The sequence below is a fragment of the Silene latifolia genome, chromosome X (assembly GCF_048544455.1).
Source record: "Silene latifolia isolate original U9 population chromosome X, ASM4854445v1, whole genome shotgun sequence".
In the NCBI taxonomy this organism is placed as follows: Eukaryota; Viridiplantae; Streptophyta; class Magnoliopsida; order Caryophyllales; family Caryophyllaceae; genus Silene; species Silene latifolia.
In genome coordinates this window covers 111,991,571-112,279,928 of record NC_133537.1, presented here as the reverse complement: position 1 = coordinate 112,279,928, position 288,358 = coordinate 111,991,571, and the positions used below count along the sequence as shown (strand labels likewise).

Sequence of the window (288,358 nt, the reverse complement as noted above, 5' to 3'; positions counted from 1 at the left end):
GTTAACAAAATATGTTAAAATCTCGTGTTAAATTCTCAAAAACACCATTATCTTATCATGAACCCACAAACTGTTCCAGTTTATAATATTTTTTTATGTTAAATCATATATAAAATTTTAGTAACCGAAAAAATTAAAATGTCTCTTTGCTATAGTTATGGATGAGTTGACAAGGGATATTCAGGACGACATCCCTTGGTGTATGATGTTTGCTGATGATATTGTGTTGATTGATGAGACAAAAGAGGGGGTGGAGAGAAAGTTGGAATTATGGAGGCAGACTTTAGAGACTCGTGGGTTCAGCCGAGCGGAGTAAGACTGAGTATTTGAGGTGTCAGTTCACTAAGGTGGCGGGGTTGAGATCGACAGAGGCGGGGAGTATTATTTTCGATGGGAATGTTGTTGAGGGTTCGGATTTCTTCAGATATCTAGGATCTATTATTCAAAAAGATGGGGAGTTAGACGGAGATGTGGCTCACAGAATTAAAGCGGGATGGTTGAAATGGAAGAGTGCTTCAGGGTTTCTATGCGATAAAGATATGCCCCAAAGATTAAAGGGAAAATTTTATCGCACGACAATTAGGCCTGCCCTACTTTACGGCTCCGAGTGTTGGGCCGTAAAGCATTGTCACATTCAAAAGATGAGTGTGGCGGAGATGCGCATGTTGAGGTGGATGTGCGGACATACAAGGCAAGATCGGTTAAGGAATGAGGTGATTAGGGAAAAGGTAAAAGTGGCGCCAATAGAGGACAAGATGATGGAAAACAGACTAAGATGGTTTGGCCATGTGAGAAGGAGACCTATGGACGCACCAGTTAGGAGGCTAGAGACTTGGAGAACAGAAAAGGTCCCTAGAGGCAGAGGAAGACCGAGACAGACATGGTTGAGAGTGATAGAGCACGATATGAGAGTTCTGGGGCTTGAGGAGAGTATGGTGACGGAGAGGGCACAATGGAGGGAAAGGATACATGTGGATTTTTAGTATTTGATGTTTTTTTTACAGATTTAATGTTTTTTTTTATTTAATTTAAAAATTAAATTATTTATTTTTCTCTCCTTTATTACACTTTTTCACCAACCACTTTCTTATAGATTTTACCTGGTTCATTCCGGAGCCTTAACTCTATTTCGGTTTTTAAAAATCGTTTTAATCTTTTATCTCGATTTAAATTTTAAGTTTTTATAAAAGAAAGACGGAATTCGATTTTAAAACCCCTAAGTTTACCTTGACTTTCCATTACATTTTCGTTCTTCCTTTTTGTTTTTCATCTTCCCTTTTTTTATTCGCATTTTGAGGTGTGCGTTCACCCATGGACGGTTCGAAAGGATGATTCATGTCAGCCGACCCCAAATCATTTTGGGATTAAGGCTCTGATGTTGTTGTTGTTGTTGTCGGATCGGATCGTATAGTTGAATCGTAAGATCCTACAAAAGTAAGATCCTACCTAGGATCGGGAACGATCACCACTTTTTGAATCGTAGGATCGTAAGATCCTACGATCCGTATCGGGAGTTTAACAATTACGGTTGTAAATATATAATAGTAGAGTAGCAGTTGGTCGAGAACTTTATTAATAAGCGATTATAAGTAATTATAAACATAATTTGTTAAAATATATTATATAATAAATTACGGAAATTGGCCCATATCTTGTCGGTAGTGTTTTAGGTGGAAATTTTTGGAGCTTTCTTAAACTTTTAGTAGATATACTAGTATAGGCCCCGTGCAATGCATGCACGGTGTTTATAGAATTTTACCTTTTAGTATACTATATTTATAGAGTGTAAATTGACAATTCATTATTTTTTAACGTTTTACATCATTATATTTTTATAGAGTGTAAATTGACAATTCATTATTTTTTAACGTTTTTCATCATTATATTTTGATTTGAGAGAAAAAAAACAATTTAAGTAATACTCATAACATGAAATGTGTATTTTACTAAAAAAAGTTTTTTACACAGATTTAATGATATTGTTTTATAACTTTTTAATAGTATATCTTTTAGCTACAACTTATTTTACCGAGAATGAAATTTTTATCATCAAAAAACCTAGAAGCAATTCTTAAATAGGGAACTATATTGAAATAAGAAAGAAAATAAGAAATTATATCAAAATAGGGAAAAAAAATTTAGGCGGAAAAATTTTGAGTTTTTCCTGTTCATTTAGTATATAGGGGATGGGATGTTCCTCTTTTTGTCTTCAATTCATGATACGCGAGTGGACACTGAATACTTCCTAATTGCATATCCTTGTCCACGGGGTTTAAAGTTGCTATTTTTTTTATTAAGGAATCTTATTATCATCATTATATATATATTAAAGAAGACCCTTAAACTGCTGATGTGGCAGCATGAGGATCCAGGAAATTCACACTGGAGCTTTCCTATTATTTGGACAAAATTGTCCATTAACTCGCATAATAGTAATACAATGATTCTGTAGAAAATTCAGGGGCAAAAAAGTCAATTTGCAGTTCCAATCTCTCTTACTACTAAGAGAATAAAAACTCTTAGTAGTTTTCCCACCAATGCTACAAACTTGAAAATGGGCCACATCTTTCGATGAACACTAGGTAATTATTGGGCTATAATAATTTATTGGGCTCAAATCTTAAATCTCTTCTATTCTATCTATTCTATTCTAACTCATATTCGGATAATTAGTGATAATAATGAAAGAGAGGGACCCCCACTTTAATTCAATTAATGGATTCTCTATCCTATTTTATGTCTTATCTTGTGCCCCATTATTTCTCCTAATGATACATTAGCATTTTAAGATATAATATTACCATTTTTATTATTTCAAGTGTGATGGGTCAAAATCTTAAGGGGATGAAATCATGAAATGTAGAAGATGAGACATAAAAAGTGGACAATGATCTCGGTGATCTCTACTCCCAAAGGAGTTAATTGGCTAAAATATATATTTTTTATTCTAGCTAATATTCTTACTAATTAATGAAAGTGGATCCACTGTTAATTGGTTCCATTAATTTACTAACACTAATTGGCAAGTATATACCGTATATACATTATACTCAAATGATTTACACAATATTCATCATCCCTACCGAAATTATCTCATAAATTCCTTACACTCTTAATAATATAACTCCAAATTGTTTATTAGTATAATAATTTATAAAATATTTATACAAATAATTTTATTGAGAGTCTCTTTAGAAACCAAATCTAAAAATTACCGTGCTGTAGCACGGGAACTACACTAGTTTTCTAAACAAGGCGTTATTCACAATTAACACTTTTACCCCCAACTACTTTCACCATTATTCAAGCAGTCCATCTTCTCATAAAAAACCCCGGTACACAACAACCTCTAATTAAAAAAAAAGGATAAAATATACACAGCCACTACCATAATCGTCATTCCAATGGATTTGTTCTGGAAAAACGTCCAAAAAATCAACCCATCTCACGCATAGTTCTTCGTTGCGGTGTATCCCGTCCGACTTTCAAATCATGGGTTAACATTTATTTTCGTGTTTTTCTTCGCGAAAGTGGTAATTAAACCTCTTAACTTTGTTCAGTTGTGAAATTAGGCCTCATAAGTTTCAATTGGAGCAATTAAGCCTCTTAAATTTCACCAAAAGTGAAATTCAATCCCATTTCTAGAATTTTCACCAAATTCTTGTATTAAAATCACATTTAAAACTTCCTCCATTCTACAATGATCTACCCATTTACTTTTGGCTCAACAACCAAGGGAAGTAGATTAGTTGCAATTTGGGAGCTTAATTAACAAATAAAGTACAATTGTTAATTGGTGGGGTAAGGCATAAACTTCCCACCAATTTCTTAATTGTACCCGGTTTTTCATGTAAAGAGGGAGTGCAAGTTGGTGTAAAACAGTGGGGAAAAGGGAGGGAAATGAAAATTTGGATGAACTTTTAAATCTCCCACCAAATTACATCACTTCAAAGATGTGATTACCAAGACCTCAAGTCATGTTTCACCAGCAATAATAGGATTACATAACCAATGGTTCTCAAATAAAATTACACAAACTACTCTAAAACTTCTCAGAAAATTACAAGCATTACAAAAAAAAATTCAGTAAAATTACACAACCAATATTTAGGCTATGAAAAAACCAAATCTGACTGACGATCAAAGGCATAGAATCGTCTGCTTGTTGTTTGAGAGTTGCATAAATGGTAAACCTGCACATGGGAAGATGAATGAAGTGGCAAATAAGTTCAATGTGACAAGGAAATCTGTTTTTACTATATGGTCAGCAGCAAAAAAACAGAGAGAAGCTGAAGTGGCCATCAATGTGAGGAGTAAAATAAAGGGAAAGAAGGGGAAAAATAGATTACCTTGTCCAATAGAGGCCATAGTGGCACTTGATGTAGAAAAGAGAACAACTTTGAAGAGGTTGGGGAAGGCAATTGGGCATTCACCATCTACCTGTCATAGATGGGTAAAAGAAGGACTCATTAAGTCTCACACAAGTTCAATACATCCAGCATTGAGTGAAGACCACAAGCACATTAGGTTGCATTTTGTGATGGGCAAATTAGTCTTTGATAGGCTATTGAGGTGTATAATGTTCAAGGATATGAGTCACATCATTCACATTGATGAAAAATGGTTTTATATGACCAATCCAAAATGTAGGTACTACATTGGCAGCAATGAAGCACTACCTTACAGAAGTTGTAAAAGCAAACGGTACATAACAAAGATCATGTTCGTAGCAGCCGTATCAAGACCAACATACAAAGAGAATGGAGAAGTATTGTTTGATGGAAAGCTTGGTATATGGCCCTTCACTTATCAGGAACCACATGTCCCACACCAGGTATATATAAACAATTATCTAGTGATTTACGGTACGAAGGTTTAGATTTAGGATCCATTAGTATGAGAAAGAGATAAAAAATGGTACGAAAATTGAAGAAAGGAAGAGCAGACAATGAGGAAGATGTAGAGTGAAGATCAGAGAAGAAGTAGAATGGACAGGCGGCGGAGAGGAAGAGAGTTTTTAGGGTTTTTTTGAGAAGGATCTAGAGAGACGGTTAGAGAGAGGGAGAGTAAATAAGAGAGTATGAAATTAAATGATGATAGGGGGGGTATATGGAAAATCTGGTGGGAAATGAAAAAAAAAAGGAGGGAGTAATTAGGGGTAAACCGTATTATTAGTGTTAATTATAGGAAAATTAGGGGTTTAAGTAGTGGCAATATTTGTAAATAAAGATGGGTAACAAGGACAACTTAGTCATTTTCTATACCCAAAAATAGAAACAAAGGAAATGGGTAGATCAAAGTGAAATGGCCCAAATAGGAAAATGGGTAGATCATTCAAGAATGGAGGAAGTACAATTTATCAATTATAAAAAAAAATTTATGATTTTAAAACTTTTATATTTATATTAAATATTGAGAATTATTTTTTTTGAATTTTATAGTATATAGACAATTTATTATATATCTATGAATATTATATAAGTTATAAACAATTTACTAAATATGTATATAAAAGTGTTCTTCAATGATTAATAAATTATGAATTATTTTGTAAAGTTACAATTAGTAATTTTTATGATATTATAAATTATTTAATACTAATATAAAATATTTTTAATTAATTTTTTGTGAAAATATTAAAAATGGGGTTGAATTTCACTTTTGGTGAAACTTAAGGGGCTTAATTACTCCAATTGAAACTTATGGGACCTAATTTCACAATTGAATAAAGTTAAGCGGCTTAATTACTACTTTCGCGTATTTTTCTTTGTTGATTGTGGTTATGTAATTTTCAGAGAACATTTCATTGCACTTTATTTACATTGTTTGTTGCTAACTTCCGGGAGAGATGACAAGGTCTAAAATGAGAATGGGCAAGAAGGCAGGAAGAGCTAGGCAGTTGTGTTTGAACAGAAAAACACCCTTGAAGAGGACAATTGTGATCGACCCGAACCGGGACGCCCATAACGAGTATATAAAATCGATTTGCTTAGCCGTTGAGTCTTATATTTTGTTCATATGGGTGAATATGAGTATAAAATTGATAAGCTTAGAGCATCTTCAATGGTTGAACAAAAGAACTTGCTTGCAAATTCTAAAAGTTTCAAGCTAGTTGTTCAACCATTGGAGAGCTTCACATGAACTAGCTTAGTTTGAGCAACTAGCTCCATAGAGCTAGTAGCTCAAATGGTCCCACAAAGAGATATGTATCAATTAAATAAATGTTTATAAGTCCATTTTAAGCAACAACTCTTACAGCTTAACCATTGTAGAAGTTTATAGCTTAAAAGTGGTGTAGCTCAAAAATGTGATGTGGAGAGTTAAGCTAGTAGGGTTGTTGCGTACCATTGTAGATGCTCTTACTAGTTTAGATCTCGTGCAAATGCACCGTATTTTAGATTATAATATATAGAGAAGTGAGCATTATTAATAATTACACTTTAAATTTACTGTTAAATACAATATTGATGTGTTCTATTAATTATTAAGATAGAAAAGGGAAAACGTGAGGACACCTTTACATACGAAAATCATAATATCGTTACATTTACTAATTTTAATAAATATTGTGTATTTGGTGTTGTATTTTAAGGAAATTTTCGTATTTTATAAAATCACACTAATTATTATTTCGGCAATGTATTTTTCAAATAAGAGATCGAAAATATTTGTGATGGAGAAAATTCTTTAATATAATAATTAAAATATATTATGGTTAAAATGTGATAATAATAATAAGGAAAAAATACAAATAACCACCACGTATTTACGTATTATTACAAATAACCACCACGTATTTCTATTTTTACAAATAACCTCCTTATTTTCACGTATACTCCCCAATCACCATCGTATATATGACCCGATACTCGTTTTTCATATTTTCCGACTCATTAATTAACGATTTATCTGAAATACCCATATTACCCTTATCAAATAACACAATCCCAAATTAACATTATTTCTTTCTTCATTTACTACTGAAGACCCAAATCAATTAATTCATATGGAAATCCTAAATCCCCCAAATCAATTGATCCAATATGCTTTACAATTCTTCTTTACAATTCATCTTACCCCCTCTTTATAATTTTCCATAATTCTTGGACCCATTCACATGAATTCAGATTCAGTTCACATGAATTCAGGTTCACAAGACACATTCTGGGATGCACTAGGTTGTGCGACGAAATGGTGGATCGGAACTGAGTTGAACTGGCCTTATTCTGGGCTACTAGACTTGTGGTTCGTTTGTGCTCAATTAGTTCAACTTGTCAGACTTTTAAATTAGGTTCTGGTGCCGACTTCAAATACGATGATTCAAATGGCGGTGTGTGGTACTGGTAATGCCCCTGTCTGCTGCTCAATTGAGTGCGGAATCAGGTTGTTGCTGCACTTGAATTCGGCATGGTGGAGATGAGTGTTGGAGGCCGGATATTGGTGATTTAAGATTTCCAGATAAATCAATCGATTTGGGGGATTTAGAGTTCTCATATGAATTTTAATTGATTTGGGTCTTTGGGAAATGGAGAAAGATAGGAAATGTTTTGTTAATTTGGGATGGTACAAGTCGATAAGGGTAATATGGGTATTTTAGTTAAATCGTTAATTAATGAGTCGGAAAATATGGAAAATAAGTCTCGGGTCAAATATACGGTGGTGATTGAGGAGTATACATGAAAATTTGAATTTTTTGGCAAATTGGTGTTTATTAGTAAAATAATTAGGGAGTTGGGGTTGGTTTGAAACTATTTAGATTTATGGTGTCCACGTCATCAGTTTTTATTTTTATTTTTCCAGTTTTTATGGTAAGCCGCTAAGTTTCTTAGCGGCTTACAAATTTTTTTTTTTTTTTTTTTGAAAAAAAAAGGTGAATAGTAAAGCCGCTAAGAATATTAGCGGCTTTACTATTCATTTTTTTTTCAAAAACCGTCACCTTTTAACACTGATGACAGCCTATTCTAGAAATGAATAATCACCAAAGCCGCTAAGAAAGTTAGCGGCTTCCTTATTTCTCTATTTTTCATAAACTTATGACATTTATTATCAAAAAAATGACAAAGAGACAAAGCCGCTAAGAAACTTAGCGGCTTTGACTAAAAATTGGAAAAAAAATGAAACTGATGACGTGGACACCATAACTCTAAATAGTTTCAAACCAACCCCAACTCCCTAATTATTTTGCTAATAAACACCAATTTGCCAAAAAATTCTGAAAATTTAGGGGTTATTTGTAAAAATGGAAATACGTGGTGATTATTTGTAAAAATACGTAAATACGTAGTGGTTATTTGTAATTTTTCTTAATAATAATAATCTGAGTAAAATATATAGTAATCTTACAAACTGACTTATATCATGAAAGAAAAATTCTTGGGTACACCGGGTGTACCACGTCACCGTACACCCGAGCCAATAAGATTATTAGAATTATCCACATTTTCCATAAATAATAAAACAAAATCTAAATGGAATATGGTTAAAGGTTTATCATTGGTTAGGGTGTACGATAATCTTGTACACCCGGTGTACCCAAAAATCTCTCATCATGAAATATAGCAAATGCAAAATATATGGTAGTCTAAAGTATTTAAGTGTAATATATTTCGCCACAAATATTGAGAAATAAGAATTATAAAGTAGGTCAACATTTGTATAGAATAACAAAAGTTTAAGCCTAATATTTGAGAATAACCAAACCTATTTACTATTAAGGCCTAATTTGTAGTTGAGGGTGATTTGAGCGGGAAAATTCCTAGTTTCACATATTCATTTAGTAAATAGAGGATTATGAGATTAAAGTACATAAATTTGTTACAACTTATATCAGATTACGCCATTAATTTTTTGGGGGAAAAAAGCTCCATATTAATTACAAATTTTCATTTATGACGGACATATCCGTTGTAAACTTGCGACGGATCAAGTATTACCTATATGGGGTAGATAAGACAAAAGCAGAATGCCTAGGGAGTAGCAATATGTTTTGTCTTATTTACCCACATGGGTATTACTTGATTCGTCGCAAGTTTGTGACGAATATGTCCGTCACAAGAGAGACTTGCTGATATTAATTAGTTTTTGAGTCGGAAAACCTATGTCATTAATGTGCTTTTCTTTGCCTGGAAAAATGTTTTTTCGGGAAAAGAATTCGATAATGAAAGGTGAAGATAAAATGAAGGAATGATGGACAAAATAAGTAGTAAAAGAAAAACATGACAGTAGAGTAAAAAGAGAATCACAGCATGATTTTTGGATTGCAAATAAATAAATTCAGATTTTTTCCATTTTAACAGCAAGTCTCTTGTGACAGACATATCCGCCATAAGCTTACGATAGGTCAAGTAATATCTATGTGGGTAAATAAGACAAAACATATTGTTACTCTCTAAATATTCTGTTTTTGTCTTATCTACCTTACATGGGTAATATTCGATCCGTCGCAAGTTTACGATTGATATACCCGTCACAAATGAGAATTTGTGCCATTTTAATGTGGCCATAACTCGAGCTCACAACCATAATGCATGAGATATAGTTTAATGACTTTAATCCACTCAACATCGATGGACTAGATTATGGCCGCATGATTCAAAATCTAATTAGCGAGACGAATACTATATATCAAACTTGGTCAAAACTTTATTTGAATGAACTATTTTAAATCGACATATATATAATTCATAATAAAAAAAATTAATATATAATTAAAAAATATTTGCACAGTGTTATGGTTTACCGCTTTTATGATTTAGTTTTTTTTGCAAAAACTTTTATGATTAGTTTAGTCATATATAGAATATATTAATATAGTCCGTAGTTTTTTAGGTTGTATTATAAATACTATGTAGTTTTAAAATTTTGATAACATGTGTTGATTCACTATAATCTACTATAAATAAGTTAAAAGGTTATAAGATGTAGGAGTGAGCAAGTTTAGGTCCGGACCGGAAAAATGGCCCGGATCTGACCATTTGCTCTGGACCAAAACCGGACCGAATTTTTTAGGTCCGGTCCTCGGTGTGGGGTAATATTCGTATAAAACCCTTAAATTTTAGGACTATAACGTAACTTTAACATGTGATTATTGTCATAAAACAAAATACAAGAGAAAACGATAAAGAACAAGAATCAACCTCGGGTCCTTTGTGAATGCGGCCTAAGAACAGAAATCAATATAGATTTCCTCCTAATCGTTGCACCCAAGACCGTCTGAGACTATGCCCCTTGTGCTAGAAAGTACTCTCTAATTGACTTGCAATATTGAGAGAGTTGTTGTGAGGTTTTCGATGTGAGATCTAGAATTTCAGAGGAAATTGCCCCGAAACCCTAATTTCTATGTAAATGAAATGCCTTAGATCAAAAAGAAGAGAAGCTCTCCTTTTTGTCCCATTCGGCCGTGAGCTTTCATGAAGGGGGAAGTGGGCTTTCCACTTTCTCCTTATTTTTTAACTCGTGGTCCGACTCGAAAATGCTAAAATGTATATGACGGGATTTTATTATAAATCGTCATCGGTTATCGGTTATTAAAATATCGACTAGTAACGTGGATTAGTCGACATATTAATACTTGTCCGACAAAGATAATATTGTATAATTAATTCAATATACATCAATTAAATATAATCGTTTATATTCAATTTACGAATTAACCGCTTAATTCGTCTTAGCCATTATTATTTAATCCGTATTAAATAATTATCTCAACATCGCGTTTGACTAATTATTAGTCAATAACTCCGACTAACTGCTTAGTCAAATTAGGCATCAACATGACTATATTTTTATACCGTCACATCTCTCAAACGTATCCTATAGGTGTGACTTTTAGGGACCAGTTGATCACCGCCATCAGTATGACAATAACGTCAAACTTATCTAGCAAGCCAACCGTTATTGATAAACGTGGACCAACTGATAATAATACAAAAGTATACCCTTTGATCCTTTTAGAGATTCAAATGTTATTGCACTAATCGTAGAGGACACTGCAAATTTCAACAAGCTCCCACTTGTCCGTACAAATGTATGTGCAATAACGTTATCCGCACTAACTGGAGGACACGGCTCCAACAAACTTCCACTTGTCCGTACAAGTGTATGTGCGATAACCGATTCTCATATTAATTTAAAATTTCTCCCACTCAATGTAAAACAATTTGCAGATCCTGATCCGCAAAGGTCGTATTTTACAATCGATCTGTATCAAGAGTGGTTTCCCTGACTAGAGAGTAACTCAACCGATAAAACGACCGTATTCGAGCATGGCCATGCATTTCGATTCTGACTCCTCGAGTGGCCCCGAGAAATATCGACACTGATAAAGGCCGAATATTTCCTTCAACTCGACTCCTGCCGATTTAAGCACAAAGATGAAATGACCCGAAAAAATCTACTTGGCCCCCTGTTACGGATGACCGTGAGAAAGAAACCAAAGTCACCCAAAATCCGCCTTAGTCTCAAGAGACAGTCGATAGTCAAAAGAATCGACTCTTAGGATCACCATGGAGGTCCTATCCACGACCCGGCACCGAATGTTATAAAACATTTAGGACTCCACGTCGATGTCACAATTGTGTCCTACGAGATATCCGTATAACTCGCCTCCGTGATTGGTCACCAACCTTTTAACTTATGGCTCATTGAACCCACCATCAACCAACGTCACAAAATAATTGCCGAGTTATCACTCACGTGGGCAATTAAGGACCAACTATATAATGTTTGTTCAGTTCACTTTGTGGTGTTCAAAATTGTCGGACAAATCCACATGAAAAACAAAATATATAAAAATCAAAACGATGATGTCGTATGGAGTACACAAGAAAATGAATCTAATCCATAAAAGAGTACTACAACTCAGGAACACGTTTAATTCCCATGGAATTAACATGTCCTTCATGCTTATCTTGTCGTAATGGTTTAGTGAGAGGATCTCGCTATATTATCATCTCAGAGCAATCTTTTCTATCACTACTTCCTTTTGCTCCACGTAATCTCGGATTATATGAGCTTTCCGTTGTACATGTCTAGACTTGTTGCTAGACTTTGGCTCCTTAGCTTGGAAGATGGCACCTCTATTGTCGCAATAGATGGTGATCGGGTCATTCGAACTAGGCACTACAGATAGTCCTTGTAACAATTGACGCATCCATATCGCTTCCTTTGCAGCCTTCGTACGCGGCATAGTACTCGGACTCGCTAGAATCTGTTGTAACACTTTGTTTGGAACTCTTCCAAATGATCACAGCGCCATTAAGAGTAAAAACGAATCCAGACCGAGATTTCGAGTCATCTCGATCCGTTTGGAAGCTAGCATCTCGTAATCGTTGCAAGATAGCTTTTGATCGCCTCCATAAGTCAATGCCCAATCTTTAGTCCTCCGTAGGTACTTAAGAATGTTCTTGACAGCCATCCAATGTGATTCACCTGGATGCTATTGGAATCGACTTGTCATACTCAATGCATATGCCACGTCCGGACGTGTGCATATCATGGCATACATGATTGATCCTATAGCCGAGGCATAAGGGATCCGTGTCATGCGCTCTTTTTCTTCCGGTGTCTCTGCCTGAGACTTGCTCAAATGCACCCCTGGAGCCATAGGAAGAAACCCCTTTTTGGAGTTAGTCATGCTGAATCTCTCTAGTATCTTGTCTATATAAGACTCCTGACTGAGAGATAACATCCGACGTGATCTATCTCGATAGATACGGATGCCCAAAATTCTTTGTGCCTCACCCAGATCTTTCATCTGGAAATGGTTCTTCAACCATACTTTTACCGGAGTTAAGAGAGGTATGTCATTTCCAATCAGGAGTATGTCATCGACATATAATATTAGGAAGACAATCTTGCTCCCACTCGACTTGATATATAGACATGGTTCCTCGACTGATCGAGTAAATCCATTTTCTTTTATCACTTGGTCGAAACGATGATTCCAACTCCTAGAAGCTTGCTTAAGTCTATAAATGGAACGCTTAAGCTTGCACACTTTCTTAGGATGTTCAGGATCGATGAAACCTTCGGGTTGTACCATGTACAACTCTTCCTCCAAAAAACCGTTTAAGAAGGCGGTTTTCACATCCATCTACTAAATTTCATAGTCATGAAAAGCGGCAATCGCTAAGATAATCCGAATGGAACGCAGCATGACTACGGGTGCAAAAATTTCATCGTAGTGCAAACCTGACACTTGGGTGAAACCTTTAGCAACTAGTCGTGCTTTATAGATATCTTGTTGACCTTCCACAGAATGCTTTATCTTGTAAAGCCATTTGCATTGAAGGGGACGAACCTTAGCAGGTAAGTCAACAAGATCCCATACGTTGTTCTCATACATGGAGTCCATCTCGGATTGCATGGCCTCAAGCCATAGCTTTGTGTCAGAACTAGTCATGGCACCTTTATAGGTTGCGGGTTCACTACTCGTTAAGAGTAGAATGTCATCTATGTCATGTTCCTCGACCATACCAATGTATCTGTCCGGAGGAATAGAGACTCTTTCCGGCCTCCTAGGTTCCTCAGGAATATTAACCGCAGCCGGGATTGAAGGAACTGGTTCCTCCAATGGTTGCTCGGTATTTGGTTCTGGAATCTCCGATAGCTCGAAGGTTCTGTTACTCTTCGCATTCTCGAGAAATTCCTTCTCTAAGAATGTCGCACTAGCCGCAACAAATACACGTTGTTCGGTTGGCGAGTAGAAGTAATGACCAAGTGTTCCTTTAGGATAACCTATAAAGTATGTCTTGACCGATCGCGGGCCGAGCTTATCCTCGTGTCTCCACTTGACATAAGCCTCGCAGCCCCAAACCCGTATAAAGGACAAGTTAGGGACCTTTCCCTTCCATAGTTCATATGGAGTCTTGTCAACACTTTAGACGGACTTCTGTTAAGTATTAGAGCAGCTGACGATGATTTAAGAGCATAACCCCACAATGAGTCGCAACACGGTGTGACTCATCATGGATCGAACCATATCAAGTAGTGTTCGATTTCTCCGTTCGGACACACCATTCAACCGAGGTGTTCCGGTGGAGTTAATCGTAAGGCAATCCCACAATCCTTAAGGTGTTGATCAAACTCGTGAGAAAGATACTCGCCACCACGGTCTGATCGCAGTGTTTTAATCTTTCTACCTAGTAGGTTTTGTACCCGATTCTGGTATTCTTTGAATTTCTCAAAGGATTCACTTTTGTGCTTCATTAAGTAGACATAGCCATATCTACTTAAATCGTCCGTGAAAGTGATGAAATACCTATAGCCTTCTCGTGCGGTGATTGACATAGGTCCACACACATCCGTATGTATGAGTCCTAATAGGTCGCAGCCGCACATTCCAACACCTTTGAAGGAAATTCGAGTCATCTTGCCAATGAGACATGATTCACACGTGCCAAATGATTGAAAATCAAAGGCCGAGATAGCTCCATTCTTTATGAGCTGTTTAACGCGTTTCTCATTAATGTGTCCCATACGGCAGTGCCATAGATACGTTTGATCTTTGTCACCAACCTTTAACTTATTATTTATTACGTGCAATATTTCGGTGGTCTGATCTAAAACATAAATTCCGTTCATGGAGACTGCCTTGCCATAAATCATATCGTGTAATGAGAAAATGCAACTATTATTCTCTATTACAAATGAAAAACCAAGTTTGTCAAGTGCGTAAAACCGAAATAATGTTTTTAGAAAGACTGGGTACATAATACCAGCTTATATAAAAATAACTCAAATCCGCTTAGGAAGTCGGATCACGTATGTTCCCCTCGAGACGGCAGCCACTCGTGCTCCATTCCCGACACGCAGTCCACCTCACCCTTTACGAGGGGTTCGATGTTTCGGAGCCCCCGCACATGATTACACAGATGAGAACCACAACCAGGATCTAGTACCCAAGTTCCGTAACTTGCGTGGTTAATCTCAATCATATGAATAAAAGTAGAAGAGGAAGAAGACATACCAACAGTTTAACGCGACCGCTTTTATGTCCTCATGGTAAACAGGACATGTACGCCTCCAATGCCCAGTCTTGTGGCAATGATGGCATTCCATGTTATCGGTCTTGCTCTTTGTCGTGCCTGATGAGGTGCTCGACTCACCAGGCCCACTCTTACCTGATCCCGACTTCTTAAACTTCGGTTTGCCTACCGCTAGGTCTGCCTGAGCTTTGCCCTTTCCCTTGCCCTTGTTTGACACAACGAGAACATCCTGTTTCAAGCTCCCACTAAACTTCATATCCTTCTCGGTCTGTACGAGTAGGGAGTGTAGTTCATGAGGACTTTTCTTCAAATCATTCATATAGTAATTCGCTCTAAAGAGCGCAAAACCATCGTGGAGTGAATGAAGCATGCGATCAATCACGATGTTCTCGCTGATTTTACAATCAAGCGCCTCCAGTCTCTCGACATTCTCAATCATGCTGAGAATGTGTGGGCTAACCGGTTGGCCCTTCTGGAGTTTCGCATCAAAGAAGCGAGTGGTATGCTCATAGGTCACGATTCTCGGTGCTTTCGAGAATTCCTTAGTGAGCGTGGTGAAAATCTTGTTTGCACCTTGGGCTATGAAGCGTTTCTGCAAATTGGATTCCATTGCAAAAATGAGTACGTTTTTAATCGCACCCGCTTCCATGACGAAATCGTTATACTTGGCGATCTCGTTAGCTCCAGCCGTGGGGCCTAGGTTTGACGGGATGGGCTCACGATATTTGAGCTTCCCACGTCGCCAGCGGCGCATTCCGTAATGCCGCCTCCCGACCGCGATGTTTGATCCATCATTCTTCGCCGAGTAGACCGATTCATCCGATTCATGAAGATCCGGCCGTGACTCGGGGTCCAATGTGGCACTTGGCATTGGGTCGTCAAAGACGGCCACCATTTTGTTATTAGCAGTTTAAATGATCGTGATCTACACTGAAAAAGAAAGGAAAAACAAAATGAAATAAGCAACTCATCGAGGTGATTTAAGTCTATTTAAAATTCATTTTAACGTGTAGACTCATTGCACTTGCATAATTGATCTCCCTCAAGAATAATACAAGTGATCCCAAGACTCAATTTCCGTAAATTGATAAGCCAACTGTTTAGCTAGTTCTATCGTTAGAACTCTTGGTCGATAGATTTCCGTAAATCCTATCTATAGTCCACCATAATCACAGGATCGTACGAGTGACCATAGTGTTGAGATAAAATAGGTCAATCAGTTCCAACTTACCCGACGTAGAAGGGGTCATATTATGCCTACCGACGAAGAAGGGATTCATTGGAGTTTGGCCTATAAAGACTATTCTCAATTTTTGGTTATACGAGGAAGATCCCATCAACTTAGTTTTAATTCATTTTAAGTGAACGAAAAACTAGCAATGCGTGAATGAATTAATTTAGGTGATGGCTTATTTAAAACATGTGACATCTGTATATCAAAGAAAACTAACGCGTAACCTCTATATGAGTCAGTTTTCATGCAAATATTAGGTGGTTTGGTTTTAGGCGGAATATGATGCAAATTATCGTTACAATAAAAATAAAAGAATGCAAAACGTAAATAAAAATTCCTAGTGTGGCCTATCCTAGTAAAAAGAACATAATACAACTTTGGAATCCACCGTTGGACCCGAGAAACTTGTCTTTATGTTCCATCTTGATCCATGTAGCGGGAGTGAGCATCCGATTCTCCATCTTTGGTCTTCTCAAAATTACAATTTAAAATTACAAAATATAAACCTATTTACATTCTAAATAAAACTGTAATTACAAGGAAAAACCAAAACGGAGATACAAGATCTCAAAATACAACCAAGACCGTGTTCCATCATTACGGTAACACGTTCTACTAAGGCCACACTAAGTTACAACCGTTTGTAAAATTAAATACGTAATAAAACATTCAAGGCATTCAAAATAACGATAAATAAAAATGCATCAACTAAAACAAAATTTATTCGTGACATAATTCCGTAATTATGTTAAATTTATCCAAACCACCTTTAATGATTAAAATTATGTGACAAAACCGCTTTAATCAACTTAATTTTAATCCATGATAATCCGTTACTATAAATCGCTTTAAAATAACTAAATGGTACGTGAGTGAACCGTTTCACTATCAAGCGAGTGTACAAAATCCGGATTATGTACATATTATGGCCAAAAGAAAAATTAAAACATGAAAAATGATTTTTCAATGCTGCCACAACTCAATTCCTCGATCGAGACACTAAAGTCCTCGATCGAAGAACAAAAAGGCTCGATCGACTGATGCTGCAAGTCGATCGAGAGGTTTGACAAACAGAAAGTGCTCGATCGACTAATCTCGTGGTCGATCGAGGACTTTTATTTGCAATACTGTTCGATCGAGTACGAGGACATCTCGATCGAACAGTCAGGGTTTTAAAAAAGGTCGATCAGGTATAGCATGTACTCGATCGAGTAAAAACAAGACAGAAAAGCACTCGATCGAGTAGTAATCCACTCGATCGAGAACAAAACGATTCTGGAAAAATAAAACCCTTGTGAAAACGATTTGACAAAGCAAAATCAATTGCAATTTTGACCTAATCCTCATAAAATTAAATAAAAAATTGACAAAACCTTAACATATTGCTATAATTATCGTTTAAAATAACAATATGCAACGATCAAATCGAAAAACAAGACAAAACAGCCGTGTATATACATGACACGGTTTTCAATGCACAAAAATTATCGATTCAAATCGTTTAATGAAAATCACAATGAAAAATTTACGTGGCCTCGCTCTGATACCACTTGTGGGGTAATATCCGTATAAAACCCTTAAATTTTAGGACTATAACGTAACTTTAACATGTGATTATTGTCATAAAACAAAATACAAGAGAAAACGATAAAGAACAAGAATCAACCTCGGGTCCTTTGTGAATGCGGCCTAAGAACAGAAAGCAATATAGATTTCCTCCTAATCGTTGCTCCCAAGACCGTCTGAGACTATGCCCCTTGTGCTAGAAAGTACTCTCTAATTGACTTGCAATATTGAGAGAGTTGTTGTGAGGTTTTCGATGTGAGATCTGGAATTTCAGAGGAAATTGCCCCGAAACCCTAATTTCTATGTAAATGAAATGCCTTAGATCAAAAAGAAGAGAAGCTCTCCTTTTTGTCCCATTCGGCCGTGAGCTTTCATGAAGGGGGAAGTGGGCTTTCCACTTTCTCCTTATTTTTTAACTCGTGGTCCGACTCGAAAATGCTAAAATGTATATGACAGGATTTTATTATAAATCGTCATCGGTTATCGGTTATTAAAATATCGACTAGTAACGTGGATTAGTCGACATATTAATACTTGTCCGACAAAGACAATATTGTATAATTAATTCAATATACATCAATTAAATATAATCGTTTATATTCAATTTACGAATCAACCGCTTAATTCGTCTTAGCCATTATTATTTAATCCGTATTAAATAATTATCTCAACATCGCGTTTGACTAATTATTAGTCAATAACTCCGACTAACTGCTTAGTCAAATTAGGCATCAACATGACTGTATTTTCATACCGTCACATCTCTCAAACGTATCCTATAGGTGTGACTTTTAGGGACCAGTTGATCACCGCCATCAGTATGACAATAACGTCAAACTTATCTAGCAAGCCAACCGTTATTGATAAACGTGGACCAACTGATAATAATACAAAAGTATACCCTTTGATCCTTTTAGAGATTCAAATGTTATTGCACTAACTGTAGAGGACACCAGCCCCAACACTCGGTCCTCATTTTTTGAGTTTTCGGTCTTCGGTCCGGTCCGGACCAAACCCGGATATTTTAGGTCCGGACCAAATGGACCGAATTTTATGTTTCTAAAGACTATCATTAGAATATTATAAACTAAATTACCATTTTATCTTCACAAGACATTATAAATTTAGTGAAAGTTAAATGTAATTATCATACACGAAATAGTGAAAGAATTAGTTTTAGGTCCATTTCGGTCTAAGACCGGACCGGACCGAATATTTCGGGTTTGGTCCGGTCAAAGACCGAAAGTTTTAGGTCCGGTCTTCGATTAACAAAAATTTTATTTTCGGTCCGGTCCGGTCTTGAACCGATGCTCAACCCTAATAAGATGACATTTTCATCACTTAAATATATTTAAGAGTGGCAATGTTAGAAAAAAATACTCCGTAATTCAATAGTAGCTCTTTTAGAAAATAAATTATTTTGATCTTAATCACAGTTTAATATATGAATCATAAAGTGGTAAATATATGAATTTGACAAATTAATTCAATTTTATGCAAAATAAAGTTTAAAAGCTAATGTAGGTATGTGAAGAGGAGACGGGCCACCAACACTATATACAAACTTAATAGGTATATATTTATGGCAATTAGATATACCGGATCACATCAATTTCCCAAAATTTAGTAAATAAATTTAATTTTTAAAAATTAAAAGCAACCCTGTGAATTTTCACGGGTGTTATACTAGTTTAATATACTAGTATTGGTGCCCGGCTTCACCCGGGCTACCTCTACTTACCATTAATTTTTTTTTTCATTAAATAAAATTAATTAAAGTTGCATAACTCATACATTTATCATTAATATATTTTTCTATGACATATCCCAAAATTACGATGAAATAAATTTTGAGACAAATTCACTACTCCCGCTATTAATATTTTACTCTTATTAATGAAACAACAGTAATAACATTTCACTACTTCCCTGTAATCATTGTTACTTTCACTACTCACGCCGTAATTATTGTTACTATCACTATTGCCGTATTAATATTGATAATTTCACTACCCTGCAGTAATTATTATTACTTCCACTATTGCCACATTTATTGATTATTTCACTACTCCCGTTGTTGTTTCTACCACTTTCACTAATCTCGCTGATAATATTGTTACTTTTGCTATTCAAATGAGTGATTACTATTATATAACTATATCCAATGTTACTACAATTCTTTTCTTTACTGACGAAATTACTTTTACTATTTAGGCATGCAATTTTAAGAGAATTATATATTTATATAAATATATTACATATATGCATTAAATCAAATGAAAAGAATTATGCAATATTATATATTATTGAATCTAACTTGAATTATTTATAACCTACTTATTATATTTTTGTATGTTAAATAATTAACATCTCTATACATCTAATATACTATAAAGTTTAATAAAATTGCATAGATTTTAAATTTAATATATAGTTTTATGATGATAATAATTAATACCATAAGTGTGCATGTTTCTACTAATTAACTATTTTATTTTAAGGAAATTGACCATCTTTTAGTCTTCTGTAAATATTTAGGAAAATTACCAAGCATCTTCTTTCTTTTAGTCTCCTTGAAATTGACCATCTTAGTTAATTATTTTATTTAAAGGAAATTGACCATCTTATTTAATTATTTTATTTTAAGGAAATTGACCATGTTTTAGTCTCTTACAAATATTTAGGAAAATTACCGAGCTTCTATATAATTTAATTTTAACCCAAACTATATAATAATTGCATTGAGATCCCTTAATCGGGTCCATCACACGGTGCTATTATTTAAAACTATATAGTATAATTAATTTGTATAACTTTCTTTAATTACATTGAAGTCCCTTGGTTTCTGGATTTAATATATAGTATTGATTAAAGCAACAGCCACTATACAATAAAATGCTTACGTGTCATGTTGTTAGCAATCTACCGTACTTTTATACATGTATACTACATACTTTATACTAATCCTGAAATATGGAACCGTCACAAACAAATAAACTACCCACTACCTCATTATTCTCCTTTGTGTTGTTCTATTCCGTCCCAATTCCTCAACCTCTCACCCTTTTCTAATCAGAAATAATACCATCAATCACCATCGCATGAATAACTTCAATACAACCGTGGAGTTAAGCAGTCACTAAAAGTGCACCACAACACCGATTAAACCAGATAAGTCCCTTATTTTTTTCCTATTCGATCGATTTAGTTAATGTACAATTTTTTTGTAGATGTGTTGTAAGTTGGGGATTAATGTAAGGCTCATATTTTTCCTGGGTGATTTTAAAGCCCTCGGATGACGGCGACATTATTTGCGCTGATTCAATTGTTTATGTTTCGTATTATAGGGTATACTTTGCTTTAAAGGAATTCTAAAGATTCTTGTTAACTGATTACGACATTATTTGTTGATTTCAATTGGATTTTTATCCATAAATTGCAGGCGGATTGAACCCACGTTAATGGCGGTGAAGAGCATTGAGTTTTCGATGGGAGTATGGGACATTTTGATAGTGAAGTGGGATTTATCTAAACACCGGTTCAGTAAACATCATATAACTTTGATTTATGCTTTTATATAGTAAATCTTAGTTATTATCTGCCCGGTTTGTATTATACGGAGTACTTTATTTCTCATTCATAACGATATTTGTCGAGACATTTAGACGTGCTAATAGTGACGACTTACTATTGAACAGGCTAAATGGGTGAGCGTTCTACAATGGATGAATAAGACATAAAGAGTAAGTGAGTGCAGGTTATTGTACAATTTGGTTGTATAGCTCATAGTTGTTATTATTATTATTTATTCGACTCTTAAGGGTAAAAACCTTCAATATTTGTGTACTCTCTACTTCTGTACCTCATCGGGATAATGGCATTTACTTATTTATATGCCTTTAAGTATTAGCTTTTCAACCATAATTGTTTACTTGATATCTTATCGTTGACGTTCTATATCAGTACTTTTCGTTTTGCAACATCACGTTCTACTTACGTCTATTTTGAAATTGTTAGGAGTTTTTCTTTTTGTTTTTGAACCTTCACTATCTCGATCAATTACCTTTCGTATGCTGCTCAAAATTGGTCAATGGGTCCATGGATCTAATATTAGATAAAATTTTGCTATAGTCGTTTTATAAACATCTATGTCTATATAATTCTTATTTGGCCATACATTTATGCCCATTACATCGTTTATGTAAATTATAAGTATTTTGGAGCTTCCACACACAAAGAGAATTTTCCAGTGGTGGCTGATAAAAGCTTACGATGGAGGGCATTGTGGTACCTCTTTTTCGGTGTTGGTTTTAATGGAATTTCATTTGTCACTCATGCCAATGAGTAATTTAATCTAGACGTTAAATATCTACGATTTCGTATATGAAGTCTCATTAAGTTAATTTCATAGGCTTTACTTGATAGTGTTAGGACAATTAATTTGGATCCATAGTCATTGGTACAAACTAGGTAAAATCGTTGTCAAAGCTAGTTTCTAAAAACCATGACTCTTTGGGTCATTTATCAATCTCATTAGAAGATAGTTATTACCTATCATAATGAACTTGGTTTTTTGGAAATTTCTAATTACATCTTCTGCTAGACCTTATACATATGGAGCCTATCATGTTAGTTTTTCAGTATTCCTTTATTTTCGACTACAGTCCATGGTTAATTAAGTTTTTTTTGCTAGGTAGATATTTGTGAACCGAGTCCTACCTACAAGAATATCACGCAAGTTCCGTGGTTGGTTTCAATTAGAAAAATAAGCGCACAAAGGCATAACATTTTCATCCCGACAAATTGTATGTGATTGTGGTCTTCTCCAAACTGTCATCTATTACCTGGCATGGTATCAGTTTTTTGATAGCATACTTCTCAAAGATAAAACTTTTCTCCAATGGGAGGATTAGAGCATCCACATTGAAGAGGATAAACCATCCTCTTAGCACTCTCTCTCATCTAAGAGGATGTTCTCTTCAATGTGGAAGCATAGTTACATGTCCTCTTAGAAGGAGGAAGATGAACACTTCCTCTATTTTTAGAGGATATGCAATCTTGGCCCTTGTGCCCACTAGTCATCCAATATCTAGCATGTGGCATAAATTTATTTCTTTTTTTATTTTTTGGGTATAAAAAATTTGGGAGAGTAGAGGTAAGAGGATCCTCTTTGATGTGGAGTTTTTTAAGAAGATTAAAATGAAGAGGATAAAGATAGTGGAATATGAGTAAAATTGAGGTGTCAAAATTAGAGAAGGAAAGAGAAAAAATAAGAGGATAATATCATCCTCTTGGATGTGGATGCTCTTAGGGGCTGATTCGAGCTACCAAACAATAAGGAAACAAATTTCTAAAAAATAGTTTCACATTGAAAAAGGAATAATCGCAAGCTTTTTGCAGTAAAAAAATGAGCAAGATTCGGATGGGGTGTGCGATCACTGCTGTGAACTTTGCTATTAACAATAAACACTCGTCTATTTCATTGAGTACGTCTATTTTTGATTTGGTTTTTTAAATGCACTTTTTTTTTGTAAATTATGCTATAGTCGTTTATTTATCCCATCTACACAAATTGTGAATTATTTATCCCGTATCGGGAGTAAAAAATGTTATGGCTTGGTGATTTTAGCTCAAAATTATACCTTTTCCAATAATTTATCCTTTTCATTGAATATTTTGCGTCTATGTTTGCATCAACATAAGAGTTAACATTATTTTATTGATTTACATATATGAGTACAAGTTTTAGGCAGAGTTCAGAGTGATAATTTCACTTTTTTTTGTATACTTTAATTGGTGACTCATATATTTTTATATTGGGTTGTTTGCAGAACTTTATATTAGATTTTTCTAAATGAGAATACCATATACACTCACACAATCAGCCAATGTAGGGGAGTGGAAATTATGCTGCATCTCTTTTAATTTGTTTCATTACTTTCTTACCTATGTGACAAAAAAAATGAAAAACTACTCTGTATGCGCTTTGTTTGTTAAGCTTCCCTATTGCATACATGTTTTCTCAATCTCATATGGCATAACTAATTCTCTTTTTGTTTAGGACCAAAATGAATTGAACGATCATTACGTTCTCTTGCAAAACCATTCTGCCGATTGTGTGCTCGCGCTACAAGTCTACAACAAGCCGTTGTTTCTGAAATTGCAAATATGATATGACGACAATGGCAAATAAGCACGGCTAATATTTGAAATGAACTCCAAGTGAGGATTTAGGGAAAATTAGTGAGGATTTAGGGAATATTAGTGAAATACTCTTAGGGTGATAACATACCCTGGGTCACAAGGTGCAATGCTCAGCTTTAATTTTACATTTTGCATCTTTCAAGTTATGTTTGAAACTTTATATTACATAGTAATATTTTAGAACACAAAAAACTTTGGAGAGACAGTACGTTATATATTTTTTCGTACTTTTCTTTTTCATATATTGTAATCATTTTTATTATTACCTCATTTTAATAGTATACATACCCATTTTATTACTTTTGTACCATTTTTCCATCAATTTATAATGAGTTGGTCTTTCTTCAGACGACCCACCCATTTTGGTCTGAAACAATAAGATGTGATTTTGTGACCATTTTACGGCTAAATGTGACCACTATTGGAAAAAAGTTACCATAAGTTAACATTGGTTGTACCATTGTGGTCACAGTTAACCATAAAATGGTCACAAAACCCCTCTTATTATTTCAAATCAAAATGGCCCGTCTGAAACACAAATTTGCCATTTATAATTGGTCTCCTAATAAATAGACTGAAAGATTGTATTTAAGAGACCTACTCATTTTATATAGTTGCACAATATCAAAGTGTATACGCATGGTGTACCTTTGGGAAACAACCTAGTGCATAACAAAATACCCTACAATTTGTGCATAAAACATAGGCTAATATATGTTTATCTACCCATCATAATACATTTGTCATTGATTTATTTTTTCAGGTTGTTACTCAAGTTAACCAAGTTTTATTAGTTTTAAACCAATAACTATCAAACATAAAATATCATAGAGTAATAGATAATTATAGGTTTAATATATAAAAATTGACATAAACAAAAAAATATACAAACTTTATTTTTATATCTTTATTTCTGTAGATTTATAATTGGTTTGTTTCAAATATTAAGTGTGTGGTTGTTTTTAACATTAATTCGAATCAAATATTGGTGCTCGCGTTATTAGGGTAACTGTATTAACCGGCACCAACAAGGGAGATAAAGTCCATATTGCTCGGATCACGTTAACTCCTTCAGATTCAACAAAATTTCCAGTTAGGTTTGAGAGAAGACAATTTCCAGTGACGGTATGTTTTGCGATGACAACCAACTGTTTCTATCTCCAGGCTGATCAATAAAAAGATTTAAAAATACTTATTTGGAATAATGAAACCGAGAAACGTAATTTAACTTCAAGTGTTGTTTATCGAGAAATACTTGAGTATTTGTAGTAAGCATAAACTATAATCTATTTTAATAATATGTAACATATGTGTGTAAAATTTTAAATTTTTGTAATGTTATTTATATTAATTATACATCTAATTACTTTGTATTAGTTAGATATTTACACATCTACATATTTCTACAAAATACTTATATTTTCATAATTAATATGTCACCTACATAAATAAGTATTTATACATAGACTCATATTATACTCGTGCATTTATGCACGGGTTACACACTAGTCTTTATAAAAGCAAGAACATTTAACCCATCCTCATGAAGCCACATCATCACATACATTTTAAAAAAAAAAAAAATAATAAATGTGGGGCCCACAGCAAAGAATTTGGATTTAATTTCTGAAAAACCTCCATATTTATATTTTGTACGTAAATGTTTACGATTATGTTTTATACGTACATAAATATTAATGAATAATGGATAATTAAATCAAAAATAATTCATTAACTTTTATATAATGCATGTAGCAACTTGAAAAAAAAGACAGTAAAGATCATAAAAATACATATCAAAAATAAATTAAAGAAAATTGAAATTGAAATGCAATTGAACTTATGACCTTTAATTAATAAAGTCAATATTGCTGAACATACACTCAATATCACTAAAGATATATGTGCTTTCATCCCCCTTATACTAAAAGAATAAGAGATCTCCAATTTTTCCCGCCTAAATGAAAATTACTCTACAATTGGGCTTCATTATGTAATTATCTATAATTGGGCCATGCTTTTTAATTTCATTTACTCCCCCTCATTCAAAGTTCCAAACCAAAGCTTACATTCTCTTTTCGGAGTCCAACTTCACAATTTTTTACTATGAATACTATCTAAAGTATAAAATTTTGATAGCCGAAATTTATATATATATATATTTGCTATGAAAAAAAATTACATAAAATGTTATTTTTTTGATAAAAAGCGACAAGTATTAAAAGTGTTAAACCTTCTTTTTTCTACCTCTTAATACTAAACACTATTAATAGTAAATTTTATAATTAAATTTTGATTGAAGTTAATACTATTACTAATAGTTAGATTCTTTAATATATCTATCTAGAAAACCGCGCATTTGCGCGGGATCTATACTAGTTACTTATTGTCATACATCTAAAGCACATCAAACTTGATAATAAATTACCTTTTAAAAATTGCTATTATATTTATTAAATATTTGAATTACATTAAATCGGATACAAAGCTTTTTTCACCAATTCTTGAAAAGACTTTTGATTAGTATAAAAAAAAAGAAAAAAGTAAAAAAAAAAAAAAATAGTGTTATATAATAGTTTGAGCTAAAATGGTAATGGTTCGTTTTGAGTTTTGCAAGTGAATTATATTTATTTATTTTAACAAAAAATCGCTATTTTATCATCAAATAATATCAAAGTTATATAAAATTGTTGTTAAATTTAAAGTACTAAAGTTAATATATTTTTTTTGTATTTATATTTAACATCAACTTATTAATGACGTATCGGTTCGAGTAGGTCGGGTTGGATGGGGTTTCAACTCTAAAATAACGAGTCATTTTTCGTTCGTGTCGAGCTGTGAGTCAAGGTTTACAGGTTTTGACCTTGGAAATAACAGGCCAGGTTAATTTATCAAGTCAAATTTTTAAAGGTCTACATTATGAACTTAAAAAATATAAACACAAATATAGATAATTAATCAGTTTATTTATACTCGAATATAAACCATTCGCATTGGGTCAAAACTCAAAATTTGGGAACTCTATACCATGAGGCAAATTTTTAATATGAGTTACATGACGGGGACGGGTTACAGTCAGTAAACAAGTTAAGTAAGTTTATGGCGCTTTTATTGTGCCATTTTATTTTTACTGTAAAAACAAAATCCCATTTTTAAATAGGGAAGCTATTTTTATGATTTTTTTTCCTATTAATACTTTAATAATAGTTGTGACTTGTATATATTTTATATTAAGATAAACTTATATTTAATCGGTCAGATATAGTCATATAGTGGATCGGATTTTGACCTAAGTCAATGGGTTTCTTCGAGTTACTCGACATATCAAGCTTCACGAGTCAAGCCCAGGAAAAAATAGATTCAGTTGGGTTAAATATTATCAAGTACATGCTTTGTTGTTTAACTTTTTCAATTATAAATATTTTAATAAACAAAATCACTAATTAATTTTCACACATATTCACATAAATTCATTAAAAGATGTTAATCTTCATAAAATCTCCTTTCATTTTATTTCTCGGCTTTTACTCAGTTCTCTCGATTACTATGTTAAGTAGGTATTCATACTTTAACTATCAAGAGGACAAATCATAACTTAATCAGTACTCAGACAATAAACCTAAGACATCATGTATTTTACGTCCCGTTTGATAATTACAAATGTAATTTATAATTCAAATCTACATAGAAAATGTAATTATGTTTTTCTTTATAAATCTTGCTAATTTACAATATTAAATTACATAACCGTGCAATTTTACACGGGTTAAAAACTAGTGTAAATGAATTTAAAGTTTCAAAGATAAAATAGTGTCATTTCACCATACAAAGTACAATCAAACTAAAAATGACACAGTTTTATTTTTTATGGATCACAAATTCTCATTTGTGACGGGTTAAATCCGTCACAGGCTTGTGACATGAGACAAACTTGCAAGTGGGAAGACAAGCAAGTAGGGCAAGTGGGAGGGGATTGTGAGACGTCACAAACTTGTAACCGTCATAAGCAAGACGGATTGTTTATGGATATGCTAACAGCTAGTCTTCCTATAGATGGATATATCCTTCTATAGGTAAAGACGGGTCAAATAGTTTGAAAGTGGTGATATTTTTTGCCCCAACCATCCCACTTGTTGCTTGTCTCATTAGGAATGTGGTATTGTATCTGACCCGTTTTTAGTTATAAACGAATATATGCCGTCTATAATGAGATTTTGTGATATGCTAAAAGTAGAAAGTGACAAATTCATTCAATTAAGGGGAATGTTTTAATTTTACAGGTTTTTAAGAGTCTAGTTATTTATTCAAGACAAATATGAGGTTGAGTATGGCCTCGAAACAGGAGCGCCATTATACACTCGAATGAGGTGTGGAGGAGAAATTTGTGTATGGGTTGGGTAGTACACTAGTATCAGCGACTCCGGTTCAGTCTCTCGTGTGAGCATTATACACTTTGAATTTCCTCTTTGTAATGGAATATATTGGATTATCTATCTATCTATACAAATATGTAAAACATAAACCATTGACAATTTTTTTCCCGCTCATTTTAACGCAGGCCTCTTAAGTGTTAACGCTGTTTTCTGAATTTGGATTATGCCCTACGAACTTTCTTACCAGCCCACTACTCCGCTACCTACTTCGTAACTCATAAGCGTCATCACCTAGGTCAAAGTACCAATTGACATGGTTTAAGATATTTTCTATGTGAGATATTAAATTTCATTTTTTATTTTTTGTTCTTTTTTGGGCAGTAATCCACCCACAAGCCCACGAGCTTATTGTTTTGGAAATACAAAAATCTATATTTAAGATCTATACAAATATATAAAACATAAACCATTGACAATTTTTTTCCCGCTCATTTTAACGCAGGCCTATTAAGTGTTAACGCTGTTTTCTGAATTTGGATTATGCCCTACGAACTTTCTTACCAGCCCACTACTCCGCTACCTACTTCGTAACTCATAAGCGACATCACCTAGGTCAAAGTACCAATTGACTTGGTTTAAGATATTTTCCATGTGAGATATTAAATTTCATTTTTCATTTTTTGTTCTTTTTTGGGCAGTAATCCACCCACAAGCCCACGAGCTTATTTGTTTTGGAAATACAAAAATCTATATTTAAGATGATATTATACGTCTTAAATTTAATATGGGGTCAAGTATTGTAGAGGTAAATAAGGTAATAACAAAATGTATGTCCCACATATACAAGTACATATATATTAACTCGTTTTAATTTTAAAACGAATATATCAAACTTAAGAGAGACTTACCGTTAGAAATATCATATTTTATTCAATGATTGATCATTTTAGGTGATTATGTGTTAAAATCTCAACACATAGGACATATGATACCAGCTAACTTAGTTGATAAACTAATAAAGAGTAATTTTAATGACCCGGGTTCAAAACCCGGGTCAACAACTAAAAGCCTACGTCCCCCACTTATCTTACCCTCATGTAATTTGCTACGTTATTTAATTTGTTGAAAATATTACCACTTTACCCCTCACGTTTTCAATTACCTATTGAAATATGATATCTAATTCAGGTTAACTGTAAGATATAATTATATGTGGTTAATGGATTAACTGGATCGCCGGTCAGTTTGAGCGGGGTAAGATTGGATGGATTCAGGTCATTTCGGGCTCTTAGGTAATTTTCAGTTCTATTATTAAGTTACTTGGAAGTATTGGTCATTATACAACAATAAGCCCTCGAGTCAGGTTAGTTGGAGATGCGAGTCAAGCTAGATTCCTTAGTACAGGTGTCTGGTCGGGCACGGGTAGAGTAATATGGGTCGGGTTATTCAGATTAAGTTAATTTTGTCAAATTTATGTATAATTGATTCAAAAGATATGATATTTGTTCTTTTGTGTTTGACTACATTCGTGTTTGACTATTTTCATGTGAACTTTTTTTCTACAATTTGAACCATTTATGTAAGATGTTGTAAGTTAAAATAAGAGTCAATTAACAATTATTCCTTTTTACATACTACTTTTCTAAAATAACTCCATTTTATAGTTTTTCTTTAAATTACTCTCATAACTTTTACTCCCTCCGTACCACACCAAATGTAACGTAGGGAAAAGTGGAGTATTTAAGAAAATGTGGAAAAAGTAAGGGTAAAGAGGGAAAAAATAGGTGGGGTATGTAATTGTAGGTTTAATTGTGGGTTAGTTGGTGGGGTATGTAATGACATTTTGTGTAAATATCAAATGGTTATAAGGATAACTTGGTAATGTTGTGGGCCAAATAAGGAATGTTACCTTTGGTGTGGTACGTCCGTTTATAGTAAGTGTTACCTTTGATCTGATACGGAGGGAGTACATATTTTCAGTCTCAGGCGAAATTTACCATCGAAATTCAAATTTTCAAGTTAGAAGCCAAATTTGACGAAAATGTCGTTACTTATATTATTGCTATATAGTAGAGTTGTTCATGGGCTGTAATGTCCGATAACCCGGCCCATCCGGCCCTAATTTTTACCGGGCTTGGACAACATTTTTTATATACTTAAGATTTCAACTCTCTTCTTTTTCCATTATACATCTCTCATCTCCTTCAATTCATTTCAATTCTTCTCAATTCTTATTTTTTCTCCAATAAAGGTAAGAGTAATTGATTATTCTTTCTTTTTTTAATTTGCAAAATGTAAAAACCTAATTTTAAACCCACAAAATTAAAAACCCAGAAATTATGGTTAAAAATATACAATATTTTCACAAAATAATCAAAAGCATAATTTAAAACTCAGAAATTAGGGTTAAGAACCCACAATTTAGCGTTAAACAAAATTAAACTGAATGTGTAAATATTGACTCAGGGACAATTTTGTCAGATTAAAAGACTTACACCTGTATGTGAAGATGGGTGCAATTTTTTGTCTGGGTGAATGTTAGGGGGTTAATTTAAAAAAAAATATAAAAAGAAATTATTTGAGAAAAGTGGTATGTAAAAAGGAGTAATTGTTAATTGACTCTTAAAATAATTAAAATATTTAAAAGAATCAAATTAATATAATGTTGTAGCGCTAAAATTTTAACAATTATTTAACTGTCCATTTTATATGCCCGTGCAATTTTACACGGGTTTAAACTAGTAAATATACGATAGTTGAAACCCGTGTGATTGTATTAGGATCATGTTTATTTTTAAATCAAATTATTTTATGTTCGGGATAGACTAGTATTGGTGCCCGGCTTCGTCCGGGCTACCTCTACTTATCATTAATTTTTTTTTTCATTAAATAAAATTACTTATGGTTGCATAACCCATAAATTTATCATTAATATATTTTTTATAACATATCCTAAAATTACGATGAAATAAATTTTGAGACAAGTTCACTACTCCCGCTATTAATATTTTACTCTTATTAATGAAACAATAGTAATAACATTTCACTACTTGCCCGTAATCATTGTTACTTTCACTACTCCCGCCGTAATTATTGTTACTGGCACTACTGCCGCATTAATATTGATAATTTCACTACTCCCGCCGTAATTACTGTTACTTTCACTATTGCCGCATTAATATTGATTATTTCACTACTCTCATTGTTGTTTCTATCACTCTCACTAATCTCGTTGATAATATTGTTACTCTTACTATTCAAATGAGTGATTACTATCATATATTTATATAAATAAATTACATATATACAATGTTACTACAATTCTTTTCTTTACTGACGAAATTACTTTTACTACTTAGGCATGCAATTTTAAGAGGATTATATATTTATATAAATAAATTACATATATTCATTAAATCAAATCGAAAGAATTATGCAATATTATATATTATGGAATCTAACTTGAATTATTTATAACCTACTTATGATATTTTTGTATGTTAAATAATTGACATCTCTATACAACTAATAAACTATAAAGTTTAATAAAATTGCATAGATTTTAAATTTAATATATACTAGGTTTGGTGCCCGGCTACGCCCGAGCTACCTTTATTTAACATTTAAATTTTAATTTCTATGAAATATGATTTCTCTAAATTTGGTTAACACATACATTTACAATTTATATATTGAAATTATGATGAGAGGTAAAATTAATCAACAAATTATGAGACACGTTCACCTCTCCCGCTGTTAATATTATTACTTTCACTACATCCCCTGTTAATACTATTACGTTCACTATTTCTTCGGTTACTGTTGTTTGTTTTATTATTCCTGCTATTTTTACGGTTAACCCGTTAGGTTTGTCAAACTCGTATATTTAAATAAATTAATATTTTCTTAAAATCGAATTGTTAGTTAATTTTTCATACTCTTTCCGTTGTTCCTATTGTTACTTCCATTACATGTGTTGTGGTTACTATTACTTTCACTTCTCTCGCCGTCATTATTTTTTCTTTCACTACTCCCGCATTTATTATTGTTAATTTCACTACTCCCGTTGCTGCTAGTATGCCTATCACTACTCCCGTTGCTATATATTATTGTTGCTTTTACTACTCACATGGAAGGTTATTATCATAACAGTGTTGATTATCTAGTTGTATTAGAGTTATATATTTAAATAAATGTGAAATATTAGATTAGAATATTATTTAATAGCAATCATTATTATTTACTAATTAAATTACAAATCTAATAAATTATGGAATATTATATTTTTTGGAAATCTGAATTGATTTACTTAGCTTTTAATAGTTTCCAAAATATAACATATACTTATATTATATTTATGTATGTTAAATAATTAACATATTTATACTAATTAATACCATAAGTGGGACCCGTTTATTTTAAGGAAACTCGCCATATTCTTATATTCTCTAAATTTATACTTTTAACCAAAACTATATAATATTTACATTGAAGTCCCTTGTTCAAGTCCATCACACGGCGTTAGCGATTTAAAACTATATAGTATAATTAATGTATATAGATTTATTTAATTACATGGAAGTCCCTTGGTTTCTGGAATTAATATATAATATTGATTTATAACCTACTTATTACATTTTTGTATGTTAAATAATTAACATATCTATACAAATAATAAACTATAAAGTTTAATAAAATTGCATAGATTTTAAATTTAATATATAGTTTTATGATGATAATAATTAATACCATAAGTGTGCATGTTTATTCTAATTAATTATTTTATTTTAAGGAAATTAACCATCTTAATTAATTATTTTATTTTAAGGAAATTGACCATGTATAGGAAAATTACCAAGCTTCTATATAATTTAATTTTAACCCAAACTATATAATATTTGTATTGAGATCCCTTAGTCGGGTCCATCACACTGTGTTATTGATTTAATACTATGTAATATAATTAATTTATATATCTTTCTTTAATTACATTGAAATTCTTTGGTTTCTGGATTTAATATATAGTATTGATTGATAATATTATATCCAAAGATATTAAAGTGAAATAAAGAGATCAATCAAGTGTCATGCTATATATATCACATAAATATATATAAATCTCTTCGTCCAATTTACTCTCCTTTTTGTTTTTTTCTAAGATTCTCAAATTAGAAAGTGTTGGGAACAAATTTTATACCCATGTTCTCAAGTGTTGCATTGACGATATTCCCACATATTAAGTGTCAAAATAACAAAAAACGACAACCAAAAATTCACAATAACAAATAACAAATAAACAATTTTAAAATTAAAAAAATAAATCTGCCAAAAAAAACTCATTATAATATTAATAATCATATAACAAAATTTTTTAATTAATGTTAGTTCAAAATTGAAGAACTTGCTCTTTCCTCGTATTTGTTACCTTCCTTTAAAAACGCATGGGACTAGCTTTTCCTCCTAGCTACAGATGAATGGGAATTCTGGTTCCCATCAAATAATCCTTCTATTGTCGACTCGATGTCTTCTGGCTGATACTTGATGTACTTCTCTGACTGCCTTCCTGGGGTAAAGTACTGGCCGAACCTTGCCAAGAAAGACCGATAAGCCGGAATCATTACAGCTGAGATAGATACTCGAAGCTCCGATTGAAGCTGCTCATCACTCACTACCCAACAACTTTGTGTCTTATGGATATCATCAAACATCTGGTTAAAACTCTTAAATCTCTCTTTCAAAACCAGCTTCTGGACCTTTCCATTCACCTGCAATCCTTCTTGGTTCAAGGTTTGTAGCACTCGGCTCCACGTCTCTCTTTGGTAGCTTTTATGGTACCCTCTCAAATCGGACGATCTCTTCCTACGATAAGTGTTCCCGACCAGCTCATGTATCTCCGCAGATTCCTTCATCTTTTGGAGAATGTATCTTCCGTTGTTCATTAAGAATATGAATCTTAACGAGGGATCTTTATATAGTTGAGACTTGGCCTCGAGATTCTCATCCAAGAGGTTCATGATAGTCATGAGCTCTAAAGCAAATGGCATTTCTTTCAACCCGGTTTCTTTGTCGTTTTCCTTATGGTTGTTACTTTCTCGATCTTTATATCTTTGTTCATGTGCTTTCGGGTGTTGTTCGGTGTTGTGATAGAGGAAAAAAACCTGCTCTAGGGTCTCTTTAAAATCACAAGCATACCTCAGGTAGTTCATGGTGTACCGGGTCAAGGGATGGACAGCCCCACTTGGGTTCACGTTCTTAGAAACATCGTTCTTGATCGAGTTCTCAAGGTCACAAAATATGCATACGGCGGACTCGCCTAGCCTACGTTTTACAGAGGACAACTCAGATCTCAGCTCATTAGCACATTCATTGGAACACAACTTGTCTAATGCAGACATGAGCTCGGTCAATGTCTCATAAATGTCGAGCACCTTAAAGAGCCTTTCAGCAGAGCGCTTGGTCATTGATATTGCCTCTGCAAAGTTAAGGAATAGAATGACCGCGGACCTTATCAGGTTGGAGAACATTGCCTCGCTAATCGAAGGGTGCTCGTCAAAGAAAACAGAATCACAAAGCCTCTTCTCCCCTGGCAAGAGGACCTTAGCAACGTACTTGACAACATTGATCCAATTACCAATGTGGCTTTCTAAAGACTCCCATTGCATTTTTTGTACATCATCGGTGCTTACTTTATCTAATCCTTGAAGGTTCATCGCTTCCTTGAAAGCGTTTCTTCTCGCAATGCTATACAGCTGGCAACATTCTGTTTCATACCCGGCTGAAATCATTACATTGGCTATGCTCCTCATGTTGACTATCTTCTCCTCAGAAATTCCAGGATAATTGTTTCCCTCCTCTTCTTTGGCTCGTTCTTGGTCCTCTGAACTTGTTACTCCAGAATACTTTGATGATTTAGGCGTTTTGGAGGTATGGTTTGTGGCATATTCCAAAATGATCCGAAGCTCCTCTTCTAAGAAAGACATGGCTCGTTGGATAGCAGGTGTCGTTAAGCCAAGGCACGCGCTTACCTCTTTATTTGAAGCAAATTTGGCAAGGATGTTTGATAATTTTGCCACCCGGCTAACGACATTCAACAAACAGGTATCTTGTTTCCTATCAACTCCGAATTTTAATGGAGACTCCCCTCCATCATACTTGTCAATCTCCAACTGGACCATCTTAGAAATTTTCTCTACTGATTGAGGAATATTAGAGAGATTCGAGACATCCTCGACCGATGAAAGTTTTTTAATGAAATCATCTATCCCCTTGAAAACCTCGTTTTGAGTTGTCCGGTGTTCTCTAAAATCACCATTTTCTTGAATCTTTCCATGACATTCAGAAACTTTGTTATTGGTGGTAAGATTCCATACCGCATCAATGGAAGAAAAGGCTCTTCGAGGAGGAGGTTGACTGCGATCAACAAGGGCACTAAAGCTAGAGGATTTGTTAAGAAGGATGGCCTTTTCTGCCTTGGATAGTCGACGGTCATTAAAACTTGTCGACTTGGCCGGAAGATGATTTTTCTCCATCTTGCGGTCAACCTAGCTTATTTTAAACTAAAATATTTTTATCAATGAGGGAGGTGATCAATAGATCAACAGAAAAACAACAAAACAAAAGTAAGAGAGAAAAAAGGGATAATTGAGAAAGAGGAAAGAAAAGAAGCGAAAATGGAGGAATAAGTGTGTATAAGAAGGGTGGCTATTATTGTAGTTTGGAGAGAATGAGATCTTATTAACTACTGTTAAAAGAGAGGTGTGCGTTAATTTTGGAGGGAAGATAGGCAAAGGTGAGCACAATATGAGTTTCACGCCTTTAAATCTATACAAATACTATAAAAAGCTTAACATTGATTGCCACATGGAACTCTCCCCCTCTTTGATTGTATAGTTTTACAAGCATCTAGAAGACAAATCACCACTCCCTTATTTTATCTTTCACCCTCTCATTCTTTAATTGTATAGTTTTACGAGCAACAGATATGATCCTCTTATTTTATCTTTCATCCTCTCATTCTTTGACACATCAATTTTTCTATGACCCACCTTCATTCCCACTACATTCATCCTCCTCTATATATTTTTTCACACAATAGAGACTCTCCTACTTTAATTATTCTAACAACTTTTATAAAAGAAAAAAGTAAATGAATTATTGTCCATATGGCAAATAGTGTGTGATTAGTGGACACAAGGGTCAAGGTGTGCTTTCCTCTAAAACTAGAGGAAGTGACTACCTTCCTCTTGTTAAGAGGACATTTAGCATATGTCTCACAATAGAGAGGATGTCCTCCTAGAAGAGAGAGAGAGTGTTAAGAGGACACTCCATCCTTTCTATTGTGAATGCTCTTATAAATTAATTAATCAATTATCCCCATTAATTATTAATTATTAATTAATTAACTAATTGTATTGAAGGGAAAATTAATAGACCAATCATAATTGTATGAAATTGCTTCATATGCCTCATCGATTCATGCCTCATTATATGTTACTCTTAAATACAAAAAATAAAAATAAATAAATAAATAACTCCTCGATTTTAATTGCAACATTGCTCTATCCTATAAATAGCCTAGCTCTCATTGATTCACACATGAATTATATCATATTCCAATTTCTAGAGTTTTGTTCCTTCATGCATGGTTTATAAATTATTTATATGTTTTCTTAGGTTAGCTTGGCCTGTTTATTTATTATATCTTGTTGAGCTAATGATTTTTTTTGTTGCTATTGTCAGGGTAAATGTATTATGCACGCCGATAACTTTGGTGCGCATAAGAGGGCCAAATTTGATAGAGAGGGAGAATAATATTAATGATAAGGATAAATAATTATTGAGGATGGTCATGATAGAGATGAAATAAAAACGACAAGATCTTACAAGGTAGAAAAAAATAAAGAATGATGCCTTCTTAGTCTTAATCATTTGCCTATCTTTTTTATTTATGTGAGAGGTTTTTAAATTAATGCTAAATAATTGATTGAGACGGAGGGGGTAGCTTCTTACCGCGTCGATGAGATACGATTTCAAATGCATATTTTACAAATTTGATCGTCTTTGTGAGGGAATGTTTGGGTAGTTATTATTGTTGAGTAAGAGAATGACCTTAAGACTAAGTGAAAACATAGTATCATTAATACTTTCTTCATCTTAGTTACTCTCTTTGTCTCATCAATTATCATCTTCATTACCCTCACAAAGAATAAAAAAATGTTTCATAGGCTAACAAAAAATCACTTCGAAAAAATGATTTAAAAAACATTGGCACTAGTAATCTTTTAGTGACGGGCGTAAGGTTGTATGAATACAATTTCATAGGCTAACAAAACAATCATAAAAAATGAAAAATGTGACATAATAAAAATTGGAGTATTTAAAGAAATGAAAAATGTGACATAATAAAAATTGGAGTAGTTGAAGGTGAAGGCTCTAGCATATCATACCGAAATTCGACACTAATACAAAGGGGCTCAAGTCTACGTCATAGGAAAATAAATATCCGATGAGTTTCTTTTTCACCGATTTTCTTTATCAAGTGATTAAGATGTTTTTATTCTGTATTTAGCTAATAGAGACGAATAAATTGCACTTAATTGACACTTTTTATTCGCTGTCATCCTGATCAAAGAAGTTTATGGATTTTTTAATTCGTGTCTCAAGTGCATACATAAAAAAACTCAGATGAGAAAAGATATTCAGAACTATTTAATTAAAAACTCTCACTAGGAAAAATTTATTAACATCGTTAAGAACTAGTTAAATTATAGTAGGGAAAAAATTATTAACATCGTTAAGAACTAGTTAAATTATAATAACTAGAACACATTATGCATGATTTACTACTTACTATTTTCCATTGAAGTACCCCTTTTACATATAAACATTAAAAGAAAAAGGGTTATTTAATGGGAAGAATCCAAACTATATCTCCCCTTCTCATATTAATCCAAACTTCAATTTATCTCGGAATAAACCATGTTATTGCCTTCCTTCGCTCATATTGCACTTAGGTCATTTTTTACCTACGAAATCAGGTAATTCATCCGGTAACCCCAATTGTTTTTTTTCCCTTCAACTTTCTTCATCAACAATCCCCATCATCAGCCACCAATCAATGATTCATCGGTTAGTTCAAGAATAACTTTTACAGCGGAGATCAAGCCAACTGGAGATGATAAAGATGCTGATAAGGAGCACTGGTCATTCCAGAGACATCGGTTTATCACAATCATCAAAGAAAAGACAAACAAAAAATTTTTCATGAAGAAGTGAAGGTCACCGGAGGGAAAACGAACAGTGTCGGTTGAACACCCTCAACCCTGCCAACCACCTTCCCCATTCATCAACCATTTACACCACCATATTTAAACTCACATTTTCGAACTTCAATTTCAAAATCGCAAATCCTAATTTGTCAATACAAATTCACACAACCTTGCTAATTTCTCACAACATGAAAAATTTACAAGAAATTAACAATAATTCAAAAAAATAAAAAAAAAAAGCGAGAAAAAACAAATCTTCGAGAATGACATCTCTACTAATACCGTGTTCGAGACAGAGTTGTTTCCATTCCTATTGTGATTTCTGCATTGTCCTACTTGCAATGTCAATTGAAATTGCAGTACAGTAGAAGGAAAATTAGGGTTTGATGAAAAAGAGGGGGATGAGGTGATGGGAAGCTAGCAAATGGAGATTATTAAGTAGAAACAAAGAGCTTGAGCCACTTCAATGTCAATTTCATCTGCATTTTGTATTGATTAGGTTTTGTAAAGGATGAAAGAAATGTTAATGGTGAATGTTCATGAGATCTGAAAAGGAGAACGGAGGCAGTAAAAGGCTTTGGGAAAGATTGTGTTATTTTATTCCATTGATGTTTAAATTTGGTCTATGATTATGTTTAGTCGCACACAAGCTTTTGGCCGACCTCAGTTGTTTAAGAACTTGCGTAATTTGAAGAACATTTGTTAGTAAAAAGAATTGCCAGTAGCTTTTGTTTCTGGTTTTAAAATTGTAAGGGGTCAGATTTTGTAAAACTGGGTTGGTGATGAAGAAGTTAAATGAGTGAGGATGGAGGGAGAAGACTTGATAAGGGTTTAATGATTTTAGATTATTTTTATAAAAAAAATGTGACCTGATTAATAGGTAGTCGGTTACCCAATGCGTTATAAGAAAAATGAGGGCGTAGTTCAGATTATTCTGAGTTAAAGTATAGTTTGAATTAATATGAGAAGGAGAGACATAGTTTGGATTATTTCCATGAAATAACCCAAAGAAAAATACCATGTACATTACATGGCTCATAAAACTAGTTCTTTATTATGAATATTATAGTATAATAATATTATATGGATGTCCATATTTTAAAATATTCTAGAGTGTATTATCTTATGGAAACTCTACCCTCATTGTATATGTATATATACCCCCCTCATGTATCTTATGGAAACTCTACCCTCATTGTATATGTAAATATTCTAGAGTATATAATATTCTAGAGTGTAATATTTTATTGTATTTAGCGAGTTGGGCTTGAGATGGAATAATAATAATAATAATAATAATAATAATAATAATAATAATAATAATAATAATAATAATAATAATAATAATAATAATAATAATAATAATAATAATAATAATAATAATAATAATAATAATAATAATAATAATAATAATAATAATAATAATAATAATAATAATAATAATAATAATAATAATAATAATAATAATGCTCTCTCTAGCCTAGTTAGAGAAAGTTTTCTCTCAATTCTTGACGATCACGCTATCGCCATTGTTGATCTATGGCTCGAGGAAGAGGACGTCCGCCTAAGGTGAGACCACCATTGCAAAGCCCGGGTGATTGCGAACCTGATGATACTCTTTTCTTGCAATCTACGGAGGAAACGACTGAGAATTCTGAAACCCAGGTCTCCCCTGTCAAAGCTTCCACCATTAACGAACTCATTGTGCAAGCTTTGGACAAATCTGCCTCTAAATCTTCTTCGACAGTCTCTAAATCGCAATCCATGCCTTCTTCTGAAGGTATCTCTTCGGACTCTCATCATTGTCACTCTATCTTTCCTGAATTTTTTACCATAGATAGAGATAATCTTGCTCCACCTCGTATGTCGGTGCTGGAACTGGATAATGACATTCGTGTTATGCATACCAAATCTGCTGAACCTACTGTAGTTACTGAGAAATTGCCTGTTCAGACGAATGATCATCCCAAAAAATGGTCTAGTGTTGTTAATGAATCTCGTAAATTGGGTATGAGTCTGTTTCTAAGCAATGATCAAGCTAAAAATGATCTTATTGTTGTGGAAATGGCGGACATTCAAGCTGAGCTTGGATCTTGGGAATCTACGTTAATGGGCAATGTCTTGGGGGCTAAGCCAACTCTAAAAAACGTGCAAGATTTTGTCCAAAAACATTGGAGTCATGTCTCTGCACCTGTTGTTCAATATTACAAAAGAGGGTGGTTTAGTTTTCGATTTGCTTCAATGGAGGACATGAATGCTATCTTAAAGGATGGTCCCTGGACTCTAGGGCAGAACTTTCTTATTCTCAAGCAGTGGCATCCCTCTTTCTCCCAGGAAATGGAGAAGGTCTCTAAGGTCCCTATCTGGGTACTTGTCCCTGATCTTGATCCTTTTCTGTGGACTGAATCTATTCTGAGTAGAATGGCTAGCAAAATTGGCAAACCCATCATTGCTGATAATCACACAACCATGAAGACCAGGCCTTGTTTTGCTAGGGTCCTTGTTGAAGTGGACATAGCTTCTGAACTACAAAAAACTGTTGTTATCAAAACTCCATTTCAAGATCATTCAGTTCAGAGGATTCATGATGAATGGCTGCTTTACCATTGTAAAGGATGTGGGAAGCTAGGGTATGAGGTCATGAACTGCAAAAAGACCAGGCCTCATGGGAAAACCACTACTGTTCAGGCTCCCACCCATATTGCACCAAGGAAAAATAAGACTCAAGTGTTCAGGCCTCTTCCTGTTAATGCTGCAAAGGGATGTCTCCCTGAGAAGATTAGGAGTGATCCAGGATGCAAAGGGAGAGGTGGTACCTCAGAGGGAGTTACAAACTGCTCTACTAGCCTGCTTAAGGAGCCTAGCTCAGAATGCAATGTGCTAGGCTTAGCTCCTCACTTGCAGCAGTTGAGCAGTTCTCTATCTTCCCTTGTAATGCATTCTGGACCCCTTATGCTAGGTCATCTCCAAAATTTTCAGAGATATGTTCCTACTGAGCAGCAGAATGCCCTGAATTCTTTGCTTAATTCAGGAAGCCATGGGTTAGGTGGTACCTCAGCTCCTGCAACTAGCTTGTCTGCTCTCTCTCTTTAGGGGAAAAAGGGCTCAGAATGCTCCATGCTAGGTTCTTATTCCACCTTTAGAAGAGATAGTAGGCTAGCTGCACGATCTGTAATGCACTCAGGATCCCATGGATCAAGGAAAAACACACAGTGGCTCAATGTTCATCAGACTCTCACTCATACTGTTGTCTCTAACAGATTTGAGGTGCTGAGTGATACCCGTCATTGTGAGTACCAAAAATAAGATTTATAATTTCCTATTAAGACTAACCTAGGCTAGTGGTAACAGGGTCGAACCACAAGGAGGCAGATGTAAATTCTAGTTGATTTATATTCAGTCTAAGGTAACAATTGTGGGGGTTGAGTTGAGATGGTCTATAGCTAAGACCAAATAAAGATAATAAACTAAAAAGACGGTTTAAACAGATAAAGAAGGGGTACTAGGATGATCGGTTTATTAAAGCTTCGGCGGCAGCATACTAAACAGGTCTAAATCAAACACAAGTGAGGCGGGAAACAAGAGGTCCTCTCGGTCCACTCTTAACAAATAGCATCTTTCGATCTCGCTATAGGTCCCTAATATCACTAATACTGACTCTCATCCTGAAAAGTGACTAATGGTCTAAACTATACCTATCTTTCGATCTTAGCACAATTTAGTCGATTTAATTGGTGGTCAAATAACTTTCCCTATCTTTCGATCTAATGGGTTAGTCATAAAATAAGCATCTAACTGGTCGCATGCATTCGATTCGTTAAATACAAGATTAAAATCAATTAAAACGAAGGGTAACCTCACGAGGTCAGTCGATCGACCGATAATGCCAGTCGATCAACTGACACGCGAATCAGACCGTGTTCAATACTTTGCCGCCTACGCTAAAATTCGCCTACATCCTAGCACAAACTATTTAGCTACTCATGCTAAGGGTAAAAACAATAACTTTAATAATGAAATTAACTAACGGATTCATGCTTGAAACGACAAAGAGAACAATTAACATAAACAATAAATTGGCTGCGAGAATTATCTAGCAATTCTATACTAATGACGAAATAAGTAATAATCTGGAAATTAGAACAGAAGGAATACCGAATTTCGCAGAAGGAATGTAACGGAGTGATTGAAAGCATAACGGAAATCCGATGCAAATTAATATCCCAAACCCTAATTAGTAAACTAAAACTCAATGTAAATTTCTGATAATAAAGCTTGATTCTAGACTAGGTATTCTCAGTTACGTTATATAGAAAGTATACGTAACAATTATTCCAAAACCTAAACTTAACGGGCTTCAAGTTCCTCGGTCTTTTTATTCTCGTCTGGAATAGCATCGTGGTCGATCGACTGAGGTGATGGGTCGATCGACTGCTTGGCAGTGAACATTAGCTTATGTAACCCGAGGGTTGGTCGATCGACAGAAGGTGGTGGTCGATCGACTACTTGAGCTGCTACTTGACTTCTTAAAACTCGTGGACTTGTCTTTTTGGCCTTGAATTGCGCACCAAGCTCGTTCCTTAAGCACATACTTCTCGTCACATGCAATGCAGGATACTCGGGGACGGATTTAGCTTGATTTCCGCTGGATTCTTCACATTTCTGCAATAATTTACAAAAATACGGAAGTAGACGGAAATAGGGAGAAATGTAGCATAAACTACATGAATGAGCTCTGAAATGCGTGTAAAATGGGATGTAAAACATCATATAAAAGACACGCATCAAACTTCCCCAAACCGAACCCTTGCTTGTCCCCAAGCAAGAACTAGACTCGATCTAATTACCTAATGGAACGAGTTCAATCTCAGAGCGAATTACAAACTGCATAACCTAAACCATTTTAATGCATTAACCAACAATCAATTAGCAAATGAATCATGCAAACGAGTTATGTAGTCGTTAAAAACATGCTGAACCGCCAACTATAGAGACTTATCAATTCGGACTCTCACGGGTCGCTCATATCACACATAGGCACAGGTGAATATATAGGAGAATAGGAAGAATTCATTTTTTAAAGACTCTCACCTAACTGCGACCTATGAAGACATGCCAACAATAAAATATGAAAATGACCTCTATGACCGTACATATGCATTCCAACCAAACAGATGACCAATAACACATGCCGAGGTATATATGGGATATGTGAGGTATGGGTAAGAAGAGGCAAAGCATTTTATGGTAAAGTGGAGGTACAGGTGATCAAGCTAGTACCAAAACGGAACCAAATGGCAACATCCAACTTCTTGCTCATAATCAACAGAAACGGTGCTATAGCAAGCACAAAACTCACAATCTCCAATATACTAAATCAATAAACTCCCCATAGGATATGAATGAATCATGGGAGCAAAAATCGCCAAATAATAAAGACTGAATCATGCGAATTGATTTTTCCTTTTTCTTTCTTTTGAACTACAGTCGATCGACTATAAATGGCAGTCGATCGACTGCTTCTACAGTACAGATCTCTCTTTTTTTTCTTTTTCGAATCATTTTTTTTTCTTCTTTTTCTTTTATTTCCTTTCCTTCCTTCATTTCATTTTCCCAACTAAATCTCAATAAGAGCATATGCCACCAAAAATGAGTAACAACCCCAAGAACACAGACTACTAGCTTGACAAGGGACATGCTAAATGTAGGATGTAGTAAATGGGACAAAAAGGGATATTTTTGGCAGTGTGGAGTTTATGGGTAAAACGAGAAAAGGGAAACCTCTACCACATGTGTCAACTAACCACAGACCGAATGCATACAGGTATTAAGCAGATCAAGTTCATATTTATGCAAATTAAGGAAACATGTCTCATAAGGAGTAACTACTCACATCCTAAATAGACTGGTCATGAATGTCACCAGTTATAGGCTCTAGACCTCAGAATATGGTGTAGCTTGCCAAAATTCTAAGTCAAGTCTCAAGTTCAGCAAGATAATGTAACGAAAACTCGTAGATATGCATATGCGATTCTACTAATAACATGATGATAAGCAAGGCTCAGGCAAAACAGATGCAAATGCAAAATCATCCTTGAAATACTACCGTTCCGACTCGACCTATATGCTAAAATAAACGTGCATTTTATGGAAATTTTTGAAATTTTTATCAAAATTTTTTTTTTGAATTTTTGTATATAGATGAAATGAAATAAACAATGCAATAAACAATGCAAGACAAAAATATAAACGTGAAACAGAAATGCAATAAAACTTATGCAAATGCGACGCAAAACCCTTCCCCAAACCAAATCACACAATGTCCCCATTGTGCAAAATCATGTAATGAAATAAAAGAGAAACGGGAATTTGCGAGAAAATAAGTAAACAATGATATAAAGTGAAGACAAGGAGACTCACAAGACTTTAAGCGCAGCAAGGGAAACCTCCCCAAACCAGCGTGAGCTAGGAGGTTTCAAGAGTGATGCAAGTGATGCTACTAAAAAGTACCTGAAAGACAGAAAATACCACGCATAAGACTGAGAAAAAACAATTTTGAAGCGGTAAATATGTGCACATTTGAGAAAATAGAAGAAATAAGGAGAGGGACGGAAAATAAAGTGGAGTATAAAACTCCCTTAAGTCCGTAAATCGACCAAACACAGCAGGGGAGAGGTCGTGAACAGGTACAGCAGTGTCTTCGGTCGATCGACCAAAAGGGGCAGTCGATCGACCAGATGAACAGGAACAGAAGCTCCTGGAAAGCGCAATTCAGTCGATCGACCAAGATGGCCAGTCGATCGACTGAAAGTACTGTTGTACTCTTTATTTCTTCGTATTTGCTCAATAACTTGAGCAAATGAGGTCTAAAAACCTGCAAACGCACAATAATATGCGCCCAAAATTGCGCAAAACCCAGAATAAAATCTAAAGTACTTAAAATCCTAAGCAAGCGAAATAAAATGCGAAGTTTTCGCGCACACAAAAGCAATAAAAATTGTCTTAACAAAGCAAATAAAATGAAGTTTATAACGAACTCGATCAACTAATAGTTGATCAAGAAAGACCACGGTATGGCCCACTTCGTCGGCTTCTGGCTACTAGAGGTAGCCTCAATGGTGCTTATCTGAGCAGCTGCACCCTTCTTAGCTTCCACGTCCGTATGGCTCGACGGATTAACATTCTCATCATCTCCCCAGTCAAGGATCTCTTCAGGCTTGTCAGAATCCAAATCAGACTTTCTGGCTTTGACTGGCTCGTCATCAACAACTTCATCAATCCCATAGCTCAGGCAACCAAGACCTCCTCTTTGAATGATCGGCTTCTTTGCAGCTGGCACAACTTGCGGCACTTCCTTCCCAAACCAAATCTGCATTATCTAAAACAACAGATTCTTCCTCCTTTTTGCTCCCAATCTGGGGCGGAGAGGTTAGCACAGGAGTAGTAATGGAGACAGGTAAGTCAGGAAGCACAAAATACGATTTCTTTTCAGAAACCGTATTACAAGTCACAGGCCACATGGGGTCCTTCTTTTTAGCAGGTTGGGCAAAAACAATGGAGTGCTTTCCCACTTTGAAAGTCATGGTCCCTAGATCGACATCTATGACTGCACCAGCAGTGTGCAGAAATGGCCTACCCAAAATAATGGGAATATGGGCATCCTCAGGCATGTCAAGTACAACGCAGTCAATGGGGAAGAAGAACTTCCCTATTTGGACTGGAATGTCCTCTAAGACCCCTATTGGCTGGACCGTAGATCGGTCAGCCATCTGAACTGTCATATCGGTAATAGCAAACCTGGTCAACTTAAGCTTCCTAGCTAGACTCAAAGGCATGACGCTTATACTAGCTTCTAAGTCACATAATGCCTTCTCAATAGAGAAGGTACCTTTTTTGCAAGGAACAGAAAAGCTACCCGGGTCCTCTAACTTATGGGGCGCAGTGTGAGACAAATAGGAGCAAGACTCTTTAGTTAATGCAACAGTGTGAACATGTTCAAGCGACTTTTTCTTAGACAATAGCTGTTTCATGAACTTAGTGTATGCTGGCACTTGGTTAACTAACTCAAGGAAGGGTACCTGAACATTCAAGCTACGAATAACTTTCTCAAACTTACTGAAAGATACTTGTTCCTTTGTCGGCACTAGTCTCTCCGGATATGGGGCTGTAAGAAGTACCTTAGCCCTCTCCTCTAGGTTGCGCATGCCAAGATCCGTGGACTTAGGGCCGGAAGTCCACCGCTTTCTCCTTGTTGAAACTTGAACCCTCCTCAGACCGTCTCAAATGTGAGCCATTGACCGTCATTGGGTCGAACTTGAACCGGACGGACCCATCAAAGACTCGGAGTGCCGGTCCTAACGTCTTCGGGATTGTCGAACCCCGGAACAAATGGTCTCTCAAATTGTCGGGCATTGAAGGACGAAATTCCTCGCTATCGCGATGATCTCGGTCGATCGACCACTCTTCTCGATCGATCGACCGCGTGTCGATTCGAAGCTCCTGTAACCGTGTATCGGGCGATCGACGGGTACATCGATCGATCGACTGATATACCTGGTAGACGCCTGTTTCTTTGATTTATTCGTTGAAGCTTTCTTTTGACTTGTTTCCGGCTCATATTTTTCAACAGCGTCCTCGACCATGGCAGGACCATCAAGGGTGGACCCACTCCTCAAAGTGATGGCATTTAAGGTCTCCTTTTGGTCAGTTTGGGTCGGCAAGTGCCCGGGAGCTCGACTGTTGCTTTTGCTCGCCAATTGAGCAATTTGGCTCTCTAATAGCTTCATCCCGACCTCTCTTGCTTGGGACTCCTTTAGCAACAGGTTCTTAAGCTCGGAAAATTCAGAATTCTGCGATTGTTGCTGCTGTGGCACATAGGGAGGTTTCTGATATTGTTGTTGCTTTTGATGAGAGGGCACATAGGGTTGCTGCTGCGGCGGAGCTCGAGTTGGGTTCAGGACATTTTGGCTCCTCCAACTCAAGTTTGGATGGGTATTCGGCTCATAGTAGGTGTTGGTCTGCCTATAGTGTTGAAAGGCGACAAGACAAGACTCAAAGGGACTAGGGCGGTTTTTCGAGACATGTCCCTCGGCTCCACACCTTTCACGACGAAAGGACCGTCTGACACAGCATTTACTTGGTACATCCTACCTTTAGAAGCTCCTCCTAGTTCATACTTGTCAAATCTCGCAGTGAGAGCCTCAAGCACAGCAACAGAGGAAGATTCAGCAGCTCTCCTCTGGTTCCCTCTGGAATTCCCATACTCGGCCTTGTGGGTGGCTAGATCATCAATGATCTTCCACCCCTTGGTTGCTCCCAAATTTTCAGCGAATCGGCCATTGGCTGCAGCATCCAAAATGGCCCTCTGATCGTCGTACAACCCATTATAGAAATGATTGCACAAGCTCCATTTTTCGAAACCATGGTGCGGTATGGTTCGCACCAACTTCTTAAAACGGACCCATGCTTCGTGGAAGTTCTCATCCGGCCCTTGTTTAAAGCCCGTGATTTGATCTCTAATAGCAATCGTCCTTGAAGCAGAAAAGTACTTCTTGTAGAATGCCAATGCCAATGAATTCCAATCGGTGATCCCCTGAACGGTTCGGTCCAAATCTCTATACCACTCCCTTGCAAAGATCACGAAGGGAGAAGATGAACATGGTCTCCTTGATCTGGTCTTGGGTCACGCCACCAAAGTGGGGGTATGGAACAGCAGTAGTCAATAAAGGTCTCCATATGCTTAGCCGCATCTTCATTTGCGGCTCCCCGAATCGTTCTTCTCAACCATGCTAATGTATGAAGGCTTTGGTTCGAACTTCCCCGGCATCTCCCGGTAATTCGAACCCCTTATATAAGTTTTCAATTGTCGGCTCGAAATGATTAGCTATACTCGCTTCCTCGGCCATGACCGGAATTTACGGAGAAGTAACTGTCTCGGTGAAGAAGTGGAAACGGTGAAGATCAGGGTCTTCTTCGAACAGATCGTTCTCGTAATAGCTTGACAGAGTACTCAGCTCTTCCTCTGTCGGTAGTACCCTTTGTGTTCGTCTCAACTCGCGCAAAGATTTCTCTATCTCAGGGTCAAATGGCACTAGTTCACCACCCTGTGACCTGCGCATAAGAGGAAACTACAAAAAGAATATAAGAAAAGTTTAAGGAACAGAAGTCCCTTAAACTAAGAAAGACTAAAATTAAAACAACTAAAATTAGGACTATTGCCTCCCCAAGAACGGCGCGCAAAATTTGATACCCGTCGTTGTGAGTACCAAAAATAAGATTTATAATTTCCTATTAAGACTAACCTAGGCTAGTGGTTACAGGGTCGAACCACAAGGAGGCGGATGTAAATTCTAGTTGATTTATATTCGATCTAAAGTAACAATTGTGGGGGTTGAGTTGAGATGGTCTATAGCTAAGAACAAATAAAGATAATAAACTAAAAAGACGGTTTAAACAGATAAAGAAGGGGTACTAGGATGATCGGTTTATTAAAGCTTCAGTAAGATACTAAACAGTCTAAATCAAACACAAGTGAGGCGGAAACAAGAGGTCCTCTCGGTCCACTCTTAACAAATAGCATCTTTCGATCTCGCTATAGGTCCCTAATATCACTAATACTTGACTCTCATCCCGAAAAGTGACTAATGGTCTAAACTATACCTATCTTTCGATCTTAGCACAATTTAGTCGATTTAATTGGTGGTCAAATAACTTTCCCTATCTTTCGATCTAATGGGTTAGTCATAAAATAAGCATCTAACTGGTCGCATGCATTCGATTCGTTAAATACAAGATTAAAATCAATTAAAACGAAGGGTAACCTCACGAGGTCAGTCGATCGACCGATAATGCGATCGATCGACCGACACGCGAATCGAACGTGTTCAATACTTTGCCGCCTACGCTAAAATTCGCCTACATCCTAGCACAAACTATTTAGCTACTCATGCTAAGGGTAAAAACAATAACTTTAATAATGAAATTAACTAACGGATTCATGGTTGAAACGACAAAGAGAACAATTAACATAAACAATAAATTGGTCAGAATTATCTAGCAATTCTATACTAATGACGAAATAAGTAATAATCTGAAATTAGAAATGTAAGGAATACCGAATTTCGCAGAAGGAATGTAACGGAGTGATTGAAAGCACAACGGAAATCCGATGCAAATTAATATCCCAAACCCTAATTAGTAAACTAAAACTCAATGTAAATTTCTGATAATAAAGCTTGATTCTAGACTAGGTATTCTCAGTTACGTTATATAGAAAGTATACGTAACAATTATTCCAAAACCTAAACTTAACGGGCTTCAAGTTCCTCGGTCTTTTAATTCTCGTCTGGAATAGCATCGTGGTCGATCGACTGAGGTGATGGTTCGATCGACTGCTTGGCAGTGAACAGTAGCTTTTGTAACCCGAGGGTTGGTCGATCGACCGAAGGTGGTGGTCGATCGACTACTTGAGCTGCTACTTGACTTCTTAAAACTCGTGGACTTGTCTTTTTGGCCTTGAATTGCGCACCAAGCTCGTTCCGTAAGCACATACTTCTCGTCACATGCAATGCAGGATACTCGGGGACGGATTTAGCTTGATTTTCGCTGGATTCTTCACATTTCTGCAATAATGTACAAAAATACGGAAGTAGACGGAAATAGGGAGAAATGTAGCATAAACTACATGAATGAGCTCTGAAATGCGTGTAAAATGGGATGTAAAACATCATATAAAAGACACGCATCAAACTTCCCCAAACCGAACCCTTGCTTGTCCCCAAGCAAGAACTAGACTCGATCTAATTACCTAATGGAACGAGTTCAATCTCAGAGCGAATTACAAACTGCATAACCTAAACCATTTTAATGCATTAACCAACAATCAATTAGCAAATGAATCATGCAAACGAGTTATGTAGTCGTTAAAAACATGATGAACCGCCAACTATAGAGACTTATCAATTCGGACTCTCACGGGTCGCCCATATCACACATAGGCACAGGTGAATATATAGGAGAATAGGAAGAATTCATTTTGTAAAGACTCTCACCTAACTGCGACCTATGAAGACATGCCAGCAATAAAATATGAAAATGACCTCTATGACCGTACATATGCATTCCAACCAAACAGATGACCAATAACACATGCCGAGGTATATATGGGATATGTGAGGTATGGGTAAGAAGAGGCAAAGCATTTTATGGTAAAGTGGAGGTACAGGTGATCAAGCTAGTACTAAAACGGAACCAAATGGCAACATCCAACTTCTTGCTCACAATCAACAGAAACGGTGCTATAGCAAGCACAAAACTTTATTGCTTGCATTAGTCTAGACACAACTACAAACCCAAACAAATTGTGACACTAGCATAAATTGAGATAGATAGACTTAGAACCCAAAGCACACCGTCCCATGGATCGACCTCGACTTACCGCTAACTTGTAGTTTGTTGAGTATTATAAATGTGTTTGATTGGATGTGACCCGACGACATCGCTCCATCATTACACGTGGCAAGCAACGAGTGGACAATCAAGGCTTGAGAGGATTAATGTCGTGGACGAATATGAGTCATATGATGGTTTAAGGGTCAACTCACATACTTCCTATTTTTGGGCAATTGGACATAGAAGTCGAGGAGCTTGATTCTGGAAGAGCCTCATTCCGGAGGATCCTGACTCTGGAGGAGCCTGATTCTGGAATAGCCTGATTCTGGAATAGCCTCATTCCGGAGGATCCTGACTCTGGAGGAGCCTGGTTCTGGAAGAGCTTGATTCTGGAATAGCCTCATTCCGGAGGATCCTGACTCTGGAGGAGCCTTGTTCTGGAAGAGCTTGATTCTGGAATAGCTTCATTCCGGAGGATCCTGACTCTGGAGGAGCCTAATTCTGGAAGAGCCTCATTCCAGAGGATCCTGACTTTGGAGGAGCCTGATTCTGGAGGAGCCTAATTCCGAAAGAGCCTGAGGAAGCGAAACCCTAGAGGAAGCAGCTATATGAGAGGAATAAAGATTAGCATTAAAAGGAGGAGAAAGTTGGGGAATTAGTCAATAACGGCTAGCATAAAAATAGGGATTGGAGAGTATAATATGGGTTTAATGGAGGATTTGGTCAAATAACGGCTAGCATTTAATGAGGCATTTAGTTGAGCATTTAGTGGAGCATTTAAGAGGAGATTTACAACACACTTAATGTGAGTAAAATCAATAGTCAAAGGAGTTAATGGTCAGCTTATTTGACTCCTAAAAATGAGGTAATCGCCCGGAATCTAGGAAACAGTTCGGAGGAGCACATTGAGCCGAACCCTAAAAGAACAACTATAAAAGGAAGAGCAAATTCAGTCAAGAGACATTCCATTCCAAGGCAACACACAACAACAAGACTACATCACCTTCATCCTAAGAATTATTTCCGTCAATTACTAGAGAAAATACCATTGTTATTTCCTTACTTGCTAAGATATTCCGATTATAGTGCTAATATTGGCGGGATTCCGACTCCCCCCGCGGTTGTTCCCACATTGGGTTTTCCGCGTCACCAAAAACTCCTTGCGTCGATCTTTCGTTCGTTGTCTTTTATTTTAGTTTGCACCATGATTCCTTGATTTGCTCGTTGTTATAGACGATCACTTTGACTCACTAATCGAAACAACTAACTGGTAAATTTTTACCAAAACAATTTGGCGCCCACCGTGGGGTATAGTGATCATTCTCTATAACCTAATTTCGCAAGCGCAATTTTATTTATCTCTATGTCTGGAGCCAGTTCGAATCCGTCCAGCACCCAGGGAGCACCCCCTCAACCTTCTGGTGGAAGGCCTCTTCCAGCATCCACGGGACCAATCACTGCGTCACTAGCGACCAGCCAGATGGACCCCGTCAGCGTGTCTCCCAAAGTCATGCCACCGCCTTTCATGCCACCGCAGGTGCTTAAAGCATCAGCAACACCCAATGTGACGAAATCTAGCACGGAGAGTAGCCCCAGTAGGAGCGAAGGCCTCACCAGGACCCAGATCCAGGAGACGTTCGGAGGAACTCCCAAGAAATCAGGAGCCTCACCACCAGGCCCAATGCGAGTGGTGTTAGAGGGAATGGACACCCTACATCAGGCCATTGAAAGCTTGAGGAAGGACAATCAAGATCTCAGGAACCAGATCGCAATGGTGGCACAGGCTAGGCCAGGATCTGCTCCACTACCTCCACCTTCTGAGGCCCCAGTTTCAGCCACCAGTGGAGGATTTTTCCGGCAGATTCCGTCAGAACTGGTATCCAGATTGGATCTCGAAGGAGTACCACCCAGAGGGGCCATCGGGCCCTACGGATTAGGGTTCCTGTCTTTTGACCGACCACCCAGTCTGCAGCAGACTCCAGATAGTCATTTTTATAATAGCTTGCCAGGGACTAACTTGCAATCTCTTGCAGAAACACCCATCCAGCAGGCAACAGGATGGAATCCAGGATCCAGCACTAACGTGATGAATCCAGCAAGCTGCCATTTCTCTAGAGGAACCTGGCTTGGAAGAACCTCCTCTCAGCAGGCACCAGAATGCCAACCAGGAACCATTATTTACACCACACCTTTGGCGAGTCAACCAGGCAATCAGTTCCCAGGAGGAACCTGGTTCGGAGGTACAATTGTTGGCTCTTTTCCACCTCCCTCTAACCCTCTTGCAGGAACAGGTAGTTTACTAGAGCAGCAGTACCAGGAGTTAAGGGACCTGATGTACAGGATTTCAGGCGTAGCACGACCCCTGGAGAAGACAACACACAATAGCTACACAGACTCCCCTTTTGTGGATGACATAGCCCTCGTTGGTGTCCCCAAAGGATGTGTACCACCAACCATGACACTCTACGACGGGACCACGGATCCTCTCGATCACATCAACCATTAGAGGCAGAAAATGATGGTGATAACCGCAACAAGGTCCCTAAAGAAAGCTTGTATGTGCAAGGGGTTCGGGTCCACGTTGTCCGGAGCAGCCTTGCAGTGGTTCGTCAGCCTGCCCAACCAGAGCATAGCCTGCTTCGCCGACCTAGTTAACGCCTTCCACCAGCAGTTTGCCAGCAGCCGCAAACCAGAAAAGCAAACCAGCTACCTGTATCGAATAGTGCAAGGACCAGAGGAGACTACCCGAGATTTTCTGAACAGGTTCAACAGGGAGAAGGTAGCAATTCCCCGGTGTGACATAGCCACAGCTATCGAAGCCTTCCGCCAAGGACTCCACCAGGATTCAGATTTATATAAGGACCTAACCAAGTACCCATGCACTACCTTCGAGGAAGTACAAACAAAGGCAATCGCTGTTATGCGGCTGGAGGAAGACTCAGGGCCCAGGAGAGCTACCTATGGTGCTGACCATACATCTAGAGAGGCTCTTGTGGCAAACCAGATTCGGGAGAACCACTGTTCAGTGCAGTAGTGGTACGACAGCAGGAAGAAGCTCAACATACATTATACTATGTCGTTAAGTCTCTACTACCTGCATAGACCAGGGTACCAGGAGGGGACCTGACCGTCCAAGCTTGAATAGTACCTGAAAGTCAAGCACCTGAAACCTTCCAGAACCAGACAGATCCCCTGTTGTGGACCAGAATCTGGGGGCAGACGCTCTCATTACTTTGGGGGCAACATCCAAGCCAGGACCAGTATTTCAACAGATCCAATAGATAATCATGCTAGCTGGAAGATCCATCAGACGACTCTGCTTCCAGAATAACATTTAGAGAGAACAATTTCTGGAGGATCAACAAGGAGGTGAGGTATTCAGTGGTTGGTTGTTCGTTATCTTGCATTGTAATCCTTGGCAGGGTAGAGATCCATGGTCTGGGGGCAGTGCATGTCGTTGAACCATCAATGAGTCCGAACAGCCTGAGGATCCAGGAGATATCGCAAGAACGAGAATCTTTGAAACACCAAATTCTCATAGATAAAATGAAATAATTGGAAGAAAAAACTTGTAAACAGTAGCTGCAGGAACCAGGGGCATTCTACAACCCGCCCAGAATATAACCACTTATTGCTCAGAAAAGAAAGGTGATAAGGTGTCAGGCTGTTTTGCATGCCCTCCATAGCGAAGTTGTGCAAGACATGCAGGGGGCAGGATCCTCTCCAACAATTCGCCAGCAGACTGCATATTTTGGTACATAGTCTACCAGATGCAACTCCACCAGATTTCAGGTTTCAGGCTTTATCGCCAGCACCTCTCAATTTTTAAGACAGCATATGTTGGTACACAGTCTACCAGATACAACTCTGCCAGGTCTCAGGTTTTGCTAAGAAATCTTATCTTTCTAAGAGCCCTAATTTATGATTAAACTAAAAAAAAAAAAAAAAATCCGTTTTAGGTTCCTACTCAAATCTTTTGGCTTTAACTTCCCGTTAGCATGCTCAAACTTTTGAACTATAAATAACTTTTACCATGTTTTAAGCATTATGAATCTTAAACCCTAAGCATTTCCGAAATCATGTGTTTTGGAGAAAGGAGCTTGCAAAAACTAATCTGATGGAATTTATATGTCTATACAGTGAATCGTGGGCCTATGGCTAAGTACCCATAGATCGGACGAACGAGGCTCCTGTAGTACTCAGCACCCACGCAAGCGGGGCCCCTCTGAATAGAGTAGGCAATTGAATCCTAGAGCCTCCAATCAACGAAGGCCGGCAATAAAACAACGAAAAAAGGTGCACGCATGATAAAACAAAAGTACGCCAGAAATGGCAGAATACAAAACAAACGATAGAACACTCGCGACATTATAACACACGCTCAAACGTGATCATTCTCACGACACATTGATAGACATTGCATTCATAGCATATGAAGGTCACAACGTGTCTAGCCACCATATAGAGTGGATCATGCATTAGTATATTGTCGCATACACCTATGTTGCATCACTGACATTTTTCAGGTACCAGCTGCATACTAATTGCAAGAGCAAGTTCTGCTCGAGGTTCTCACCACCAGAATTACCCCTGACACTCAGAGGCAGAACGGTAAAGTCAGGACAAGGCTGGTCCCAGTTCGACCCAACATCTATAAGCTTTCATGAGCAGGACCCAGCGTCCATCAGCTTCCATCAGTATCCTTCAGCATCTACTAGCTCGGCCAACCATAAGCTTTCATGAGCAGGACCCAACGTCCATCAGCATCCACCGGCTGGAATCCATATGTCGATAGCTGCAAAGCATCTACTTGCTGTAACTTCCAGAGTAGGAGAACCGTATAGAACCTGGAAGAAGATCCTGGAGGAGGCAGCTTTGCCTACCTGTCAACCTCACTCCAATGAGAATCTACCAGCAGCGCTCCGCCTGGGTACCTACATAGCCTTACTTCCAAACCAGCACAAACAAAGAGACCCAGAAATAAGCCTACCAGAGCCATATACTATGGTCCAGCAAAAGCGAGCAGATTAGACTACCAGGGGCCTGGAGTAAAAATCTCGAGTAAAAGTCTGGGTACAGAGAAGGGGTTCAGAACTAGGCCCGGTGTATCCAACAGGCAGGTATTTGTTCTAGCAGAATGACGACAACATCCAGAACTTGAAAGACTAATTTCCCTCCTCATCTTGACGCTGAGGAGGAAAATTGGGGGCAATTGTTATGGGCAAAATTCACATTTTCATATCGTTACATGATGTGACCATAATTAGCGCATATTTAGCCCCCGAATTAGCCTTGTTCCCATGCTTTTTAGTGCATATTTGGGTCATTTCTTATCTTTAGTTCTTTGTTTTGAATATTATTTGAGATTTTGATCCCTTGGTAGGTAAGGAGTAAGAATCTTGCATTTTCATGGCAAAACAAGACTAAATTGATCGAATTCAATGACCAAGCATCAAGGAGAGACAAGATTAGAAGGCCTTTGTACATATGATAGTAGATGAGCAATGTTGAGAAAGGATCCTTGAGTACCCAAGGAAATCCCCAAGGAATTTATGAAGAAAAGGGAAGAAAAGAAGAAGAAGCCTTGCTGAGGCACAATCCGTGCGGATTGTCCCCAATCCGACCGTCCTCCAGCTGCAGAATCCGTGCGGCTTTCCACAAAGACGCTCGGATCCCACCTCCACAATCCGCCCGGATTCTCCTTAATCCGCCCGGATTCCATCGTTAGAATCCGCCCGTCCCGACCTTAATCCACCCGGATTCCAGCCCAACGCATTTTCGTCTTCTTCAAGCCTCAAAGAAAGACGCCCTTCCTTCGAAAAATACCGGAGTCTCCCTGCTCAAATCTCAAAAGTGTAATTACTAGTTTAGCTAGAAAAATCCTTCCTTAGATTAGATTAGGAGTAGATTAGAATAGATTACTCTTTAATCTTTCCACAAATTACACATTAATCTTTCCATAATTATTGTTCAAGTTTATTATTCAAGTTTATTATTGGGTAATTGAAGATTATTGGGTTTATTGGGAGATTGACAACCTTCCATCAATCATCAAGTTCTTCTATTATTCTTTGCTTTATTATTATTGGAATCTCCATAGGTATAATTCTCTTAATCCTTGTTTTAATTATTGTTAATCTTTCTTACTTGTTCATCATATTTGGCTTTGTTAGTATGATTGACAACCTTATTAACATGTTAAACTTTATCATGAGTGAGTAGTTACTTTAGCTAGGATTAATGGGTAATTAGGGGAAACCAACATGGGATTGATTAATGCTTAATCTAATATGTTTTCATGATTAAATTGCTTGCTTGTTGTGATGTCAACTTTATGCACATGTTATGTTTGATGAAATGCTAAGCCTATGAATCCTTGCATTTACATCCATCTCTTATCTTTTAACTTGACTTGTAAGATATAAACCAACTCGAGTTTTGTTAGACCATGCATAGATGTTGATTAGGAGGAAAGTAAGTCGACTTGTAGGTGTTGTACAATCTAATCGATTCGGCTCCGGGACCCAACTCTTCCTAAGAACCGTAAGATATAAACCAACTCGGTTCCCCCAAAACATTAATTGCTTGCAACCTTGTAAGCATGTTTGTTTGATCAACACCATGAATCCCCTATGACCCCATGATATCCTAGCACCTTTAACCATTTATTTACATCTTTCCTTTTATTGCTTGTTATACTTTATTGCTAGCATTAGTCTAGACACAACTACAAACCCAAACAAATTGTGACACTAGCATAAATTGAGATAGATAGACTTAGAACCCAAAGCACACCGTCCCATGGATCGACCTCGACTTACCGATAACTAGTAGTTTGTTGAGTATTATAAATGTGTTTGATTGGATGTGACCCGACGACATCGCTCCATCATTACACGTGGCAAGCAACGAGTGGACAATCAAGGCTTGAGAGGATTAATGTCGTGGACGAATATGAGTCATATGATGGTTTAAGGGTCAACTCACATACTTCCTATTTTTGGGCAATTGGACATAGAAGTCGAGGAGCTTGATTCTGGAAGAGCCTCATTCCGGAGGATCCTGACTCTGGAGGAGCCTGATTCTGGAAGAGCCTGATTCTGGAATAGCCTCATTCCGGAGGATCCTGACTCTGGAGGAGCCTGGTTCTGGAAGAGCTTGATTCTGGAATAGCCTCATTCCGGAGGATCCTGACTCTGGAGGAGCCTGACTCTGGAGGAGCCTTGTTCTGGAAGAGCTTGATTCTGGAATAGCCTCATTCCGGAGGATCCTGACTCTGGAGGAGCCTAATTCTGGAAGAGCCTCATTCCGGAGGATCCTTACTTTGGAGGAGCCTGATTCTGGAGGAGCCTAATTCCGAAAGAGCCTGAGGAAGCGAAACCCTAGAGGAAGCAGCTATATGAGAGGAATAAAGATTAACATTAAAAGGAGGAGAAAGTTGGGGAATTAGTCAATAAAGGCTAGCATAAAAATAGGGATTGGAGAGTATAATATGGGTTTAATGGAGGATTTGGTCAAATAACGGCTAGCATTTAATGAGGCATTTAGTTGAGCATTTAGTGGAGCATTTAAGAGGAGATTTACAACACACTTAATGTGAGTAAAATCAATAGTCAAAGGAGTTAATGGTCAGCTTATTTGACTCCTAAAAATGAGGTAACTGCCCCTGGAATCTAGGAAACAGATTCGGAGGAGCCTGTTGGAGCTGAACCCTAAAAGAACAACTATAAAAGGAAGAGCAAATTCAGTCAAGAGACATTCCATTCCAAGGCAACACACAACAACAAGACTACATCACCTTCATCCTAAGAATTATTTCCGTCAATTACTAGAGAAAATACCATTGTTATTTCCTTACTTGCTAAGATATTCCGATTATAGTGCTAATATTGGCGGGATTGCGACTCCCCCCGCGGTTGTTCCCACACCGGGTTTTCCGCGTCACCAAAAACTCCTTGCGTCGATCTTTCGTTCGTTGTCTTTTATTTTAGTTTGCACCGTGATTCCTTGATTCACTCGTAGTTATAGACGATCACTTTGACTCACTAATCGAAACAACTAACTGGTAAGTTTTTACCAAAACAGTGTCTCTGGTTTATGGTTTTAATAGTGGTGCAGCTAGGCATGAGCTTTAGTCTCACCTGAGACAGACTTCTGCTGATCATAAACATGCTCTCTTTCTTGGGGATTTTAATGTTGTGAGAGACATAGGGGAACGAATTAGTCCTCATCCCCCTGATATGGAGGATATTATGGATTTCAATAAATGCATCATGGATTCTGGATTAGAGGATGTGAATAGTACTGGCTGTTTGTTTACTTGGTCTAATAAACAGGAGGTTGAAGCCAGGATGTGGTCCAAACTTGATCTAGCTTTGGTCAACTACACTTGGCTGTAGAGATATCCTAACACTGCTGCTAGTTGCCTCCCTGCTGGGGTTTTATACCATTCCCTTATCCTTTTTACTGTCTTTCATAGCTTCAGGATCCAAAAAAAATTTAGCTTCTTAAACTGCTGGGTTACTGATCCTGCTTACAAGGGCATTATTGAGAAAAGATGGCAGAACTCTTATTATGGCTCCCCCGTGTATGTTCTCTTTAGTAAGCTTAAGGTTATTAAGCAGGATCTTATTAAACTCCATAGGACTAATTTTTCTAACATTAGTCACAGAGTAAAAGAAGCTAGGGTTAATCTTACTACTTGCCAAGAAGCTCTGCAGAATGCCCCTCTTTCTCAGTCTCTTCTTGCAGAAGAAAAACTTCAGTTGGATAATTTTAGCAAATTGAGGAAAGCTGAAATTAGTATTCTGCAGCAAAGGGTCAAAGAGCACTCCATTAAGCAAGATGACTGATGTTCTGAGTTTTTCTTTGCCAAAATCTCTAAAAGAAGGGCTCAACAGATCATTGGGTCCATTGAAGATGTTCATGGAGTGGCTCATACTGGTTTAGATAATGTTGCTCAAGCTTTTGTAGACTATTATACTGGTTTACTTGGCTCTGAGCTACCTGTTGAATAGCTGGACAGTGAATTCCTTGCTCAAGGTCCTACTGCCCCTAAAGATGATTGGGATTCACTGATCAGGCCAGTTACTAATGCTGAAATTAAGAATGCTCTCTTCAGCATTAGCTCAACTAAAAGTCCTGGCCCAGATGGTTTTTCCTCAGGCTTCTTCAAAACTTCTTGGGATTTAATAGAGCCTGATTTCTGCCATGCTATGAAACTCTTTTTTACCACTGGCAAAATGGTAAAGCAGGCTAACACCATCCTCATTTCTTTACTCCCCAAAAAGAAGGTAGCTAAAACTGTGCAAGATTTTAGACCCATTTCCTGCTGTTCTACTATTTACAAGGTAATTAGTAAAGTCCTTGCTAATAGAATGCAACACATTCTACCTCAGATTGTTGTTGGGGGGAACAAGCTGCATTTGTGAAAGGCAGGAATATCTTTGAAAATGTCATGTTGTCTCAGGCTCTTGTTAAGGGATATAATAGAAAGTATCTTACCCCAAGATGCCTCATTAAGGTCGATATTCGAAAAGCTTTTGATACCCTTCCATGGTCTTTCATAGAAAATATGCTTAAAGCTTTCAATTTCCCTATCATTTTTGTGAGGCAAATCATGGCCTGCCTTACTGGCTCTTGGTTCTCTTTGAAGGTTAATGGTGCTAGTCATGGATTTATTAAGGGTAAAAGTGGAGTGAGGCAAGGAGATCTTTTTTCCTCTTATATTTTTGTTCTGAGCATGGAAGTTCTTTCTAGGTATCTCGGGGTCATTTGCTCTCAGCCTCAGGTTTCTATGCATCCTAAATGTGCTGGCATTAAGCTTACTCACTTGATTTTTGCGGACGATTTAATGATATTTACCAGGGGAGATCTTCCTTTTGTGTCTGCTGTGGTTCAAACACTTGATAAATTTGGAAGGATTTCTGGTTTGAAGGCTAACATTGAGAAAACCTCTATTTTCTTTGGAGGGGTTCAATCACATGTCAGGAAATCTATCCTGGAACATACTGGCTTCCAACAAGAGGATTTCCCTTTTCGATACCTTGGAGTTCCCCTGAATGCTTCAAGATTGATCATTGATAATTTTGGAATGCTTATTGGTGAAATTCAGGGAGCAATCCACCACTGGTCCACTTAATTCCTAAGCTATGCTGGCAAACTTCAGCTCCTACAGTCTGTCATTTTTGGCATACATAACTACTGTTGTGCAAGCATCTTACTGCCTAGAGGAGTTGTGAAACTCATCAATAAAATGTGCAAGGACTTTTTCTGGGAAATTCCTGCTGGGCATAGAAGAATGACATTCAAAAGCTGGAAAGAAATCTGCACTCCATGGACTGAAGGTGGCTTTGGCGTTAAAGAACTCCTTGCTTGGAACAAAGCAGTGCTTCTGCAATGGATCTGGAAATTTGATGCCTTTGTTGACAGCCTTTGGATAGCTTGGAATAAGCACTACACTTTAAAAGAGAAGGACATCTGGACCCTATCTCTCACTGAACGTCTACCTGCTAGCCTAAGGGGAATTTTGCAGACAAGAGACTCTTGTTTGCAACTTGCAGAAAGTATACAGTAGGCCAGGGCCTTAGTTCAGAGCTGTGTTAGCAATGGGAGATTCTGTCTTTCTAAGGCCTATGACATTTTCAGAATTAAATATCCAAAGGTGAGCTGGGCTAAGCTTCTAAGTAGGCCTGTTATTATCCCTTCTCACAGGTTAACTCTCTCGCTGGCCATTGACAATAAATTTCCTACTGTTAATAACATGGTTAAGAAGGGAATGGTTTTGCCTAATAGATGCTGCTTATGTAAAAAAGTTGAGGAAAAGCAGCCCCATCTGTTTTTTGGGTGTGATTATGCAAAAGCTGTTTGGAAAGAATTGCTTGATTGGATTGGGATTCATAGGACAGGGATGTGTCTCAAGCAGGAAGTAGGTGGATCAACAGTAGAAAACGAAACAAGCACTGGTTAGTGTTCGACTACTAGCTTGTAGTAATGATCGAGTGTATAATGATATTGTAGAACATCTCAATAGATAGATTCTTTGGCTCTCCTAGCCAAAGTAGTGGATAGCTTTGTAAGACTACTCCCTTTTACTTGCTCATGTTTGGATGAATAAAAGTGGAGATAATTTTCTTGCAAAGAATAATAATAATAATAATAATAATAATAATAATAATAATAATAATAATAATAATAATAATAATAATAATAATAATAATAATAATAATAATAATAATAATAATAATAATAATAATAATATTTTAATTAAAATTGATATTCACAAAGCTTTTGATTCCTTGCAATGGGATTTTATCCTTAATATGCTTCATGCTTTGCACTTTCCCACTGCTTTCATTCGCTGGATTATGGGATGTATTTCTGGTTCTTGGTTTTCCATTAAAGTCAATGGAGCTATCCATGGTTTTTTCAAGGGTCAGGGTGGCCTTAGGAAAGGAGACCCTCTTTCTCCTTACCTCTTTGTGCTTAGCATGGAAATTTTATCTAGGCACTTAAGGAGACTAGACTCCCAGCCCCAGGTCTCTTTGCACCCCAAGTGTGCCAAAGTCAAGCTCACTCACTTAGTCTTTGCTGATGATTTGATGCTTTTCACTAGAGGAGATGTGTCTTCTGTCACTGGTGCCATGGATATACTTAATGATTTTGCATCTTTGTCTGGATTACATGATAATATTACTAAGACTGAAGTTTATTTTGGTGGAGTTTCTCCCCTTGTCAGAGTTCAGATTCTGCAGGCCACTGACTTTACTGAGGGGCATTTCCCATTCAGATACCTAGGGATCCCTCTTAACTCTGCCAAGAACTCGGTGGAATTCTATGGTACTCTTATAACTAAGATTCAAAACTCTCTCCTTCATTGGTCCAACACTTTCCTCTCCTATGTTGGCAGGATTCAGATTCTTAATTCTGTTATCTTTGGATTGGCCAATTTCTGGTGTGCTACTACTTTGCTTCCTAAGACTATTCTGAAAAGGATAAATAAAATTTGCAAAGACTATTTCTGGAATGTTGAGCCTGATAGAAGGAAACTTGTCTTCCAATCCTAAAAATGCATCTGCAGACCTAGAGAAGAAGGTGGGTTCAATATCAAAGAATTGCTCTCTTGGCATAAAACACTTCTAGCTAAATGGCTATGGATGCTTGATCATGACTCCGCAGGGATTTGGGCTCAGTGGAATCGAGCTTACACTTTCCCTACTAGTTCCATTTGGCAGCTTAGCATTAAAGATAGGTATCCTGAAAGTTTGTGCAGCATTATCAAGGTCAAAGATGAAATTCTGGCTAGAATTGGCTCCATTTCTGCTGGCATTACTGTTGTGACCAGTTGGTATAAAAATGGTAAATTCAGAGTTGGCTTGGCTTATGACTGGTTCAGATCCCATGGCCCTTCTGTCTTCTTGTTTAAAGCCTTGCAAGGCCCTGCTATCCTTCCAAAACATAGTGTTACTGCTACTCTTGCTGCACTAAGAAAGTTACCTACTGTGGATCTCCTTATCAGCAGGGAAATGGTTATGATTAACAGATGCACTCTATGTAAACAGATGCCTGAGACACATAGACATCTCTTTTTCAGGTGTTTGTACTCACAACAAGTCTGGCAAGGGCTTGTGCATTGGATGTCTTTACCTACTAGAAGTAATGCTCTTGACACTGAACTTAAATGGATGGTTCAATCTAGGGGCAGGCATCATTGGAAGCATAATTGGAGGAAAAGTTGCATAGCTGCTGCTATCTACCATATTTGGAAAGAAAGAAATGGCAGAATCTTCAGTGGACAGGAAACCCAGCCTGCTACTCTTATTGAGCAAATCAAATATATTGTAAAAATTAGATTACTAGCCTGCAATTCTCACGGGTCTTGAATAGAGCTTGAGAGCTAGCTTACTGTGTGCCCTTCTAGGGTGTTAGTGTATAGTCTTTGTAAGTTTTTATCCTCTTCTTAATAAAATGAGGTATATCTTCTTGGAAAAAAAAAAAAAATAATAATAAGAATAAGATATATGTATAAACATACATATATTCACCCCATACATATACCCACTATATATATATATATATATATATATATATATATATATATATATATATATATATATATATATATATATATATATAGGCAAGATCCTATGAGTCCACCTATATATTTGAGTTCATGAGTCCATAAAACAATATCACGCACTATACAAAACAATATCACGAATTTTTTTTTTCAATTTTTTTTTTCGAATTTTTTTTTTTCAAATTTTTTTTTTTCCGAAAAAGTTTTTTTTTTTTTTTTTTTTTTTTTTTTTTGAAAAAAAAGTTTTTTATCGAAATTTTTTTTTTTCAAATTTTTTTTTCCCAATTTTTTTTTTCCCCCGAAAAAGTTTTTTTTTTTAAGCTGTGATATTGTTTAGTATAACGTGTGATATTGTATTACAAAATAATATCACGATTTTTTTTTTCAGATTTTTCTTTTCGAAAAAGTTTTTTTTTTTTTTTTTTTTTTTTTTTTTTTAATAAAAAATTTTAATGTATGCTGTGATATTGTTTAGTATAACGTGTGATATTGTATTACAAAACAATATCACGATTTTTTTTTCGAATTTTTTTTTCTAAAACTTTTTTTTTTCAGTTGTGATATTGTTTAGTATAACGTGTGAAACTGTAAGCTGTGATATTGTGTAGTATAACGTGTGATATTGTATCATGGACTCACGGACTCAAAAAGATAGGGTGGACTCATGTGATCCTAATTCTATATATATATATATATATATATATATATATATATATATATATATATATATAGATTTGAGATCCAGTGAGAACCACCTACATAATGAGAACCGTGAGAACTCCACCTTACGGATATTTTTTCTAAAAAATAATGACATATTTGGATTCGGCATAGAGTTTTATGCCTAGTATAAATTATTGACGGAAATCGAGACGAGAAATATTTTATTAATTTTCATGCACCTACTACTCATTTTCATGTATCTAACAATTTCATGCACCTAGAACTCGTTTTCCTACACCTTGAGCCTGATATTTTCATGCACCTAGTAATCATTTTCATGCATGTAACAATTTTCATGCACCTAGTATTCGTTTTCGCAACTATACCTATTTTAGTATACGTAGTTGTACTTTCGTACACTAAGTTTATATTTTATTAATAAAATAAAAAAATTTTGTTTACCTATACTAAAAATGTGTTTGAATAAACTAAACAAAAGATAAATGATCCATCAAAACTTTCAGAACAAGATTTGATGGGGATTTAGTAAGGGTTCTCACGGTTCTCATTATGTTAGTGGTTCTCACCGGATCCTGACGCTATATATATATATATATATATATATATATATATATATATATATATATATATATATATATATATATATATATATATATATATATATGTATATACATATATGAGATCTAATAAGTCCACCTCATTTTCTTGAGTCCATAAATCCTCTTTAGAACCCTTGGATGTGGGAGATGGAAGACTTAGATTGAAAGATTAGAAAGAAAATTAATATATTAATTAACACACTCTCTCCTACCATACTAATTAATCACTAAGCTAATTAAGCTCTCCTTTTCCCTCATTTTCTCAACCTCACTCTCTCTATATATCCTCACTTCTCTCCCAATTCATTTCTCTCATCTTTCAAAAACCAAATAAATCACAAAAAACCCGAAAACCACAAAAACCAAATAAACCACAAATCCCAAATAAAACCACCCACTACCACCTCCCACCACCACCGTCGCCAACACCACCCGACACCAACACCACTCCCACAACCACCCTCCCCTCGCCAACACCACACCAACAACAACACCAACCACCCCGACAAAAACTACCACAAACCCGCCAATATCAACAAAAAAAACGAGATATTGGCTCTTTTTTCAGATCTGAACGAAGAAGGGGAGAAGGTGGTCTGACTTGTGTTTGTTGTTGCGGTTGTGGGTATTTTGTTGTTGGTGATTTTTTTTATTGTTGGTGTCGTTTTTTCTTTCTTTCTTTTTTTTTTAGTGTGCTGGTAACGTTGTTTTTTTTTTCCAGATTGCTAGTGTCGTTGCTTTTTTTTTTTCTTCAGATTTTAGTTGGGTTATATTTAGATTTTCTCAAATCTCGTTTTTTTTTTTCAAATATCGTCTTGTTTTATAATTTTTCAAATCTTGTCTTATTAAAAATCGTCTTGTATATTTTTTTTAGATTTGAGTTGGTTATTTTTAGATTTTCTCAAATTTCGATTTTTTTAAAATATCGTCTTGTTTTATAATTTTTCAAATATTGTCTTATAAAATATCGTCTTGTATATTTTTTTTTTCAGATTTGACTTGGTTATTTTTAGTAAAATATTTTTTTTCAGATGTTGTATTCAAATCTCGTTTATTTTTTCAAATCTGACCTCGTAATTTTTTTTTGGTGTTTTTATCCGTGGTTGGGTATTTTAATTTTCAGATCTAGTTCATTTTTTTAGCTGACAAATTACATGTTTTATTTTTTAGATTTATTGGTTAATTTTTGTTCACTAATTACGATTTTAATTTTCAAATCTAGTTCATTTTATTGTAAAGTTACACTCGTTTATACCACAATTACACTCAAAAAGGGGCAAACTTACACTCTTAAAGGACCAAAGTTACACTTATGAAAGACAGAGTTACACTTACACTCATAAAGAGGCAAAATTACACTTAGGAAAGACTAAATGTACATTTACACTCATAAAGGGGCAAAGTTACACTCTTAAAGAAGCAAAGTTACACTCAGTTGGATCAAAGTTACACTTATAAAGACTAAAGTTACACTTATTTGGACTAAAGTTCCACACCCATTTGGACCAAAGTTACACTCATAAAGGGGCAAAGTGTCACTCTTAAAAGACACTTATGAAAGACTAGAGTTACAGTTACACTTATAAAGGGGCAAATTTACACTTATAAATGACTAAATTTACACTTACACTCATAAAGGGCTAAAGCTACACTTATGTCCTTATAAGTGTAACTGTAGCCTAACTTACACTCATAAAGGGCTAAAGCTACACTTATGCCCTTATAAGTTTAACTGTAGCCTATTGGGAGTGTAACTTAGTCCATTTAGAGTGAAACTTTAGTCCATGTTAGTATTGTTAACTTTAATTGTATAATAATTTCAATTTATGTAATTTAAGTCCAAATAACTTTAGCGTGTTACACTCATTTTTCAGATTTACACTTGTACTCTATTAGATTTACACTCGTATTTCCTTACTGTTACACTCATTTTTCAGATTTACACTTGTACTCTATTAGATTTACACTCGTATTTCCTTACTGTTACACTCATTTTTCAGATTTACACTTGTACTCTATTAGATTTACACTCGTATTTCCTTACTGTTACACACTCATTTTTCAGATTTACACTCGTATTTCCTTACTGTTACACACTCATTTTTCAGATTTACACATGTACTCTATTAGATTTACACTCGTTTTTTTATTAATGTTACACTCATTTTTCAAATTTACACTTGTACTCTATTAAAGTTACATCGCCAACAATAACACTAATGTATACCACATTACCACACACCTCGCCGGAAATGTCTACCACCCACCTCACCGGAATCCTTTATTTTTTTGTAGATCTAGTTTTTTTTTTCTTGTAAATCTAGCTTTATTTTTTGTAGATCTAGCTATTTGTAGTGGTTGGTTTTCTTTGTGTAACTTTCATTTTGTAGATCTAGTAATTTAAGTCAAAAAATAAATATTCAAAAAATTGTATTTCATAATAACAATAAATCTGAAGAAAAAAGCGAAACCCGGGGAAAAAAAACCATTGTGGTTGGTGACGGTGGCCGTGTGGCGGTGGTGGTGGCGGTGGTGGTGAGAGTGACGGTGGTGGGTGGTGGCCGGTGGGGGTGAGTGAGGAAGAGAGGAGAAGATGATTTATTTGAGTTTTTTTGGTTTTGATTTGTTTGAATTTTTTGGGTTTTGATTTATTTAGATTTTTTGGGTTTTGATTTTTTTGGGTTTTTTTATTTATTGGGGTTTTGAGAGAAGGGAAGAATGAAATGTATGCGATGAGAGAGAATTGGGTGGGTGAAAAAAAATTTATATAGTGAATTAGTATTTAATTAGGGTGTGTTGGTGATTAATTAGTGTGAGTATAAGAGAGAGTGCAAAATTAGAGTTAAATGTGCTTTTTGCTTTCAATCTCCACCATCCATTTCAATCCAACCATCCACCTTTTTTTCCTTTTCTTTTTGGTAGTCTTTAATCAATTCCCTCTCCATCCATCTCAACCTTCCATCAAGTCCATCCTGTTAGAAATCTATATCTCATTACTTTACATATTCATATATGTTACAATTAATTTAGTCATAAAATTAATTTAGATCTTATGCATGCAAACATGAATAAGGATAAAGAAGAAATCGTTTTCCTTACATTAAGATTTAGGATATATGAGCACAAATGAGTTCTCCTACTCATTTGTTCTTGAGCTTTCTAATATTGGATGAGCAAGGATTCAAGCTTAGAATCCCTCCCAAGGAATTATACCCAAGAAACTTCTTAAAAATTAATATTATTAATACTAGAACAATATTAATTTAACTAAAAATTGACCCAAAACTATTGTTGGAACTCTTGTTTATTCGGCCAAGAGTAAGGAGGATTTTGGAGTTTTTCTCTCTTTTATTTTTCTTAAGATGTTTTAGAGAGAAAGTTTGTTTCTTACACTAGAAATTAGAAGAGTATGAATGAATAATGAAAAACAACCCATTTGATTCTCATAGAGAGGCGGAAAACCGGTGGGTGTGGAGGGTGCCCTATGCATGGGCTTGATTCTCTAACCAAGAATATAGGCATGCAAGGCTAGGTGTAGGTAGTGTAATCATGTTGTTTCCACTCAAATAATTTAACATAATTTTAAACACCATACTCCCTCCATATTTCGGTCCATATTAGATAAAATGGATTCCATTTTATCTTTGTCAATTTATCAATTTGTCACATGTCACAAGTCATGTAAAATTGTCATGTATTTTTAACGTATTAAAAATCAACGTATTAATAAAATACGTCATGTACAAAATCGACTTAGTAATTCACAATTACTTGTACCAAAACGCTTTACCAATTATAATTTACAACATCTTGTATTTATAATAAATCATTCATTCAGTTTCAATTATTTCCGTAAACAATATTTTCATCTAAGCAATAAAACAATTCGATTACTTAGACCGTGTCTAATTTAATCAAATTACAACAAGACACGTAAATATTACTTCCAAAATCGTCCGTCAATTTTAAGCAATTTAATTGACTCGTATCGTCATACGACCAATTAAATATTCAATTAAGAGTGTTACCCTTTAGGTATGACCTAAGGGGATCAACTGATCACGACCGTCGCACGACAGTAATGTCAAACTCTAGCCAGCCAATCATTACCGATATGTGTGGACCAGTTGACTGTAAAATATTACATCCCACATGTATTCTTAAAATGAGACTTAAACATGTGATCATCATGATCGATAGTTGTGATCGCATTATTGTCGGAGGACACATATTCCAACAATCTCCCACTTGTCCTCGACAAGTGTGCGTCACCAATTCTATTGTCCTATTACTATCTCTCATTCAATGCAAGGCGTCTTTCAGGTCGTACTTGCAAGTGATCATATCGAGAGTGGTTTCGTCGATCTGGAGAACAACTGATTGACCGGAATTATCCACTATGGATACCTTCCGAGCGTGGCCACGCATTTCCAGTTCATTACTCCTCGAGTGGCCCTGAGATATTGTTATAACCCTGACAAGGGGTGGACAATTCCTATTGCACTTGTTCCCTTCGACTAGCCACAACCATCATAACCCAAAATATGCCCATTTGACCCCATTTACGAAGGTCGTAGTAACACAAATCAAAGTTAATCTGAAACTGTGCCATCTTAGGCGAACAGTCTTTAGTCAAAAGAATCGACTCATTAGAATACTATAGTAGCTCTCGCCACGACCAGGCTATATAAATTTGCCAGAACTCTATAAGCGGTCATAAGGCCTGACAAAGTGTTCCTAACAGTCTGCCTATGTGATCGACTAGTCATCTCACATGACTTCATGGCATTTGAACTTGCCATCAATCGCATCACACTCTAGTCACTTCGAGACGTCACCTCATACAGGTGACTATGGGCGAATACTATGTTAATCCGTGTTCACTTTAACGGGGTTCAATTTGTCACTACAACCCGTTTGGATCTAACAATGTATAAAGAAAAGATAAAAGACAAATGCGATTATGAACATGAACAAAAACAACACTTTTATTTCATTTCAAAATCTAACAAAAACTTGGTACACGTTTAAGTCCCATGGACGCAACATGTCCATCATGCTTAGCCTGCGATAAAGGCTTGGTGAGCGGATCAGCTATGTTATCATCCGTCCCAACCTTACATATCGCAATTTCCTTTCTTTCAATGAAATATCTAATTACATGATATTTTCTAAGTACATGTCTAGATCTATTACTAGACTTTGGCTCTTTAGCTTGGAAGATTGTCCCACTATTATCACAATAGAGAGTGATGGAATCATTGGCGGTAGGTACTACTCTTAGACCTTCCGTGAATTGCCTGATCCACACAACTTCCTTGGCGACTTCGATCTTTGCAATGTACTCAGCCTCCGTTGTTGAATCATGATTCTGACTTCCTTGAAGCTTCTCCAGCTAACGGCACCACCATTGAGCATGAAAACGAAACCAGCTTGTGATTTCATGTCATCTCTATCCGTTTGGAAACTTGAGTCCGTGTAACCATTAACACGGAGCTCGGTGTCTCCTCCAAACACTAAGAAAATCCGTTTTGACATCCATTTAGAAAAGCGGTTTTGACATCCATTTGCCATATTTCATAATCATGAAATGCGGCAATCGCTAATAAAATCCGTATGGATCTTAGCATGGCTACGGGGGCGAAGGTTTCATCATAATGGAGACCTTGGACTTGGGTAAATCCTTTTGCCACTAGCCTAGCTTTGTAGATATCATCATGTCCTTCTATGCCATTCTTGACTTTGAAAATCCATTTACATTGAAGAGGTCTTGCCCCTTTAGGCAAATCCACCATGTTACAAACTTGGTTTTCATGCATAGAATCCATTTCGGACTTCATGGCTTCAAGCCATAAGGAAGAATTTGGACTAGAGATTGCGGCCTTGTAGGTGGCGGGCTTGTCACTTTCTATAAGCAACACATCGAGTGTTCCATCTTCTTCGATAAGTCCCACATATCGATCGGGATGGCGAATAACATGGCCCATTATTCTAAGTGGAGGAGAGACAACCGCGTTAGACGACGAAGGAACATCTTCTTGCGTCTCTATCTCGGTTTGTGGCTCTTGAACTTCATCAAGTTCAAAATTTCTCCCACTCTATCCCCTAGAAATAAAGTCACTTTCTAGGAAGACATCATCTCGAGATACAAACACTTTGTTTTTTTGAGGCTTCTAGAAGTAATAGCCTCGTGAGGCCATGGGATAACCTACAAAAATGCATTTTTCGGATCGTGGTGCCAACTTATTATCATTTTTAATTTTGACATAAGCATCACAACCCCACATTTTCATATGGGATAGAACTGGAACCTTTCCTCTCCATATCTCATATGGAGTCTTTTCAATTGCTTTGGTTGGACTTACGTTCAAAGATTTTATTGCGGTTTGAATCGCAAATCTCCAAAACGAGTTCGGTGACTCTGTTTGACTCATCATGGATCGAACCATATCAAGTAGGGTTCGATTTCTCCTTTCGGCAACACCATTGAGTTGTGGTGTTCCGGGTGGAGTAAGTTGTGATATAATACCACAACCTTTCAAGTGTGAATCGAATTCAAGGCTAAGATATTCTCCACCACGATCGGATCGTAGTTCCTTTATCCTTTTGTTCAATTGGTTCTCTACTTCGTTTTGAAATTCCTTGAATTTCTCAAAAGCTTCACTTTTATGCTTCATTAAATAGATATACCCATATCTACTCAAGTCATCGGTGAAGGTTATGAAGTAGTCATAATTTCCTCGAGCGGTGATACTCATTGGTCCACATACATCGGTATGTATGAGTCCCAATAGTTCACTTGCTCGAGTTCCTTTATTGCTAAAAGGATTACGAGTCATTTTGCCAAGAAGGCAATATTCGCATGTTCCATATGATTGATAATCAAATGGTGTAATCACATTAGTCGAAATTAATCTTTTGATGTGATTCTCGTTTATGTGACCTAATCGACAATGCCAAATGAACGATTCATTTGGGTCACTTGATTTGAGTTTCTTTGATTGAATGTTATAGATATCATTAGTCGGATTCGAGGTTTCTAAAATGTAAATGCCATTAATGGAAGAAGCTTGGCCTATAACCAAGTCGTTCCCTAAAATAGTACAACGATTGTTTTTTAATGACAAAACAAAATCCGTCCATGTCTAACATAGCGATAGAAATAATGTTTTTAGAAAGTGTAGGCACATAAAAACAATTATGTAAATACAACTCAAATCCATTAGGCAAAGCTAATACATAAGTTCCTTTGGATTCGGCCGCTACTCGAGCTACATTTCCAAGGCGTAGATCCACATCTCCTTTGCTAAGCCTCTTCACGTCTCTTAAACCCTGTAAATGATTACAAAGGTGAGAACCACAACTGGTATCCAGTACCCATGTCGTAGTGGAAGTATAATTTATATCAATAACATAAATTTCCTTAGGAATTTTACCTTTTGGAACGATGATTCCTTCCCTTATATTTCGCAAATATACGGGACAATTCCTAAGCCAATGTCCCATGCCATAGCAATAATGGCACTCATCTTCAACTTGCTTGAAGTTTTTCCCTTTCTTTCCCTTCTTCTTAAACTTTTTGCCCTTGGAAGCAAGAACTTGATTGCTTGAGCTCCCACTAGTTTTGGCATCTTTCTCTTCTAAAGACAAAGATCATATAGATTTTATGAGGCGGTCTTCCTGAGACCGGCTCACAAGAGATCTTGTAGTAGTAGGAGGTTTAGAAGAAGTGATGAAGTTTATGTTTCCATCCGAACCTATCCCAAAATGAAGTTCTCTAGTAGTGTTGAAATCAGTGTTGAAGCAAACGTCGTCAAAAACATTGTGGCAAGACTCAATAGTTATCGGTGTAGTAGTGTTTGATGGATTCATTGTAATGAACTACAAGTATGGAGGAAAAGGAAATATTAACATTTGTCTTTTTAATATCATACTTGTAAATAAATTAACAAGATATGAGCATTTATATAGTGACCTCTACCCAACTAATATAAATGATTCCAAGATCCAAATTCATATTAACTTAGGGCACGGTGTGCCGAAATACCCTTCATTAACATAATTCGGTGGATTAACCTTTTAATCGATTCTACTTTTAGAACTCTTGGTCGATAAAATTACATTAATATTTATCTCTAGCCCGAAACACATCCGGAAATCGTCGTGAATACTTTCGTTGAGTTCAACCCAAATTTCAAATAAATGTGTCCATGATCCAAACTCATATCAACTTAGGGCACGGTGTGCCGAAATACCCTTTATTAACATAAATTCGGTGGATAGACATTTATCACCCACTTCCCCTACGTAACAAGGTTTGTACCCCGGTGTGGCCGAGTGCACTCCCTCACGAAATAGGTTTTCATGGTTTCTACTCTTTGGTAAGGCTAAGTCTCAATTGTTTATTTTTAGCGAGAGGTCATGTCAATTTATTATCTATCACGTTTTAAGTGAACTAAAGCGGTGAACTACGATAATTGTAATTGACACGGTCAATATACTCGATATAATGATAATGCATGTTTTAGTTATGGCGATTTAGCGATGCATGCGACATATAAATAAAATGCAAAGCATAAATTAAATCCTAGTATGGCCTTCCTAGAATAGTAAATCTAATAAACTATTACAAATTCGGAAACCAACTCCTTTGGTCCCTTGAACTTCGGTCTTGGCACGCATATCGAGGTAACACCGTCTTTAATGGATCTCCTTCTCGAGTGTCACCGTCTTCAAGGATCTCCGGAATAAATAAATTACATAAAAAATTACATAATTTCCTATTATACATTTGTAATTAAAATAAAATAAATCTATTAAATTACAAAACGGTGATACGAGATCACAATAAATTACAACCGAATCGATATTCCCATACATTTCGGGTAATATCAATTAAAAACTAAGGCCATACTAAGTAAAATTACATAATTCAAAAATTACATAAAATAAAATTATGACAATCATAAATAAAATGCAGCATTATAATATGTATGAACATGCCCAATTTTATGCTAAATCGCCTTTAAGGAGCCAATATCGTATATTAATCAGTTTTTACGGATTTGCGTGATTTAACCTTTTAAAAATCACAATAATTACATAAAATCATATTTATGTACTAGTTAATTACCCTAACCATCTTAGGACTCAAAATTAGTCTCCACTAACATTTGACCATAATTAACTTATATTTCTTAATATTGTTCATAAAAGGACTTAAAATTACAATATAAAGCCATAAACTTCAAATAATTCATAAAAATTTCAAATAAATTTAAAATTTGAAATTTAAACTCATGAACATTCTAGAAAAATACTATGACACTCATAATGCTCAAAAAACATAGGTTAAAAATTTCAAAAATTATGGAGAAAAATAATGTTGCGGTTTATCGGATTTACCAAATATTATCATAAAAAATATGAGAAAAAATATTTTAATTTACTTTTCACTTTTAGATCTGAAATAGATGATAAAATGCAACATGTGACGTTTTTTCTTAGTCATGAAGTATGTTTTAGCAATTTTTACTAATTAAAGTCACTATTTATGTGATTTTTCATCAAAAATTCATAAATCATGCATAAAGACTTCATTATAGCCAATTATTTTACACACATCTTGTAAAATTGCATGTGACAACATACTAAATTTCTATGACCAGATTCGAAATATAACTCATATTAACCTATTTTTCCATTTAAATTAGAAAAATCCATATTTCGAGCATAATAACTCATAAAATTATGAAAAATTACAGGTCATCAAAATATAATATATGTGAAAACATATCCAAAAACCACCGGAAAAATCGAAGTATAGCTAAATTTAGTCCAAAAATGACATTTTTATCATAAAATCACATTTTAATGCCATTATTATAAAAAATGAACAATAAAAATTCATAAATTAACCAAAATATCCTAAATAAATTTTAGGACCAGAAACTTTAACATGCATAATTGATTTTGTGATATATCATAATAAACACAAATTTATAAGTTTTATTTGTTAATCGTATAACTCGGAAAAACTATAACCGATTTGCATGCAAACAACTTAAGGCTCATGATACCGCTTGTTAGAAATCTATATCTCTGGTCGGACTATATTTTTCGGTTACTTGTCGTTAGGAGCACCTAGACCAAAACACAATTTATAACTTCACAAACAACTCTACAATTAGTAAAGAGGCAAGTAACGGTCGGATCCCAAGGGACGGGAATTGAGATGAGATTTCTATTGCAACTAGAGGTGTCTTAAGGGGTGTCACAATTGGGTTTTGATGTAGAAGATCACTAAACTAAATAGCAATGAAAGTAAACAAGCAAGATGAATTAAAAGGGATGTAAACAATTGATAAAAGGTACTAGGGTGTCATGGGGTCATAAGGGATTCATGGGAATTGATCATACAAACATATTCTCAAGTTATAAGCAAGCAATTATTGTTGCGATGGATCGAGTTGGTTTATATCTTACAATCCTAGGAAAGTTTGGGTCCCGGAGCCGAATCGATTAGATTGTACAACACCTACAAGTCGACTTAGTCTTCCCTACTCAACAACATGCATGGTCTAATGAGACTCGAGTTGGTTTATGTCTTACAAGTCTCATTGAAAAGATAGGTGATGGGTAAAAAATGCAAGGATTCATAGGCTCGTATTTCATCAAACATAACATGTGCATAAGTTGAGATCACAACAAGCAAGCAAATAAACTATGAAAGCATATTAATTTAAGCATGAATCATCCCCCATGTTGGTTTCCCCTAATTACCCATTAACCCTAACTAAGGAAACTACTCACTCATTATCATGTTGAACATGCTAGCAAGGTTGTCAATCATACCAACAAAGTGAAACATGATGAATAAATGAAAGTGATTAAAAATAATTAAAGAGGGATTAAGAGAATTATACCTACTAATGATTCCAATAATAAAGCAAAGAATAAAAGAAGTACCTGATGCTTGATTGGAAGGTTGTCAATCTCCCAATAATAACCCAAATAATCTTCAATTACCCAAAATAAAGGATGAGCAAGAGAGAGATTAAGGAAATAAAACTTGTATTAAAACTTGATTAAATGTTGATTACAAGATTAAAGAGAGATTTGATTGATATTAACTACACTAAAGATTGCTAAGAAGAACATGCTCTTCTAATTAGACTAATGGGGTATTTATAGTGGGGATTAGGTGCATGAATTAGGGTTAACTAAGGGCTTAAATGACGATTAAGTCCCTTGTTGAGGAAACGCCGGTCTTTTTGGAAAGACTCCGGTCTCTAGGGAGACTCTGGTCTTTAGAAAAAGATGTGCATCCTTCCTTGAAGCTTGAAGAAGACGAAATGGGTCTGCCTGGGAATCCGGGCGTCTTTAGCATGGGACGGGCGGATTTGGTGGTTTCTGCCCGGACGTCTTGGGAGTGAAGACGGGCGTCTTCTGGAGATTTTGCCCGGGCGTCTTGGTGGTGAAGATGCACGGATTGTGGGTTGTGGACGAGCGGCTTCACGGGAAGACGCACGGATTGTTAGGCAGTCTTGTTTATTCTTCTTTTTCTTCATAAAATACTTGGGGATTTCCTCGGGGATGCAAGGATCTTTTCTCATCATTGCCCATCTACTATAGTATGTACAAAGGCCTTCTAATCTTGTCTCTCCTTGACGCTTGGTCATTGAATTCAATCAATTTAGACTCATTTTGCCATGAAAATGCAAGGTTTGCACTCCTTTCCTACCAAGGGATCAAAACCTCAAAAAATATGCAAAACAAAGAACTAAAGACAATAAATGACCCAAATATGCACTAAAAAGCATGGGAATAAGGCTAATTCGGGGACTAAATATGCTCTAATTATGGTCACATCAAATATCCTCAAACCGAACCTTTGCTCGTCCCGAGTAAAGAGGTGACAAAGACTAGGACCATTATTTTAAACTAACCTAATAACATAGCCGATATGAGACAATTAGCGGGTCTCACTCCGCCCCTTCAACTCACAACAAGACAACCATGAGGTAGGATGCCTTCTTGCAAGGCAAGGTGGGTCTTGCCAAAATGGCGACACATCCAAACATTAAGCACACAAAATCAAATAATGGATGCATCTACAAAAGAATAGCCACTTTCCTCATCTAAGTGGCAGAAATTATCTACAAGGGAAGCAATTAAAGGGTACACACTCCTTCATAGATGCAATTTCTTCAAACTAATAAGCCTAGAAGGATACCAATAAATCACCTCCAAATTGTGTCAAGATAGGGTACCTTTGTCCTCAATCGTTAAATGCTTTTGTCAAGAGTAGACTCCCAATGGTGTTAGAAACACTGGAGGATCGCGGAATTCCCCCTCTTGCCTAGACAAGAAGAAGGGTCGCCCCCTCTCTACCATGCACAAAAATGGATACGATGGATAAAGGGATCGATAGATATTTGAGTTTCACTTTGGGAGTTTGCTTTTGTTTTTGTTTTTCCCCCCAATTTCTTGTGGCATTTGACATTTGAGAACACTTCCTTGCCATTTCTTTTTAATTTTTGGCATTTCAATACTTGATAACTTTCAACTTTTCTTTGCATTTCTTTTTGAACATTTTTCAAAGTCACCCAATATGTAGTGAGGGTGGCTTATATTTGAAGCTTTAGGAGTTCTATTTTTGCTCCTCTTTTCATTTGATGCATTTTTTTTTGCAAACTTTCTTTCACTTTTCATTTCATTGAACTCAAATTGATTTCTTTTTGTGCCCATTCCCTTTGATGACAAAAATGTGGTAGAACATGGATGATGGATGGATGCATGGTTTCAAGGGTCACCTTGAAATAAACGGTAGCCAATGAGTTATCACACCACAAGGTACTCTTGACTAGGCCTTAATCCATGGGTCAAAGGATACTAGCATGACACATCCTAGGGTGTTTTACAAGTATTCTAACAAGCAAAGTCTTGAGAAGAAAAAGCATCTACTAGGGCCTATATACACTTGTCAAGCTTCCTAAGTAGACGGTTTCACAAAATTTTCTAACATGCAACTACATGCCATGATGCAACTAGCATATAAATATCCTAATGCAAATGATTCTACCAACTAATATGCCATATAAACTAAATGCAAGTCCTAAGTTCACATTGTTATACCGCATCAATGACGAAGCTATGCTTTGGCCAGGCGGGCCATGGCCCAGGTAGAATTAGGAACAAGTAAAAATTAAGTAACTAATGCAACAATAAATAGAAATGACCTAGTGGTTAGTTCATCGTTCAAACTTTGGTTGGGTCTCTTGTAATCTTGTGTTCGAGGCATGGTAAGGCCAACTTTTTGCTTTTGTTTTTTCTTAATTATTTTACTTGTTTCATATTCTTTTTACCTTGTTTTAGATTTTTTTTAATCTAGTATATTTTCTCAAACATTGTTTTAGCAAATCTCTCTTCGTACCTTGATCTTTATAAAGCATATGTAAACAATTCATAGAGACATGAAGCATATAGTAAGGGAAAACCTGTTTTTACCACCGAGAATAATCCTTATATCAACAATGATATTGGTGGTGATTAAAAATTTATCACAAAATCACCTTATAATACATATTAAATGTTTATTTATTTTTATCATGGTATAGACTATCGTTTGAAAATAATTACGGAGTGTATAATATGGAGTCAATTATTTGGAAAAATCAATGATTAAGTTAATATTTAAAAGTATATTTTAATTATTGGTACATTTTATATAAAATTTAAAAGTCGTATTTAATATTGGGAGTGTTATACTAGTTGTGTGAGGTCTAGATAAATTGGTATAAATCGGCGAAATTAAAATCGGCCCGTGTCTTTATTTTGTCCGAGCTTCGTCCCTGTACCGCATCAATCAAAATAAAGCCACATAGTCATTAACATAAAGGGGAAAAAGGAAATTGGAAAGATCATACCATGCGGTCTTCAATATCCTCATGTCTCGGATGTGGCGTAGCCGATCAATGTGAACAAGGATAAAACAAATACAATATATACAACAATATATACATGACTACACTACAAAGGAAATGAACTTGTTTTTGGTTTTTCAATTTTTTCAAATTTTTATGGTTTTTCGAATTTTATGATTTTTTTGGGTTTTTGAATAAAAGTTAAGTTAGAATTCCCCATTCCCACACTAATATGGGCATTGTCCTCAATGGCCAAAATGATGGGAAATCATGCAAGCATGATGCATGAATTCTACTCTAAATGCAAGCTATACTAATCTACACTACATGATGCATGGGTTTTTGTTTATGACGGAGAGCGTAATTTAGATTACCTCCCGTTGCGTATGCATTTACTTCCCCAAACCGAGTTAGACATTATTTCTAATGTCCTAAAGTTGGGGGTAGTTCATACACACAAGATGCAATGCATGAAACTAAATTTGTCATTTTGGATTTTCAAAAGTGGGAACAATGAAATAAGAACACCTCAATGGGGCCGAGGTGTTAGTCCTTTATGTTGCTAGGACTCTCCAACCATGATCAAGATAAAGTAAATAAAACAAAGAAAGAAGTAGACAAACCTCAAGAGGGTAGGAGCCTCCAAAGCTTGCTAGTATTCCACCATATCATCATTATCATCATCTTCCTCAATAGAAGTGGACTCATCACCGCTTCCCTCTTCACTTTCTTGCTCACTTTCTTCATCATCCTCTTATTCTTATTCATTAGCCTCTTCATCAATGTTATCAACAACCTCATCACCGACAACCTCATCGTCACCCGGAATCTCACCCCTAGATGCACTCGGAAATAAGACCTCCCTATCCGCCCAACTAGGCAAAGGACATGAAGGATCAAGTATTCCTTGCCTAGCTAAATGAAGGAGGGGTGGATATTGGGCTAAGTAAGCATTTTCCCGATCCTTAAGAGCTTGTTTGTGCATCTCTTGCATAAGTAGAGTCATATAGTCATTGCTTGCTTTAACACCTTCGGGTTTGAACTCTTGGTACTTGAATGGATAGGGTGGTGTGACAATGGAGGAGGAGGGCATTTCAATTTCACCCCTTTGTTGTCGGATGATGTATTCGGCTTCTTTTGAGAGGGGAAGAAGGTAGTTTGTCCGATGGACACTCAAACGGCATATCTTGGAAGGCAAAGTAAAAGATCTAGCCTCATTGGTGAGCCACCCATACTTGGTGTCAAGAGGGTTATGAGTGACCCACTTGTACTTGTTAATCATGGCATCTATGTCAATGAGATGACCCCCCTTTTTCGCCACATACTTGCTATCCTTGTTGAAATTCGGATCAAAGTACTTAGCCAAAAGAGTGACTAGACCTCCATTTACAATAACGGTGGTGCCTTACTTTCCACAATCAACATTTAGCCATCTTTCCACCAAAAGCCTTAGAGAATTGTAAGGCTTGGTGAATTCCCTTCCAATATTTAAGGCCGACTCAAGAAGAACACAATCGAGCTTGGTAAAGTGGTTAGTGTCTTTTCTTGCAATGATGGTATACCCGATGAACTTGTGCCACACTCTAATGCCCGGATGGTGGACTAATAGAGCGCGACTAGCATGATAGTTCTCAAATTTCCTTCCGGAAATCGCCTCCCAAAGAGGAGCGGGGTCATACTTTCCGGGATTCTTAAAATAACTAGGTGAATCACTAAGACCCAATGCTTTACCCAATTCATCAAAGGTGATGCGCCTACTCACATTTGCAAGGCGGAACTCGATGTTTTCTCTAGTCTCTACCTTAGTAACTTTCAAAGAACTCAAGAATTCTAAGGTAAGGGAGGGGTATGTCAATTCTCTTGTAGCAAACAATTTTCCCAACCCCATGGCTTCAAAGAAGGCTTTAGTTTGTTCAAGGACACCCAATTTGTTCAAGGCATCTTCACATATGAACTTGGTGGATAGAAAGGATTTCTAGCATACTTGGCAAATGTATCCCTATGGGAGTTAGAAATGAAAATTACCTCCAGATAGTTCGATAGTTGAGCAATTTCCGGAGTTGTTGATGTTGTTGCTTCCAAGGGAGGTTGTTGTTGTTGCACTTCCAAGTTTGAGCTAGCTACCACCATAGCCAATGAGGCTTTCTTTGCTTGAAGACTCTTTTGTCTTGTTGAGAGTGTCTTTGCCTTAGGTGCCTTTGTTGCTCCTTTTGTCCTTGCCATTGATGATTTAACCAAGAAAAGAGTGAAAATCTTCAATTTCCAAGTATACCCAAATCGATTTTAAGGTGAAAGGCTTTGCCTTTATAATTTCAAAAATCGACTCAAAGGTTGAAGATTTTGGTGCTTGGTTTGATTTTTGTTGGAAGAGGAGTGATTAATTGTTGTTAAAAGGAAGTTTTGATTTGATTTTGTTGAATGTGGTTGAGGAAATCTTGTTTTGGTGATGGAGAGGATGAGGGTTTTGAGTTTTGGGGTTTATGGGTTTATGGGTAGTGTTTTGAATGAAGGAATGAAGAAATGAATGGGGGATGGGGTATTTAAAATACCCAAAAAATTTGAAATAGCAGGGGAAGACGGGCGTCTTTCCTTCGGGACGCTCGGATTCTGCCTGTTTTGGTTTGATAATTCTCGCCTAAAGACGGGCGTCTTTCAGTAAAGACGCTCGTATTTATCAATTGCGGGACGGGCGTCTTCTGCGGAAGACGGGCGGATTCTCAGACAGTGATATTTCTTATTTTTCCCAGCCAAAAAGACGGGTGTCTTTCTTTTCAGGACGGGCGGATTTCTGAAGACGGGCGGATTCTCTTCTAGGACGCTCGGATTTATCAACAGTTCCAAAATTTTAAATTCTCAGCTCAGATGGACGGGCGGATTTTGACAAAAACGCCCGGATTGCCTGAAGACGGGCGGATTCCCATGAAGACGCTCAGATTCTGCCCCTTTTACCCGGATTCAGTTCCATCCGTGTACTTGCATATCCCGTGTCATTTTCCATTCTTCAAATCCCGTGTTCTTCATTGTAGGGGTACTACTAAGGCATGAATAGCCTAGGCAATTGCTATCCCCACACTAAGCTAAAGCACTACACATCAATTAAATCATTAGTCCCTCCCTCACTTCTCTCAAAAATGATAATTATCTTGATCAAGGCATAAAAATCCAAAAATGACAAAAAAAAATGTAATGTAAGAATTAAAATGCGAGTTAGGGAGTTAGAAGTATTTACAAATGGTGGTTTAGGGAGGACTCCACCAAACTCTCATCCTTAGTGAGATGTCATGGGGGCATGTGCAAGGTGTTGTTGATGTTGCTCAACACCTTGAAGAAGTAATCAAAAGCTTGTTCATTATCATGATAAAGGTCTTCAATAGACCTTTGCCCTTGTTGTCGGTCTTGATCGATAGCATTACCAATATAGGGATTGAAAATCCCTTCAAACTCATCGTCCCAAAGACCACAAACTTCATTTACTTGATCACTAAAGATCTCTTGAGTTGATGGAGACAACTCTCCCACTTTCTTTTCTTGGCCAATGAGGCCATCCTCTTCATTGCTTGACTTTGGTGAGCTTTTCAAGCTCTCTTTGTTACAATTCACTTGCTCTTTGAATAGAGCATCTTCAATTTTCTTCTTCCATTGGAATTCCGACTTCTTCCTATCATCATTTCGGCTATAATGATCAACCATAAAACATGGTTCATGCAAACGGGGAGCTCTCATGGTCTTGTCAAGATTGAAAGTTATGCTCTCATCTCCCACTTCTAGAGTGAGCTCTCCATGCTTCACATCAATCACCGCACCCGCGGTATGTAAGAAAGGTCTTCCTAGAATGATTGGAATGTTGGAGTCTTCTTCCATGTCAACAATGACAAAGTCCACCGGGATGAAAAATTTCCCAATTCTTACGGGAATATCTTCCCATATCCCTAATGGTGTCTTCGTCGATCTATCGGCCATTTAGGGTGTGATATTGGTGCATTTAAGCTCTCCCATCCTTGACCTTTTACTCACCGAGTACGGCATAACACTCACACTATCCACTAGATCACATAAGGCTTTGTTGATCGTGGTGTCGCCAATGGTACACGGTATTGAGAAGCTTCCCGGATCTTTGAGTTTTGGAGGTGAACTCCCTTGAAGTATTGCACTACTCACCTTAGTGAAGGCGATAGTCTCAAGCTTCCGGATCGACTTCTTCTTTGTGAGGATGTCTTTCATGTATTTTGCATAGGCCGGCACGTGATTGATTAATTCCGTGAAAGGAATTGAGACTTCCAAATTCTTCACAATTTCCATAAATTTTCCAAGTTGGTCATCAAATTTGGGCTTGGCTTGACGACTTGGAAAAGGAAGTCTAATCACAATGGGCTCCTTCTCCTTGACCTTGTCTTCATTTTTCTTTGAAATTTCTTCTTTTGATGGTTCTCCATCCTTGGAGTTTTGCACAATTTCTTCTTTGTCACTAGCTTCCACAACTTCATCCTCAACTTGCTTCTTCGGTGCTTCATACCTTGTACCACTCCTCAAGTGAATGGCACTGACCGTTTCATGTCTTGGGGGATTACTTTGAGGTGGTAATTGCCCCTTTTGTCTTTGTGAGCTTAAAGATGCTAGTTGAGTCAATTGGGTTTCCAACATTTTGGTGTGAGATAGGATGTTGTTGATGGTGATTTCCTTTGCTTGACTATCCTTTTGCATTTGAGTGAAAAACTCTAGTTGATTCTTTTGCATTTGGAGGACCGCTTTTTTAACATAAAAACCTTGGTCATTTTGTTGATTGTATGGATATTTATTTTGGTAACCTTGGTTTTGGTTGTAAAAGGGTCTTTGATTTTGGTTTCTCATGGGAGGTGGGGTGTATGTTGGTTGAGGGTTTTGAACATTTTGGCTTTTGTATGAGAGATTTGGATGGAATTTGGTGTTTTCATTGTAATAGTTTGAATAAGGGGTACCACTCTTGTATGCTTGGAAAGCATTCACTTGTTCATTTGTTTCCCTACATTCACCTTGGTCATGTCCCAAAGTTCCACAATTCTTACATATCCCACTTGGGATTGATGAAGATGCCGTCATGGCATTAACATGATGCTTTGGTGATTTTGAGGCTTCTTCAAGTCTAGCCATAGCTTTTTCAAACTTCAAATTGATGGTATCAATGTGAGCACTAAGTTGAGCGCCCAATTGAGTAATGGAGTCCACTTCATGCTTTCCTCCTCTAGTAGCCTTACGAGGTCTACTATATTGTGAGTTATGGACCGCCATTTCCTCAATTTTGTTCCAAGTTTGATTGTCATCAACTTCGGTGAACATTCGATTTGATCCCATCTTGAGAATGTTCCTTGAATCTTCATAAAGACCGTTCCAAAATTGTTGTACCAAGAACCACTCGCTAAGTCCATGGTGAGGACATGAGCGACAAATTCCTTTAAATTGGTCCCAAGCTTCATACAATGATTCTTCATCCCTTTGCTTAAAGCCCGTGATTTGAGCTCTTAGCATGTTAGTCTTTTCCGGTGGATAGAAGTTTTTGTAGAAAGCTAGAGCCAATTTTTTCCAAGAATCAATTCCGAGAGTGGCCTTATCAAGGCCTTTCAACCATTGTTTTGCGGTGCCAATTAGAGAAAAAGGAAATAAGACCCATCGAATTTGGTCTTGAGTTACACCGGTTTGAGAAATCACATCACAATAGTCACAAAAAGTCTCCATATGAGAATGAGGGTCTTCACTAGGCATCCCCCCCGAATTGGCTTCTTTCGACTAATTGGATAAATGCGGATTTGGCAATAAAATTTCCGGTTAGATGTTGTGGTGTGGGAGTACCATTGGGTAGGTTCTCCTCGGTGGGTACGGAATGTGATGAAAACTTAGGCATTGTGGGTTGATTTTGTGTTGGATTTTGTGTTGGGTTCTCCTCACCTTCTCTTGCAAAAGGGTTGATGAACTCAATAGTATTTGGTTGAATATCTACAACTTCACCAATACCTCTCAAAGTTCTCCTAGCAAGTATTCTATTGGTTGTCAAAGTTCTTTCAATTTCGTGATCAAAGGGTAACAAGTCACCTTGTGACCTTCTAGACATGCAAAATATCAAACAACACGGAAACAATTAGAACAAACCTTGAGGAGTTTTACTTCCCCAAGGCAAAGAAAGACACAACTAATAACAATATAAGAAAATCTAAATCAAGTTAACACCGTCCCCAGCAACGGCGCCATTTTTGGTCGGACTATATTTTTCGGTTACTTGTCATTAGGAGCACCTAGACCAAAACACAATTTATAACTTCACAAACAACTCTACAATTAGTAAAGAGGTAAGTAAAGGTCGGATCCCAAGGGACGGGAATTGAGATGAGATTTCTATTGCAACTAGTGGTGTCTTAAGGGGTGTCACAATTGGGTTTTGATGTAGAAGATCACTAAATTAAATAGCAATGAAAGTAAACAAGCAAGATGAATTAAAAGGGATGTAAACAATTGATAAAAGGCACTAGGGTGTCATGGGGTCATAAGGGATTCATGGGAATTGATCATACAAACATATTCTCAAGTTATAAGCAAGCAATTATTGTTGTGATGGATCGAGTTGGTTTATATCTTACAATCCTAGGAAAGTTTGGGTCCCGGAGCCGAATCGATTAGATTGTACAACACCTACAAGTCGACTTAGTCTTCCCTACTCAACAACATGCATGGTCTAATGAGACTCGAGTTGGTTTATGTCTTACAAGTCTCATTGAAAAGATAGGTGATGGGTAAAAAATGCAAGGATTCATAGGCTCGCATTTCATCAAACATAACATGTGCATAAGTTGAGATCACAACAAGCAAGCAAATAAACTATGAAAGCATATTAATTTAAGCATGAATCATCCCCCATGTTGGTTTCCCCTAATTACCCATTAACCCTAGCTAAGGAAACTACTCACTCATTATCATGTTGAACATGCTAGCAAGGTTGTCAATCATACCAACAAAGTGAAACATGATGAATAAATGAAAGTGATTAACAATAATTAAAGAGGGATTAAGAGAATTATACCTACTAATGATTCCAATAATAAAGCAAAGAATAAAAGAAGTACTTGATGCTTGATTGGAAGGTTGTCAATCTCCCAATAATAACCCAAATAATCTTCAATTACCCAAAATAAAGGATGAACAAGAGAGAGATTAAGGAAATAAAACTTGTATTAAAACTTGATTAAATGTTTATTACAAGATTAAAGAGAGATTTTATTGATATTAACTACACTAAAGATTGCTAAGAAGAACATGCTCTTCTAATTAGACTAATGGGGTATTTATAGTGGGGATTAGGTGCATGAATTAGGGTTAACTAAGGGCTTAAATGACGATTAAGTCCCTTGTTGAGGAAACGCCGGTCTTTTTGGAAAGACTCCGGTCTCTAGGGAGACTCCGGTCTTTAGAAAAAGATGTGCATCCTTCCTTGAAGCTTGAAGAAGACGAAATGGGTCTGCCTGGGAATCCGGGCGTCTTTAGCACGGGACGGGCGGATTTGGTGGTTTCTGCCCGGGCATCTTGGGAGTGAAGACGGGCGTCTTCTGGAGATTTTGTCCGGGCGTCTTGGTGGTGAAGACGCACGGATTGTGGGTTGTGGACGGGCGGCTTCAGGGGAAGACGCACGGATTGTTAGGCAGTCTTGTTTCTTCTTCTTTTCTTCCTTTTTCTTCATAAAATCCTTGGGGATTTCCTCGGGGATGCAAGGATCTTTTCTCATCATTGCCCATCTACTATAGTATGTACAAAGGCCTTCTAATCTTGTCTCTCCTTGATGCTTGGTCATTGAATTCAATCAATTTAGACTCATTTTGCCATGAAAATGCAAGGTTTGCACTCCTTTCCTACCAAGGGATCAAAACCTCAAAGAATATGCAAAACAAAGAACTAAAGACAATAAATGACCCAAATATGCACTAAAAAGCATGGGAATAAGGCTAATTCGGGGACTAAATATGCTCTAATTATGGTCACATCACTCTCATTACTTTACATATTCATATATGTTACAATTAATTTAGTCATAAAATTAATTTAGATCTTATGCATGCAAACATGAATAAGGATAAAGAAGAAATCGTTTTCCTTACATTGAGATTTCAGATATATGGGCACAAATGAGTTCTCCTACTCATTTGTTCTTGAGCTTCCTAATATTGGATGAACAAGGATTCAAGCTTAGAATCCCTCCCAAGGAATTATACCCAAGATAACTTCTTAAAAGTTAATATTATTAATACTAGAACAATATTAATTTAACTAAAAATTGACCCAAAACTATTGTTGGAACTCTTGTTTATTCGGCCAAGAGTAAGGAGGATTTTGGAGTTTTTCTCTCTTTTATTTTTCTTAAGATGTTTTAGAGAGAAAGGCTATTTCTTACACTAGAAATTAGAAGAGTATGAATGAATAATGAAAAACAACCCATTTGATTCTCATAGAGAGGGGGAAAACCGGTGGGTGTGGAGGGTGCCCTATGCATGGGCTTGATTCTCTAACCAAGAATATAGGCATGCAAGGCTAGGTGTAGGTAGTGTAATCATGTTGTTTCCACTCAAATAATTTAACATAATTTTAAACACCATACTCCCTCCATATTTCGGTCCATATTAGATAAAATGGATTCCATTTTATCTTTGTCAATTTATCAATTTGTCACATGTCACAAGTCATGTAAAATTGTCATGTATTTTTAACGTATTAAAAATCAACGTATTAATAAAATACGTCATGTACAAAATCGACTTAGTAATTCACAATTACTTGTACCAAAACGCTTTACCAATTATAATTTACAACATCTTGTATTTATAATAAATCATTCATTCAGTTTCAATTGTTTCCGTAAACAAAAATTTCATCTAAGCAATAAAACAATTCGATTACTTAGACCGTGTCTAATTTAATCAAATTACAACAAGACACGTAAATATTACTTCCAAAATCGTCCGTCAATTTTAAGCAATTTAATTGACTCGTATCGTCATACGACCAATTAAATATTCAATTAAGAGTGTTACCCTTTAGGTATGATCTAAGGGGATCAACTGATCACCACCGTCGCACGACAGTAATGTCAAACTCTAGTCAGCCAATCATTACTGATATGTGTGGACCAGTTGACTGTAAAATATTACATCCCACATGTATTCTTAAAATGAGACTTAAACATGTGATCATCATGATCGACAATTGTGATCGCATTATTGTCGGAGGACACATATTCCAACACATCCAATGGCCCTTAAAAGGACTTAGGGACTCAATGAAAGTAGTGGACTCATTAGAAATCCACTATATATATATATATATATATATATATATATATATATATATATATATATATATATATATATATATATATATATATATATATATATATATATATATATATATATATATATATATATATATATATATATATAGTTGGGGTCGGAGTGCGAACCGTATTTAACTACTCATATACACAGTATAATACTTTCGGATACACAAGTTAGTACTTCCAGATACACATGATATAACTACTAAATACACATGTATCCCGTATTAATACCAAGTGTATCCCGTATCAATACCATGTGTATCTGGGGTGATATTTTGTGTATCAACTTCCAACACCGTCATCACCGCCCCCATCACCACCGCGCCCACCACCACTGACCCCACCACCATCGCCCTCACCACCACTGCCCCCCCACCAGCACCACCGCCCCCACCAACGCCACCACCACTGTCCCCACCACCATTACCGCCTTCACCTCCACGCCTCACCCTAACTAACACCACCTCTAGTCACCCATCACCGACATCACGACAACAAATTAACACGAGACAACGCAACCAAATCAACGCCGACAACAACTCGACCACCTTATCGAACCACCGCACGACGACACCGTAGGCACCACAAACACTACCATTTTCCACACAAAACCCGACAATCCAACCCACCACACAATGTAAAACTTAAATTCCATATCTACAAAAAAGGGCGCATTCCCGGCAACGTCACTGAATGTCGTATCTCCGACGTAACATACCTCGACAACGGCGCATTCCCGGCGATAACTTGCCTAGATGCAGTACAGGCGACGTCGCCGGCGAGTGAATCACAGGGTTGGAAATGATTGATGATTGGTCGTGCTCAGGTGGCGCGATTAGACGACGTGAAGAAACGATGAAGAGGGAGAAGGTCGGGAGATGACGTGTGCATCGCAGGTCAGTGACGCCGGCATCAAGTTCGTCGGAGGCAGCACCGGTGCCTGGTTCATCGGAGAACAAGCCGACATCATTGTTGGTGGTGGGAAATGGGAAATGAGTGAGAGACAGTTAAGTTGTTTAGGGTTTGGGATGGGTTTGGGCTTGTGTTTACTTATTGGGCTGAAAGAGATTTGTGTTTTTAAGTTAGTTTGTAAGTTCGTACTGAACTTTAGGTTCGCACGAGATCCTATTTATATATATATATATATATGGAGAGAGAGAGAGAGAGAGAGAGAGAGAAGGGTTCTTATAAGTCCATTATATCATATAAGGCCCTAAGTCTTTATAAGAACCCTTGGATGAAGGGATTCAATGGATGAGATAAGGAGAGAGGGCGCCTTTTTTAGAGCAAAAAAAAAAAAAGGAAATGCTGGTTGTATGAGAGAGGGTCCACATATCACTGTTTGTGTACTTCTTCCAGTACAATCCCGCGGACAAAAGGAATAAACGAACACTAATAATTCATTTTGCATGCTTTCCCTCTTCATTCACCATTCAAAACCTCTCAACAAGCAAAACCCATAAAAATCACCATTCAAACCATCCTAAATCCTGTAAAATGCATTATAAATCATCAAAAAAATAAGAGAAATTTCATTCCAACTGTATAATTACTTCATCTTGCCGTTAAATTTCATTCGCTTTGTTGAAGATAAATAAATTGTCATTGTTCATCAGAGAAAGACGCTCAAAATGACAGTCAGTGTTTGTGAAATGGATCATATGCAGATTGAAGTTGCCGTCGATGGTGAGTTATTTGCTTTCTTATTTGTGTCTTGGTTATTGTTGTAGCTTGATGTTCAAGAATAAAGTGCTATATGTAATTTTAGATTGATGTTCATTATTGTAGCTTGTTGTAGCTTGTTGTTATTTCATTTGTGTTCATTATTCTTAATGGTGTTGTACTTTCATGGTGTTCATCATATTTGTTCTTTCATTTTGGTAGCTTGTTGTTCATGGCAAAAAATGATGGAAATTTAAAAGCTTGATAAAGAACGAATTATAACTTCAGTGGGTTTAAGTAAAACTCTTACCCGTATATGTATAACTTCAATAATACAGTTTGTGTTATCATGCAGTTCTTATATTCATCGTGTTATAACTCCACTGGTTTTTTGTATAACTCTTTGACAATTTTCTGCAGCTTCAAGTAACAGAGTACATAACTCCTGTAATTCTAACCGTAAATTTTGCATAAAAAATATTACTAAACAACCAATTTTGATATAGTTATTCATGTTATAACTTAAGTTATACATTCATTAAGTGAAGTTATAGGATGTGGAGGGTTATACATTCTCTACTTAGAGTTGTACATTATATGATTAGAGTTATACAGTCTGTGTCTAGAGTTGTACATTATATGTTGTAGAGTTCTTCATTATATGCTAAGAGTTATACATTATATGACTAGAGTTATACATTCTGAAAACTAAAGTAATACAGTCTACAATGTATAACTCTAGGCATATAATGTATAACTCTTAGCATATAATGAAAATATATAAGTATATAATGTATAACTCTAGACACAGAGTTATACATTATATACCTAGAGTTATACATTGTATGACTAGAGTTATACATTATATGCCTAGAGTTATACAGTCTGTATCTAAAGTTATATAGACTGTGTCTAGAGTCAAAGTTATACATTATATGCCTAGAGTTATACATTATATGCCTAGAGTTATATAGTCTGTGCCTAGAGTTATACATTGTATGACTAGAGTTATACATTATATGCCTAGAGTTATACAGTCTGTATCTAGAGTTATACAGACTGTGTCTAGAGTTATACATTATATGCTAAGAGTTATAGATTATATGCCTAGAGTTATACAGTCTATGCCTAGAGTTATACATTGTATGACTAGAGTTATACATTCTGAAAACTAAAGTAATACAGTCTACAATGTATAACTCTAGGCATATAATGTATAACTCTTAGCATATAATGAAAATATATAAACATATAATGTATAACTCTAGACACAGAGTTATACATTATATGCCTGGAGTTATACAGTCTGTGTCTAGAGTTATACAGACTGTGTCTAGAGTTATATATTATATGCCTAGAGTTATACAGTCTGTGTCTAGAGTTATACATTATATGCCTAGAGTTACACATTATATGTTTAGAGTTATACAGTATATGCCTAGAGTTATACAGTCTGTGCCTAGAGTTATACATTCTATGCTTGGAGTTACAGGGTAAATGCTAAGGGGTTATACATTCTATGCTTGGAGTTATATATTTCTTAATCATTTCATGGATGTTTGATTCTACTCAGATGGTCGTAAGGAAGCGGAAACTGAGTATTGTAAGCATTTAGCAGCGGAGTTTGCACCTTGTGTATGACAACAATTTTTTGAAATCGACGAGGCAGTGACATTCTATAAAATTTATGCATTGGCGTCCGGGTTTGATGTTCGGAAGTATACGACGAAAAAATGGCGCGACGGTGAAATCAAGTCAAAGTTGCTGGTTTGCAAAAGAGAGGGATTCACATATGTCCCAAAAGACGAGGCAGTAATTAAAAAAATGAGACCGGGATTAGGGAAGAAGAAATGCAATGGGCATTAACAACTGCAAAATAGAGGAAATATACAGTCAAGAGGGTAGGGTGTAAAGCACATGTCAGGCTATTTATGAAGAATGGAGTATTAGTAATTGACCGATTCCACATGGGGCATAATCACGAGCTTGTATCTAGTGAGGATCGTCAGTTTCAAAAGATGTCGCGGAACATAGAAGATTTTCACAAGTACTTGATAATGTACAACTCAAGGGTTAGTTTACTATCACTACTACAATTTTGATCAAAGAGAACGGTCAAACACCGTTCTTAAAGCCATTTTGAATCGTCATGTGGCCAAGCGTTCTCTTTTACTTAAGAGCACGGTTGAAAAAAGTCAACCCGGTCTCGTTGTAACAACAATCAGAACAGTTGCGCTCCATAACCGTGCTCTTTTATATATCACAGAGAACGGTTGCATATGAGAACCGGTCTCTTTGATAAAGTTGTCGATTTATTTGGCGCCTTTGTTTTAACTTTTCAAAGAGAACAATGTATACAACCGTCCTGTTTGTTAATTTCAAAGAGAACAAGTTTTATAAGTAACCGTTCTCTTTGAACCTGAACTTTTTAAAAAAAAATATATTTCTGTTTTTATCGTAACCCCTACGCGATTGAATCGTATACCTCATAAGAATTAAACCCGCATTAAAATTCAGAAACTCCGACATGTTTTACACAACAAAAACCTTCAAATTTAATTTGAATTTATAAGGACAAATCCATGAAAAATATACAAAATGCTATCATGTTTTTAAGAGCCTAGAGGCTACAAATATCGAAAATACTTGCAAAACATAAATAAAAATCCTTGAATCCTCATCACTTAATCGCATCCGAGTGCAGTAATTGAACATCAATAAACTATAATCATGGTCTTCATCCACCATTACTTTTGAGCTTAAAATGGAGTGTAACTTCAACCCAAATACTCCACACCTCGTCAATTTGCTCACTAGTATATGTCTTTGTAACGTTAAGCATGAACTATACACATAGGACACCTAAAAATGTAGTTAATACACTATATATGATGTGTAAACTAAAATTATTACTAAGATTGAAATGAGAAAAAACAAAGAGATGAAAATGATTGAAATGAAGAAAAAAACATACATTTGGAGTAATATTAATATATCTTCCTTTGATAAGCTCTAACATATATCGGCAAACAAAATATCCGCATAATACGCTCCCAAGAGGTTGGCGATGACACTAAAATAAAAACCCATAATGAGATATACATGGAGTAACAGCCAACATCAATAGTATTTTGTTGCTTTTATGGTCGCGTAATTGATGGTGCTTGTAGCCATTGGAAGAAGCTAGTAGCAGGAAGGTTCATTACCTCATTGTAAGGACGTATTAACTGAGTTCAAGAAGATCATGAACAAATTACTTTCTAATTTGTGTCGAGTGGACTTGGGTCAGTTACACGCATAAAAGATATACTATAATAATAAATATTGACAATATTAAAGATATAACTTAATTAATTTCCATGTAAGTGGTTTTACCTCAAACCCGGCAAGTGGATCGATAGAGTTTCTTTTCTCGAAGGCTCTATATTTCATATAACTAAAATTAGTCGTCACTTCAAACATAATTATAATCAGTAATATCAAATATACATGATTTACCTAGTAACAGTTTTTCGTGGAAACTGTCGAGGCTCCGTATATCCGGCAGGATCACACCAATACACGGTAGTTTTACTTACAGATGGACTAATTGCAGCCAACATCCAGTGATCACTTTAATTAAAAAAAGTGAACAATGAGAATATTTTCACGTAATTAGCCAGGATGATGGGACCTTAACAACCTGCCTTCCGAACAATGAGTCAACCCTGGTCATGAATGATGGGACATTCACAACCTGCCTTCCAACCCTATACAGCCACAAACACAGAAAAGAATACAAGGTAGAATGCAATGAAATGATAGTGCTACTCAAACATTTGGCATGAAGCTTGTTTGCTCAACAACAGACAGCACAAAGATGGTTATTGTTGGTCTCCAACATGAGTCCAAAATGAATGTGAGGGAAATATGCCCACTGCAGGAATAAGAAACGAAAGAGACAACTAAATTAGTTGCGATCAAATAGCAATAATAGTTGTGTAAGACGGTTATGTTATAGTATAATAACATACTTATTTATTGATAATAACATATGGTCGTATTCTATAATTTGTGATCAAATAAATAACCAATTAATTAAGTCATATTTATAAATTACTCACATTTTTGGCAGCAGTACTGAATGCTTCCCTATGGCCGATTTCCGGGTTGTTAGCCTTGATCCTCTGAATTTCCTCTCTATTATTTTTCACATAGTTTTGGAATACAAAAATTAGTATTATTTGTATGTAAATTAAATTATAAATAATCAGAAGAGATAAATGTAATGCTCTAAATAACTAAATATAATAACTTGATAAATTGGTTATAAGCAGACGGTACACGCTGCCTCTTCTCCGGTGCTGCAAAGTAAAATATGAAGTTCGAAAATCAACAAATAATTACAATTAAAGTGAACTATATATATCATTCGTGATAGTCATTTATTTACTTATAATTAAAATAGCCTCATAAAAAAATGAACAAATGATTGAGACGAAAGTACATAATAATAATAATAATAATAATTAGCATGGATACGTACGTGGTTTACGACCCTTTACTCAGTAGAAATGTTGGTTACATTAGGGGAAGGTGATCTAAGTGATGCCAAAGACAGGAGTATATAAAAACGGGGCTCTATATCTTGCTCATTTCATTTGATTTCTCAACTGACATTCACATCAGAATTCACAATTTCTCACCCACTTACACTCTCTCTAGTTTCTATCTTTCTCCTTGTATTAGAATTTGAAAATTGGAGTAAATGAATAGACTAGCGCCATTATCAGAAGAACCCTTCAATGAAGATGAAATTAAAAAGCTTTCAAAGAAGAGTTATACATTGAAGAATTGGGTTAGAATAATTTTTCATAAAAAATCTAACCATCCACACATCCCAACCCACCTCAGAAGACCATGCCCTCAGCCGAACTAACCCTAATTACACTGCCACATTCGACCAACCTAAAGTTAGGTGAACATTATGCCACTACCGAACTCTGACATACAAGAATTTGAACCAACTAAACATTCGAATGCAGATATTATCAAGTCACAAGGTGAATTAGTAAAAATTAAGTAATCCATTAAATAAAGAGTTTAAGCGTGAATACATCAAATGCGATGAACTTTAAAGCTTGTTCCTCTACTGGAATTTCATGGTTTATTTATAGTACTCGGTATGAACAAACAAATTATGAATATGTCTAATACAACTGCACAAATACTAAACCCTAACATCACCAAATACTAACCCTAACATCACCATAAATTAAATTAATTATTGTCTTAAAAGTAGCAATTTAATGAATTAACTGAAGAATATAATGTCGATTGTAGTATTGTCTTAAAGCTAACATTAAAAAGTAGTGAAAAAGGCTCTTACCAGTACCAAGAACGATCGGCAACGAGAAAGGCGAGCGACCAAGGACAGCCAGGTGGTGGCCGGAGTACGAGCGACCACGGACAACAAGGGGCGAGACCTTGCTAGATAGGGTGAAAGCGATTATTGTTGGTTTTTGAAAGAAAGCGATGGAAGTTGTGTATAAAAGGAAACGGCAAGTTTGATACTTCATTTAGGGTTTTACAAATAGAACGGTGGTGAAAGGGACCGTGCTCTTTGTTTTTTTTAAGGAGAACGACTCTAGCTATTACCCGGTCTCTATATTAATTTAAGACGGTTGGTCAAATCTAACCGTTCTCTTTGTTAATTTTCGAGCACGATTTGAACAAACAACCGTTCTCTTTTGGAGTCATATATGCGCGCCATGACTAAAAATAAGAAACACACCGGTTCCGCTATCAACCGTTCTTTAAGTGGCGTTCTCGTAGCCTTAAATTGTAGTAGTGTATTAATCAAACCTCCACTAATTGAATGGCAAACTTCTAAAGTTATACACCGAGATCTTAGAGTTATGTAAACCTCGAGTAATTGATTGTGAAACTTCTAAATATTTTTTAAAATTCTAGAATAACTTATAACAGCCTTAGAGTTATATAGAAAGTTGTTAGAGTTATACATATTCGCAGTAAAGGTTATACTTTCAGATGTAAGAGTTATAAATAATAAGAAGTTGCACAATCAATCAATAGAGTTATGCATATGTTTCATGAAGTTATATGAAAAGGTGTAAGAGTTATAGTTGAGGAATTCTTGATTACTACTCAGCACTGATCAGGATTTGTTGTCCACTGCGGTTGAGGATAGGAGCAACTAGGACGTACAACATGTGTAAGAAACTCGTAAACGGGTTCGAGAACATTGGTGCATCCTTAACTGATTTTAAGAACTTCCACCGAGATGTGAAATGCTTCATCTATAAACGGGACGGTCAATTGTTCATAGACCGATTCAAGAATATGGCACAAAATAGGCAGAGGTTTTATTTTTATTATGAAGTTGACAAGGATAATAGCTTTCGAAGGGCAATCTGGGCTGACAGAACCGCTAGAAGGAACTACTCCGTTTTTGGAGATGCAGTGTCGTACGACCCAACATACTCAACAAACAAGTACGATATGATTTTCACGCCATTCACCGGCATAGATCACCATAAGCGATCGGTAACATTACGTCAGGGCATTGATTGCCCATGAATACCATGAATCCTTCCAGTGGGTTTTCAACAGGTTTTTGAATGCTATGGGTGGAAAGGAGCCCAAGTACATTATCACAGATCAGGATGCGGGCATTATTAAGGCCGTACCCCTTGCCTTCAAGACTGCACGCCACCGATTTTGCATGTGGCATATAATGAACAAGCTGCCATCAAAGTTCGGGGTGACAATGGAGGATTATAAGGAGTTCCTTTAGAAATTGAACAACATTATATGGGACGACAACCTATAAGCAGACGAATTTGACGCTAGGTGGGCAGAAATAATGGAAGCGCATGGTCTTGTGAACGAAGAGTGGTTTACAGAAGCGTACGATAAAAGGAGCCATTGGGTGATGGCGCATTGCAGGGACTTGAACATGGGTGGTGTAATGAGGACAACCCAGAGATCGTAGAGCATTAATAGTTTTTTTAAGAAGTTTGAGCGAAGTCGGTGCGTTAGTGGAGTTTTGGATGCGTTTTGAAAGCGCTATGGACCATCAACGGCATACGCAGAAGAGACTTGACCATGAAAACCGACACTCAACACCAGCAAGGGGGACGCATTTACCCATAGAGGAATATGCGTCAAATGTTTATACCCGTGAGGTTTTCAAGGAATTCCAACTAGAGGTCATTTGCTCAATCGATACATGTAAGACCGGGGGCTATGCTGAAGTCGATAGAGTTGAAGTGACTGTCGTTAAGGATTCAATCAGAGAGAAAAGTTTCAACGTAGAGTACAACCCAGGTAACAACATTTTGGTATAATCTTTATCTCTGTGGTAGTTCACTGAAGTTGCTAGATATATTGCCAAAGTTACATTGTCTGAACATAGAAGTTATACAATTGTTCACTGAACTGCAGTTATCTGTTGTATAAATCTGACTACATTTTGAATAACTTTAGTTTTCAGAATGTATAACTCTTATTATTATATGTATAACTATACTTGCAGAATGTATAACTCTTGTTATTATATGTATAACTCTACTTGCAGAATGTATAACTCTTGTTGCCATATGTATAACTCTACTTTCAGAATAACTTTATAAGTTATACAATTGTTCACTGAATTGCAGTTATTTGTAGTATAAATCTGATTACATTTTGAATAACTTTAGCTTTCAGAATGTATAACTCTTGTTATTATATGTATAACTCTACTTGCAGAATGTATAACTCTTATTGCCATATGTATAACTCTACTTTCAGAATAACTTTAGAAGTTATACAATTGTTCACTGAACTGCAGTTATTTGTAGTATAAATCTGATTATATTTTGAATAACTTTAGCTTTCAGAATGTATAACGCTTGTTATTATATGTATAACTCTACTTGCAGAATGTATAACTCTTGTTGCAATATGTATAACTCTACCTTGATAATGTTTAACTCTTATTATTATATGTATAAGACTACTATATGGATGGAGACGTTATTTAGATGACAGTAACTTCATAATTTAATTTGATTACAGGGACACTGGCTACACGGTGCAGCTGTATAATGTTTGAAAGGATGGGAATTCTGTACCAACATATAATATGGATTAAGTAGGCTAACGGCAAGAAGACAATTTCAGATGATTACGTTTCTACAAGATAGAGAAAAGATGCAGTGCAATTCAGATTATCAGAATGTGATGGTGAACAAACGGGTTCAAATAGTAACGCTGATGAAAAAGAAGTTGAGATGGTGAAGTTGTGGTCAGAAGTTCATGCGACCATTGGTTTACTTCGTGGCATGAGTGTGACTGAAGTTGTGAACTTAAGCTCCTTAATTAGAGAGTTCAAGGAGAAACTTTTACCGTACAAGAAAGATTTAACTAAGCAGCAGGAATTCGAGCAAATTCTTGGTTAACCCGCCAGTGACGAGGTAACAATACTTCCACCAAAACAATCCAAAAACAAAGGCAGCGGTAAAAGAATGGTGTCAGCTGTTAGGCCTGGAAATCCGCAGACTACCCTGATCAGCATCTCATCTAAACCTGACTGCCAGGCTCTCAGGGTGCCAGGCTCTCAGGGCACATGAAGTTAGGCGCCAGGCCATGGAGAGGACAACGGTCCAAATATCAGGACAATATTTGACCATATCCGCGTATATTAATGGAAATAAATACGCAGCATTAAGTATGAAGATTGTGCAGTAAATACGGTAATTAAGAGGGAAATATTCAGCAATTATTACCAGCAATTATGGAGAATATTCAGCCTTCAATGCTTGATCATGCAGCCGTTCAAGATAGGAAGCTATATAAAGAACACTTGAGAGATCTGAAGAAGAACATCATTCATACGCAAGAAGACATACACATATTACATAGAAATACAAGCATTGTTGTTATCATAAGAATATTCTCTCAATTCATATAGTGAAATCCTCTTCTGGCTTGATGCCCGTGGTTTTTTCCCATTCAAGGGTTTTCCACGTACAAAATTGTTTGTCTTGTTATTTTTATTATCTTATTTACAGCTTAATATCGTATCCTGTCGACCTGACCAGAAATCTAATTAGAGCTAGTTAACCCTGCACAATATCACCCTGACCTGATTTCGCCTTGCATAAAATCCACCCAAAACAATTGGCGCCCACCGTGGGGCATCTAGCTCTTTAAATCCTTTTTTCTTATCTTACAAAAACTTAAAAACCTACAAAAATGGCCCAACCCACCGTTGAAGATCAATTGAATGCGACTCTCCAAAAATCGCCGAGTTGGAAAGCCTGAAAGAAAAAGTGGCCCAAACTGAAGCAGAAATCCTGCAACTGAAAGAATCTGAGTCAGCCCTGAAGCAAAGATTGGAAAAAACCCAAGGAGCAGGCTCTAGATTCCAACCAGGAACCCCATTTTCATCAATCATCAAAAACATTAATTTTTCCAGTTTTGGGAGCCCAAATACTCCTAAAATCACTAACGTAGATGGTGATGAAGAGCCAAAAATGATGATAAACCCGATGAATCTGCGGCTATCATGATGGCGGTAGTTCGGAGATCAAGAAACTCAATGAAAAATTTGACAAGATACCAGGAGTACCTGCCAGTATGGAAGAAGCTGCCCCTGACAGCTATGCTGATTCACCCTTCATAGACGAAATAGCCAAAGTAGATCTACCGAAGAAGTTCACAATTCCATCCATGAGGGTCTATGATGGAACCACGGATCCACAAAATCACGTGGCTCTTTACAAGCGAAGATGTTGGCTGCATCCATTCCTAGTGAGTTCGAACAAGTTTGCATGTGCAAGGGGTTTGAAACGACCGACCGCCCCGCCCGCAATGGTACATCAACCCGCCTCTTTGGCGATATCCATTCCTTTGCCAACCTGATTAACGTTTCAACCAAAAATGCGCAAGTAGCGGGGAGTTGGAGAAACGATCCGGTGACCTTTACCGAGTTACACGAAGCCGATGAAACTCTCTGGACATTCCTTGCAAGGTTCAACAAAGAAAAAGTATCTATACCCGGATGTGACGTTGGAACAAAGAAAGGAGGTATTTAGACAGGGGTTACTACCACATAGTGACTTATACAATGAACTCACTAAGTATCCCTGCCACACCTTCGAAGATGTTCAAGCCAAGACCCTTGCCTTCATCAGTGGAAGAAGATAAAACCTACAAGCTTGGATCACCCAAAGTGGACCAAGGATCATGAAAAAGCAATAGGAAAAGCAACAGAGGGAACAATTACGACCTACTCTATATTCCGGGCGGATCGATCGACGTCAACCTGACTCATGAGTATCAAGGTAAGGCTAAGGTTTATCAACCGATCTCCGAACATAACTTTTGTGTTGATACTGCAGGATTGATCCAGAGGCTTGACAACATGGGAACAGCTGTTAGATGGCCCAGGAAGGTAGAAAATCCAAATCCCAGAAGAGACAATTCAAAATGGTGCGAATTCCACATGGATATTGGACACACCACGGATGATTGTTTCACTCTAAGGAAGGAAGTGGCCTACCTGCTGAAATCAGGATACTTAAAAGACCTGATCAAGTCAAAAGGCGGGAATGCGAACCAGGATAAAGAAAATCGAGCACAAGCAGATCGCAGCCTCCTCCACCACCACCACTCTATGAAGTAAAATTCATATCAAAGTGGTTCGAGAGATTTGTGGCCCGACAAGCTCGGCAAAAAAAAGATAGCCAGGACACCAAGGACCGTGTCACCCCGCAAGCCGGATCCTGTTCCAACAATCACTTTCAATGATTGCGACCTGGTGGGCATCCCGATGTTCATCACGATGGCCTGGTCATTTCTATGCGATTGGAACGACCACGGTAAGAAGGATCCTGGTAGATGGAGGCAGCTCGAGAAACCCGATCATGCTTGACGTATTGAAAGCCATGAAGATAAACGAGGATCAAATCACCAAAAAATCCAGCGTCTAGTAGGTTTCGGTGGTGAAACCAGGAGCACTCTAGGAGAGATCCACCTCCCGGCTATGTGGAGGGAGTCTCATCCTATGAAAAGTTTGGAGTCCTTGACTGCTTGTCATCCTACAACGCCATCCTGGGCAGACCCTGAATTCACAATTTCAAGGCCGTACCATCAACCTATCACCAGTGCATCAAGATACCAACAGACTGGGGCATGGCCACAATCAAAGGGGACCACAAGACACGCCCAGAGTGCTACACAATGTACCTTGAAGCCTTCTAAGGCGGGTAAGTCCTTGGTATAGCAATTACGGACCTGTCAGAGCACATATGTAGCACCTCCCGAATGGAAACAGATCGGGTAATTCTAGACCTTGAGTACCCTGACAGGTATGTTTTAATAGGATCTGACGCGCCGGATAATGTCGCCTAAATCGGTAAAATTCCTTAAAAATAAATCATCTTGGTTTGCTTGGTCACATTTTGATATGACTGGAATTAGTCTTGATGTTATTACTCATAAGCTCAATGTTGACCCATCTTTTAAGCCTGTGCAGCAGAAAAAGGCGCAAATTTGCAAATTGAAAGAAACACTATAATAAATGAAGAAGTAGAAAAACTCTTGGATATGGGGATGATCGGGAAGTAATGTACCCTGAGTGGTGGCTAACGTAGTTGTTGTACGAAAAAAGAATGGAAAGTTGAGAGTCCGTGTAGACTACACCGACCTGAACAAAGTTTGCCCTAAAGATCCATTCCCCCGCCTCATATTGATGCCATGGTAGACGCAACAACAGTCACGAAATGTTGACATTCATGGATGTTTCCAGTGATTCAATCAAATAAAGATGCACCCTGCCGACCAGGAGAGTATCGCATTCATTACAGGCCGAGGCATATCTTTGTTACACCGCCATGCCTTTCGGCTGAAGAATGCGGGGGCAACGTCTGTTGCGCTGGTCAACATGATGTTTAAAGACCAGATAGGTGACATCATGGATGTATACATAGATGACATGGTGGTGAAATCCAAGAATGCAGAAGATCATGTGAAGCACCTAGAAATAGCATTCGAGATATTAGAAAAATATAACATGAAGCTGAACCCTGCAAAGTGCCACTTTGGGGTCTCTGCAGGCAAATTTCTTGGATATATGGTCACAAAGAGAGGCATAGAAGCAAGTTCTGAACAGATAAAGGCCATCCTGGAACTACAGTCACCCAAGTCTGTCAAGGATATCCAAAAATTGACAGGCCGGGTAGCTGCCCTGAACCGCTTTATATCAAGATCTTCCGAAACATGCAAAATATTCTATAACTTACTCAGGAAAAATAAACAATTCCAGTGGACGGACGAGCATGAGGCAGCTTTCCAGGATCTAAAATCCTATTTATCATCTCCACCCTTACATCAAGCTAAACCGAAAAGGGAGAACCTTTGTCGAAGATACCTATCTCATCACCAACACAAAGAATCGGTGCGACCCTGGTGAAAGAACAGACGGGGCAAAGAAACATCCGATCTACTATGTAAGTAAAAGCCTGCTAGATCTTTGAGTTGAGGTATGGACTACTTGAAAAATATGTTTTAGCATTAATAATGTCATGTACCAAGTGAGACCTTATTTTGAAAGTCACCCAATTATAGTCGGGACCAATTTACCAATAAAATATGTCTGCGTAAACTCGAACTTTCAGGCGGGATGGCCAAATGGTCGGTACAAATTAGCACATATGACATCTCCTTGAACCCAGGGGCGCGATCAAATCGCAGGCCCTAGCAGACTTTGTGGCTGACTTCAGCCCTAACCTGGAACCAGACCTAATAAAAGAGGTCAACCAACTAGAAAATAAAACCCTAGACCAAGATTGGACCTTGTTCATAGACGGGGCATCCAATGCCAGGGGACAGGGTTAGGATTAGTACTTAAATCACCCCAGGGAGATGTAATAGCTCAGGCTGTAAGCTGTGAGTTCAAAGCTACCAACAACGAAGCAGAATATGAAGCCCTGATAGCAGACTTAAAGGTATGTCTAGACCTCGGTGTTCAAAACCTAAAGGTAAAAACTGATTCACTCTTAATTGCCAATCAAATAAAGGGAATTTATACGGCTAAGGATGCAAAAATGATTTCGTATTTAGAATATGCAAAAAACCTTACCGCTAAATTTCCTTCATTTGATATCGATCAAATACCTAGAGACCCGAATACCTGTGATGCTCTGCGCGACCTAGGTTCAAACTTTACCCCATTTTTTTTGATAAAATACCAATTGTGCACTTATTAGAGCCGACCATCAACAAACCTAAACAGTCAACCACATCGATCGGACATAACTCTTGGACTAAACCTTATTATGATTGGTTTCTCCGTGGAATACTACCTCAGGGAAGACATGAGGCAAGGGCCTTTAGAATTAGAGCTTCATCTTATGCTATAATCAATAACACCTTGTTCAAGAGATCGCAGTGGACCCTACCCGAGATGCTTGGAGCCCGACGAAGCCAAACTAGTACTTCAAGAAATACATGATGGACATTGTGGCAATCATAAAGGAGGAAAGAGCCTGGCAAGCAAAGTTCTCGGACAAAGCTACATCGGCCTACGCTGAAGGTGATCGCTCGGAATACTCTTCGAAATGTGAAGCTTGCCAAATCCATGCACCAATCATACATCGACCATCCGAACTCCTTCATTCAATTTCCGTGCCCTGGCCATTTATAAAGTGGGGCATGGACATTGTGGGACAACCGCACGTAGCTCCAGGGCAAAAAGTCTTCATGTTAGCCATGACCGATTACTTCTCTAAGTGGATCGGGTGACTCCTACAGCAAGTAACCGAAAAAGAAGTAATATCCTTCATCAGGACAAACATTATTTGCAGATATGGAGTCCCATCAGAAATAGTATGTGACAACGGAACTCAGTTCGTGGGGAAGAGGACCCAAGCATTCTGCCAAGAATGGAATATCAACCTGGTAACATCAACCCCTGGATACCCAAAAGCTAATGGCCAGCAGAGTCAAAGCAACAAGGTAGTCATAAACCGCCAAAAAAAAGCTGAAAAGAAGACGAGGCGGATGGGTCAAGAACTTCCATTAGTACTATGGGCGACAGACTACTCCAAAAATGCGACACGCCAAACACCTTACTCCCTGGTGTATGGCTGCGAAGTGTCATCCCCGCAGAAGTACGAGTACCAACATCCGGAGATCCAGCTGAACAACGTTGAAACAAACAAAGACCTGATGCAAGATAACTTAGTCCCGACGGAAAGAACTAAGAGACGCTGCCAAAATCAGAATGGCATCATATCAACAAGCAGTTGCCAGGACTTACAATAAAAACGTTAGGGTCAGGGTCTTCAAAGAAGGAGACCTTGTCCTACGCAAAGTATTTCCAAATAAAAAGGAAAAGTCAGCGGGCAAGCTAGCTCCCACATGGGAAGGCCCTTACTTAATTGATTCAATTGTTGGACAAGGAGCATACAGGCTCCAAACACTAGAAGGGGAAATGATCCCAAGATCCTGGAATGTAACTCATTTAAAACTATTCCATATGTAAAGATCAGATCAGGCTACAGTCAGGTACAAATTCAATCACTACTCAACATGATGTGCTATATGATGAACTACATGCTTTATATGACTTATCTGTATTTTATACCTGCTCAACTAACCCATCTATTTAATTTTTGAATCCTGAACAATTATACATAATAAAAGATTATACGCATAAATATTCAGGATTGAGGGCTACTCTACTATATATTCCTGAAACAAAAATTTTTGCACTTAACTGTGCCTAACGAGTTGGTAACCATCACCGGATACGATAAAAAGTCGGGACCAATCGGGCATGAAATAATTGCCTCGACGACTAGGTTTATGCCACGGATAACAACCTACCGGACGCAAAAGACGGTGCAAGGGTGTTTTATCCCGACCATCAGTCTAAAATGCCCTCTCGACAGGCCGAATACCAAGCCCTCCAGCCAGGCAGGGGACATAAGCCCTCCTGACAGGCCGGATTTCCCACCCTTTCAACCATTATAGCAAAAAACTATACTTGGTTGAAATACTTATGACAAAAATTGAAACAAAAATGTGCAGGTTATTTAACCAGAATAATGTGCAAATCATGCAAACAAAATATTTGACAGGACCAACAGGATGAAATTCACAAATGAAGACAAAAGTGAAATCGACCAAAAGAAGGCCATCATCTCTATATTAATAAACCCTTACCCCCGGGGCAAAGGCGCCAAAATATTCATAAAAGCCAGGGAGAGCCTCCCCGACCCAAAACAGGAAAATAAAAATAATGTCTGTCCAGGGACATCCCCCCTGGATGGGCCAAAATACCAATCAAGAATTAAAAAGTACTACTGCTTCTCCTCAGAAGCAGCAGCATCAACAACCTGCTCCCCACTCTTAGCCGGCTCGGCCTCGCGTTCGCTCCCCGGAGAGTCGACCTCTGTTCAGCTTCCAAATTATGCGGGTCGGGATATTTCGAAACGAAAAAAGCCATCTCATTGCGGGGTCCCATTTTGCCCCGGCCTCGATCGCTCCGACATGGCGGCCCCCTTCCCTTGATGTAGAAATAGAGGGAGGCATCATCTAACTTGAACTCCAAGTTATCCCTCTCCTGGGTAAGCTCTTCATTCCTGTCCAGGGCCTCCTGCAACAGCCGCGTGCTTGAAGCCACCTCAGTCTTAGCAGCATCCCTCTCAGCCTGCACTCTTGTCAAATCAGCAGTCTTGGCGGCCAAGTCGGCCCTTGCAAATTCCGGCTCAGACTTCAACCTATCATAATCTGATCTCATCAGATCGATTCTGGCTACCAAAGAAGTAGCCTGATAGGCATTATGGAGACAGGTCGCGGCACCCTGACCAAAAACAAACAAAAGTATGAGTAACTTGTACCAACAATAGAAGACTACCAAAAACAAAATACATGGAAATGATTCCAACATACCTCCCTCACAAAGAGCCAGGGCACCGCCCAAGAGGTCGATCAATGATCCACCAAGCAACTTCCCGAGTAGCGGTCTCAACGAGGGTCAAGGGTGAGCATGACATTCGATTTAGAAGCTGCATAGTCCCTGATTTTCACCCTAGCAGCGTCCATATTATCCAACCTGGCTCTCACCTCCCGACCAAGGCGAAACATCAACATCCTCAATCCTCCTTTTCTCGGGTCGCTGAACTTGTTCCGGCGAGGACAAGAGTGCGAGTGACCTTGGCGACATCGGACGCTCGGTCAAATCGATGGCGGTTCGGTATCCCCGCTTCCCCGAGGACCTTCCTCCTTAATCTTAGCCACTGGTGAGAGGTCACCATACCAAACCTGGCAAGACGAATAGACGACCTGGTAGCCGCAACACGAAATATCAGATCAAGAACACAAACCAAACATTATCGGGAAGCCCGGGTAAAAAGAAGGAAAAATGAAAATAGACTTACGGCTGAGGTGCGGCACCAAGCGACACGACACTTTAGCCACAGGGAGCACCGTCGGCCTTTCAAACAACGAGGAAGGTGACCAACCCCACAACAAAGAGGCCAGGACCTCTCCAAAGGAGGAATATCAAGGAAAGCGGAGACATTGGGAGTAGGGTACTCGGTTTGAACCTTGTCATCAACTCGCACACATAAGAGGTATGATTTATTATTTTCATTTCATTTTCTCACTAACAAGAAAGACATGCGAGTCAAAGAAAGAAACCAAAAGACTCACCACCACACACAGCCTCATGATTCAAATACGCCAGTCGGGACCCACGGAATTGGTCCGACAAACATATAGCCAAGACCCGACCCTTATCATGGCCACTTTATCTAAATTGCTCGGGAGAGGGGAGTAGTTGACGGTCGACCTTAAAACTTATACGGCCAGGATCGTTTTGTTTTAATAGCATAACAGGTCTTCAAATCATTAAGAGAAAAAGAGACATTGTGTTTTTTACAGAGGTTCTCAATAGAACATACAACTTTCCACACCATCGACATTAATTGATAAGAGGGAACACCAATCTCCTTAATAACCTCAACCATAACAGGGGAAAAAAGAAGCTTACAACCTGCCCTGAAGGCCCAGTCGTGGATACAAAACCAACCAGGACAAGCCCAGTCGGCCCTGATAGGAGAATTCTCGGAATCCGGACTTGACATCGGCGGGGATAATTCCCTTATCCTTCAAAATCTTCTCGAACTCAGGCTTCAAGCGGTTTGCAGGAGACTGATCCTCATTTAAAGCCTTGGTAGGATTGAATTGAAAAGCGCCATGAGATATTGAAATCATCTTCAATGGAGGATCACTTGACCTATCCACTATGGGAGATGGAGCAGCAGAAGAAGCAGGAAGAGTTTCAGAAGAAACTTCCTCAGGATTCTGAGGAGGAGGAGTAGCAGGAACCGCTGCCCTGGTAGATTTTTTCTTTGCAGCCATTGATTGAAGAATTATGAAAGATTGATTAAGAAATTTGGGAAGCTGAGAATTAAGAAAACTGAAGAAAGTTAAGAGAAAGAAGACGAAGAAATTATGTTGATGAGTTCAAATCAATGAAGCACCCAAGTATTTATAGCAAAGAAGATTAGGGTTTCAGCCGCAAAATAATTAAGGAAGTTGCGAGTAAATAGACCACGCGCGTCGCGATTGCGATAAAAAGAGCCGTTACGGGGAAACGATCGGGAAAATTAACCGTTGAGTGATCTTATCAAAATTAAAGTTATCTCCTCATTTTTTCGTACTGGCACTACCAATGAGGAGATAAGGGGCAATTGTTAGGCCTGGAAATCCATGCAGACTACCCGATCGGATCTCATCTAAACTCGATTGCCAGGCTCTCGGGGTGTCGGGCTCTCGGGACACATGAAGTTAGGCGCCAGGCCATGGAGAGGACAACGGTCCAAATATCAGGACAATATTTGACCATATCCGCGTATATTAATGGAAATAAATACGCAGCATTAAGTATGAAGATTGTGCGAAAATACGGTAATTAAGAGGGAAATATTCAATTATTACCAAAGAATTATGGAGAATATTCACCTTGAATGCTTGATCATGCAGCCGTTCAAGATAGGAAGCTATATAAAGAACACTTGAGAGATCTGAAGAAGAACATCATTCATACGCAAGAAGACATACACATATTACATAGAAATACAAGCATTGTTGTTATCATAAGAATATTCTCTCAATTCATATAGTGAAATCCTCTCCTGGCTTGGTGCCCGTGGTTTTTTCCCATTCAAGGGTTTTCCACGTACAAAATTGTTTGTCTTGTTATTTTTATTATCTTATTTACAGCTTAATATCGTATCCTGTCGACCTGATCAGAAATCTAATTAGAGCTAGTTAACCCTGCACAATATCACCCTGACCTGATTTCGCCTTGCGCAAAATCCACCCAAAACATCAGCTAAGGCTAAAGCCATTGCCTTAGCTTGGCTTGTAAGCCAAAGCGCATGTGTAATAACTGCAAACAAATGGCACACCACGATAAACGCAACTGCCCTAACCCATTTTCTGAGCATCCACCGTCTTCACCAGCATCTGAAGGAGTAGAAGAAGAAGAAGAAGAAGAAGAAGAAGAAGAAGAAGAAGAAGAAGAAGAAGAAGAAGAAGAAGAAGAAGAAGAAGAAGAAGAAGAAGAAGAAGAAGAAGAAGAAGAAGAAGAAGAAGAAGAAGAAGAAGAAGAAGAAGAAGAAGACGAAGAAGAAGAATAGAGAAACTTAACAGGCTGTAGTAGTAGGCAGTAGAAAAATACCTCCGTCTCAACAAATTATTTACAATCTTTTTTTCTTTAAAAGGTAAAAAATCTGGTGAGACGGAAGGGGTATTCAGTTGCTAGCTTTTGTCTATTTTGGAGTTTGCACTTAAATGATGTAATTTGGTAACTTCACCTTCCAGATTGTATAACTTCAGTAATATGAGTGTGAAATTTCAAGCTAATGTTGTATAACTCTTTTACACAATTTGGATGACTTTGTACGAAACCCATTTTGGTAGCTTGTTGTTCATGGCAAAAAATCCAATATTTACAAGTTTGATAAAGAACGAATTATAACTTCAGTGGGTTTAAGTAAAACTCTTACCCATATATGGATAACTGTACTTCACAGAGTGTATAACTCTTATAGTTATCTGTATAACACTTCTAATTATGTGTATCTTTTGCCCTTGTTTCTATAATTGTCGATATATTTGACTAAAGTCATGTGTTGTATGACTCTTGTACACAATTTGTATAACTCTTGTTATTTTTTGTATAACTCATAACTGTCTAATAAATTTTGCCTTTTTCATAACTTCAGTCATGTGTTGTATAACTCTTGTACATAATTTGTATAACTTTACTTCACAGAGTGTATAACTCTTATACTTATTTGTATAACTTGGATTTCAATTATAACAGACCAAGATGATATAATAACAATCAATTCCAAAAAAGTTGTCTAAGTTGTTAAGGAGTTTCTTGACAACATACTAGAGTTGCAAAAACAGAGACTACAAAATGAATGGAAATACATTCTATTTTTTCCCAGGTTTTTTATCTGCTTTCCGCGCCATTTTTCGTCTGGCTTCTAGTTGCTTCAGGATCTGGTCTTTCTCACCAATGAAACCGTTGACCTTGGTCAGAACTCCTTGCCCGATGATGTTCATGTCAGCTAGGACAAGCGTTGTTGCCAGCTGGATTACCAAATATCGACGGTTCACCTTCCTCTCAAGATCAACATGACCAAAACTATCATCCTCGTACATTAACATGTGCATCATTGTGAATAAGCCAGACTCGGTGTCGTTGATCGTTTGCTTATGCCAAGCAAACTGGACCTGACGAAACTGGTACTCCGGTAGGAATTTCCCTCTGTCCTCATCCCTAGACTCCAGATAGTCGCTCATGAGGCTCGCCTGGCACAAACAAGAAACGTCAAAAAGTGAAATTGTAAAGCGGTGACAACACTTTTGAGTTGAACGTAATTACAATTTAATTCCACTTACAATTACGTGACACGCTTTGCATATCTCTGACTGGCCCGGATTTGAGTAGTACACGCACATGCATAATGGGCTTCAATCTTAATGGGCACAAAGATTAAATAAGCCTTCAAGCTGAAATCTTTTCCATTGTCGATTCTGAAGACGTCCCACACATTGTACAACCTTTCGGTGTTCTGTGTTTGTTGGACAGGGTTTCGTACAAAGTTCAAGATTATTTCCTGCTCAAGTAGAAGTATATGTATGAGAATACCAGAGAAGTTATAGGGGTTGTGCAATGGAGTTGCACAGTAACTCTTTTAGCATATTGAAGTATGACTAAGTTCATACTGGATGTTAATAACTTCTCAAAACAAAATGTGCAACTCCATAGAGGGTATGTATAACTTTAGTCTTATTTTCCACTGTGAAAGTTTTAAATATCATACCCTCAATGTATAACTCTAAAGAGGGTATGTGAAACTCTTATAGCATATTAAAGGATTGATTACAACCATACCATATGACGGATACCGAAGAAAGACGAACGAAAAAACGCGCACTCCTCTGCCTCCAAACGATTAAGCAACAAGGACCAACACTTAATCACTGAATCATCCATTGGCGTCTCAAGGATCATGGACAACATTTGCAACCTATTAATTGTTGCGTGCCGGGAATAGTTCACAAGTAGTTCACTGTGGTTCAGACAGCAGGTGTTAGTGAGGCTATAACGTCTACTAAATGGGAAGGTAACTGCTATTAAAATGACTGTATAACTTCAGTGATGAAACATATAACTGCAGATTAGGAATGTGTAACTCCATTAACGATATGTATAACTTTAGTTGGTAAAGTTATACATTTCATAGTTGAAGTTACACAAAGCATAAAACAGTACTCAAGTGGTTCTGTTGATTTTAGACAGCTTACCCATTTGGAAATTTGTAGTCATCAAGGAAAACGTAATCAGCCACTTGTTTGCGATACACCGGGATATCCCTAATTAATGCCTTGTTTAACTTCAGCATCTTGGCGACCACTGTAAGGTCGGCGTCTGGTTCCCCGCAATATGTGGTGCAACCAAGACCATCGCCCTTACCCCGGGAGCGGCTATTGACCGCTGAGAGGGCCCGACTAGACGGCGTCCGGCCCAGGGCCACTTGGGAAGGTGGAGCCCTATAGGTTGAATTGACTTTGGAGCATGGGCGTTTAGCATAACTGTTCTCTCCGGCAATTTTGGCACCTCTCTTCCTTCCACTTGTGTTGCCGGCTAACCTCTGTGCCTCACGCAGCGACTCCATTTCACGGTCTTTAACCTCCTTAAAAGCTATTACCCTAGATAACACAGCTTTCCTATCCACGTTAATGTCACCGAGGACAAGGGTGGCAGCAACTTCCGCTCGCATGAGGTCATTGCTGTCCTTTGTCCCTATGGTACACTCGAATGGCTCTCCACGGTATAGCAACATATGAACCATGACGTAAAGACCACAGTCATTGTCAGTATACCCTACTCCCTGCCAGTTGAATTTAATGTTTACAAAAGGAAACCCTTCAACTTTCTTCCCTTTGTCGAGCCCTTTGGAGACCATATACTTTCCCATCGCATCAGCCTAGCAGAAGTTAGGCAAGGCGTTTAAAAGGGGAAGACCACTTAAAAAAACAATGGAGCTGAAAATTAATCTAGTCACCAGTTTATAAGTCTTACGATGTCGCGCAATCCCTCCATATGGTAATTTCCGAAGATCGTCCTCGTAAGAACGATTATCAAGGTACTCGATCCGCTCGGAGAGGAAATTTATGCAAATGCAAGAGTAGTGATGTTGATCGCCGATTATGCAGGACGAAAACCTACAAACATGCACCAAAAGTCTAAGAGTTATAAAACATAATTAGAAGCTTAGAGGTATACATATTGTGCATAATTGGAATTATACATTCTATGGTTAGAGTTATACATTATATGTCTAGAGTTGTACATTCTATTTCTAGAGTTATACATTATATGCCTAGAGTTGTACAGTATATGCTCAGGGTTTTGATGAGTGGCTAACTTCAATCCATAACTCTAGGCATAGAATGTATAACTCTAACCATAGAATGTATAACTCACTGCACATAATGTACAACTGTAAGCATATACTGTATAACTCTAGGCATATGCTTACAGTTGCACATTATGTACAGTGAGTTATACATTCTATGGTTAGAGTTATACATTTTATGCCTAGAGTTATGGAGTGAAGTTAGTCACTCATCAAAACTCTAAGCATATACTGTATAACTCTAGGCAAATAATGTATAACTCTAGCCATAGAATGTATAACACTAGCCATTCTGAAAACTACAGTTATATAATGTATAACTCTAGCCATAGAATGTATAACTCTAGCCGTAAAATGTATAACTATAAGCATATACAATATAATGTATAACTCCAGGAATAACTCCAGGTATAACTCTAGGTATAACTCCAGGCATCTAATGTATAACTCCAAAGTATATATTATATAACTCTAAGCATATACTGTATAACTCTAGGTAAATAATGTATAACTCTAGTATGGAAATGTCTCTATATTAATATCTGAGCTCACCATATCAGAGTCTAGTTGGAATGGACTAGAACACGACTCTTACCACATGTCCCACGAGGCACAAAAGCCTTCAGAATGATCAACAACCAAATTTTTTTTCCTGCCTTGCCAAATTGCAATTGCTAGGTCCTATAAAAATGATAGACGGGGGTTGGCAGCTTATATCACAAGTTACGTACATTTTGTCACAAAATAACTTGCGGAGTTCGAGCATACTTACAGCGTGACCTAGGCCAAAGAAACAGCGCGAACTTGCAACAGCTGCGGTGTTCGCGTGTGTAAGCTGATTGAGTAGTACAAACCAGCAGTCGATGACATTGGCCATAATCTGAGACCCGGACATCAACTTCTAGAGATCAATACGCTTTATGCAATTTGGGGTGTTATATGTGACCAATTGTTCCCTACAAAGGATTAGCAAAATGAGACACGCAGCAAGTGTTGTTTATGACCTGTTTCACTATCGTATTGAAATATAGGTAAAACTTATCTTTTACTTACTCTTTATTATGGTCGTGGAATTGATCAAAGACGTAATCCATTACATCCTTCCTCACCCTGAACACCGTCCTGAAACGTTCCTTATTAAATCGCAAAGAATCGTGAGGATACGTCTTTGGTCAGGTTCGGGTGCCCCACAATCCTCAGAACAACCTAGGTTCTCAGGTACAATGTCCATACACGGAAGGGGGACAGTTGAATATAGTAAGAAAGGATGGTGGATCATGTCACATCGCGGCACATAAATAGGGGGGGGGGGGGGGTGGGGGGTGGGGGGGTGGTGCAACCGGCTCAACCCTAGCACCAGCGATTTCAACTACCACACCTTCTTTGGCCGCAGTAATCGTTCGCTCATCAACCCCGGCAAATGCCTCATTCACATCTGCCGTGCTCATGAATGTCAGAGGGATTTGATTTGCACTCCATTCCGTTGAAGGATCCCCCGGGGTGACCTCCGCACCATCGACAACAACTACGTTTTCACCCCCGTTGTTAGAATGTTGTTCAACATTCTCAATTACATCCTTTAGTACAGTGGCCTGAATGAAAAAATAATAAAATAAAACACCATGCTTTTGTATCAAAAAAGTTATAGGTATAACTCTAAAAGTGATACAAAGAGGTCACAGAGTTACAGAAACAATGAATTACAGTTATACATAGAAGGGCAAGAGTTATACACATGTGTGAAGTACTACAAATATGCTATAAGAATTATACATATTTGAGTTAGAGTTATACACATATGGTTAAGAGTTGTACCAAACGGCCGTTGCAGTTGTACAGATTGAAAAATAAAGTTATATAAAGAGGCACTACAGTTACAAGGCCTCATCATAAGTTTCAACAAAGTTATACATAATACACTTAAAGTTATACACGACCAAATTAAAAAAAACGAATGTATAACAAGTATTTAGCGCAAATTAACAAACTTACCTCGCCACCAGGACCACTCCCGTCCGCTGGAAGTCCACATAAAGCTTCCTTAATTTCAGCAGTAGAAAACATACACTCCATCAATTCTTGTGTATCCATTGGCATTGATGGGACCGTAGATTTTTCTATCTCCTTATCTGACGGTTGATTGTCTGACAATCTTTCAACATTTTCTTTCAATCCCTCCCCATGAACTTGCTCATGCACCTCATCACCTACCCCGGGCCGAGTTTCAGCATCCTCTGACCGTCCGTAAGCTTGGTGTACTTCGCCTCCAACAACAGCTCTCTGACAGTTTGGACGGGGGTGCCCACAACTTGATCCTCTAACCCCGGGCTAGCATCTGACAATGGATTAGAAACTACTGTATCACCTCCCACTTCCTCCATAATCTTTGACCATGAAACTGCAACTGATTTCGTTGGCGCGTCAGCTTTATCCGACTCTCCACGCGGCTGAACACAAGGGTTACCACCCCTGCCACCCCCATCATTGGCGAGACTAGACAGAACTTCAATTATTTGACGCGTAGATGCATCGATTTCGTCATTTTTTTTGGGGGACTCACTAACTACCTCTCCAAATGCAGGAGCATTACCAACGGAAACCTTAAGCCTTTCTGCAATCTGTTCTGCTTCAGTGACGTACTTTTGAATCTTTGCACCCTCAAAGAATTCTTGAGAGGCCTGACTAGGATTTAGGCCCGTCGGATCACTAGTTACAGCTTTGATCCTTGCGGTTAAATCTGCGTACCATGAATAGAACACAATAGCGTTCCTTTGCATCTGTAGATAAAGCTCGTGAGTACGTTGCATTGAAGAAGTACAGTAAGTTAGTTATATTATAATAGATGGGTACGTTAATTGAAAAAGAATCAATCGCAAAATATATAATAGTTTGAACTTACATCGACACTAGCTTTCAATTCCTGGTCATCCTCGACACCTGCTGGTAGTTCGATCTGAATGAACTTCTTCTCAGAAGTTGAGCAGGAGAGAGGGGGTGGGGGGTTGATAGCAACAGTAGTTTGGGTTCACGAGGGTCACTGAGGCTGATACTGTTCAAACTCTTAATATAAGAGGGATCTTGAAAGCACCTCGGATACCTGGTCTTAGACAAAGTTAAAGTACCCAATCCCCCTTGAGCCACCTCAAATTTTACCCTATCTACAAGCGAAGTTTCATCCCAATGCTTAGTCAAAGGTAGATCATGGAGGCACGGCCTACCCTTGTAATCATATCGCTGAAAGTAGCTTATCATGAGGAAGGGGATACAGCCACCCAACATCGTTAACCCCTTTTTACAGTCTGTCCCCGCTTTCACCATAATTTCCAAAATATAAGAGCACCAGTCAAAATGCGGAATGGCTTTAGGGTCTTCTACAACCCTTAAAAGCTTCAAATCTATCCCGTTGTTTGGGCTAGATGCGAGGAATAAAGACATAGCGAACAAAACAAATAGCCGGCAAAAATGATCGTCCGCCTCCTCGTACTCCATAAGTTCCTTGTGAACTTTCCCGAAACTTATTGAACTATTGCTTTCTCCACCCCGTAAGCTTGCCGCCATTTGTCCTTTAGCTCCTTATTTTCGGGATCGTTGGACCCCTTCTGTGAACCAGTAGGTACCAACGGGAGACGGTTGGGTCCAAAAGGTATCAAAAAACAGTCATGCACGTCATGCTTACTAATCCTAAACTCCTTCTTCCGAGAAGCCCTGAACACATATGACCCATCAGAGAAGGACTCAAAGAATAGGCGAACGTGTGCAAGTGGGAAGCTGCTAATCTTAAGCTCCAAAAGGCCACCAAACCCAATTTTATTAACAGCGGACACCTGATCCTCATTAAGCTTTTTAATGAGAGAGACAAGCCTTTGAGGTCGACACGAAACCATGATTTCATGCACCCTCTTTACCCTTCGCTTGGCCACAACCATCTGGGGAAAAACAAGGACAACACACAAAATTAGACATACTGTAGTTGCAATTAGAGATATTTGCAACAAAGAAATAGACATACTGTGAATTAAAGTTATACAATAAATAGTCAGAGTTATACAAAATATAAGTAAAGTTATACATTGTGATAGTAGAGTTAGGCAGAGAATATCAAGAGTTATACATTCTAACAGCAGAAGTTATTCAAAATGTAATCAGAGTTATACAACAAATGACTACAGTTATAAAAAAGTCAAACTTTGAACCTTGGAATCAGGTCCCTTCTCAGTACTTGGTACATCATCCATCTGTAGGTGACAAACAATAGGGATTCAGATTATGTATAACCAAAATTCTGTAAAATCCAAAATTCTTTTCACCATTCAAAAGAAGAGATAATCAGGAAAGTTAGCTATACAGAATAACAGTAGAGTTATACATATAATAACAAAAGTTAGACATTCTGAAAACTAAAGTTATATAATATATAACTCTAGCCATAGAATGTATAACTCTAGCCATAAATTGTATAACTGTAAGCATATACAGTATAATGTATAACTCCAAGAATAACTCCAGGTATAACTCTAGGTATAACTACAGGCATCTAATGTATAACTCCAAAGTATATATTGTATAACTCTAGGCATATACTGTATAACTCTAGGTATATATTGTATAACTCCAGGTATAAAATGTATAACTCTAGGCATATATTGTATAACCCTAGGCATAGAAACTAAATAGAACTAGAGTTATACATATAACAATTAGAGTTTTACATTATGAAAGAAGAGTTGGTCACAGAATCAGAAGAGCTATACATCTAGTAACCAGAGTTTTACATCTAGTAACCAGAGTTATACATATTGAGTACTAAAGTTATTCAAAACGTAGAAAGAGTTATACAACGATTGACTGCAGATAAATAAAAGTCAAAAATTTTAACCTGGATATCAAGTCCCTTGTCAATACTTTCTACAACATCCATCTGTAGATGACAAACAATTGGGATTAAAATTATGCATATATTTAATTGAAGTTATACATCATTCTATAAGAGTTATACCAACAAGACGAGATATTTTACCTTTGATTCAGATTTCTTGGAAGTTTTCTTGGCATTTTTCTTGGCAAAAACCATTGTTAATTATCAAATGAACTCGTATTTGATCTGCACAACCATAATTAACAATTGAACAAATAAACATCAGCAAACCCATAATTGAAAATTGAAAAATCAAATGAACTCTTTTTATGATAGTTTAACAAAGGTAATAATTAACAAAAAACAAAGTACAAATCACTAAATAAGGAATGGAAAAAATACCTTATAAACAAATGGAGACAAAGTAGAGTTTGCGGGGCGAGTTGGAATTAATTGGTAGTGATGAAAATGGCGTCTGTTGAGTTGGAATAAATTGGTAGTGATGAAAATGGAGTTATCAGCAATGTGAAGAAAAAAAAAGGAAGACGAGATGACAGGAAATAGAGGGAAAAAAACCGCAAGTTGTTTTAAATTATGTGGAAAATGAGGAGGGAAATGATGACAGACTGATGGACATAACAGTAGCATGCATGGGTTAGTGGGTAAGAGGAGAGAGGTAAATCTAAAATATAAGTTGAGTGGGGTTTTTCTTGCGCCTTTTACGTGCAATCTTGGCCATTGGTTTGCTTGATCCAACAACCCACATTAAGACTTATGGACTTAATATGATATAAGGGACTTAGTTGATCTCTCCTCTCTCTCTCTCTCTCTCTCTCTCTCTATATATATATATATATATATATATATATATATATATATATATATATATATATATATATATATATATATATATATATATATATATATGTAACACCCCTATTTATTCGGGAGCCTTTAGCTAGACATTTCCAAATAAATAGGACTGTTATCATCTCGGTTTCCCGAGGTAGTGAATAACAAAGTTCAACAATACCAAAGTACTTTAAATTAAAACTTAGCGATTACATGTTTATTACAAATTTAGCTAACTAAAACTTAATATAAAATAATTACAACTCGCAGCGGAAATAAATAAAGTGATATAATCGTTCTATGTGATCTAGACTTCAACTATAGTCCAAGTCGAGCTCTTATCCCAATGCTCCCGAGTCAGCTAATCTTTAGTACCTGTCAAATCTGCTCCCCATAAAACGGTTCACCGCAGGTGTTCACGAATACACAGTCAACCGCGAGGTTGAGTAGAAATAAATACTAACAACAAAAACATACGATAAGCAATCCAATTTCCTTTTTACATTGCACAACTCCCTGACAACGTACTCCTTTCTTTTACTTAGCACACCTCTCTTAACAACGTGCTCACTTTACTTTGGTACCCCTCCCTTGAAAACGTACCGCCAACATGTAATAGTACCCCTCCCTCACAACGTACATATTACCATCACCCCAGTGTACAAACTCCCTCAACAACGTCTGTTGTAAACCGATCGCCGACAACTTTTCACAATAAACACGATCACAATCAACGATAACAATTAAAACCACCTCATCAATATTATTACACAACTCAATATAAATTCCCCTTCCAACAGTTACGATATGATTAACCAACATATACAATATAAATCTCCGTTCCAGCAATTATGATTATATCAGCCAACACAATTCGCATACGATCAATTCACTTTAATATAAACCATCCAACAAACGTTATCGAGTAAGAGTTGAGTAGGATTTATCCCTACCTGGCAAGCAATCCAATTAACGCAGCTTAAGTTCGATTTAAAGAATCCCTTTAACGTAACCGTCACCTAACAAATATAATAATCGTATACAATTACTAACAATCTAATTATATAAAATAGTTAGATTAATTATAAAACAATTTACTATTTGTATAACTAATTATTCATTATTCATTTATTACGTGAATTAATAATTATAAACCCGTCTCAAAATAAAACCAAAACCGTCTGACAACTCCTACACTATAATATAATATGGTCACGTGCTACAATTTTCACAAGAAGAGAAACCCATTCCCACACACCCCATACACGGTTAAAAACCATGTTCAACCAACCTCTTAAATCCCGACCATTCCCACACCACTAGACCACCACTCACACCACCCAAGTCCGTTACCAACAGCCCGCGACACCACGACCCCTGACAACCTCCAACCACTATCCCAACCATCCCCTACAGCTTCCAAATACACGCCCTAGCCACGACAACCACAACCTATACAAATTACCGAAAACCCGACATCAACCACCACCACCTAAAAAGCACCTCACCAACATCACTACAGCCACCACTACCACCTCTGGCCACCACCGTTGACACCTCTGTCCCACGGTGACTCCAGGGGTGGTACCTCTTCCCCGGTATAGTCACTAACGCGGCCACAAAATTCGTCTTAATGTAGCCACCACGCACGAACCCCTCCCCTTGTTCTTTCCCTGTTTTCGCCACCAACTGCCGGCTACCACCACCCCAACACCTCCAATTTGGTCGACTAACTCACCCCGTCACAACCCTGCCAAGCCCAGGTCAAGACTCGACCAGTTGGTGGGTTAATTTAGGATCCGAGTCCCCTTTGCCTCTAACCCGCATACCATAAACCCGCCACCATAACCGCCCCATAAACCACCCAGAACAGCCAAGAACGGTCAATTAAGGGTCATGTCATAATCACGGTGGTCCAAGGTCGTCCGAGGTCAAGTTACGAGTCCTTTGGTGGTCTATAATGTGTTATACAGTGAACATGTTATGTGGCTCAATGTAAATAAAATACGAGTTTGAATTATTTAAGACGATCTTACCTTTTTATCGCTAATTGCCTCTTCCGTCTTCTAAATCTCCTTTCTCTTCTTTTATGAATTAGTTTCAAATTTATTAAGTATTTATAGTCTAGGTTTGGGGAGTATATGAGGCCAATTAGGAAATTATTGCCTTTTCTAATTATTATTAGGAATTACCAAATTATTATAATATTTATTATTTTATTATTAAATTCCGTCTCATATCCCGACTACCACTCATACTAGGCCTAATATAATCAGCCCATATTTTTTCACAACACACGGCCCAAGGCTTAGTTACTAGCTAAACCCAATTCCCGACTTGCTACTTATTTTATTATTTAATTAACGTCTTTCTCGCAACTATTATTAGAAATCCCATTAATTATTATTAAATTACGGGGTATTACATATACTCCCTTATCCCTTACCCTTATCCATTTGCAATCCACCAAAATCCACCATCAAATCCTTTTTTCTCTAAAATATGAGAAGTTCCACAAACTGTAGCTTAGGAATAGTAGAACTCTTAGGAACAGTAGAGCTCTTAGGAATAGTGCATCATCTCAGCCACACATCTCGTCCAAAGTTTCTCTCACACTCCCACCTACTCATCTCTTCTCGTCCATCTCTCAATCTCGCTTCCTCTATCTCTTTTGCTCTTCAATTCACCACCCATAGTCTAAGTGCCGACAGCATGAACTAATCTGATTGTTTTTAAACATGCTCCAAAACCATGCTCCAAAATAGCGGTTGTTCTAGGCCTTAATTAAGCTATATATTATCTAAATATAAATTAAAGGATCGGAATTGGGGGATCAAGAAGTTGAATCGGCTACACTCGGAGACATCGCCGGCTCAAATTCCAGGGAAGTGTACATCGTTTATAATTAGTCTTCTTTTTCTTTTGTATTTTGATTTTATCTTTTGCTCTTTTTAGTGTGTTCAACTTCTTCTCGAGCTGCTGTCGTCAATGGCAATGGCACTGCGTTGTGTTATCTTAATCTCTGTTTAATTGTCATTTATTTTCTATAAGTGTAATTATTTAGCTAGGTTGTATTTGTGATCTGGTTTAGGGATTGAGGCTATTCTCAATATGTATTTTGTGTTATTGGGCATTTGATGAAAACGGTACATTAGGGTTGCCAAATACAAGTCTTATCATATTAGTCAGGTCATTAGCCTCTTCTTAGGGTAGCTTTCTTTTCCTTTAAAAGCCTATCAAAGTTGGCAGCCAGGAAAAGTCAAGAGACGAGAGAACAGTACTAAAACCAAATGTCATAGCAGTTTTGCTGATTCCCCGAACTATATGTTGGGGTAAAGTTGGAGCTGATAAAAAGTATTGTTTTGTGCAAAACTTGGTTTGATGGTTGTGTAGGAGTAAGAGGAGTGGGCAAGTCTTGCGAATCAACAAAAGCCCTACATCAGAGGCAGAATATGCTTACTTTACTTTATAGAAGGTGAAGAATTACGGTGAATATAGTAGGTACTTGTAATTCTAAATACCTCGACTTCACATAAACTGCAATAAAACATCCCATCTTCACTTGTTTGTCTCTCTGAAGATTCTTCAAATGGACTGATACATATGCAAAGGAAATTACAAGTAAAGAGTCTATGGATCCCTATGAAATACTCAAGAGGGAGGGTGAATTGAGTATCTACCACTTTTTCGACTTTGATCGAATCTGTATTTGTATGATATTTATACTTTGAATTTATCGATTAAATTCAAGTAATACAAATATCACACAATATTAAAAACAATGAAATAAACGATAAATAAACTTGCACAACGGATTTTGGAAGTGGATCAGCTTCACACCCCGAAGCCTACGTCCACTATTCTCGATTAATTATTTTAGTACCTTTCCACGGATTACAAAATAATCAACCCCTTTTACAACTAACTATAGTTGTAATAATGAGTATCGCTAAACACTCGACTTCCTCTCATTATAAAGAAAGTAATAAGAGTATCTCAAAGATTGTTCACACAATTGAACGAATAAGAGAGAAATCTATGACCACTATTCTCCAGAATGATACTTCATAATTGTTGACTTGAGTAACACGACTTTTCAAAAAGAAAATAAATTTTGCAATTAAAAGCTCTTTAAAACAAAGACAAAGTTATGCTCACAAATTAGAGATTTGGAAAAGTAAATTTTAATGAGAAACACAATTCCTATTTATACAATTGTTTTAGTCTAGTACAACTTTAGAAACAAACAAACTCTCCACTTTTGTACAACCATGTGTTGTCTTTAGACAAAAGAGATAAGTATTATTGCATGTATATTCTGATTTGTAACCAAGTATAATTGTAGTAGTGAATTGCAACCATAAAATAAGACTTATAGTAAAAACAATATAGCTATTACTATTGTAGTTTACACATGACCATAGAACATCAATTAGGAGTTTGATTCCTAGGCTACTAGTGCACTACTATTCACACCAAAAACCAATATGATAAAACTTTGGGTTCTATTTGGATTTTGACCACTACTATTCTAATTAATCACGTATTATTACAACTTATAAGTTGTTACAAATTAGGATTACTTCTAGGATATAGTAAATTTATTTAATATCTGAAAAGACTATTTTGACTCCAAATAGAAAAAAACGTTTTTATTAATTAAACTAGTTTTGTGGCCCGTGAATTTCACGGGATATTATGTTTTTAGTGTGATGTTTTTAGTGTTTCTAGTAATTGAGACTTTATAAAATATCAAATTACATGGTAAGATTACCTCATGAATAATTCATGATAGATTGTGTACTAAAAATACGGGAATTGACATGTTAACATAAAGATAAAAGTCGATAAATTAAAGAGTGCTATTTTTTCAAAGGTAAAATGATGAAAAAAATCAACAAATACCAAAATAAAAAATACAGTTGAAAAAAAAACTAAAAAACTATTACTCATTCACGTTGATGTCGTCAATCTTACACTTGGTTTTTAATATATAGTTCTTTAAGCAATCCTAATATTTTACTTCTCCATATAGTGTTCTTTATCCCATGAATCGTCCCTATAAAAAAAGTAACCCAGTAATTAGTGCGAATTAACCAACAAAATAGTGGAATTTGTTTTATACAATATTATCGTTATTAACTTAAACTTCCTCTTAAATAGAGAAAGAAAGAGGGAATATGAATGAAGTCTTAGAGATGTAAGTATGTTAACCTTTGAATAGATCAACACCACAAATCTTGGTAGACCTTAAATGAGAACAAAACAAATACATACGATGAAGTTGAAAAATGTGATCAAAACTTCATATCAATGGAACTTGCACTAAAAAAGAAATAAATTAGTTAATAATCTAAAACCTTAATACATTTACCTTAATTGGAATAGAATCATAGGAAGATTAGTGACACATTTATTTCTACTAACAATAGGGATGAGAAAAATTTTGGTTTATAAATTTTGCCTTCCAACAAAAATATATAAAAAATTGAGGACGCGTTTATGACTTTTGAGCATCATTTTTGCATTATTATGAAATTTAATATAAGTATAAATATGAATCAAGGTTCCTGACTTTTGAATTTTGAGCAACATTTTTTTCATTATTATGAAATTTAATATAAACATAAATAAGGAGTAAGGAGAAATGGAATGTATAAGGTTTGCTTGATTACTAATAATTAATTTTTTTTTTATTTTTTTACAAAATCTAATTTATACAAGAGTGGTTTAAGATATTATCGTATGTAATTAAATATGACATATAGATTATGGTAGATAGTTTGGATTGCCTTGTAATTAGATTTATAGATTATAGATTTTTTATTTACATTATAGAGTTATAGATTTTTCTTAGTATTATGAAGTCTAACATAGATATAAATATGGTGTAAGGAGAAATGGAATGTGAAAAGTTTGCTTTATTATTATTATTGTTATTATTATTTTTTTTTTTACACAATCTACTTTGCACGAGAATGGTTTAGAAATTAACTTCCGAAATTAAAATATGACATGCAGAATAATAATGGTAGATAGTATCGCTTGCTTTTTAATTATCTTATGGAATTAAAGTTAAATTAATAGGTATATTAATAACCAAATTTATGAGAGGAAAATAAAGAGTTTATTTTAGTTTTTTAGTGATTGCAACTACTATTTTTTAAAATTTTTTGGGTACTTATAAGCATGTGACAATTTTGGAGATAATTAACTTTTTAATACATAATTTTGCCTTTTTATAATATTGTATAAAAATAAATAATTAAGTAATTAATATAGATGAATTAGTATTAACCTCTATAAAAATGTCATGTGAATTAAAATTAAATGTTTCAAGTAGCCTTTTAATTATATTGTGTAGATAGATTTTACTTCACCTTTTGTATTTCTTCCCTCTTCAGATTACCCACATGATGCTTTGTCTTATCTGCATTCACATACATTTCACGATACTTTGAAATTCATATAAAAAATATATTGACCAAAAGGTAAAACATCAACATGGCAAAAACGTCACAAACAAATCAACATTGTCACATGTAAATCATTGAAATTAAACCAAATGGAAAACATGAATTTAAATATAAATCAAAGGATTTATAAAACCAATAATATAACAAATTAAAATATATTTTATTGGATATAACAACAACAATACTCAATAATAATACTCAATATACTCTTTATAATCAAATAAATAAATTAAACCATAAAATATAATCCACAACTTAGAAACTCATGGGCAAATGAGAAATAGATTTTAAATAAATATTGTGAATAGAAACTATCATAGGTATTATAGGTTTTATAGCCATCACACAACCATAGACTCCCATATTTTAATTTTATTTTTAATTTAATTTTAATTTATTTTGTGGTATTATTAAATTAGATAATTGATTGCTGAGCAACTCAAGAGGTGAATTAAATAGGGAAAAATGTTAATGAAAATTATGGATATTAAGTAGTATAAAGAAATCGAATCAATTTATTAACATATTATATTACAAAAATTAATTAGATAGGAAGAAATTTTAATTAATTTGGTGGGTTTTAAGTATTATGAAGAGTTTTAATCAATTTATTATAATGTTTAATTAAAAAAATGAATTGAATAGGAAAAAGTGTTAATAAAAATTGTGGGTGCATGTTAAGTAATATGAAATGTTTTAATTTATTAACATGTTTTATTACCAAAATTTCAATTAAAATTAAATTTCAATTAAAATGTCAATTTTAATTATAAATTATGACATTTATTAACATGTTTTTATTACAAAAGTTCAATTAAAATTTCAATATTGATTATAAATTATGAAATTTTGATGTAAATTTGTAAGGGTTACATAAATTAAATTAATTTATAGAAAAATGAATTAAATCTATAAAATAAGACAATTACGTGGCAATGAGTTTTGATGCTCACATTTACGTGGCATTTATGTGGCATTTTTGGATCCTTTGTGGTTTTGTCTACGTGGCGTGTATTAGTCATTTGGGGTAGCCTTTTAATTATATTTTATAGATTGTTCTTAATAAAATCCAAAATATGTAAAATATAAAATAAATTTTCTTTCGAAAATGTCGTGTTACGTAGCCATCCTAAGTTATAGTACAATCGACTATAACTTAGAGTATGAGTGTATTAAGTTATAATTGTAACAATTATAACTTAAGACTAACTCAAAATAATTATTAAATATCGTAAAGGAGAGACGAAACTACTGACTAATCTTCCTTGAATTAATTCTTCCTTGAAAATTCTTCAGATGTAAGTTCCTTTCATCGTCATGATCACGAACTCAAACCGCATTATCAAATCGTCATTTTGCAATTTGTAAACTCGTTAATCTATAAAGACTAAACAAACAATTACGTGCAAACTTATATAACAATTATTATACACTTGTCATCATCAAAACATAAAACATATAAGACACGGTCCAACAAATTCCCCTTTTTGATGATGGCAAGTCTCCTAGATTCGTTTCTACGGTTTAGTTCCCCCTCAACCCAAAAACGATCATAATTGTAAATACTTTGAATTGACGGTTTGATAAGTAAGCTAAGCTATAGCACGCACCTAATGACCTTAAGAGACATATGATCTTGACAAGGAGCAAGCTTAGGCAAATAACGCATTCAAGTCTATTTTTTTCCCCCTCTTGACATCATCGAAAAGACGAGAAAAAGACATAAAATGACTAGAATAATATGAACCAAAGCTAAGTATATAACCAAGTTAAAAACACACAAAATAAAGTGAGATTAAGTCCTTAAAATAGAAACCATGACATCGTCTATGACAACTACTAAGCAAAATATAATTACTAACATAATTAAGTAATAACCAAAACAAATGAAAGAATAAGTAGAAGAAGACGGCCCTAAAAACTAAGCTAGGCTGAAATAAGGAATTAGGTAGTCATAGTTTTCTGGAGGGATGGTTTTATATGGATTTGTATAGTCAGAACGGGTACGGAACTCAAGGTTAGTAAGACGGTCCAAGCAAGAATTAACCAGATCAGCAATAACCGCTACACCATCGGCATATAACCCCTTAGCTTGTCCAGAAATCACGCCTAAATACTTCTGTTGAAAAGGCAACTCCATTCGTAACATCTCCTTAATACTCGCCAAAACATAGCTATGCCCCTACACCTCAGAATTCACATTATCTAAAATCGAACTCTGAACTTTGCACTGATAACCTCTTATCCACACTCGACATCCAATCTAAGAACCATGGCTCAAGTGAAACAGTAGTATCTGAAGTTTCCAAACCAACGACAACCATCATAGAAGACTGCTCATTCATTCTCGCATCAACTTTGACTCAAGACCAGTAAACATACTTCCAACTGAAGTACCAGGTTCACTAACTGTCGTGGGAGTATTTTTCTCCCGAAAAACCAGATTTGGTCCATTAACCGCGAGACCCATAAGCTTAAGCAATTTATCACCCATACGGTCTCGTGGCTGGACACCGTAACTATCGGTACTAACAACACCTTTAACCTCCAACATCCGAGACACCCACATACCATAAGGAATATCACAAGTTGTCGAGAATTTTATATCAGTAACTATTGTCGATATTTGATGAATCCGATGGAAAACCAACAATGGTAAATTTACTTTTTCTCCTTCTAACCAAGCCTTTTGATAGAGTCAAAAAGTGTCGAGTCACTAGGGCCTTCTTAGGCCAAATTTGTTTATATTAAGGGTCCTTTTTGTCGGAATAAAGAGCTAATCTTCCCGTCCCAATGATTGTCATAACTAATGCATTTTGATTCATGTGTGGAGCTTCGTATGAGAGGAGAACCCGAAGTCTCGAGCACGAGCCTCTAACCACACTAGTAGACAAGCAATCACGCGGAGACGGTCTTATATGAACCAGTTTTGGAGCCGACATTCCCTGATAGGAAGCATGGAGGCTAAGTATTGGAGAACTCGTGTTGAGGAAGTGAATAAACAATTTGCAATCAGGCATTTTGGTAGATCACCGACCACGGCGATCTGCCACGACGATCTGCCATTCGGCTGCGATCTGCCACGGCGATCTGCCACGGCGATCTGCCACTTAGCCGCGATCTGCTGTGTCTTTGTACTCGTGACTTTTGCTTAACCCTTTGGCGTAAATGAAAGCCCAATTTTCCGTGTTACCCTAGAATTTCGTGCAACCCTATAAATAGTTCATATTTTGGAGACCTAAATCTCATCTTGTTTGGCAATAATTTTAAAAGGCTTGTGTGTTAAGAAAATTTGATATTTTAGGAAGAAAAGTGTAATCTTTGACATTGGATGTTAACCTTTCTTCATTTTGTGGGTTGTAACAAGATTATGGAAGGCTAAATCCTTATTTGCTTGGTGTAATTCATCCAAAGTTTCCATCTTTGGTATTGTAAGACTCTTTTAATCTCTTTTTATTTATCCATTGATCTTTCCTTATGCTTAATGTCTTATGTTGATTGAGTTCATGTTTGGGTTTGCCATCCATGCTTGTTATTGATTCAACTATTGCAAATTCTAAAAAAATGGTTTAATCTTGAGAGACTTGATCCTAGCCTCTTATCTTGGTTTAACTCTTAATGCTCATGTTTGATTTGCACTCATGGTTTAATGAATTGTTGATTAAACTTGAAGAATATACATGGATGGTTTAATTTTTGTATGTTAACATCTTGATTTGAGAGTATTTGGTGGATAATAAGAAGAGAGTTACAAAAGAGTCAAACTTTATCATTGTTGGTTACTAAGGAAGGATTGCATCAAGTTCTTTTTAATATTGAATTTTATTGTTCACCAAGTGTTTGTTATATTGTTTGTTAGACAAGATTGCAACTTTACTTTGTTTTCATGTTACTAATTAACTCAACCACCTCCCCCCCCCCCCCCCCTATCTATGTTCATCTATTGTTTGTCATTGTTGATAACTATTGTTTGTTTATACACTTGTCATTAGTATTCAATAGTTTACAATTTAAGTATTTAGCTTAAAAGACCTTCTCTTGGGATCGACCCTTACTTACACTATATTGCTTTATCAATTGGAGTAATCTAGAGTATAGTTTGGCTTATAAATTGTTAATTTGGTAGTTAATTATAGTATTTAGCGACCTAGTATTGTAGCCTATCGAAGTTTGGCGCCGTTGCCGGGGAAAGGAAACATAGCTAGAAATTGAGTTTGTGAATTTTTGCTTAGTTGTTTTTATACTCCTCTTGTTGCTAGAAGTAAGTGGAAGTTCTAATTTGTTTTGTGAAGTGCCAAGGTTTATGTTTAGTTCTCCACAAGGTGGTGAATTTACTCCCGTTGAAGAGGATTCATTTGGAGCATACTCTTGGTTATTTACGAACCCGTGGTATCAAAGACCACCTAGGGAAGCCAAAGTTGAAGAAGAACCACTTTCGGTAGACCCTATTGAAGTAGAATATCCTAGAATGGCGAACTATAATAGAACCGTTCGGGAGATAAGGGCAAGAAACTATGATGAACAACCATTATGCATCACATACCCTCCTTTGGGAGAAAATGCCAACTTTGAACTCAAGGGTTTCTTCATTCACAACTTACCCAAGTTTCATGGGCAAGCGGGAAATGATTCAAACCGGCACTTATCGGAGTTTCACATGATGTGTGAAGGAGCCATTCAAAATGGGGTGACGGAGGACCAATTCAAGCTTCGCGCCTTTCCGTTTTCCTTGTTGGATGCGGCTAAGGATTGGCTTTTCTATCTTACTCTGGGGTCCATAAGTACTTGGAAAGAAATAAAAGCGGCATTCCTTGAGAAATTCTATCCCGACTCACACCACAACCGTGCAAAAAAGGCAATTACCACAATAGAGCAAGACCATGGGGAAACCATGTCTGAATATTGGGAAAGACCTTCTTGTTAACTTTTATGAAGGTTTAGGCCAAGAAGATCAAAGGATGGTCAATTCCGCTACCGGGGGAGGTTTGGAGAATTATTCCATAGCGGATGCTAAGGAAATCATTGAGAGATTTGCCTCAACCACAAGAAATTGTAGTAGAAGTCAAAGGGGATCAAGAAATGCATCTTCAATGGGAACCTCCTCCTCATCTACTCAAAATCTTGAGCAAAGTGTGAATGACCTAACTCACCTAGTGAAGAACATGATAGTGAACAATCCAAACAAGGACGGAGGTCAAAGGACTCAAGTGGAATGCAACTATTATCAAGGTCCTCATTTGGAGGAAGCTTGCCCCATTATGATTGAAGAAGGAATTGGGGTGGAAAATGTAAGTGCAATGGGTTATGGAAATTACAATGCTAGGAATCCTTCTGGGGGAGGATATTACAATTATGACCCTAGTGGTAACACTTACAATGTTAGGAGTAGAGACAATCCTCGACTTGGTTGGGGTGGTGACACCTCCAAGAGCTTTGTGAATGGTCAATTCAACCACTTGAGAGACCAAAATTCCCGACAAGGTCAAGGTTCAAATTCTCAAGGAAATAGGAATGGCAATTTCAACAACCAACGCCGAAACCAAAACAAAGTTCAATCATCCCAATTTGGCAACCACGGTAACAACACCAATTCTCAAAAGGAACCAAGTGTTCAGGACTTGCTTAAGAACATTTTGCAAGAGCAAGTTAAAACAAACAAGAGGTTTGACAAGATTGAAGCCGACAAGGGTGTTAGTGATGCCAAGGTTGCCAACGTTGAGGTCCAACTTGGACAAATTGCCCAAGAACTTGCCAAGCAAAACCAAAGGAATTCCACTTCTATTCCCTCCACTGCATTCCCTCCTAGGGAAAATGCTAGTGCTATGACATTAAGGAAGGGGAGAACTTTAGAATCCCCTCCAAAGAAGAAGATAAGGGGTAAGTCACAAGAAACGATCATTGAAATTGAAGAGCAAATTGAAGAAGAGCTTGTGATTGAACAAGAGAAAGGGACATCTTCAAAAGCTAATGAGGAAGAAGAAAAGAATCCTTTGAGCATTGACAAAGGAAAGAAAGGAAGCACCAACACAAAGGATCAACTTGAAGGGATTTAAAGAGAATATGAACCGGAGGTACCATTTCCTAGTGCCCTCACAAGTCCCAAGAAGTTCGATAAAGACTCCGATCTTTACGAGACTTTTAGGAAATGTGAGGTCAACATTCCTCTTTTTACTATCATTATCTCCTTCCCTAGGTATGCGAAGTTTCTCAAAGAACTTTGCACCCCTAAACGGAAGCCAAGGAAATGAGTTGAAAGAGTCACGGTTAGTAGACATGTCTCGGCAATTTTCAAACGAAATCTTCCCAAAAAGTGTGATGATTCGGGCATGCTAACTATACCGTGCTCAATTCGAGGCAAGGCTTTTGCTAGAGCTATGCTAGACTCGGGGTCCTCTATTAATGTCATGCCTTATTCCATTTATGAGACCTTAGAATTACCTCCCTTGTCTAAGACCAATGTTGTGTTCCAATTGGCGGATCGCTCTACAATTCACCCCAAAGGCCTTGTAGAAGATGTGTTGGTAGAGGTTGATAAATTCATGTTTCCGGCCGACTTTTATGTTTTGGACATGGAACCGGACTCCAAGGCTACAACCTCTTGCTAGGGAGGCCTTTTATGAGAACCTCCAAAACAAAACTTGACATGTATGATGGAAATTTGACCATGGAATTTGAAGGGAAAATTTTGAAGTATTATTTAGGTATTTTTTATCGAATTGGTTGATTCGGGTCAATGCGGTCTTACTCGTCGGATACTTGATTGTTTTTTTGTATGACGGTATTTAAATAAGGAAATAAGCACGAAATATAAATTAACACGTAGATTTGGTGACGCGGAAAACCCAATGTGGGAACAACCACGGGAGGGACGGTACCCTGCCAAATATTGCACTAGTTTTGAGTAGGAGGATGATTACAATTGTATCGTAATGCTAATCTTGCTAACACGAGGTATCGTGTTTATAAGATCTTGGATGAATGTATGTGTGTATATGTGAATGAATGAATGTCCTTCTTTGATTGCTTCCTTGGCTATTTATAGGGTAAGAACCCTAGACATATCCTACCTCGATTATGGAAAGGGAATAAGACTTCCATAATAACTCTTTCCATATTTGGCCGTCTCCCTCAATTCTCCCTGACTTCTCCCTAACTTCTCCCTGAATACTCTTTCCTAAATCCAAACGCTTCCTTCAATGGGCTTCGGTCTCCTCCTGCGCATATGTCGGCCCATTCCTTCTTCCCCATGCTTACTCCTACCGCGGACTCCCCTTTCCCTTATATGATCCATTTATTTATTAAGTGGGCCTTTCCCTTTTGAGTGATTTTTAGCCCAAACAGTTTGCCCCAAATTTCTTGTGAAGTACGCTTCAAGGTGTCGAGCAAGGAATTTATGTAGTCGACTGTTAAAACCCTAAGCCGTCATTTGCACCCCTTTTCATGCAAATCCATCATTTCAGCTGCCCACCTCCTCTTTTCTCGCACCCTACTCCCTCTCTCTTCCTTTATATCCCCAACCTCCTTTCTTCACTTCATTAATTATAAAATCATTTCATAAAAACTCTCCCTCTCTCTCAAATCCTTAACCTTCCTTCCCTTATTCCTCTGCCGGCTTCACTGTTCTACTCTCGTCGTTCCCAGGTATTTCTCCCTTCCTTTCATCTTACTTGCCATTTTCTCTTTCTTCATCATGGGCAAAACCCGACACTCATCATCGACTTCCACGCCTACTGACCGGAATCCTGATCCGGTCTTTCCTTCCCGGGGACTCTTCACTCACCCCCATGACTGTGACTCTGCCTTGACCTCTGCTGATATCCCTATGATCAAGGGTTTGCTTGGTCTTGGTGACGGAGTGGATATCGCCATCCCTAAACCGGGTCAAAAAGCTGATGCCCTTCGTCCAGGATAGGTTTGGTTTTATTTATACCCATTTAAATATGGTCTTCGCTTCCCTTTTCCTAAACTCGTCCAAGACTTCATCTTTACAAACAACTTTGCCATGGCGCAAATTTTCGCCAATGTCTGGAGGGTTCTTCTTTACTCCTTAGCCGCTTGTCAAAATACTGGCAACTCTATCTCTCTGGGCGATCTGGCCCACATGTACAATATCAAGTCCCTGGGTAGGGGCCAATTCTCACTCCGGGGCTCTGGAGAGGCTCCCTTCAGGCATGTGTCCAAATCCAGAGATGAGAAATGGTTTGAGGACTTCTTCTTCGTGAGGAAGGACTCTATCCAGCCGCCTGCCGACTACATCTTCGAGAAATGGGTCATAACTTTGAGTAAGTAGCCTCCCTGTTACCTGATTCATTTTATCCTGCTGCTTACTAGCTTACTTCATCGCCCTTGTGCAGGTCCACGCTACTGCGACTCGTATTGGCGCCCGGATCCTCGCCCGCAGACAAGTTGTTATGTATCCACGAATCCGAGAGAACGTTTCCGACACCTTCTGGTTTCTCACCGCTTCCTCCTCCAACCCCTTCAATCACCACAAAGCATGGCTTCGGTAAGCCTCTTACGATTCTTGGTTTGCATGCAACTTCACTGACAGCTTTAATTTTCCTGACGCCTGAGATGATGTCTGCTTGCAGGTTCAAAAGTTGATCCTCTGGAGGGTATCCTTCAGAGCGCAAAAAGAAAGAGATCCGCTACCAGTCCTGACGTGGCATCTGCCTCCAAGAGGAGTGCTCCTGCGACTTCTTTCCAGACTCCTCCTACTCATTCTAGTTCTGCTAGGCCTGAACCCTTGGAGGTCGACCCGTTGTCTCGTCATCCTCCTACTCCTCCTACCATTCCTCGTACTTCAGCTAGCGGAGGCATCATTGCTCACTTCCCAGAGGGCTTTGGGAACGTTGATAAGGTGCCATACTGGCAAGAAATCGACCAGCTGCTCTTCCCCTCTCTAAAAGAGGCTTTCACAGAATTTTCTCCAGAGGAGATGGCTGAGAATGATGTGCACAACACCTTTATGGTGAGTGATCTTCGTCTTCTACCTATTCTAAAATTACTTCTTTGAATTCTTCTTGCTGACTTTTAATTTTTCTTTGCCCCAACCCTCCAGTCTGCTCTTTACAACAGGAAGATGATCAACATAGTGCAGACCACCAGCCGTGCCACCAACACCAAAAACTAAGAGTCAAGGGGACGATTGCGAGCTTGGCGCAACAACGATCGATCGAAGGAACGCGTGGTGGAGTGAAGGTGAGCTTCTTGGTGCCAAGAAGAAGTTGAAGGAAGGGGCTGATCATCTGGCACGCACTCAAGAGGTGTGCAGCACCTTCTCTGATTCCCTCAAGCGCTCTGACGAGAAGATCAGCGAGCTGATCTCCCTGGCCACCAATGTCGTTGTCTATGCTACCTGGCGGGGAAAAATCAGCAGGATGCGTGCTGCTCTTGAGGAGGCTCCAACCCAGCAAGCTATAGAAGAGGAGGAGAGGCAGCTGGAGATGCTTTACCCCACCCCACCTGATCTGAGTGCGCTGATGCCTGAAGTTGGGGAGGTGAATTCTCCTGTACAGGCTGAGCAGGCTGCTGCTGGTGATGTTGGGTTGCCCCAGGATGCCGCTGACGGAGCTCAGGAAGCTATGGCAGCCGAGGGTGCGCAAGCTGATCTGGTACCTGAAATTGAAGGTCAGCAGGCAGTGGACATGCCAGAAGTGGAGGTCATTAATGTGACCGACAATTAAGTTTTTTTTTTTTTACCAATGAACTTTTCTGGTAGTCTGGCCCAGTGGTGGCAGACTTGTAAGTTTTTTAAACTCTTTCTGGTAGTTTCGCCAAGATGGTGATTAAACAGTGGGGCCGTATCTTGGCCATGTTTTGGAATGCTCCTTGCCGTAGTTAGGCAAGTTTAGATTACATCATGTGTGCTTGTCTCTTAGGTTTCCTTATTTTATGAGGTTGCCGTGTCAGCCTGTTGGCTGATTTAGGCGAGTCATGTCATCCTGAGGAGGTTGACTTAGACTCAGCTAGCTGTCATGTCAGTCTGTTGGCTGATTTAGGCATGTGTCGCATTGTAAGGAGGGGTGGCCGTGTCAACCTTAGAGGCTGATTTAGACTAGTCGAGTCAGCCTGAAGAGGCTGAACTAGACTCAGCTAGCTGCCGTGTCAGTCTGACGACCGATTTAGGCGTATGCCACAGCCTTTTGGACTACTTAACCTTGTTCATGACACAAGGTGTGTTCATCACGTTTAAAGCCAACAGGGGCATAATTTAGGCAAGTTTATCGTCGTTCTAGGACCAATGGGACGCTGCAGGATTCTGGTAGCGCAGAGACCCCGACGTGCCATGTTCGTATGCATGCATGCTGGGGCCCTGATTAATTGCAATTAGTGCGATCTACGTCCAGGGGGTGGTATCAGGGGTAGCTGGGTAAGCGTGTTTAGCTCACAACCAGGCTCCCTTTCGTATGTTCCACGATCAGCTTGGTGAGGGTGCTCCTTGTGGAGAAAGTAGGCTAGGTATGTTGGAGTGCCATGTGCCTTGTCACCCCGCGTTGGCGGTTGTGATCTGCTTAGATACTCTTTCAACGTACCATAGACATTAGGATTCGGGGTGATGTACTTAGAGAAGCTTTGAAAATAGAAAATCCTATTAGAACAGTGTGAGGTACTTTTTATCTCATGGGGTACCAGAGCAATTGTGGGTCCCGGGACGTGACAGTCCACCCCATCCAATAGTAGTTTTAAAATTTGAAAAAGTTAAAGAAGCGAGAATGAGGATGAAATTGGTAGTATGCCTACTACTAGGACTTTATTTTATTTTAAAATAATTTGACTCTTCATAGTACATTACCTATGACTAAAATCTACTTATTATTAAAAGTAATATCTCTTCAGGTGAAGTATGTTCTATGGGCGTTGTATGATTTGACCGTCCATAGTCATCAGTCTGTATGCGCCATGGCCAACAACTCCTTCTACCTGGTATGGTCCTTCCCATTTGTAGGCGAATTTACCTGCCTTTCGATTTTTAGTGTTTTGGAACACTTCTCGGAGAACAGTCTCCTACCTCCGGAGCGACTTTCACATTCTTGTTGTAACTCCTGGCCACTTTGACCTTGTAGGCAGCTAGGCGTATTTTTGCACTTGCTCGCAGCTCATCTATTGTGTCCAGGCTCCTGACCATCTCTACACTGTTCAGTTCCCTTGTTATATATCCATACCTGTGAGTGGGAACTAGAACTTCTGATGGAATGACTGCCTCCGCGCCAAACACCTGGTTGAAGGGTGTTTGGCTTGTTGCAATCTTTGGCATCATTTTATCTGACCATAACACCAGTGGTAATTCATCTTCCCACTTTCCTCCTAACTCCTGTAACCTCCTTCTCAGATTATCCATGATAATTTTATTGCTGGATTCAGCTTGTCCGTTAGACTTTGGAGTCTTGGGTCTTTGATTTTTTCAAGGTGATGTTCCATCCGCACGGTATCCTTGAAAGATCGTTGGAGATGAACTGTGAGCCATTGTCACATATGATTTCTGATGGGATACCAAACCTGCAGATGATATTACGTTTTATGAAAGAGATGACTTGTTTGTCCTTTACTTCTGTGAATGCTTCTGCCTCTATCCACTTGGAGAAGTAATCTGTCATTTCCAGCATCCATATTCTGTTTCCTATAGCTCTTGGTAGGGGACCTACTATATCCATGCCCCACGTCATGAACGGCTAGGGGGAAATGATAGGATCTGAGTCTCTGCCCGGTGGTGGATCATTAGTCTTTGAAAGCGGCCGACGGCGACACTTACGTGCGTGATTCATTTGCATCGCGCCTTCATTGTGGGCGAGAAGTATCCTTGTGCGTGAGCTTTATTTGCCGGACTCACGCCCCGCATGGTTTCCACATTCGCCCTTTGTGGAGAGCATGTAACACAGTTTGCGCCTCCTCCTTATCCAGACACCGTAAGTAGGGACCTGTCAGTGACTTCCTGAATAGTATATTGTCAATATGTATAAACCTGGAGGCTTTTATTCTGAAAGCCCTCACTTCCTTCTTGTCATCTGGTAGCTTATTATAACGCAGCCAATCTAGGTAGGGTGTGCGCCAATCCCAGTCGTCTGCCTGTGTAGATGGTTGATACGACGGCTGGTCGGTCAGTGCTTAGAGCCTTCCCCCGACTTAGTAGGTTGTCGAACTCCCACTTCGTCCTGATTATCCTTCAGTTCTCCTTTGTCTACTTCATCTGTCTTCTGGATAGAAGGTTCTAGCATATGTCGATAGGAATGCTGGATAGTTCTGTTGGCTTGAATGTTGCCCCCAGAGTTGCTAAGGCACCTACTTCCACATTCTGATCCCTGGGAATCTGCTTGAGCTTGCAAGTTTTGAATTTCTGTTTTAGCTATTTTGCTATTTTTAAGTATGCAATCATCTTTGAATCTCTAGCTATAAACTCATCATTCACGTGGTTGACTATTAGTAGAGAGTCACTGGATATGTGCAGGTACCTGACCCCTAATTCCAGGGCTAGCTGCATTCCTAATATCAAGGCCTCATATTCTGTTTCATTATTGGTTGCCTTGAATTCATATCTTACTGCTTGCGCTATCAAATCTCCTTGTGGTGACCGCATGATCAACCCTACACCTGCCCCCCTTTGGTTGGAGGCTCCGTCAATATGCATCTGCCAGACCTCTGCCGCCCCGCTGCCCTCTAGGGTGAGGATTTCCTCATCTGCTAGATTTTGGATGGCTGGGTTGAAGTCTGACACAAAGTCTGCTAGTTCTTGCGATTTGATTGTTGTTCTGGGTTCGTACTGGATATCATACCCACTAAGGTGTACAGACCACTTCGACATTCTTCCTGACAGTTCAGGCTTCCTCATGATTGATTTCAGCGGGTAGTTGGTCACAACATGTATGGTGTGGGATTCAAAGTAAGAGCGCAGCTTGTAAGATGCTACTACCAGTGCTAATACTAATTTTTCGAGAGATGTGTACCTGGTCTCTACTGGTAGCAGAGACTTGCTCACGTAGTATACTGAAACCCTGTTCCTTTTCTGCTCTCTCGACTAGAACGGCACTTGACCACCTCTGTGATGGCTAGGTAGAGGAACAATGATTCTCCTGGTTCCGGTTTTGACGATGGTGGGGCGATGAGGTAGTGTTTCGACTCTCTGAATGCTTGCTCGTTGTCTGCAGTCCACTCAAACTTCTGACTCTTTCTTAATGCATCATAGAACAGCCTGTACTTGTCGGATGATCTTGAGATGAACCTACTCAGGGCTGCTACCTTACCAGCTAGCCTTTGAACGTCTTTAGGTTTTTCAGGTGACTCTAATTGTAAAATGGCTTTGATCTGTTCGATGCTGGCTTCTATCCCTCTTTGAGTTACAATATAGCCTAAGAATTTGCCAGAGGATACCCCGAAGGTACATTTAGATGGATTTAACTTCATTTTGTAATGCCTCAGGGTGCTGAATGTCTCTACCAGGTGCCGCATATGATCTTTGGCTTTTTCTGACTTTACCACCATATCATCAATATACACCTCCATAGTTCTTCCTATTTGCTCCTTAAACATGCGGTTGACCAACCTCTGGTATGTGGAGCCTGCATTCTTTAGGCCGAAGGGCATAACATTATAACAATATATTCCTCTTTCAGACATGAATGCCATCTTCTCTTGATCTACAGGATCCATCTTGATCTGATTGTAGCCACTCCATGCGTCCAGGAGTGTCAGCATTTCATGCCCAGCTGTTGCATCCACCATTGCATCGATATGAGGCAGGGGGAAGGGATCTTTAGGGCATGCTTTGTTGAGGTCGGTGAAGTTCACACATACTCTCACTTTCCATTCTTCTTAGGCACCACTACTACATTAGACAACCACTCTGGATACTTTACTTCTCTTATTTTCTTTGCTGCCAGGAGGCTATCTACCTCTTGGTTGATTACCTTATTTCTTTCAGCTGCAAATTTTCTTCTTCTCTGTTGGACGGGCTTACACTTTGGGTCCACACTGAGCTTATGCGTTATGATGGACGGATCTATCCCTATCATGTTGTCGTGTGACCATGAGAAACAATCCAAGTTGTCTTGCAGAAATTTGATTAATTGCTATCTCAAGCTTCCCGTGCATCCAGCTCTAATTAGCATAGTTCTTTCTGGGTGCAACTTGTCCAGGTTAATTTGATCCAGCTATTCTGCTGGGGGCTCCATGTATTCGTCCTGGACATGTTGTTTCTATAATTGCTATGCGAGAGGGCTGACAGTGCATTTTAGCGCCTTCTTATAGCAGCCTCTAGCTTCCTTCTGATCTCCTCGTATTGTCTCTACTCCCCATGGTGTGGGGAATTTTATTCATTGGTGATACGTTGAAGGGGCTGCCTTCATCTGGTGCAGCCACGACCTTCCCAAGATGACATTGTAGGTAGAGGGTCATGCATGACCCGTGCACGATCCGCTTATTGACTCCTCCCACGTAGGTTGGGATGACTATCTCGCCTAGTGAGTTGGATGTCTCCCCGCTGAAGCCTACTAGCGGGATACTCTTCTTCTGTAAATCCTTCTCGCTGAATCTCATATTTTATATAGTTTTTAGCATAATCAGATTGACCGAGCTGCCTGTATCTACCAAGACCTTTCTAACTGCACAGTTAGCCATTAACGGGGTGATAATGAGAGCATCATGATGTTCCGTTCGTCATATGTGTCTCCTTCATCAAAGGTGACAAATTGGTAAATCATTGTGAGAAATTCGCAAGAATTTGCCGGTCTATCTCCTTTAGTACCGTGGCATGCCTCTTGGGCTCGCCGAGTATGTTAGTCCACTTATATCCGAGCCACTTTGTTATCACGTTTATGATCTTGGTGCATGTGGGTGGATTTGCGAGGCTTCGCGAAGCCTACCTTATCCTGCCGCTTGCCCCCACGTGGGTAATAGGTGGCTCGGTTCTCTGTTAAATCGTACAGCGCTCTCTCTCTTCGTACTATGTAACATTCTTGATGTTATGCCCAATACCACGATGGAATTCACACTTCTTCTTGTTATCTTTTAGCCATGCCGCTCTTCTAGTGGTGGCTTGGGCCACCTTACCCTCTTCTTCTATCTCCCCGAGTGCTTTCGGGATTCCTCCGATACTGTAGTGAATCCATATTCTCGCGAGTAGGGAGTTGCCGATTTTCTTCGATTCTCGTGACTCCCCTTCCATATGCATATATCTCTCATCCTTTCTGCTTTGGTGGTTTGCTTTCTTCTTGATTTTTCCACGGTGAGGTGCTAGAAACACTTGGTGTATTAGGTAGACGGCTCTGCTAGATGTCTTCCTCCCGATCGATTACGGCGGCATGCCTTCTCTTATCTTTGCTTGAACCTATGGCGGGGATGCAGTTGTTAGCCGCTTATACAAGTCGAGAATCATGGCGAGGCCCCTCTCCGAAGGCTTCTACTGCCGTCGAAACATCACATTCCGTCTTGCCACCTTCTTATTGTTGAATGCGGTGTTGTATTCTCCGATGGTTTCTCCCGCCCCTGGACGATTACGTATAGGTCCCCTACATGCTTTTGTGGCTTCCTGTCGCTTGCAAACCGTTGGGTGAATGCGTTCACCAATTCAACAAATGTGGATATCGACCTATTGGGTAGACTCACAAACCATCGAAGTCCGACCAGTTAAGGTGGATCCAAATCCTTTGCACACGCAGCCTCTTTTACCTCGCCTACGATCATATCGTCATCATCTTCTCGCTTGTACTAGCTTATATGGTCAAAGGGATGCTGTGTCTTGCAGTCAAAGAGAGGCATATTTGGACTTGTGAATCCCTTTGGCATACCGTGATAGATATGGCGTCCACAAATGGCGAGCGGCATAACTGTCGGGTGCTACTTTCTCAAGTGGGGAGGCGATCCGGAACCCTACTTAGCATCTCTCTCAACTCTAAATCTTTCCGATTTGTTATGTTACACGAATCCGGCACTCGCCATCAACCGCTGGCGATTCATATCTTTGCCTCCTAAGCCAAACTCTTGAAGGTTCTGAAGTGTCCCGGCAGCTAGGGGGTTGAAGTAACGATCGTTCCCTACTGCCAATTTACTTGCTGGATCCACTCGAATCCTGCTCCAGGTGTCTGGTCAATTGCTGCGGAATTGCTGACAGGGGTACCACCTGTTCGTGCCTCCACACAGCTGGCTGATGGCCAGTTGTCTGGTGTGAAGTATCCTAGCCCATGTGGAGTTATTCTTCCATCCGTTGGTACTGTAGCTAGATCCAAACTTGTTACCAGTTCAGCTCGTATCTGCCTAAGTGGATTCCTGCCGCCTGATGCCCCCAGTGTCAGATCTACTAGTTGGGACCTTCCTTCGCCTGCCCTGCTTACTGGGGTGACAGATTGCTATTTTAGGATATCTATCTGTGCCCAGATCTCTCTTTCCCTCTTCCTTGCTTCAGCTTCAACTTTCTTCTGGTCTTCTCTCATGTTTTCCATGGCCTTCTGTAGGCTTTCTACGCCAGCGAGCAAGATTTGTGTAGGACTGGGTGGCGGGGTGAGGCCTGAGCTCACTGCTCCCTTATCCGATCTGGCTTGGGTTGTGACAGCAGGAGTTTTAGGAGGCAAAGAGGTTATTGTTGTTGGTGTGGTTCTTGAGGTATGTCCGGGAGCATGCGTTACCACTGTCGATGCTGGATTTTGAGTAGAGGTCGGCGGTGGTGATGGTTGTCTGCTCCCTGACACGGATTCCGATGCTTGCTTTTCCATTGTGTACTTAGATTATCAACGATTGACGACCACAATGCCCCACGGTGGGCGCCAAGCTGTTTAGGTATGTTTTACCGAATTGGTTGATTCGGGTCAATGCGGTCTTACTCGTCAGATACTTGATTTTTTGTTTGTATGACGGTATTTAAATAAGGAAATAAGTACGAAATATAAATTAATACGTAGATTTGGTGATGCGGAAAACCCAATGTGGGAACAACCGCGGGAGGGACGGTACCCCGCCAAATATTGTACTAGTTTTGAGTAGGAGGATGATTACAATTGTATCGTAATGCTAATCTTGCTAACACGAGGTATCGTGTTTATAAGATCTTGGATGAATGTATGTGTGTATATGTGAATGAATGAATGTCCTTCTTTGATTGCTTCCTTGGCTATTTATAGGGTAAGAACCCTAGACATATCCTACCTCGATTATGGAAAGGGAATATGACTTCCATAATAACTCTTTCTATATTTGGCCGTCTCCCTCAATTCTCCCTGATCTCCCTGACTTCTCCCTAACTTCTCCCTGAATACTCTTTCCTAAATCCAAACGCTTCCTTCAATGGGCTTCGGTCTCCTCCTGTGCATATGCCGGCCCATTCCTTCTTCCCTATGCTTACTCCTACCGCGGGCTCCCCTTTCCCTTATATGATCAATTTATTTATTAAGTGGGCCTTTCCCTTTTGAGTGATTTTTAGCCCAAACAAGTATAATGTGTATGAGACAATGAAAAAGACCGACGATTTGAGCTTTTGCTACTTTCTTGATAAAATTGAACCTTTGGCAAATCGAGTTTACCAATTGAGTCATAGGGACCCACTTGAAGTGGCCCTTACTAACAATGTCGAGAAGGAAGGGTTGCGGTTTTTGTTGTCTAATGATGTGCAGGATTATGTCAACAAGTTAGAGGAGTAAATAACCCTTGAAGATGACCAAATGGAAAAGGAAGAGGCCGGAATCAGGGATTTTGGCAGACTGCCAAACCCCACCGCAGTCTGCCACGGCAGTCTGCCGGACAAACCGCAGTCTGCCACGGCAGTCTGCCAGCCCCATGGCCAAATCCTCTGTTCCATGAATACTTGCTTTGCTTAAAGACAAATACTAGCTACTCCAAGTTCATTCCCCTTGATGCCTTACTTGAAAAACCACTTCCCTATATCTTAAAACCCCCAAAACATGAACTAAAGCCCCTCCCAAGTCATCTCAAATACATTTTCGTGGGGGAAAACAATACCCTTCCCTTAATCATTTCAAACCAACTCAAAGAAGAATAAGAGGAGAGGTTAGTTACCATGTTGAAAAGGCATAAGGAAGCCTTTGGGTGGAGCATTGCCGATATTAAGGGAATAAGTCCAAGCACTTGCATGCACTAGATCCGGTTAGAGAAGGAGGCCAAGCCCGTAAGACAACCGCAAAGGCGACTCAATCCACCTATGATGGAGGTGGTGAAATAAGAGGTAATCAAGCTCCTTCAAATGGGAATCATATACCCCATTAGTGATTCCCAATGGGTAAGTCCTACTCAAGTCGTGCCTAAGAAAGGAGGGGTGACGGTAGTCGAAAACTCCCAAGGGGCATTGATCCCCACCCGTTTACAAATGGGATGGAGGGTGTGTATCGATTATCGCCGCCTCAACCAAGTCACTTTGAAGGACCATTTCCCCCTACCCTTTCTAGATCAAATGCTAGAAAGGTTAGGCGGGAAAGAGTACTATTGTTTTTTGGACGGGTACTCCGGGTATTTTAAAATCCCCATACACCCCGAGGATCAATCCAAAACAACATTTACTTGGCCATTTGGTACATATGCTTACCGCCGCATGCCATTTGGATTGTGCAACGCCCCTGGCACATTTCAAAGGTGCATGATGAGCATCTTTTCGGATTATGTGGAGCGTATCTTGGAAGTCTTCATGGATGACTTCACCATCCATGGGGACTCATTTGACTCGTGTCTAGACCACCTTGCTATGGTCCTATCACGGTGCATAGACTCTCACCTTGTTTTAAATTCTGAAAAGTGTCACTTAATGGTGAGTAGCGGGATCGTGTTAGGGCATATAGTGTCGCGAAGAGGGATTAAGGTGGATACAGCTAAGGTGGAAGTGATTAAAACCTTGCCATATCCATCTAATACTCGAGACGTGAGGTCGTTCTTGGGACACGCGGGTTTTTATAGACGATTTATTAAGGATTTCTCCAAGATCGCTAACCCCTTGTGTAAACTTTTGCACAAGGATGTGGAGTTTGTGTTTGATGTTCATTGAAGGGAAGCATTTGACCTATTGAAGAAGAGACTTGTTTCGGCCCTAATCATTCAAGCACCTAAGTAGGATCGGCCCTTTGAGATCATGACCGATGCAAGCGATTTTGCCATTGGAGCCGTTTTGGGACAAAAGGATGATAAAGCTCCATATGTCATTCAATATGCCTCATCCCTCCTCAATGATGCCCAAAGGAATTACACTACCACCGAGAAGGAATTCTTGGCGGTAGTGTACGCTCTAGAGAAATTTCGATCATACTTGCTAGGAATCAAGGTTATTGTGTACACCGATCACAAGTCCATCACTCAACTTGTGAGCAAGAAGGATACCAAACCAAGACTAATGATATGGGTTCTCCTCTTAAGCGAGTTTGACATAGAGATTAGAGAGAAAAAGGGATTGGCAAATGTGGTGGCCGACCACCTAAGTCGACTACAACTCAATGATCAACAAATGCAACAAATGGGGGTAGTTGATGGAAGTTTGCCTCACGAGACTCTCTATGGGTTGAAGATAACGGAGCCATGGTATGAAAATTTGGTAAACTACATGGTAACAAAGAAGTTTCCAACCTCATTCTCATCAAGTCAAAGAAATAGGATAAAGGCCGATGCTAGATTCTACATATGGGATGACCCATACCTATGGAAGATGCGCCAAGATCAAGTCATTCGGCATTATGTACCGGATGTAGAAATCCCATCTATCCTCAAACATTGCCACGAGTATGCTTGCGGGGGTCACTTTGGGCCTCATAGAACGACACGGAAGATCCTAGAGTGCGGGTTCTATTGGCCCAAGTTGTTCAAGGATGCTCACATTTTCGTCAATACTTGTGATAGATGCCAACGTTTTGGCAACATCTCAACGACGAAACGAAATGCCCCAACAACCGATGCTTTATTTGGAAGTTTTCGATGTGTGGGGAATAGATTTCATGGGACCATTCCCTAATTCCTATGGATTCCTCTACATCCTCTTGGCGGTTGATTATGTGTCTAAGTGGGTGGAGGCCATCCCCGCGAAATGTGATGATGCAAAGACAGTGAAAGCCTTTGTCAAAAGCAACATATTTTCAAGGTTCGGGTTCCCAAAGGCAATTGTTAATGATAGGGGCACTCATTTTTGCAACAAAGTGATCTCGACTTTGCTCCAAAAATATGGTGCGCTCCACAAGGTTTCTACGGCCTATCACCCCCAAACAAACGGCCAAGCGGAAGTCTCTAACCGGGAGATTAAGCATATCTTGGAAAGAACGGTCAATCCCGACCGAAAAGATTGGAGCAAGAGGCTTGATGATGCTCTATAGGCTTATAGAACGGCATATAAGACCCCAATCGACATGTCTCCATATAGGCTAATTTATGGGAAGGGATGTCACCTCCCCGTAGAAGTTGAACACAAAGCCTATTGGGCGATCAAAGCTTTCAACCAAAATGTCGATGAGGCGGGATTACACCGAAAGCTTCAAATCCAAGAATTTGAAGAGCTTAGGCAAAATTCTTATGACAATGCTAGCATTTACAAGGAGAAAGCTCGGTCTTGGCATGATAAAATGGTGACAAGAAGGGTTTTTGAAGAGGGACAAGATGTATTGGTGTTTCAAAGTCGTCTCAAGAATTTTCCCGGCAAACGAAGGTCAAGATGGTATGGGCCTTACAAAGTCAAGAAGGTCTTTCCACATGGAGCGATGAAGGTGGAAAACCCGACCTTGGGGAAGGTGATAAAGGTTAATGGTCAAAGGTTGAAGCACTACTTCAAGGGAGTCGAGTTGCAAGGTGAAGAGGATCTTCTTTTAGAGGATCCAATTTAAAAAGATTAATTCTCAAGCAATGACTAAGTCGAGTCATCGACGTTAAAAATACGGCACAAATTTGTAAATATCCTCTTTTTAGAGTAGAATTTCCCGTTTTCCATAGGTAGAATTTAAATTCACGTCATTTATCATTCCGTCATTTATATTCTTGTTAATAAATGGCATTAACACGCATGAAGTTACTAATATTTTTTTTTGAAGTTTGAATTTGATTTTCACACTACCTCGGAAAGCGTGACCATTGGTGGAGTGACGGAAATTTGGATAGGAAATTGAGTGGGAGCATGTTTAGCAAAGAAGCAAAGACAGGGTGAAGATTTGTAAGCTAAATTTTGGGTGTAATACCAAAAATTTACCCAACGAAAAATGGGGAAGCAGGGATTTTGGCAGACTGCCATATCCCTCGGCAGTCTGCCAAAAACGCGGCAGTCTGCCGTTTGGTATGAACAGTGTTATTTTTGCGAGACTTAACCACGAGAAAACCAACTCTTATTCATAACCCAGATTTTTCGACAACAAGAACACCCCCATTACCCTAACCCTCATCATATTTCCACCCAAATCACTCAACTTTCCTCCCCACATTCATCAAATCTTCAATCCTTCACTCTTTTGGCAACAATACTTCCATCACAAACACAAAATACCATTGCTTCCACCAAAAATCAGAAATTTTCCCCAAATTTTTAAAGAACCCTAACTTTCAAGGCTTACAATTTCGAGCTAAAGGATTGGAATTCAAGGGTCTAAGATGGGTTTTGAGCAACTAGGAGCAATAAGGAGCATTCTTTTGTGGAATTCGGGGAGGTATAATAACCAAACCCAACTTTCATTTTTATACTCTCTTATAATCCGAATTTAGATTGTTTTAGTGAATTTGTTGGATTAGTTGTTGTCTATTGTTGTTATAGTTGTTGTTGGTGGTAAACTTTTCTGGGTGAGGCAAGATAAACACCAAACACGAGCTTTTGAAACCTTCTTAAGCTAGTGCACACCAAGTGTTTGGTGAATTGTCCCAAAGAGTGAAAAATCTTTTGAGTGCCATATTTTGTGTTGTGTGTATTGTATCAACTATTTTGTAGGTACAAGAATGTCAAGCTTTAACCCATTCCGAAGGCCATCTAAGAAAAGGGTTGTAGAGGAGACCGAAAATGTGGAGGAACCAATTTTTACCGGGGAGGAAGGGTTAGATGCCAACCAATCCAAAATCTTTCAAAAACTCGGCATACCTCAAAAACAACCAATCAAAACCACCCATTTCCTTGCCCCCCCACACCCTAAATGCTCTAGTTATGGGTACACTAACCCGAGCTATGCTTGCTAAAGTGGATCTAGAAGCATACTTTGATGATGAGTTATGGGATTACACCTACACCTCCTACACCCGAGAGTTCCTTTCCACCTTGACAGAGTGTAATGTGGCGGAGGGAAGAGAGAAAAAAATCTGGTTTAGAGTGAATGGAAAGTGGCACACCCTTACCCATACTCAAGTGAGGGAGGTCTTGCACATTTCTAAAACCCCATCTCCAATTCTCATGCTCGGGCATAGGAGTGATGTGGCTTGGACCGAGATTGTGGGAACCGCCAATGCTAAACATGACAACATGATCTCTTATTGCACCAACCCCGTGGTACAACTCCTCACCCGCTTCATAACCACCATCTTCTATGCCATAAGAGAGCCCACTAAGGTCAAATAAAAAATCCGAGCTATCATGTGGACCATGCTCCCGCAGGGGGTAGGAGTGCCCGATTGGGTACAATTTTTTATTGATGTATGCATGGTTCACAAGACCAAAAGCTCGGGAGGGAGCATCAATTGTGGGGGGGCAATCACATTCTTTGTTACACTTTTTGAGGGTGACATTGAAGAGTCCCAAGACATCTTTAAGACTAAAGGTTTTCCCTTGTACAATGATGTCGTTCTTGAGGAGTGCAAGATGTTTAAGAAAGTAAGGCAAAACCCCCTTAAAGGGTATTGGTTGGGTCCCGACAAGAAAAATACTTGAGACTCCCTAGACCTAAAAGCTCCCCTTTGTCAAGCGGTAGCCATGGTAGGAACTTCTATTGTCGTATGGATATTTCGGACATTGACTCCGATGAGGACGAAGAGGAGGCACCAAATGCTCCTCCCGTGGACATGGACACCCCCTTGTACGAAGCGGGGGAGGGCTCTCATGACCCGGTTGCTCCTTGGCAACAAAGTATGTTCGAGTATTTCAAGGAGACAAGAGAGGTTTTTACTACCATAAGTGGGCGTGTGGAGAATCTCCATTCTTGGCAACAACAACAAGCGCCAAGATTGGAGAATCTAGATCAATGGAAAAGTGTGGTAGATGATAGAGGGAAGTTGATAGAGGAGGCCGCAACGGCTCAAACGGCCTTGATGAAGGAAATGGTTGCCAACCAAGAGGCTAACCGTCTTTGGAAACAACAACTTGACCAAACAATGACGGCCAATGCAAACATGTGGAAAGAGCAAAATGAGTGGAGAAGCCAAATGGACCACCAAATTGGGGTCCAAAATGAAAGATATCAAGAGTATATCCAAGATTCATACCACGATGCAAGGACCCAAAAGGACACACTTGGGATAGTTAGTGGACTATTTGGCATGTCTCTTCACCCAACAAACCCACCCTCCATCACCCAAGAAGATGTGGACCAAAGCTATGCCCGGGCCTCAAGAGAAAGAGAAATAAGAGAAAGAAGATAGAAGAACCAAGGCACCTATGATCAAGGGGGTGCCTCGGTTTCTCATCATTGAAGAAAAGATTGTGACCTCCTCCACATTGAGGACAATGTGGAATGCAAGTGTGGGGGAGGACTATGAATTGTAACATATGTAAACTTCTTGTTGTTTAATGCAAAAAAAAAAACGAAAATCCCGGCTAGGTGAAAACCCACAAGGTTGGGCACCTAAGGCAAGATTGGGAAGGTGGCCGAGGACGGAATGAAAACCCGAAAGGACATTCCGGGTAAAATGAAGAAATGAGTTGCGAGCCACCATGAGAGGTAAGGAAAAGTTAAGGTGAAAACCCGAAAGGGCGCCTTAAGCAAAATGAGGGATTTTCAAAAAAAAACAAAAAACAAAAAAAAACAAAAAAAAAAATTGAAAAATTGAAAAATTGTAGCACCAAAAAGATGGAGGGATAAGAAGGGAGTGTGATAAGGAGGGTCTTAGAAGGAGGCTAGTTTTAGGATTTAATTTCTTTTTGTGTCACAAAAATTTGCTTCAAATTGGTGGTTTTTCCGATTGGCTACTTGTGTTGTTGATTCTTAGGGGTGTTTGGCCAACCAAGTAGCATGATCTTACATTTATATGGAGTAATAAGGGGGTGTTATAAGTGGTGATAAGTGGTATGGATTGTAATAGGAGGATAAGAGGTCACCTTGCTATTGCCTTGGGATAAGGGAAAGGTGACCATTACTACTTTGGAGAAATAAGAAGGGTGGAGTTGAGTGATGAGTCGAAGTTGGTGGCATGTCGTGTCTTTGTTTGAGGGATGATATAAGGGGGGAGAGTGAGTGAAGAGAGAGTGTCAAAAACATTGAGTCTAGATTTTCTCTTTAATTGGTGGTTGTTCAAGAGGGAGATATAAGAAGGAAGAGGCAAGGGAAGAGTGATCATTCAACCCCACACCCGCTTATGGACTTGCCGAATGCCTTCCTTGAGTTTTACTCGGGACAAGCAAAAGTCCAAGTGTGGGGGAGTTTGATAGAGTCAAAAAGTGTCGAGTCACTAGGGCCTTCTTAGGCAAAATTTGTTTATATTAAGGGTCCTTTTTGTCGGAATAAAGAGCTAATCTTCCCGTCCCAATGATTGTCATAACTAATGCATTTTGATTCATGTGTGGAGCTTCGTATGAGAGGAGAACTCGAAGTCCCGAGCACGAGCCTCTAGCCACACTAGTAGATAAGCAATCACGCGGAGACGGCTTTACATGAACCAGTTTCGGATCTGACATTCCCTGATAGGAAGCATGGAGGCTAAGTATTGGAGAACTCGTGTTGAGGAAGTGAAGAAACAACTTGCAATCAGGCATTTTGGCAGACTGCCACCAGCCACAGCAGTCTGCCATTCAGCCGACAGTCTGCCACGGCAGTCTGCCACTCAGCCGGCAGTCTGTCGATGTGATGTACTCGTGACTTTTGCTTAACCCTTTGACGTAAATGAAAGCCCAATTTTCCGTGTTACCCTAGTATTTCGTGCAGCCCTATAAATAGTTCACATTTTGGAGACCTAAATCTCATCTTGTTTAGCAATAATTTCAAAAGGCTTGTGTGTTAAGAAAACTTGATATTTTAGGAAGAAAAGTGTAATCTTTGACATTGGATGTTAATCTTTCTTCATTTTGTGGGTTGTAACAAGATTATGGAAGGCTAAATCCATCTTTGCTTGGTGTAATTCATCCAAAGTTTCCAACTTTGGTATTGTAAGACTCTTTTAATCTCTTTTTATTTATCCATTGATCTTTCCTTATGCTTAATGTCTTATGTTAAATGAGTTCATGTTTGGGTTGGCCATCCATGCTTGTTATTTGTTCAACTATTGCAAATTCTAGAAAAATTGTTTAATCTATCTAGGATTGTTTGAAGCAAGCTTGTTATATGTTGGTTTGGTTTAAAGGATTCATGCAATAAGTAGGAAATTTCTTGTTTTTTTTATCATTTGTATGGTTTAATCTTGTGAGAATTGATCCTAGCCTCTTATCTTGGTATAACTCTTAATGCTCATGTTTGATTTGAACTCATGGTTTAATGAATTGTTGATTAAACTTGAAGAATATACATGGATGGTTTAATTTGTGTATGTTAACATCTTGATTTGAGAGTATTGGGTGGATAATAAGAAGAGAGTTACTAAAGAGTCAAACTTTATCATTGTTGGTTACTAAGGAAGGATTGCATAAAGTTCTCTTTAATATTGAATTTTCTTACTCACCAAGTGTTTGTTATATTGTTTGTTAGATAAGATTGCAACTTTACTTTGTTTTCATGTTACCAATTAACTAAACACCCTCCCCCCCTATCTATGTTCATCTATTGTTTGTCATTGTTGATAACTATTGTTTGTTTACACACTTGTAATTAGTATTCAATAGTTTACAATTCAAGTATTTAGCTTAAAAGACCTTCTCTTGGGATCGACCCTTACTTGCACTATATTGCTTTATCAATTGGAGTAATCTACAGTATAGTTTGGCTTATAAATTGTTAATTTGGTAGTTAATTCTAGTATTTAGCGACCTATTATTGTAGCCTATCACCTTCATAGCCATAATTTCATAACTGGCCAGTTTATCCCGTCCTCCCTAACGCGGAACTACGGTATTCCAAAGAAAGTTTAACAGAAATTTTATCTTTGGTGTAAACGGAGCCGCTAATACCGCACTATTATCATTAGCCGTCTCATCAAAATACCGTTTCAAAGCAATCTTGTCACCCTTACTAAACCCGTTCCAGTCAGCATCTGGAACAATCTCCAAACCACCAATCGGAACCTGAAATTCCTTCGCAAACTCCTCACAAGAAATCGACACTCTCTAACAGTTCACAACAGCCAGCAACACTCCATATTTGAGTACCACTCTCAGGGACGAATTGGGTAAGTTGATTGGTAGGTCTTTTGGTAGGCGGTGTAGTAATCGGTATTGTGGAACGAGAATTAGAGGACGACGGATTGGTAGCTGGGTTCGGGTTTAATGATTTGGGTTGTGGAACAGTGGAAGGCAAGACAAAAGACGAGGAACTCGATTGGCGATTACGTTTTGTAGATGAAGACATGAGTAATTATTGTGTATAATTACACTTTGCAGATGATTTGGGGATGGTTATTGAATTTTTTATGGTGAAGATGATATGGGGATGGTGACTTGTAAGGGGAGATGAATGATTTAAATAGGATAGAAATTCGATTTAGTGTAGAAATAAGAAAGGGAAAGTGGTGGGTTTAATCAGAGAAATAATTGGAGCAGTAGAGTAGGAAAACTAAAGGTGGGAGTAGGTAGTGGTAAAGTAGAAGAGTAGGTCTCCTGAGAGACGGTCTTTTAATAAACTTTATTGAGAGACCATTGTACAATTTTAAGAAAAAATGGTACTAAAGCTAATAAAATAGGTACAAATCATGATTAATAATAAAATGGGTACATTTATTATGTAAATAGGTACGAAATTACTATGTCACGATCAATAGAAAAAGGGTACGAAATACAAATAAAAGGGTACAAACGATTGGTCTCTCAATAACTTAGTGAGAGACCGTCTCTCCCAAGTTTTAGTGAAAGTAGAAATAGGAGTAGGTAAAAGTAGTAGTAGGCAAATAATTGAATTGTTTGGTACGAAAGAAAGAGTAGGAAAAGTATAGGTAGTCTAGGAATTGACAACTCATAATTTTATCTCATAAGATAAAATTTACATAAAGATGATCAGTTTCTATTTGAGTAGGTGTAATATTTGTGAGTTTGAATGAAATATGGATATGTTGTGAAAAATTGGTTACGACATAGTATAAAGTAGTTAATTTGCCAAGCAATTAAGCTATCAATCAAGCTCATAATATAATATGCACTTCATCAAAAATTATATTTAGGAGCGGAAAATACGGATACAGTCATACAATTTCGTCTTAACTAGTCAGTCAGATAAGGAAAATAAATATTTTTGATGGTTTTAGGTGTCACCGAATAAACCAATTTCCAATCGTAAAGTCTCAAAACGTTCTCTAGCTAAAGGCTTAGTCAAAATATCGATCCACTGTTTCTCAGTACTACAAAACTCAAGTTTCATATATATTCCCTTTTTCAACATGGTCTCTTAAGAAATTAATGTCTAATTTCAATTTTTGAAAACGGGTATGGTTCAAGGTATTATATAGAAAATTGAAAGAATCGTTAATGTTCTTGGTCGTTACACGCAAAAACAAAAATTAAATTCTTATAGTGAGAGCACATACCTGGACATCTTGAGCATCGTAAATAATTTCCATAATTTGATTCATACGTTGCACCAATGATTGTAAGTTGCAGAAAAACCTCCTTTGTTCCCCGTGAATTCGATCTTGGGGTTATAGTGGAGTCTTCCATAACTTCAGACTCCAGTTTTTTGTATTGCGGTGAGATTATAGTTCATATACTATAACTTCATCACTCTTCTCTTTTTTTATCATCACAAGTAACCGTACCTCCATCAAAAGGATCTAGTGAAAGAAACAAACTAATATCACTTTTTATATGTCTAGAGCAACCATTGTTTAGGTATCAGATTGCTTTCTTTCACCATAACCTGCAAGAAAATTAAATTCGATTTTTTGGTACCCAAGCTAAGTTGGGTCCTTAGACGTTAGTCACCCTAAAAATCTCATCTTTTCTAATCCAAACCTGTCTCACAATTTTCCTTTTGACGGGTGAACTCGATCGACTAGTATTGGTCTATCTAGATCTCGCTTGATTAAAACTAGATCGGGTAGGATAGCTTGATTTAGCATTGGAAGTAGTAGTATGAGTTTTCCTTTGATAATCAAGTTTATTGGATTTTGAAATCCACCGTCACAATTCCATCTAAACTCATTATTACTAGTTTCTTTATGTTCCTTCTCTTCTAACAAGTCCTCTTCATTAATGCCCGATTCTCTGACAAATTTAATCCCTTCATTTAGATCAATTTTACGCTTGACACATGAATTTAGGATATGACCGGTTTTACCGCAGTAAGTACATATTAAATACTCTGGTCAATCCACATATTTTCTTTTCCTAAAATCACGATCAGAAGGGCTATACTTGCATTTTTCATGGTCTCTACGACTATAGTATTTATGTCTTAATCCCATTTTCATATTATTATCTGATTGCTGAGACAAGAAATTAAGAACTTTAGTGCTACCTTCCCATTTGTCATAAACCATTCTAGCATGTCTTAGTAAATCTTTTAAAGACTCTATTTCTTTTTGACATTCTTTATGGTCATATTCTGACTCTCTAGGAATATTATTTTTTAACAAATTCTCGCGAAAGTCAAGAAATCTTTTGTTTAATATGTGTTTTTCAAGAGAATGTCGTTTCTTAATTTTTCACAATTCGGACTTCAAATCATTCAATTGTTGAGCGAGAAAATCGTTTTTCTCTTTTAGTTCGGAAGTTATAGCTTCGTGAGCTATAACCTCAGACTTTAAAATGTTGTTTTCTCTTTTAGATCTGAAGTTATAGCATCATTAGCTATAACCTTAGATTCTAGTAAAGCATTCTTCTCTTTTAGTTCTTTAGTTATAACATCATGAGCTATAACCTTAGATTCTAAAATAGCTTTATGGGATTTAACTGATTCTAAGGTTATAGCTGAATCAGTTGTAACCTTAGAACTCAGCTTCTTAACCTTTGATTTTAAAATTTGATTTTCTTCAGCAATTTCAAGAATTTGTTCTTTCAAATCAGTTAATTCAAGATTTTGTTCACGACATTGATCAAGAGTTTTCTCAAAATATTCAATGAGTGAATTTTTTGACAATTTCTTGGCTTGTTTCTTAAGACGAATAAAACTTACCTCGTCGTCTTCTTCTTCTTCGGAATCAGATTTTCCCATAAGACACACATCAGTCCTTCTTCGACCGTCATCATTATCATTAAGATCTTCATCATCTTCTGAATCCAGATCTCCCCAACAGGATGCCATCATGACTTGTTTATACTCATTCTTTGTTTTCTCTCTTTTAGCCTTGGAATTTATTTCTTTCCATGTGGGACAATTTTTGATCATATGATTAACCTCACCACATTCGAAACAACCTTTGTTTGACATAGATACTTTTGAACCACTAGGTTTATTGTCAACAGTTGATTTCTTTTGCGTGTTCTTGAAAATAGCATTTTTAAAACGAATAGCAAAAGTTATTGTTTCATCCTCAATGTCAGTATCTTCATCGCTTGAAGCAGCTTTCAGAACTATCCCTTTGCTTTTTCTTGAATCACTTGCACGCTTGCTAAGAGTAAGTTCGTGTGCCATAAGTGAACCAAGCAACTCTTGATAAGAGAGTGAGGATAGATCTTTAGCTTCTTCAATCATGGTAACCTTAGGTTGCTACTTTTCAGTTAAACTCCTTAAGATTTTCCTGACAATATCCTCGGACTCAAATTTTCTACCAAGATTTTTAAGTTCATTGGTAATATTTGAAAAGCGAGTAGACATGCTATTTATACTTTCATCATCCTCCATAGAGAACAATTCATATTGTTGAATAAGCAAGTCTACTTAATGTTTTCTGACAAGGGACGTACCTTCATAGGCTAGTGCAAGACTATCCAATATTTCTTTAGCAGATGTACATGAAGAAAACCGATCAAATTCAGTTAGACTTATGCCATTTTGCAAAAGAGTCATAGCTTTTGAATTTTTCTCAGCTTTCTTGTAGTCTGTCTCAGTGTAGTAATCCTCGTTCTTTTCATGGGCAACGCCTTTACTAGAAAGTACCATAGTTTTGTTAGGACCTTTTTGAACAATTTTCCAGCATTCCCAATCATGACCCTTAATGTAATGAGTCATCATATTTTTCCAAAGACCGTAATTTTTTTCCATCGAAAACAGGACACTTATGATATTTGGAATCCATAATAAAAAGATATTTTAAAATAAATAAAAAAAAAAAAACAAATTAACAAAATAAGAAAGACGCCGGATCAGCCTCTTTTGATGTTAGGCAATCAAGAGCACGAGGCTCTGATACCAATTGAAAAGTCTATGGATCCCTATGAAATACTCAAGAGAGGGGGGAGGGGTTGAATTGAGTATCTACCACTTTTTCGACTTTGATCGAATCTGTATTTGTATGATATTTATACTTTGAATTTATCGAATAAATTTAAGTAATACAAATATCACACAATATTAAAAACAATCAAATGAGTGATAAATAAACTTGCACAACGGATTTTTGAAGTGGTTCAGCTTCACACCCCGAAGACTACGTCCACTATTCTCGATTAATTAATTTAGTATCTTTCCACGGATTACAAAATAATCAACCCCTTTTACAACTAACTATAGTTGTAATAATGAGTATCGCTAAACACTCGACTTCCTCTCGTTATAAAGAAAGTAATAAGAGTATCTCAAAGATTGTTCACACAATTGAACGAATAAGAGAGAAATCTATGACCACTATTCTCCAGAACGATACTTAACAATTGTTGACTTGAGTAACACGACTTTCCAAAAAGAAAATAAATCTTGCAATTAAAAGCTCTTTAAAACAAAGACAAAGTTATGCTCACAAATTAGAGATTTGGAAAAGTAAATTTTAATGAGAAACACAATTCCTATTTATAGTAAAGAGGAATAGTGTTTTAATGTTAGTCCAACACAAGTTCCTACGTACTATTCTTTTAGTCTAGTACAACTTTAGAAACAAACAAGCTCTCCCCTTTTGTACAACCATGTGTTGTCTTTAGTCAAAAGTGATAAGTATTGCATTATATTCTAGTTTGTAACCAAGTACAATTGTAGTAGTGAATTGCAACCATGAAATAAGACTTATAGTAAAAAAGAAATAGCTACTACTATTGTAGTTTACACGTGACCATAGAGCATCAATTAGGAGTTTGATTCCTAGTGCCATGTACTTATTCTTCGGGTAGAGAATAGACGTGTGCCACTCGTGCCAAGACACACAACTTGGTGGGAGTCAGGCCTTTGAAGCGATATCACTTGAAAATATAAAGAGAAAATGGCAAAGTACAAGAGTAGTGCAGCGGAAAGATTGAATATTATTAATAACTTAAGAGTTTGTACAATGGTATCTTGAGTTGCGGAAATAAAGATTACAATATCGAAGGTTTGTGTGAATATTTATGTGTGTTTGTGTATATTTGGAATGTATTGAATGTTTGAAAAATGAGGCCTAATGCCTCTATTTATAGGCGCCCAAAATGGTGGTTGAGGCCGAACAGGGGCGTGCTTCGTTCCTTTTGGCATTGGCAGAAGGTACGAGCGAAAAGGAGCCTTCGTTCCTCTTCTTGTTTGGCGGGAAGGAGAGGGAGAGTGAACCGTTGTTCCACTTGAGAGTTGGCACCAAAATGAAGGGGGTTGGGGGGTGTATTTGGTGTGTGAGAGAGAGGGAGAGAGGGAATGGATAAGGATGAAAAAGGGTGATGTGTGGTGGTTATTTAAGGGGAATGTATGTGGACAAGGGACTTTATTCAAGGCCCTAGATCACATCCCTTGGTATATTCGCATCTACTCGGCATATCTGGACTTGTGGATTCCGTAGTAGCTTGTCCAACTACCCTCAACTTGGAAATGAGTTGCCTCCACTAAGAGTGAGCTGAGTGTACTTGAGTGAGCTAGTCGTGAGCTGGAGTGAACTATCGTTGAGCTTCTTGGAGCTAGTATGGGCTTTGTAAATACTAGTATGCTTCATGTAAGCTACCATAAGCATCCTTGTGGCATCACGGAAGCTTCGAATGAGCGAACCGTAACATTCTCCCCCACTTAGAACGGTTAACGTCTCTGTCAACCTTTAGTATGGCATGACCATGTCCGTAAGTAATGTTTCTTTGGACTTCTTATGGCTATGCCAATCACCAATGTTAAGTTTTGTTTGAGGTTATCCCTTGGGTTTTGTTTACGATCCTCTTGCTGGCTTTCCAAGGGGTGTCTTCCTGGTTCTTCTTGATTCTAACGTTCGTGCTTGAATTTGGACCGTTGATAAACACTTGTATTTCCATGTGACTTATGCTCGGTTTTGCCATATCCGTCTGTCCTTTTGCTTGTCCCGGCATCGCAGTCCACTCATGGTTTCTTTTGATAATTGGGAAGGCTTGTAAGAAGTAATTGCCTCCACACACAAAACATTTGTCGTTCTTTGGTCCTTTTTCTAACTTGGACTTCGCTTTCGCTTGGTCGAAATCCTTCGTCTCCTTGGGCTTCCTCCCTTTCTGGAGATCTTTTGTTTCTTTGGGCTTCCTCCCTTTAGGAATTCACATAGTCTCGTTTTGGAATTTCGTTGTCTTCTCCACTTGAGGTGTGGCCAAAATCACTTCTAGTGACGGGTCTCTTGTCGTGAGAAGTCGGCAAGAGAGCCTTGTTGGACCGCCTCTACTTTTACGTTGATGTTGAAGGATCGTTGTTCGACATTAAGAATTGTAGATACCCGTATCTTTCGATATTGGAATTTATAGAGAACCCGCCAGCCACCCGATGACGATAGGACACATGTATTCTCAAATGACGTGCTCGTGATACGGATACGTCACATGGATGTTAAGCAAGGTTACGACGACAGTTTCTGTTAATTTAAATTGTTATTTAAATTGACATTTTGATTTGTTTTGAAATAAATGGTTATTTGTTTCTTTACATTTTTGGTTTTGAAAATTTATGTAATAAAAGTTTTTTTATTTCATTTATTTAAAATTTGTTTATTTTTGAAATAAATGATTTCATTCGATTTGAAGTAATTCGAGTCGGATGTTTTTATTTACGATTTATCGTTATAAATTGTTTCTAAAAGCTTTTTATTGATTTTGGTTTAAAAATCAAGTTTGCTTATTTTGATTTTTTGGTTTAAAAAGATCAAATGTGATTTTTTGTGACGGTTTTTATTTATCGTTTTATTTAATTCGAAAGTTCGAGTTTTTTTAAAGCGGTTTTAGAACCCGTTTTCGAAGTGTTTTAAGAAGCGATTTTTGATGCGATTTGGGCCAAGTTTTGTTACGAGTATTGAGGCGAATACCAAACCAATACCTTCCCCCATAGTCCAATGTTCGAACCTCATCATAGCCCAGCCAAAACCCTTCTTTTCTCTTCTCCAAAACATGCTCAAAACAACCCCATACACCAACCCGCGTGCTCTGTTTTTTTAGCCCAAGCCCGCACCAATTCCTCTCTTATTTGACCCAAATACTTGACCCTTACCTAGACCACATATATACCCTTAACCATGGTCCATAACCCATCCAGGCCAACCCCAAAACAAGCTAAAACGAGCCACAACAAGCAGCCCGTAACCCCTTACATACCCATGCTCTGTTTTTGCGAGAGCTTTGAAGCTCTTTCTTGATCTCCAAGCTCTTCCCTAGCCTTGCCCATCAAGTAAGAGATTCCTTATTTTTCAAGCATATATGCCGTGTGTTTACCATGTATGGCTCAAATTTCTAGTCTAAGAATTAGTCTATTTTATGTATGATTCAGTTGTTTAGATAAGCATATTTAGGATTAATTATTTTAATTAAGAATTAATTGAAACTGTTAGCATGTTTGTTCAATTATCGTTATGCTTGTTTGCTTTGTCGATTGATGTCGTGTATGATGTCCTTAAGCACGGTTTTCTAGGCTGTTTTAGACTAAGAAATAGTCCTCTAATTTGCCTTGTTCATATGCCAATCGTTTGTGAAACAATTGTTTAACTTAGATGCATGTTTGCTTCTTTTTCGTTTGCATATGATTATGTCATCACATGTCACTTGTTTGCAACCCGACTTGACTTAGAATAGGTCATGTATGCACCCATGGTAGGCCAAGATGGCCGTGTGTTTGGTTCGGCCAAGAGGCCTTTGTTTCGTTGCTAGGGTGTTTGTTAATGCCTTGTTGGTTTACGGTTTTATTGCAATTGTTATTGTGATCTAACCCATGTTGTTTGCAGCGCCGCTAGAGTAAGAAGTTTCTTTCTCTCCTCTTTGTTTGTTTGTTTATTTATGCTAGAATAGTCAAATGAACTCACATGTTTAAATCACTTGACGAAGTTATGTGCATTTAAATCGCCTAGAATAATTGTCACATGTTAGGGTTTAATATGATTGGATGCATTCGACAAATACTAGTTTAATTAAATTGGCCATTGTTTGACATTAGTAGAGGCCGTTGTTTACAACGGGCGGGGTTGGGTGTTTGAATGAGCTTCCCAACACGTACTTTCACACGAATCCATTTTCTCTAAAACGGTTTCCAAATTTCCTTAAATTTGGTGGCGACTCCTTGTGTTTGAAAAACCCTCGTGGATACATCAAATTCCCACATCCACATTTTGGCGACTTCACTAGGGACTAGTGTAACTTGAAAAGTTAAATAATGGCCAATCAATTGAATTAGTATTTGTCTACATATTTTCATGCATAAACCCAATTGAGACTTTAAGGATCGGGCCATCTCCCCCGTGGGTCGATTTCAAGGTAAAGAGATGACGTCCACTATGCCCGGTTTAAGTACCAAGGTGGTCCTCACTGAATCTTCGAGTACTTGTTCTACCATAAGTTACGGGCTTATGGGGGGCTTGGCTTATTAGCTGAAGTGGGATCATTGGCATAGAACCAATTTAGAAGAGCGATCGAGACTTAGTTGAGTCTAGGATTCATGCATTTATACTCGTATGTGAATGACTACTTGTTATGTGATTCCCATGTCAAGTCTTTTATTTTTCTTTTTTTGAAAATGACGTTATTTTAAAAAAAGAAACTTGTTTTGTTTTTCGAAATTTGAGTCATGTTCAACCCAATTTTTTCGAAAATCTTGGTTCATGTTTTCAAATCCGAACTTTTGAACTTACCTCTTTTGAAAAAAGAATGTTTTAAGTCGGAATGTTGCCAAATTAGGATTAGAATTTTGACCAAAATAAGCCTTTTATAGCCGGCATGCTGCCTATTTAAAAGCTCATTTTAATTCAATCCTCCTCGATATTAAAATTCAAATGAACCATGTTCCGAACCTAACCCAAACCTAGAATAGAGTTTGAGCCAGTCAGGCGAGGTCTAGCCTAGTTAGGCTTGTGGTTGTCTATGTTAGTCATGTCTAGTCTTGTCTAAGGTTCAAGTGAATCATGTCTTGTCTAGAACATGACCCAGTTGGGTCACCCAAGCTTACTCTTGGGTCCGAGTCATGCATGTCGACCAAGTGGTCAGAGTCAGAACACAAAAAACGTCTACTAGGCTACACTAGACATTTTCACGAGCCCATAAACCATGTTTGGTTCAATCACGGGTTGGTCACACCGAGTCGGTGACAGGTCTAAGTCCATGAGTTAGTTTGAGTCGAGTCATAGTCCTTGTTAGGTCTAAGACCCCTTCTTTCCCACGTGAGACCCCATGCAAGCGAGCCACTTAGTTCATTTCCTGGGTCTAAGAAAGTCTTTGAGTCATGTTTGAGTCAACGGTCAAGTCTGGGAGTCGAGTCCTAAACTGTGCAGGTGGTTTTGGTTCAAGTATTGATTAGTTCGGTGTTTTTCTTGTATAAAGGCCACCTCTAACCAGAAAGAAAGCAATGGAAGCTCTAGTGACTAAGATGAATGATACTTTGGAACAAGTGATGGCTCGTTTGACCGTTATTGAAACTAAGCTCATCGTGGAAGAACCAGTGACTCCTCCACCTACTGAATTCGAGAAAAGGCTTAAGTTGGTTGAAGACCAGATGAAGCTCTCCCGAGGAGAGAGCATCCACTATGAGAATGCTAAGGTCTACGCTCCAGTCCTAGATAAGCTACCTACCAATTATGTGCTCACAGACATTCCCAAGTTTAAGGGCACAGAAGACCCAGTTCATCATGTTAATTCCTACAAGGAGTACCTAGCACTAAGGGGAGTACCTGCTGATATGCGCACACAAATCTTTGCCCAGTCTTTAGAGGAACACCCGAAGGCGTGGTTCTATAATATTGAGCTTAAGAACTTCCCTACATTCGAAGATATCACAGTGTAGTTCTGTAAGCATTATGCCGATAATGTTGAAATCCGGACCAACATGAGAACACTAGAGTTATGGTGCAGAAGGAAAAGGAGGGATTTAGTGATTTCCTTGCAAGGTGGCGTGTCGAAAGTGTGAAGTTGGCTAAGAAGCCAGATGAAACCGAAATGGTTGATAGGTTCGTGAAGAATCTTCGACCCGCCTATCGAAATGAGAACAAGTATCAAAACTTTGGCTAGTTTAAGGAACTTATTCGAGTCGGGATAAGAATTGAGGATGATTTTCGGAAAAATGAGGCAGAAAAGCCTAAGGGATACCAAGGTGCCTCATCATCTAAGGCAAGGACCCCGGCTACTGCCAATCATATTCAACAATTAGTTTCTCCGGAGGACCTCCTAGGAAACCGCAGCGCTCTCGCCCAAGAGCATTCACTGATATAGGGTGTCTTATGCATATGCCCTAGAAAGACTTACGGCCCAAGGGAAACTAAGTCCTATTGGTCCTACTCCAGAACCACCATTGGAACAACGAAAAAGGTCCCACAATTCTGAAGCTTATTGTGCCTTCCACCGAGGCAAAGGTCATGATACGGAAAACTGTTACCGTCTCAAATATGAAATTCAAGGCTTCCGATTCCAACTGTTAAGCCTAACAATATAACCAACCTATTTGGTGATCACGCGAATGGGATTTTTGTGGAAGACAATATCGATTTAGCCTACTTGATTCGGCCAGTATGCCGTCTTAATGGATACTTTGTGAGGGCTGGGGAGGTAAAGCCATGTTTGGACTTTCCCGAGCCCATATACGATTGGAAGAAGAAGAAAATGGTCCCCGAAAAAGGATAAACCGGCCTCAGTTGAAGACGGGAAAGCTATGGGTCTACTTTTCGGGGAGGAAAAGAAAAAGTGGATACCGAACGAAGATTTGGTAAGCATGATTCTGAGAAGTGAACGATTCTATCCATCTACCCTCATCACCAATGTAGATCCTCAGAGGACTACCTCGGGATGGAGGAAAACCGTCAAATGGACCGATAACAGAGGGTTACTCTTCAAGTTGACAACTGGAGAAGGAGAAATGTTTATGCCAGATGCTGATTCCGAGTCTGAGTCTGAGTCCGAGTCCGAGTCTGATGAGAGTCCTAGGATTGAGTCTAAGGAGTCAGCTGTCGAAGCCACCCCCTCCCCAGTCTTTCCTTTCTTTGCACCCTCTCCTAGTTCTGGTATTCCGGGGCCTATCTCGGGTACCTCTGTCATTCCACCCCTGACATCTGATCAGTTGGCCCAAATGTTAGCGCATTTCGCGCAATTTCAAATCAATAATAATATGAACCAGTTTGCTTACGACTTGTTTTATTTACATTGCGATTCAATTTCTGAAAATAATTGTTTTAGTAATGACATTGAGAATGAGGCCGAGAGTGAACAATCTGAAGAAGAGGAGGAGGTGGAACCGCCTCCACAATTGGTTAAAGGGTTGGAGGAATACGACCAGAGAAGCTCGGTAATCGAAGATTCTGAAACCATTAATGTTGGAACCATGGAAGAACCACAAGAACTTAAAATAGGAACTACCTTAGATCCCGGAGAGAAACAAGGGTTTGTCGATCTTCTGGGTGAGTTCAAAGACGTGTTTGCATGGTCTTACAGGCAAGGGAAATTGCAGAGCATAAAATCCCGATCAAACCAGGGTTCAAACCGATAAAGCAGAAGCTACGCATAATGCGTTCAAAATGGTCCTTAAAGGTCAAAGAAGAAATTGATAAACAGCTCAAAGCAGGGTTCATCAAGGTGTCAGAGTATTCGGACTGGGTCGCCAATATAGTGCCAGTGCCGAAAAAAGATGGTAAAGTTCGCGTTGTTGGAGTATGTGTCCTCGACAATAATGCGATCACATGTTTAAATCTCATATTAAGAATACACAAGGGATTGTAACATTTTATTGTCAACTGATCCACATTAATCGGTAATGATAAGCTGACTAGAGTTTGACATTACTGTCGTGTGATGGTGGTGATCAGTTGATCCCTTAAGGTCATACCTTTAGGGAAACATTCTTAATTGATTAATTAATTAATTGTATGACGATACTAGTTAATTAATTCCTTAAAATTGAACAAATGATTTTGTGAGTAATTATACGTATCTTATTGTAATTTGATTAAATAAGATTCGTGCCAAGTAATTAAAATTGTTTTATTGCTTAAGGTTTATTTATTGTTTATGAAACAATTAAAATAAGAATGAATTGGTTAATATAAATACAAGTAGTTGTGATTTATAATTCTATGACCCATTTGAAGTAATGGTAATTGTGAATTACTAGTTAATTTTGTATGTGATTTATTTCATTTATATAATGATTTTTAATGTGTTAAAAATGCATTATTTAAGTGACATGTCTAGTAACATGTGCAATTTGTCACACAATACAAATTAACAAATTGACAAACTTAAAATGGACCCATGTAAATATGGGTGTGTCGTGATTATGGAGAGATTATGAGTTAGTTGTGTTTTGATTATTTTATTAAGTGGAAACATAATCATTACCTACAAAACATAGACTATCATACCTACACTCTTGTGAAGAGCAACAACAAAAGGTATTGGACACTCTTCCCTTCTCTCTCTACCGGGCCACCTTAGAGAAAAAGAGAGAGTTTTTTCTCTTCTTATTTTTTACAATTTATTCTTACAATTATTCATTCACTTGGATTACAACTTATCTCACTAGTTTTGTTGTTGAACTAAATTCATAAAATCTCACATAAATCTCTAATATTATTCTATCAATACTAGAAGTAGTATACATATAATATTAGTAATTTTAAGGGAACAAATATTAATTTCTAGTAATTAAATTAATATTTGTATTAAGAAGTATTTCCTTGGTACAAATCCTTGGGGAGAGATTCTACTATTGAATCTTGTTCATCCATTAGGAAAGCTCAAGAACTAAGTAAGGTGGGAGACCTTACTAGTGCCCTTATAACCGAAACTACAAATGTAAGGAACCAGTTTTTCTTTACTCTTGTATTTGTTTTGCATGCATAAGATCTTGAATTAATTTTATGACTAAATTAGTTATTCACATATTCAATATGTAAACAAATGAAATTAACGAATCCCAACAAGTGGTATCAGAGCACAAGGTTGTTGCATGCAAAATCGGGTTTGTTTTTCCGAGTTAATTAGTTAACAAATAAAACTTGTTATTTAGGATTTATGAAGATAAATGCCACGAAAATTTTGAATGATAAACATTCTGGTCCTAAATTATTTTTAGGTCATTTTGATGATTTATGGTATTTTATTACTCTTTAGTATAATTATTAGTATTTTTATTACATTTTATTTAGTAAAATGACAATCAAAATGGTAAAAATAGTAGACTATGATTCCGACCTTTAATTTTTTACACGACCTCACATTCATATTTCACAAGTTGTATGTAAAGTTTCATATAAAATGGTTTTATATAGCATGATTTATGAATTTTACAAGTTAAAAGTCGATTAAATAGAGATATTTATGTTAAAAATAGTTAGACTTTGTTCCTGCCCATGAAAATTTAGTATAATATCACATGAAATATTTACACACTGTATGTAAATTGTTAGATCAAATGATTTAATTTTGCATGATTTATGATTTTTAGATGTAAAAATCGAATAAATAGTGACTATTTTAGCCAAAAATAGCTAAATTAATTTTTTTGGCTTGAAATTTTTTCTCAATGTTGTATATGTGATATGAACATCAGATCAAAAGTTGCATGTCAAATTTTGTTTAATTTGGATAGTTATTAATTTTTATGGGATATAAATTGATAAATAGCAACTTTAATAGTCATAAGTGTAAATTCGATTTTTGAGCTTAAACTTTTACCATTTCCAGGTTCTAGAAACTTGTTAAGAATTTTCAAAATTTTAATTTTGATTTATTGCATATTTTTATAATTAATTTGGATTTAATGGGTTAAAATTATGATTTATGCAATTTATTTGTGAAATAAGTTAAGATAAACTAAAAGGTAAACTTTTATTAATATTTTGGGATGTTGGGAATTTTCCAGGATATAAAAAATTATGATTATGATTTTTTCGAATTTTTATGACTTTTTGGGAATTATTTCCTTATTATTTTGAATAATAGTGATTAAAGAGCAATTGTATAATATCAAGTTGAATTATTGTCAAATGTTTAGTGAAGACTAAATTTTGAGTCCTAAGAAGGTTAGGGTAATTAACTTGGACATAGATTTTATTTATGTAATATTGTGTGTTTTTAAAAGGTTAAATGTCACACTAATCCATAAAACCGGAACATATACGATATTAGCTTAAATAGGGCGATTTGGCATTTCACATGGCATGTTTTATACATATTTTAATGCCGCATTTTAGTATGGTTTTCATATTCTATTTTATATAATTTTTTAATTATGTAATTTTTTACCTTGTATGGCCTTAGTTTTTAATTGGTATTTCCCGAAATGAATGGGGATATCGATTCGGTTATAATTAATGTGATCTTGTATCACCTTTATTTTATTTAGTTTTGTTTTATTTTATATTGTATAACGTAGAAAAGCTATGTAAGTTATTTATTCCGGAGTTCCTTGAAGACGGTGCCATTCGAGAAGGCGGTCCATCAAAGACAATGTTGCTTTGGAGTACGTGCCATATGAAGTTCAAGGGACCAAAGGAGTTGGTTTCCGATTTTGTAAATAGTTTATTTGATTTACTATTTTAGGAAGGCCATACTAGGATTTTATCTTTATGCTTTGCATTTGTTTTATATGTTTACATGCATAGCCAAATCGCCATAAATTAACATGCATATTATTTTATCGAGTCATCAACCGTGTCAATTATAACTATCGTAGTTCACCGCCTTAGTTCACTTAAAACGTGATAGATAATAAATTGACATGACCTCTCGCTAAATTAATAATTGAGATTTAGCCTTGCCAAATAGTAGAACCCACGAAACCCAATTTCATAAAGGAGTTAATCCAGCTTCACCGTAATACAAACCTTGTTACGTTGGGTAAGTGGGTAGTAAAATGTTATTACATCGAAATTTGGATTGAGTTCAACGGAAGTATTCGTGACCGTAGTCGCATGTGTTCCGGGCTAAAGATAAATATTAGAGTAATTTTATCGACCGAGGGTTCTAAAAGTAGAATCGATTAAAGAGTTAATCCACCGAGTTATATTGATAAGAGATGAATCGGCTCACCGTGCCCGAGTTAATATGAATTTGGATCTTGGAATCATTTATAATAGTTGGGGAGAGGTCACTATATAAATGCTTAAAACTTGTTTAAAATGTTAACAAGTATTATTAAAACAATAGATGTTTATTAATTCCTTCCTTTTTATTTTGTAGTCAAATTTGTTTTCTCATTTGCAATTGCAACTCCAAATTCAAACGCATCCACTAGCTCGAACACTCTCACCAATGTTTCATGGCTCCGATCCTTCATGGATCGTTGTAAACTAGAAAAGAATGGGTCAAACTTCGCCGATTGGGACGCCCAACTTCGCTTCGCCGCAGAGGGTGACGATAAGATTCGTTACCTCACCGAGGCCTCTCCCGCCGCACCAACCGCTAGGTCTACTCCCGCCGCTAAGCAAGCCTATGAGACTTACCAAAAGGAGTCGGCCGCGATCAAAAATGTGTTTATCTTTTCTATGGAGGCCGAACCCCAAAGGAGTGCTATAAAGATTAGCACCGCCTATGAGATCTATATGAAGCTTGTTTGTGACCATGTTTTCACAAGCTCCGAGGATCATTCAATATGAAGCGGCATCCTCATTCTTCGATCTCAACATTAAGGAGGGCCAAAAAGTCAGCCCTCATGTGCTCAAGTTGATGGAGCATGTTGAGACTTTAAAAATGCAAAAGGTAGAGATTCTCGAAGAACTCATCATTGATCGAATTCTTCATTCCTTGAACAAGGTTAAAGCATATGTTCAATTCCGGGTGAATTTTAATATGCAAAACTTGAAAGTTTCCCTCGATGAATTGCACAAAATGCTTGTGCAAGCCGAGAGGGATATGGGGCTAAATGCTAGCACCACCAAGGATGTGCTCAACATTAATCAAAAGAGCAAGGGAAATTTCAAGAAAGGTGGCAACAAGGGTAAGAAGCAAACCCCCTTTAAGAACAAGGGAAAGGCTTTTGAAGCTAGCTCCTCTAAGCCCAAGAAGGTTGCCCCGTCCGGGGACAAATGCCACTATTGTAATGGCATTGGGCATTGGAAGAGGAATTGTCCTAAGTACCTAGGCGACATCAAAGCTGGAAAAGTTATTCCAGTAGGTAAATAACTATCCCTATCTTTTTATGTTTCGATCTCAACTTCGCTATTTTGATACAAGTTGTGATGATTCCCTTTTTTTTTTTATTGTAATTAGGGCATCCTAGCAAGGACAAGGGTAAAGAAAAGCAAGCCTAGAAGATCTTGAGGGAAGCTAGATGTAGCTGCCCATGGTGCTAGATTGATGGAAGCTTGGCTTTATTTTGTCTTTATTTTGTGTTGTATTTTGGAATTTTAGAACTATTTTCAATTTCCTCGTTCGACTTGGAAATTTGTTATTTCCTTAAAACAATGGTTGTATTTTGGAGACTTGGTTTGCAACCCAAGTCACTTACTTTATCGTATTAGTTATTCTAAAATTTATCATCATACATTACTTGCATCTAGAAACATGAGATTATCGACTTAAATTGATTATATAGACAATTATAATGATCGTGTCATTATATGTCCATAAGCTATGAATTCGATTCTTCTTATGTCAAAGTGACCAAAATGTCACAACTTACTTATGTAAGATCAAATATGAAGTTAAGATTGAGTTGTTGAACTCATATAAGGGAACATTACCAACCTCATTTGATACACCTATCAAACTTAAATCGTCAGGCCTATATTATCCTTTTAATATGTCTCGATTAAATCACTATTAAATAGATATGTGATATTTTCTCCTTAATAATCATTAATTGTGGCTCAAATGCTATCTTTGGAGAAAAAGGGTATTTTTCTAAAGATAGAGTGGGAGTAATTTAGCCACAATACTTGAGAAGGTAAATACTACGTGAGGAGACCAAAAGAAGATGTTCTTAAGGATACTACGCGAGGAGACCAAAAGAAGATGTTCTTAAGGAAACTACGTGAGGACACCAAAAGAAGGAGTTCTTTTGAAATTTAGATTATGATCTATGAAGTAATTAGACCTAGAGATTTTAAAATTCGACATTTTACTTAAGAGCCTTATGAAACTAAAATGGTATCTATGCAAGTAAATGGATTTATTTAGGATTGTTGAGACCAGTCCAAAGTAAATAGAAGTTTATGATTAAGAGTTACATAGAGTGGCATGTCGATTTCTACAAAACTAAGTTAATTGTTAACTAAGCTAAGGATTCAAATGATTGCTATACCTCATTATGAAATAAGTAAAGTATTAAGACCACTTTCCAAATGGGTATTTTGAAAGTGATATGTGAATGACATATATGGTTTTAATTAATACTTAGAGAAGCAATGAACATTCCAATCGTGTAATGTTTCCATGGAGAAACATGTGGATACATGGACTTGAGTGGGAGCAAGTGACTGTCATGTTTAGACATGAAGTTTAGTGGGAGCAATCATCCTTCATGAATTGTATGACTTCTTACTCATTGAAAATGACGTGCAAATAGGTTTTCAATTCTAGATGAAATTAGACATTATGCATATCTGTTATAACATGGGATGTTGGATTGGCACTTAGATGGGTATCTTATGATGATAATGATCCTTCTGAAATCAACCAGTTAAGTAGGTTGTTCATATTGATGAAATTTGAATTATCATAGAGCTATAATTATTCATATGAACTTAAGAACTGTTGTCTACATGAATCTGATTATTAATGTTTCCGCCATTAAGTATAATCATGTATACCATTATGCACATGTCCTAGATGAATTAAATGCTTAGAGCATAATAAGTCGATAACAAGTCTACCCATATGAGAGTCATTGGTAAGCCTTAAGGAACCGCCATGAATTCTGTAGGAGAACTAATGATCTATTCTATAGTTTGGAAGAGAAACAAGTTGGGTGTTAAGTACTAACACAAACTCAAGTTTCCAAACTCATTTGGATTTATGAAAATCCTAGGCAGATTATTGACATAAGGAGTTAGTGACTAGAAAAGTGTATTTTATTGTCAACCATTGCAAGTTTCTACAAAATGAACCCAAGTACGTTGTGATTAAGTGGTGTACGTTAAAACTATAAGTAGTATTATCCAACGAAACCCACATCACAAGTTATGAGATAACAGTAATAGCTTCTTTTAAGCTAAAGAACCTATGTCTAGTAAGAAGTCTAGACATGTACTTAGTAAAATTCATGCTATAAGGGATAACATGAAGTCGAAGGAAATCGCAATACATAATGTTTGAACACTCGGGCACATGGTATGTTCACAAGCTAAACTTTTATTGCGTTAAACAAGTGCATAAGTGCACTCATGATTATAAGATATAGAGTAGCAATATGGTATTGACTGCTCGTGTATGATAATCACATTTATTGTTTGAGTTATTATTAAGTCATCTTGTACTTTGTTACATCCAAATGGGATTGTTGGGACAATATTGAACCCCATTAAAGTGAACTGGATTAACATAGTATTCGTCCCTAGTTACTTATATGAGGTGACATCTCGAAGCAACTAGAGTGTGATGCGATTGATAGCAAGTTCAAGTGCCATAGAGTCATGAGAGATGACTAGTCGATCACATAGGCAGGCTGTGAGGGACACTCTGCCGGGCTAATGACCGCTAATAGAGTTCTGGCAATTTTTATAGTCTGGTCGTGGCGAGAGCTACTATGGTATTCTTATGAGTCGATTCTTTGACTAATGACTGTTCGCCCAAGATGACACAGTTTCAGAGTTACTTTGATTTATGTTCGGCGACCTTCGTAACTGGGGTCTTATGCACATGTTTTGGGTCATGATGAGCTGTGGCTAATCGAAGGGAAGAGTGCAATAGGAATTGTCCATCCCCGTCAGGGTTATCTTATATCTCAAGGCCACTCGAGGAGCAATGAACTGGAAATGCGTGGCCACGCTCGGAAGGTATCTACGGTAGATAATTCCGGTCAGACAGTTATTCTCCAGATCGAGGAAACCACTCAAGATATGATCAAATGCAAGTACGAACTGTAAGACACCTTGCATTGAGTGGGGGTAGTAATAGGACAAAAGAATTGGTGACGCACACTTGTCGTGGACAAGTGGGAGATTGTTGAAGTATGTGTCCTCGATAATAATGCGATCACATGTTTAAATCTCATATTAAGAATACAGTAGGGATTGTAACATTTTATTGTCAACTGATCCACATTAATCAGTAATGATTGGCTGACTAGAGTTTGACATTATTGTCGTGTGACGGTGGTGATCAGTTGATCCCTTAAGGTCATACCTTTAGGGAAACATTTTTAACTGATTAATTAATTAATTGTATGACGATACTAGTTAATTAATTCTTTAAAATTGAACAAATGATTTTGTGAGTAATTATACGTATCTTATTGTAATTTGATTAAATAAGATTCGTGCTAAGTAATTAAAATTGTTTTATTGCTTAAGGTTTATTTATTGTTTATGAAACAATTAAAATAAGAATGAATTGGTTATTATAAATAAAAGTAGTTGTGATTTATAATTCTATAACCCATTTGAAGTAATGGTAATTGTGAATTACTAGTTAATTTTGTATGTGATTTATTTCATTTATATAATGATTTTTAATGTGTTAAAAATGCATTATTTAAATGACATGTCTAGTAACATGTCCAATTTGTCACACAATACAAATTAACAAATAAACAAACTTAAAATGGACCCATGTTAATATGGGTGTGCCGTGATTATGGAGAGATTAGGAGTTAGTTGTGTTTTGATTATTTTATTAAGTGGAAACATAATCATTACCTACAAAACATAGACTATCATACCTACACTCTTGTGAAGAGCAACAACAAAAGGTATTGGGCACTCTTCCCTTCTCCCTCTACCCGGCCACCCTAGAGAAAAAGAGAGAGTTTTTTCTCTTCTTATTTTTTACAATTATTCATTCACTTGGATTACAACTTATCTCACTAGTTTTATTGTTGAACAAAATTCATAAAATCTCACATAAATCTCTAATATTAGTCTATCAGTACTAGAAGTAGTATACATATAATATTTGTAATTTTAAGGGAACAAAAATTAATTTCTAGTAACTAAATTAATATTTGTATTAAAAAGGATTTCCTTGGTACAAATCCTTGGGGAGAGATTCTACTCTTGAATCTTGTTCATCCATTAGGAAAGCTCAAGAACTAAGTAAGGTAGGAGACCTTACTAGTGCCCTTATAACCGAAACTACAAATGTAGGAACCGGTTTTTCTTTACTCTTGTATTTGTTTTGCATGCGTAAGATCTTGAATTAATTTTATGACTAAATTAATTATTCACATATTCAATATGTAAACAAATGAGATTAATGAATCCCAACACGCGTGTGCGTGGACTTTCGGGATTTGAACAAAGCTATTCCGAAGGACGACTTTCCGTTACCTCACATCGATATCTTGGTTGACAATACCGCAAATCATGCATTACTGTCCTTCATGGATGGGTCTGCCGGTTACAATCAGATAAAAATGGCTAAGAAAGATATGAATAAGACAGCGTTTACATCACAATGGGGAACCTATTGTTACACAGTAATGCCTTTCGGTTTGATAAATGCTGGGGCGACGTACCAGAGAATAACAACGACGTTGCTACATGATATGATTCACAAAGAAGTTGAAATTTATGTCGATGATATGATAGTCAAGTCCAATAAACGTAGTGGCCATCTTGAGGCGCTACGAAAATTCTTTGAAAGATTGTGGAAGTATAACATGAGATTGAATCCGCTGAAATGTGCTTTCGGGGTCACCTCTGGCAAGCTTTTGGGCCATATCGTTAGCCACCGTGGCATAGAAGTTGACCCATCAAAGATCAAAGCCATTATGGAAATGCCCCATCCTTAGACCGAGAAATAAATTCGAGGTTTCCTGGGAAGAGTTCAATACATAAGCCGTTTCGTCGCGAAGTTGACGATGATTTGTAAACCGATCTTTAAGAAACTGAAGGTCGGAGAACATATATGTGGGATGACCAGTGTCAGGCCGCATTCGATAAAATAAAGGAAGCGTTGTCTTCCCCTCCAGTTCTAAGACCACCTGTAGCCGGGCTGCCGTTATCGCTGTATCTAACGGTTACAGATACTGCAATGGGGGTTATGTTAGCCCAAACAGTTGACAAGGAAGAAAGGGCTATTTACTACATCAGTAAGAAGTTCTTAGACTATGAAGTAAGTATACACCTCTTGAAAAGACGTGTTTGGCCCTAGTCTAGGCAACAAAGAAATTGAGACATTACATGCTTAGCTACAGTGTGAGTGTCTACTCCAAGTTAGATCTGATCAAGTACTTTTTTGAAAAACCAGTGCTAAATGGAAGAATGTCGAGATGGACCCTCACGTTATCAGAGTTCGATCTCATGTATGTACCTTTGAAAGTGATCAAAGGAAGAGCAGTCGCCGATTTCCTCGTCGACAATCCAATCGAAGAAACAGAAGTTGTCGACACTTGGTAATTTTCCGACGAAGATATGGTACACGTCGAGAATAACAAAGGGGATTTGTATTTTGATGGAGCATCGAATTACATGGGATATGGAGTGGGAATTCTTCTTATCTCGCCAACAGGCGTGCCCGTGTCCATCAAGCTGGATTTCAATGTCACAAACAATGCCGCTGAGTATGAAGCATGTTTGCTTGGTTTACGCAGTGCTTTAGACTAAGTTGTGAAGAAGTTGTTAGTACATGGTGATTCGTCCCTTGTGATCAATCAAGTGGGTGGGTCACGGAAAATTAAGAGTCAAAGTTTGGACCCATATCAAATTAGAATCGAAGAATTGGAAAAGTATTTCGAGGATATTCAATATGTTCAGCTCCCGAGAGAGGAAAATCAGTTTGCAGATGCATTGTCCAAACTAGCTGCCTTGATCAACATTCCCGATGACATAGACAATATGTCAATATGTGTTGAACGAAGATCGTCACCTGCCTATGTAAATGCAATCGATGATGCCTAGGAAGGTGAAACCGAACCTTGGTACACAACCATTTTGAAATACAAGGAAACGGGAGAGTATCCTCCCGACCTTGACACGCGTGGGAAGCGCGCTCTGCGAATGTTATCCTCCCAATTCATCAGGACCGATGATGGGCAATTGTACAAGAAGACGACTCAAGGTGTTCTGTTATGATGCATCGATAAACCGACAGCTGAAAAGGTTATGGAAGAAGTCCACGATGGAGAATGTGGGCCACACATGAACGCCCATATGTTAGCACGTAAAATCATAAGGCTCGGTTATTATTGGACAACGATGGAAACAGATTATTGCAAATATGTCAGACACTGTCACAATTGTCAGATATTCGCCAATGTGCAACATGTGGCACCTTCTATGTTATACACCATGACGTCACCCTGGCCATTTTTAACTTGGGGAGTCGACATCTTTGGAAAATTAAACCCATCAGGAACTGGAGGGCACTGTTTTATCCTTGTTGCAATTGACTACTTCACGAAATGGGTAGAAGCTAAGTCTTATAAAGTGCTAAAAGAGAAGCAAGTAGCAGAGTTCATTCAGAATGATATCATTTGCCGGTACGGAGTACCGCACGAGTTCATCAGTGATCATGGAACTCATTTCCAGGCTGAGACTGCAGTTATACTTGAAAAGTATAAAATCAAACATCACAAGTCATCACCATACCGACCACAGATGAACGGTGCAGTAGAGGCCGCTAATAAAACAGTTACAGTCATTTTGAGGAAGATGTCTGACAACTATAGGGAGTGGCTGCAAAAGATACCCTTCACATTATGGGGGTATAGAACTTCAATCAGAACAGCCACAGGAACAACCCCGTATTACTTGGTTCATGGAATGGAAGCAGTTCAACTAGTTGAGCTGGAAATACCATCCCTGCCAATCCTACTCAAAAGCCAGGTCCCGGAAGCAGATTGGGTTTAAGCCAGATATGACTCACTCTTTATGCTTGATGAGCGGCGTCTGAATGCGTTGTATTATGTCCAACTCTATCAGAAGAGGATAGAGAGAGCTTTTAATAAGAAGGTGAAACCACGAGGGATCAACGAAGGAGATTTAGTTCTCAAGTCAGTTAGAGCTTTGTTAACAATTGACCCGAGGGGAAAGTTCAAACCGAATTGGGCAGGCCCATATTTGGTAAAGAAGATATTGACAGGAGGTGCTGTTAGGTTGACAGATTTGGATGGGAACGACTTCGCAAATCCGACGAATTTGGACCAGTTGAAGAAATACTATCCTTAAGGGGCCTCGTTCTCAAATGTTAGGAACTAATATTTGAATTGCATATGTATTTAGAATAAGTTTTAAGCCGTTGGCATTTGCTAACGCTGCAAAATCTTTTAAAGGGAGAACTACGAACCTGGTTTAATTCTGTGAAAGGAGATACGTAGGCAAATCTTTACTAAGAGTACAACCGGACCATTGTAATACAAAAATGAAATTGTTGAATGCAGAAACTGGGGATTTTAATAAATAGTAATAAAGTTTTATTCATTTATTCTAATTCCGGGCGAAGCCCATTGCACACATTCTAAGAAGGGAAAGCACACATAACGATATTAGTAATAGCAAATAATACGAGTTGAAAACTAAGGTTTGCCTTTACCCTTGTCGTCACGTTCGCATGGCCCATCTCGAAGAGATGAAGCCCCACCAATCATCACTTTGGCCTTTTTCTTGGGAGGAGCGGATGTATCTTCTCGAGGGCCCATCTATCTTTCACGCTCGGTCAGGGACCAAGCCGATCTGCAAGTGTCAAACCCGTGTCAACCCTCGGACCTAGCCGTTTCCATACATTTGAAACCATATGTTCAGTCCTAGAATCCTTGTCAGTTGAGGACTCAAGCTCGGATGAAATCGGGATCGGGCCGACGAAGAATGCCTGGTTCTTTAGCTTTTCATTGTGGTATTTCTAGTCTATGGTGTCATCCTTGCGTAGTTTTGCTCTAGCTAGAATTGAGGGCTCGGTAGTCCACTTCAAATAAGAATGAGAGACCCAGGTAGTAGGAAATGGTTCGAGAATGTGCCAAAGGGTCCTGTGGCACCAGGCACGGAGCCATGACTGGCACCTAGCATGAGAAAAAACTAAAGCTGCGGCCATGGGTGGCCTCGGTGGCAGGTACTGTTTGTTGACGGCTGAATTATCGAATTACTCGGTCTGGGTAAATGTAGACAAAACGTTCTAAACCCAACAGCGTGATATGCCTTGTTCTATCGGTGTCAAGTAGGCCCGTAAGTGAAGATAATTGGAGCCAAAGGAGTGTCCAACGAACATGGGCTCCGACGCCTGTGGATAGTTCCTCGTGCCAGCGATCTACAGTTTGGTCCAATGGGCATTTTGGTCGATGAGATGTGAATCCCCGTGTACGATATTTGGCGGGATTTGTTGGATGACTAATTAAGTTAAGTCTTTCGAAGAGCCACATCTGGCAACGAAAGATAGGTCAGGAAAATGAGAAAAAGCCCGCTGAAAAGAAAGGAGGCGGTGGAAAATACGAAAAAAAAAAGAAAAAAATGAAAAAACTGAAAAGAAAAGAAAAGAAAAAGAAAAATGAATACTTGCAGAAGACGGGTCAATCCAGTGTAAGCAGCAGTAGGGTCGGTTTTTCGAGCATCTAACCCTCGAATAGTTTCGGCTAGAATGATCCAATCGGGGTTTGAATGGGCCTCCATTTGTTCTACGATTTGAAAAAGTCTAGTGTCACCCCGACAATACGGGACCTGCATTCTATTCTCGAAGCAGTACAGGTGTAGTAGAATAAGCCTGAAGGCACGCCGGTGGTATATGGTCTGAATGGTCGGGTCATAGGCGATTCGAAACTGGTGCTCTAGGACGAGTAAGTTCACTCGCTCTCCATCGACAATGTCATCGGCTTCTTCCTGCGATAAGCCCAAGTATTCGCAATATTTTCTAGCCCAATTCTGTTGAAAGTCGGGAACGGCGGGCTCTTGTGTGATTTTCCATCCTCCTAGGACGGTAAATTCTTCGGAAAGTGGACAGATTTCTCCTTCCGGAAATGCAAAAACATGGTGGGCGGGATTCCACATTTTAAGGCACTCATCTAGAAAAGCAATTTGGGGTACAATTTGCTTCAATGGAAGAACTTGTTGAATATCGGCGTCAGTTAGGACTTGTGTTTCTAGCTTTTTGAATTGCTCGGCCCATGCCTTCATGGCTCCATATAGAGGACTCATGATTCAAATATTAGTAGAGAAAAGAAAAAGAATTGGGAGATACGATTTTTTCTCTCAACCTTGATCCCCTTATATAAGAAAAATAAGGAAGGTACTCTAATTAAAATTAGGAAAGTTTTCCATATCAGAATTAGGAAAGCTCCTTGGTTGGCCTTATTGGAAAGCCGCACGCGACATTAAGGGGGGTTCCCTTTGGTTGTTTTCTTAGTTGGTTCCCGCTTCAGGATTCGAATGTTTCTGCGGTGGTTGGCATTTTTTAGACGGGTGGATAATTTACATTTCTTCCCCCCCACCCCCCCCCCCCCCCACCCCCCACGAGTCAATGTTTGAATTAAAACCCGTGCACACTTACGGATTTTATTTTTTAGGTTTTGGGCAATGCCCTCTCTACATTTTGTTTACAGGTCAGATGTTCAAGTCAGGTCGTGTCTACCCATCCAATCCACAATGTTGAAAATGTGAAATTTCAAAAACTTTTTTTCAAAATTGTTTACGAAATGTTAGACTTCGAAGAAGCTCCACTTCAAATGTTTGAGGGTTAGTTAACCCACTTCAAAGGATATGCAAAAATTGGGTGGTTAACCCATTTCTTTTCAAATGTTTACGTTTCAGGTCGAAAGCCCATTTAATCAAACTTTTCAGGGCGAAGGCCCATTCAATCAAAGTTTTCGGGTTGAAGGCCCATTTAATCAATGTTTTCGGGCTGAAGGCCCATTCAATCAAAGTTTTCAAGTGTCACGGGAATTTACATGTTATTGATTTGTTATATGCATGTATGCTCCAACTGGGGGCTCTGAAGCCGTTAGCTTCAGAGACCATTTTTGAACAGGAGAGTTCTCTGCCAAGTAAAGTGATCCACAGCGGATTGCAGCAGATACAGATGAATCGCTCCACAGTGGAGCAATAATGGAAATGTACCCCGGCAGGGATGCAGTCGATCAATATTCGATTTGGTAACGTTGCTCGGGTTTGAGCACCGATAGTATGGAGATGTATCTCCAATGTATAACGGCAACCTCCTTTTGGAAAGCTCCGTTTTGGGCCGGAAAGTGCAGAATGCCGAGGCCATGGTTGCCAAACTATGATGCGGGTTTGATTCTGTCACAAACAGATATGTAGGCCGCCTAGAACGAGGCTCAACCCACCTTTGATTCGAAATGAAAAGAGTTTTGCAGATGTTGAGGCGTCCAGAACTGTGTTTCGGGTATGATTTCTTCTTATGTCTGGCGAGCTTATGTACGCAAGTATAATGGACTATAAACAACCCGCGGAATCCTCAAGTCGAAAGAAACTTGGGGTATACTTTGACTTTTGCCTTGTCCAAGCCTCAGTCAAAGTGAGGGCTCTATAGATACCCGTATCTGTCGATATTGGAATTTATAGAGAACCCGCCAGCCACCCGATGACGATAGGACACATGTATTCTCAAATGACGTGCTCATGATACGGATAAGTCACATGGATGTTAAGCAAGGTTACGATGGCGGTTTCTGTTAATTTAAATTGTTATTTAAATTGACATTTTGATTTGTTTTGAAATAAATGGTTATTTGTTTCTTTACATTTTTGGTTTTGAAAATTTATGAAATAAAATTTTTTTATCTCATTTATTTAAAATTTGTTTATTTTTGAAATAAATGTAATTTATTTCATTCGATTTGAATGTAATTCGAGTCGGGAGATTTTATTTACGATTTATCGTTATAAATTGTTTTTAAAAGCTTTTTATTGATTTTGGTTTAAAAATCAAGTTTGCTTATTTTGATTTTTTGGTTTAAAAAGATCAAATGTGATTTTTTGTGACGGTTTTTATTTATCGTTTTATTTAATTCGAAAGTTCGAGTTTTTTTTAAAGTGGTTTTAGAACCCGTTTTCGAAGTGTTTTTAGAAGCGATTTTTGATGCGATTTAGGCCGAGTTTTGGCACGAGTCTTGAGGCGAATACCAACCCAATACCTTCCCCCATAGTCCAATGTTCGAACCTCACCATAGCTGATGAGCCCATAATTATATATGTTTTTATCCCATATTCGTATATTGTTAGTGTCGTCTTTCGCATTATTTGAGCTAAATTATTATATATTCGTTAATTTTGGGATTTAATTACTGTTATTATTATTTTAAATGCAAATGAGCTTATTTAGTGTGTTTTGGTGTAGGAAATTACAAGACAGAAGAGAATGGGCCGAATGACGCGCTTAATGGATCAAAAGTATGACACGCGTATGTATAAAACGGACCAAAGAACAAAATAAGAAGCGAAGCATAGGAAATAAAGAAGCACGCAAGCAAGCACGTATGTAATATTTAATTAATCACGCAACCCAGCCCATGTCGCCATGTCTTAAGAAATTAGGAGTGTTTGGAAATTAAACTAAGAACAGAAGAATAGATAAAGACGGGAGCCAGTGGAAACATGAAACTCAGCAATGAACTCCGATTCCACATCAAATTTGATCCCTTCCCTTATTCTACTCACAAAATCTATCCTATATGCTGCAAAATCAATCCCGTATGTCCCAAACACCGACTTTGTTCGAGTATAAATACCCGAGTTCCCAATCAGAATTGACAAAGAAAGTATACATATAATAAAACCAAAATGCGGCGATAGGAATCGACGATGATGTAATTCAAGATGGAGCAGTCCGACGGGTGGAGCGGCTCCAACCCGGAGGAAGATAGGAGGCCTGACTTGCGGAGGCGTTGCAACCGAAATAAGGGACGGTTTTCTGTACTCAATTTATTAGTTCTCATCTTAATTACTAGTTAATTTCAGTTTGTTGTTGAACTAATCTTTCAGTTATTAATCGTTAATTTCGTCTTCGCTATATTTGTTTTATGGTATTCTCATTATACTTGTAACACCCCGTAATTTCGGACCATTATTATATTGCGGAAGTAATTTATTAATCAAGTAAAATTTGATATTAATGTATTTGAAGTAATAATAATTCAAAGAAATATAATTCTATTATATTTTGAAGTAAAGTATTTATTTTGATAGTTTCGAAATGTTTAAAAATAGTTTAAACCGTGTAAAAACCTTTTATTTCGAAATAAGGGCATATCGGGAAAAATGGCAACCCTTGTGAAAATTGGGTAAACGATTTTGGAAATGGGTCATATGAGTACTCAATCTTCTTGTAAACTCGTGTTTAAGAATTTTGGCAATGTCGGAATTTGCATTTGACGAACGGTTCTAATTATTGTCGAAACGAGCCAAAACCGACTCATAAAATCCCGCCAAATTCCCGCTCTTCCTTTCCCTTACACGGCACACCTCCTTTCCTCCTTTCCATTTCTTCCTAGCACTTCTTTGTTCTTCTTTTGATCCCTTGACCGACATCCTCAAAGAAAAAAAAAAAATTATCTTACAATCGTAATTTCATCATAATTTCTTCGTTTCTAGTCCGATTTTCGCAAAATTTATATTTTCGGAATCCTCTCTTCAAGATCTACATCCTAGTATGTTTTAATTTCAGTTTTAATTATGTCGATTTTGGCTGATTTTGGGTATAATTTCGATTTTTGTGCTTATTGTTGTGTTTTTATTGTTTATTTAGGTGAATATTTAGAGGACGAGTTTGGAGACTCGTATATAGTTGAAGATAGTGGTTAGATGGCATATTAGGGTTTGGTGTTCAAGGTGCTAGTTGCTCATTTTGTTGTTAAAGGTAACATATTTCGAGTTACTCGACGATTAAATGTCACATTCTTTGCTTTTTGTGTGATTTTGTGCATGTTATTTGAGTGGTTTACTTCACATGATAATATGGGTTAAATTCATGTCTAATTCATGTCTTTTGTATGTTTAAGTTCACATATTAGTATGGGAATGAATTGGGAATGACTAATTGATGCTTCAGACGATGTTAAACTGAACAAAAATGGAGAAATGGAGGGTTTTGGGTGGCGGCCCACTAGGCCCAGCAGGCCCGACAGGCCCACGGCTGCCTTGGGGTTGGCCCGGGTCGGCCCGTTGCTTGATTCGCGGTTTTTCATGCGTTGTTCGTCGTTTCGGGTTAATTAATGTTATATTTAGTATAAGTAGTAAATGGGTAATCATCTGAAATGAATAATGTTAGTAGTGGATATAATGATGTTGGTAAAATTATGCTTATATTGGTAGTTTGCACATGTTAAGATAGGTTATGAGATGAAATTGGAAAGAATAGGCTTAAAATGAATTTTTATAGCGATAATTGTAATGTTTGGATGATTATGCCGAAAACTGAGCCTTGGTCCCTTTGATCAATCGATGTCGATCAATAGTGTGATTGGTCACCATGATTGAACCCGCACTGCCGCAGGGTCAGGGTTGCGGGTAAAAATTCGGTTGGATGAAATTATTGTGTTAATTGGATAATTGGCCTTATTCTTGTTTTAGGCCATTTATTATGTTTTTATTTCACATATGTTGTTGGTTGATTTGAATGGTTTCTTATGTTGTAGAAACGGCCCTAGATTCCCTGGAACCTTTAATATTGTCAAGTTTGGACTCTTTGCCTCTCTTTTGGTTAATTGGGTGTCTTACTTGTCTTGTGTGGTGTGGGCTAAAGTATTCAAGCTGGGACCTAGATTGGTTTTATTTAGGTCCTAGGTGAGTGTTTCGGCCTTCATCATAGATAGGCCATTATAGTCTTTGACGAGTGTATGTTCACTGCTTGATAGCCTCTGTGTTCCTGACTTGGTGGGATTATATCCAAGTTGGGGCATGACCTCGTTACTTATTTTGATAGTAAGTGGTCAGCTTAAGTACTAGCCAACCCTTTGGTGGACTCCTTAGGGTACTCACTTTGTTTTAGAAAAATTGTGGGTCTTGGGTGCGGTGGTGTGTATATCCGCATGTCTAGGTCTGCGCAGATTTTAGGCTAGGGTTGTGTTGTGTCTTGGCCATGTTTTGATAGAACCTCTGAGCCAAGATACCGGTTCGATTACCTTCCCTACCTCGTGGTATAGACTCGAGTTACAGAGTGACTATTGATCGTACTAAGAACTTATGCCTGTCTTTGATATATTGTCCTTTCTTGTATGGTGATTCTATGAATCATAGAAGGTGAGATACAAGCCGGCTATGGTTAATAGAGTTTGGATTCCTGGATGTTATGTGATTCACATGATAGTGTAGTATGAGTCGGTCTAGTATTCGCATGCTAGGACTATGTGTTGTTATATTGTTGTTCACATGATAAGCACGATTGTCTAGCATCTATATGCTAAGGCTATGTGTGATTCGTATTCATATTCTTATGTTTACATGTTACATTAAATATGACATTTCGTGGCTGGGAGGACTCGAAGTTACTCCCCACTGAATTGTGGCTTTCGTGTTTGTATAAAATGCGATTGACAGGTTGATGATGATTAGATGGGGTCACGATTTGAGCTAGTGAGCAAAAGAACCTTGGACTTAGTTTGGTTATGTTTTGTAGTAAACCTTTAAACATATGGTTATGTTTATATTTTGGAGGGACATATGTCTCCCTCTCTTACTTTGGTTTGTATCACTTTATTTTCGCGACTTTAGCATTGTTATGTAAATTAGTTTGTTAGAATTTGCAGGTTTTGGCACTCTCCTTTTGGAAATGTTTGTGAATGGTTTAGAAAAGTTTTTAAAATTACAGGTTTTATCTGGTTGAACCAATTACAAACATATCCTGTCAATTTTTCTGTAGGATTTTACGTGTTTATTTTACGCTAAAAATGAGGGTGTCACAATACTCGTTTTAATCGTGGATGGTAAAAACCGATTGCTAGTTGATTAATTTGGCACGGCGTTAGATTAATTAACCGAGAAGCGACTAGTTTATTTTAGGACTGCAATGATGTCGCTAGACTTAACTAGGAGTATATTTAGATGTGTTAATCGCTTGATTATTGACAACACTCAGGTAATTAATATGGTTAATGAGGTCTTTCTAATTCTTAATGCGGCTAGTCAATTTGCGAAACTGGAATATTATGAGCTTAATTGAGTTGCTTGTTTCACTTACTAGAATAGAATTGGTTAGTGTTAGGTTGCTTAAAATCACCGATTGAACCCCCCCCCCAATTCCATAAATATGTTAACATGTGAATATGTAAGTTAGTTTCTAAATAGTATTGCATAGTTAATTAGTTTTCCAATCTCTCCGTGGGATCGACCCTACTTATCCTTTACTACGTTGTTATTTTTGAGGTTAAGATAGGTTTATAAATTATTAATTTGTATACGCTTAACGACACGTATCAAATTTTGGCGCCGTTGCCGGGGAGATTGATGAATTATTAATTTTCTATGTTTTGTATTATCTATCTATGCCTTTTTGGGTTGGATTTTATGTTTGTGGAAATCATAAGTAGACAACATGTTTTGTTAATACTTTTTGCATGTTGTTTTCTTATGTTCTTTCTACTTGTTTTTTGAATCCAGCTAGACTAATTCTGCAACCCCCTTGTTTTGATCAATTTTAATTTGTTAAACTAATCCATGCTGGTATATATATATATTGATCCTGAATATAAAGTTGTCACTATAATGGACTCTTTTGTTTGCAGAATGACTAAAGGGAGTAAACTTGTAAGCTACACTTGTTAAATGTGCATACCTTCTTAGAGTACCCATTAATCATGTTGGACGAGAGATTTAAATGTAATTATTATACACTAAGTTGTCGGTGCTTTGGACTTCTGGAGTAGCTAGAAATGTAAGCCCTTACTATTTTGTGGTCAGTATGGTTAGTCATGTTATGAGAATGAGTATAATATAGGGTTGATCAGAGAGCTTGGTCAGAGAGTATAGTTGATGATGCGTATGTGGCTATAGTATGAGGTAATTGTTCAAGAAACAAATTACTATGAATGGTTTGCCAGCAATGTTATTATCGACCACAGGCTAAATTGAAAGTATTGAGATGAGTTTGGGTTAGATATCTGGGTGATTTATGAAATTATTGTTGCTTTTGCTGGGTTTATGCAGTAACATGAGACTTATATAGCGGTCTGGACAACGTGAATTATTGGCAGACAAGAGTACATGGTATTTGGCGCTAAGAACGTGAATGAACAAAGGATCGAGTGACATTTTTTTTTTTGGGAACCTGTAGTCTAGTTAGCTACCTGCCTCCCAGTTTACGTTTAGCTTGATTCTATATCTTACTAATGGTTCTTGTGGGTTGACATAACTGCAGTTGGGAATTTGACATAATTGGGCAGCGCAGTCTCACATATGGTCTAATTTGATAATATGGGACAGTGAGTAGGAGGATGAATGATAGGTCGAGGAACGTTTTTTTTTAGAACCCGTAGTTTGGCCAACCACTTGTCGTCTCGTTTACGTTTTCTTGACACTTAACTCACCATAGCTAATCGTTTGTCCCTTTCCTCTACCATTAATATCCCCTCATAAAAAAATAAGTGTGGGGGAGAGATTGATTTCCAGAATTAAAACTAATTGCCCTGCTAATTATTGGTTGCTTATGGTTATGTTACTAAGTTCATGTTGCACTTCTATAAGACTCTCCCTACCGGCCTAAGTGAAGGTTGAGATAGTTTTGGAAAATGGACGGGATGGCTGTTGAAAGATGACTGATCTTTGAGGATATTATAATTAAGTATGTCGAGCCACGACATAAACTAAGGCGCTTCTTGGGAGGCAACCCAAGCTTAATTATTTATTACTTTCATGTGTGTTTCATTTTTATATGCTTTCTTTGTTGTCTTGTTGAGTCGGCTTAAGTGCCTCCCTGAGTTTCGCAACCTTTGTAGGGGGATGTTAATAGTGTCGGTTGCACAAAAAAATTAATTTAGATAAAGAATAAAAATTGTTGCTGGTATTATGGGTATCCCGCCACTTCCATATTTCACGGATCTTGGTCGAGTGCTTATATTTGCAGGAATGTTGCACTAGGGTGATGATGTGATAAAACGGGCTATCAGCTTTACACTGGGAGCCATGATCGACATTTAGACAGTGCTACTTTAGGGCTAAAACATTCAAAAAGAGTCGTACAATCAGAAGAGCACTTATGTTCCGATTCTGAGCTGCTACTATGGCTGACGTTGAAGAGCTGTTTACAAAAAAAAAAAAAGCTATAGCATCTTGCTGAGAATGCTTCATTTGAATCCGCTAAGTGTTTTTTCCCTCTTATTTTTACTATATGCCAAATATTTTTAATCTCGTTGTCTATGCTGACATCGAGGACGATGTCGAGTTTAAGTGTGGTGGAGAGGCAAGGCTTAAAAATTGGGTTTACTTTAAAAAATGGTTGGAGTTGTGGTTTTTGTGGGCTGAAATTGGAGTCTGGCGGGTTGCCATGTATATTTTTGCTGCACTTTCAGGTTGCTTAATTTTTTGATATGTCCGTTTTTAGGGGAGGTGCTGTCAAATTTTTTTCAGAAATTGGTATTTGACAAGTAAAAAAGACATTGTTTTTATTGGACTAACTAGACTAGAGAGTCGACGACAAGCTCTAATCTAAAAAACTTTTCAAAAAAAAAAAAATACTAACTTTTAAAAATGATTTCACTAATATTGGTAGTATACTAATATAAACGTTTTGAAGTCGTGTATACATGAGTTTTTCCTCCATTTTGAACTTGGATTGATTAATTAAGTGACATACATATTTTAAGTCTCCTTTAAATTAGAGTTATAAAGCACTTACTTTGGTTATCTTTATTACACTTTTTGTTGACTCTAGAGTGTGGGAGCGTAAGTCAGTCTTATTAACTAACTAGTTTGAATGCTCGTGCGTTGCAACGGGGTAATTAACTTATTTATAATGCAAAAGAAAAACGTTATAAGTTTAATGTTTACATTATATGTCTAATGATTTGTTTACCTATTATTAAAATATCTCTTTAAAAAAAATAAAAAATTAATATATACGTGACTTAACTCTTATTTATAATCATATAATCACCCCACCTTATACTAATCTTTCGATGTGGGACAATTCTACTATTTATAAGTAATATATTCACAAAAATTGGATTTTTTTTATGATGTGGGACACTTCTAATATTTATACGTGATATATATTTATCAAAACTACATTATTTTTCAATGTGGGACAAATAACATACTCAGAATTACACCTTCAAGTACTCTCCATTAATATTTGTACGTTGTTTTTCTTCAAAAAAAAATTTAACATAATTGAGATACTGAACTTTCTCGTGGTACCCCTTAATTTTGTTAGATTTTCCATGTTACCCCTACTTTTAAAAATCTGCCTATGGTACCCTTGAGGTTCCATTTTTTTTGCCCATGGTACCCCCTAATGTAAAGCCTGTTAAATGGACGTTAAGTTTGATGGCATGACAATAAAATAACAATTAAAAAATAATATCCCCTTTATTGTTTTATTGGTACGGATCTCTCTCTTTTAAATGCAAATTTAATTAACTATATCATTATAATATGGAAAATTTCTCATGATAACCTTGAACTTTGATAGATTACACATACTACCATGGACTTTTGTTTTCTATTTTTTTTATCATAATTAAAATATGTGCAAATGATAAGAACCTATACTCTAATGATAGAATATTTTTTTATCATATTATTTAAACATAGTATATTTACCACATCTACATTATTTTTCAATATGGGACATATAAAATCTATAGGTAGAAAATATAATGATATAAACTTTTAAGAGCTCTCCAAGACACTACTTAAGCGACTCACAAGATTTTGGGTTGATGCCTAAGTTCCAAGGATGCTCATAGAATCACCCACCTTATGCTATATTTCGATGTGGGAAAATTTTATTTTTTATATGTAGTATATTTATCACACCTATATTATTTTTCAATATGGGAGATATAACATACTATGAAATACACCATCTTTAATATCACTACTACAAATCCAGGCAACTACAACGCCCCTTTAACAACGATTATTCACGAAAATCACAATAGACGTTGTAGAATGTATGGCGCGAATTTTACTAAAATTAATTACAACGGGTATGGTTATAAAAATCGTTGTTATTAGTTTTAACAACGGGTAACACATGCGAAACCGTTGTTAATAATTTGGCGCAAAATTGGCGCAAAGTTAGTGAAAAGTAATCACAACGGTTACTTTTGTAACCCGTTGTTAAAACATATTTGACAACGGGTGTTTTTTACAACCGTTGTTAAAACATATTTGACAACGGTTGTTGATTTACAACCGTTGTTAAAACATATTTGACAACGGTTGTTGTTTAATAACCGTTGTCAATACCTTGCATACTATAAACCACACAAACACAAGTCTGCTGGAGCCACAAAACACAAACCTTAATACACAAACACAAACACAGCAGACAAACACAAACACAAAACACACACTTTTTCATCGTCTCTTTCTCTCTTTCTCTCTTTCTCTCTTTCTCATTGTCGCTTTATCTTCTCGCCGTCACTGTTGATTTCATCGTCTCTTACGTTCTGTAATTATCGGTAAATCTCGCCGCCAAATCGTTAGTTTCATCGTCATTATTTTCTTTTTCTAATTATTTTATGTGCATGTATGTGTTTTTATCGACCATTATGTTATTTGTTTAAGTATTGTTCGCATAATTAGTTAGTAAAACAAAGAAGAAGCAAGATGAAGAAGCAAGATAAACATAATTAATATATATATATATATATATTTATAAATACATAAATTAAAAAAAAAAAATTACATTAATAAAAATGCAATTCTTATATTTTCATAGAGGATCTTATTCTCCTCTATCATATCCGTCCTCTCCTCCTTGGCTATTTGGAGGTTCCGTTCAATATTGCTATATCGTCATATAGCCGCAATCGCTGCCTTTGCTCCGTCAAGCCATCTTCTTTGGCGTCCTTCAGTACGGATCGAGCATCCGCAAGGTAGCTCCTGAAACTTTCTTCAATATGGAGCAACCGGCGGATGAAACTGTTGTTGTTCTCGATCATAGTAAGAGTCTTAAGGATGATATCATTCATTTTGTTGGAGTTTGGAGTTTGTTTTGAAAGATTAAGTAGGGTTAATTTATTTGGAGTTTGTTTTAGCAGTTAGGGTTTGGAGATGTATATATTGAGATAATGGAAATGTTAGTTGAGATAATGCAATGTATTTATACTAAGCAATGTGTGGGTTGAGTTGTTTTTTAATTAATATATATGTTAGGAAGTTGTGCCATAATCATCATCATTTCTCTCAATGCTGCTTCAAATCTTATTACTAACCCTTCTCATTCCATATTGTCCGTTCATATGCACAGTGATGGCAGTAATAATGCATGCATCGGAATTATAACGGGCTGTAATTATGCATGCATCTAGTAACATCTAATTTAATTTTTTTTTTATTTTTTAAGAACAAACAACAACGGTTATTTTAAACAACCCGTTGTCTTTAGTTATAACAACGGTTTTGTATATTACAACCCGTTGTTATAACTTTCCCCCCAAAATTGAGTCACACTTTCCACAACGGGTTTTTATACTTAAAACCGTTGTTAATATTTTTAACGACGGTTTCCTTAAGAAAACCAACCGTTGTTAAAACCTTTTACAACGGACGCTTTAACAATGGACGCTTTTTTATATAACGGTTTTTGACCGTTGTTATAGCCTGTATTTGTAGTAGTGTATGTGCAAATTATATGAAATTTATATATACTCTAATGATAACATTTCTTACCATGAATCTAATAATATTTTTTCATAATTTTTTTACCGACATTATTTTGTCAAATGAAATTTAAAAGTTTTTATATAAAAATTAGAAACATCACTTGAATATAAAATAAGAAATACATAGTATATATTATAATAACTAAAAGATTTTCCAAACATTAACTTAGGTTATAAATCATTATTGTAGAGACAGTAATACAAACTCTTTTAAGAGTTATCTCTGACAATACTTAAGGGAATCAAAAGATTTTGGGTTATGACTTCTATTTATAATCATAAGATCACTATTCCTTATGATAATGTTTCAATGTGAGACAATTCTAATATTTATACATAGTATATTCACCACACTTACGTTATTTTTCAATGTAGGACAAATAACATACTTAGTACACCATTTTTTTTGCACCTACTTTGACAACAACCGGATTTAATAATGGGAAAATACAATACAATACAATATACACTCTAATGATAGCTTTTTTTTGTCACAATCTAATTATATAATTTTCATACGATACTTTTTTTTCAAATGAAATATAAAGTTTTTATATCAAAATTATAAACATCACTTTAATATAATATAGAAAATGTATATATATGGGACATTTCTATTATTTATACATAATATATTCACAACACCTACATTATTTTTCAATGTGGGACATATAACATACTAAAAAGTCTACATCTTTTATATCAAAAAAAATTTGGATTAATACATAAGTTTCGAGGATGCCTCCTATTTATATTTATAGAATCACCCTACCGTATACTATTATTTCAATGTGAGATACATAATTTAATTATTTAGACGTAGTATGTTCATAATGCCTACATTATTTTTCAATGTGAAAGATATAACACTACTACAGATACAGGCTATAACAACGGTCAAAAACCGTTGTTATATAAAAAAGCGGACGTTGTTAAAGCGTCCGTTGTAGAAGGTTTTAACAAAGGTTGGTTTACTTAAGGAAACCGTTGTTAAAACTATTAACCACGGTTTTATGTATAAAAACCCGTTGTGGAAAGTGTGACTCAATTTTGGGGGGAAAGTTATAACAACGGGTTTTAATATACAAAACCGTTGTTATAACTAAAGACAACGGGTTGTTTTAAAATAACCGTTGTTATTTGTTCTTAAAAAATAAAAAAAAATTAAATTAAATATTACTAGATGCATGCATAATTACGGCCTGTTAGAATTCCGATGCATGCATTATTACTGACATCACTGTACATATGAACGGATAATATGGAATGAGAAGGGTTAGTAATAGGATTTGAAGCAAAGATTATTGAGAGATATGATGATGATTATTATGGCACAACTTCCTAACATATATATTAATTAAAAAGCAATTAACTCAACCCACACATTGCTTAGTATAAATACATTGCATATCTCAACTAACATTTCCATTATCTCATATATTCATCTCCAAACTCTAACTGCTAAAACAAACTCTACTTAATCTTTCAAATCAAACTCAAAAAACTCCAACAAAATGAATGATTTCATCCTTAAGACTCTTACCATGATCGAGAACAACAACAACTTCATCCGCCGGTTCCTCCATATTGAGGAAAGTTTCAGAGCTACCTTGCGGAAGCTCGATCCGCATCAAGCACGCCAAAGAAGATGGCTTGACGGAGCGAAGCGATTGCGGCTATATGACGATATAGCAATGGCCGAACGGAACCTCCAAATAGCCAAGGAGGAGAGGACGGATACGATAGAGCAGAATAAGATCCTCCATGAAAATATAAGAATTGCATTTTTACATATGTAATTTTTTTTTTAATTTATGTATTTATAAATATATATATATATATATATATATATATATATTAATTATGTTTATCTTACTTCTTCATCTTGCTTCTTCATTGTTTTACTAACTAATTATGCGAACAATACTTAAAAAAATAACATAATGGTCGATAAAAACACATACATGCAAAAGAAATAAATAGAAAAAGAAAATAATGACGATGAAATTAATAAAGGATTTGCGAGATTTACCTGATAAATACAGAACGTAATAGACGATGAAATCACAGTGACGGCGAGAAGATAAAGCGACGATGAGAAAGAGAGAAAGAGAGAAAGAGAGAAAGAGAGTGTGTATGTGTTTTGTGTTTGTTTGTCTGCTGTGTTTGTGTTTGTGTATTAAGGGTTGTGTTTTGTGGCTGCAGCAGACTTCTGTTTGTGTGGTTTATAGTATGGAAGGTATTGACAACGGTTATTAAACAACAACCGTTGTGAAATAAGTTTTAACAACGGTTGTAAAAAACACCCGTTGTTAAATATGTTTTAACAACGGGTTTCAAAAATAACCGTTGTGATTACTTTTCACTAACTTTGCGCCAATTTTGCGCCAAATTATTAACAACGGTTGTGCATGTGTGACCCGTTGTTAAAACTAATAACAACGGTTTTTATAACCACACCCGTTGTAATTGATTTTAGTAAAATTCGCGCCATACATTCTACAACATCTATTGTGATTTTCGTGAATAATCGTTGTTAAAGGGGCGTTGTAGTTGCCTGGATTTGTAGTAGTGTAACATACCAAGAAATACATGTCTCTTCTTAAAAACCACTATTGTATACATATTATTTTTCTTTGAAGGTAAAACCACTTAGTCTCGATCATTAGATATGGATCTCTATATCGTACATATAACGACTCATTAACGCTCTATTACTGCATTCAGAAGACAGCCATTAGTAAAATCTTTAGTTTTGTATTGTGTCAGGAGACTATCATTAGTAAAACTTTTAGTTATTTTTTGATTTTCTTGTTCATGATCTTAACTCTTTCCCGGGTAGTTCCCAACGATTTCCACTTTATTTTTAATATCATATCGTAGATAATGATAGAAAATCTTAAGAGCTCTTTAAAACAATATTTATGAGACTCAAAAATTTTTGGATGGATACATAAATTCCAAATATGCATCCTATTTATAATCATATGAGCACATCACCTTATACTAATTTTTCAATGTGGGACAATTCTACTATTTATATGTAGTATGTTCACCACACCTACTTATTTTTCAATGTGGGACAAAACATACTAAAAAGTATACAATTTTTCATATTAAGAAGTACACCATCTTTAATATGTGCAAATAATATGAAATTTATACTCTAATGATAGCATTTTTTAACACAAAGCTAATTATATTATTTTCATAATTTTTTTAACGATATTTTTTTTGACAAATGAAATGTAAAAGTTTGATATAAAAATTGGAAATATCACTTGAATATAATTTAGGAAATATACATACTATAATAATTAAAAGATTCTCCACTTTATTTTTTACATCAAAAATTATACTTTCCTAAATTTATTTTTGATGATGTGGACGCTCTCAGATCGCTCGAAAAAACTCTCATTTATATATATACTAGATTTACTTTCATAGGTGACTCCCGCTTTAAGTTCTTGACCTCAATTCTATTCGGTGCCCGAGTGATTAGACCCTTAGGGGAACCCAATCAATGTGTTGGGAGAATGCCTAATGACTTGTCCGGATGGGCGGGATCCATTGGTCGAAAGATCGCTACAAGGGACACTGGATATATCCACGGGTACGGAAGGTGGAGATTCAGAAAAAGAAAGAAAAAAAAGTCAAAACAGGAGAAAAAAAATTGAAAAAGATGAAAAGAAAAAAAATTTGAAAAAAACAGAAAAAAGGCAAAACAGAAAAAAACAGGAAAAAAAATGAATGAAGAAAAAAGACGGGGACATTGTGATGTTGGATGTGTGTTATGGTGGTAAGTTAATTGAGGGATGACGGATACACTTGAATACTCGGGAGAACGATCCTCGTACATTGTACAGAAAGTAAATCCCTTTTTCCCTAGGACCTTAAATTGCTGAGCCCTCCTCTACGAGTCAATACACTTGCACATGCACACGAAGGTAGTTGGACTGAGTGTATTGCTAATGCATTTATTTATAATTGTAATTTAGAAGCGGTTTAAAATACTTATGTTGGCTAATTAGTTGGTTGTATAGTTTGAAGTGGAGGAAAAATTTGGTATATGTTACTTTCTAATCTAACTACAAATGTTTTCCATTGACCGACTAACTTGGACAAAATGATTTCTAAAAATATTTTAGTTTGTTGTCGATAAACTTGCTTGGTTAAGTCTAAAATCTTCGAGGTGGATGATTGTTCATACTCATGTTTTGTCATTGTCGAGGGCGACAATAAGCTAAGTGTGGGGAATTTGATGAGCCCATAATTATATATGTTTTTATCCCATATCCGTATATTGTTAGTGTCGTCTTTCGCATTATTTGAGCTAAATTATTATATATTCGTTAATTTCGGGATTTAATTAATGTTATTATTATTTTAAATGCAAATGGGCTTATTTAGTGTGTTTTGGTATACGAGATTACAAGACATAAGAGAATGGGCCGAATGACGCGCTTAATGGATCAAAAGTATGACGCGAGTATGTGTAAAACGGACCAAAGAATAAAATAAGAAGCGAAGCATATGAAAAAAAGAAGCACGCAAGCAGACACGTACGTAATCTTTAATTAATCACACAGCCCATGTCGCCATATCTTAAGAAATTAGGAGTGTTTGGGAATTAAACTAAGAACAGAAGAATAGATAAAGACGGGAGCTAGTGGAAACATGAAACTCAGCAATGAACTCTGATTCCGCATCAAATTTGATCCCTTCCCTTATTCTACTCACAAAATCTATCCTATATGCTGCAAAATCAATCCTGTATGTCCCAAACACCGACTTTGTTCGAGTATAAATACCCGAGTTCCCAATCAGAATTGACAAAGCAAGTATACATATAATAAAACCAAAATTCGGCGATAGGAATCGACGATGATGTAATTCAAGATGGAGCAGTCCGACGGGTGGAGCGGCTCCGACTCGGAGGAAGATAGGAGGCCTGACTTGTGGAGGCGTTGCAACCGAAATAAGGGACGGTTTTCTGTACTCAATTTATTAGTTCTTATCTTAATTACTAGTTAATTTCAGTTTGTTGTTGAACTAATCTTTCAGTTATTAATCGTTAATTTCTTCTTAGCTATATTTGTTTTATGGTATTCTCATTATACTCGTTTTAATCGTGGATGGTAAAAACCGATTGCTAGTTGATTAATTTGGTGCGGCGTTAGATTAATTAACCGAGTAGCGACTAGTTTATTTTAGGACTGCAATGATGTCGTTAGACTTAACTAGGAGTATATTTAGATGTGTTAATCGCTTGATTATTGACAACACTCAGGTAATTAATACGGTTAATGAGGTCTTTCTAATTCTTAATGCGGCTAGTCAATTTGCGAAACTTTGAAACTTGCGTAGAATTGGTTAGTTAGTATTGGTAGTCGAGCGGCTCACTACCAATTAAAAGTAAGGAAAGATAGGGAGTTTTTAGCGGCTAAATTCTCTACAGTTAACCTATTGTTAAACTGAATATTTGTTAGACGATCGACATGTAACTAGAATATTATGAGCTTAATTGAATTGCTTGTTTCACTTACTAGAATAGAATTAGTTACTGTTAGGTTGCTTAAAATCACCGATTGAACCCCCAAATTCCATAAATATGTTAATAGCATGTGAATATGTAAGTTAGTTTGTAAATAGTATTCCATAGTTAATTAGTTTTCCAATCTCTCTGTGGGATCGACCCTACTTATCCTTTACTACGTTGTTATTTTTGAGGTTAAGATAGGTTTATAAATTATTAATTTGTATACGCTTAACGACACGTATCAATAGCCCAGCCAAAACCCTTCTTTTCTCTTCTCCAAAACACGCTCAAAACAGCCCCATACACCAACCCGCATGCTCTGTTTTACGAGCCCAAGCCCGCACCAATTCCTCTCTTATTTGACCCAAATCCTTGACTCTTGCCTAGCCCACATATCTACCCTTAAACATGGTCCATAACCCGGTCAACCCCAAAACAAGCTAAAACGAGCCACAACAAGCAGCCCGTAACCCCTTACCCGTGCTCTGTTTTTGCGAGAGCTTTGGAGCTCTTTCTTGAGCTCCAAGCTCTTCCCTAGCCTTGCCCATCAAGTAAGAGATTCCTTATATCTCTATACTTACCATTTCCAGCCAAAAGATCGAAAAAAGATAGAGAAATCGTTGCATAAAATCACTTTTCAAAACTGAGTTTTTGCAACTTTCATATTCTCCAACCGGTTTTAAAACCCTAATACCTAGCTATATTAGCTTCGTTTGCCTCATTCGAAAGGAGGGACACAAAATTGATATATCATAGATCACAAAGAATATAAGCCATAACCTCAAGCATTGATAATAACTCAAGGAAGATCTTCATCTTCTTCCTTGAGCACGAACCCAGAAAACAGAGCACACTCACATAGCTCTCGAAAATTGCTTCGAAACACCCTCAAATCTCCATTACAATTCACCAAATTTTGCATACACAATATAGGTAGTGCCCTTGATTGATTTGTGTCCTCTTACAACAGCATAGGTAACGTTTTAAGCATTAATTTGCTCGATTCTTTACCTTGCTCGCGTTTCTGTCAGCCCTTGTTCATCGTTGTTTTTAATATTTTAAAAGCAATTTAGGTCTGTTTTTTGCCAAGGTTGTAAACTTTGCTCTTCAAGTATTCCAAAACATCTTTCGTTTTGAAAAATCGTTGAGTATTGAAGCCGTAGTGATCGTTTGAAAATTGTTGCGCAAGTCGGGAAAAACGCGTGAAACGTGTTTGTTTATTTCAAGTTTGGATTTCGATTATTGATTTGAAAACCATCGTAGACGTACCAAGAAGCTTGCATCCGAGATACATGTAGGCCGAGGGTGCCAAATACTCTCTCTTTCTCCCTTTTAATTTTGCTTTTATTGCTTTATTAATTATCGTATTATTTATCGTTATAGCATGTTTGATTACGGTAATTATTTTATTGTTGATAATTATGAAGGAGGACGGGTTTTGTATGATGATGAATGCCGATGGATGGCCTTTAATTGTGTGGATTAATTTCTGTTAGGAATTAGACGATTTGTATTGTTATATGATTTGTTTTCACATGCTATTCTTTAATTATGCTAGATTTATTCTCGTATGTTTAAATCTATGTTTAATTTGATGTTCTTGTTTTAAATCTAAAATTATAACATGCTTTTTATATTTAATTAGTATGCTTATGATTAAAGTTTGCATCTTTCATATTGTTATTTGTTAATTTATGATTAATTGAATTAAATAATGAAATTGTTTAATTTTAATTTGTATGTTAACATGATTTATGAGATGTATAGATGAATATGAGGTTTGCTTGCTTAAATTAGATCATGCGTGTTTGTATGATTTAGTTTGGTTGTTTATTCACATGTTAGTTTAATTAATTAGGTTTTATTAATTAGAATTGCATGAAATCGCATGAATTAGAATTGTTTGTGTCGATTTATTTGTCAAGCATGTATGCCGTGTGTTTACCATGTATGGCTCGAATTTCTAGGCTAAGAATTAGTCTATTATGTATGATTCACATGATTAGATAAGCATGTTTAGGATTAATTGTTTTAATTAAGAATTAATTGAAACTGTTAGCATGTTTGTTCGATTATCGTCATGCTTGTTTGCTTTGTCGATTGATGTCGTGTATGATATCCTTAAGCACGGTTTTCTAGGCTGTTTTAGACTAAGAATTAGTCCTCTAATTTGCCTTGTTCATATGCCAATCGTTTGTGAAACAATTGTTTGATTTAGATGCATGTTTGCTTCTTTTTCGTTTGCATATGATTATGTCATCACATGTCACTTGTTTGCAACCCGACTTGACTTAGAATAGGTCATGTATGCACCCATGGTAGGCCAAGATGGCTGTGTGTTTGGTTCGGCCAAGAGGCCTTTGTTTCGTTGCTAGGGTGTTTGTTAATGCCTTGTTGGTTTACGGTTTTATTGCAATTGTTATTGTGATCTAACCCATGTTGTTTGCAGCGCCGCTAGAGTAAGAAGTTTCTTTTTCTCCTCTTTGTTTGTTTGTTTATTTATGCTAGAATAGCCAAATGAACTCACATGTTTAAATAACTTGACGAATTTATGTGCATTTAAACCGCCTAGAATGATTGTCACATGTTAGGGTTTAATATGACTGGATGCATTCGACAAATACTAGTTTAATTAAATTGGCCATTGTTTGACATTAGTAGACGCCGTTGTTTACAACGGACGGGGTTGGGTGTTTGAATGAGCTTCCCAACACGTACTTTCACACGAATCCATTTTCTCTAAAACGGTTTCCAAATTTCCTTAAATTTGGTGGCAACTCCTTATGTTTGAAAAACCCTCGTGGATACATCAAATTCCCACATCCACAAAAATGAGTAGGTTTGGGGTCCATCTCCAAGATCCCATTACTTGCAATAAATCGACACCAAGTAGTACTTCGTCGCTTTCAATGTCAGCGATCATAAAATCAGCCACTCCTTGCCAATTTCCGAGTTGAATAGGTACATCATAGGCCATGCGGCATTTTAGATGTTCCGAGTGTCCTTCTGGTTTTATGATAGTCTTGGCATAGAAATAACGAATACAATCTTGTGCAGCCCTTTTGATGGTAAGGACGTTGTGTAACGACCTTGGATCCATTGATATTTTGGCCTCCACATTTTGAACTTTTCCATGAGTCCTCCATAGAGAATTGAATGGTAAGACATCATTTACATCTATGCGCGTCTCTGGCATTGGTGCTTCATCATTGATCTGCCCTTGCGTTGAATCTAGAACATTTGTTTGTAACACCCGCGAATTTCCCATTTTGACATTTAAAATTTATTAAACCGTATGAATTACTTTATTAAATATTTTTGAATTATTAAATTTAATTGATTTTATGTCAAACACGATTTTCATGAACGTATTATATAAAGGCACATTTTTATAAAAATACGTATTATTATTAAATTATATTTTTAAGACATAATTTATATAAGAATAAATGTATACATATTTTTGGTCGGATAATAATAGTGACAGCAATAGTAATAATGCCCGTCTTAAATTCCGTCTAGCTAGACCGTCACATTTCACTTTGTACCAGCTTTAATCCGAAACAACCAGAAATTGACAACATGCTCACCTACCCTCTTACCCCTATCTTTAGATATCTCATTTTATATATTATTATTATTATTATTATTATTATTATTATTATTATTATTATTATTATTATTATTATTATTATTATTATTATTATTATTATTATTATTATTATTATTATTATTATTATTATTATTATTATTATTATTATTATTATTATTATTATTATTATTATTATTATTATTATTATTATTATTATTATTATTATTATTATTATTATTATTATTATTATTTTGATTATTATTATTATTTTTATTATTATTATTATTATTATTATTATTATTATTATTATTTTGATTATTATTATTATTATTATTATTATTATTATTATTATTATTATTATTATTATTATTATTATTATTATTATTATTATTATTATTATTATTATTATTATTATTATTATTATTATTATTATTATTATTATTATGTTGTTTTTGGTGGGCTGTGTCCCTTCATAACCCATATACCTCTCCCTTCTTCTTCATTTTTCGAAAAACAGCAGCAGTCACAAGTAAACAACACCACCAACTGCAAACACCATTTTTCGATCTTAAAAACTCAGATCCTGTCTCCATTTCTCAACTAAACTCCATAATTCTTGTACCAATAGCTTCCCCTCTTCTTCCCCTTCATTCTAGGTAAGAAAGTCGAGTTCTTGTCAAGTTTTGTTTTTGACCCGTCTTGTAGAAACCGCGGTTCAGCTGAAAAACCGACTCATTCTCGTGCTAGGTGATGGACTCGGCGACCCATACCGGAATTCCGGACGACTCAATCGAAAATTTGAAAGGCTAAGGTAACGGTGATAGGTTACTCGACAAATGTCGAATTTCCGTCTTGTTGTATCGTTTTACATGCTCTTATTGGCTAAAGTTTGGTTCTTTACTCTTTTCCTTCTTGTATGATAATTTTTGTCTTAAATTGGTGTTTGAAATGGATTGTCTCGAGTTCGAAACTCGGTCTCGAATTCTGTCTTCTTGAGCTCGGATTATGGCGCACGTGAACCCGTGTTTGTGGCTGGTTTTGGTTCAGTTTTGGGATGGGTAGGTTAGTTTCGGGATTGTTTTTAGGTCACCTTGTATTTGTGAATTCCGTCTTAAAAACCGTTTCAATTGTTGGCGTAGTCTGGCTCAGCCTAGGACTGTTTTAGGCGTGAGAATGAAGCAACTCGGGGAAGTTCGTACTCTGTTTCTTTTGGGCGATTTTATGAAGAATTCCGGTACAGTTTTAAGGTGGAAATGGGACAGTATTGAGAATGGACGTATACTACATTTTAGGACTATTTCCGTGTTTCTTTTACATGCCAAGTCGCCTTCTATAGCCTGCTCGTGGTTCTGTCTTGGGCAGGAAATGGTGGTGGTTTGACATGGCTGTTTTGGGATGGGAAGTGTGGCTGATATGGGCGGAAATGGTGGCTAGTGGTAAGGCCGTGTAGGGTGGTTATGAGTGATGTGTGCGGACTGTTTATGGGTTGTGGTGGTTGGCTGTTTGATGACGGGCGTGGGACTATTCTTTGGTCCCTTATGTCGTGGGGTTTGGGTGCTTTTGGCGCCTAGTTGGGTTATTCGAATTGTTTAATTCCCGTCTCGTATTTTATATAACGTGTTTCGTTAAAAAAATCGTTCTTCTAAAATATTTTCTTATTGGGCTAGTTAGGTTTAATAAGTGGGCTAATTATACTTAGTAGGTTGGGTTTGTCATATCTATTCATTCGAGTTTGACTCGTTAATTTAATTGAACTTGTCATGATTCTATAGTTGGACTTGTCGTGTTTATAAATTGTTTTGGCGCTAGTTTGGTTTATTTAAAATATAATTAAATATATCCGTCTCGTATTTCATATAACGTAAATCATTAATATTGCTCCTTCACATATTCTTTTGTTGGATTCCTTATAATTCAATTATGGGCTTGTTATGTTCTATCTGTTGGGTTTAATATGCTTTGTATGATGGACTAATTGTGTTTGACATGTTGGATCTAAATGGACTAATTTATTGGACTTCATATAGCTTATTTGTCGGGCTCATAAACGAGTCACTTGATTTGGTCACATTTTATAACGTAAATTATTCATTATCATTCCTTATATCTTATTTAATCGGTATGTTAAATTATAAAACGGAATGTTTAGTAATATAATACAAGTATGAGATATTCATTAAAAGTACTGGTAAGAGTCATATTCTTGATAATGTCTTGTATTGTTCTGTGGTGAGAGTCTTGGTCCTATCGGATACTAGGGGAGAGCCATAGGCCCTCTAGTTGCGATATGATCGTCGGGACTAATGTTCCCATCCGTACTTATGGTGAGATGCAAGCCATAAGTATGAGTGTGACATTAATAATCCCGTCCCATGTGCATGAAAAGGTTATTATAAATAATTACCTGTAAGAGTCGTATTCTTCTAGAAATGCCATATTAACATCGTACGTGCTTGACATACATTTTTGCCCTGCTTGTGCTGTTCTGGCAAGCACGGGTTTGACCTACTTGTGTTGTTCTGGCAAGTACGGTTTTGGTCTACTTGTGCTGTTCTGGCAAGTACGGCTTTTGGCCACTTGTGATGTTCTGGCAAGTGAGTCTTATCTTAGTCTTTCCGCCACTTTCGTGTCGTTACGCGATTGGGGTACTTTTCCTCTCCTTAGTATTCGAGTCTTGGGTGCGTGCTGTGCTGGCGCATGTCGAATCGGGATGTACACCCGAGAATCTGCAGATTTAGACTAGGACCGTATTATTATCGTAGTCCTACCCGGGGAAATTATAGTCTAAGAGTGATAAATGTCTTGCATTATTTGGATGGTTACTTTGGTCATATCTCCTTCAAATACGTGCTCGTGGCTAAGTGGCCGTGTCGGTTTTCTTGTCCTTCTTTTCCATTTATTTATTGTTGCTTATGCCTTACTTGTTTATTTCATCATGTCTTTTACTCTTGTTGGTTTAAACACGTATAATCCTATGTTTAGTTATGATTCGATTCACTCATATGTTATCTAATATGATTGTTTGTTTACGTTCTTTGTTATGTTTATTTCGACATATTGTGGCTGGGAGAACCTTGAGTTACTCCCCACTGACTGTGGCGTTCATGTTTACATGAATGACAGGTTGTGATGATGCTTACATGGGGAAGACGTGTGGGCTAGCGAGAACTAAACCCTTGGACCTTAGTTTCTAGTTTAGAAACCCTTTATATGTTTATTCGTGGGATATCTTTTCCCCGCCTTCTAGACTTGGGTTGTAATAACCTAATTTTGTCTATTATTGTATTTGTTTCATTTCATTTTGGCACCCACGTGTTAATCTTTAACTAATAACCAAAAAGTTTTTAAAATATCACAAATTTCCGCTTTAGTTTATTAGTTATATTTTCCGCGTTATCGCGGGGTGTCACAGTTGGTATCAGAGCCTATGTTGCTCCCGACGCACACACGTGTACCCCAAATTTAAATGTGAACTTGACCTTGAATAATGAATGAGAGATGGGTAGACTTAAGGACCTAAGGTGGTAGTCTGTAGTGTGTTTGCTCTTTATTAGGTTCTAACATGTTTGTTGATTGCCATTTAATAATTGTTGTGCCCTTGGATCAATGACTGTAAGCCTACCAACGTGAAGATCAAGATTTGGTGCCTATTGCTGAGGATTGAAGATTCGTTCAACCTTCGAAGAATGCTTCCACTTCCTCTAAGATGTTTCTCATTCTTTGTGTACCTTGCCCTGTCCTCTACTTCTTAATGCTTATTCCTTCTTCTAAATCCTCTTTTCTTTTTCCTTGTAAGTCACTCTTGTATTCCCTAACTTGTCCTTTGTTCCTTACTAATCCTCCCTTAACGCCTTTTTATAGTATTCTTTCTTTTGAGGAATGTTGACCTTGGTTGGAAATTTGGACTTTTGAGTAGATTGTTTGTGTTTGACCCTTAATCCTGATTTTGAGAGGATTTGATGTTGGAAAGGCTTAGGTAGTATGATGAGGCATACATGATGGTTTTTATACCTAGATCCTTGATAAAGTGAGTATATTTGATTGCTGGATTTTGTGTGTCAAGTGTGAGTTGCATTGGTTACTAAGGTCATAGAACTTCTCTTCGTTGCTTATGTTTGGGATACTAGTACTTAGTACTTGACTTAAAATGGATGAAATTGAATAGTGGATTTGAGGATATAGAATTGACTAAGTAAGTCGAGTTTGTGATTGGTTTTTGTAGTTGCCTTGGATATGAGTATGGCTTTGTTGGAAACCTTGACCTTGATCTTGTGGAAGTTGTTTATGGATGTTTGAGGATTTGGAGTGATGAGATCACACTTATAGTGGAGTGCCTTGTTTCATGGAATTGCTTAGGGTGAAGTAACATATATAAGTGATTTGAGGAAATCCTTGGGAGTGTTGTGGTAATGAGTTTTGTTGTTAGGAAGTTTTCGAAACCGTTTAGGATGATGTGGTGGTTTGAGATTTGAGTACCTGGCATTTTCTTGTTGTCTAATTTTTCTTCTTCCTTGATTATAAGCGTTACCGTTCATACCTCTTTTCCTCGCTTCATCATGCTCCTCTCTTAAATTGGATGCCAGCTACCTGTAAAAACTCTACCTTTGACATTCTTATTGATTTGACTTCAATTCTTGCCCTATGAAATTCATCATAGCTCTTTTTGATTAGTTAAGTTTGAATCCTCTTAGTATACTTGTATCTATGATATCTAAGTTACTTTTCTTTTATTCAATTTCTAAGCTTTCAAGCTACCAGTTCTGATTCGGTGTTAAAAGTTTATGTTACTTTTGCAAAACCCTACCTATTTTAAAGATTTGAAAATGAAAATTTGATTTAGTTCCCTAATTATCCTTTGAATATAAACTCCTTTATCATAATTTTAACTGCTAAACCCGAGATTTCTTTAAAGTTTATCCAATTTCTATTAACTTTGATATATTTATGACCTTTTGTCAAAGTTTAATATTACATTTCCAGAAATTTGACTCCCTTTCGAGTTTTAAAAGTGAAACCTTCATTTCTATTTTGGCTTTTGCAAAAGAAAATTTGAGTGAATTACCTTTCTCTCTTGATTTTAACCTTGATCGGATGTTAGAACTCGTTATTGGAGACGTTTGATAACTTGTTCTACGCTTGTCGGCGAATGATTTCTGTTTTAAATTTGTCTTTGACTTGGAAGGTAAGCGTTCTTGTGTGCACGACAATAGCAATTTCGTTCCATGAATGAGACTTATACTTTTGAAAACTCTTCGTTAATGTTTTTGAAAGTGTTTTGATTTCGATTTATACAAATGATTTGCCTTTCGACTTGGTTCTGTCGGGAAATTTTAGTTGAAGCTTCTGAAAGATTTTTAATTCTTACAAGTAATTAACCTTTTAATGTTTTGGTTATCGATTTTAAAAGTTCAGTTTTATTTTTATAACCTTTCTTTTCTACCTTCAAGTTTCGAGGACGAAACTTTTTTTTAAAAGATGGGGTGATTGTAACACCCGCGAATTTCCCATTTTGACATTTAAAATTTATTAAACCGTTTGAATTACTTTATTAAATATTTTTGAATTATTCAATTTAATTGATTTTATGTCAAACACGATTTTTATGAACGTATTATATAAAGGCACATTTTTATAAAAATACGTATTATTATTAAATTATATTTTTAAGACATAATTTATATAAGAATAAATGTATACATATTTTTGGTCGGATAATAATAGTGACAGCAATAGTAATAATGCCCGTCTTAAATTCCGTCTACCTAGACCGTCACATTTCACTTTGTACCAGCTTTAATCCGAACCAACCAGAAATTGACAACATGCTCACCTACCCTCTTACCCCTATCTTTAGATATCTCATTTTATATATTATTATTATTATTATTATTATTATTATTATTATTATTATTATTATTATTATTATTATTATTATTATTATTATTATTATTATTATTATTATTATTATTATTATTATTATTATTATTATTATTATTATTATTATTATTATTATTATTATTATTTTATTATTATTATTATTATTATTATTATTATTATTATTATTATTATTATTATTATTATTATTATTATTATTATTATTATTATTATTATTATTATTATTATTATTATTATTATTATTATTATTATTATTATTGTTGTTGTTGTTGTTTTTGGTGGGCTGTGTCCCTTCATAACCCTTATACCCCTTCCTCCTTCTTCATTTTTCGAAAAACAGCAGCAGTCACAAGTAAACAACACCACCAACTGCAAACACCATTTTTCGATCTTAAAAACTCAGATCCCGTCTCCGTTTCTCAACTAAACTCCATAATTCTTGTACCAATAGCTTCCCCTCTTCTTCCTCCTTCATTCTAGGTAAGAAAGTCGAGTTCTTGTCAAGTTTCGTTTTTGACCCGTCTTGTAGAAACCGCGGTTCAGCTGAAAAACCGACTCATTCTCGTGCTAGGTGATGGACTCGGCGACCCATACCGGAATTCCGGACGACTCAATCGAAAATTTGAAAGGCTAAGGTAACGGTGATAGATTACTCGACAAATGTCGAATTTCCGTCTTGTTGTATCGTTTTACATGCTCTTATTCGCTAAAGTTTGGTTCTTTACTCTTTTCCTTCTTGTATGATAATTTTTGTCTTAAATTGGCGTTTGAAATAGATTGTCTCGAGTTCAAAACTCGGTCTCGAATTCTGTCTTCTTGAGCTCGGATTATGGCGCACGTGAACCCGTGTTTGTGGCTGGTTTTGGTTCAGTTTTGGGATGGGTAGGTTAGTTTCGGGATTGTTTTTGGGTCACCTTGTATTTGTGAACTTCCGTCTTAAAAACCGTTTCAATTGTTGGCGTAGTCTGGCTCAGCCTAGGACTGTTTTAGGCGTGAGAATGAAGCAACTCGGGGAAGTTCGTACTCTGTTTCTTTTGGGCGATTTTATGAAGAATTCCGGTACAGTTTTAAGGTGGAAATGGGACAGTATTGAGGATGGACGTATACTACATTTTAGGACTATTTCCGTGTTTCTTTTACAAGCCAAGTCGCCTTCTATAGCCTGCTCGTGGTTAGGGGTGTTCAACGGTCCAAAACCGGACCGGACCGGACCGGACCGGATGAACCCGCGGACCGGATAACCACATATCCCAAGACCGCGGACCGGACCGGTTAGGAGGGGACCCGGACCGGACCAGACCGGAACCCTTTAGGTCCGGTTTTTTCCGGGATTGGACCGGACCGATACTAATTTATAAGGCAAATTTAGTTTTATTGTTTAATGTGGACCGGACCGGACCGGACCGGAGACCGTTCACCATATTTTTGGGGACCCGGAGACCAGACCGGTATGTATTCGGTCTGGACCGGACCGGACCGGCCGGTCCGGGTCGATCCGGTTTGCCGGTCCGGGCCACTTTTTGTTCACCCCTACTCGTGGTTCTGTCTTGGGCAGGAAATGGTGGTGGTTTGACATTGCTGTTTTGGGATGGGAAGTGTGGCTGATATGGGCGGAAATGGTGGCTAGTGGTAAGGCCGTGTAGGGTGGTTATGAGTGATGTGTGCGGACTGTTTATGGGTTGTGGTGGTTGGCTGTTTGATGACGGGCGTGGGACTATTCTTTGGTCCCTTGTGTCGTGGGGTTTGGGTGCTTTTGGCGCCTAGTTGGGTTATTCGAATTGTTTAATTCCCGTCTCGTATTTTATATAACGTGTTTCGTTAAAAAAATCGTTCTTCTAAAATATTTTCTTATTGGGCTAGTTAGGTTTAATAAGTGGGCTAATTATACTTAGTATGTTGGGTTTGTCATATCTATTCATTCGAGTTTGACTCGTTAATTTAATTGAACTTGTCATGATTCTATAATTGGACTTGTCGTGTTTATAAATTGTTTTGGCGCTAGTTTGCTTTATTTAAAATATAATTAAATATATCCGTCTCGTATTTCATATAACGTAAATCATTAATATTGCTCCTTCACATATTCTTTTGTTGGATTCCTTATAATTCAATTATGGGCTTGTTATGTTCTATCTGTTGGGTTTAATATGCTTTGTATGATGGACTAATTGTGTTTTACATGTTGGATCTAAATGGACTAATTTCTTGGACTTCATATAGCTTATTTGTCGGGCTCATAAACGAGTCACTTGATTTGGTCACATTTTATAACGTAAATTATTCATTATCATTCCTTATATCTTATTTAATCGGCATGTTAAATTATAAAACGGAATGTTTAGTAATATAATACAAGTATGAGATATTCATTAAAAGTACTGGTAAGACTCATATTCTTGATAATGTCTTGTATTGTTCTGTGGTGAGAGTCTTGGTCCTATCGGATACTAGGGGTGAGCCATAGGCCCTCTAGTTACGATATGATCGTCGGGACTGATGTTCCCTTCGTACTTATGGTGAGATGCAAGCCATAAGTATGAGTGTGACATTAATAATCCCGTCCCATGTGCATGAAAAGGTTATTATAAATAATTACTTGTAAGAGTCGTATTCTTCTAGAAATGCCATATTACCATCGTACGTGCTTGACATACATTTTTGCCCTGCTTGTGCTGTTCTGGCAAGCACGGGTTTGACCTACTTGTGCTGTTCTGGCAAGTACGGTTTTGGTCTACTTTCACTGTTCTGGCAAGTACGGCTTTTGGCCACTTGTGCTGTTCTGGCAAGTGAGTCTTATCTTAGTCTTTCCGCCACTTTCGTGCTGTTCTGGCGATTGGGGTACTCGGTCTCCTTAGTAGACGAGACTTGGGTGCGTGCTGTGCTGGCGCACGTCGAATCGGGATGTACACCCGAAAATCTGCAGATTTAGATTAGGACCGTATTATTATCGTAGTCCTACCCGGGGAAATTATAGTCTAAGAGTGATAAATGTCTTGCATTATTTGGATGGTTACTTTGGTCATATCTCCTTCAAATACGTGCTCATGGCTAAGTGGCCGTGTCGGTTTCCTTGTCCTTCTTTTCCATTTATTTATTGTTGCTTATGCTTTACTTGTTTATTTCATCATGTCTTTTACTCTTGTTGGTTTAAACACGTATAATCCCATGTTTAGTTATGATTCGATTCACTCATGTCTTATCTAATATGATTGTTTGTTTACGTTCTTTGTTATGTTCATTTCGACATATTGTGGCTGGGAGAACCTTGAGTTACTCCCCACTGACTGTGGCGTTCATGTTTACATGAATGACAGGTTGTGATGATGCTTACGTGTAGAAGACGTGTGGGCTAGCGAGAACTAAACCCTTGGACCTTAGTTTCTAGTTTAGAAACCCTTTATATGTTTATTCGTGGGATATTTTTCCCCCCCCTTCTAGACTTGGGTTGTAATAACCTAATTTTGTCTATTATTGTATTTGTTTCATTTCATTTTGGCACCCACGTGTTAATCTTTAACTAATAACCAAAAAGTTTTTAAAATATCACAAATTTCCGCTTTAGTTTATTATTTATATTTTCCGCGTTATTGCGGGGTGTCACATGTTGGTTGGATATCGCCTTCCTTGACTTGCATCTCATCGACTTTGTCTTTGCCTTTCCCAACCTCTTTTGTACCCGAGTCTCCAAATTTCGAGTCCTCGGTGGCGGTTGTCTTTTCTTTATTTTGGTTAATTATCTTGAGGAACACTTTCTTCATAGGACACTCACGTATGTGGTGAGGATCTTTGCATAAGAAACAACTGTGTTTGGGTATATACTTGTCATTTCTTTTGGGGCTTCCAAGTGACCCATTTTCCGTTGGATCGTTAGTTGTATAGCGCCGCCCTTTCTTCGAAGTTGAACCTTCTGTAGATGCGTTTTTGTTTGAACGCTCCGTTTTCCCTGAAGTTTTAGTCGCTTGTATTGTAGATAAACTACGATCTTTGATTCTTCGTTTTGGATTGGGTACTAGCGGTACCCATGTGCGACCTTCCACCATAACGGCCTTATGCCCTACAAATGTAACTGGCGCTACGGCCTGGATGAATTCCAGCCCTAACACAGAAGCATGGTCGTCCATTGTTACGACGGTAAAGTCTACCGTCCCCCTCCAATCTCCCATCTGGATTGGTACTTCATGAGCGGTTCCATGGATAGGTATAGAGGCGGAGTTCACAGCTTTCATGGCGCCGGATCCTTGGCCGTACTCGATACGCAATCTCGTGGCTACCTCTTTGGTCATGAAGTTGTGAGACGCACCAGTGTCAAGCAGAGAGACAATGGGCGTGTCACTTATTCTCGCTTCAACGAACATTAAGTAATTGTCCTTGGCAGGCATACGACTTTCCTTAGGCGATGGTCCTTTGCGAACACCAGCGTCCCTGTGTGCTCTAGACTTTTCCTTCGGTTCCTTGGACATGTCGTTGAGCAAATGAAGTGCACTCATGTTGGCCTCCCCATCGGACTCATCCTTGTCCGCGTACGCCTTGGCCATGGCGTTTAATCTCTGCTTGCTTGGGCAATTACGGATGAAATGCGGCCCCCCGCATAGGAAACAATCTGGTTGTCCCTTACCCTCGTTGGACTTCTCCTTGGACTCGCCCTTATCATGGTCCTTGGAATCATATGAAGTCTTGCCACCCGTTGGCTTTGAACGATCTGAGGCATGCCTTCCTCCACCGTTCCCCGTAGAGTTCTTTGAGAAACCTTTCTTCGGTTCACTCGAACTTTCATATAGTGACTCGGCAACATCAATAGCGTCACTTAAGGTTTTCACACCCCTACACTTGAGTTCTTGCTCGACCCATTGTTGAAGGCCATCCATGAAATAGAGAAGAGAGAGTTGTTAGGGCATACCGTTAATCTCGAGTAAGAGGGTAGTGAATTGCTTCACATACTCTCGAATAGATCCCGGTTGTTTCAAATCTGTCAACTTTTTCGAGGCGAGTTCTGCGGCATTCTCCGGATAGAATTGTTTTTTGAAATCTGCCTTGAATTCGTTCCATGTACTTATAGTACATGCACCCCCCTGGATGTCGAGTTCTCTTCTTCTCCACCATAGTATTGCATCTTCGTTCAGGTACAACGTTGCAGTGCCTATTTTCGTTTTTTCGTCCTCCACGAGGACATTCTGGAAATAGCGTTCCATACTCCACAGAAAGTTGTCGATTTTCTTGGAGTCCCGTTTGCCACTATACTTGGGCAGCTCAGAAACATTCACCTTCTGTGCGTTCCCCCCATTATTCTTATCTTGGAGAGAAACAACCTCGGCCCTTAAATCGTCAACGACACTTGCAAGGTCGCTGATCATACCAATCACTCCGGTCAATTGAGGGTTTGGCCTATCTTCTTCCAAAAATGCAAGTCTTTGATTGACTTGCAACATGGCGTCACGACAGGCGCTAATTTTGCCTTCTAACTTGCCAAAGCGTGCCTCGGTTTCTGCCTTCGTATTTTTGGCCTACTCGGCCGTTGGGTTTACTTCTGCTCCCGTCATTCTTTTGGTAGTGATATCGAAATAACTTAATGAAAATAAGATGTGATTTTGATGCGAACCTTGTTCTTGAGATCACTTTACTTTGATGTAAACTTGGTTTGGAAAACTTCGTTTACTTGATGTAAATGAAGCGTGAGTGGTGTATAAAACTGGTTCTGGTAACCACGTTTACTTGAGGTAAATGTGGTGTGTAGATCTGGCTTTGGTAACCACGTTACTTATTGTGGAGTATGCATGGGTTGGTTCAAACCAGGCTCTGGTAACCACGTGTCACGTACTTATTCTTCCGGTAGAGAATAGACGTTCGCCACTCGTGCCAAGACACATAACTTGGTGCGAGTCAGGCCTTTGAAGCGATATCACTTGAGAATATAAAGAGAAAATGGCAAAGTACAAGAGTGTAGTGCAGCGGAAAGATTGAATATTATTAATAACTTAAGAGTTTGTACAATGCTTGAATTGCAGAAATAAAGATTACAATATCGAAGGTTTGTGTGAATATTTATGTGTGTTTGTGTATATTTGGAATGTATTGAATGTTTGAAAAATGAGGCCTAATGCCTCTATTTATAGGCGCCCAAAATGGCGGTTAAGGTCGAACAGGTGCGTGATTCGTTCCTTTTGGCATTGGCGGGAGGCACGAGCGAAAAGGAGGCTTCGTTCCTCTTCATGGTTGGCGGGAAGGAGAGGGAGAGTGAACCATTGTTCCTCTTGAGAGTTGGCGCCAAAATGAAGGGGGTAGGGGGGTGTATTTAATGTGTGAGAGAGAGAGAGAGGGAGAGGGGGAATGGATAAGGATGAAAATGGGGGATGTATGGTGGTTATTTAAGGGGAATGTATGTGGACAAGGGACTTTATTCAAGGCCCTGGATGTGGCATATTCGCATCTACTTGGCATAGCTGGACTTGTGGACTCCGTAGTAGCTTGCCCAGCTAGCCTCAACTTGGAAATGAGCTGCCTCCACTAAGAGTGAGCTGAGTGTACTTGACTGAGCTAGTCGTGAGCTGGAGTGAACTATCGTTGAGCTTCCCGGAGCTAGTATAGGCTTTGTAAATGCTAGTATGCTTCATGTAAGCTACCATAAGCATCCTTGTGGCATCACGGAAGCTTCGAATGAGCGAACCGTGACACTAGGCTATTAGTGCACTACTATTCACACCAAAAAACAATAAGATAAAACTTTGGGTTCTATTTGGATTTTGACCACTACTATCCTAATTAATCACGTATTATTACAACTCATAAATTGTTACAAATTAGGATTACTTTTAGGATATAGTAAACTTATTTAATATCTGAAAAGACTATTTTGACTCCAAATAGAAAAACGTTTTTATTAATTAAATTGTATTTAATAAAATCCAAAATATTATTTGTAAAATATAAAATAAATTTTCTTTCGAAAATGTCGTGTTACGTAGCCACCCTAGTACAATCGACTATAACTTAGAGTATGAGTGTATCAAGTTATAATTGTAACAATTATAACTTAAGACTAACTCAAAATAATTATTAAATATCGTAAAAGAGAGACGAACTAACTACTGACTAATCTTCCTTGAATTAATTCTTCCTTGAAAATTCTTCAGATGTAAGTTCCTTTCATCGTCTTGATCACGAACTCAAACCGCATTATCAAATCGTCATTTTGCAATTTGTAACCTCGCTAATCTATAAAGACTAAACAAACAATTACATGCAAACTTATATAACAATTATTATATACAGATTTTCAACGAACCATTCACTTTCACTGTTAAAAGATTGCTTACTTTCCATTCCCTTCTCTTGATGAGTTGATGCACAAAGTAAAGGCGGGAAAGGAGCCACCCAGTGATCAAGAAAATACACAATTTGGGTTTAAAAAGAGTAAAAGAAAGATTAGTAAAACTGCAAATAATTGAGTGTGTTCTGTTTGACTGCTCAGTTTGCTCTCTATTCATACTGTCTGGTGCTTCTATGCACGTTTTAAGTACATTTTCCTTCCAAAGTTAATCCTAATAATTGTTTCCTTGCATGTTATTGAATTTATTTTGACTCTTTATTATCTAGGATAGATAAAATAAAGACCATATTTTTTTTTTGGTTATGCTCAGTCATGGACATAATTTACTCAATCATGGACATAAATGGCTATTATACCTTGTCATTTTTCCACCCTCAATTTCCATTTTGAACAAATTATCTCAAATTACAAACCAACTCCGTCCAAACCATCATTCTCCCCACCACCGCCTCTCCTCCCTGCACCAGGGATACTACCGGCCCATCTGCACCAGACCCCTTCACCGGATAAACCACACTTAACATTTGATAACGCAAAATCTGGGATCTCCATTTCTGGAAATGTCTTAATTAATTAGGGTTGTTCATTTTTGAAAATTCTGAATTTTGATCAATTAATTCAAACATATTACTCCATACGTCCCCGCTACTTGTGATTATTATCGTTTGCAATAATTGTACTTAGGATACAAAATAAGAAAAAGGAAGCAAAAATCTTGATACTCCAACAAACAATCAGTGAGAATACTGATGCCGTTTGTTCGAAAAAGAATGAGAGCAATAACTAAAGCAACATGTAGGAGGGCGACAAAATGCAATAAATGGGGATTATTTGGCCATAATTGTGTGTAGAAATGCTAATGAGTAGTAATATGCTCTATTGACACGAGTCCATAATTGATTAATTTGTCCGATTTGATTGATTTTGTGAAGAAGAGAAATAGAGAGAATTTGATAATTTTGTTTTTGGACAAAGGCAAAGTATGAAAAATAAATGACAAAAAGTCCATGAAAGAGTAAAGTTTGTCAATAAAAGAGCAACTACGTTTTTTTTTATTTCTTTTTACCTCCAAATAAAATGAGCACAGTTAGAATACCACTTATGAGACTTTCCCTTCCAAGTTTGTTCCTTTGATTTGGTTCTTTTCACAAGAATCTTTGGTGAAACTGGACATTTTTGTGTTTATAGCAATTTCCTTTTATCAAACTGAATGGTTCTCTAACGATTTTCAACAGATTTGAGTTACAGTATTCCCAAGACCTCATGCATGTTAAGTATTAAGATTAAATAAAAGGGTGATTAGCAAACTTATTTGGATGCCGAAGAATTCCAATAATATGCTAATAATAAGAAGTATAATAAAACCCAGATCGCAGATCCTTGAATAGTAATATAATATGTGAGACCGTCTCACAATAACGCCCCAAGTGTTGCGCCTCTACCGGTATCCACACAATATGAGTATGTATGCTAGTACAAATTTAAGGGCAATTTCCTTCCCTCTTTCTCCCTTGAGATGTTTGTCTTTTTAAAAACTTGATCTCTAAACATCTCTCCTTATATCTCTATATATAGGGAGTTCAAAGAGAATCCTAGACTATTTAGGATATGGAAAGTCTAATTGAATAATCTTTTATTATTCTTATTACCTTTATAATTATAATAATTAATCTATATTAATTATAATTGCCCAAAACTCATCTAGTGTGTGACTCTGTATGACCGATTAATACTACCGAATCCTAACACATTTAGGACTCAGACTACAAGCGGCACCTAACAAAACATTATAGCCACATAAAATTAATCGGTTATACAATATTCCGGACATATGAGCACACTAACTCTTTCCCAAACCTTTGCTGTAAAAGATTCTCTAAAAAATAAATCTCTCTTATTTTTCTTGTGAACATGGTTTCACAAGAGAGACAAGCCAACAGAAGGAAGCCAACTTCTTCAAATAGTTTACATCACTTCTTAGTTTCAAACCATATTCCAACCCAAACCCATTTTTAGAACCCACATTTTGATCCAGACCCATTAGCCCACATTACCACAAAACACATATACTGATCATATAATCAATCCCTTGGAATTGACAACAACCATTTCGAATTTGTTCAATCTCTAGCAGAAAGAATGTCCAGGTCTATAAACCTTGTTAATAATCCATCTTTAGTTTCCGGCTTTCCGCTGATGATCAATACGAAATTGCTCATACAACCCGGCATTTCATGGACCTTCTTGGAGCTCCAAGTGAGTCGAATAACGACCCAAACATGCTTTCGCTTTCACTTGGTTCATATGGTTAATTCTTCTTGTGAGGAGAATTGTAAACCAAGTGACTATCCTTTCATGGCTCGCTCTTCATTTCCTACTATTGTGAATTGGAGAAAGTATATTATGTATCTTATTCATGTAAGTTGTTCAATACAAAGTCTGCACAGGCTATATATACTATGGGATGATGCATATATACGGAAACAATATTATTTACAACAGCTATAAAATTATCCAACTAAGGCAAGGAAATATGTTTTCCATGTTGAGAGAAAGAGCCGTTGGGTAGGAGATATGCACGGCTCGTATTACCCCCCCTCAAGTTGGTGCGTGTAGACTCGAAACGCCCAACTTGGGAAGTAGCTCGTCGAAGGAAGTTCGTCCAAGGGCCTTTGTAAAGATGTCAGCGAGTTGCTCCTTTGTGTGCACATAGCTTGGACGAATAGTTCCTTTAATAATTTCATCTCGGATGAAGTGACAGTCAACCTCTATGTGCTTGGTCCGTTCGTGGAAGACGGGATTACGGGCGATGTAAAGTGCGGATTGGCTGTCACAACGCAACGTAATGGGCTTGTCATGAGAGATGCCAAGAAATTGTAATAGCCCTTTTAGCCATTTAAGTTCGCACACCGTATACGCAATAGCTCGATATTCGGATTCTGCTGAGGATTTTGAGACTGTGTTCTGCTTCTTAGTCTTCCATGAAATTGGGGAATTACCAAGAAAGACAAGGTAAGCGGACAGGGATCGTCTTGTCGTGGGACACCCGGCGTAGTCCGCGTCACAATAGGCGTTTAATTGTAAGTTGTTGTCTTGTCGAAAGAGCAAGCCTTGGCCGGGGCAATTTTTAATATAGCGGACGACCTGTAAGGCGGCCTGCCAATGGTCATTCCGTGGTTGATGCATAAATTGAGCGAGAATGTGGACGGAATAGAGCAGCTCGGGACGAGTAATAGTTAAGTAGACGAGACGACCGACCAAGCGTCGATATGGTTGAGGGTCACTGAGCAATGGAGAATTCGAAGTGCCAAACTTGTGATTGGCTTCCATGGGGGTGTGAGCTGGTTTAGAGCCGAGAAGCCCAGCTTCCTCAAGTATATCAAGCGCATATTTGCGTTGAGAAATGAACATGCCTGTCTTATTGCGAGCAATTTCGAGACCCAAGAAGTACTTGAGAGGACCAAGGTCTTTCATATGAAAACAAGTGCTGAGATAATTTTTGAAGCGATCAATTATAGTCGAGTTATTCCCGCAAATGACAAGGTCATCAACATAAACCAATACGTGTACTTCGGTGTCAGATTCGATAATGGAGAATAAAGAGTGATCGTATGGGCATTGTTTGAAGCCATATGAGTTAAGGGCGGAAGCAAGTTTTGCGTACCAGCATCTGGGAGCCTGTCGAAGTCCGTAGAGAGACTTTCGGAGACGGCAGACTTTGCCGTTTGTGTCACTTGAAAACCCGGGAGGTGGTTTCATGTATACTTCTTCGTCGAGTTCGCCATGAAGGAAGGCGTTGTGAACGTCCATTTGGTGAATACCCCAATCTTTAGCAGCAGCAATCGCTAATAAGGTGCGAACTGTCACCATTTTGACAGTAGGAGCGAAGGTTTCGTTGTAATCAATACCTTCGACTTGTCGGTTGCCCATTATCACGAGGCGGGCTTTGTAACGTTCAATTGTCCCATCGGCATTATATTTGATCTTATAGACCCACTTCGAACCGATGGCTTTCTTGTTTGGTGGAAGGTCTTCGAGTGTCCATGTATTGTTGCGTTCCAGCGCATCAATTTCGTTCTTCATTGCATCCCTCCATTGCGGTACCTGCATGGCATCTTTAAAATGACTAGGCTCGTGATTTTTAGTCACGGCCGACAAAAAAAGCTTATGGTGAGGGTGAAATTTATCATAATTGACAAAGTGGGAGATGGGGTATTTTATACCTGAAGACGGTGTGAGAGCGTTGATAAGGTGAGTCGAGGGGCGCCTTGGTGGTTGTACGAAGCCTTTAAGGAGAGAGTTCGGTATTTTTGTGCGGTGCCCTTTGCCCATGGCCGGGGTGGATGAGAGTGGGTTGTGGATGGGTGTCTCGGCTGTAGCAGAAACCGTGGTGGAGGGAGATGTGTTGGGAGCTGTCTCGGCTGAATTAGGAGCCGTGGTGGAGGGAGTAGGGGTGGGAGATGTCGTGGCTGTATGGGGGGCCGTGGTGGTTGTTGTCACGGTCTGGGTGGAGTCGGCAGGTGGGTTATCGTCGGTGGGTGTATCCTTATTAATTGAGGGGGATGATGGTGAAGGAGAGGTTGTGATTAAAACCTCATCGATGGGAGTTAGAGAATCATCAAAGGGGGTTTGATTAGGGGTAGTGTCGTGTATGTTGAGAGCTTGATAGGGAAATTCGTGTTCGACAAAGACGACGTCACGAGAAGAGAAATGTGTCCCTGTGTCTAGGTCATAAACCCGCCACCCCTTCTTACCAAACGGATAGCCCAAGAAAATACATTTTCGACTTCGAGAAGCAAATTTGTCGCGTGAGCGATTGATATTTTTAGCATAGCAAAGACAACCAAAAATACGGATATGATCCATTTGGGGCGTTTTATTAAATAAGAGCTCATACGGTGTTTTGCCATTGTGAATGGTGTTTGGGGTTCGGTTGATAAGGTGAACGGCAGCGAGAACACTTTCCCCCCAAAAAGAAGAGATAGGTAAAGAGGCTTGAAATAAAAGGGCTCGGGCGACGTTTAAAATATGACGGTGTTTGCGTTCAACTCTCCCATTTTGTTGAGGAGTATCGACATTTGAAGTTTGAAATAAAATCCCATTTTTATTAAAAAAATCGATAAGAGAGGTGAACTCTTTGCCATTATCACTTCGTATAATTTTAATTTGTTTATGAAATTGTCGTTCAATCATGGCGAAGAAGTTCAAAAACGTTTGTCTAGTTTCACTCTTTCGTCGAAGTAAATAAACCCACGTAGAACGGGAAAAATCATCGACAAGAGTTAAGAAAAACTGAGAACCACAAGATGCGTTTTCGGAGTAAGGACCCCATAAATCACAGTGAATCATGTCAAAAATACCGTCTGCAATGTTTAAACTTAAAGAAAAAGGTATTCTAGTTTGTTTAGCGCGAAGACAAATCTCGCAATGTTTGCTATGAAAAGAAGTTTTATGACTAGAATTTAAAGACGGGATAAAACGAGAAACAGAAGTGGATGGATGCCCCAACCTTCTATGCCATAATTCAACGGGATCATGTGTGCTTATAGTAAGGGCGTGAGCCTCATCCTTGCGTACACCTTTCAAAAAATAGAGCCCCTCGCTTTGTTCACCCGCTCCAATCACCGTCCTCGAGATACGGTCCTGAATAAGGCAAAATTTTTGAGAAAATTGAATAATCAGAGAGGTGTCAATTAGTAAGCTAGAAACAGAGATTAAATTACATTGTAGATTTTCGGCATACAAAACATTACGCAAGACCAGACGAGATGATAAAAATATGTCGCCACTTTGTGTGGCAAGAGTAAGGTCTCCGTTCGGAAGACCAACAGATAATGGGGTAATATTATGAAGGTTCGAAAAATGAGATAAACAACCCGACATGTGGTGAGAAGCACCCGTGTCGATAATCCAAGAGAAGGAGGGAGAATTACCATTTAGACGATCCGTAGTATTGGCGGACTGTCGGGCCTGCCACATAGTGGCTAGCTCTTCCAATTGTTGAGGACTTAAATTGTTTAAGTCTAACCTGTCAAAAGCAGATAAAGGAGGACGAGAGGACGAGGCAGCAGAGCCGTTTTGGGTATGAGCAGCAGAGCCGTTTTGGGTATGAGCAGCAGAGGTCATGTGAGCCTTTGGAATAGAGGCCGTACCTGATTTCTTGTTGCGTTCGAATTGAGCACGACCACGGACATCTGGAACAAGAATTGCTTTGCTCCAGTCCGTCTCATTTGGGGGAGATAAATTCTGTCACGAGGACGGTCTCCCCACCATTCCGGGAAATTTCCCGTTACTTTAAAGCAAAACTTTAAGCTGTGACCCGACTTTTGACAAGCAGGGCAATAATATTTGGAGGTTTCAGAGGTGCGAGAGTCACGTCCCCCTCCTGACTGTCGTGGTGTACCACTGATGCGAGTGGCAAAGGCCATTGGTTCGGGTGTAGAATCAGTTTTATGAGACGATAAATTACGTACCCCTTCATCTTGTAAAAGTCGATTATAAATAACATCTAAATTGGGAAGAGGAGTAATACCGATAATTTGTGAGCGAGTGTTGGAAAATCGTTCATCAAGTCCCATGAGAAAGTCGCGGACTCGCCGTTTCTCCTGTCTGGTACGAATGATGGTCAACCAGTCGCACGCGCAGGGGTTGCAAGAGCAGAGAGGAATCGAGTCGTATTCTTGAATGGCGTCCCAAATAGTGGTCATCCGTCCATAGTAAGCCATCAAAGTTTCAGTAGGGCCTTGACGACACGCAAGGAGTTCGGCCTGCAGTTGGTATATGCGGGCTTCATTAACCTGACAAAACCGTTTTTTGATATCGTCCCAGACCTGTTTGGCCTCGGGTCGAAGAGAGGTTTGCCTGCGTAAACTGGGTTCGAGAGTGTTGAATATCCACATCGTGACCAAAGCATTGGTCGCTTTCCAGTTTTCAAAGTTGGGAGATGTATCAGAAGGTTTGGAAATAGATCCATCAATATAGCCAAGTTTACCTTTCGCCATTAAGGCGAGTTGAAACGAGCGAGACCACTCGTCATAGTTGCTGCCATTGAAGGCAATCGGAGTAATAGTTGTACCCGTTTGCTCAACATGAACAACCGAGTAAGACGAAGTTTTGGTTGAATCGAGTTTGTTTGTATCAGAATTAGTCATGGTGAGATAGAGGAGAGAAAAAAAAAACGAGATTTGCAAAGAGAAAGACGGCAGATTTTGAGGGAAAATAAAACCCTAGCTCGATACCATATTGTGAATTGGAGAAAGTATATTATGTATCTTATTCATGTAAGTTGTTCAATACAAAGTATGCACAGGCTATATATACTATGGGATGATGCATATATACGGAAACAATATTATTTACAACAGCTATAAAATTATCCAACTAAGGCAAGGAAATATGTTTTCCATGTTGAGAGAAAGAGCCGTTGGGTAGGAGATATGCACGGCTCGTATTACCTACTTTCGCGGTTCGTAATTCCGTTTATTTTAAGCCTGCTCAATCGGTAGGTAATTGAAGAAGTAATTAGTGTTGGAGCAAGAATGTTGATTTAAGTGAAGTGAAGAGGCTGTTCTTAAATGGATGAGGGATTTGTAAATTGTAATGAACTGCTTAGTAGTGGGTACTTATTATCTGATGAGTTGTACTTTTTCACTCCCGTATTTGGGCAGGAAATTCATGAGTACAAGTGTAAAAATGTACAAGTAATGCATAAGGGGAAATGGAATTGATGACTGGATCTTTCATCCTTGCTAATTATGTACTGATTTTTTATTTCTTTCTATTGCGATTTCAGACTCGTCTGTGGTTCAAAGTTTCAAGGTTCCAATTACAGCTACAAAGTTGCAAGGTTCTTTATAATTGTGCACATTCAGTCGATGTGCTCTTGTACGATATATGATATTTCTTGTATATTTTCGTCGCATATGAAGTGAACAAATGGTACTGAATGGTCACTGTGCAAATCTTTAGTAAGCTAAAGCCTAAAGACGGTGAACAGAGGCACCATGAATGCTTATTGGCATGTAAAAGTAGTTAATTATGTGAGTGTAGAAGCGGTATTAAGGCCAAAGGATTTTAAAGATTTTGCTTTTGACTTTAAGCATAAAGCCTTTGCGATTAAGTTCAACGATCATTAGTACTACAATAGAATGTTCTAACTTTATTTGCATACTTTTACTATAAATTGCTGTATTTGAGTTCCAAGGGCAGTATTTGTCTTTGATGAATTTCCGCTGGGTAGTGGTGGAACCAGGATGGCAGGATTTATAGTCGAAAAATCTTAGTGGGGTCGAACAAGCAATGACCTAATGTACACCTGGAATAAATAATGAAATTTTAACTATAACTTTCGAACTTTTCATTAGCAAGCGGGGATGAGCGCGGTATGCCCGTACTAACTCCCCTAAATCCGCCACTGCTTATAAGTAATCCTTTATATATATATAATAATTGCGTTATTAATAAAATCTATCAGTTATAAAAATGATCACCAATATTATAAAGATAGTTACTACGAAATAAAAGATAATTATTGCTAATATAATACTTGATAGAAAACATAAAAGGACAATTTAAGATGCGAATAAAGGGATATCCAATTATTCTTTCAAGTTTGAAGGACGTAGTTCACTTCTTTAATATTGGTGATAATGGAGTAATTCAAGGACTATGAAAGTGCATTAGAGAAGAAGGAGAAGAGCAGGAGGACCAAAAAGGTAAAAGAAAGAAGGGTAAATAGTGAACTAGATTTCGAGGCACTGAATATATCAAAAGCGTAAATAGTGTTGAAGAAATGAAATATACTTTTTAAAAAATAATAGCCATATCCCCCTACTACTAGGAGAATAAATTTTTTTCATTACATTATTATCTTTTCAATGAATATATTCTAATAAATAAATTCTTTTTCATTAAAATAAAATAAAATTGATATTAAACTATGTAGTATGTAATGCAATAATTATTACTGTAGAGGATAACTTGACACATGCTTATTATTAGTTTCGTGACAAAAAACATTTACTAACAAAAATTAACAACTTAAATAATTTTTTTTATTAGTTTTCCATTTCATTTTTTTTGTTTCATATCAAAATACAATTGAGTGAACTGATAAATATTAATGAGGTGCAAATTTAAAAACTATATAGATCCTTCTATATACTAAGATAATTCAACTTTTGTAAAGTTTTCCCTCCAAAGTGTACAAACTTATGTATAGAAACAAATTAGATTTTCATTTATTAAACTAATTTTCCATTTAAAATAATCTATACATAAAAACTGTATCTCCTATTATTAACTTCGTGATGAAAAAAGAATTTTTTAAAAATAATTTGATGTAGTTAAAATATTTTTATAAAAAAACACAATTCATGGAATTATTCAATTCTTTTGATTAATTTTAATATTAGTTATTTATTATAAAAATTTGTGAGATATAAATCTAAAATCTATAACTAATAAACTAAAAATTAAAAGGCCTATATTTACCGCGCATTTGCGCGGGATCTACACTAGTTGGTTAACAAGAGAACTGTCAAAATTTATTACTCTCTTATGTCCACTATGCATCTTTACTACAATACATAAACTATGTTAACCTCAATGTCGAGCAAGACACATTCATATTATTTGAGGTGGAATTGTAAAGCAATTGTTCCCTCGAGTCTTTATTTTCGAACGACAATTCCATGCTATCAATTTCTTTTCCTTTCATTCTATTTATCTTTAATTAAAACAAGAAGACGAGAATGTTTCTTGTTCGAGTGAAAATAGAGGCTATAATAAGTTGACTAAGGGTTCTTTTCATTTGAAGATCGTAAGATAGTTTTTTTTCTCCTTAGATAACGTTATAGAATTGAATTATAAAATGATTTTTCTTTCGTCTAATATTTAGACACTTTAATTTAGTAGACGTGTCGTGATGTTTGAATACACAAAATGTTGCCAAAGGGAAAGACATAGGAGTTGAGAAAGAGAAAGAGGGGAGAGAGGGGATGTGCGATGGAGGATAAAGGAGGGAAAAATGAAAAGATGAGAGTCATAAGAGGAAAGAGAAAGAGGAAGGAATGGAGAGGAGAAAAAGGAAGTAGAAGAAAACTGTAAGATGTGAACGAGAAGAGTAAAGGAAAAGAGGAAGGGAGCGAGGGGGAGGAGAAATGGGAAGATGGGGGAGGAGTGCTACGCCCAAAAAATGGGAGGAGTAGTAATATGAAAGCAAACGGAGGAGGAGGGGAAATGGAGGATATATAAGAGGAGGATGGGGGACATGAAATGTATAAGGTAAGAAGAAGAGGAAAGGGATGAAGGTTAAGAAAGGGTAAGGGGAAAGCAGAGGAAATAGAGAGAGGAAAATGGAAGGAGGGGGAGGGGGAAGAGCAAGGGTAAGATTTGGAGGAGTAGTATGAGAAAAAATGGGACGAGGCATAATAGAAAAGCAAGTGGAGGAGTTGGAGAACTGGAGGATGTATAAGAGGAGGATGGGGACATGTAAAGTATAGGGAAGGAGGAAGGAAAAAGTTAAGGAGGAGGATCACGAGAATGAAAGAGGGAGGTGATTTAGGATGCGACAACGTTGAAGAAAAAAAAAGTAGAGAGAAATAAAAGGACATGGGAGAGGAAGAGGGCGAGGGAGATGCTGGTGAGGAAAGAGGAGAAGGAGGAATATAAAGGGTACGGGTAGTGTTGGGGCTGGTGTCCTCTACAGTTAGTGCAAGGACATATAAATCTCTAAAAGGATCAAAGGGCATACTTTTGTATTATTATCAGTTGGTCCACGTTTATCAATAACGGTTGGCTTGCTAGATAAGTTTGACGTTATTGTCATACAGATGGCGGTGATCAACTGGTCCCTAAAAGTCACACCTATAGGATTCGTTTGAGAGATGTGACAGTATGAAAATACAGTCATGTTGATGCCTAATATGACTAAGCAGTTAGTCGGATTTATTGACTAGTAATTAGTCAAACGTGATGTTGAAATATTTTATTTAATACGGATTAAATAATAATGGCTAAGGCGAATTAAGCGGTTAATTCGTAAATTGAATATAAACGATTATATTTAATTGATGTATATTGAATTAATTATACAATATTTTCTTTGTCGGACAAGTATTAATATATCGACTGAGTCATGTCACTGGTTGATATTTTAATAACCGATAACCGATGACGATTTATAATAAAATCCCGTCATATACATTTTAGCAATTTCGGGTCGGACCACGAGTTAAAAATAAGGAGAAAGTGGAAAGCCCACTTCCCCCTAAAACCCACGGTTTGGTTTTGGCAAACAAAAGAGAGGCTCTCTCTCTTTTGTAACCTAAGCATTTTTCATTTGCAAAAAAACTAGGGTTTTTGAGAGCATTTTTGTCTGAAAAACCTAGATCTCACATCTAGCAAAACTCACAACAATTCTCTCAATATTGCAAGGCAATTAGAGAATACATTCTAGCACAAGGGCATAGTCTCAGACGATCTTGGGTGCAATGATTAGGAGGAAATCTACATTGATTTCTGTTCATTTAGCCGAATTGCACAAGGACCCGAGGTTGATTCTTAATCTTTATCGTTTCTCTTGTATTTTTGTTTTATGACGATAATCACATGTTAAATCTACGTTATAGTCCTAAAATTTAAGGGTTTTATACGGATATTACCCCACAAGTGGTATCAGAGCGAGGCCACGTAAATTTTTCATTGTGATATTCATTAAACAATTTTGAAACGATTTCGTTTTTGCATAGAAAACCGTGCGGCCGGTTTTTTTTGTCTCGGCAGAAATTTTTTTTTTGGGGTCACGGCTGTTTTTCTATATTTTTGCATTGGAAACCGTGCCTAGTTTACACGGTTGTGGTTGTTGTTGTTGTTTTGTTTCTTGAAAACCATGACAAACATTTACCGTCTGATCAGACGATGTTTTGTTTTCAATCATTCTTTGCATATTGTTATTTTAAACGATAATCATAGCAATATGTTAAAGTATCATCAATTGTAAATTCATTTCTATACGGATTAGGTGAAATTGCAATTGGTTTTTATCAAATCGATATTGTTTTGGTTTGTTGTTGCTCATGTTTTTGAGCCGCTAAAAATTTTTTTTTTGCTCTTTTGAGCTCTCGGCAATCAGCAACAATAATAAAAAAAAAAAAATTTTTTTACTGTTCACAGTCCAGACTTGAAGAAAAAAAAATTGTGTTTTATTTTTTTTCGGCCAAAATGTGCATAATACGGATTTTGTGCACTCGCTTGATAGTGAAATGGTTCACTCACGTACCATTTAGTTATTTTAAAGCAATTTAAAGTAACGGATTATCATGAATTAAAATTAAGTTGATAGAAGCCGTTTTGTCACATAATTTTAATTGTTAAAAGGTGGTTTGGATAAATTTAACATAATTACGGAATTATGTCACGAATAAATTTTATTTTAGTTGATGCATTTTATTTATCGTTATTTTGAATGCCTTGAATGTTTTATTACGTATTTAATTTTTACAAACTGTTGTAACTTAGTGTGGCCTTAGTAGAACGTGTTACCGTAATGATGGAACACGGTCTTGGTTGTATTTTAAGATCTTGTATCTCCGTTTTGGTTTTTCTTCCTTGTAATTACAGTTTTTATTTAGAATGTAAATAGGTTTATATTTTGTAAATTTTAATTGTAATTTTGAGAAGACCAAAGATGGAGACCGGATGCTCACTCCCGCTGCTTGGAAAAAGATGGAACATCAAGACAAGCTTCTCGGGTCCAACGGTGGATTCCAAAGTTGTATTATGTTCTTTTTACTAGGATAGGCCACACTAGGAATTTTTATTTACGTTTTGCATTCTTTTATTTATTTTATCGTAACGATAGATTGCATCATATTCCGTCTAAAACCAAACCACCTAATAATTGCATGAAAACTGACTCATATAGAGGTCACGTGTTAGTTTTCTTTGATATACAGATATCACATGTTTTTATTTAAGCCATCACCTAAGTTAATTCATTCACGTAATGCTAGTTTTTCGTTCACTTAAAATGAATTAAAACTAAGTTGATGGGATCTTCCTCGTATAAACAAAAATTGAGAACAATCTTTATAGGTCAAACTCCAATGAATCCCTTCTTCGTCGGTAGGCATAATATGACCCCTTCTACGTCGGGTAAGTTGGAACTGATTGACCTATTTTATCTCAACACTATGGTCACTCGTACGATCCTGTGATTATGGTGGACTATAGATAGGATTTACGGAAATCTATCGACCAAGAGTTCTAACGGTAGAACTAGCTAAACAGTTGGCTTATCAATTTACGGAAATTGAGTCTTGGGATCACTTGTATTATTCTTGAGGGAGATCAATTATGCAAGTGCAATGAGTCTACACGTTAAAATGAATTTTAAATAGACTTAAATCACCTCGATGAGTTGCTTATTTCGTTTTTGTTTTTCCTTTCTTTTTCAGTGTAGATCACGATCACTTAAACTGCTAATAACAAAATGGTTGGCCGTGCTGACGACCCAATGCCAAGTGCCACATTGGACCGTGAGTCCTGGCTTCGGATCTTCATGAATCAGATGAATCAGTCAACTCGGCTGAAGAATGATGGATCAAACTTCGCGGACTGGGAGGCGGCATTACGGAATGCTGCCGCAGCTGACGGGAAGCTCAAATTTCTGACAGAGCCCATCCCGTCAAACCCAGGTCCCACGGCTGGAGCTAACGAGATCGCCAAGTATAACGATTTCGTCATGGAAGCGGGTGCGATTAAAAACGTACTCATTTTTGCAATGGAATCCAATTTGCAGAAACGCTTCATAGCCCAAGGTGCAAACAAGATTTTAACCACGCTCACCAAGGAATTCTCGAAAGCACCGAGAATCGTGACCTATGAGCATACCACTCGCTTCTTTGATGCGAGACTCCAGAAGGGCCAACCGGTTAGCCCACACATTCTCAGCATGATTGAGAATGTCGAGAAACTGGAGGCGCTTGATTGTAAAATCAGCGAGAACATCGTGATTGACCGCATGCTTCATTCACTCCACGATGGTTTTGCGCTCTTTAGAGCGAATTACTATATGAATGATTTGAAGAAAAGTTCTCATGAACTACACTCCCTACTCGTACAGACCGAGAAGGATATGAAGTTCAGTGGGAGCTTGAAACAGGATGTTCTCGTTGTGTCAAACAAGGGCAAGGGTAAGGGCAAAGCTCAGGCAGACCTAGCGGTAGGTAAACCGAAGTTTAAGAAGTCGGGATCAGGTAAGAGTGGGCCTGGTGAGGCAAGCAACTCATCAGGCGCGACAAAGAGCAAGACCGAAAAACATGGAATGCCATCACGCCACAAGATGGGCATTGGAGGCGTACATGTCCTGTTTACCATGAGGACATAAAAGCAGGTCGCGTTAAACCCGTTGGTATGTCTTCTTCCTCTTCTACTTTTATTCATATGATTGAGATTAACCACGCAAGTTACGGAACTTGGGTACTAGATACTCGGTTGTGGTTCTCATATGTGTAATCATGTGCGGGGCTCAAACATCGAACCCCTCGTAAAGGGTGAGGTGGACTGCGTGTCGGGAATGGAGCACGAGTGGTCGCCGTCTCGAGGGAACATACGTGATCCAACTTCCTAGCGGATTTGAGTTATTTTTATATAACTGCTATTATGTACCCAGTCTTTCTAAAAACATTATTTCAGTTTCTGCACTTGACAAACTTGGTTTTTCATTTGTAATAGAGAATAATTCTTGCATTTTCTCATTACACGATATGATTTATGGCAAGGCAGTCTCCATGAACGGAATTTATGTTTTAGATCAGACCACCGAAATATTACACGTAATGAATAAGAAGTTAAAGGTTGGTGACAAAGATCAAACATACCTATGGCACTGCCGTATGAGACACATTAATGAGAAACGCGTAAAACAGCTCATAAAGAATGGAGCTATCTCGGCCTTTGATTTTCAATCATTTGGCACGTGTGAATCATGTCTCATTGGCAAGATGACTCGGATTTCCTTCAAAGGTGTTGGAATGCACGCTGCTGACCTATTAGGTCTCATACATACGGATGTGTATGGACCTATGTCAATCACCGCACGAGAAGGCTATAGGTATTTCATCACTTTTACGGATGATTTAAGTAGATATGGCTATGTCTACTTAATGAAGCACAAAAGTGAATCCTTTGAGAAATTCAAGGAATACCGAGAATCGGGTGCAGAACCTCTTTTGGGTAGAAAGATTAAAACACTGCGCTCGGACCGTGGTGGCGAGTATCTTTCTCACGAGTTTGATCAACACCTCAAAGACTGTGGGATTGCCTTGCGATTAACTCCACCGAACACCTCGGTTGAATGGTGTGTCCGAACGGAGAAATCGAACACTACTTGATATGGTTCGATCCATGATGAGTCACACCGTGTTGCCCGACTCATTATGGGGTTATGCTCTTCTCACCGCTCTAATACTTAACCGAAGTCCGTCTAAAGTCAAGTTGACAAGACTCCATATGAACTATGGAAGGGAACGGTCCCCAACTTGTCCTTTATACGGGTTTGGGGCTGCGAGGCTTATGTCAAGTGGAGACACGAGGATAAGCTCGGCCCGCGATCGGTCAAGACATACTTTATAGGTTATCCTAAAGGAACACTTGGTCATTACTTTTATTCGCCAACCGAACAACGTGTATTTGTTGCGGCTAGTGCGACATTCTTAGAGAAGGAATTTCTCGAGAATGCAAAGAGTGATAGAACCTTCGAGTGTCGGAGGTTCCAAACAAATACCGAGCAACCATTGGAGGAACAAATTCCTTCAATCCCGGCTGCGGTGAATATTCCAGAGGAACCTAGGAGGTCGGGAAGAGTCTCTATTCCTCCGGACAGATACATTGGTATGGTCGAGGAACATGACATAGATGACATTCTACTCTTAACGAGTAGTGAACCCGCAACCTATAAAGGTGCCATGACTAGTTTTGACTCAAAGCTATGGGTTGAGGCCATGTAATCCGAGATGGACTCCATGTATGAGAACAACGTATGGGATCTTGTTGACTTACCTGCTAAGGTTCGTCCCCTTCAATGCAAATGGCTTTAAAAGATAAAGCACATTCTGGAAGGTCAACAAGATATCTATAAAGCACGACTAGTTGCTAAAGGTTTCACCCAAGTGCCAGGTTTGCACTACGATGAAATTTTTGCACCCGTAGTCATGTTGCGTTCCATTCGGATTATCTTAGCGATTGCCGCTTTTCATGACTATGAAATTTGGCAGATGGATGTGAAAACCGCCTTCTTAAACGGTTATTTGGAGGAAGAGTTGTACATGGTACAACCCGAAGGTTTCATCGATCCAGAACATCCTAAGAAAGTGTGCAAGCTTAAGCGTTCCATCTATGGACTTAAGCAAGCTTCTAAGAGTTGGAATCATCGTTTCGACCAAGTGATAAAAGAAAATGGATTTACTCGATTGGTCGAGGAACCATGTCTATATATCAAGTCAAGTGGGAGCAAGATTGTCTTCCTAATATTGTATGTCGATGACATACTCCTGATTGGGAATGACATACCTCTCTTAACTTCGGTAAAATTATGGTTGAAGAACCATTTCCAGATGAAAGATCTGGGTGAGGCACAAAGAATTTTGGGCATCCGTATCTATCGAGATAGATCACGTCGGATGTTATCTCTCGATCAGAGTCTTACATAGACAAGATACTAGAGAGATTCAAAGATGACTAACTCCAAAAGGGGTTTCTTCCTATGGCTCCGGGGTGCATTTGAGCAAGTCTCGAGGCACCGAGACACCGGAAGAGAAAGAGCGCATGACACGGATTCCTTATGCCTCGGCTATAGGATCAATCATGTATGCCATGATATGCACACGTCCGGACGTGGCATATGCATTGAGTATGACAAGTCGATTCCAACAAAGATCCAGGTGAATCACATTGGATGGCTGTCAAGAACATTCTTAAGTACCTACGGAGGACTAAAGCTTGGGCATTGACTTATGGAGGCGAACAAAAGCTATGCGCAACCTTTCTGCAGATGCTAGCTTCCAAACGGATCGAGATGACTCAAAATATCGGGCTGGATTCGTTTTTACTCTTAATGGTGTCTTTGCGATCACCGGAAGAGTTCCAAACAAAGTGTTACAAAGATTCTACGATCGAGTCCGAGTACTATGCCGCGTCTGAAGCTGCAAAGGAAGCGATATGGATGCGTCAATTCTTACAAGGACTATCCGTAGTGCCTAGTTCGAATGACCCGATCACCATCTATTGCGACAATAGAGGTGCCATCTTCCAAGCTAAGGAGCCTAAGTCTAGCAACAAATCTAGACATGTACAACGGAAAGCTCATCTAATCCGAGATTACGTGGAGCAAAAGGAAGTAGTGATAGAAAAGATTGCTACAGATGATAATATAGCAGATCCTCTCACTAAACCATTACGACAAGATAAGCATGAAGGGCATGTTAATTCCATGGGGATTAAACGTGTTCCTGAGTTGTAGTACTCTTTTATGGATTAGATTCATTCTCTTTTGTACTCTATACGACATCATCGTTTTGATATTTATATATTTTGTTTTTCATGTGGATTTGTACGACAATTTTGAACACCACAAAGTGAACTGAACAAACATTATAGTTTAGGTCCTTAGTTGCCCACGTGAGCTGATAACTCTGGCAATTATTTTGTGACGTTGGTTGATGGTGGGTTCAACGAGCCATAAGTCAAAAGGTTGACTGACCAATCACAGAGGCGATTTATACGGATATCTCGTAGGACACAATTGTGACATCGACGTGGAGTCCTAAATGTTTTATAACATTCGGTGCCAGGTCGTGGATAGGACCTCCATGGTGATCCTAAGAGTCGATTCTTTTGACTATCGACTGTCTCTTGAGACTAAGGCAGATTTTGGGTGACTTTGGTTTCTTTCTCACGGTCATCCGTAACAGGGGGCCAAGTAGATTTTTTCTGGGTCATTTCATGTTGTGCTTAGATCGGAAGGAGTCGAGTTGAAGGAAATATTCAGCCTTTATCAGGTACTCGATATTTCTCGGGGCCACTCGAGGAGTCAGAATCGAAATGCATGGCCATGCTCGAATACGAATTCGTTTTATCAGTTAAGTTACTCTCTAGTCGGGGAAACCACTCTTGATACAGATCGATTGTAAAATACGACCTTTGCGGATCCGGATCTGCAAATTGTTTTACATTGAGTGGGAGAAATTTTAAATGAATATGAGAATCGGTTATCGCACATACACTTGTACGGACAAGTGGGAGTTTGTTGGAGGTGGTGTCCTCCAGTTAGTGCGGATAACGTCATTGCACGTACACTTGTACGGACAAGTGGGAGCTTGTTGGGGCTGGTGTCCTCTACAGTTAGTGCAAGGACATATAAATCTCTAAAAGGATCAAAGGGCAAACTTTTGTATTATTATCAGTTGGTCCACGTTTATCAATAACGGTTGGCTTGCTAGATAAGTTTGACGTTATTGTCATACAGATGGCGGTGATCAACTGGTCCCTAAAAGTCACACCTATAGGATTCGTTTGAGAGATGTGACGGTATGAAAATATAGTCATGTTGATGCCTAATATGACTAAGCAGTTAGTCGGAGTTATTGACTAGTAATTAGTCAAACGTGATGTTGAGATATTTTATTTAATACGGATTAAATAATAATGGCTAAGGCGAATTAAGCGGTTAATTCGTAAATTGAATATAAACGATTATATTTAATTGATGTATATTGAATTAATTATACAATATTGTCTTTGTCGGACAAGTATTAATATATCGACTGAGTCATGTCACTGGTTGATATTTTAATAACCGATAATCGATGACGATTTATAATAAAATCCCGTCATATACATTTTAGCAATTTCGAGTCGGACCACGAGTTAAAAATAAGGATAAAGTGGAAAGCCCACTTCCCCCTAAAACCCACGGTTTGGCCGAGCAAATAAAAGAGAGGCTCTCTCTCTTTTGTAACCTAACCATTTTTCATTTGCAAAAAAACTAGGGTTTTTGAGAGCATTTTTCTCTGAAAAACCTAGATCTCACATCTAGCAAAACTCACAACAATTCTCTCAATATTGCAAGGCAATTAGAGAATACATTCTAGCACAAGGGCATAGTCTCAGACGATCTTGGGTGCAACGATTAGGAGGAAATCTACATTGATTTCTGTTCATTTAGCCGAATTGCACAAGGACCCGAGGTTGATTCTTAATCTTTATCGTTTCTCTTGTATTTTTGTTTTATGACGATAATCACATGTTAAATCTACGTTATAGTCCTAAAATTTAAGGGTTTTATACGGATATTACCCCACATGTAGAAGGCGAGTAGTATGAGTAGAAAAGGGAGGAGGTGGTTGAGGACGCGAGTACCTTGTAGAGAAAAGGGAGAGAGAAAGAGGATGAACAAGGAGAGAGAGATAGAGTATGGGGGACGAAGGGAGTAAAATTCCGTTGGCTCCACTAAAGTAAGCTATATGCGGTTCGGGTCATCGTTAAGGCATTAGTTTGTAAGTCTGGAATTTTCTAAGTGTATGTATGCATTGTCATTGGACTATATTGTTGTATGTTCGGGTTGTTAGTTTGTTGTTTTTCACAAATTGCTTACATTAACTTTTGATATAATGTGCTTTCTCTATTATTGTTGTTTGTTTGATTGGAAGCAAGCGTGTTATTTTTCGGTGTTTCCATTGTCTACATTATCATTTAAAATGACTAAATAAATTACCTCCATTTTCTTTTGATACTTAAATGGCGCCAAGTGCATGAAATAAAGAGAGTACTTTATAAGTATAGATTGACATAGCTCACATAAAATTTTGGAATATATTGATTCACCAACATACTATCCCCCCTTTAACAAATTTGCATGAGACGTGGTCCAATTTGCCAAAAGAAGCTTAGAATGAGTTCAAAATGCTGATACAAATGGATTGAATAGTCAAAACTGCATCAAACTCCGTTGATTCAAAACAACAACAACAACAACAACAACAACAACAACAACAACAACAACAACAACAACAACAACAACAACAACAACAACAACAACAACAACAACAACAACAACAACAACAACAACAACAACAACAACAACAACAACAACAACAACAACAACAACAACAACAACAACAACAACAACAACAACAACAACAACAACAACAACAACAACAACAACAACAACAACAACAACAACAACAACAACAACAACAACAACAACAACAACAATAAACAACAAAGAATAACAAAGAATAAAGAATAACAACAACAACAACAACAACAACAACAACAACAACGACTCTGTCGACTTGCTGAACGCTTGCTTTTCTATGATTGTTGCTGCTGCAGCCGGCGCCGAAATCTTCAAGAAATCATGTGTTAACCTCAATGTCGAGAGAGGCACATTCATGTTACTTTAGGGAGAATTGTAAAGAAATTATTTCCTCGAGGCTCTATTTTTGAACGACAATTTTATGCAATCAATTTCTTTTTCTTTTAGTGCCTATTTAACTTTAAACAGGAAGACGAGAATGTTTTTTGCTCAAGTGAAAATAGAGTTTATAATAATTTCATTAAGGGGTTTTCCACTTTAAGATTATAAGATGGTTTTTCTATACTCATTTTCACAAATTAGACACTAACACTAATACAATCAGAGATGAATGATGAAGAGTCTATTGATCCAAAATACTCAAGAAAGGGGGGGGGGGGGGTGGATTGAGGATTTAAAACTTTTTAATCTTTTTCGATTGTATGAATATAATTAATTACTTAAAGTTTATTGATTAAACTTTAACTAATTAACTAATGATTAAGTAAGAACAAAGTAAACAAACGAACGAAAGAGAAGGAGACACACAGTTTTTGAAGTGGTTTAGTTTCACAAATCGAAACCTACATCCATTATTCTCGATTAAAAAATTTAGTACCTTTCTACGGATTACAAATTTACTAACCCAACTCGTACAACTAACTCTAGCTGTAACTCAATGAGTACCGTTAAATACTCGAGTGACTAACTTACGCTGATAAGAAAGCACTAAAGATTCTTGCAAAGTATCACGTTAATGAACAAGTAAGAAATCTAATAAGCACTATTATCTTATAACGATAACTAACAAATGAACATACGAGTTTATAAACACACGACTTTTTTCGAAAATAACAAAGCGGTTTTCTTGCTTTTGAAACACACGGTTTTGCTTGTAAAAATAAAATCAATTTTATGCATAAGGTCTCTACTTCAAATGTTGCAAAAGCAAGGTATTTATAGGAAAGGAAGGAGCATGGCTTATGGTTTGCTCGAAACCCTAATAGCCGAAATAGGGATATGTAAACAAATCATATCTTCTATTATTTCTTTCCTTAAAGCCTTAAAAGATAATAAAGAATATTACAAAAGATAGAATATAAATTATTCTTCTATTGTCTTTTCCATAAATCTTAAGATATGATAAGATTTTCCATAACAAGAATATCTTTATCATAAATAACCATATCAACTTAAATATAAAAGATATGTAAAGATAATTCTTAGAGAATAAAATCTCTACAACAAAATCTGTTATATCTTAGGTCACACGAAATAGCACGGCACATATGCCTCGTGATTCGTGGAAACCCTAGGTTGATATTAGGTTAGATTTTAGGTTTTAAGAATATGCTATGTTAAAACCCTAATTAGTAATATGGTTCAACTCATAAGTTGACCCAATAAGATTACTAACCATACGTTTATCATAAAACCGAACTCCATACTAAACCGGGCTTTACTTAATAAATACTTTTGCTAGAACACTTGAAATAAAAAAAAAAACATTTTTCAAAAACAATTTTGAAACATTTTAAGTCGTGTAATATAAACTCAGCATCTCAATGTGATAGTAGAAGAGCCATAACATTGAGCTCTTTTACTAGTAATGTTATAGCTGCCAAGCTATAACTTTACCAGTATAAGAAATTCACTCTTTAATTACCATTACGAGATAATCACCTATACTATTCTAATCTTCTTAGGAGATCTTCGATCATAGGCTACTTCATCATCCAAGCTTGATTAATCTTTAGACGGACTTCGTCTTCTCATAATACTTGAATGATTCTTGAATAATCTTGATCTTTAATTGAGGCTTGATTATGATACACTTCCATCACAATTCTTCTTTATTGATTGTAATGAATAAGTATAATCTAAAAGACTTAAACAAACGATTACACGCAACGAGTATATAAAATATAAAGCACCTTGACATCATCAAAACATATACATATATACTATATGGTTCAACAAATTCCCCCTTTTTGATGATGGCAAGTCTCCTATAATTGTGACTAAGTGTAAAGTTCCCCCTCAATATAATACCGTCATCTTAATAATAAAGATCAACGCAAGATCAAGACGATTAATCATAAAATCGAAACTTAAAGTAACTTTAAGAGACAATTGGTCTTGACAAGGAGCAAGCTTAGGTAGATGCTTACCATAGATGTTCTTTTCCCCTCTTGACATCATCGAAAAGATTAGAACATACATGAAATGACTAGAATAATATAAGACAAGACAAGAGATAAGAACAATATAAAAAGCAAATAAACCACATATAAACATAAGCATCTAGGAATTTAAGTAACATACAAACTAAAAAGAAAACATGTCTAATGCCAATGGGCCGAATGAGAACATGTTTGAGAATTACTTGGGCCATAACCACAAGTAATATGCCAAAATGGGCCGAATTGAGAGTTTTCAAAATACACCACTAAGAGAATGAAAATAAAAGAAAGCTAATAAGGCAAATGCTAAATATGGTAAGGGGCGAGGCAAGGTCAAATGTTTCGGGTCTTATACAGGTTCACATAGTCGGGACGGGTGCGATGCTCCAAAGCATCAAGGTGGTCAAATGAGCTCCTCACAAGAGTAGCGAGACTTTGAAGACTTTGCTCAAAATTAAGAACCTTCAATGATAATGCCTTCGTTGCCTCCAACGTGAGCGATTGATCGACCACCATAGCTTTCCCGTGCATTACTAACGCACCTCTTTGACTAGTAAGGAAGGAGAGACGATCTCCATGTGGGAACACTTCCCCACGGATGGCCTTCAACTCCCTCTCAAAACCCGACAACCTTTAGTCAACCTCGTCCATCCGAGCATATACCCGAGCACAATCCAAACCCGTATCCGAGGACAGAGAGGTCCCAACCTGTGACAACCGTGGCTAAGGTTGTGGATTGCTCCTCAAATTTCTGCATTAAAGAACTCATAAAAATCTCCATTTTAGCACTTATAGCGCCCATGCCCGCATCACTAGCAACCTTCTCAACATCTTTTAAAAGCACCAATTCGGGTCCATTAAACCCGAGACCCATTAACCGAATTAGCCAATCACACATGCAATCCTTAGCACTGACCCCATAACTGTCCCGACCCACAATTTGTTTGATTTTCAACAACCGAGATACCCACATCCCATATGGAATATCGATGGTCGTGCAAAAATTTTCTTTGGTGACCAAGAGACTCGTTTGAACAATACGGCTTAGCACTAGACTTGCCAAACTAACCTTCTTACCCACCAACCACGAGTAAACAATAATCGCCTCATAACTCGATACCTTATCTCTTACTCCCCTTCTCGGCACAATCGTGTCCCATAGAAAATTTAGGAGAAATTTGATTTTTGTCGAAAGAGGACGGACACGAATGTTTCCACCATCTGACCCAACCTCCTCAAAATACTGTCTAATAGCCAACAATTTTTCACTATCCACATTAGACCATTCAAGACTCGGATTCACATCGATTCCATCATGAGGAACCGAAAAAGCAGAGCAAAAATCCGAAACAGAGACCGTCACATCAACACCATTGACGGTCGCATGCAACATTCCCTTTCTAATTTTGACAGTAGCGAAAAATTGGACAACCTCCACGGGATATATAGGACCCGAAAACTGACTAATATGACCCCATTCTTGAAAACAAGAAAATTGACAAAAAATTTAAGGGACGGAATAGTAGTCAACCAAGACATAGGATAGTACCTTCCACCATGGATTGAGTATGGCAAGGCCCGAGACACAAGAGTACTTTCATCTTTTGTTAACCGAACTCGGTTCAAGCCTTCCCTCATCGCGTTTTTCGAGACTTCTCTAAGCAAGGTCCTCGAAACACCATTCCTAATAACAACTTCGGGTTCATCAACCTCATTACCTTCTTCTACAACAACCTTGTTCTTACCCTTGAAAAGACGGCGCCTTTTTCCCTCGGACACCGCATCATCCCGACCGTGAAATAGAGGAGGAGACGGTTGTGGGTGTGGGGAAGGAAAAGTAGAGGAATTAGGAATATTGGATGGTTGTGGTGATGGTTGATTAGTTGAATTTCGGTGGTATTGATTTCGGGTTGTAGACCGAGTTTTTGCATGGCTTGAATTCATGATGATGGAGATGGTTGAGTTTGATGATGATGGTGATGGTAAAGGATTTTGTGGGATTTTTAGAAAAGAGAAAAAAAAGTAAGGCAAGTGGTTGTGTGGTTGAGAGTTACACGGCAAAGGTAGGTAATTATAGTGTAGGGCTTAGGTTAGTCTAGGTGTAGATTTAGGCAAGTGGTAAATTAATTTTGGTAAGTAGTACAGAATATGGTAAGTAATATAAGAATAGGAATATGATAGTTGGACGAGATTTTGTATGTCAATATAGGGAAGATTTTTTTTTTTTTATACAATTTGGAAAATAAAACAAATATGGTGTATCTTAATTTTAGGAAATAAGATAAAGTTTGTATGCTAATATAATTCTAAGATACAAATAGAATATATACGATAAATATACTCCTAAAAACGAATTTATTCATGCAACGCAATATACGGACACAGTCATTAAGAAATTAAACACATATGGAAGCTTAGGTACCACTGATTAAACCAATTTCCAACCGTAAAGTCTCAAATCGTTCTCTACCTAATGATTTTGTCAAAATGTCTGCCCATTGTTTTTCAGTACTACAAAATTCAAGTTTTATATTCCTTTTCTCAACATGGTCTCGAATAAAATGGTGTCTTATTTCAATATGTTTGGTACGTGAATGTTGTGCGGGGTTTTTAGAAATAATGATCGCACTCGTATTATCATATAAAATAGGAATGTATCCTACGTTAACACCATAATCACGTAATTTTTGCTTAAGCTATAATAATTGAGTACATACCAGTCCTGCAGCCATATACTCGGCTTCAACAGTTGAAAGGGTAACCGAATTCTGCTTCTTTGAGCCCCACATATTAATGCAAGGTCCAACGAACGTGGCAACACCCGACGTACTTTTTCTGTCTAGAGAACATCCCGCGTAGTCGGCATCAGAATAACCAACCAAGTCGAAATTACACTCAATTGGATACCATAAATATAGCTTAGCCGTTCCAATTAAGTATCTTAAGATCCTTTTCACGGCTGTCATATGCGACTCTTTGGGAGATGACTGATATCTCGCACAAACACATACGCTAAACATGATATCTGGTCGACTTGCAGTTGAATACAGTAATGACCCTATCATCCCACGGTAAGTAGTTTCGTCAACAGGTTTACCGTCTTCATCTAAGGTTAATTTTTTGTCTGCAACCATTGGAGTAGGCATAACATGAGAATTTTCCATACCAAACTTCCGAATCAATTCCTTGATATATTTTTGTTGATGGATTTTAATGCCTTCATCAGTTTATTGAATTTGCAGACCTAAGAATAATTTCAATTCTCCCATCATACTCATCTCGAACTCGGAAGTCATCAACTCAGAAAAATATTTGCACAAACTTCGGTTGGTCGATCCAAAGATGATATCATCAACGTAGATTTGAACAACCAAAAGGTCAGAACCCTCAGATTTTAGGAATAAAGTTTTATCAACAGATCCTCTACTAAATCCACTGTCAAGTAGAAACTTTGATAACCTATCATACCAAGCTCTTGGTGCTTGCTTTAATCCATATAGGGCTTTGTCTAATTTAAAGACATGGTCTTCAAATTTGCTATCTTTAAATCCAGGAGGTTGTTCTACGAAGACTTCTTCCTGTAAATACCCATTTAGAAATGCTGTCTTGACATCCATTTAGAAGAGGTTCATTCTTTTATGAGCTGCAAATGCTATCAGAAGTCTAATAGCTTCAAGACGAGCAACAGGTGCGAAAGTCTCATCATAATCTATTCCTTCTTGTTGATTATAACCTTGGACCACCAATCTTGCTTTGTTCCGAACGATGATTCCGGTATCATCTAGTTTATTCCTAAATACCCATCTTGTTCTAATAACAGATCGATCCTTAGGTCTAGGAACTAAGTGCCAAACTTTGTTCCATTCGAACTGTTGAAGTTCTTCTTGCATGGCTATAATCCGATCTCATTCTGCAAGAGCCTCGTTGATATTTGTTGGTTCGATCATGGATAGGAATGAGTAGAATGAGCATAAATTATTTAAGGATCGTCTCGTTTGAACTCTCTTCTTAATATTTCCGAGTATATTGTTTATTGGATGTGAGCTCTTGTATTTCCATTTAGTTGAAGTACTTGGCTCTTCATCATTATTTGAGCTTGACCCAACTTTATTTGGCTCAAAATTGGAGGAAATTCCCCCTAAATCCAATCCAGGTGGTCTAGTAGAGCCGTTTATAACTTCGGACTCTGTACCTTGATTTGGATTCAATGTTATAGTAACATCACCTATAACATTAGATTGGGAACCTTATTTTGAGTCAATGTTATAGTATCATCAACTATAACTTTGGTTTTCTCCTTTTTATCTTTTGAAGAGTGATCAAGTTCATCACTTATTCCTTCAATTTCATTGTCCTCCAATTCTATCTCTGGGGGATCGTCTCTAGAAAGACGAAAGTCAGGTTCGTCCAATTCTTCTTCCTCATCCTGTAAGGGCTTATCAAACACGTTATCTTCATCAAAAATAACGTGAACACTTTCTTCAATACAAAGTGTTCTTTTATTGAAGACTTTGTAAGCCTTGCTATGATCCGAGTATCCTATGAAAATTGCCTCATCACTTCTAGGGTCGAATTTGCTTAACCTATTTTTACCATTATTGTGAACAAAATATTTACTCCCAAAGCAACGAAGATGAGAGATATTAGGTTTGCGACCTCTTAGGAGTTCATAGGGGGTTTTCTTAAGAATAGGTCTAATCATAGCATGGTTATGGATATAACAAGAAGTACTAATGGCTTCAACCCAAATGTTACGAGGTAGACCACTACACAAAAGCATTGTACGAGCCATATCTTCCAGTGTTTTATTTATACGTTCAACGACGCCGTTTTATTGAGGAGTTCTTGGTGCAGAAAAGTTATGTCCTACACCATTAACTCTACAATATTCTATAAAGGCTTGGTTATTAAATTCAGTGCCATGATCCGTACGAATAGATACAAGATTAGTCTTATATTTATTTTGAACACGTTTCATAAGACAATCAAATTCATCAAACGTTTCATCTTTTGAATGAAGAAAGATAGGCCATACATACCTTGAGTAGTCATCTACGAGGACAAGACATACCTGGATCCTCCTCTACTCCTTACCTTCACATGACCACATAAATTCATGTGTACCAGTTCCAAAGCTTGATTTGTGCTTACTACTCTTTTAGGTTTGAACGATGATCTTACTTGTTTACACTTAGCACACGTGTCACACATCTTTTCTTGGTCAAATTTGATTTTAGGCAGTCATTCAACCAAGTCCCACTTCTTGAGTTTGTTCAAGGTTAGTGAGCTAATGTGACCGAACCGTTTGTGCCATAAACAAGGATCATCAAGTGTAACTTTCATACACGTAAAAGAGTTAGTAGGCACAGTATTTAAATCTACCATATACACATTTCTTTTCCTATGGCCTTCAAGAATAACATTGCTTGTTCCTTCAATTATAATACGACAGCCATCAGTATGAAAAAGAACCTTATTACCTTTGTCGCATAGTTGAGATATGCTAAGCAAGTTATGCTTGAGACCGTCCACTAGATAGACATCACTTATTGCGTGTGACTTAGTAATTCCAACTTCGCCAACGCCAATCACTTTTCCCTTCTTATTGTCTCTGAACGTCACCTTTTCTCCGTTGAAAGGTTTGAGTGAAAGAAACAAATTTATATCTCCTGTCATGTGTCTTGAGCATCCACTGTCAAGATACCATTGATTGTTTTCTTTCACTACTACCTGCAGAAAGGATTAGATACAGTTTTTAGGTACCCAAGCTAAGTTGAGTCCCTTATGATTAGTTACTCTATATACTAAATCCTTTCATACCCAAACTTGTCTAATGGTCGTTTTTCTAAACCTTGGGTTATTTTGTCTAGGAGGAATTATAGGTTTAGGGATTTTTCTTGATCTAGAGTTTTCTTTAGGTATAGGAATTCCTCTAGGTCTACCATGACTGTTTTCCTTGTGAATAGGTTTGCTTGGTTTAGGTCGACAAGGAGTTTGCGAAGTGCTAGGTTTCTTGGTATAGTCGAAGACCATGTCGTAGAACTAACAAAAGTTATTATTCCTTTCTTCGTTAAGTTCATCTATGGTAAATTCATCATCCTCGACATTTGTGTCAACAGTTTTAGCATGGTCGGTATTTTTTCGTATATCATGTGCCTTTTTGACACAATTGTCTTGGATGTGACCCGTATGACCACAGTAATTGCAAATCAGATATTCAGGAAGATCAGCATATTTCCTTTATCTAAAATCAAAATTCAAAGGTGTTGATTTGCATTTAGAGTGATCTCTACGGCTGTAGCACTCATGTCCTAACCCCATCTTCATACAGTCCATTTTTCTTAATACCATTGCTTTTGGTCTGAAATAAGACGGGTAACATGTCATCATTTTACAATAAAATGTTGTTATTTTTTGATAACATGTTACCATTATTGTTCACATCATTTTCAGGGTAAAAAATGACACCTCTAGTCATAACATTTTGTGAATTAATTGGTTACATTTTCTTAAAAAATGGCAACATTTTATCCGTCTGACAAATAAGACCAAAAGTGTCCGTCTGAAACAAGAATTTGTGATCTTCATATTACTGTCAGATTATTCGGTTAGGAAGTTTAGGACTTTTGTGCTACCTTCCCACTTATCATGGACTTTCCTAGCATGTAAGAGTAGGTCTTTTAGGGTTTTTATTTCTTCTGAACATTTCGTGTGATCTACATCATTATCCTTCTTAAAATTATCAAGAAAGTCTTGGAAGCTTTTGTTAAGAATGAATACAACGTCTGAATATTGTTTCTTAACATTGATCATGTCGGTCTTAGATTCCTTTAATTGCTTTGTGAGGGAATCTATCTCTTTCTTTTGGTCTAAGATCACTGCTTCATTAGATGTGACCTTAGTCTCTAAAAGTTCTTTGGCTTTTCTAAGTTCTAAAGTTATAGCTTCATTAGCTATAACTTTGGCTTAAAGGTGCTTAATGTTAAGCTTTAGGTCTGAAGTTATAGCTTCATTAGCTATAACCTTGGACTCTAATTCCTTCTTTTCAGCCATAGCAGAATCTAATGTTGTAGCTTTATCAGCTATAAATTTAGATTTCAACTTCTTAGCTTTGACCTTTAGAGTATGATTCTCCTCTGCAATATCAAGATTCTGTTCCTTCGGATGTTTTAACTCTAAATCCTGTTCGTGACATTTATCGAGGGATTGCTCAAAAAATTCAATTAGGGCACTTTTAGACAATTTCTTAACGTGTTTTTTGAGTTCCAGATAGCTTACCTCTTCTTCGCCATCTTCATCCGATTCTCCAAGAAAGCAGTAATTTGAATGTGAGTTGGTGCTTTCATCATCACAGTCGGAGATTAACTCAAGACAAACGCTGCTGAGACAAAGGTTGGCTACTTGGTCATCTTCAGATCCCTCGTCATCTTCTGAGTCAAGATCTCCCCAGGACGAAGCCATCATTACTTGTTTGAATTCTTTCTTTTGTCTTCTCACGTTTTGCCTTGCCCTTGATTTTCTCCCATGTCGGACAATCCTTGATCATGTGATCAGATTCTCCACACTTGAAGCAACCTCTGTTTGCAAATGATGACTTTGATTCTGTTACTTTCTTGTTGGATGACTTGTTGTTGTTGTAAGATGGTTTTGCTTGTTTGTTTCGATAGATCCTATTTTTAAAACGGCGTGCAAACAAGACGGTTTCATCTTCTATGTCGGAGTTAACATCTTTGCTTTTCAAAGCCATACTTTTACTTCTGCTTGGTTCAGCATCATCTTTATTAAGAGTAATTTCATGTGCCATGAGAGCTCCAATGAGCTCTTGGTAGGATAGGTTTTCAAGATCTCGTGAATCCTCCATTGCTGCGACTTTTGCACGCCACTTTTTAGTTAGGCTCCTAAGAACCTTCCTTGCAATGTCCTCGGTACTGAACTTCCTTCCTAGGTTTTTCAGTTCGTTTATTATGCTTGAAAACCTTGCAGACATGCTATCCAACGACTCATTAGGCTTCATAATGAATAGCTCATATTTCTGCATTAGCAGATCTATACGGTGCTTCCTAACAATGGAAGTACCTTCATAAGCTAGTTGAATCCCATCCCATATCTCCTTGGCCGTTGAACACGAAGAGAACCGATCGAACTCTGTAGAGGTCATGCCGTTTTGCAATAGGCTTATTGCTTTAGAGTTATTTCCGGCTCTCTTGTAGTCGGCCTCGACATAGTCGTCTTCCTTCTTCTTATAGGTAGTGCCTTCAGCGGATGTAACTAGAATTTTGTGCGGTCTATTTTGGATAATCCTCCAGCACTCCCTATCATGACCTTTCACATAGCGAGCCATCATGTTTTTCCATAACACGTAATTCTTCCCATCAAAGACGGGACACTTGAGGTATTTAGAATCCATTTATCACATGATAGGCAGCGGAGTATAAAACAATAAGATAAATAAGAAAAAGATAGATCAGTCTCTTTGCGGTTAGGCAATCAAGAGCACGAGGCTCTAATACCAATGGAAGAGTCTATTGATCCAAAATACTCAAGAGGGGGGGGGTGAATTGAGGATTTAAAAGTTTTTAAACTTTTTCGATTGTATGAATATAATTAATTACTTAAAGTTTATTGATTAAACTTTAACTAATTAACTAATGATTAAGTAAGAACAAAGTAAACAAACGAATGAAAGAGAAGGAGACACACGGTTTTTGAAGTGGTTCAGTTTCACAAATCGAAACCTACATCCACTATTCTCGACTAATAAATTTAGTACCTTTCTACGGATTACAAATTTACTAACCCAACTCGTACAACTAACTCTAGCTGTAACTCAATGAGTACCGTTAAATACTCGAGTGACTAACTTAGGCTAATAAGAAAGAACTAAAGATTCTTGCAAAGGTTCACATTAATGAACAAGTAAGAAATCTAATAAGCACTATTATCTTATAACGATAACTAACAAATGAACATACGAGTTTATAAACACACGACCTTTTTCGAAAATAGCAAAGCGGTTTTCTTGCTTTTGAAACACACGGTTTTGCTTGTAAAAATAAAATCAATTTTATGCTAAAGGTCTCTACTTCAAATGTTGCAAAAATTTATAGGAAAGGAAGGAGCATGACTTATGGTTTGCTCGAAACCCTAATAGCCGAAATAGGGATATGTAAACAAATCATATCTTCTATTATCTCTTTCCTTAAAGCCTTAAAAGATAGAATATAAATTATTCTTCTATTGTCTTTTCCATAAATCTTAAGATATGATAAGATTTTCCATAACAAGAATATCTTTATCATAAATAACCATATCAACTTAAATATAAAAGATATGTAAAGATAATTCTTAGAGAATAAAATATTTACAACAAAATCTGTTATATCTTAGGTCACACGAAATAGCACGGCACATATGCCTCGTGATTCGTGGAAACCCTAGGTTGATATTAGGTTAGATTTTATGTTTTAAGAATATGCTATGTTAAAACCCTAATTAGTAATATGGTTCAACTCATAAGTTGACCCAATAAGATTACTAACCGTACTTTTATCATAAAACCGAACTCCATACTAAACCGGGCTTTACTTAATAAATACTTTTGCTAGAACACTTGAAATAAAAAAAAAAAAATTTTTCAAAAACAATTTTGAAACATTTTAAGTCGTGTAATATAAACTCAGCATCTCAATGTGATAGTAGAAGAGCCATAACATTGAGCTCTTTTACTAGTAATGTTATAGCTGCCAAGCTATAACTTTACCAGTATAAGAAATTCACTCTTTAATTACCATTACGAGATAATCAACTATACTATTCTAATCTTCTTAGGAGATCTTCGAGCATAGGCTACTTCATCATCCAAGCTTGATTAATCTTTAGACGGACTTCGTCTTCTCATAATACTTGAATGACTCTTGAATAATCTTGATCTTTAATTGAGGCTTGATTATGATACACTTCCATCAAAATTCTTCTTTATTGCTTGTAATGAATAAGTTTAATCTAAAAGACTTAAACAAACGATTACACGCAACGAGTATATAAAATATAAAGCACCTTGACATCATCAAAACATATACATATATACTATATGGTTCAACAAATGATAACATAACCCAATAGAACACCGCGTTCGTTAGGGCGCGGACCAATAACTAGTTAGAGAGAAAAGAGAGAAAGAGAGAAAGGAAGAGAAAGATCGTCTTTTGCCCCTCCACCTCGAGATCGTAAGCTAAGCCGCCTCACACTAGTTTATATTTTATTTTACTTAACCGCCTTGACCTTGACCCACCCTAGTCCGTCATTGACCACCTGCTTGACCACCCTTGACCGTAGAAATGCGGGTTTGACCGACCATATACATGTTCATAGCTGTGGTTGTGCGATGATCTTAAGACGCGATTTTGAACCACCTATAGGGACTGTCTAGGGTCAATCTTGGGATGGTTGTGTCAAGGGGAGTGAGGAGGTCACAATGGTGGTCTTGGGTGGTTGGTACGGTGGCTGTGGTGGTCGAGATCTGGGGTAGAAAGGAGGGTGTACGGACGCGGTTTTAGGGTTGTTGTATGTTGTATGTTGTCGCGGTTGGTGTTGTTGTTGTTTGCTGCGGCTGCCGCTGGATTGGGGGCTAGTGGTAGGGTCCACCGTGGTCAGGGGGAGGTCACGGTGGTGGTGGCAGTGGCGGCTCATGGTGGTTGAGGGTGTGGTGCGTGTTGTCATTGCGGGTTGTTGCCGTTAGTTGTTAGTTGGGGTTGCTGCCGACCGTGGTCCAGCGTGGCCGGTGGCAGTGGCCACGGTGGCGGCAGTAGGTGGGTGTGGTGGATGTTTGACCGATAGTCGGAACGGGTTTTGGGTAGTTGTATAGGACGGGTTAAATTAGTGTATACGTATTCAATTAGTATTAGATTAGTATATTTATACGTATTTGTATACGTATTAGATTGGTACATTTAAACGTATTGGTATAAATAGATTAGTATATTTATACGTATTTGTCTTATTATCGTATTTTACGAAATGGGTGTTGTGAGACGGTTTTACGAGACGGGCCTAGCTTGTGTGACGGATTGCTTATGCGGATTTGCTGTGAGGCAGGTTTATCCTACTCAAAACTTGTCTAATTATTAAATGTGTCATATCTCATTCATTTTCATTGAATGAGTCGGTAATTGGCATGTTATATGGTATCTTGCATTTACTGTATTGTCTTGTACGTTGGAGGATTTGGTGGCTTACTTTTTGTTATGGAGACGTGAGGCAGTTGGGAGACCGTCTCACGCTCGGGTTGCCTCTTGGAGCTTCCCACTCCAAGAGGGATGTGCACATTAATGGCTTGAGTTACGGAGGGACTTGTGTGGTTGAGACACGACGTCTGGCAGGGGATCCGGTTTGCTTCCGGACCCGGTACGTCTGGGCGTGTCCCGGTACCTATTTGTGATTGTTGGTATGTCTGGGCGTGTCCCGGTACCTGTGTGGTTGTCGGTATGTCTGGGCGTTTCCCGGTACCGGGATGGTGGTTCTTTGATAGTGTCTCATTCATATCATAGTCATGTTGTATATTCACACACTCGAGTCATGTCACACTTTATTTATTGAAATTGACGTTTGTTGTGTCTGTGTAATTGTCACCTATTTCCGGGGTGGCCTGTGTCGATCCATATGATATTTCCGATCATATGGGGAGCAGGTTAAGTACAGGTTTTGCTTGTTGACGTGATCGAGATTTGGGCCGCGCTTTGTACTAGAAGTCGAGTAGCATAGTATAGATGACATAGATGGTAGTTGACTTGTAATTTGTATAGTTCACATTTATTCATTAGTTTATGTTATAATCACTAAAAATCTTATTTATTTAACGAAGTTTCTTAATTGTAATTCCGATTTCATTGCCTCGGAAAACCGAGACGGTAACATTTCCTAATTACCTTGGCCGGGTAAGAAGGGGGTGTTACAAAGTGGTATCAGGGCGACGATTTTGGTTATGAGTCGGGAAACGTGAAGTGAGATGTTGCATGAATTATGCTTTTATTATAGTTTTGTGGAACATGTTGCATGATATAGAAGTTGTGTGCTAAGTGATAACATATTTAGTTGAAATGAGGGAATTGAAATGTTTACTTGAGTGAGATATATGTGATACAAGTAGAGGAATGTTTCATAGAAATGCATTTATTTGTATGAGCATTGCACGTATGAATACGACGAGTTTTAAAGCCATAAATTGCATGTATTCTATACAAGTTGATAGGATTCTTACGTAATGTGGTTATTCATTTGGTACATGTTAGTTAATATGTGAAAATTGGATGAAACGAGTGATGTGTATAGTATGCTTTGAAAATGATTGTTACGTGTTGGTCTGTGAGGGGTAATAGCCCCGTGTTTTAGTATGTCAATAATGCATAAATGTTTAGATTTCACTAGTATCATAATAGGGTGTGATTAGTAGTAATTGTTAGTAAAGTAATCGCTAGTATAAGAAGTAATCCTTAGTCGAAAAATACAAACCATAGAGAGACACCCAGCCGAGTGCGAGCTAGTACTCGACCGAGTACCAGTCACGCGACCGAGTGAACCCAACTACTCGACCGAGTAGACCAATTTCCAGAAACTTGAAAATTTTTGGATGTGAGTCACTTGACCGAGGGGACTCAGCACTCGACCAAGTGTCATTTTCTGGGTTGTGAAATAGCAAGATTTGCATTATTACCTTGTTTCTTGCATTTGTTCATCATTTCTCATAGCAAAAATACCAAAATCTTCTTAAATCTTTTTCTAAAACTCCATTGTGGGTGATTGTTGCTTGGACTTAAGTTTTCTACTCCATTTTATCCTCTTAATTCGTGCTAATTAAACAATGTAAATGGTTTTCTCATCACTCTTAAATTGCTCCAATTTGATTTCGTTTAAATCCATGTGATTCCTTCAAATTTTGGCAATTAATTGCATATTTTGTTTGATTCATGGTATTAATCACCTTTTTCGTCATTTATGATGTCAAATATGAAATTTTCATATTGAATTTTGCCCAATTTTTTTTTTCTTTTCTGTATGAATTCGAAAATATATGTTTTGAGTCAATAATTTGATTTTGTATTTGTTACTTGGTTAATGGTTTAACAAGAAACAAAGTTTGGTTGTTATTACCAACTTCGTCGTACATTTGAAAAAAAATTTCCAAAATTTTCGAAACTGTAATGTTCATTCTTAAATTTTGAGTTTTCGTGTTTGAAACTTAGTTTAATTGACTAATTATGTACTATCTTTGTTAGTAACGACATGTATTATTTTGAATCGAAATTTCATTTTTAAAATTTTGTCCAAAATCTTTGAAATTCCATCTCAAATGAATGATTTTGATTTTGCACTCAAACATAACTTAATTGTTTCTTGACACTTAGTCCTTGTTGATGTTGCATTGTGTTGGCAATAACCTAGGAGTCGTACATTTTTGTACCCCAGTCCTTATCTAGTTATGTCATAAAGATTGGAATGCTATTTAACGATGTTAGGTATGGTCTTAATATTTGAAAATTTTGTGTTACATTTTCTTGATTTAATTGAGTAAGAAGACTTCAATTTAGTTAATGATACTATGTATTCCTTTAATTTGATAATCTTACCTTAAAATTTTGCCCAATTTGTTTTGTATACCATAGAGTATGTGATTAAGTTTTGCATTTTGTATTTAAAACATGGTTTCCTTGTTGCATAGTGTTGCAATTTCGCTAATAATGTGTTGTTCTGTTCATATATGGGTCAATGCTTAGCTTACCTTGCGGGTTGCATGGTTTAATTTTGATGAGAGAGCACGTATAGACTTGTGATTAATAGGATGAGAGACGGGAGTGAATCGGCGAGCTCATTAGGATATGGAGCAAAATATTAATAATGTGTGATGAGTGAATATGATATCCTGAGAGTTAGGTGCGGGAGACCTGGGTTATGTTAAGTTGTTCAGTTGATGTGGATTTGAGTCGAGTAGCGAGATACCTTTATGTTGTCGTGAGATTAAATTGGGTTTGGTTAGCTACTGGCGTTAGTGATCAAAAGCGTCATACTCTGTTGCCTAGAAGTGTTGATGCATTTAAAGGACTTAAATGAAGGGTTGAAGTATGGAATTATATATAGACATCAAGTTTGGGAATTTGAAGACACTACGAAGATGAGTTAGCCTATACAAAGTAGTGAGTGAGTGAGTTAATTTCATAAGATGACCTCGTGGACAATAGGAAAATGAGTGATGTGTGATCTAGGTCGAACCTTTGTCGCTTGATTGAACTTATGGATAGTGAATGAGGTTTGGTTGTATGTTGAGAGATATTATTGTTGAACATGACTTGGGAATTTTGGTTGATAAATAAATGAGATTCGAATGGTGGAATAGTGAGAAAGCAATTGAGGTACCCAAGAATAGAATAAGGTGATGACTTGGGTTATTCATAATTGTGGGAATATGTAGATTGAATTCAAGGATTGATGAGAATTGAAAGATGGTAACAAGAATTTATGAAATATGGATGTAAGAGGGTATTAGATGAAATCTGAGGTGATCAATGAGATTTGAGGGTGCAAGATGTCTAGTAAAAGTCGTAGTAAGAAATTAATGATGAAACTATTTGAAAGTTAGTGTACACGTGTGATATTGTAATTGATGGTTATATTATTCTGTGAAATAAAGAGACGAGGTTGCCCTTTTAAAAGTCGAGTTTTCGAGGAATGTTATCTTTGTGAGATAAAGTTTGAAGAGTTAGGAATGATAAAAACTTAAGAGGGGGAGGGGGTGAATTAGGTGTACCTTTTTAAAATTGGATTATTTCACATGAATAATCCATCCTATTGCTATCCCACCTATATTAATCCATCCCTTACATTATCTCACATTAATCCTACCTATTCAACGACCTTCCCGTTTTACACCTAAGTGAAGGGCTACCTGTTAAACAGGTAAACCCTTGTTAAATGAACTAAAATTTTATTTTCTTACCTTCATCTCTCTCACCTCTCCCTCTGCCGTCAATGTCATCTTCATTCATTCTTCATCATTCATGAAACACAACATTCCATTAACATATTCTTCATTCTTCATCATTCATTAACATAATACAATATACACTTTATCATTTCATTAACAAAATTTTCATTCTTCACCAAAAACCCTTAACTTTTTTTTGGCGAATTTGGGAAATCTGAAATTGATGAAACCCAGAAAAATTCACCATTAATAGCAAATTGATTCGAAATTGATTCAATCCCGCAAAACCTTCATCAAATTGTTGTTTTCTTCAGATTTCGTGACGAGTTCCTCCATCCTCAGTACATCGCCAATTTCACAATCAAGTTAGGGTTTTGTCAATTATAATTGGGTTTTTTTAGGTAATTTCAGTGTTGAAGGGAATTTTCGACGGCTTTTCTCGCACCAAAAACCCGATGAAATGTAATAAAAATGGTTATCAAATCTCTGAAATATTAGTCCAATTTGATAAGGTTCAAAATGACGGTTCTATGGTAATTCTTTGTGTTTGGTGTCCGGTGATGGTGCTGCTATAAGGTGTTTGGGGATGGTTGTTTGGCGATGGTTCTTGGTGTTTGTAGGTGTTGGTATTGCTGATAGGGTGGCGGGTTCAGTAGCTTGGTAGTTGTGTTTAGTAGTTGGCGATGGAGGACAGGAGGAGTATGCAGGGGATGAAGTAAATGAATAAGAAGAAGAAGAAAGGCAAAATATAAAGGCAAAAAAAAATATGGACCGGAATTAGCAGGTCACTCAAGTGGTTAAGTGCAAACAAAGAAAGTCGTGGAATAGGTAGGATTAATGTGAGATAATGTAAAGGATGGATTAATATAGGTGAGACAGCAATAGGATGGATTATTCCTGTGAAATAATCCTTTAAAATTTTGTTCTTAACTTAGTTAATTGATAACTTAAGTAAAGAACCTTGAAGTACAAGCCTTGAGAAACTTAATAGAATATAAGTTCACAAGATGGTACAGCCGTTTTATGTCACAGTATAGCTGACTGTGACACAGAACTTGACTAGATATAAGCGAGAAATAGCAAAGTGAAAGAACGTAAAAGTAAATGAACAAACAAACGACATTTAAAAAATTGGTTCCGCCTCTACTCCGAGGCCTACGTCCAACCGTTATTTTATTGCTTGTTTAGAAATTTACTCAAACTTACTAAACCCCTTACAATGAAAATAACTCGCCAACCTACTCCGGTTGCACTCAAACTTTAAGCTACTCTGCTTCAAGAGTTTATGGATTCTATCTCAAGGTGTTACAGAATCTTTGAATCTCAAGAGTTCACTTGATGAACATGGAGATCACAATTAAGACTTAACACGAGAATCATGGAACAAACTCATTATGTCACAGTACAGTGAACTGATACTTGGAGGTTTACAGCTTTTCGAAAACAAATGAAGATTTTCAAATCTGAAAAACGTTTTGCAAACACTTGAAGAACAAAGCTTTAAATGCACAAATGATTTGCAAGGTTTTACAATAAATGCTTTGGAAAGTCTTAAGAAATAAATGAGACTAAGACACTCTATTTATAATGGATTTGATCTAAAGTAAGTACAACTTAGGGAAATTAAATCCAATATAAAATTAGTAGCCTTTGAGTGATGGTAAGTGTTAGACTTTAGGCTTGGGGCTTAAGTTATTGAAAAAAATCAGAAAACTTAGGCCAAAACACTCAACATGTGACCTTTTACCGAAATGGCAAAAACTTTTCTTGCTTTAAAAGTTTGACAAGTTCAACTTACCATTTTTTGTAAAAGGTAATTGCACAAATCTAGAGGTTTAATCAATGTGGATTTGTGACTTAAAATTTCAAATTTGTTTTCAAGCTTTTGACGATTGAAATGTTAAGGTTTGAAATTTGTAAAGTTTTGACATTTAAACATTTCGATTAAAAACATCCTCCATACGGTAGTATCAGAAACCACAGTGCAGTGCACTGTTGCACGGTTTAGCGGCTACTTGACATAACTGAGAGTGTTACACTTACTCTTACAATTTTCGACTAAGGCTAGAATAATATCTTTGTCTTGACTTCTTGATTGCTTCATCTTGATCATCTTATAAGTCCATTTGATTGCTTCAATTACTAAGCAAGTTCAACTAAAAGCAAACAATCAAATAACAAAGGGACTTGGCATCATCAACCAAATGTATTCTAACAAATTCCCCCTTTGATGATGACAAGTCCAAACATGTGTTATATTCCCCCTTAGCCCATGGTTAGTCGGTGTTTGGTCATTTCAACATATACATAATTTATAAACATGATCAAGGTATTCGAAGGGTGCAACATGCTTGGCTAAAGTAGAACATCTAAATCATGGTAGCTAAGATATAATTACGGTGAACGTTAGCCTAAGAGTTAAGAGATCACACATAGGCATGGTTTGAACTACTTCCCCCTCTTAACATCATTAAGGGAGGATAAAACATGTTCAAGTTTAGCAGCACGATTAAAAGACACATAAATAATGTCCAAGCAAGATAAAAAAACATCCAAAAGTGCATAAGAGTTTTAAAGACAAAGAGCTAAGGTACGATAAAGGGTAAACGGGTTAGGAAGGCATGAGCTTAAGCCGTGGATTATGGCTTCTTATCATCAAGACGTTCAAAGAGATCCTCGTTCATGGTACGAAGATCAGCCACCTCATCCCTTAGCTTGGCATTCTCCTTGATCAAATGATTAACGAGCACAACAAGTTGATCCAACTTTGCAAGAACCACCCCCTGTCCAACAGTAGACCCTACCATAGCACCACCTCCAATTTGATTTTTCCGCATCAATTTCCCATTCCTTATTTCCATATTCATCCGAGAGAGAAGACCCGGAGTCATTTCATCACTCAACTTCTCAACAGCGGGACTTCCCTTCAATACCAACCCTTCTTTCACAAAGATGATGGAGAGTCACATATCATAAGGCACCACGACATTTTTGTCAAAATTGCCGCTTTGAAATTCAGTGGACATCTCATGAATACGATGAAACATAAGACGAGGAAGGTTTATGGGTTTGTGTTTGATGATATGGTGGATGAGGATCATGTCAAGGAGAGAGCATCTCCCCCGACTGTTGTTGCTAGGGACAAGATTACGGAAAACAAGGTTAAAGATAAACCTAACGAGTGCGGGTAATTCGAGAGCATAGATGTTGGTTGGGTCGTTGTCGTCATCAGGTCGAAGAACTTTCATGACTTGGGTAGATGTTACCTCATCAATTTTACCCCAGTCACGTTTAGGGTAAGAGGTAAGCCCGACATCACACACCTCAAGATGGGCATCAAGTTGGTCAATTGTTAGGACAAAGGGTTTTTGATTAATGTAGGCTGAAAGGGTTCCAGATGCAACATCGACTTTGACTGTTGCATAGAATTGAATGATCTCGGACAAATACATAGGACTAAACTTATCCAAGAGATTCACCCAACCCTGTGCATACATGGCTTCTTTGAAATATTTGAAGGCAATAGAAGTATCATACCAAGACTTTTTGTGTCTCCTTCCATTGTGAAAGCAACAGACCAACATACCGTGACATAGATTGAGTACCTCCTCTGGAAGATCAAGTGAATTAAGATGGTTAAGGACATTATTCTTGAATGATTCTCCAAAGCGGGCAACAACCAGATCCGTGCATGTGTTGAGTGGAATCTTCTCCTCAATAATCTTCTCCTCATTCAAACTTGGCAAATCCCAATGATACCGAGGCTGTTTGGGTGCCTTGGTCTTTGAACCGGATCTCTTTCTTCTTTGAGTTACTTTGGGTTTTGGTGGGGATGTTTCCGGTGTTACATCGTCGTCATCACCAAAGATTTCGACCATCTTCCTCTTAGTTCGTGTCCGAGAGGACGGTTTTGAGAAAAGTGGGTCAAACCCATCATCAACTTCTTCTTCAACATTGCAATCATCAACATTAATTTGCTCTTCAACTATGGGTGCCTTTGTTGCATCCGTCATAGCCGGCACATCTTCCTCCATTCTCTCATTCACCAAGTCTTTTAAGATTTCATCAACACCGTCATCCTTCTTTTCCTCATCTTCATTACTCTTCTCTTTTTCCTTATCAACTTCAAGTTTATCTCCTTTCTCACCAATTTCTTTTGATTTTTCTCCTTTTTCTTTTAATTCTTTCTCCTTTTCATTTGACTTTTCCTCATTGTCTTTTAATTCTCCCTCATTTTCTTTTGATTCTTCTTCATTTCCCTTTGATTCCATCTCATTTTCTTTTGATTTCCCCTCTTCAAGTTCCCCCTCTTCCTTTTCACTTGAATGTCCCTTTTTCTCTTTTGACTTCACAACTTCATTCTCCTTTTCAATTATTTCATCTTTCTCGGATCCCATAGTAACAGGTTCCTCCTCATCGGTATCAATGTCAACCTCGGCATCCAACTGTAGTGAGATTGGAGGTCTCCTACCACGACCTCCTCTGCCCCGACCACCACCTCTTTTGGCGGTTATTTTCTTTCGTGCAACAGTGGTCTTGGCAGTAGCAGACATGGCATCATCATTTTTGGCAGCGGATTTGGGAGGCATTTTTGTTTTTGCAATATATTTTGGATTGAAAGTGTTTCTAAGTTGGAGAACTTCCTTGGAGTATTTTGGTTTTGTAGACATTTGGAAGATTGGAAAGGGAAAGGGTATTGACGGTTTTGGGGGTTTGCAAAAGGTTTGATGGGAAGTTTTGTTTAGTGGATAATAGGAGGTTTAGTGTGGGAACATGGGAAGTAAATGTGGGGTTGGTGTGGTTAACTAGGAGAGTGTAATGATAGAGGACGGTTGAGTGTTGAGGATTTAAGACTAGGCTTTAGGCTTTGTATTGATTTGACATAAAGTGGTTTTGTTGGCTCAATGCAATAATTAACTCAAATGCACAAAGAGATTATTAAGTTATTTTGTTCGACCAATTTGCATGCATTAAACAATTTATCCAAATTTATTTACATGTTAATCCAACCTCTAATCAATCATTGGAGAAAATAATTCAATTTAGCTGCATGTCACCTAGTAAACCAATTTCCGACCGAAGTCTTACGAATTGTTCTCTTTCTAACGGTTTTGTAAAAATGTCCGCAATTTGATTTTCCGTTTTACAAAAGTTTAGACATATATTACCCTTTTCAGCTTGATCACATAAGGAATGATGCCTTATGTCGATGTGTTTAGTGTGTGAGTGTTGTATGGGATTCTTTGATATGTTAATTTCACTAGTGTTGTCACAAAATATGGGAGTGGTCTCGAAAATAAAGCCATAATCATGCAATTGTTCACGTACCCAAAGAATTTGTGCACAACAAAGAGCGGCACTTACATACTCACTTTCGGCCGTGGATAATGCAACGGTGTTTTGCTTCTTAGATGCCCATGAGATGAGACATGGTCCTAGGAATGTAGCAATGCCCGAAGTGCTTTTCCTATCCAATGTGTCGCCGGCATAATCCGCATCCGAAAATCCTACAAGATCAAGTTCGTAGTGAGTTGGGTACCAAAGATATAGCCCTTGTGTTCCAATAAAATACCTAAAAATCCGTTTGACGGCTTTGAAATGCGATTCCTTTGGATTTGATTGGAAACGGGCACAAACACACACACTAAATTGTATGTCGGGTCGACTAGCGGTTGAATAGAGTAAGGAACCGATCATACCTCGATATACCTTTTCACTAATGCTCTTACCATTTTCGTACTTATCAAGCTTGATTTTAGGCACCATTGGTGTAGGCATAGGATTAAAATTAGTCAACTCAAACTTACTTAGCATTTCTTTTAAGTACTTTTGTTGATGAATCATTGTTCCGTTTTCACTTTGTTTGATTTGAAGACCAAGAAAAAATCCACATTCTCCATTCATACTCATTTCAAATTCGGAAGTCATTAAATCGTAAAAGTACTTATAAAGAACATTGTTAGTTGCTCCAAAAATAATGTTATCGACATATACTTGCACAAACAACAGTTCGTCTCCTTGTGACTTGATAAACAACGTTTTATCAACGGAACCACGTAAGAAACCATTTTCCAATAGAAACTTTGAAAGCCTATCATACTGAAAGATCATAGATCCTAATTATACTCTCTAATTAAAAAACAAATTATCTCATAATTTATCATTTTGGTGACCTATGTAACATGCATGCAAATATAAAAGCATAAAAATAAAAGTTAAGGAAAAATAATTTCCTTACATTGATTTTTATGGTAATATGGGCACAAACTAGATCACCTATCTAGTATATTCTTGAGCTAAAAAGAAATGGATGATCCTCCTTGAAAAACCTTCAACAAGAAAGCCTCCTTCAAGTTACACCCAAGAACTACACCCAAAAATATCTTACAAGTATTAACTAGATACTTGTAAAATTAACCCTTGATAATATGTAAATAATACTAACAATCTTAGTAATTATTTTATTTTGTTTACTAACTAATCTTAGTAAAAGATTTTATTATTTTTAGAGAGATGTACCAACTTTGTTCACATGCAAGATGAAGTAGTGAAGTAGTATGCAAAAATGAACAACAATTTTGGAGTATGTAGGAGGAAGTGGCGGGTGGAGTAAAGAAGTAGTGGAGTGTGGAAATTGTCTTATATTTATCAATCTTAAATCACATGTAAAATATAATTATAAGATAACTTGTGGAAGTATCACAAGTAAAGTGAAATGATTGTGTTTATAATCATCCACTACACTCCATTTACCCGGTCCAATGTCCCATTTACGGGTCCATTTTGGTTCTTATGTTTGTCGCACAAATACGTGTAAATTTTATTTAAACATCATTTCATGTTTAAATGCTTCCAATTAATTTCATCCAAATCACTCCGTAAATATACGTGTACCACTACACATATTATTTACGTACTAATATTAATCACATTAATCAATTAGTACAATTTTAGCGAATCAACAATTAATTAACTAAAACCCGTCTCCCACAGTTTCTATTCAATTATCGCATAATTAAATAATAACTGTCGTGCCTCGAGTTCGCAACTCGAAATCTCTCTAAAAATTATCGACTAACCTTTTAGTCTATAAATCAAGGGACTAAATAAATTGTATCTCATACAATTAATTAGTTGTTCATTGGGATTCGTTCCTTTAGGTGTGACCGAAAGGGGTCAGTTGATCACCGCCGTCTCACGACAATAACGTCAAACTCTAGTCAGCCAACCGTTATCGATTTACGTTAATCAACTGACAAGGATCAAATAATTAAATATCTGATGATATTTCTTTAATGAGATTTATTATGTAAACGCACTATTGTGGAGGACACTAACTCCAACAATCTCCCACTTGTCCGACACAAGGTGTGTGCTACCAATTTTCTTGTCCGTTTTAATCTCCCACTCAATGCAAGGTGTCTTTCAGGTCGCACTTTCACATGAACATATTGCGAGTGGTTTTCTCGATCGGGAGTGTGACAACCTGACCGGAAAAATCTGTCACAGATTACTTCCGAGCGTGGCCACGCATTTGTAGTCATTAACTCCTCGAGTGGTCTTGAGATATAGTTACCCAACGTGGGTGGACAATTCCTGTCTGCCCTATCTATCCTATTGCACAATACAGATCACCATGACCTAGTAAATGCCCTTTGGCCTCCTTTCACAAAGACGACCTAGACAAAGACCAAAGTCACTCGGAAACTGCACTTGCTCAGATAATAGTCTCCAGTCAAAAGAATCGACTCATAGGAACATCTTAGAGATCCCTGCCACGACCAGGCGTCTATAATAGAACTTAGGGACTCTCTAAATGGTCACTGTCCGGCAAAGTGTCACACACTCTGCCTATGTAATCGACTAGTCATCACGTATGACCTTATGGTGTTGAACAACCATTAATCGACTTACAATCTAGTCACTCCGAGACGTCACCTCATTAAGTGACTAGGGACAAAATACAATGTTCATCTTGTTCACTTGAATAGTTTTCAACATTGTTTCCACAACTTATTCAGATAAACAAGGTATTCAATGTTTTCAGTTAAACTGAATAATTGAGTTCTTAAAGAAACTCTAACAATGAATGCGATCATCACTTATGTAAATATCAATACTCTATCCAATATTTACATAACGATCTTTAGCAATTAAGGTATACTCCTCAATTCACATTGAGATGAGATAATCATCATGTCAACCTTATGCCAACGGCTTTGGTTAGAGGATTAGCAACAGTTGCATCACTCTAATTTCCATTGCTATTTCCCTTTGTTCTATGTTATCTTTTCATCACATATAACCTTTCTAAGTACATGTCTAAACAAGTTTTTAGACTATGGTTCTAAAGCCAGTCAAACACTCCCACTGTTTTCACAGTCTTTTGGGAGACGATATTCGGCTAACAGAACTACTCTAGTCCCATTAAATTCCGGTTATCAACTATCTCTCTTACAACATCGGATGTTGTAATGTACTTAGCTTTCGTTCATGATTTGTACGTATAACACTTATACATACACATCCTTCATATGACATCTTTTATGTATGACTCCCCGTACATATTTGCTTTATGCATGTATAACTTCTTATACATATATGTATAACTTCTTATACATATTATTCTTTATGCACATAGCACTCTTACATGCTAACCATTCCTTAACGAGGCCCATAACATCTTATAAGCATATGAATGATTCCTCCAAACAACAAGAGTAAATTCTCAGTGCTTCTCAAGTACTCAAGGTTGCTCTTGATAATTATCTAGTGACACTCACTAGGAAATGATTGGTAATGACTTCTCATATTCTCAATATGATAGTTCCCAACGAGAGCAGCTTTTAGCATATTTAATAGATCCTGCAGCGGAAGCAAAAAGATCATATTAATTGTTCAACAACTTGAACGAGTCAAGAATCTTATCACATAAGTCTCTTGACTAAGATGCTAGTATCCATGGAGGTCTATCTCATTAGATCCGGATATTTAAGATGCGCCATGATACTCTCAAGTATTCACCCGAGAATATTTATAGTCACTAATATGTCAAACACATATTTTAGACTAAGAAATATCACCTTAGCTACATTTCTAGTCAATAATATGTCAAGCACATATTTTAGACTAAGAAATATCACCTTAGCTACATTTCTAGTCACTAATATGTCAAGCACATATTTTAGACTAAGAAACTCACTTTAGCTCCCACTAAACTCCATGTATCATCATGTTATCTCGACACTCGAGTAATACCGTTTTGATAGACTACATGATTGAACCCAAAGTTCCAACTCTTTGACGTATATAGGTATATAGATCACAAAAGGGATCTTTCAAGCACGCTAGGCTTCTTAACATTGACAAGATCAACAAGACTTCTCCCAATGAGAATGTTTCGTTATTCTTTTGCCGAATCTCATCCTCATGAGAGGCTATATTGCTAAGAATATATGAATTGATAAAGGCATTTGGGTTGTCACAAACTCTCTATAACCAACCCAAATTTTAAACATCTTATGTAACCTTTACGACAAGATCAAGGTAATCTACCAAAGTATTCACCTTAAATCAAGTCTCTAAAACATCTTGTGTTTCCTTCCTTATCGCATCGTGTGCAAGGAGATCAATTCGAATTGCATGGCGACACGCCATCACATAGAGTTCATACTATAGAAAAGCCTTTTGATGAGGGTTTAAGATTCGTCACTATTGAAAAGTAACGCAATATTATCGCAAAATTATCTCCTTATAACCACTGAACCACAATAAAGAACATCTTCTTGCATTATACTCAGTTTGTGGGTCTTGGACTTCCGTAAGTTCAAAATTTCTCCCACTCTGTCTTCCAGAAAATGAATATCTTTCTGAAAAGACAGTATTATGAGCCACAAACTCTTTGTTCTTCTTTGGAGGAGTAAAAACCAAGTGGTTTAATTTTGGATAACCCTCGCAAATACACAAATTGGTTCTGAACATAAATATTTATGATCCCAAATGTATAAAAAGACAAGTTAGGGACTCTCCCTATCCATATCTCATATGGAGTTATTTAGGCTATTATAGTCGGGTTTTAAACTTTTAGTGAGAAAATAGCTTACAAAAATTGCGAAAAACCTCAAACTATATCTCATAAAGTTCGGTTTATATACTTGACTACACCATACTCTATGGTGTCCCAAGGAGAAGGTATTATGTGAACTGGTTCACAATCTTCTTAGTGATTATCAAGGTCATTACTTCATATTACCCATTTGATCTTCAAAGTCATTACTTTGAAACTTCCGATCAACATCTTGATCTTGACGTGCTTTTGGTTTACTACTTCATTTTGAAAATATTCCACGTTTCAAAAATCACTTTTATGTCTTATTAAATAGATATGAGGTTTTCATATCTACTTAACATTACGGTAAAAGGAACGAAGTATATATATATAACCAACTATCGGCCTTAAGCATCCGTATGTATATGGTCAATCACCTCACTATTGTGTTTCTTTTCTGCAAAAGAAAAACATAATACATGCACACATACCATAAGACTAACAATCAAATGGTTGCTCAATGTGCTTTTCGTTTACTCGTTTGAAACGAATTTACTTGAAGTTTGATCAATTGGGTTCACCAGATTAGAGACTTTAAAATCTACAAGATAGTATAACATTTAGTTTTCATGAAGAATGTAAAATTCCTCTAACTTAAGTGGTCTAAACCAACCACCAAGTTATCATAGCAGTTGGTACAACATTTTGTTTTAAATCACATGAGTGATGCCTTCTTTGTATAAACTGAAGAGTCTATTGGGGGGGGGGGTGAATTGAGGATTTAAAACTTTTGAAAGCTTTTTCGATTATGAGTATGTAATTGATTATTTAAAGTTTATTGATTAAACTTTAACTAATCAACTAGTGAATGTAAAACGAAATAAACAAACGAACGAAAGAACGAGAAGACACACGGTTTTTGAAGTGGTTTAGTTTCACAAGTCGAAACCTACGTCCACTATTCTCGATTAATAAATTTAGTACCTTTCTACGGATTACAAATTTACTAACCCAACTCGTACAACTAACTCTAGCTGTAACTCAATGAGTACCGTTAAATACTCGAGTGAATAACTTACGCTAATAAGAAAGCACTAATGATTCTTGCAAGGGTTCACGTTAATGAACAAGTAAGAAATCAACTAAGCACTATTATCTTATAACGATAACAATAAGAATGAGTATACGAGTTTAAAACACACGACCTTTCAAAAATAACAAAACGGTTTTTCTGCTTGAAAACACACGGTTTGCTTTTTAAAATTAAAATCAATTTTTATGCTTAAGGTCTCTACTTTAAATGTTGTAAAGAGCAAAGTATTTATAGGAAAGAAAGAGCAAGGCAATTCGGTTTATAGAAACCCCAATTGGCCGAATAAAAGAGATATGTTAGCAAATCATATCTTCTATTATCTCTTTCCAAAAAGCCTTAAAAGATAATAAAGAATATTCTAAAAGATAGAATATAATCTATTCAAATATTATCTTTACTATAAATTCTAAGATATGATAAGATTTCCTAAAACAAGAATATCTTTTATCATAAACAAATATATTAAGTAAGATATATAAGATATGTAAAGATATTATTACAGAATAAAATCTTTACCAAATATACCCTAGGTAACACGAGATGTCACGGCTCATAAGCCTCGTGACTGGTGCAAACCCTATCTCAATATATGGGTTAGAATTTAGGTTTTAAGAGAGGTCTTGTTAAGACCCTACTTAGTAGCAAGGTCCAACTCATAAGTTGACCCAACACGACTACTAATCAACGTCCAACATAAAACCGAACTCCGCACTAAACCGGGCTTTATTATATAAATACTTTTATCAAAACATTTAAAATAAACTTTAAACCATTTTCAAAACAATTTTGAAACATTATAAGTCGTGTATAATAAACTCAGCATCTCAATGTTATAGTAGGGGAGCTATAACATTGAGCTCTTTTACTAGTAATGTTATAGCTGCAAAGCTATAACTTTACCAATTCAAGAAACTCATTCTTGGTTATCATTACGAGATAATCACCTATACTATACTAATTTTCAAGGAGATCTTCGAGTATAGGCTACGTCATCATCCAAGCTTGATTAATCTTTAGACGGACTTCGTCTTCACATAAATCTTGAATGAATCTATTTATCGTTTGATCTTGAATAGAGGCTTGAACATTTCATACTATCATCACAATCTCCTTTGTTGCTTGCTTGTAATAAGTTGATTCTAAAACACTTAGACAAACGATTACACGCAACAAGTGTATAAAATTATAAAACACCTTGACATCATCAAAACACAAACATATAAGCTATATGGTTCAACAAATTCCCCCCTTTTGATGATGGCAAGCCTCCTAAAATTGTGACTAAGTATGTAGTTCCCCCTCAATATAATACCGTCATCTTAATAATAAAGATCAACACAAGATCAAAACGATTTATCAAAAACCGAAACTTTAAGGACTTTAAGAGACAATCGGTCTTGACAAGGAGCAAGCTTAGGTAGATGCTTACGATAGACGTTCTTTCCCCCTCTTGACATCATCAAAAAGTTAAGAACAAATCAAAAATGACTAGAATAATATAAGACGAGACAAGAGATAAAACGTCATAGAGAGCAAATTTAGCACGCATAACTAAAAGTATTTAGAATATTAGCTATCAAACAAACTTAAGAAAACATGTTTAAAGCCGATGGGCCGAATGAAACACATGTTTAGAGAAACACTTGGGTCATAATCCACAAGTGCATGCCAAAAATTGGGCCGAATGATAAGTTAGCAAAACACACCATAAGAAAATGAAAAAGAAAGCTAAAAATAGACAGGGCTAAATATGGTAAGACAGAGGTAGATCAAATGTTTCGGGTTTGGTAAGGGTTCACGTAGTCAGGCCGAGTTCGATGCTCCAAGGCATCGAGACGATCGAAGGAACTCCGCACAAGCTGAGAAAGAGTTTGAATACTACGCTCAAAGTTGAGCACCTTCAAAGACAAAGCTTTCGTGGCCTCCAATGTAAGCGATTGATCACTTGCCATAGCCTTTCCGTGCATGACCAATGCTCCACCTTGACTTGTGAGAAAAGTAAGACGGTCACCATGTGGGAACACTTCCCCACGGATTGCCTTCAATTCCCGTTCAAAACCCTCTAACCTCTTATCCACCGCATCTATCCAAGAATAAACCCGAGAAGCATCCAAACCCGACTCCAAAGACCGTGATGGTCCATCATGTGACAAAGCCGTAGCCAAGTTGGTTGAATGCTACTCAAATTTCTCCATTAACCCAGTCATAAACCCTTCCAATTTCGCTTCCATAGTCCCCAAACCCGAATCACCCGGGTTTTTCTCAACATCCTTGACAAGAAGTAACCCGGGTCCATCAACGACAAGACCCATAAGCTTGATCAACTGATCACACATGCAATCCCGTGCACTTACACCGTAGCTATCCCGTCCCACCACTTGTTTTATCTCTAACAACCGAGACACCCACATCCCATATGGTAGGTCGATTGTTGTACTTAATTTGTCCTTGGTAACAGTGAGACTTGTTTGGCCGATACGATGCAACACAAGACTTGCCAAGTTCACCTTTTGTCCCTCCAACCATGAATAGATTACAATAGCCTCATAACTCAAAACTTTATCACGACCTCCTCTCCTCGGCACAATCGTGTTCCAAAGAAAGTTCAAGAGGAACTTAATTTTTGCCGAGAGAGGACGAACCACAATATTATCTCCGTCCGTCCCAACCTCCTCAAAATACCTTTTAACTAACATCTCCTTTTCACTCACTACATTAGACCATTCAAGACTCGGATTAATTTCAATTCCGTCATCGGAAACTGAAAAAGCAGAGCAAAAATCCGAAACAGAGACCGTCACATCAACCCCATTAACCACCGCATGCAAGACTTCCTTCTTAATTGACACACTAGCAAAGAATTGAACAACTTCAACCGGATAAATAGGACCCGAAAATTGACTAATGTGACTCCACCCTTGAAAATCAAGAAAATCAACAAAGAACTTAAGAGCGGGAACATTAATCAACCAAGATTTCGGATAATACCTTCCTCCATGAAGAGAATACCTTAAAACACGATTAACAAGAATGCTTTCGTCATGAGTTAGCCGAACACGATTTAACCCTTCTTTAGTTGCGGCTTTCAAAACATCCCGGAGCAACGTACGAGCAACACCGTTTCGAACAATAACCTCGGGTTCCTCAACATCTTCACCTTCATCAACAACTACCTTATTTTTCCCTTTAATAAGATGGCGCCTTTTACCCTCGGACATCGACTCGTCCCGACCACGAAACAGGAGCGTAGTTGGGTTTGGTTGAGGTGAAGGAAAATTAGTGGAATTAAGATCATGAGATGGTAGTGGTGATGATGGTTTGTGAAAGTGGCGGCTTTGGTCCATGCGGGTTGATGATCGGGTTTTTGCATGGTTAGGATTCATTATGATGGTGATAGTTGAGTAAAGGAAGTGATGGTGATGGTTGTGTAAAGGAGGTGAAGGTGATGATGGTAAATATTTTGAGAAGAGAAAAGGTTATGCAAATGGGTTGTGGGTATGGTTTACACGGCAAAGGGGAAAGGTAATTATAAGGCTAGGGTTAGATGATATAAGGCAAGTGGCATCCTAGTCTATGGTAATAAGGTGAGTGATTAATTTTGGTAAGTGTCAAATAGTGGCAAGTATTAAAGTAGGAATAGGATTGTTAGGTGATCAAATATATATGATAAAAGATAAAATTTGGAAAGTTGAATTGTGTATAGGAAATATAAGGCCTGTAACATGGAGAGCAATATAAGAGAGTTTGTATGTGATATGGAAAAATAAAAGATATGGTGTGTCCCTTTTTTTTATAAGGAATTAAGTTTGTATAGACAATTAAATCCTAAATATCAAATAGAAATTTATGATAAATATATTCCTATAAACGAAATTATTTATGCAACGCAATATACGGACACAGTCATACAATCTTAACTTAACTAGTCAGTCATAAGAAAATACTCCATCATCTTTCCTTCTCTTGGCCTAAATACTAGAGAGCAAAAAACAATATTTTGGGTCAATTTTTGGTAAGATTAATATTGTTCTAGATCAAATAATATTAATCTTTTAAGAGGTTACCTTGGGTACATGCTTTTGGGAGAGATTCTAAACTTGAATCTTTGTTCATCCATATGAGGAAAACTCAAGAACTAACAAGAAGGAGATCTTGTTGGTGCTCATGAAACCGTAATAATCTTAGTAAGGGTTGATGATTTCTTCTCTTTTAATTTATGTTTGCATGCATAAGATTTATGTTTAATTTTATGACTAAATTAAATCATCACATATATGAATATGTCAAGTAATGAGATATAGATTTCTAACAAGCGGTATCAAGAGCCTTAGGTTGTTTGCATGCAAATCGGTTATAGTTTTTCCGAGTTATACGATTAACATATAAAACTTATAAATTCGTGTTATTATGATATATCACGAAATATATTTTGCATGTTAAAGTTTCTGATCCTAAAACGTATTTAGGATATTTTGGTTAATTTATGGATTTTTATTGTTCATTTTATATAATAATGGCATTAAAAATGTGATTATATGATAAAAATGTCATTTTCGGACTAAAATTAGCTAAACTTCGAATTTTTCAGTGGTTTTTGGATATGTTTTCACATATATTAGTTTGAGATGACCTGTAAATTTTCTAATTTTTGGAGTTTTTATGCTCGAAATATGGATTTTTCATGATAAAAATCGATTTTAAATGAAAAATAGGTTAATATGAGAAATATTTCGAATCTGGTCATAAAAATTTATTATGTTGTCACATGCAATTTTACAAGATGTGTGTAAAATAATAGGCTATAATAAAGTCTTAATGCATGATTTATGAATTTTTGATGAAAAATAGCATAAATAGTGACTTAATTAGTGAATAATTGCTAAAACATACTTCATGACTAATGAAAAACGTCACATGTTGCATTTTATTATATTTTTCAGATCTAAAATTGAAAAGTTGATGAATATAACCTTTCTCATGTTTTTATGATTATATTTGATAAATCCGATAAACCGCAACAATGTTTTTCCGGATAAATTTTCGAAATTTTTAACCTAAGTTTTTGGACATTATGAGTGTCATGGTATTTTTCCAGAATGTCCATAAGTTTAAATTTCAAATTTTGAATTTATTTGAAATTTTTATGATTTATTTGGAGTTTATAGCATTTTATTGTAATTTTGAGTCCATTAATGAACAATTTTAAGAAATAAAAGTTACTCCCTCTGGCTTTTATTTTTCTTCCCGTTTCTCTAATATATGTGAGGAGTATTATAATGAAATGGGAAGAAAACAACAAGCCGGAGGGAGTAATTATTGTCAATATGTTAGTGGAGACTAATTTTAAGTCCTACGTTGGTTAGGGTAATTAACTTATGCATAAATATGATTTTATGTAATTTATTGTGATTTTAAAAGGTTGAATCACGCAAATCCGTAAAAACCGATTAATATACGATATTGGCTCCTTAAAGGCGATTTAGCATAAAATTGGGCATGTTCATATATATTATAATGCTGCATTTTATTTATGATTGTCATAATTTTATTTTATGTAATTTTTGAATTATGTAATTTTTACTTAGTATGGCCTTAGTTTTTAATTGGTATTACCCGAAATGTATGGGAATATCGATTCGGTTGTAATTTATTGTGATCTCGTATCACCGTTTTGTAATTTAATAGATTTATTTTATTTTTATTACAAATGTATAATAGGAAATTATGTAATTTGTTATGTAATTTATTTATTTCGGAGTTCCTTGAAGACGGTGTCACTAAGGAAGACGATACATAAAGACGGTGTTACCTCGAGATGCGTGCCTAAAACAGAAGTTCAAGGGACCAATGGAGTTTGTTTCCGAATATGTAATAGTTAATTAGATTTTCTATTTTAGGAAGGCCATACTAGGATTTTTTTTTTTTTTTTGCTTTGTATTTTATTTATATGTTGCATGCATCGCTAAATTGCCATAACTAAAACATGCATTATCTTTTTATCGAGTTTATCGACCGTGTCAATTACAATTATCGTAGTTCACCGCTTTAGTTCACTTAAAACGTGATAGATAATAAATTGACATGACCTCTCGCTAAAATAAACAATTGAGACTTAGCCTTACCAAAAAGTAGAAACCATGAAAACCTATTTCGCGAGGGAGTGCACTCGGCCACCCCGGGGTACAAACCTTGTTACGTAGGGGAAGTGGGTGATAAATGTCTAATCCACCGAATTCATGTTGATGAGGGTTTCATCGGCTACCCCGTGCCCAAGTTAATGTGAATTTGGATCATGGACACATTTATTCGAAATTTGGGTTGAACTCAACAAAAGTAATTGATAAGGGTTTCATCGGCTACCCCGTGCCCTTGTCGGATGTGTTTTGGGCTAAAGATAAATATTAATGTAATTTTATCGACCGAGAGTTCTAAAAGTAGAATCGATTAAAGAGTTAATCCACCGAGTTATATTGATATGGGTTTCATCGGCTACCCCGTGCCCAAGTTAATATGAATTTGGATCTCGGAATCATTTATCATAGTTGGGAAGAGGTCACTATGTAAATGCTTTACTTGTTATTTACAAGTATTATTATAACGATAAATGTTTTGTTTTCATTATTCCGTTATCATATTGTTCTATTTCTTTACCTCAATTCATATACGATATCATTTCGATTTTTGATTCAAATCTCCATTAAAACATCGTAGCTAAAGACAAAATTTGAATTTTCTTCTAAAAACCTCGAATTATCCATTGGAAGGATCTCATGTAAAGAGTATAGATAAAAGTTATTCATTATCAAACAAGTTTTTGATTCTTGACTAACACATCTACTTACAATGGATTATGTTTCATATACTTAATTAAATTAAGTACCTTGAAGCGATAAATTATTTTGGTAACTCGATTTGTTGGAAATAAAAATTGACCAAAATACCGCAACCACTTCAATGAAAGTTTTAAGACTAAACGAATAAATTGAAGAGTAGTCTTCATGAATTTCAATTTTGCTACTCTTAGCAAAGACTCATTAAAATGAGTGGGAGCATTCTCTTAAACCGTTAAGAAAAGGACGAGGTTCAAAGAATTAAAATTAGAATGGAATTGATACAAGGTTATGATAAAAGTAAAGTTATTGAGAATAACGATACTAAACCTATCAATCCCGACCGATAAAGTTTCCATTGTCTTAATTGTTGGACGCTAGAAAGGAAAACTACCCCAAATTATTGAAGAATCAACAAGTTAGTTGTGAGACATCTAATGGGACCTTCTTCTTTAAATGATTATTTGATTGACATAAATTTTGCTAGTACTACTTCGTCAATATTAGAAACCGGTGGTGGTTTTCATCATTGTACTTAATTGTGACTATTAAGTGCATAAACTCTAAAAAAAAATATAAACTTATTAAGATATAAAAGAGGTTTCACTTTTGTGACCCTTTACACCATGATTTGATGTATGGCTATCCCATTATCAAGGTGATTATATTCTAAACAAAACTAGAATGATATATCATGAAGATGATGCAAGACTCAAATTGATAACCCAAGATTAAACCTTAGATTCTGGAATGATGAACGCAAAGAGTTATCGAGTACTCTTGAAACCATTAGATCTTATGGTATATGCGTATCTTGTATTAAAAGCAAGATGTCTCGTGCCTTTTTGGTTGAAAAGGAGATCGAGGTTGTAAATCATTGATCCAAAATAGGTTGATCATTTTCTTTTACCAGACGCTAATGTGTTCACTTAATAAGGTAAATAGAGAAATCTTTGAAGAAGTTCAAAAGAGTTCAAGGAATCACGATTTAGTCGTGATGAGGTTATCAAAGTGAAGACTTTGATATAGTGTCACAGGTTAATCTCTCTTAATACACATCATGGGATAATGAGTGGTTGGATAAGAAATCAAACGCTATTCGATATGGTTTGAACTTCGATCAAGTTACTTTGAGTTACTTGATCCTTTTTGGGATTTTATCATTTTGTCTAAATTATTTTTTCACTAAATCTAAAACGAATCATATGAGATATGATATGGTAGGGTATCATGCTTATAAGTTTTCACAAAAAACAAATGCTCATTTTTCCTTCCTATAATCACAAGTACAACGAGTTTGTGGCTCGTGAAGCTGTCTTTCTAAAATACAAGTTTATTTCTAGAAGACAGAGTGGGAGAAATTATTCAAAGAGCCACAAAGAATGTTATGTTGCAAGAAACTGGTCTTTCTTGGCTACATGAGACGTTTTGTGTAAGACATTGTTTCTTTAAAACCTAGGAGGTTAAAGTCATCACTTGTTGAAGATGATGAATTAATGTTACTTTTAGAAAGTAAAGAGCTTGCAACTTACAAAGAAATTGTTTGATTCAAGTTGATTACTTCTGGAAAGTAATGAACATATGACTTATATGAGAGTGTTTAAGTCACAACTCAATACAAGGCTTAGTGCTATGAAAATCCGAAATAAATTCCAAGTGAATTGTTAGATATCAAAGCTTGATTGGTTGCAAAGGGTTTTGCACTAGTTGAAATGCTTAAATCTATTTGGATCTTCTTAGGGATTGTGTTTCATTATGATGATATACATATTGCAAGTGAATCTAAAACCCGCTTCTTCAATTAGAAGGATTGTATTCAATACATGTCTTGAGTTTTGTAGATTCTTGCAATCCTAAGATAATGTGAAACTTAAGAGAGGTCTTAAGTAGGACATCAATGAGTTGTAATCAACATTTTGATCATGTGATAAAACTTTTCTCAATAGGTTGAGAAGTTGTGATTATACATGGAGTTTAGTGGGAGTTACAAAATTTTAATTAGTCTTATATGTGGATGAGACATTGATCATTGGGAATGATTTAAGACTTTTGGAGTATAATAATACATCTTGAATATCCGGATTTATGGAGATAAATCTACATGATATTAATGTCAAATAAGGAGTCTTATGTTGATAAGATTCATGACTAGTTCAATCAAATTGAACATATTTGATTGATTTCATTTGCTTCCGCTGCCGAATCAATTAAATAAGTAATGATGTATAACACTTCATATATTTTGAGTATGATGAATTGTTTCAAATCGAATTTAAGTAATAGTTACCAAGTAAGCCATAAAGATTACCCTTAAGTGCTTGCAGAAGCATTAAGGATGTAATGCAAAGTGTTTTTGATGCAAAATTTTGTGTAAGGGTGTTACACAAGTGACAATTGACAATTGAGATTGTGCATGGTTTCTGACAAAACCATAATCAAAACACATTAGGATGGTTAAGATACCATTGTGGCTATGTTATTTAAGAAATATATTTTCTAGAATCGTTCTAGGTAATAAAGAACAATGAGAAATATTTGCAACGGAAATTGAGTACACTTGAAATCATGGGATGTGCAAGAAGGATGAGTCTCGCATACTGTGAAAACAGTGGGAGTTGTTCTAAGGCTAGAAGGCCTATGTCTTGATTGGATCTCGACACGTACTCAGAAAGTTTTGTAATGCAAATGTATACATTACAAAGGAAAACGAGTATGTAGTAAGGTTGAGTAAGGTATAAGAAGTTGATAAAACCTACTAACCAAAGCCTTCTCATAGGCTTAACATGATAAGTCATGTCATATGTCATTTCAATTGCATTGAGATGAACAACTACATATAAGATGAAAATGGATTATAAAATTATGAAGTAATAATCAGGTATTGACTCTTCATATGTGATAATCACATTTGTCATTCGAGTTTTTTAAATCTAAAAACTCCCTTTTTTACTTTGTTACATCCAAACGGGTTGTAGAGACAATTGAACCCTGTTAAAGTGAACTCGGATTAACATAGTATTCGCCCATAGTCACTTATATGAGGTGACGTCTCGAAGTGACTAGAGTGTGATGCGATTGATAGCAAGTTCAAGTGCTATGGAGTCATATGAGAATGACTAGTCGATCACATAGGCATCGTATGAACACTTTGTCGGGCCTTATGACCGCTTATAGAGTTCTGGCAAATTTATATAGCCTGGTCGTGGCGAGAGCTACTATAGTATTCTAATGAGTCGATTCTTTTGACTAAAGACTGTTCGCCTAAGGTGGCACAGTTTCAGATTAACTTTGTTTTGTGTTATTACGACCTTCGTAAATGGGGTCAAATGGGCATATTTTGGGTTATGATGGATGTGGCTAGTCGAAGGGAATAAGTGCGATAGGAATTGTCCACCCCTTGTCAGGGTTAAAACAATATCTCAGGGCCACTCGAGAAGTAATGAACTGGAAATGCGTGGCCACGCTCGGAAGGTATCTATGGTATTTAAATCCGGTCAATCAGTTATTCTCCAGATCGAGGAAATTACTCTCGATATGATCACTTGCAAGTACGACCTGAAAGACACCTTGCATTGAGTGGGAGATAGTAATAGGACAAGAGAATTGGTGACGCACACTTGTCGAGGACAAGTGGGAGATTGTTGGAATATGTGTCCTCCGACAATAATGCGATCACAACTGTCGATCATGATGATCACATGTTTAAGTCTCATTTTAAGAATACATGTGGGAAGTAATATTTTATCACAACTGGTCCACATATATCGGTAATGATTGGTGACTAGAGTTTGACATTACTTTATCGTGCATTTACGGTGGTGATCAGTTGATCCCCTTAGGTCGTACCTAAAGGGTAACACTCTTAATTGAATGTTTAATTGATCGTATGACGATACGAGTTAATTAAATTACCTAAAATTGACGGATGATTTTGGAAGTAATATTTACGTGTCTCATTGTAATTTGATTAAATAAGATACGGTCTAAGTAATCGAATTGTTTTATTACTTAGATGAAATTATTGTTTACGGAAACAATTGAAACGGAATGAATAATTTATTATAAATACAAGATGTTGTGATTTATAAATTGGTAAACCATTTTGGTACAAGTAATTGTGAATTACTATGTTAATTTTATAAGTGACATATTTTATTAATATGTTTATTTTTAATGGTTAAAAATACATTTTATAAATAAGATGTCATGAAATGTGTCACATATGACATATTGACAACATCACAAATAAAATGGACTCATCCATTTTATGTATGTGTACCGAAATGGAGGGAGTATTTAGGATAAAATTGTGTTGATTATGTTAAGTGGAAAACATGATGATTAACCTAAAAGACTAGCTTTGCATGGCTAATTGCTTTTGTGAAGAGCATCTTGGTCATGCATTGGGTCCTTTCTCCCCCCCCCCCCACACACTCGGTTTCCACCTAGAAAAGAAGAGTGTTTCTTCTTTAATCATTTTACTTTTACACTACATTTTTTCTAGTGTAACATTATTCTATTCTCTAACATATTACTAGAACTTAGAGAGATAGAAAATACTCCATCATCTTTCCTTCTCTTGGCCGAAATACTAGAGAGCAAAAAACAATATTTTGGGTCAATTTTTGGTAAGATTAATATTGTTCTAGATCAAATAATACTAATCTTTTAAGAGGTTACCTTGGGTACATGCTTTTGGGAGAGATTCTAAACTTGAATCTTTGTTCATCCATATGAGGAAAGCTCAAGAACTAACAAGAAGGAGATCTTGTTGGTGCTCATGAAACCGTAATAATCTTAGTAAGGGTTGATGATTTCTTCTTTTGTAATTTATGTTTGCATGTATAAGATTTATGTTTAATTTTACGACTAAATTAAATCATCACATATATGAATATGTCAAGTAATGAGATATAGATTTCTAACAATAGAAACTCAGGTACCACTGATTAAACCAATTTCCAACCGTAAAGTCTCAAATCGTTCTCTGGCTAATGATTTTGTCAAAATGTCTGCCCATTGTTTTTCAGTACTACAAAATTCAAGTTTTATATTCCCCTTCTCAACGTGGTCTCGAATAAAATGGTGTCTTATTTCAATGTGTTTGGTACGTGAATGTTGTGCGGGATTTTTTGAAATAATTATCGCACTAGTATTATCACATAAAATAGGAATACATCCTACGTTAATACCATAATCACGTAATTGTTGCTTAAGCCATAGAAGGTTAGTACATACCAGTCCTGCAGCAATATATTCGGCTTCAGCAGTTGAGAGAGCAACTGAATTTTGCTTCTTCGAACCCACGTAATGATACACGGTCCGACAAAAGTGGCGACACCCGACGTACTTTTTCTGTCTAGAGAACATCCTGCGTAGTCGGCATCAGAATAACCGACTAGATCAAAATTACACTCCATCGGATACCATAAATATAGCTTGGCCGTTCCAATTAAATATCGTAAAATTCGTTTTACGGCCATTATATGCGATTCTTTGGGAGATGATTGATATCTCGCACAAACGCAGACGCTAAACATAATATCGGGTCTACTTGCGGTCAAATATAACAATGACCCAATCATCCCACGGTAAGTAGTTTCATCAACTGATTTACCGTCTTCATCTAATGTTAATTTCTTGTTCTCGACCATTAGAGTAGGCATAGCATGGGAATTTTCCATTCCGAATTTCTGAATTAATTCCTTGATGTACTTCTGTTGATGAATCTTAATGCCTTCATCGGTTTGTTGTATTTGTAGACCTAGGAAGAATTTCAATTCTCCCATCATACTCATCTCGAACTCGGAGGTCATCAACTCAGAGAATACTTGCATAGGTTTCGGTTGGTCGATCCAAAGATAATGTCATCGACGTAGATTTGAACAACTAAAAGGTCTGATTCCTCGGATTTTAGAAATAGGGTTTTATCAACAGATCCTCTACTGAATCCACTGTCAAGTAGAAACTTGGATAATCTGTCGTACCATGCCCTAGTTGCTTGTTTCAAACCGTATAGGGCTTTATCCAACTTGAAGACGTGATCTTCAAATTTGCTATTCTTAAATCCGGGGGGTTGTTCAACGAAAACTTCTTCTTGTAAATACCCGTTCAGAAATGTTGTCTTGACGTCCATCTGGAAGAGCTTCATTCCTTTATGTGCAGCAAATGCTATTAGAAGTCTAATAGCTTCAAAACGAGCGACAGATGCGAAAGTCTCGTCATAATATATTTCCTCTTGTTGATTATAACCTTGGACCACCAATCTCGCTTTATTTCTGACAATGACTCCGGCATCATCTAGTTTGTTCCTAAAGACCCACCTTGTTCCAATGACAGAACGATCCTTTGGTCTAGGAACTAAATGCCAAACCTTGTTTCTTTTGAACTGTTGTAGCTCTTCTTGCATAGCTATAATCCAATCAGATTCAGCAAGAGCTTCATTGATATTTGTTGGTTCGATCATGGATAGAAAAGAGTAGAAGGAGCATAAGTTATTCAAGGAACGTCTAGTTTGAACACCCTTCTTAATATTCCCTAGAATATTGTCCATGGGGTGTGAGCTCTTGTATTTCCACTTTGTTGAAGTACTTGGTTCATCATCGTTATTTGAGCTTGACCCAACTTCATTTGGCTCGGAATTGGAGGAAGTTCCCCCTGAATCCAATCCGGGTGTTGTATTAGAGCCGATTATAACCTCGGACTCTACACCTTGATTTGGATTCAATGTTATAGTAACATTATCTATAACATTGGTTTGGGAGTCCTTATTTTGAGTCAATGTTATAGTATCATCAACTATAACTTTGGTTTTTTCCTTTTTATCTTTTGAGGAACGATCAAGTTCATCACTTGTTCCTTCAATCTCATTGTCTTCCAATTCAAGTTCCGGAGGATCGTCTCTTGAAAGACGGAAGTCGGGTTCATCCAAGTCTTTTTCCTCATCCTGTAAGGGCTTATCAAACACGTTATCTTCATCAAAAATAACGTGCACACTTTCTTCAATACAAAGGGTTCTCTTATTGAAGACTTTGTAAGACTTGCTATGATCTGAGTATCCTATGAAAATTGCCTCATCACTCCTAGGGTCGAATTTACTTAAACGGTTTTTACCGTTATTATGAACAAAGTACTTACTCCCAAAGCAACGAATATGGGAGATATTAGGTTTTCGACCTCTAAGGAGTTCGTATGGGGTTTTCTTAAGAATAGGTCGGATCATAGCACGATTATGGATGTAGCAAGAAGTACTAATGGCTTCAGCCCAAAAATTACGAGGTAAACCACTACACAAAAGCATTGTACGAGCCATATCTTCTAAAGTTCTATTCATACGTTCAACGACACCGTTTTGCTGAGGAGTTCTTGGTGCAGAAAAGTTATGCCCTAGACCATTAACTCTACAATGTTCTATGAAAGCTTGATTGTCAAACTCGGTGCCATGATCCGTACGAATAGATACAAGATTAGTCTTATATTTGTTTTGAACACGTTTCATGAGATAATCAAATTCATCAAAAGTCTCGTCTTTTGAATGAAGAAAGATAGGCCATACATACCTTGAGTAATCGTCTACAAGAACAAAGACGTACCTGGATCCTCCTCTACTCCTTACCTTCATGGGTCCACATAAATCCATGTGTACTAATTTCAAGGCTTGATTTGTGCTTACTACTCTTTTCGGTTTGAATGATGATCTTACTTGTTTGCACCTTGCACACGTGTCACACATCTTTTCTTGGTCGAACTTGATCTTAGGTAACCCTTCAACCAAGTCCCACTTCTCGAGTTTCTTCAAGGTTAGTGAGCTAATGTGACCAAATTGTTTATGCCATAAACAAGGATCATCAAGAGTAACTTTCATACATGAAAAAGAGTTAGTAGGCACAGCATTTAAATCTACCATATAAACATTTCTTTTCCTGTGGCCTTCTAGAATAACATTACTAGTTCCTTTAATAATAATGCGACAACTATCAGTATGAAAAACTACTTTGTTACCTTTGTCGCATAGTTGAGATATGCTTAGCAAGTTATGTTTTAGACCGTCCACGAGATAAACATCACTGATCGCGTGAGACTTAGAAATTCCGATTTTGCCAACTCCGATTACTTTTCCCTTTTTATTGTCCCCGAACGTCACTTTTCCTCCGTTGAAGGGCTTGAGTGAAAGAACTAGATTCTTATCTCCGGTCATGTGTCTTGAACATCCACTATCAAGATACCATTGATTGTTTTCTTTCACTACTTCCTGCAGAAAGGATTAGATACAGTTTTTAAGTACCCAAGCTAAGTTGGGTCCCTTATGATTAGTTACTCTATATACTAAATCCTTTTGAATCCAAACTCGTCTAATGACCGTTTTTCTAACCCTTGGTTTATTTGGCTTAGGAGGAGTTCTAGGGTTAGGGTTTTCTCTCTGTCTAGGAATTTCTCTAGGTCTATCATAATTGTTTCCCTTGTGAATAGGTTTACTAGGTTAAGATCGACAAGGGTTTTGTGAGGTGCTAGGTTTCTTGTTGTGATCGAAGGCCATGTCATAGAACCAACGAAATTTATTGTTCCTTTCTTCGTTAGGTTCCTTAATATGGGTTTCTTCATTCTCGTCAACCGTGTCAACAGTTTTAGCATGGTCGGCATTTTTTCGTATATCATGAGCCGTTTTGACACAGTTGATTTGGATGTGACCCGTATGACCACAGTAATTGCAAATCAGGTATTCAAGAAGATCAGCATACTTCCTTTTTCTGAAATCAAAATCCGAAGGTGTTGATTTGCATTTAGAGTGATCTCTATGGCTGTAGCACTCATGTCCTAACCCCATCTTCATATTATTGTCAGATTGTTAGGTTAGGAAGTTTAGGACTTTTGTACTACCTTCCCACTTATCATGGACCTTTCTAGCATGTAGAAGTAGGTCTTTTAGGGTTTTAATTTCCTCTTGACATTTCGTGTGATCTACATCATTATCTTTCTTAAAGTTATCACGAAAGTCTTGGAATCGTTTGTTAAGAAGGAATACAACATCGGAATGTTGTTTCTTAACATTGATCATGTCGGTCTTAGATTCCTTTATTGCTTTGAAAGGGAATCAATCTCTTTCTTTTGGTCTAAGATCACTGCTTCATCAGATGTGACCTTAGTTTCCAAAAGTTCTTTGGCTTTTCTAAGTTCTAAAGTTATAGCTTCATTAGCTATAACTTTGGCTTGAAGGTGCTTGATGTTAAGCTCAAGATAACTTACCTCTTCATCGTCATCTTCGTCTGACTCTCCGAGAAAGCAATAGTTTGAGTGAGAGTTCATGCTTTCATCATCGCTGTCGGAGATTAGGTCAAGACTAACACTGCTGAGACAAAGGTTAGCCACTTCGTCGTCTTCAGATTCCTCGTCATCTTCTGAGTCAAGGTCTCCCCAACACGAAGCTATCATAACTTGTTTGAATTCTCTCTTTGTCTTCTCATGTTTTGTTTTGTCCTTAATCTTCTCCCATGTTGGTCAATCCTTGATCATGTGACCAGATTCTCCACACTTGAAGCAACCTCTGTTTGCGAAGGATGACTTTGATTCAATAACCTTTTTGTTGGATGACTTGTTGTTGTTGTTGTAGGATGATTTTGTTTGTTTGTTTCGAAATATCTTATTTTTGAAACGACATGCAAACAGAACAGTTTCATCCTCTAGTTCAGAGTCAACTTCTTTGCTCTTTAAGGCCATACTCTTATTACGGCTTGGTTCAGCGTCATCTTTGTTAAGAGTAATTTCATGGGTCATGAGAGCATCGATGAGTTCTTGATAGGATAGGTTTTCAAGATCTCGTGATTCCTCCATTGCAGTGACTTTAGCACGCCACTTCTTAGTCAGGCTCCTAAAAACCTTTCTAGCAATGTCCTCAGTACTGAATTTCCTACCTAGGTTTTTCAGTTCGTTTATGATGCTTGAAAATCTTGCAGACATACTACCTAAGGACTCATTAGGCTCCATAATGAATAGCTCATATTTTTGCATAACCAAATCTATTCGGTGCTTCCTAACAATGGAAGTACCTTCATAAGCTAGTTCAAGCTCATCCCATATCTCCTTGGCCGTAGAGCATGAAGAAAACAGATCAAACTCTATAGAAGTCATTCCCTTTTGCAGGAGACTTATCGCTTTGGAGTTCTTTTTGGCCTTCTTATAGTCGGCCTCAATATAGTCCTCTTCTTTCTTCTCATAGGTAGTGCCTTCCTCGGATGCTATAAGAATTTTGTGCGGTCCGTTTTGGATAATCCTCCAGCACTCCCAATCGTGACCTTTCACATAGTGAGTCATCATGTTTTTCCACAATCCATAATTCTTCCCATCAAAGATAGGACACTTGAGATATTTGGAATCCATTTATCACGTGACAAGCAGCGGAATATAAAACGATAAGATAAATGAAAAACAAGATAGATCAGCCTCTTTGCGGTTAGGCAATCAAGAGCACGAGGCTCTGATACCAATTGAAGAGTCTATTGATCCAAAATACTCAATAGGGGGGGTGAATTGAGGATTTAAAACTTTTGAAAGCTTTTTCGATTATGCGTATGTAATTGATTATTTAAAGTTTATTGATTAAACTTTAACTAATCAACTAGTGAATGTAAAACAAAATAAACAAACGAACGAAAGAACGGGGAGACACACGGTTTTTGAAGTGGTTCAGTTTCACAAGTCAAAACCTACGTCCACTATTCTCGATTAATAAATTTAGTACCTTTCTACGGATTACAAATTTACTAACCCAACTCGTACAACTAACTCTAGCTGTAACTCAATGAGTACCGTTAAATACTCGAGTGTCTAACTTACGCTAATAAGAAAGCACTAATGATTCTTGCAAAGGTTCACGTTAATGAACAAGTAAGAAATCAACTAAGCACTATTATCTTATAACGATAACAATAAGAACGAGTATACGAGTTTAAAACACACGACCTTTCAAAAATAACAAAACGGTTTTTCTGCTTGAAAACACACGGTTTGCTTTGAAAAATTAAAATCAATTTTTATGCTTAATATCTCTATTCTAGATGTTGTAAAGAGTAAAGTATTTATAGGAAGGAAAGAGTAGGGCAACTCGGTTTACACAAACCCTAATAGCCGAATATAGGAGATATGTTAACAAATCATATCTTCTATTATTTCTTTCCCAAAAGCCTTAAAAGATAATAAAGAATATTAAAAAAGATAGAATATAATCTATTCAAATATTATCTTTACTATAAATTCTAAGATATGATAAGATTTCCTAAAACATGAATATCTTTTATCATAAACAAATATTTATGCAAGATATATAAGAATATGTAAAGATATTATTATGGAATAAAATCTTTACCAAATACACCTTAGGTAACACGAGATGTCACGGCTCATAAGCCTCGTGACTCGTGCAAACCCTAGCTCAATATATGGGTTAGAATTTAGGTTTTAAGAGAGGCTTTGTTGAAACCCTAATTAGTAGCATGGTCTAACTCATTCTTGGTTATCATTACGAGATAATCACCTATACTATACTAATTTTCAAGGAGATCTTCGAGTATAGGCTACGTCATCATCCAAGCTTGATTAATCTTTAGACGGACTTCGTCTTCACATAAATCTTGAATGAATCTATATATCGTTTGATCTTGAATAGAGGCTTGAACATTTCATACTATCATCACAATCTCCTTTGTTGCTTGCTTGTAATAAGTTGATTCTAAAACACTTAGACAAACGATTACGCGCAACAAGTATATAAAATTATAAAACACCTTGACATCATCAAAACACAAACATATAAGCTATATGGTTCAACATAAACTTAGATAATTACATTCTTTTAAAACCAAATTTAGGTACATTTGTCCTTATCGAAATCATTGCTACTCTAGCACCACTTCGATACAAAAATGTCCTATGCTAGACGTCTTACGTTTTATCAATTCATGTAAACTTCTTTACAAAGAAATGACCCGTACTTGGTATCTCATACCAAGATAGTGGAACTAGCCTATCCATTGAGTAGATGTCTCTTTCAACTTTGTTCTATCGCATACATCTAGGGTTGATACTTCTTAACTCCCACTCACTTTCACATTCCTCTTTGCTTCAATCAAGCAAAAATGAATCTCATGAAGACCTCTCTTCATGTTATTCGTGATATTTTATACACTTAGTAAGAGTGAATTACTATAAAGTGAGTGTAACATGTGGCAAAATCTCAACTTCTTGCGAAATTGGACTACCTAACCGTTCAATTGTTATCATATGCCTAAACTCTTTAGCGCATAAACAATCGATTTGGCCTTTCTCGAAGTGAGCCATTTGATGGTATCATATTGGAATATTATAAGTGTTTTTGAAAACTCTTTTCGCAAACTTTTGAATTACACTTGAGTAATTAAAACTAATATGTCATTATCATAACGGAGGTGTCACTTCTGAAATCAAGACTCTCTTGATAACATGTGACTTCCTTTTAAACTCGTAATATGAGTTTGCAACATGAAACCCCTTTTTAATATGTATGGACATTAATTAAGTTGTATAATAACCGTAAAAATCGTTGTAATCTTATGTAGGTGAATTGGTAAATCATGTTACCAATCATTAATTCCTTCAAAGAAACCGCTTTCTATGAAAGAATGAAACAAGTATAACAATAAATAGAGAAAGGAGGATGTAGTACGCGATGTCATACATTTATGAGAATGAACGAAAAATAGGAAAAATTAACATTCAATGTTTTAATTTTACTTGTGAAACATCTTTAACAAGTTTTAACATTTATATAATGATCTCCCACTAAATTATATAAATGATTCCAAGACCCAAATATTAAACAAAAATGAGTATCGCTTGGTTGAAACATCCCATAATTGTGTAAATTCTGTAAGTCACGTTGACTACTTCTACCTCTAGAACTCTTGGTCGACGAATTTCCATAAATCCATCTACTAGCCCCGGAACACAAGACCGTCTTATATCCCGTTGAGTCCAGCCAATTTTGGCGTGTGATAACCACTTACCACCCTACTTACTCAAGGTAAAAAGAGAACACCCCGCTTGGGCGAGGGTGGCTCTAATGAACAAGAGATTCATAGGTGTTACTAATTGGTAAGGCTAATCTCAATTTTAGTTATGTGATAGATCTTGTCAATTTAGTCATAAATTCCCTATAAGTGAACTAAGTCGGTGAATCTAAATGACGTGAATTGACAATTGCGAAGATAAAATGCATGTGAATGGCGATTTTGGCATGCGCGAAAATAAAAACAAGCAAACAAGTAAGCATAAGAATAAATCCTAGTATGGCCACCTAGTTAATAAAAACTAGACTATTACATATCGGAAACCAATTCCTTGGTCCCTTGCCTCTTCATTCCAAAAGTGGCCTCTTCTTGTGGGATTTGGAACACCTTCCAAAAATAGACTCTGTCTCAATGTAATCCGTCTTTTGGAAACGCCGGTAAGAATAACTATTACAATTGAATTACATAGCTATTCCTATTATACATTAATTAATAAAATAAATAAAACTATTAATTAATTACAAACCGACGATACGAGATCGTATTTAATTTACAAACAAATCGATACTCCCATTCATTTCGGGTAATAACGATTAAAATAAACTAGGCCATACTAGGTACAACAAGATAAATACTTTAAATAAATGACAATCATTCATTCAACTTAAATAAATATGCTTAAAATGCTGTAAAATGATGCCAAAATCGCCCTATCCATCAATCGTTGGTATCCATCTCGGGTTTTGTGGATTTAATCGATTTTTAACATGTAAAAATCAATAATCAACTCTTAAATTTCATTTAAGTCCAAACTAATTGTCCAAACTGTTTTGAACCTCAAAATTAGTCCTCACTAATTTTATGATGAATAATTAGTTTGATTTGGTGATATTTTGCTAATTTAATCGGTAAAATCATAATTTTTAAGTAAAAATCCAAAATAATGGAAAACTTACTCAAACCAATTGAAACAAAAATTTTAAGTATTCTGGAACACTTCCAATAACACTAAAATGTCAGAAAAATTGCCCCAAAAATCCGGATAAAATTTATGAAGAAAAAGATCGATATTTATCGGTTTTTAACCACTAAAACAAATAAACATCAAAACAAGGTGAAAACACATTTTAAATTTCACTTTTAACATTTAAATAATATTTTCAAATGTACATAAATTTATCATGGGCAGGAATAAATATTTTGAAATTATGATTAATTTAATTCACTTTTATCGACTTTTATCTCATAAAATCAATAAACATGCAAAAATTCAAACCAACCTTCAAACCTTTGCATACAATCAGTAGAAAATATGCATGAAACACCATAAAAATTCCATGGCCCGAATCATCTTTTAACTATTTTTAGTCAATTTATAACTAAAATACGGCATTTTGACTCGGTTTTCTACCAAAAATCATTAAAAATAGCAAAATAACTTCATAAATCACCAAACTTTACCACAAATCTTTTGGGATAAGTAGGTGTGCATGCCCCAAAAATTTCATGCTAAAACCTCTTCTAACACAATTTTTGAGTTTTTATAAATTATCTCATAATTTATTAATATGCTTAAAATCAACATGCAAATTACAAGCCTAAGCTCTGATACCACTTGAAAGATCATAGATCCTAATTAGACTATCTAATTAAAAAAACAAATTATCTCATAATTTATCATTTTGGTGATCTATGTAACATGCATGAAAATATAAAAGCATAAAAATAAAAGTTAAGGAAAAATAATTTCCTTACATTGATTTTTATGGTAATATGGGCACAAACTAGATCACCTATCTAGTATGTTCTTGAGCTAAAAAGAAATGGATGATCCTCCTTGAAAAACCTTCAACAAGAAAGCCTCCTTCAAGTTGCACCCAAGAACTACACCCAAAAATATCTTACAAGTATTAACTAGATACTTGTAAAAATAACCTTTGATAATATGTAAATAATACTAACAATCTTAGTAAATATTGATGCGTGTCCTAAATATGATGTTTTACACCCTATTTTACACGCATTTCAGAGCTCAATTATGTAGTTTATGCTACTATTTTCCCTATTTCCGTCTTTGTTTTTGTGTAATATTGCATAAATCTGAAGAATCCAGTGGGAAATGAGCCAAATCCGTCCCCGAGTACTTGGCATATTATTTGACATGAAGTATTTACTCGGGAAGCAAACATGGTGCGCGTATCGAGGCTCGAAAGACGAATTTGCGAAGCATTTGGAGCCAAGTGCCAGTTGAAGTGGTCGATAGACTGATGCTCTTGGTCGATAGACCAGAGTACGATTATCAGAAGCTACTATACAGCGAGGGTTGGTCGATCGACTGGTCCTAGTGGTTGATCGACCACACCGTGACTTTGACGCAAATTTGGAAAACGAGAATGCCCAATGTAATTAGGTTTTAGGAATAATAGTTACGTAAGACTATCTATATAACGTAACCTAAGATTTCAGAGGAGATCGTCGAATTTATTAGGGTTCAATACACAGGAGTTGAATCTTGGATTATTTCATTGGTTTTCGTCAATAAATTTTTCATATGCATTGAGTTTTGGTCTTTTCTTCTTCAATTCTTCTTACAGTATTCTCTGTTCCTTTGTTCAATTTCGCTGCTTTAATTCTTCCGTAGTTAGAATTGCTAGTTTAGATTTCCCAAAGCCAAATTATCATTTCATGTTAGTTGTTTATTTAGTGAATTTAATTATGAATTCGTTTGCTTTATTTGTTAATTTTATTGATGTTATTATCACCATCATGAGTAGCTAAATCCTTTGTGTTAAGATGTAGGGGATCTGTAGGTTAGACGACTTCGACAATAGGCAACTGTTATCGGGCTCCAGTCGATCGACCGCCCTGCATGGTCGATCGACAGCCGCGTGTTAGATTTGCGGCGTCTTATTTAATTTAATTGCTATATTTGACGAAACGAGTGCACGCGACTAGTTGAATGCTTAGGAATTGACCGACCCGATAGATCGAAAGATAGGGGAGGGAAATAGACTACTTAATTAAGACGACTAAATTAGCAAGATCGAGAGATAAGTTAATTAAGGCTTTAAGTATCATTAATCAAGAACAAAAGTTAGTATTAGTGAGAATTAAGGACCCGTAGCTTAGGCCGAAAGGTTGCTACCTGTTAAATTGGACCGAGAGGACTTTTTATTTTCCCGTCTAACATGTTTAAAACAGTTTACTTAGAGTTGCCGTCGTCGAAACTACAGTGAACCGACCATCTTAGAATCCTTTTAATATTTTTTTTCATCTGTTTCATCTACTGCTCATTTATTTACTTTAGTTTAGTTTTAATTTGATTGCCCTTTAGTTATAGAACTATTCAAATCAAACCCCCACACAACTGTTACCTTAGACTAAAATTAGACGGCTATTAATTGCATCGCCTCTCTGTGGTTCGACCCTGACTGCCACTAGCTTCTGTTAGTAGTATTTAGGTTATAAATATTATTTTTGATACTAAACGACGCTATCAAATTTAGGCGCCGTTGCCGGGGAGGCAATTGCTTAATTTTTAGTTGTTTTTATCTTCATCTTAGTTTAAGGGACATCTGTTCCTTAAACTCTTCTCATATTCTACTTGTAGTTTCCTCTTATGCGCAGGTCACAGGGTGGTGAATTACGACCGTTAGATCCTGAGATCGAAAGGACTTTGCGTGAGTTGAGACGATCATCTAGAGTATTGCTGACAAGAGGAAGAGCTGAGTACTCTGTCCAGTTACTACGAGAACGAGTTATTTGAGGAGGATCCACCTTCGTCTTCTATTTCTACTTCTTCAGCTGAGACCATTACATCTCCAGATATGGCTGAAGAAGCAAGTATAGCCAGTCACTCCGAGCAGAAAGCTGAGAATCTCTATAAGGGATTCGCGTTGCCAGCTGGGACGGATAGAAAATTCGAACTGAAACCGGCCTACATTAACTTGGTTGAGAGAAACCAATTTGGGGGAGCTGCAAATGAAGATGCAGCTAAACATATGGAGATATTCATTGACTACTGTTGTTCCATACCCCCACCAGCAGGTGTGACCCAGGACCAGGTAAAAGAGACGATGTTCATATTCTCGCTTCGTGATGCTGCTAGGGAGTGGTACCGAGATCTGGATCGAGCTGCCAATGGTATTACTGATTGGAATTCGCTGGCCCTAGCATTTTATAAGAAATATTTCTCTACATCGAAGACCAATGCGATTAGAGCTCAGATCACAAGCTTTAAACAGGGTCCTGATGAAAATTTTCGTGAGGCATGGGTCCGTTTCAAGAAGCTGGTGCGATCTATTCCGCACCATGGGTTCGAACAATGGTGCCTATGTAATCAATTTTATAATGGGCTTTATGATGATCAGAGGGCTATCCTAGATGCTGCAGCTAATGGCAGATTCCAGGAGAATGTTGGGGAAACTAAGGGGTGGAAGATTATTGAAGATATGGCCACCCATAAAGCTGAGCATGGGAATTCTAGAGGAAATCAGAGAAGATCAACTGAATCTCCTGTTGTAGCTGCAATAGAGGCTCTTACTGCAAGATTTGACAAGCTAGATTTTGGAGGATCCCAAAAAGGTGGGATGTATAAAGTTAATGCAGTTTCAGACGGTCCCTTTACATGCAAAAGATGTGGAGGAGACGGACATGTTTCGGAATTTTGTACTAGTTCGAATGAAACATGTGCTGCCTTTCAACACTTTAGGCAAACTGGTACTTATCCCGATCCCTCCAATGTTCACCCCAATTTGAGGTGGACTAACCAGAATATTCTTAATCCGGGACTGCAGCAGCAGGAAAACTATATGCCCCCTCATAAGCAGCAGCAGTATCAAAAGCCTCCCTATGTGCCTCAGCAGCAGCAATTTCAAGGTTCTGATATTTCTGAATTGAAAAATATGGTTCGAAATTTGTCGGGTTTGCTGCAAAAGGAGTCTCTAGCTAGAGAGACTTCTACAAAAATGTTGGAGAGTCAAATTGCCCAATTGGCAAGCAAAAGTGCAACTAGAGCTCCGGGGCATTTACCGTTGCAGCCAGATCAAAAAGAGACTCTAAATGCGATTACTTTGCGGAGTGGGTCTACTCTTGATGGGCCCGCTATGGTCGAAGATGCTGCTGAAAAAGATGGTGCGGAACCGAGCAAGAAAAAGGCTGGAATGAACAGTATCAGGAAAAAGACGATCAACAGGTATATCGATCGATCGATCGATGTACTGTCGTCGATCGACCCATTTCTCGCGCGACAAGTGCGCTTTAAGTCTGAGGAAGCCAGTCGATCGACTGACCTACATGGTCGATCGACTGAAGATACTGCTGATGTCGAACCTTTTCGTCCTCCAATGCTAGATAACTTGAAGGACTACTTATTTCGGGGTACGACGACTCCGAAATTATCGAGGCAAGATCCAAATGCTGATGGGTCAGTTCCGGTTCCAAAGTATGACCCTACGACGGTTAATGGTTCATTCCTGAGATGGTCTGAAGAAGGTTCGAGCTACAACAAAGGCAAAGTGGTGGATTTTCAGCCTAAATCCACTGATGCGGGTATGAGAGACCTAGAGGAGAGGGCTAAGTTGCTTCTTGCAGCCCCTTATCCAGAGAGATTGGTGCCGACAAAGGAACAGGTATCGTTTAACAAGTTTGAGAATGTCATTCGTAGTTTAAATGTGCAAGTTCTTTTCTTAGAATTAGTTAATCAAGTGCCTGCTTATATGAAATTTATGAAGCAGCTGTTAGCTAAAAAGAAGTCACTTGATACTGTGAAATCCGTCGCACTAACTGAGGAGTCATGTTCCTATTTGACTCACACTACTCCACATAAGTTAGCTGACCCTGGTAGCTTTTCTGTCCCATGTAGTATTGGCACCTTTTCTATCGGGAAGGCCTTGTGTGACCTAGGGACCAGTATTAGTGTTATGCCCTTGAGTCTTGCTAAGAAATTGAAATTGACTAAGTTTGCAATCACAAACATGACAGTACAGATGGCTGGTCATTCTGCGGTCCAGCCCATAGGAGTCTTAGAGGATATTCCTGTGCAAATAGGAAAGTTCTTTTTCCCAGTTGACTTCGTTTTACTAGATATACCCGAGGATGCTCACATCCCTATCATTTTGGGTAGACCATTTCTGCACACTGCTAGTGCAGTTATAGATGTTGGCTCAGGAACATTGACCTTTAAGGTGGGGAAACAGTCCATTATTTTTGCCCAGACCTACAAGAAAAAGGATGCTATGTACCCAGTAACTTGCAATGCAGCTAAATCTTATGTTATGTTGCCTGATATGCCTACCCCTATGCCTATTTCTGCTATAACACCTCCGCCTCAGATTGGGAGCAAATTGGAGGAAGATCCTTCTATTTTAACTGTTACAGGAAATGGTTTGGGGAAGGAAGAGCCGTTCATTGCTCCAGCTGTGAAGGAGCCAATCGTTCAAAGAGGCGGTCTAGAATGTCTTAGCTATGGCACAGATGAGGAGCCTGATGAGGAGCCAGTCAAGGTGAGGGAGTCCGATTTGGATTTTGACGAGCCAGACAAGGTCATTGATTGGGAAGATGTTAGAGATGTTGATCCGTTGAGTTCTGCGTATATTGGAGTTGTTAGGAGCCCCGCTGAGGAGATGAGCATTGTAGAGGCTACCTCTTGTAGCTAGAAGCTGAGCAAGTGGGCCATTCCGTGGCCATTCTTGATCAACTATTAGTTGATTAAGACTTTTTGAAAACATTTTATTGCTTTTTTTAGACTCTTTTTATTGCTTTGGTGTGCGCGAGACTTCGCTTTTATAAGTTTGCTTAGGATTTTTTTAGACTTTAGACTGTTACTTTGGGTTTTGCGCAATTTTGGGCGCGTTATTATGTGTATTTGCAGGTTCATAGACCTTATTAGCTCAATTTATTGAGCTAATTTGAAGATATCAGAAACTTACAGCAGGTATCTCAGTCGATCGACTGTCTTTAGTGGTCGATCGGCTGTGCCGCGACTCCTGGGGCTTCTGTTCCTGTCACCCTGGTCGATCGACTGCTGGTATGGTCGATCGACCGCCTTCGTTGCTGTACCTGTTCACGACCTTTCCCCTGCTGTGTTTAGTCTATTTGCGGAGTTGAGGGAGTCTTTTCTCCACTTTATTCTCCGATCCATTTCTGTTTTCTTCTTTTGCACATAATTTTGCGTTTCGTAAATGGTTTTCTCGGAATTACGCGCGGTACTTTTGTTTCTTTTCAGGTACCTATGGTAGCACTGCTGGCTACTGAAACCTCCTAGCTCACGCTGGTTTGGGGATGTTTCTTCTTGATGCGCTTAAAGTCTTGTGAGTTTCCGAGTTTAACTTCATGTCTTGTTTAGCTATTTATCGCAAATTCCCATTTCCCATGAGTATTTTCTCGTATGATTTTACACAATGAGGACATTGTGTGATTTGGTTTGGGGAAGGGTTTTGCGCATTGCATTCACATGTTTTATTGCATTTCTGTTTCACGTTTATTGCACTACCGTTTGCCTTTGTTATTTCATTTCTCTTATATATACAGAAAATTCAAAAAAAAAATTGAAAAATTTCAAAAATTCAAAAAATTGCACGTTTACTTTTGCATATAGGTCGAGTCGGAACGGTAGTATTTCAATGATGACATTGCGTTTTCAGCTGTTTATGCCTATGCCGTGCTTAATTGACATGTTATTAGTAGAATTATATGCATAATCCACGAGTTTTCGTTAATTTGTCTCGCTGAACTTTAAACTTGACTTAGATTTATGGCAAACTACATTATATTCTGAGGTTTAGAGCTTATAACTAGTGTCATCCATGACCGGTTTATTTAGGATTGTGAGTAGTTACTCCTTATGAGACATGTTATATCAATATGCATAAATATGAACTTAATCTGCTTAATACCTGTATGCATTCGGTTTGTGGTTTGTTGACACATGTGGTAGAGGTCCCCTTTTCTCATTTTACCCATAAACCTCACATAGCCAAAATAGCCTTTTGTCCCTTAAACTACATACTATATTTAACCTACCTTATCTGAGCTAGTATTGGTAGTTGTGGGAATGTGTTTATTACATTTTGGTTATATTGCTCTTTATGAGAAGTTTGGTGGAATGTTGGAAAGGAGGAAAGAAAGAAAAAAAAAAGAGAAAAAAATGAAAAGCAAGTTCGACCTTTGGTCGGTCGACTGGACTCATGGGTCGATCGACCGTGAACCGCAGAAGAGGAAGAAAAAATCAGAATCGCATAATTCAAAGTCTTTATTAAATGGCGATTTTTGCTCCCATGCTGTATTTGTATCTTATGGGGAGTGGACTAATTGTGGAAATTGTGAGATTAGTGCTTGATATTTAGCACCGTTTCGATTGAAATCTTGAGTTTGAAGTTGGGATGTTCCCGTAATTTGGATCGGTAGTTACTAGCTTGGATTTAACTCCTCATATCCAAATTTATCTTAGCCCCTTTTTACCCATTACCTCACATATCCATATTTACCTCGGCATGTGTCATGGTCATTTGTTTGGTTGGAATGCATATGTACGGTTGTAGAGATCATTTTCATATTAGATTGCAGGCATGTTCTTATAGGTCGTAGTTAGGTGAGTGTCATTACAAAATTACTTCTTTCTATCTTTTACGTATATTCACCTGTGCTTATGTGTGATATGAGCGACCCATGAGAGTCCATAATGATAAGTCTCTATAGTTGACGGTGCAGCAGTTTTTAACGACTACATAACTCGTTTACATGATTCATATTGCTAATTGATTGTTAGTTGTTGCATTAAACTGGTTTAGACTTTATAGTTGCATTTCGCTCTGAGATTAAAATCGTTCCACTAGGTTTTAAGATCGAGTCTAGTTCTTGCTTGGGGACAAGCAAGGGTTTGGTTTGGGGAAGTTTGATGCGTGTTCTAAATATGATGTTTTACACCCTATTTTACACGCATTTCAGAGCTCAATTATGTAGTTTATGCTACTATTTTCCCTATTTCCGTCTACTTTTGTGTTTTTGTGTAATATTGCAGAAATGTGAAGAATCCAGCGGGAAATGAGCCAAATCCGTCCCCGAGTACTTGGCATATTATTTGACATGAAGTATTTACTCGGGAAGCAAACTTGGTGCGCATATCGAGGCCCAAAAGACGAATTTGCGAAGCTTTTGGAGCCAAGTACCTGTTGAAGTGGTCGATAGACTGATGCTCTTGGTCGATAGACCAGAGTACGATTATCAGAAGCTACTGTGCAGCGAGGGTTGGTCGATCGACTGGTCCTAGTGGTCGATCGACCACACCGTGATTTTGACGCAAATTTGGAAAACAAGAAAGCCCAATGTAATTAGGTTTTAGGAATAATAGTTACATAAGACTATCTATATAACGTAACCTGAAATTTCAGAGGAGATCATCGAATTTATTAGGGTTCAATACACAGGAGTTGAATCTTGGATTATTTCATTG

At 37.2% G+C, this 288,358-nt stretch overlaps 6 protein-coding genes and 1 non-coding gene across 7 annotated transcripts; 3 read left to right on the top strand and 4 right to left on the bottom strand.

The window, feature by feature from the left end:
- Window positions 1-4,114: 4,114 nt before the first annotated feature.
- On the top strand, window positions 4,115-7,449 carry LOC141618110 (uncharacterized). Its single transcript, XM_074435222.1, has 2 exons — window positions 4,115-4,834; window positions 7,384-7,449. Exons 1-2 carry the CDS (start codon window positions 4,115-4,117, stop codon window positions 7,447-7,449), a joined length of 786 nt encoding a protein of 261 aa, XP_074291323.1.
- Window positions 7,450-33,687: 26,238 nt separating this feature from the next.
- On the bottom strand, window positions 33,688-36,136 carry LOC141621546 (exocyst complex component EXO70C1-like). Its single transcript, XM_074437974.1, has one exon. It carries the CDS (start codon window positions 35,891-35,893, stop codon window positions 33,812-33,814), a length of 2,082 nt encoding a protein of 693 aa, XP_074294075.1. The 5' UTR covers window positions 35,894-36,136; the 3' UTR covers window positions 33,688-33,811.
- Window positions 36,137-63,177: 27,041 nt separating this feature from the next.
- Window positions 63,178-63,903, top strand: LOC141618108 (uncharacterized). Its single transcript, XM_074435221.1, has one exon. It carries the CDS (start codon window positions 63,178-63,180, stop codon window positions 63,901-63,903), a length of 726 nt encoding a protein of 241 aa, XP_074291322.1.
- Window positions 63,904-84,703: 20,800 nt separating this feature from the next.
- On the top strand, window positions 84,704-84,810 carry LOC141625007 (small nucleolar RNA R71). The gene has a single exon (XR_012534807.1). It is a non-coding gene; the product is annotated as a small nucleolar RNA R71 (small nucleolar RNA).
- An 8,036-nt stretch (window positions 84,811-92,846) lies between these two features.
- Window positions 92,847-189,653, bottom strand: LOC141621544 (axial regulator YABBY 5-like). Its single transcript, XM_074437973.1, has 7 exons — window positions 189,580-189,653; window positions 94,611-94,659; window positions 94,420-94,495; window positions 94,140-94,232; window positions 94,023-94,065; window positions 93,291-93,366; window positions 92,847-93,161 (listed from the first exon to the last, which is right to left on the bottom strand). The coding sequence occupies exons 1-4, from the start codon at window positions 189,620-189,622 to the stop codon at window positions 94,155-94,157; spliced, it is 246 nt and encodes an 81-aa protein (XP_074294074.1). The 5' UTR covers window positions 189,623-189,653; the 3' UTR covers window positions 92,847-93,161; window positions 93,291-93,366; window positions 94,023-94,065; window positions 94,140-94,154.
- Window positions 189,654-207,948: 18,295 nt separating this feature from the next.
- On the bottom strand, window positions 207,949-208,488 carry LOC141618107 (uncharacterized). Its single transcript, XM_074435220.1, has one exon. The coding sequence runs from the start codon at window positions 208,486-208,488 to the stop codon at window positions 207,949-207,951; it is 540 nt and encodes a 179-aa protein (XP_074291321.1).
- An 8,020-nt stretch (window positions 208,489-216,508) lies between these two features.
- On the bottom strand, window positions 216,509-217,537 carry LOC141618101 (uncharacterized). Its single transcript, XM_074435214.1, has one exon. The coding sequence runs from the start codon at window positions 217,535-217,537 to the stop codon at window positions 216,509-216,511; it is 1,029 nt and encodes a 342-aa protein (XP_074291315.1).
- Window positions 217,538-288,358: the final 70,821 nt, after the last annotated feature.

What these genes read in the sequence shown, in the direction of transcription:
- LOC141618110 (XM_074435222.1), top strand. Translation starts at nt 4,115, where the DNA reads ATGAAAAAACCAAATCTGACTGACGATCAAAGGCATAGAATCGTCTGC. An exon ending in AACCACATGTCCCACACCAG is followed by an intron (nt 4,835 to 7,383) that starts GTATATATAAAC and finishes GTGCGGAATCAG; the next exon opens with GTTGTTGCTGCACTTGAATT.
- LOC141621546 (XM_074437974.1), bottom strand. Translation starts at nt 35,893, where the DNA reads ATGGAGAAAAATCATCTTCCGGCCAAGTCGACAAGTTTTAATGACCGT.
- LOC141618108 (XM_074435221.1), top strand. Translation starts at nt 63,178, where the DNA reads ATGCTTGATCATGACTCCGCAGGGATTTGGGCTCAGTGGAATCGAGCT.
- LOC141621544 (XM_074437973.1), bottom strand. Translation starts at nt 189,622, where the DNA reads ATGGAGGAACCGGCGGATGAAGTTGTTGTTGTTCTCGATCATG. An exon ending in TGTTGTTGTTCTCGATCATG is followed by an intron (nt 94,660 to 189,579) that starts GTAAGAGTCTTA and finishes TTTACTTTGCAG; the next exon opens with CACCGGAGAAGAGGCAGCGT. An exon ending in TCAGTACTGCTGCCAAAAAT is followed by an intron (nt 94,233 to 94,419) that starts GTGAGTAATTTA and finishes TTATTCCTGCAG; the next exon opens with TGGGCATATTTCCCTCACAT.
- LOC141618107 (XM_074435220.1), bottom strand. Translation starts at nt 208,488, where the DNA reads ATGTTGCAAGTCAATCAAAGACTTGCATTTTTGGAAGAAGATAGGCCA.
- LOC141618101 (XM_074435214.1), bottom strand. Translation starts at nt 217,537, where the DNA reads ATGACTAATTCTGATACAAACAAACTCGATTCAACCAAAACTTCGTCT.